General features: G+C 51.4%; 12 protein-coding genes, 1 long non-coding RNA gene and 1 pseudogene across 29 annotated transcripts in view; 9 read left to right on the forward strand and 5 right to left on the reverse strand.

Annotated features, from left to right (window-relative positions):
• Positions 1-47,971: 47,971 nt before the first annotated feature.
• LOC125133637 (cytochrome P450 2S1) lies at positions 47,972-62,097 on the forward strand. Its single transcript, XM_047792006.1, has 9 exons — positions 47,972-48,428; positions 50,131-50,296; positions 52,410-52,559; positions 53,010-53,170; positions 53,308-53,487; positions 56,264-56,405; positions 57,412-57,599; positions 60,471-60,612; positions 60,709-62,097. The coding sequence occupies exons 1-9, from the start codon at positions 48,252-48,254 to the stop codon at positions 60,888-60,890; spliced, it is 1,488 nt and encodes a 495-aa protein (XP_047647962.1). The 5' UTR covers positions 47,972-48,251; the 3' UTR covers positions 60,891-62,097.
• Positions 62,098-72,367: 10,270 nt separating this feature from the next.
• On the forward strand, positions 72,368-105,532 carry AXL (AXL receptor tyrosine kinase). Of its 2 annotated transcripts, XM_047794184.1 has the most exons (20): positions 72,368-72,602; positions 73,692-73,914; positions 74,245-74,345; positions 75,260-75,436; positions 80,070-80,150; positions 80,282-80,397; positions 85,867-86,077; positions 86,387-86,526; positions 87,183-87,333; positions 87,548-87,574; positions 89,434-89,566; positions 89,837-89,928; positions 92,777-92,872; positions 93,039-93,116; positions 95,287-95,379; positions 95,760-95,881; positions 96,621-96,730; positions 100,419-100,578; positions 101,105-101,241; positions 103,703-105,532. In XM_047794184.1, exons 1-20 carry the CDS (start codon positions 72,539-72,541, stop codon positions 104,052-104,054), a joined length of 2,664 nt encoding a protein of 887 aa, XP_047650140.1. In that variant the 5' UTR covers positions 72,368-72,538; the 3' UTR covers positions 104,055-105,532. The 2 variants fall into 2 exon arrangements, with proteins under 2 accessions (XP_047650140.1, XP_047650141.1); XM_047794185.1 differs by lacking the exon at positions 87,548-87,574.
• Positions 105,533-106,251: 719 nt separating this feature from the next.
• Positions 106,252-141,650, forward strand: HNRNPUL1 (heterogeneous nuclear ribonucleoprotein U like 1). 6 transcript variants are annotated; one of them, XM_047794189.1, is made up of 15 exons: positions 106,252-106,307; positions 111,854-111,979; positions 114,718-114,871; positions 117,212-117,285; positions 119,287-119,426; positions 121,526-121,625; positions 123,580-123,692; positions 128,204-128,470; positions 130,077-130,199; positions 130,295-130,423; positions 136,267-136,435; positions 137,032-137,316; positions 138,400-138,689; positions 140,027-140,218; positions 140,760-141,650. In XM_047794189.1, the coding sequence occupies exons 2-15, from the start codon at positions 111,859-111,861 to the stop codon at positions 140,874-140,876; spliced, it is 2,274 nt and encodes a 757-aa protein (XP_047650145.1). In that variant the 5' UTR covers positions 106,252-106,307; positions 111,854-111,858; the 3' UTR covers positions 140,877-141,650. The 6 variants fall into 6 exon arrangements, with proteins under 6 accessions (XP_047650145.1, XP_047650144.1, XP_047650142.1 ...); XM_047794188.1 differs by having other exon boundaries at positions 106,291-106,307; positions 114,715-114,871; XM_047794186.1 differs by lacking the exon at positions 106,252-106,307 and adding an exon at positions 107,750-108,214 and having other exon boundaries at positions 114,715-114,871.
• Positions 141,651-143,679: 2,029 nt separating this feature from the next.
• CCDC97 (coiled-coil domain containing 97) lies at positions 143,680-153,724 on the forward strand. 2 transcript variants are annotated; one of them, XM_047794199.1, is made up of 6 exons: positions 143,680-144,555; positions 146,599-147,054; positions 148,585-148,863; positions 149,487-149,616; positions 151,327-151,591; positions 151,709-151,772. In XM_047794199.1, exons 1-5 carry the CDS (start codon positions 144,510-144,512, stop codon positions 151,568-151,570), a joined length of 1,155 nt encoding a protein of 384 aa, XP_047650155.1. In that variant the 5' UTR covers positions 143,680-144,509; the 3' UTR covers positions 151,571-151,591; positions 151,709-151,772. The 2 variants fall into 2 exon arrangements, with proteins under 2 accessions (XP_047650155.1, XP_047650156.1); XM_047794200.1 differs by lacking the exon at positions 151,327-151,591 and having other exon boundaries at positions 144,334-144,555; positions 151,709-153,724.
• A 4,205-nt stretch (positions 153,725-157,929) lies between these two features.
• On the reverse strand, positions 157,930-173,048 carry TGFB1 (transforming growth factor beta 1). 2 transcript variants are annotated; one of them, XM_047794198.1, is made up of 7 exons: positions 172,694-173,048; positions 169,310-169,470; positions 167,702-167,819; positions 165,429-165,506; positions 165,099-165,246; positions 160,116-160,269; positions 157,930-159,229 (listed from the first exon to the last, which is right to left on the reverse strand). In XM_047794198.1, exons 1-7 carry the CDS (start codon positions 173,046-173,048, stop codon positions 159,071-159,073), a joined length of 1,173 nt encoding a protein of 390 aa, XP_047650154.1. In that variant the 3' UTR covers positions 157,930-159,070. The 2 variants fall into 2 exon arrangements, with proteins under 2 accessions (XP_047650154.1, XP_047650153.1); XM_047794197.1 differs by having other exon boundaries at positions 165,099-165,249.
• A 1,523-nt stretch (positions 173,049-174,571) lies between these two features.
• B9D2 (B9 domain containing 2) lies at positions 174,572-182,983 on the reverse strand. 2 transcript variants are annotated; one of them, XM_047794203.1, is made up of 4 exons: positions 182,822-182,983; positions 182,236-182,327; positions 177,822-177,947; positions 174,572-175,170 (listed from the first exon to the last, which is right to left on the reverse strand). In XM_047794203.1, exons 2-4 carry the CDS (start codon positions 182,321-182,323, stop codon positions 174,857-174,859), a joined length of 528 nt encoding a protein of 175 aa, XP_047650159.1. In that variant the 5' UTR covers positions 182,324-182,327; positions 182,822-182,983; the 3' UTR covers positions 174,572-174,856. The 2 variants fall into 2 exon arrangements, with proteins under 2 accessions (XP_047650159.1, XP_047650157.1); XM_047794201.1 differs by having other exon boundaries at positions 182,758-182,983.
• A 7,328-nt stretch (positions 182,984-190,311) lies between these two features.
• On the forward strand, positions 190,312-223,392 carry BCKDHA (branched chain keto acid dehydrogenase E1 subunit alpha). Of its 4 annotated transcripts, XM_047794223.1 has the most exons (12): positions 190,492-190,681; positions 192,136-192,373; positions 194,681-194,830; positions 196,509-196,601; positions 215,110-215,295; positions 215,400-215,486; positions 219,300-219,408; positions 219,583-219,744; positions 221,419-221,625; positions 221,744-221,885; positions 222,111-222,282; positions 222,877-223,392. In XM_047794223.1, exons 2-12 carry the CDS (start codon positions 192,164-192,166, stop codon positions 223,045-223,047), a joined length of 1,689 nt encoding a protein of 562 aa, XP_047650179.1. In that variant the 5' UTR covers positions 190,492-190,681; positions 192,136-192,163; the 3' UTR covers positions 223,048-223,392. The 4 variants fall into 4 exon arrangements, with proteins under 4 accessions (XP_047650182.1, XP_047650181.1, XP_047650179.1 ...); XM_047794224.1 differs by lacking the exons at positions 190,492-190,681; positions 192,136-192,373; positions 194,681-194,830; positions 196,509-196,601 and adding an exon at positions 206,496-206,632; XM_047794226.1 differs by lacking the exons at positions 196,509-196,601; positions 215,110-215,295; positions 215,400-215,486; ... (4 more) ...; positions 222,111-222,282; positions 222,877-223,392 and adding an exon at positions 196,228-196,349 and having other exon boundaries at positions 190,312-190,681.
• Positions 196,431-206,151, reverse strand: EXOSC5 (exosome component 5). Of its 2 annotated transcripts, XM_047794230.1 has the most exons (6): positions 205,863-206,151; positions 202,606-202,719; positions 201,941-202,062; positions 200,302-200,442; positions 198,933-199,022; positions 197,752-198,214 (listed from the first exon to the last, which is right to left on the reverse strand). In XM_047794230.1, the coding sequence occupies exons 1-6, from the start codon at positions 206,008-206,010 to the stop codon at positions 198,122-198,124; spliced, it is 708 nt and encodes a 235-aa protein (XP_047650186.1). In that variant the 5' UTR covers positions 206,011-206,151; the 3' UTR covers positions 197,752-198,121. The 2 variants fall into 2 exon arrangements, with proteins under 2 accessions (XP_047650187.1, XP_047650186.1); XM_047794231.1 differs by lacking the exons at positions 197,752-198,214; positions 198,933-199,022 and adding an exon at positions 196,431-196,703 and having other exon boundaries at positions 205,863-206,074.
• Positions 223,393-223,773: 381 nt separating the features above from the next.
• Positions 223,774-227,332, reverse strand: B3GNT8 (UDP-GlcNAc:betaGal beta-1,3-N-acetylglucosaminyltransferase 8). 2 transcript variants are annotated; one of them, XM_047794227.1, is made up of 3 exons: positions 227,056-227,332; positions 225,809-225,932; positions 223,774-225,155 (listed from the first exon to the last, which is right to left on the reverse strand). In XM_047794227.1, the coding sequence occupies exon 3, from the start codon at positions 225,121-225,123 to the stop codon at positions 223,930-223,932; it is 1,194 nt and encodes a 397-aa protein (XP_047650183.1). In that variant the 5' UTR covers positions 225,124-225,155; positions 225,809-225,932; positions 227,056-227,332; the 3' UTR covers positions 223,774-223,929. The 2 variants fall into 2 exon arrangements, with proteins under 2 accessions (XP_047650183.1, XP_047650184.1); XM_047794228.1 differs by lacking the exons at positions 225,809-225,932; positions 227,056-227,332 and adding an exon at positions 225,543-225,752.
• A 1,338-nt stretch (positions 227,333-228,670) lies between these two features.
• Positions 228,671-229,357, forward strand: LOC125134664 (uncharacterized). Its single transcript, XR_007136702.1, has 2 exons — positions 228,671-228,933; positions 229,035-229,357. It is a non-coding gene; the product is annotated as an uncharacterized LOC125134664 (long non-coding RNA).
• Positions 229,358-230,275: 918 nt separating this feature from the next.
• DMAC2 (distal membrane arm assembly component 2) lies at positions 230,276-235,071 on the reverse strand. Of its 2 annotated transcripts, XM_047794240.1 has the most exons (6): positions 234,998-235,071; positions 233,500-233,690; positions 232,086-232,166; positions 231,314-231,447; positions 231,063-231,225; positions 230,276-230,908 (listed from the first exon to the last, which is right to left on the reverse strand). In XM_047794240.1, exons 1-6 carry the CDS (start codon positions 235,013-235,015, stop codon positions 230,728-230,730), a joined length of 768 nt encoding a protein of 255 aa, XP_047650196.1. In that variant the 5' UTR covers positions 235,016-235,071; the 3' UTR covers positions 230,276-230,727. The 2 variants fall into 2 exon arrangements, with proteins under 2 accessions (XP_047650196.1, XP_047650197.1); XM_047794241.1 differs by lacking the exon at positions 232,086-232,166.
• Positions 235,072-239,166: 4,095 nt separating this feature from the next.
• On the forward strand, positions 239,167-242,072 carry ERICH4 (glutamate rich 4). Its single transcript, XM_047794242.1, has 2 exons — positions 239,167-239,797; positions 241,502-242,072. Exons 1-2 carry the CDS (start codon positions 239,624-239,626, stop codon positions 241,715-241,717), a joined length of 390 nt encoding a protein of 129 aa, XP_047650198.1. The 5' UTR covers positions 239,167-239,623; the 3' UTR covers positions 241,718-242,072.
• A 2,271-nt stretch (positions 242,073-244,343) lies between these two features.
• Positions 244,344-246,998, forward strand: LOC125133209 (60S ribosomal protein L18-like; annotated as a pseudogene).
• Positions 246,999-262,117: 15,119 nt separating this feature from the next.
• LOC125134660 (carcinoembryonic antigen-related cell adhesion molecule 7-like) overlaps positions 262,118-277,693 on the forward strand; it is a 22,890-nt gene continuing 7,314 nt past the window's right edge. For both annotated transcript variants that reach the window (XM_047794237.1, XM_047794239.1), the window contains exons 1-4: positions 262,118-262,310; positions 263,614-263,973; positions 267,840-268,118; positions 269,773-270,051. In XM_047794237.1, the coding sequence (XP_047650193.1) occupies positions 262,247-262,310; positions 263,614-263,973; positions 267,840-268,118; positions 269,773-270,051 (982 nt within the window). In that variant the 5' untranslated portion in view covers positions 262,118-262,246. The remainder of the gene's footprint in view (positions 262,311-263,613; positions 263,974-267,839; positions 268,119-269,772; positions 270,052-277,693) is intronic.

The raw sequence follows: 277,693 nt of genomic DNA on the forward strand, positions 1-277,693 counted from the left end.
CCTCTTCCTCAGCCTGCAGCCACCTGCACACGTTACCTCTTCTTCCTGTTTTTCCTGGCTTGGGACAAGTTCTCTGGACCTGGGCCCCATGGCCCTGCCAGTGGCTCTTTTGTCTCACCTCTTCCTCCTCCTCCTCCTCCTCCTCCTCCTCCTCCCCCTCCCCCCTCCTCTTCCTCAGGAGCCCTTTCCCACCCCCCTTGCTGCCCTGCCCCCAAGGCCTGCTGTCCCTCCTCCAGGGGCTGGGCCACCTCCTGAGGGGGAGAGGAGGGCCCTTCCTCCAGGTTCTGTTCAGGGCGAGCTTGAAGGAAGTTTTCTCATCAGCAACTCCCAGGGGCAGAAGCAGGGAGAACCCAAGAGATAGAGAGACGGCCAGAGATGGAGACGGACTAAGAGAGTAGGAAAGGGTAAGAGAGGACAGGGACAGAGGCTCAGAGAGACAGACACGGGGACTCACAGGGAGAGAGGCAGAGGCAGGACGGGGGTGAGACTCGGGAGGCGGGAGAGAGGCAGAGAGCCACGAGGCAGGAACAGAGCCCAGGGACCTGGAGCCCCGCACTGAGACCAAGAGCCCCAAAGGCACAGAAACACAGAGGTGGGGAGACCCCGAGGCAGAGACCCACGGAGAGGGTCCCTGAGAGATACAGCCGGAGGGGCAGAGGACCAGCTTTGGAGACGTGGGGAAATGACACAGAGACCCTCACGATCAGAGACAGCCAGAGAAACACAGAGACACGGGGAGACCCAGAAGAGAGGGAACCCCGATCCACGGAGACAGAGGGGCACCTGCAGCCATCACCACCTGCCCAGAGACCATCAATGGACAGACAGTCATGTGGCGGCCCCTCGAGGCTCATGGCCACCTGTCCTGTCACCACAGCCAAGGGACCGCTATGGGCTGGCATTCAAGCTGCACCGCAGTCATGCTGGGAGGCTACAAGGCAGTGTGGGGCATTGCCATTGCCCAGGGGACCAGAGGGGGCTGCAGGGAGGCTGGCCTGGGGCAGGGAGGAGGGTACAACCCACTCTATGAGAGCCCTGCTGGACGCATCTCTGCCTCATGGTTAAGTGCCCAGTGCTGGAGCCAGAGGACCTGGGTTCAAATCCCAGCCCCAGGACTATCCATATGAGGGCTAGCTGGGTATCTCACCTCTCTGTGCCTCTCTTTCCTCGCCTGTAAAATGGGAATCATGTGCACTCGCCTTTCCCAGGGATGCTGTGAGAAGTCAGCTCATGTGTCTAAAGCACTTAGATAGACCCTGGCACATCATACTCAGTACGCATTTGTCTTTCTGCTGAAGTCAACTGGCCCAATAAGAGGTTTGCCACAACAAAAAAGAAAAGAAAAGAAAAAAGAAAAAAGAGGTTTGCCACAAACCCTCCTTCGCCCATTTACACCTGACAACGCACTGTGGTCTCAGAATAACGTCTTTCACTGCATGAAATGAAGTTCATCCAAGAAGCAGACACACCAAGTCACCTGCTGCCTGTGCTTCCACTTGTGTGAAGTATCCACAGACACAGAAAGCAGACTGGGGTTGACCAGGGACTGGGGGAAGGGAGGATGGGGGCGTGACTGCCTCCTGTACACGGGGTTTGCCTTGGGGGTGATGAGAGAGCTCTGGACCTAGGCAGAGGTGTGGTTTGCAACATCGTGCATGTTCTTAAGGCACAGAATTTGACCCTTTAGAACAGGGTGAATCTTATGTTTTGTCTGTTTTACCACAATAAAAATTTAATTCATAGGATGGCCACAAAATCAATGTCATTAAAACAGTTAGCGGGAGTTGCCGTCGTGTCTCAGTGGTTAACAAATCCGACTAGGAACGATGAGGATGGGGTTCAATCCTTGGTCTCACTCAGTGGGTTAAGGATCTGGTGTTGCTGTGGGCCATGGTGTAGGTTGCAGACGCAGCTCAGATCTGTCATTGCTGTGGCTCTGGCATAGGCCGGTGGCTACAGCTCCGATTCGACCCCTAGTCTGGGAACCTCCACATGCTGCGGGAGCGGCCCCAGGAAAGATAAACGAACAAACAAACAAACAAAAACAATTATCAGATTGTTGAAAATAGATCAAATTTATGATGCAGTGTGGTCTTCTCAGAAACGTGTTCAATGACAAGATCCAGCAACGGGGCCATAAGCACTGTGACTTTAGAGCGGCTTTGTGTCTAAGTGATATTTCCAGGGCAGCAGCTGTGATGTGCCATGAAAATATCTGTGGTTTCTGTTAGTGACAAATCCACCCTCACTGCTGGCAGGACTTCCACTGTGACCTGTCTTCATAACTGGAGGAAATGCTTCATTTCAGACAGAGGTTAGTGAAAAAGATGCAATATTGTTTTCCATGCAAGTTCATGGGGATCCTGAATTTTAGGGGTGACTGGACCCCAGTTCAAGAATTCCTGGTCTAGGGAGTTCCCCAGGGGTCTCTTGGTTAGGAATTTAGTGCTTTCACCACTGCGGCCCAAGTTCATCCCCTGGTCTGGAACTGAGATCCCACATCAGCTGCTGCACAACAGAGCAAATAATATTAGTAATTATTATTATTTATATTATTATAATAATATTCCTGGTCTAGAACTGCATCAAACCCAAGCCCTGGAGACCTATAAGCCTGGATTTAAAAATCGTCTCCTCCACGTGTGAGTTTTGACAAGTGGCTGTCCTACCTGGGTCTCTGTTTTTTCACATGAAAATGGGGAGCTACGAAATTTTATCAGACTGTTGTAAGCATTTAAACAAGCATGCAGGAGTTCCCATCGTGGCTCAGCAGAAATGAACTTGACTAGTATCCATGAGGATGTGGGTTGGATCCCTGGCCCCACTCAATGTGTTAAGCATCCAGCGTTGCTATGGCTGCGGCCCAGGCAGGCGGCTGCAGCTCTGATTGGACCCCCAGCCTGGCAACTTCCATAAGCCCAGGTGCAGCCTTAAACAAAACAAAATAAAAAAACCAAGCATGTGGACGCTGAATGAATCACACAGGTCACACAGCACAGCACGAGTCAGGACCTGGGGTCAAGAAAGTCCATGATGGCTCCTCTCCAAGGTCAGGAAAGCACAGGTTCCGCCCCTTCAGGAAAATGCCCCACAAAGTGAACAGCCATCAATAAAGGTCAGGAGGCAGAAAATTTGAAGGTGTATAAACCCCTGTTCCTACAGGGCATGGACTGAATCTATTTGGTGTTGCATCACTCGGTTGGGTGTTTGGTTCATGATAGGGGCTCAGAAGAATATTGTGGCACAAATGGCTGTGGTATGGGGTTTACTTGTGTCATCAAAAATTGCTACGTTGGGGAGTTCCCTGGTGGTCTAGTTGTCAGGAGTCAGGGTTCGTTCGGCACTTCAACTGCTGCTGCCCATGTTCAGTCCCTGGTCTGGGGACTGAGATCCTACATCAAGCTGCTGCACACAGCAGACAAAAGAACAAAACTAACAAACAAAAAATTGATATATTGACGTCCTAACTCCAGTACCTCAGGATGTGACCTTATTTGGAGACGGGGTCTTGACAAAAGTGATCAAGTTAAAATAATGTCATTAGGGTGGGCCCCAACTAATGTCCTTAAAAAGGGGGATATCTGGGGTGTTCCCGTGGTGGTGCAGTGGAAACAAATCTGACTAGGAACCATGAGGTTGCGGGTTCTCTGGCCTCGCTCAGTGGGTTAAGGATCCCGAACTGCCATGAACTGCGGTGTAGGTCACAGATCCTGCATTGCTGTGGCTGTGGTGTAGGCCGGCAGCTGTAGCTCTGAATCATCCCCTTCCCTGAGAACCTCCATATGCGCATCTCCCGCCCTAAAAAGAAAAAAAAAAGTCTTTTATTCCTGAGGAGGCATCTGGACAGTTCATCACAGTGTCTGCGCCAGGACTTAGGAGAACTCTGGGGCCAATTCTTTAAAGATATTCCTTAAATATAAGTAGAATTGGCTAAAGTGTCCTTGAAATGCTTTCTCAAAAGGAGGTACTTTGGAAAAACATAGCCCTGACTCTCTAAAAGTCACACCCAATTATGTCCCTCCTTTTCCTTATTCCCCTCCAGGGCTCCCCACTGCCATCAGGCCACGGTCCTGGCTCCCCAAATCTTCAAGGTCTGACACCTGCTGACTGCTGTGGGCCCACGGCCCCTCCTCCAGCCCCCCTCCCCCCACCACTGCAAGCTCCAGGCCCAGTGAGCCTCCGGGCCCACAGACAGTCTTCCACGCCCCCACTCCCACCTCACTCCCCACCGACCATAGCTCTCAGTCACTTGTCAGCCCAAGTGGAACGTTCTACCTGCTCTCGGACCCCAGCCTTCTCTCTGCAGGCATTGCCTTCAGCCAGGGTGAGCACTGGAGAACGCTGAGGAGGTTCACCTGGCCACTCTTGGACTGGGTGGAGCCTGGCTGAGGGGATCCAGGAGGAGGTGGGCTGCCTAGAGGAGGTCAAGGGTGCGAGGGCGGGTGTGGGGGGGTAGGGGTGGGGAGGTGTTGTGTGTGTGTGGCTACTAGTTCAGGCCCAGCCCCTCCCACCGCACGTACTTGGTCAAGCCCCTCCTCCCTTTGAGACTTCAGATCCTCTTCAAAATCAAGGACAGTTGCACTCCGTCAGCATTTTCCAACTGGTGGTTCCAACCTTCCCAGGGGGTCTAGAAAGTATCCCCAGGGCTCCTCTCCTTAAAGCTAGTGTTGACATGTGCATCCATTCCTTTTCCTTAATCAATACAGTAATCGATTATACATATTCAATTTCAAGCTTTTGAGAGCCTTTGAGGGCAGGGTTACTGCTGGGCCACATGGTGCCCTCTGTGAAGGTGCCCTTTTCTCAAGACACCTGACTCCCATCCGCAGAGAATTGTCGTAATAGATATAGACATCCAGGTATCTACAATGTTATTGAGGCCCCTTAGATGCTACACCTTTGTGCAGCGTACAATCTGTGCAACCGTCCTAATATAAGTCCTCAGGGCCTTTACATGGGCTGAACTCTTAGCCTAGAATGCGCTTTCCCCTTTCTTAGTCTGGCTGACTATTCCTGCTGCTACTCAGGTCTCTGCTCAGACATACACTCCCCCAGGAAGCCTGCCCAGACTATTGCTCCCCCCACCCCACTCAAGACTGGCTCAGGATCCTCCCCTGGGTTCCCAAGAGCCTTATGCTTCTCCCATCACAGTGCTAACTCCTCTGACCAGTGATGGGAAAAGCCCAGAGGAGGTCGTTGACCAAGAAGAAAGGTTTAGAGAAGGCTTCCTGGAGATGTCTGAGCTGATACTTGAGGATGAGAAGAAGTTAGTTAGAGGAACCAGAGAAGAGCAGAAAAAAGAGAATGGGCAAAGATCCAGAAATGAGGAGTTCCCGTCGTAGCGCAGTGGTTCACGAATCCGACTAGGAACCATGAGGTTGTGGGTTCGATCCCTGGCCTTGCTCAGTGGGTTGAGGATCCGGCATTGCCATGAGCTGTGCTGTAGGTTACAGACACAGCTCGGATCCCACGTTGCTGTGGATCTGGCGTAGGCCAGAGGCTACAGCTCTGATTCGACCCCTCGCCTGGGAACCTCCATATGCTGCGGGAGCAGCCCTAGAAATGGCAAAAAGACCAAAAAAAAAAAAAAAAAGATCCAGAAATGAGACAGTTTGGTGTTCTGGAGAAACGGAGCAAAGTTCCATTTTTCTGGGACCTATAGGGTGGAAGGAGGTGGTGACGGGTGAGCCTGGAGTGACAAGATGGGGCCAGAGAGTGTGAGGTCCTCATATTCATGTTAAGAACTTGAACTCAGAGATGTTCCCACTGTGGTGCAGCAGAAACAAATCCAACTAGGAACCATGAGGTTGTAGGTTCGATCCCTGGCCTTGCTCAGTGGGTTAAGGATCCGGCATTGCTGTGAGCTGTGGGGTAGGTCACAGATGTGCTTCGGATCTGGCATTGCTGTGGCTCTGGCGTATGCTGGCAACTACAGCTCTGATTCGACCCCTAGCCTGGGACCCTCCATATGCTGCAGATGTGGCCCTAAAAAGACAAAAAAGAAAAAAAAAAAAGAAAAAAGAACTTGAATTCAGAGTTCCCACTGTGGCTCAGCAGTAATGAACCAGACTAATATCCATGAGAACACAAGTTCAATCCCTGGCCTCGCCCAGTGGGTTAAGGATCCGTCATTGCCATGAGCTGCGGTATAGTTCGCAGATGTGGCTCAGAGCCCACATTGTTGTGGCTGTGGTGTAGGCTGGCGGCTACATCTCCAATTTGACCCCTAGCCTGGGAACTTCGATAAGCCATGGGTGTAGCCCTAAAAAAAGGAAAGAAAGAAAAGAAAAGAAAATATCTTGAACTCTGTCTTGAGGGCACTAGGGAGCCATGGAATGATCTGGAGCAGGTGAGTGAGGTGGTCAGATGTGTGCTTGGAAGGGATGCTCTGCCTGCCATGCGGAGGGTGGACTCAGGCCCATCCTGGTGGCTGCGAGAGCAGTTGACCCCTCCTGACCTCAACACAAGCACACCCTATGACACCACCTTCCTGATTCACTGCTCCATCTCCAACACCATCTGCTCTGTGATCTTTGGCCATCGTTTTTGCCAACCAGGATGAAGATTTCAAGACCTTCCTAGGGCTGCTGGCTGAAAATCTGAAGGCATGCTTTGGGGTGCAAGTACCTTTGAGGCCACCCCACCCCCAGTCCCACAGCCCTCCCTCCAAGGTCCCATCATTCAATTCAAGGGTCTCCCAACATAGATGAACCCACATGTTGTGTCCAGCTCTTCGCTGAGTACTGGAGACATAGCAGGGGCCACGATATCCCCAGTCCTGTCATCACAGGCTCGCATCCTGACCCAGAGTGGGGTCAGGTCCACGACAGATTTAACAGTCATTCAATCAATATTCATGGAACTTGCTACTCTGCCAAACTGTGCTGGGTGATACAGGGGTGATGAAGATAACCTCGGGGTTACAGACTCAGGCCCTTGGACTTTTTAATCAATAGAGATTGACTGAAGGCGGAGTAAATTTTCAGGCAGGGTTTTACTGGGGTTTGGCTGTAGCACGAGTGAGTGAAAACAAGAAACAGGTACCCTTGCTCACTCTCTGGGGGGGGGGGGGGTGCAGCAAGCCGGTTCCTTAAATGAGGTGAGGGGAGGAGAGGATTGGTGGGTTGGGCACGAGGCATAGCTTAGGTGATGGCCCTGCCCCCTTGGTGGTGCCCTGTGCAGGGATCTTGAGCAATAGCCTGCTCTGGGACCATGGCGCCCCACAAAGCTGTCCCAAACTGGAGCTGGGGGCTGATTTCCTACTCCTGAATCGACCGTGGTTGGCTGTGGCTTTCCCTGGGGAGGAGTGCTGATGGGGGCCCGGTAGCTCCCTTGGACCAAAGGCAATTCTTGGAAAGGGATCAGGTCTGAGCCGTCAGCAGCAGACACTCCCAGGAGCTAGGAGTCAATGTCACAGTCATGAAGGAGGTCTGAGCGGCCACTGTAGTGTCCACTACCCAAGGCAGGACTCCAGCGGGCAGGATACCAGCGGAGGTCCAATGTTCTCTAAGAATTTGGCAACGATGAGCTAACAACCATCAAATAAAGCACACTTTCTCCTCCTTCCTAAATACAAGTACAAAATATGCCTCAGGACATTAAGTGAAAGATAGAATGAGGCCTACATTCAAGTTCAGCAAGAGAATCATCCTTAGGACCAAGGACAGGAATTTAAGGGAAAGATGACATTCCAAGCAGGAGACCCTCGGGATCAGAGGTTCCAGAGCAGTCGTAATCGAGGTGGTGGGAGAGAAAGCGTGGTCCCCTTGCACAAAGGAGGGTCTCAGAGATCGGTGACCTTTCAGGGCGTGGCCATGACTTTGACCTTGAGTTCCTGGCCAAGAAGATCTAGCCCAGAAGAACCCTATACCAGGAGGTGATGCTGCAGAGCTGGAAGACCTGCTTTGCTGGAGATGGGATTGAGATGGAGGAATAGAAGGACTGGAGCTCAACTTCTCTCCTAAAAACAACAAAATCTACCACCAAATGCTGAGCAATCTTCAACCAAATGGACCAGAAACTTTCAAAAAGATATCCGACTCCAGAAGACAAAGAGGAGACCACATCAAGAGGAAGGAGGGGCAGTTGCGTGATCTGAGCATCCTCATACCTCCCAGCTGGGAAGCCCTACAGACTGGAAGCCCTAACTGGTTCACAGACACTCACCTACAGGAAGGAGAATTCTGAGCCCCACATCAGAGTCCCACGTGTGGGGACCTGGCACTGGGAGAAAGAGCCCCAGGAGCATCTGGCATCAAAGGCCAGTGGGGCTTGTGCGCAGGAGCGCCACTCCACAGGACTGGGGGAAACGGAGACCCCATTCTTAAAAGGCACACACACACTTTCATGTGCCCTGGGTCCCAGGGCAAAGCAAAGTCTCCATAGAAATCTGGGTCAGACCTGACTGCAGTCCTTGGAGGACCTCCTGGGAAAGCAGGAGTGAATGTGGCTTGTTGTGGGGGAAGGACATTGGAAGCAAAGCTCTTGGGAATATTCAGCAGAGTGCCTTTCTCTGGAGGGGCCCATTTTGGGAAAATCTGGCCCTGCCCATCAGTGCTGAGAAGCCCAGGCCAAACAGTGATCCAGGTGGGATCACAGCCCCGCCCCTCAGTAAACAGGCTGCCTAAAGACCCCTCCCCCCAGGCACACAGCCACCTCTAATCTCCCCCAGAGACAAAGCCCCACCCACCAGAGGGATAGGAATCAGCTCCGCCTACCAGTGGGCAGGCATCAGTCCCTCCCATCAGGAAGCCTACAGCAAGCCCCAGCCCACCCTCCGTACCTACTTTAGCCACAAGGGGGACAGACACCAGAAGTAAGAGAGGCTACAACTCTATCATCTGTAAGAAGGTCACCACGCCAAAAACCTATAAAAATGAAAAGACGGAGAACTATAACTCAGATGAGGGAGAAAGGAAAAAACCCAGAAAAAACAGCTAAGTGATCAGGGGATTCTCAGCCTTCAGGAAAGACTTTTTAGACTGTTGAGGCTGAAGATGATGCAAGACATTGGAAATAAACTGGAGGCAGAGATGGATAATTTCCAGGAAACACTGAGGAAAGAGATAAGCAAGAAGAGATGCAAAATACAATAACTGACATAAAAAATTCACTAGAAGTAGCCAACAGCAGAATACAGGAGGCAGAAGAACGCATAAGCGAGGTGGAGGACAGATTAGTAGAAATTACAGATGCAGAACAGAAAAGAGAAAAAAAGATTGAAAACAAATGAAGAGAGTCTTAGAGAACTCTGGGACAACTTTAAATGCACAAACATCCGTATTATAGGGGTGCCAGAAGGAGAAGAGAGAGAGAAGGGGACAGAAAAAATATTTAAAGAGATGATAGCCAAAAACTTGCCTAACATGGGAAAGGAACCACTCACTCAAATCCAGGAACTGCAACGAGTACCATATAAAATGATTTAAAACTGAGGTCAACTTAAAAAAATGCACAACCTGAAAATTGAGTTAAGTTTTATTAGGGGTGATATTAGGACTTGAGCCCAGGAGACAGCATCTCAGGTAGCCCTGAGAAACTGCTCCAAGGTGAGGGGGAAGCAGGATATGAGTTTTTGCAACAAAGGTAAAGTCGTAGGAACAAGAAATTTACAGAAAACCGGGTATACAGAAAAAGATTTACAGAAAACCAGTTTCTATGCGAAGATATCAAGTTCGGGGCTTACTGGAATCCCTCCTTTGATGTGCAGGTCAGCCGTGGGCCAGTCTTCTTTCTTTCCTGAGTTCCCTCAGGACTCACCCGCTCACCCTTGGGAGTGACTAGACTCACAGATGACCGGTTTGTTTTGTTCACTTAACTACAGCCCAGGAGGCAGTATTTCAGACCTATCTTCTTTCAGACCAAAGAGAAAAGGGGACACGTCAAGATACAAGTTACAAAGCTGAAGGAGGAGGGGCGTGTAGCCAGGCACACATTTTCCAGAAGTTTCCTGCTGGTCTCCTGAAGGTGACTGCAAGTCATCGGGAGCAGACATCACCATGAAGAGTTTTAGCGTTTTCCTAAAACACTAAAAGATATGAGGAGATGCAAGAAGTGGGCTCATAAAATCTTCTAAAAATATCTAACTATCTGAAGACCTGATCTTGCAGTTTCCCCAGAGCAGAGGCGTGCCTCACTCCTTGTCTCCACCCCAAGCTCCCGCTCAGGGGGTGCTGCAGGTCAGCAGCTGCAGTGGCTCTTATTATTTCTTTCTTTTTTTTTTTTTTTGCCATTTCTTTTTCTTTTTCTTTTTTTTTCTTGTCTTTTTTTGCTATTTCTTTGGGCCGCTCCCACGGCATATGGAGGTTCCCAGGCTAGGGGTCGAATCAGAGCTGTACCTGCCGGCCTACACCAGAGCCGCAGCAACGTGGGATCCGAGCCACGTCTGCAACCTACATCACAGCTCACGGCAACGCCAGATCGTTAACCCACTGAGCAAGGGCAGGGACTGAACCCGCAACCTCATGGTTCCTAGTCGGATTCGTTAACCACTGCGCCACAACGGGAACTCCCTTTTTTGCCATTTCTAGGGCCACTTCCATGGCATATGGAGGTTCCCAGGCTAGGGGTGGAATCAGAGCTGTAGCCGCCGGCCTACACCACAGCCAAAGCAATGCGGGATCCTTAACCCACTGAGCAAGAGCAGGGATCAAACCCACAACCTCATGGTTCCTAGTCGGATTTGCTAACCACTGAGCCACGACGGGAACTCCCAACAGTGGCTCTCATTTCAATCCGTGTAGAGGAAGATGGCAAGCGCCAAACTCCAGTTCACACTGAGATGGTTCGACATATTTTAGCAGATGTTACCACCCTTCTGCTAATTTGAAAAAGCACCTTGACAGTCCTTGTTTGACCTCTTAGAGTCAAATACTCTCTTACTGGATATGAAGGAGGAGCTATTGCTGTAAACCTGATATCTACTCGAAGAAAGAGAAAGAAGGTGGTCTTTGCCCACTCCCCACTTTCCGTGGATTATAAAGACATAGCCCACCGAATCCTCGGGACAGAGCCCCCTCACCTGCCCACTAGTATCTCTCACAAGCACCCTATCTCATAAATCTATTTCTTGCCTATCACTTGTGTCTCTCGCTGAATTCCTTCTGCTCTAAGACACAAAGCACCTGATCATTGGTTCGTCCAGACACGAGGTGAGTGACTCTAATTTTAAAAACAGTGGGTTTACGTCCCAATCTGGCTTCTGGCTGGGTTCGAGTCCCAGCCAGTGGGTTCAAGTCCCAATCTGGGTTTTGGTTAAGTTCAAGTCTTTTAAGTGTTAATCGTCAAGGCCCCTTCAAGGAGATAGAACTCAAAGCCTCTGGCCAAGACCAGAATTATCATCACACCACCAGTCTCATCGCCCCACCTGTCTCATCGCAATGCTCCTTCCCTCACCCACCTTGAACCACCTGGCCCTCTCCCTCCTGCCCCCTACTAGGAAAGATATGTGGCCCATTCCTCACCCCACCTCTATAGGACCTTATATGCGCCCAGCCAACCATGGGCTCATTGTCAGCTCTCCCTGATGTCAGGAAATTGTCCCACTGTGCTTGCAACATCTTATTTCCATGAACCCTACTTTCTCTCCACCTTGCCATGCTCGATAAACTCTTCTTTCTTTTCACCCCCGATATGAGCCCAGAAAGTCTTCTTCCAACCCGTGTGCACAGACCATAACAATAAGTCAGTTTCATTGGTGATAAAAAGCTGTGGGAAAAATGGGAGTTCCCATTGTGGCACTGGGGTTCACGAACCTGACTGGCATCCATGAGGATGCGGGCTCAATCCCTGGCCTCGCTCGATGGGTTAAGAATCTGGCGTTGCCATGAGCTGTGGTGTAGGCTGCAGGCACGGGTCAGATCCCATGTTACTGTGGCTGTGGTGTAGACCAGCGGCTACAGCTCTGATTGGATCCCTAGCCTGGGACCCTGCATATGCCACAGGTATGGCCCTAACAACAACAACAAAAAACAAACAAACAAAAAAAACCCGTGGGAAAACAAAACTAGAGGGGCAGGAACATGAGGTGGGGCCGAAAGGGATGGAGTAGTTTAGTTACACAGGTAGTTGTAGACCTCCCAATAAGGGACCGTAGATAGAGAGGGAGAGCGAGGGAGCTTTGGGAGACCACAGCGGGCTGGCGATGCCATCAGAACCAGGCAGGCTTGCTTGACCAGTGTAGGTATGAGATACGCCTCAGGTCGTGGGGTGGAGGGATGGAGTGAGGCCTGCATTCAGGTTTAGACCAAGGGCAGACGTGTGAGGACCTCCCTTCTGCTGATTTGAATAAGCACCATGACAGTCCTAGTTTGATCTTATAGGGTCAGATACTCTCTTACCAGATACCGAGGAGAAGCTACTACTTGAGGAAAGAGGAAGAGGCGGTCTTGTCCCACCCCTGTTTCCCTTGGATTATAAAACCGTAGCCCATCTGATCCTCGGGGCAGAGGCTCCTTGCCTGCCTGCTACTGTCTCTCACAAGCGCTTTACCTTAATAAATCTATTTCTTGCCTATCACTTTGTCTCTTGCTGAATTCCTTCTGCCCTGAGGCACAAAGAACCTCAACCTCAGTAAGTCCAGACACTGGGTGAGTGATTCTAATTTAAAAACCATGGGTTCAAGTCCCAATCTGGGTTCAGGGTGGGTTCAAGCCACAAGTACTGTCAGTGTCAGGGCCATCCACAGGTTTCAGCATGGTGATTGAGAAGACCCTGCTGAGAAGGAGACTTTTGAACAGAAACTTGGAGGAAATGAGAGAGCACTGGCGTAAATGTTTAAATGAAGAGTTCCAGACAGAGGGAACAGCCAGTGCAAAGGCCCTGAGGCAGGAATGTGCCTGGAGTTTTGAGAAGCAACCGAGCAGCCGGTGTGGTTGGTACAGGATGAGTGACTGTCCAAGGGAGATGCTGCAGAGCGGGGTTGGGAGATGGCAGAGGACTCTGGCCTTTACCTTGAAAGAGATGGAACCCAGAGATGGAACCCATCCGTCTGTTAGGACAACAGAGTCGAGAAAAACAGAGGCTTGGAGCAGTGATATCCCAAGCAGGTTTATCCACCAACAGAGTGGCCAGGAGCACTGAGCAGAGAGAACTCGGGCTCCCCACCAGGAGGGCAAGGGCATCTTTTATAGGCAGGGGTCTGTGTGTTGGGTCACTTAGTCCTAAGGAAAAAAAGGGGAAGGGGCTTGGGAAACAGGGAAGGAGTATTTAGGTCATCCTGTAAATTTTTAACAGTCCCTTTGACTCTTCCTATCTTGCGGTTTGACAGTTCCTTAAGTTATCTTTGTCCTGGGGCCTCCATCCATGCAGGGGTCTGTTTCCTGTTGGTTGGTCAGCTAAAACTGCATCTGGAGCCTGGGTAGAATTTTAACGATATGGCTGATTTCATGTCTTCCATTCTGGACTTTCTCTCCGTATTATAGATACCACCTAATACTGATATTTTCTTTCTTTATAGAACTCACACCACTGAATCCATTATATATTTGTTTGTCTATCATCTGCCTCTTGCCAAATGATGATAAACTCCACGAGAACTGAGGCTTTGTTTTCTGCTTTTGCTTTCTGCAGCATTCCCCATGGGAGTAGGGACAGCTCAGGGCCTGCCAGGTAGTAGAGGCTCCATAAGTGGTTTTTTGTTTTTGTTTTTCTTTTTGCTTTTTAGGGCCACACATGGCCCATTGAACCTTCCAGGCTAGGGGCTGAATCGGAGCTGCAACTGCCAGCCACACACCCACAACAACATCGGATGCAAGCCTCATCTGTGACCTACACCACAGCTCATGCCAACACTGGATCCTTAACCCACTGAGCAAGGCCAGGGATTGAACCCACATCCTCGTGGTTACTAGTCAGGTTTGTTGCTGCTGAGCCACAATGGGAACTCCTGACTTTTTTTTTTTTCCTTTGCTTCTTAGGGCCTCACCTGTGGCATATGGATGTTCCCAAGCTAAGGGTCAAATCACAGCTATAGCCACTGGCCTGCGCCACAGCCACACAGGATCATCTGTGACCTACACCACAGCTCACGGCAACACCGGATCCCCGACCCACTGATCAAGGCCAGGGGTTAGGGTTAGGGTTAGGGAAATCCTAATCCAAATCCTCATGGATCCTAGTCAGTTCCTTAGCCGCTGAGCCACGAAGGGAACTCCTCTGATCTTTTTTTTTTTTTTTTTTTTTTTGAGAGGCCTCTAGCTGCACATATGAATGCCCTTTCCTCTGGGGCAAGGGCAGGTGGAGGTGGGCCCCTGGAGGTCATTTTCTCCAACCACTATGGGCCAGGTCCAGTCCTGCAGGGGCCTGGAGCCAGAACTGGGTTCCCATGGACACTCTGGCCTCTGAGCCAGGATGTGTACCCAGGAAGGTGAGAGGACTCACATTCACCTGTCTTTGGCATAACTCCCACTCCTTGAGTAAACCGATTATACAAAGGAAGCTTGCACAGTGGGCGAACCAGGGAGCCCTGTTTCATAACACAAACTGGTTCAAAAACTGGCTCTCTGCTGCCCCACCCCAGGTGGAGATGTGAGTTATTGCAAGAATGAGCCCACCAGAATGGGTGTGGCTTTTTTTATTTTATTTTCTTCTTTGCTGATGGCATGTGGGAGTTCCCTGGGCCAGGGATCAAACCCTGGATGCAGCAGTGACAACCCCTGATCCTTAACCCCGCTGAGCCAAACTGAAACTCCTGGCTTAATCATTAACAGTGCCTCTTTTACTCTCAAAGCAATTCCAGTGTGGACAATAACTTATGTGGTGTCTAGCTTAAATGAGTTTACAACCCAGTTATCTGGAGGGGAAAATGAAGTTAGGGGCTATAAAAAATAAATACTTCACATCATAAATAGGTTGAATGTTAGAATTGTGGACCCTTCAACGAACCAAAATATCTGGCCTTTATTAACTGCTTCTTCTGTGCCAGGCAATGTTGTCAATATTTTGCAGTCACTGAGTCATTTAATCTTCCACAACCTAAAGAGGAGATACTGTTATCTCCATGTTACATGTTACTGAGGGACAGAGGCTGCCAGCCCCAAAGTGGGGAAACCAGGACTTGCCATGTCCCAGGCTGGGACACTTGGCTGTCTCTCTAATCACAGAGTCTCAACAATTTAGAATTCTCCAGCAATGATAATCACAACCTGCGTTTATCAATTGCTCACATGGACCATCTTTTTTTTTTTTTTTTGATAGGCAAGAAACAGATTTATTAAGATAGGACGCTTGTGAGAGATGTAAGCGGGCAGGCACGGAAGCTCTGCCTCACATGGACCATCTTATCGAAGCTCTAGGACAAGCCTGCGGGGTAGGTGGCATGAGCCCCATTTCAGGTTTTTTCAAATTATTCAATCATTTATTTTTAATTGTGGTAAAATATACATAACAGAAAATTTACCACTTGAACTCTTTTTAAGGGTACAGCTCAGCACATTCACTTTGGGCAACCGTCACTACCATCCACCTCCAAAGGTTTTTTTTTGAGGGGTGGAGGGGCCCCGTCATGCCCACAGCAAGGAGAAGTTCCCAAGCCACTGCAGTGATTACACCATAACCTTAACTACTAGGCCACCAGGGAACTCCCATCGCCGAAGATTTTTTCATCTTGCAAAACTGTACCCATTAAACAACAACTCCCTGTCCCCCACCCCTGCACCTAGCAACCACCATTCTATTCTCTATGAACTTGGCTACCTCACATAAGATGAATCATGTGATTCTTGCTACTGGCTTATTTTATTTAGGGTAATATCTTCAAGGTTAATTCATGGTACAGTGTGTGTAGAATTACTCACCCGGTATCTGGACTTACTGCAGTTCAGCTTCTTTGTGTCTCAGTGCTGAAGGAATTCAGCGAGAGACAAAGTGATAGGCACGACATTCTTTTTTTTTTTTCCCCTTGTCTTTTGTCTTTTGTCTTTTCAGGGCCACACCCGCGGCCTATGAAGTTTCCCAGGCTGGGGTCTAATCGGAGCTACAACCACCAGCCTACACCAGAGCCACAGCAATGCCAGATCCGAGCTGCATCTGTGACGTACACCACAGGTCACGGCAACACCAGATCCTTAACCCACTGAACAAGGCCAGGGATCGAACCCGCAACCTCATGGTCCCTAGTCGGATTCATTACCCACTGAGCCACAATGGGAACTCCGCGATTTATTAAGATAGGACACTTATGAGAGATGCAAGGGGGCAGGCAAAGAAGCTGGGCCCTGAGGTTTAAGTGGGCTACATTTTTATAATCCAAGGAAAGTGAGAAGGGGGAAGAGACTGCCTCGTCCTCTTCCTTGGAGCAGACGTCAGGCTTGCATCATTAGCTCCTCCTTCATGTCCCGTAAGAGAGTATTTGACCCTACGAGGTCAAACTAGGACTGTCAAGGTGCTTATTCAAATCAGCTGAAGGCTGGTAACATCAGCTAAAATATGTTGAATCCTCTCAGATTTTCATATAATGAGGGTCTCCTGCTTGGGAATGTCATCTTTCCCTTAAATTCCTGTCCTTGGTCCTAAGGATGATTCTCTTGCTGAACTTGAATGCAGGCCTCATTCTATCTTTCACTTAATGACCCAAGGCATGTTTTGTGCTTTTACTTATGGTCTTACAGTTAAGCAAGGCTGCTTCGTGCCAAGATGTGCTGATGGCTTTCTTGAATGATTATTCACTTACAGTGGTCTCCACAATGCCCCAGGTTTCTCTCTCTATCCATGAGCCCCTGTTGGGACTTCTACAACTACCTGTACAACTATCCTACTCTGTCCCCGATGAAGACGGTGATAGGTGTATGGTCAAAAATGGAGCAGGAGGCCAAGACCGGAGGACAAGATGGCAGAGGAGTAGAGGGACACGATCGCCCTCTCCCACAAACACAACAAAAAAAAGCACATCTACAGAATAAATGACTCGCACAGAACAGCAACCAATCGCTGGCAGAAGAACCTAAACTCCAATAACAGCAAGAAGTTTGTGACATTACAGGGCAGAACGGGAGAAAAGAGGAGAGTGAGAGAAGGTGAATCCGAGCGGGACGGGCGCTCCCGAAAGGGAACTGCGGAGGAGAAAGGGATCCCACACCCTGGAAAGTCACCTCCACGGGGGAAAGATCAAACGAACTGGAGGAATCTCCAGATGCAGAGAAGAGTGTAGCAGTAAGTTGGAGTACGGAAAAGCCGATCAAGAACCGAACGGACCATCTGGACTAGGGGCACAGTCACCAAAAATTGAGACGCCTGGGTGGGGGCTGGGCACCGAGACCTAGGCTCCAGAGGATAGTCCCTGGGCTGGGGGGGCGGGGCGGAGCGGAAACTGCCTGGGAGGTCTAGAAACCATTTGACGGGGCAGAGACTGCCTGGGAGACTAGAAAACAAAGCCGTCACAGAGGAAGGGAGCAACACCCTAGGGGCAGGGAAGTGGAAAGCCCCATCAGAGGGAACCTGAGAGAAGAGCCTGGTCTGCACCCGTGCTGGGGAGGGGAGAGAAGAAGGGGTGGGTCCCCATAGAATACCCCCCATGCCACAGCAAGCTTACAGGCCCACTAGCTAGCTGAAAGCTGTGCTTCCCAGTGCATCCCCTCCCCCCACCCCCACCACCCCCTACGCTCTCGCGGAACCTGGGGCTGCCTGCCATCCAGGCGGGCTGGCCTCAACAATTGCCTGAAGCCTACCACCGCGGGGTCTGTCCCTGCACAGGCCTGCTTGCCCTTTGGAGGGGCTACACTTCCGCAGAGTAGCACCAAACACCACCAGACCCCGAGAAAAGGCCTGCAGCCCAGAAAAGCTAGAACAAGCCTAGCCAGGCAGTGAATAGATCTGCCTAATTCCCGGATGGTTTTTCTGAGTCGGGCTGCCCCGGGGAGGAGCCTCTTCGGTTTCCAACGGCCCTGCTACCCGCCCAAGCCCCCAGGGGGTGCCCTAGTGGATCAGCTGCATAGGACTGCCAGCTCCAGGCAGGACCCCCTACAGCCCAGAAAAGCTGCAACAAGCCTGGCCGAGTCGGGAAAAGATCTCAGACGGTCTTTCTGAGTCGAGCCGCCCCGGGGAGGAGCCTCTTCGGTTTCCAACGGCCCTGCTACCCGCCCAAGCCCCTAGGGGGTGCCCCACTCCCGCGGAATAGCTGCTCAGCACCACCAGCCCCCTAGAAGAGCCCCTGCAGCCCAGAAAAGCTGCAACAAGCTTGGCCAGACTGTGAAAACATCTGTCTACATTCTCAGGCCATCCTTCTGAGTTGGGCTGCCCTAGGGAAGAGCCTCTCAGGTTCTCAGTGACCCAGATAGCTGCTCCAGCCCCCAGGGGGTGCTGCACTCCTGAGGAACAGCTGCCCAACACCGCCAACCCCCTGCAAGAACCCCACAGCCTAAAAACACCAGAGCAAGATCTGCATGACCAAGTGAAATCTGCTACCATCGTGGTGTGGACCTCCCAGTCCTGTCTGCCCTCAGGAAGTCCTCCTTTGCTTCAAAGAAACACTGTTAGCCCCATCAACACTCCAGAAAAGCCACACTGCCTCAAAAAAGATTGACCAACAACGCTAGCCCTCAGGAAATATTCCACGGCAGTGACAAGGCAAACACTGCCCGATAACGGAGAGTACAACTCCCTCAGGAGAAAGAAAACAACAAGCAAGATGAAGAAGCAGAGAAACCACCCCCAGTCAAACCAACAGGAGAACTCACCTAAAACAGTCAACAATGAAACAGATCTCTGCAGTCTGACAGACCTGGAGTTCAAAAGAGAAATGGTGAAAATACTGAAGGAATTAAGAGAAGATATGAACAGTAATGCAGATACCCTCAGAAAGGAACTGGAAAATATAAGGAGGAGCCAAGAAAAACTAGAACATTCATTGGCAGAGATGCAAACTGAACTAAGGGCAGTAAAAACCAGAATGAATAATGCAGAAGAACGAATCAGTGATATGGAAGATAGAATAATGGAAATCACTCAATCCGGTCAACAGACAGAAAACCGAATCAAAAAACTGGAAAGCAATATAAGAGACCTATGGGATAATATAAAGCGGGCCAATCTACGCATAATAGGAATTCCAGAAGGAGTAGAAAAAGATAAGGGGATGGAAAATATATTTGAAGAAATTATTGCTGGAAACTTCCCAAATCTAAAGGATGCTGGGTTCAAGATACAAGAAGCACAGAGGGCCCCAAACAAACTGAACCCAAATAGACCCACAGCAAGACACATCATAATAAAAATGGCAAAAGTTAGTGATAAAGAGAGGATCCTAAAGGCAGCAAGAGAAAAACAGAATGTTACCTACAAGGGAACCCCCATAAGAATATCAGCTGACTTCTCTACAGAAACACTACAGGCCAGGAGGGAATGGCAAGAGATATTTAAAGTGCTAAAAGGAAAAAATATGCAGCCTAGAATACTCTATCCAGCAAGAATATCATTTAAAATAGAAGGGGAAATAAAAATTTTTTCCAACAAACAAAAACTTAAAGAATACTGCAACACAAAACCCAGGTTAAAGGAAATATTGAAAGGGCTTCTCTAAACCAAAAAGAAAGGAAGGAAAGGGAAGAAAAAGAAAAAAAAAAAGAAGAAGAGGAAGAACTAGGACTGAGGAAAACCGCAATCAGAGAGCAGTCACTCAAATAAGCCAGCATACAGATTTAATCATGAACAGGGCTCAAACAAAATAAAATTAAAAAGAAAAAATAAAAAGAGTCATCAAAACCATAAAATGTGGGCAAGGGATGTTAGGAAGTAAATAACCCTTTTTGTTAGTTTGTATGTTTCTCTTCTTAATTTTAATATAGTAATGAAGTGTTTGAACTTACAGGACCATCAGGCTAAAACACACAATTATGGGAAGGGGTTAGCATACTTAAAAAACAGGGCAACCACAAGCCAAAACCAAATATTGCATTTGCAAAAAATGGAAAAAAAAATACACTCAAGCAGATAATAACAGGAGACCATCCAACCAAAAAAAAAAAAAAGGAAGAATGGAGAACCATAGAATCAACTGGAACACGAGGTTCAAATGGCAATAAATAATCACCTATCAATTATCACCTTAAATGTCAATGGACTGAACGCCCCAATCAAAAGACACAGAGTGGCTGAGTGGATAAAAAGGCAAAAACCTTCAATATGCTGCCTACAAGAAACTCACCTTAGGACAAAAGATACATATAGATTGAAAGTGAAAGGGTGGGGAAAAATATTTCACGCCAATAGACATGACAGAAAAGCAGGAGTCGCAACACTCATATCAGACAAAATAGACTTTAAAACAAAAGACATACAGAAAGACAAAGAAGGACACTACTTAATGATTAAGGGATCCATCCAAGGAGAGGATGTTACTATCGTCAATATATATGCCCCAAATACAGGAGCACCCAGATACATACAACAAATATTAACAGACATAAAGGGAGATATTGATGAGAATACAATCATAGTAGGAGACCTTAATACCCCCCTCACATCAATGGACAGATCCTCTAGACAGAAAAACCAATAAAGCAACAGAGATCCTAAAGGAAACAATAGAAAAGTTAGACTTAATTGATATCTTCAGGACACTACATCCAAAAAAAGCAGAATACACATTCTTCTCAAATGCTCATGGAACATTCTCAAGAATCGACCACATATTGGGATACAAAGCTAATCTCAATAAATTTAGGAGCATAGAAATTATCTCAAGTATTTTCTCTGACCACAATGCCATGAAATTAGAAATCAACCATGGGAAAAGGAAAGAGAAAAAACCTACTGCATGGAGAGTAAACAACATGCTACTAAAAAACCAATGGGTCAATGAGGAAATCAAGAAGGAAATTAAAAACTACCTTGAAACAAATGATAATGAAGACACAACCGCTCAAAATCTATGGGATGCTGCGAAAGCAGTGCTCAGAGGGAAATTTATAGCAATACAGGCCTTTCTCAAAAAAGAAGAAGGATCCCAAATTGACAACTTAACCCTCCACCTAAATGAATTAGAAAAAGAAGAACAAAAAAGTCCTAAAGTCAGCAGAAGGAAGGAAATTATAAAGATCAAAGAAGAAATCAATAAAATAGAGACTCAAAAAACAATAAAAATTAATAAAACCAAGAGCTGGTTCTTTGAAAAGGTAAACAAAATTGACAAACCCCTGGCCAGACTCACTCAAAAGAGGAGAGAAAGAACCCAAATAACCAAAATTATAAATGAAAAAGGAGAAATCACAACGGATACAGCAGAAATACAAAAAACCATAAGAGAATACTATGAACAACTATATGGCAACAAGTTTGACAATCTGGAAGAAATGGACAATTTTCTAGAATCTTACAGCCTGCCAAAACTGAATCAAGTAGAAACAGACCAACTGAACAGACCGATCATTAGAAATGAAATTGAAGAGGTCATAAAATCACTCCCTACAAATAAAAGTCCAGGACCAGATGACTTCACAGGTGAATTCTATCAAACATATAAAGAGGAATTGGTGCCCATCCTCCTTAAACTCTTTCAAAAGGTTGAAGAAGAAGGAATACTCCCAAAGACATTCTATGATGCCACCATCACCCTCATTCCAAAACCAGACAGAGATACCACCAAAAAAGAAAACTATCGCCCAATATCATTGATGAATATAGATGCAAAATTCTCAACAAAATCTTAGCCACCGAATCCAACAACATACCAAAAAAATTATACACCATGACCAGGTAGGGTTCATCCCAGGTTCACAAGGATGGTTCAACATACGCAAATCAATCAGCATCATACACCACATTAACAAAAAAAAAAAGTCAAAAATCATATGATCATCTCAATAGACGCAGAAAAAGCATTTGACAAAGTCCAACATCCATTCATGATCAAGACCCTCGCCAAAGTGGGTATAGAGGGAACATTCCTGAATATAATCAAAGCCATTTATGAGAAACCCACAGCAAATATAATCCTCAATGGGGAAAAACTGAAAGCCTTCTCACTCAAATCTGGAACAAGGCAGGGATGCCCACTCTCACCACTGCTCTTCAACATAGTTTTGGAAGTCCTAGCCACAGCAATTAGACAAACAAAAGAAATAAAAGGCATCCATATAGGAAGAGAAGAGATAAAACTGTCACTGTATGCAGATGACATGATACTATACATAGAAAACCCTAAGGACTCAACCCCAAAACTACTTGAACTGATTCATACATTCAGCAAAGTAGCAGGATATAAGATTAACATTCAGAAGTCAGTTGCATTTCTGTATACCAGCAATGAAATATTAGAAAAGGAATACAAAAATATAATACCTTTTAAAATTACACCTCACAAAATCAAATACCTCGGAATACACCTGACCAAGGAGGTAAAGGACCTATATGCCGAGAACTATAAAACTTTAATCAAAGAAATCAAAGAAGATGTAAAGAAATGGAAAGATATTCCATGTTCCTGGATTGGGAAAATCAATATTGTAAAAATGGCCATACTACCCAAAGCAATCTACAGATTCAATGCAATCCCTATCAAATTACCCATGACATTTTTCACAGAACTAGAACAAACAATCCAAACATTTATATGGAACAACAAAAGACCCAGAATCGCCAAATCAATCCTGAGAAACAAAAAACAAGCAGGAGGCATAACTCTCCCAGACTTCAAGAAATACTACAAAGCCACAGTCATCAAAACAGTGTGGTACTGGTATCAAAACAGACAGACAGACCAATGGAACAGAATAGAGAACCCGGAAATAAACCCTGACACCTACGGTCAATTAATCTTTGACAAGGGAGGCAAGAACATAAAATGGGAAAAAGAAAGTCTCTTCAGCAAGCATTGCTGGGAAACCTGGACAGCTGCATGCAAAGCAATGAAACTAGAGCACACCCTCACACCATGCATAAAAATAAACTCAAAATGGCTGAAAGACTTAAATATACGACAGGACACCATCAAACTCCTAGAAGAAAACATGGGCAAAACACTCTCTGACATCAACATCATGAATATTTTCTCAGGTCAGTCTCCCAGAGCAATAGAAATTAGAGCAAAAATAAACCCATGGGACCTCATCAAACTGAAAAGCTTTTGCACAGCAAAGGAAACCAAAAAGAAAACAAAAAGACAACTTACAGAATGGGAGAAAATAGTTTCAAATGATGCAACTGACAAGGGTTTAATCTCTAGAATATATAAACAACTTATACAACCCAGCAGCAAAAAAGCCAATCAATCAATGGAAAAATGGGCAAAAGACCTGAATAGACATTTCTCCAAAGAAGATATACAGATGGCCAACAAACACATGAAAAAATGCTCAACATCGCTGGTTATAAGAGAAATGCAAATCAAAACCACCATGAGATATCACCTCACACCAGTCAGAATGGCCATCATTAATAAATCCACAAATAACAAGTGCTGGAGGGGCTGTGGAGAAAAGGGAACTCTCCTACACTGTTGGTGGGAATGTAAACTGGTACAGCCACTATGGAGAACAGTTTGGAGATACCTTAGAAATCTATACATAGAACTTCCATATGACCCCGCAATCCCACTCTTGGGCATCTATCCGGACAAAACTCTACTTAAAAGAGACACGTGCACCCACATGTTCATTGCAACACTATTCACAATAGCCAAGACATGGAAACAACCCAAATGTCCATCGACAGATGATTGGATTCGGAAGATGTGGTATATATATACAATGGAATACTACTCAGCCATAAAAAAGAATGACATAATGCCATTTGCAGCAACATGGATGGAGCTAGAGAATCTCATACTGAGTGAAATGAGCCAGAAAGACAAAGACAAATACCATATGATATCACTTATAACTGGAATCTAATATCCAGCACAAATGAACATCTCCTTAGAAAAGAAAATCATGGACTTGGAAAACAGACTTGTGGCTGCCTGATGGGAGGGGGAGGGAGTGGGAGGGATCGGGAGCTTGGGCTTATCAGACACAACTTAGAATAGATTTACAAGGAGATCCTGCTGAATAGCATTGAGAACTTTGTCTAGATACTCATGTTGCAACAGAAGAAAGGCTGGGGGGAAAATGTAATTGTAATGTATACATGTAAGGATAACCTGACCCCCTTGCTGTACAGTGGGAAAATAAAAAAATAATTTAAAAAAATGGAGCAGGAGATGGAGTTCCCATTGTGGCACAGGGGAAACAAATCTGACTAGGAACCAAGAGGTTGAGGGTTTGATCCCTGGCCTCGCTCAGTGGGTTAAGGATCCAGCGTTGCCGTGAGCTGTGGTGTAGGTTGCAGATGTGGCTCAGATCTGGCGTTGCTGTAAATGTGGTGTAGGCTCTGATTCCTAGCCTGAGAACTTCCATATGCCACAGGTGTGGCCCTAAAAAGAAAAAAAAAAAAAAAAAGATGAGGGAGGGCAAAGGAAATTCTGGGCAGAGAAGGATGGCAATTTTATTTATTTATTTTTTTATTTTTGTCTTTTTGTCTTTTTGCCATTTCTTGGGCCGCTCCTGCACCATATGGAGGTTCCCAGGCTAGGGGTCCAATCGGAGCTATAGCCGCCGGCCTATACGAGAGCCACAGCAATGCAGGATCCAAGCCACGTCTGCAACCTACACCACAGCTCACGGCAACGCCAGATCCTCAACCCACTAAGCAAGGCCAGGGATCGAACCCACAACCTCATGGTTCCTAGTCGGATTCGTCAACCACTGAGCCACGACGGGAACTCCATAAGGCAATTTTAAATAGGTCAGGGGAGGCTTGCTTGAGAAGAAGAGTATTTGAGCAAAGACCTAGGGGGGTGAGGGGGGGAGCCATGAGGATATGGGATGATGTGGGGAGCATTCCAAGCAAAAGAGCCAGCCAGTGCAAAGTCCCTGAGGTGGGTGGGCCTGCTCCCTTCAGAAACAGCGAGGAGCCAGTGAGGCTGGAGTTGAGTGAGCAAGGGGGAGATAGTGAAGTGAGGAAAGAGAGACTCCGAGAGGCAAAAGGCCTTTCTCAAGGTCACACAGCTAGCAGGTGATATACCTGTGATTAAACAATACCTGTCTGATTTCTCTTAATTGTAGCACCGTTTCGCTTCACAAACAGCCCTATGTTTTGTGTCAATTTCAGCCTCTCAATGAGCAGTGTTGTGGTTGGACTGGCCCTTGGTGTTCTTCTTATGTTTGCAAGATGCCCTTCAGCAATAACCATCAGGAAATGTCAAAAAAACAGAGATCTGTTATTTACAAGACCTGGAAATTACATAGCACAGCTGGAGCCACACAGAGGTCTCCAGTATAGACAGAAAGAGCAGGCCTGGGATTCTGCCTTTATTGGGGTCAAGGATGGGGGTCTAGAGTATTCCCCGGCTCTCTCTTTATTTAAACACAAGAGCAGGAATTTTTTTTTTTAATTTCTTTTATTGTTATTTCCCCAATACAATTTTTTTTCTACTGTACAGCATGGTGACCCAGTTACACATACATGTATACATTCTGTTTTCTCCCATTGTCATGAAGAGCAGGAATTTAAAGTGTGGGAAGAGAAAAAAGCAAGTAGCCCAAACGGTCATTTGCTGAAGTCCACCTCGATCTAAAACAAAGAGGCTCCGTGGGTCATGGTGGCTTGGCTCTTTGTTTAGTCCTGTGGCTGGCAAAGTGTTTATTAGAATTAGATACTTCTGAAGTGGATACCTCTGACAAACAAAGCTTAAGTCAGGCAAATTACATTATAGAAAAGAAAAACAAACCTGCAAAACCCAACTGTCGGGCCTTTCACTATACCCAGCAACAATCCCCATGAAGTGGTCTTTTTTTTTTTTTTTTCCTTTTTAGGGCCACACCTGCAGCATATGGAAGTTCCCAGGCTAGGGTTCGAATCAGAGCCGGCCTATGCCATGGCCACAGCAACACCAGATCCAAGCCACGTCTTCGACCTGTACTGCAGCTCACAGCAATGCCAGATCCTTAACCCACTGAGCAAGGCCAGGGCTCGAACCTGAAACCTCATGGATCCTAGTTGGACCCATTAACCCCTGAGCCACGACGGGAACTCCTGAAGTGATCTTTTCCTTGGTGCTCCACCTGTCCTCATTCGGCACAGGCATTATCTCATTTTACACTTAACAAAATAGGAACTCCAAGAGATGAAGGAGCTGGCAGGCGGGCTCCTTCCTAGGTTAGGAGAGGCTTTTCTGGCCAGGTCATTCACACGCCATGTCTGGATTAGACCCTGTTAATAACCTTAAAATTCTCTGACTCATCTGTCTTACTAGTCGTATGATCCAGGAAATGTTTCTTCCTTACTCCTTCTTCTCAGAAATAGAGTTGCACAGGACAATTACTTTTATACTGAGCTGTATATGCAATCCATTGCATATATAGATGTTTAGCTATCATTAAGCTTGTTGGTGATCTGGGTACACATCAGGTAACACAAGAAACAACAGTCTTATAAAATAGACAAGATGGAAGTAATACAGCTAGTAGTGCCTCACCCTGTTTATCATCCTGAATTCCCCTCTGGGCACACTGTCAGTGGCCAGCTACAGTGGGTTAAGACTTAACCCTTATAGGAGTTCCCATGGTGGCGCAGTGGTTAACGAATCCGACTAGGAACCATGAGGTTGCGGGTTCGATCCCTGGCCTTGCCCAGTGGGTTGGGGATCCGGTGTTGCCGTGAGCTGTGGTGTAGGTTGCAGACATGGCTTGGATCCCACGTTGCTGTGGCTGTTGGGTTAGGCTGGCTGCTGCAGCTCCATTCAACCCCTAGCCCGGGAACCTCCATATGCTGAAAGAGAGAAAGAAAAAGGAAAGGAAGAAAAGAAAGGAAAAGAAAAGACTTAGCTCTTATAGAGCCGGGCAACGACCAATGCTCTTTACTTTTCTTTGTCACAGGTCCATTCCTTCCAAGGAAAAGAAGGCTCTCAACTCTTGTCCTGCCCTCTCTGGCTGACTTTAATCAACACACTCCTCTCTGAAGTTCACCTTCTGTGTGGTTGAGATGGAGGAGGCTGTGAATAAACACCAATACCCAGCTTCTCTCCTCATTCCAGGCACACAGCTCGATAACATTTCCCAGCCTCCCTTGCAGTGTGGTGTGGTCACGTGACTGAGTTCTGGCCAATGGGATGTGAGCACTAGTGTTCTCTGCTGCTTCCAGGCCTGATCCCCAAAAACCTCTCGCGTGTAATGCTTGTTCTCTCTCCTTCCAATTGCTGGCTGAGTGGTGTCGACATAAAAAATGCACAACCTGAAAACTGACAGTTAAGTTTTCTTTGGGGCAGAATTAGGACCTAAGCTCAGGAGACAGCCTCTCAGGCAGCCCTGAGAAACCCCTCCGAGGAAGCAGGGAGGTAAGGGGGCAGCTAGGATATATGGGAACTTTTTGCAACAAAGGGCAGGGACCAGGAACAAAAGAGGTCTGGGCTCCCTGAAATCATTCCTTTGATAGGCACGTCAACCATCTGGGCCAGTATCCTGAGTTTTCACAGCCCTCAGGGCTCACAGCTCACCCTTGGAGGTGGCTACATTCACAGATGACTGTGACATCCTTTGTTTTGTCCACTTAACTACAGCCCAGACCTGGACTGCTCTGAAATACTACCCCAAAGAGGAAAGGGGCACTCTTGGGATATATGCAATAAAGGGGAAGGGGAAGGCACATGCAGCCTTGCACACCTTTCACAGAAGTTTGCTGCTGGTCTTGTGAAAGTGACGACTAGTCACAGACATCCGTCCTTATGAAGGATTTTAGTATTTTTCCAGATACGAAGAGATGCAAGAAGTGGGCTCAGAGACTCTTCTCCTGAAAGCATACAACTATCTGAAGACCTATTCTTCCAGCTTTCCCAAGAGCACAGAGTGCTTCATTCCTGATTTCTGCCCTGTGCTCTGCTCAGGGGATACTTGAGGTCAGCAGCTAGAGTGGCTTATGATTAAATCCATGTGGAGACAGATTGCAAGTAACAGCAAGTGCCGAACTCCAGGTCACGGCAGCAAGGATGCTGTGGACTTTGGGGAGGAGGGAAGCACAACACGGAAGGAGCCTGGGTCTCTGAATGATCGCATGAAAGTCTGTCCACAAACTAGATATGCCTAACTTTACATAAATGAAAAATAAACCTCTATGAAGTCAATGTGCTTTTGGAGTTGGTTTGCAAGTAGCGTTACTTACCCTAAATCATTCAGTAGTGTCAGCAACTTGGGAAAATTGTCTCACCTTTCTGTTTTCTCATGCGTGAAATGGCAGTGATGATACTTATAGGTTGCTGAGAAGATTAAGTGAGGCGGTGTATGGAACATTCTGGGACATAGCCTGTTGAGTTCAATATATGCTCACTGTGTCTCCAGTCCTTTCCCTTCCTTCCTCTTCTAATATGCTCACGAGAGAGGCTGTGGAAGGGAGGGAACCACCATGAAAGGACGTTTCCTGGGAGTCTGGAGAGGTAGTGCTTTGTGGATGGGCAGACGATCGTGGCGGCGAGGGCATGGCTGAAATGACCTCTAGGCAACGCCGTATCTGATGTCCAGAAATTCAAGTAACTTCCCTAGGCCTAATTGAGCAGAACCTGGAAAACCTCAAATAGCAGACCGACTCCCAAATAGTAGCTCTTCCAAGAGACTGAAGGATTAACAACCTGATGTTCTTCACCAGGCTCCAAAAGGAACCTCCATATTCCAGAAGAATCCGCAGGAGAAAAGACCAGCTGGCATGGGAGTTCCGGTTGTGGCACAGCGGAAACGAATCTGACTCCAAATCCATGAGGATGCGGGCTCGATCCCCGCCTTGCTCAGTGGGTCGAGGATCCGGCGTTGCCCAGGAGCTGTGGTGTAGGCTGACAGGTGTAGCTCTGATTCCACCACCTGGCCCGGGAACATCTATATGCAGCAGGTGCGGCCCTAAAAAGCAAAAATAAATAATTATAAATAAAAGCCATTAAAAAAAAAACAAACAAACAGGAGTTCCCGTCCGTGGCGCAGTGGTTAACGAATCCAACTAGGAACCATGAGGTTGCGGGTTCAGTCCCTGCCCTTGCTCAGTGGGTTAACGATCCGGCGTTGCCGTGAGCTGTGGTGTAGGTTGCAGACGCGGCTCGGATCCCACATTGCTGTGGCTCTGGCGTAGGCCAGTGGCTACAGCTCTGATTCGACCCCTAGCCTGGGAACCTCCATATGCCGCGGGAGCGGCCCAAGAAATAGCAAAAAGACAAAAAAAAAAAAAACACAGCAGGCATGAGAATGAGTAGTCCATTTGGGGTCTGGTGAGGACTAGGGGTTACCTAGCAAAGAAACATCATGTGGAAAAGATATGGGAGAAGGGGTTGGGGTCTGAAGATGAAAATCTTCAGTGAGAGACTGAAAAGTGGATGTTATTCTAAGGTCAGTAGGGAGCCATGAAGGGTTTTAAGCAAAGAGTGACATGGTCTAGCTGTGCTCTAGAAAATTCACTGTGGCGAGTTCCCATTGTGGCTCCGAAGTTTATGAACCCAACTAGCACCCATGAGGATGTAAGTTCGACCCCTGGCCTCGCTCAGTGGGCTAAGGATCCGGTGTTACCATGAGCTGTGGTGTAGGTTGCAGACTCAGCTCGGATCCTGCGTTGCTCTGGCTGTGGGGTAGGCCGGCAGTGGCAGTTCCAATTTGACCCCTAGCCTAGGAACCTCCATATGCCACAGGTATGGCCCTAAAACAACAACAACAACAAAAACTGGAAAAATCCTGCCTCCCTAGGCAATAAGCCCAGCATAGGGTGTGAGGGCTCCTGATCACTTGGTAACAAAGTGTTTCAGGCTCAAAGTCCATTCTTATGCAACGGGAGGCGGGGGTGGAGGGAAAACTTCACACCCTGCGCTGGGGAGACAGTCTTTCCCAACATTTCTGCTACTTGCTACTGAAAGCATCCAACCGCCAGCATCTTGACAATGGAGTGCCTCCCTTTAGCAGCATGGCTGCCTCTGATTCTCTCCTCCAAAGTCAATTCTCCTACTTGTCCTCCTTGTCCAGCCTGAAGGGAGCTTAGAGGAGGTGTTCCCTTCTGGGGTTGTGATGCTTTATGTCTTCTTGTTCCCGGGGTCTTACAATCGCCTGGATCAGCCACGGACTGAGGGTCTCTACTTGCACAATTCGCTACAACCTGCATCCGGAGATGCTTCAGTTCTTGGGAATGAAACCGAGTCCCCCTAAAACTGAGTTCGCTTTCCAAGTTTATGATTAATCTCTCTGTACAAAACTTAATTCTCTTGCTTGTCTCCTCGGGCCTCAATCCTTTTCTTGTCCCCTCTAAACTCAATTCTGGGCCAACAGAACACTAGTTAACCAGAGTGGACGACCATGACTGCTGTTGTCCCAACATGAATGGACTAAAACTGCTATTATAGAGATTATTATTAACTACAAACTCAGATTGTTTCTCCAGGGCAGGATGAGCCCACAGACCCCCAAGCCATGGGCCACCTGGCCAGAGAATCATAAACGGGAGATGTCCTAACTCCCACAACTAAGCTTAAGAAACATCACAGAGAGTTCCCAGTGGGGCTCAGCATGTTAAGAACTAGACATCCTGACATAGTGTCCATGAGGATGAAGGTTTGATCCCTGGTCTTGCTCGGTGGGTTAAAGACCCAGCATTGAGGCAAGCTGCAGCTTAGGTCACAGAGGTGGCTTGGATCTGGTGTTGCCATGGCAATAGAGCAGCTCCAATTCAACCCCTAGCCTGGGAACTTCCATATGCTGCAAGTGTGGCTGAAAAAAGAAAAAAAAAAAAAAGGTAATGTCACAGAGGAGTTTCCATGTGGCTCAGTTGGTTAGGGACATGGCATTGTCACTGCTGTGGCTCCAGTCGCTGCTCCTGGTGCAGGTTCCATCCCTGGCCTGGGAACTTCCGAATGCCACAGTTGTGGCCAAAAAATAAATCAGTAAAAGGAATGCCACAAGACAATGATTAGATTAATCCCAGTTCTGTTGTTCTTCCACTTTAAAACCTCCCTAACTCAAAGACTAAAATGGAGTGGATCTGAGGCTTACCTCCAACTCCCTTGCTTGGCACCTGGCAACTAAACCCTTACTTTGCTAGAAACACCCATTGCCAGAATTTCACTTTCTGCACTGCAGGCCCACGAGCCCTTGCTCAGTTACAGGACATCCACGGAGGTTGTCTGTGATACCCAAAATCTTGATAACTCCTGGTTCTTGAACTCAGGTCAATCGATACCCAAAATCTTGATAACTCCTGGTTCTTGAACTCAGGTCAATCGGGTGCCTTTGCCTTAATTAGAAAAAGGCTCTCTCTCTAGATGGACACAAGGGTCTCATCTAGGCAGAGCTATCCTTCAGAGTGCAAAGTTTAACAGGTGTCACTTTCTTGGAAAAAAAAATAAAAAGTGTCTTCCTGTGGTTGGATGCAGCTCTGCCCCAAGGTGCACAACTTGGCAGGTGAGGTATGAGCAGACTGCATTTGCTGCTCACTCCTTGTGCAGTCAACAGCCTGCACAACTGCACAGCCTCTCACTGTTTGGACACCACCCTACAGAGTTTGCCTCTCAGCTACGGTCACCAGAGTTCTAGACCCTTGAGGGGAGTCAACAGAGTGGGACTTATGTTCACACACAGATGTTAGCCACGTAACTGAAGGCAGGTGGAACCAAGGAAAGCCAGCAGAGTCCCTCCAAGAAGAAAGCCTAGAGAATGTCTGTATTAATTCATGTAAAGGCCAAGTTTTTGTAGCCAACCGATCCCCAAATATAGTAGCTTAAATAAAATAGAAGATTATTCCTCTCTTGTGTGACCCTCCTGAAACAGGCAGGTGGCCCAAGACAGCTGGTGGCACCCTCCACGTGGTCAATCAGGGACCCGAGTTCCTTCAATCTTGTTGGGGAGATCAGCAGCATCGCCATCACTTGAAACTTGTTAAAAATGTAAATTCCCGGGCCATCACTGGGACCTACTGAATCAGAAACTCTGGGGGTGGGCCCGGCAGTCTGTGGATCAAGAAGGCCTCCAGACGACTTCGATGGCCACTCAGGGTGGAGGACTTCTACCCTGTGGTGTTCTCCTCATCTTCATGGGAGGGCTTGGTACTTCTTGAATCATCCCTTCCAATCCAGGAGGTGGCCAGGAGGGATGTCCTCTGACTGTTCAAAGACCTCCGACTCTGAAGAAACTTGAACTCTGGGCATGCAATGCAGCTGAAGAGCGTGAGGATGTCTAGTCTAGTGTGATAGTTACCGGTTTAAATTCTGGTGACAGGCTGCCTAGGTTTAAATCCCAAAATTGCCGTGATGTTGCCAGGTACACGCTGTGTGACTTTCAACAAGTAACTTTCTCTCTCTGAGTCTCGCTTCCCTCTCCTATAATACGGAGATCATTGCTGATATCTATCTCATGGTGTGACTCTGACGATTCACAGTGTTATTATGTGCCCTACACTTAATAAGTCCTCAAAATATCAGCTTAATCATCTTCATATCTTTCTGGGGGTCATGCTCGCAGCATGCGGAAGTTCCCAAGCCAGGGATCGAACCTGTGCCACAGCAGCGACCAAAGCCACAGTAGTGAAAATGTCAGATACTCAACCCACTGTGCCACCAGGAACTCCATCTTAATATCTTAATTTTGATAAAAGCTGATATTTACTCCAAGCCTTGTATTAAAATTCTTTCCCTACAATATCATATTGAATCCACAAGATACTACTGTGAGAGGCATATTTTATGTAGAGATATTTTATTAAAAAGGCAACTGAAGGGCAAACTGAGAAGGTCACATAGGCTGTAGGTGATGGAAGGGGAATTCTAAATCAGGTCTGACTCACATAGACTCAAAACTAAATCACCTCTCACGAAAACTAGATTTCTAAAAGTTCCTTCCTTACAGGAAGACTGCACTGTTTGTGGCTAGAGGGCTAACCTGTGATAAAAATGCATGCGGCAGGGCTAAAGGAGAAAGCTCTCACCCTGTCTGTAACCTCATCCTGGGCAGCAGGGAGAACGTGCCCAGGGGCAGATGCAGCCCCAGAACATGCTGTCCAGAAAAGTACGTACCAGGGAGTAAGTACATCAGTGCCTCTGAATCAAGCTATCACATCATTGTCTCTGAATCCTGCTGTTATTATCTATTATGCTGTGATTGTCCCCACCTTAGAAATGAATAAAACGAGGCTCAGAGACAGTAAATGTCCAAGGTGCTCAGCTATGAAGCTGCAGAGCTAGATTGATGCTCACCGCTAATCGTCTCCTGCGCGTGACTCTCTATGGAGCTGGGCGACAGCGCCACCTGTTGGTATCTGGCCTGAGCTGCTTCTGGAGGAGAAGGGAGAACAAGATTAGAAACAAGTAGCTCACACAGAGCATTTACTGTATGATGGGCAGTGTTTTAAATGCTTTACTATATTTAACTTTTTTAAATTTTATTGAATTTTATCGGGAGTTCCTGTCGTAGCTCAGGGATAACGAACTAGACTAGTATCCATGAGGATGTGGCTTCAATCCCTAGCCTTGCGCTCAGTGGGTTAAGGATCCCACCTTGTGGCGAGCTCTCGTGTAGATCGACGGCTTCAATCTCGCATTGCTATGACTGTGGGGTAGGCTGGCAGCTGTAGCTTCGATTAGACCCCTGGTCTGGGAACTCCATATGCCACAGGTGCGGCCCTAAAAAGAAAAAAAAAAGGAGTATAGTCGCTTTACAATGTTGTGTTAGTTTCATGCGTACAAAAAAAAATGATTCAGTTATACATATATTTAGATTGGAAGTTAATAATTAATCATCTCTACGCCTCTCCGCTTTTATTTTATTTTTAACTTTTTTTTTTTTTTTTTTTTTTTTTTTTACAATTGCACCTGCAGCATATGGAAGCTCCTGGGCTAGGGGTCAAATCAGAGCTGCAGCTGCCAGCCTACACCACAGCCACAGCAATGCCAGTCCTGAGCCTCATCTATGACCTACACCACAGCTCACGGCAATGCTGGATCCCCGACCCACGGGGAGAAGCCAGAGATCGAACCCTCATCTTCATGGATCCCGGTCAGATTCATTTCCGCTGCGCTGCAACAGGAACTCCTAAGTTTGGAGACGTGGGTGGTATAAAGGGAAATACAAATTTCCCAAAGTAACACCAGGAGCCAGTGGCCTCTTGATCCTGGCTGGGTAGGGCCTCCTGTCAGCTCTTTAAGGGTGGCTCTCACCTAGTAGAACGATAGAAAATAATGGAACTAGTCCAGATCAGTTCCGGCAGCAGAACTGAGATCATTAGTAACTTTAGGTGTTCCCTGGCACGGTGGGTGGGTGTGGGGGCTGAAATGGGCAGGACCAGGGAGTGAAGGGTTGAAGGGATAAAAGGAAATCTTTTTCTGCAGTCTTTGGGATTTTTTTATGAATACCCACAAGAATCTACTACTTGTGTAAGGAAAAAGATAATGGAGATAGTGGCATTGACTTGGGGCTGTATCAAGATTTGAGCACACTGCCTGCCTGCCTGATGGGATTTGCCGCCAATCATTCAAGGCTATTGATTCTCCCAGGGAGGTACTATTATATCATCCCCATTTTAGGGATGAGCAACTGGAATAGAGGGAAGTTATTAGCTCACTTGATTAAGGTCGCACAGCTTCTCAAGTTCAGGGCGGGATTTGAACCCAGGTAGTTACTGGCCACACTCAGCTGTTGGCAGAGAAGGAGGAAGGGAAGGAGGGGGAGGGTTATTGTTGGTCCCTCTCAGGTTTCCCTGGCGCCTTCCAGTCTAGAGTTTTCTCTCCTCATTTGTCATCTTCCTCCTCTCCCCACCAATGCTAAAAGCCAATGACCTGAGGTGTGGAGGGCGCCCCCTGGTGGAAGCCATGTGTGAGGGTCGCAAGGAGCAAGACCATTGGAAGGTGGGAGCCCAGGGGCTGCGAGAGGGTTGGCCCTGTTAGGATATGGAAGGGTAGGCATCACGGTGGGCTCACTCCTTCATTTCCTTTCCTTTTTTCTTTTTTTCTTTTTCTTTTTTTTAGGGCCACACCTGTGGCAAATGAAGTTCCCAGGCAAGGGGTCAAATTGGAGGCACAGCCACAGCCACAGGCACACCAGGTCCAAGTCACATCTGTGACCTACACCACAGCTCACGGCAATGCCAGATCCTCAACCCACTGAACAAGGCCAGGGATCGAACCCACATCCTCATGGATACTAGTTGGGTTCCTTACCTCTGGGCCACAAAAGGAACTACTGGTTTGGTTTTGTTTTGTTTGTTTGTTTTTTAAGGTCTCCTTCACTTCTTCATCACACCCAGAGCAACTACTCGGTACTAGCTGGGTTGGTGGGGAGGAGAGGTAGGGATGGAACAAAATAGTCCTCCTGAACTGAGAGAGTGTAATAGGGAGGAACTCCTGACTCCGTATTAGATCTGTCCCTCCTCCTTTAAATTTTAACATTTGGCCTCTGTCACTTGTGCTTAGTCATCCTGGCTCTGCACCTTTTGCAAAAATGATGCTGCCTAGCACCTGGAATACACAAGACAGCCTATTCTTAAGGCTATGACTTTTGGGTTTTTTGTTTTTGTTTTGTCTTTTTGCCTATTCTAGGGGTCCAATCGGAGCTGTAGCCGCCGGTCTACACCAGAGCCACAGCGACACGGGATCCGAGCCGCATCTGCGACCTACACCACAGCTCACGGCAACGCCAGATCCTCAACCCACTGAGAAAGGCCAGGGATCGAACCCTCGACCTAATGGTTCCTAGTCAGATTCGTTAACCACTGAGCCACGAGAACGGGAACTCCTTAAGGCTATGACTTTTAAGACTGTTACATCCTTAGATAAAAAGTTTCAGGACAGAAAATAACAGTGGTTTTACTGGAGGTTTACAGGAACATCATGGCCTTGACCTGACCTATATGGGACTCAGCTACAAGAACAAAGGGTCTGGGCACCAAGAAGTTTGCAACAACTAACTGCTCCCCCTCCCCTTTCTGATATAAAAGAAGCTTGTGTTGTAACTGAGGGAAGATGGTTCTTTGGGACATTAGTCTGCCATCTTCTAGGTCTGCTGGCTTTCGGATTAAAAATCATTACATAGCAGATAGAGCTTGGGCTCAGTAACAATAACAGAGAGAAGAGACTCCAAACAACAGATAGTTATGTGACCTTGAGCAGGTAACCTTGACTTTCTTCTCAACTTCCTCATCCAATGTCGATGATATTTTAGCACTCCCCTGAAAGCATTAATGGGAGATAATATGACTCATGCCTTTTCTAGGAAGACCCAAAAGGAGATTCCTTAACCCAGCCTGGGGTTGGGGATGAGGAGTCTGGACTTACTACTTACTGAGCCTCTAAAGACTGAGGAGTCAGAGAATAAAAAACACCAGCGCCTGCTCTCAGGATTCACCAAAAGTTTCTATGCAGGCTGCGGTTCAGAGTAGCCCCATGATCGCACTTGATGGTGACTATATATCTGGGAGGTAAGTACAATTATGAGCCCCACTTACAGATGGGGGAAATGGGAGGTTGAAATAATTTGCCAAAGTCACACAGAGAGATCTGGCAGTGGTCCAGGCAGAGGCTTGAATTCCAGTAATTCCTGTTTCCAAAAGTTTCCAAACCAGAGGCCCTGATACTTCAAAGTTTACACTTGGGCTTCCAGCTCCTCAAACTTTTCCTGTTCTTCCTCTTTTTTTTTTTTTTTTGAAGTATAGTTGATTTAAAATATAATGTTAATTTCTCTTCTACAGCAACGTGATTCACTTATGCCTAGTCGAATTCTTTTTCATATGCTTTTCCATGCTGGTTTATCACAGGATATTGAATATAATTCCCTGTGCTACCCAGCAGAACTTTGTTGTTTATGCATGCGATGTATACTAGTTTGCATCTGCTAATCCCAAACTCCCCGTCCATCCCTCCCCGACACCATCTCCCCCTTGGCAACCACAAGTCTGTCTCGATGTCTGTGAGGCTGTTTCTGTTTTGTACGTATGTTCATTTGTGTTGTATTTTAGATCCCACATATAAGTGATATCATATGGTACTTACCTCTCCTGTTCCTTTTGAATACAAAAACCTTTAAGCATTCCATTCCATAGCTTCCAGCCCCTCAATCTGCCACCCCCCACCCAGTGCTACCCCACCCCATCCCCACCCACCTTTCCTCCCGCCTCCACCGACTGGCCAAACCACATATTTTCATCAAGCAAGGCAGGTCGTCCACTCAGAGAATTCCGAAGCCGGCTCTGAGACTGTATCCTTTCATCCCACTTAAAAGTGTGTCTTCCCAGCCACGTGCTGTGAGGTGGAGAAGACGGCACCTGCCTCTGCCCTGGACTCTGTTCACCTCTGGGTTTGAGACACAACCAGCATCGGACAAATGATCAAAGATGGGCAATTTGAAGACCTTCAGGCATTGAATGGAGGGGTGGATGGGAGAGGGGAGCCCAGAGGCCTGGATGCCAGGAGCTCTGGCAGGAGACTAGGTTGGACCCAAAAGGAGGATGGGAGAGGCAGATTGAAACCAAAGGCTGCAAGCAGAAGGAATCAGCCCCCCATGACTCAGGCATTTGAAATGAGGAAATCCTTAACCAAGTGAGAGATACAGTGCTTTCCTTAAGAAAAACGGAGACATTGTGTCAAAGCCATTCCAGGAAATGCCTTGGAGGAGTTAGTTCAAAGAACCAGAGCTGCCTGTCCTGGATGTGAATGATTCCAAAAGCTGAAGGAAAAACGCCAGTTGCAGAAAGATGCTTGTATGCTGGGTGCTGCCCTGTATGTAAAACAGAGACCACTTTCCCAAATACTGTACTGGAGGCATAAATATGTAGGGAAAGAATCGGGGGTTCCCATCTTGTCTCACTAGGATCCATAAGGATGTGGATTCAATCCCTGGCCTCCCTCAGTGGGTTAAGGATCTGGTGTCGCTGCCCTGAGCTGCGGCGTAGGTCGAAGACACGGCTCGGGTCCTGCATTGCTGTGGCTGTGGTGTAAGCCTGTAGCTGCACCTCCAATTTGACCCCTGGCCTGGGAACCTCCATATGCTATGGGTTCAGCCCTAAAAAGACAAAAGACAAAAAAAAAGAAATAAATAAAAAGGTACACAACTATAAGAGTGGTTTCCCTGGGGAAAGGAGGAAGGAGCAGAAGGTCTGTGCTATCTGGGAGGGAACACAGGAGACCCCAGTTCAGTCAGGAAGATTTTATTTCTCTAAATAAATAATGGTAAAAAAGGTTAAGATATAATGAAGATAGTTATGCAGACACAGCTAACCATGATAGTTCCTCAGAACTTGTCCTGTCTCTGTATTTGAAATAAGTTTTTGCGAGGCCATGCCCACGACATGCGGAAGTTCCTGGGCCAGGGATCAAACCCGTGCCACAGCAGCAACCAGAGCCACAGCAGTGACAATGCCAGATCCTTAACCTTTTGCACCACCAGGGAATTCCTGAAATAACTGGTTTTAAAACAGAAGAAAAAAGGGGGATGGAATCAGAAGATCACCAGATACAGTCCTAGATAGAGAGGAGGGGGCAACGGCTGTCACAGCGAGACAGAAGAAGGGGGCAGGGTACAACTGATACCAGAAAAACAGTACTGGAATCCGGGTTCTTGTTCACAGCAGTCGACGAATGAACTCTGAGAACACACAGGCAGCAAGCAAGCAAAGTTGGTTTTGTTTTTGGTTTTGTTTTTTGTCTTTTTGCCTTTTCTAGGGCTGCTCCAGTGGCATATGGAGGTTCCCAGGCTAGGGGTCGAATCGGAGCTGTAGCCGCCGGCCTACGCCAGAGCCACAGCCACGCGGGATCCGAGCCGCGTCTGCAACCTACGCCACAGCTCACAGCAACGCCGGATCCTTAACCCACTGAGCGAGACCAGGAATCAAACCCGCAACCTCATGGTTCCTAGTCGGATGTTAACCACTGAGCCACGACGGGAACTCCCATAAGCAAAGTTTTTATTAGGGGAAGCAAATATCTCCCAGGGCTGCTGGGAGGGAGGAGAAGAGGCCCCTTTCTCTATTGTCCTATAGGGATTTTTATCACTTAAAGGTGGGGAGGGGCACCAAAGTGGGGTCCAGAAAGATGTGGTTTTCTCCCATTGGCCTTGTTCAATTACCTACATCAGTCCTTATCCAATAAGGCTTTTGGTGTTGGAAATGTCCCGAAAGTTCTATGGGTTTTTTGGGTCCTTTTTTTTTTTTTTTTTTTTTACCATTCCTCTCATTCCTCTTTTACCAGTTGAGGAGTGGGCTAGAGATTTGCATTTTCTGTAGTAAACAAGGTCTGTGGGGAATGCGCGTTTCTTATAATAATAAAACAAGGCCTGTGGAGATGTTACTTCCTGGAGCCCTTAAGCCACAAAGGTTCATTGGTGTCCATCTCAAAGAATGCATCGAAGCCCATGTTCCTACACTGACTCCGTGAGTTAATATCCTGCCTCACAACCATTAAAAGGATGACACAGCCTTTGTGGATTCAACAAAAACTTGTTAGCGCGGACTAAGCCCAAGACAGCGGAGGTTTAACTGCCAATGGTGGAGATTTAACTTCCAAGTGACCTCAAGCCTCGTTATGAGCTCATCCAGTAGTACATTGGCTAAATGACATGCCCACAGGCACCATGACAGTTCCGAGGCTGATCATAAAAAGGCCCAAGTCCTGGAAATCCCTGCCCCTTCCCCAGAATCATCCTCCCACCTCTTCAGTCTATGAAATTACCCAGCCCATAAGAACCCACCACCCCAGCTCCTACTGTGGCACATGGAGTCTTAGGTGCCCCGAGATGCAGGTTTGCTTCCTGGCACAGTGGGTTGGGGATCCGTGTGGCCACAGCTGTGGCTTGGGTCTCCACTGCAACTCTGATCTGATCCCCGGCCCCAGGGCTCCAGGGGCTGTGGGGCAGGCAGCCAAAAATGAAAACAAACAACCAAACAAGGCCCACCCAGTATTTCAGGACTGCTCTCCCTTCTGAGATGGACGCTGTTCTGCCCATGGAATGTGTATCGCTCTGAATAAACTTGCTTTCACTTTACTACGGTTTGCTCTTCAATTATTTCCTGCACAAAGCCAAGGACTTGGCGGCCTATCCTAGGGACTCCCCTGAGACCTGGGACATGACCATGCTCTTATGCCCTCTTTTCCTGTAACAACAGGAAAGATCTGCAGTCTTGTTTTGCTCAGCCCATGGCTGCTTCCTGATAGGAATTTGTGGGGGCAGTGCCTTACTTGTTTTTGCCCCCCGTGCCCCCCTGTAGGATATGACACATAGCAGGTACCTAGAAGGGGAGGATGGGGGAGCATGTCACTGAACCCGAATTGGGTCCACTCACCCACCATGTAACTGGGTCATGGTGCAGAAAAGCACAGCACTTATTGCAGGGCGCCAAGCAAGAATGGGCAGCTCATGCTCAAAAGACCCAAACTCCCCAATGACTTCCAGGGAAGGTTTTTTTTTTTTTAAGGCAACATTTGGGGTGAGGGTAACAGTTTGTGGACCTCCTTGTGATTGGTTGGTGGTGAGGTGACTGTGGTGTTTTGGGAAACTTAATCATCAACCCTCTGGTTCCAACCAGTCTGGGATCTACATGCTTGTGATGCATGTAGTCACCATCCTCCACCTGGGTGGGAGGTGGTGGGACGGGGGCGGGGGGGGGGGGGTGTCAGCATCTGCAGGACAACTCAAAGATATGCATCCGATTGCTATGATTCTCACTTGAGGAGGAACTAGGGTTTTGTTTTATCAATGAACCGTTGTTTGAGCCATCATTAATTTTCTTGCTCAACTGCTCCTTTGTTTGTGCATTCCCTCACTTCTCTAATTACCAACTGCTTCAGTTTTTTCTTTAAAACTCAGAGAAGGGGAGTTCCCATCATGGCTCAGTGGTTAACAAATCCAACTAGGAACCAAGCGGTTGTGGGTTCAATCCCTGGCACCGCTCAGTGGGTTAAGGATCTGGCGTTGGAATGTTGCCGTGAGCTGTGGTGTAGTTTGCAGACTCGGCTTGGATCCCACGTTGCTGTGGCTCTGGCGAAGGCTGGCGGCTACAGCTCCGATTAGACCCCTAGCCTGGGAACCTCCATATGCCGCAGGTGCGGCCCTAAAAAGAAAAAAAGAAAAAAACTCAGGGAAGGGCTAGGAGACTAAAGCTTTTTACTACAAACAAGATACAGGGGGAGTTCCCTTGTGGCTCAGCAAGTTAAGGATTCCGCGTTGTCACTACTGTGGCTCCAGTCGCTGCTGTGGCATGGGTTTGATCCTTGGCCTGGGAACTTCTACATGCTGTGGGTGCAGCCAAAAAGAAGAAGAAGAAGGAGAAGCAAAAGCAGCAGGAGCAGCAGCAGCAAGGGACACAGAGGGGTTTAGTACCTAGGAGACCCCGAAAGTTCCGCTCATTTTCAATTCCCCTTTTTTTTGATAGTCCTCAGTCCTGAGGGGAACAGGGGTGGGAAAAGAAAGACAACATAGTTTGGAATAGAGAGGTTAATCATAACTCAGCAGGGAAACTGTTTTTAGGGGGACTCAGTTTCAAGAGCATGGGATGAAGTGGTGGATGAGGGAAGGGATGCGGAGATGGAATGTGGGAAATAGGACGGGCAAAAGCAGAAGACCAAAGAACATCACTGCCTGCGGTCTGATGTTACTCACAGCCAAGGTTGTTCTTAGAACCCAGGCCTAGGGGAGCAGGAAGGAAGCAAGACTCATCCTAAACTTCCCCTTTCCCCAGTTCTGGGTGCTGGGCAGGGCAGCTTTGCAGGAGGAAAGGCAAAGAAACTAAGATAAACGAGGCCGGGAAAAGAACATTCAGGGAAAGGCATAGGCCAGAGAGCAGGTGGTTCATCCCCAGTTAGCAAGAAGGGATCTGGAACCATAAGGCTTGGGGTTCTCTTGAGGCACTGCCACTCAGGTTGCTGCGGTGGCACGGGTTCGATCTAGGGACCAGGAATTCCCACAGGCCATGGGCGTGCCGGCCCCCCTCCCCACCCCCTCGCCCCCCACAAAAGAAAGAACTGGAAGACTTGGAGGACCCCAAGCAATATAAACTCCCAGCAATTTCCAGAACCTACCCACCACTCAGCCTGCTGGAACCCTGGGGTAGGTAGGCAGCCCCCAGAGTGATCTAAGAAAGAAAAGCCATGGTAGGAGGCTAATTTTAAAGAGTGTTACCCAGGGCCCCGTCCAGCCTAGATCAGAGGGTGTCTGATGGGCAGTATCGGTGGGGGTGGGGGGAGGGCGGGGTCCGGCGGAGAGGAGGAGAGGGCAGGATCCACCACACATGACACCTTGACTGCAAATCTGTGTTGGGAACCTCTCAATCTTTGCTCTTTAGATTGAGACTTTGGAAACCCTGATGACTCTTTATCGGAATTTGAGAGACTAGCACATTGTATTCAAATCACTCCTTCAACAAAATATTTGTTGAGTACCTATGGTGTGCCAGACCCTGGGGAACACATCAGTGAACCAGACAGAAGTCCTTGTCGTCGTGGAGAGAATATTTTGGTGGAGGAAGACAGAATAAAAATGTAAATCAACACATAAATGAGTTCCCATCGTGGCTCAGCAGTAACAAGCCCAACTAGTATCCATGAGGATGAGGGTTCCATCTCCGGCCTCGCTCAGGGGGTTAAGGATCCAGTGTGGCCGTGAGCTGTGGTGTAGGTCGCAGATGGGGCTTGGATCTGGTGTTGCTGTGGTTGTGGTGTAGGCCAGCAACTATAGCTCTGACTCAACCCCTAGCCTGGACACTTCCATATGCCATAGGTTTGGCCCTAAAAAGACAAAAAAAAAAAATCAAAATATGAGATGCTTCCAAGAGTTCCCTTGTGCCTTAGCATGTTAAGGATCCTGCATTGTCAGAGCAGTGGTTCAGGTTACTGCCGTGGCATGGGGGCATGGGTTTGATCTCTGGTCTGGGAACTTCCACATGCCACCAGCACAGCCAAAAAAGAAAAAAGATGCTACCAGGTAGTAACAAAAGGCTATGAAAATCTTGTACATATTTAACAAACTCATTCAAAGCTGATGATATGCCAAGTACTACTGTAAGTGCTTACAAAATGTTACCTCATTTAACTTTTATGAAATACCTTACTTAATAAATTAAAACAGGGTCTGGGACTAGGGAGGGAGCTAATTCAGCTTGTGTGATCTGGGAAAGTCTCTTCTGGAGGGAACTGCCCTTTAAGCTGGGAACAGAAAATGAGCCAATCTCAACCTCCAGGCCACGCATTTCAGGCAGAGAGCTAGTGCTAAGGCCCTGAGGCTGGCTTGGGGTTCAAGAAACTGAAAGAAGGCCACCATGAGTGACATCTCAGGAGCAGAGGACAGAGGGGGCCAAGATGATGTCAAACAGCCCAGGGGACCCATCCCCCAAAAGCGCCCTGTAGGCCACCATGAGGGGATTGAATTTTATGACCAGGGGAGTAGGAAGTCTTGTCTTGGAATCTTTAGAATCTTGGGAATTTTTATGTTTTCTTACCTGTAGGATTTTGCAATCAAGTCCATCTTACCACATTAGACTCTTAGACCTTTGCAATCTTGTAATTTCTATTCTAGGTCAAAGCCCTTTCTCTTAAACCTGGGCCAGATCATTCCCTGCCGCCTCCTAGGACCTTGCTTCTAGCCTGACACCCCAGGGTGTCCCCTGGAACTGGGGAGAGGGAGAGATGGGGGCAACACTTTGTTGCCAAGAAGTGGGCTCTCGGTTTCCCCTCTGCCTTGTTCTGAAAGGTCGAGGGAGGTCCCACGTCCAACCTCTAACCTGTCTGGCCGCTCAGCCCTTCTCCGGTGATAGCCAACTGGCATCTCAAACTTCATGGCCTAAAGACAATTCCCGATTCCCTCCCTCCTGCAAAAGCTGCCTCACCGGTTTCCCACCCCAAATGGTCCCCATCTCCTTAACTCACCTCTGTAAAAGGTGAGTCCACTTGCCAAGGACAAAAAAAAAAAAAATCTAAGGTTAGGGAAAACTTTAGTTCCACTTGCTGAGGATAAAAAAATTAAAAAAAAATAGAAATCCAGGGTTAGGGAAAATTTTGTTCCACTAGAGAACACACCCTCCTGGGTTATCAGTTTCAGGGGTTGTTCATCTTCTTGGCAATTGTCTCTGTTCTTCTATTGCAATAGTCTTTTGTTTTTTGGGGGTTTTTTTGTTTTTTTGTTTTTGTTTTTTTGTTTTTCTGCCTTTTCTAGGGCCGCTCCCGCAGTATATGGAGGTTCCCAGGCTAGGGGTCAAATCGGAGCTATTGCTGCCAGCTTATACCACAGCCACAGCAATGCCAGATCCTCAACCCACTGGGCAAGGCCAGGGATCGAATCCACAACCTCATAGTTCTGAGTCAGATTCGTTAACCACTGAGCCACGACAGAAACTCCTGCAACAGTCTTTTGGAATGAAGTCTCTCCTTACCTAATAGGAGAATTGTTTGTATTTGCCAGAAAGAATCTGGTTCCTTCTTTGGCCTTCAAACTCAGTTTGTCAGCAAATCCTGCTGACTCTACTTCCACATGCATCCCAGACAGACGTATCCATCGCTTTCTCTCCCCACTGCTACCCGCCCTGCTTCTAGCTCGTGCCCTCACTTGCCTGGACTCTGACTTGCACAAGATATCCAGCTTTTTCTTCCCCTGCTCCCAAACCCCCACTTCCTTCTTCCTGAGGGCTGTCAGAAGAGTCCTTTTTTTTTTTTTTTTTTTCGTATTTTTAGGGCTGCACCCACAACATGTGGAAGTTCCCAGGCTAGGGGTCCAGTCAGAGCTGCAGCTGTGGGCCTACTCCACAGCTCACAGCAACGCCGGATCCTTAACCCACTGAGAAAGGCCAGTGATGGAACCTGAGTCCTCATGGGTGATAGTCAGGTTCATTACCGCTGAGCCACAGTGGGACCTCCCAGAAGGGTGTTTTTTAGTTAATGCAAAAAGAAAAATCTTTTTGTGAGATGCAGGGAGCGGGGGTGATCCGTACAGTGGTGGGAGTAGGGGAATTGTTAGGAAGGATCAGGAGGGAGGTTTCCAGGATGATGGAAACTTTTCTTTCTTTCTTCTTTTTTTTTTTTTTTTTTTTGGAGTTCCTGGGCGGGGGATCTGATCTGAGCCGCTGTGGCCACCTAAGCTACAGATGCAGCGACTCTGGATCCTTAACCCACTGTTCAGGCCGGGGATAGAACCTGTGTCCCAGCACTCCTGATCCCGTTGCACCACAGCAGGAGCTCCAATGGTAACTTTCTGTATCCCTATAGGAGTTTGGGTCACGGGAAGGATGTATGCGTTTGTCAAAATTCATCTCATAGACGCTTAAAAATGTGTGTATTTTGAAGTTCCCATTATGGTTCATCAGGTTGACCTGGCACTGTCTCTGTGACGATTCGGGTTCTATCCTTGGCCTCACTCAGTGGGTTTGGTGTTGCTTCAAGCTGTGGCATGGTTCACAGATGCAGCTCGGATCCAATGTTACCGTGGCTGTGGTCTAGGCGGGCACGTGCAGCTCCAATTCGACCCCTATATATATTTATGCATTTCATTGTATGTAAATTTACCTGGGAGGCGGCAGATGTTAACCGTAGCAAATTGTACACATGCTGATGCGTTTAGGGGTACTGGTGTCTGCAACTGTCTTTGAAATGCATCCAAAAAAAAAAGTGAATTGAGGGACAAGATGAATGGATACATAACAAAGCAAGAATATTACAGAGTTATGGGTGGAAGCTAGGTGGTGAATATACATGTGTCTACTATATTTTTCAAAGTTTTTCTAATAAAATGTTAAATGAAAATGCAGGGCGAACATAGTAACTTGCTGCCGGAAACACTTCCACTGCTTCCCTTTGCACTAGAAATAAAATGCAAAATCTTTTCCACAACATCCTCGCTGACCTGCTCCCCTACATTCAATTGTTGATGCAACACATATTTATTGAATATCTACTGTGCGGCGAGGCACTGGGGGAAGACAGCGTGGATCTGACATTGTAACCATCTTCTGCCTCAACAAGCCATCGCATTGCCCTGGCCTTGATGCATCCTGAAATTATCTTAATTTATAATTTCATTTGCATGGAGATAAGCACTCTGAGAGGGCAGTGTCCCTCTGTTACTCATAGCTGCATGTCTAGGTCTAGAGCAAAGTCTTATTTACAATTAGACCTCAGTAACAATTAGTTGAAAGGCTATCAGGTGGCATTTATTTAACACTTGATATGTATGCACCTTGCCCTGTTTTAAGTTGGGTGCACACACACGTACCGATTTAATCCTGGAACAGAGCCCCATTTTACAGAAGAGTTAACAGAGGCGCAGAGAAGCTAGGCTGTGAACTCAAGCAGTTTGGCTTCTGGCATCATTTTTCTAACCACTATTGCTAAGTGAGTGAATGATCAATCACTCAGACTAGCCTGAGAGGTTTATTTATTTATTTTTTTTTTTTTTAATTTTTTTTTTTGGTCTTTTTGCTATTTCTTTGGGCCGCTCCCACGGCATATGGAGGTTCCCAGGCTAGGGGTTGAATCGGAGCTGTAGCCACTGGCCTACGCCAGAGCCACAGCAATGCGGGATCCGAGCTGAGTCTGCAACCTACACCACAGCTCACGGCAATGCCAGATCCCCAACCCACTGAGCAAGGCCAGGGACCAAACCTGCAACCTCACGGTTCCTAGTCGGATTTGTTAACCACTTCGCCACGACGGGAATTCCCTATTTTATTTTTTTAATATTACTCAATGAATTTATTACATTTGTAGTTGTACAATGATCATCACAACCCAATTTTATAGCATTTCCATCCCAAACCCTCAGTGCATCCCCCTACCCCCTCAACCTGTCTCCTTTGGAAAGCATAAGTTTTTCAAAGTCTGTGAGTCAGTATCTGTTCTGCAAAGTTCATTCCGTCCTTTTTTCAGATTCCACATGTCAGTGAAAGCATTTGATGTTGGTGTCTCATTGTCTGACTGACTTCACTTAGCATGATAATTTCTAAGTCCATCCATGTTGCTAAAAATGCCAGTATTTCGTTCCTTTTAATGGCTAATATTCCATAGTGTATATGTACCACATCTTCTTGATCCACTCCTCTGTCAGTGGACATTTAGGTTGTTTCCATGTCTTGGCTATTGCAAATAGTGCTGCAATGAACCTTGGAGTACATGTGTCTTTTCGAGTCATGGCTTTCTCTGGAGAGATGCCCAGGAGTGAGATTGCTGGGTCAAATGGTAGTTCTATTTTTAGTTTTCTGAGGAATCTCCATACTGTTTTCCACAGTGGTTGCGCCATTTACATTCCCACCAACAGTGTCATAGGGCTCCTTTTTCTCCACACCCTCTCCAGCACTTATTGTTTGTAGACTTTTTGATGATGGCCATTCTGGCTGGTATAAGGTGGTACCTCAGAGAGGTTTGATTTGCGTTTCTCTAATCATGACTGACACTGAACATCTTTTCATGTGTTTCTTGGCCATCTGTACGTCTTCTTTGGAGAATTGTCTGTTTAGATCTTCTGCCCTTTTTTTGGTGGGGGTTGTTTTTGTTCTTTTGGTATGGAGCAGTAGGAGGTGTTTATAAATTTTAGAGATGAATCCCTTGGTCAATTCATTTGCAAATATTTTTTCCCATTCTGTGGGTTGTCTTCTTGTTTTGTTTAGGGTTTCCTTTGCTGTGCAGAAACTTTTAAGTTTAATTAAGTCCGATCTGTTAATTTTTGTTTTCACCGTCGTGACTCTAAGAGGTGGATCTGAGAAGATGTTGCTGTCATTTACATCAGAGAGTGTTTGGCCTATGTTTTCCTCTAAGCGTTTTATAGTATCTGGTCTTATATCTAGGTCTTTAAGCCATTCTGAGTTTATTTTCGTGCATGATGTGAGGGTGTGTTCCAGTTGCATTGATTTACATGTATCTGTCCACACGCACGTACCCACCCGACAAGCACTCACACGCGAACGCACACCCTGGTAGCAGTGAGGAGGGAGGCAGGAGGTGCGGAGAGTGAGAGGGGTCACTGCCAGGCACTGGGTGTGGCCTCCTGGAGGCGGCCAAGGTCTCCGGCTTCAGGTTCCTCCCCTCTGCCCACGCCCTACCTGCGGCCCAAAAAGCTGTCTCCGCCCCCTCCAACCTGGGTGACCGGGGAGACGACCGCTGGAGCGTGTGTCCCCGACACCAGGCAGCGGCGGCAGTCTGGGAGAAAGAAATCCGGCGGCAGGGAAAGAACCTTGCCCTTAGGCCAGAGGAAAGGCTAGCTGCCCCGCCTCCGTCCGCCAGATTTCGCTTCGCCGTTGAGGGAGCCGCCCGGCACCCGCCCCCAACTGGCCCAGCCTCGTGGAGCGTCTGGGAACCGCAGAAGCAGCAACCTGCCGAGATGGAGGCGGCAGGCACCTGGGCGCTGCTGCTGGTGCTGCTGCTGCTGCTGCTGCTGGCGCTGGCGCTGCCTGGGATCCGGACCGGAGGCCACCTGCCCCCTGGGCCCGCGCCGCTGCCGCTGCTGGGGAACCTGCTACAGCTCCGGCCCGGGGCTCTCTACTTGGGACTCATGCGGGTGAGGGGCCGCGCCGCCGCCCTGGCCAGGAAGGAGTGGGGGCGGGTGCCAGGACCAAGAGACCCAGGGACCCCCAGGAGAGAAAGCAGGCAGAGAGGCCCTTGGGTATCCTGGAGGATGCAGGCAAAGGGTCCCAGGGCAGAGCAGCTGTGGATGCTCCGGGGTGGGGCAGGAGTAGGGGTCCAGGGCTGAGAGGAGGAGTGGGGGGAGTCTTGGGGAGAGAGGATCCTGGGGTGGGGGGCTAGGGGCTAGGAGGGGCAGAATTTTGCCTACAGAACCCTGGAGAGAGTTTGAGAGCTAGGAAGCAGGATCCAGAGTGGCAGGGGTCCCGGTTTACAGAGACCAGCAGACTCCTGGCAAGGTTGGGCGTGGAGGGGCCGGGCACCAAAGCTGAGAAAGACAGTCCTCAAGCAGAAGAGAAACTGACGCTGTGATGTGGTGGCTTGTCCCAGCGAGAGAGGGAGTACAGGGGGAGCCATCCTGAGGAGGGGGATAGAGAAGGAGAGTGTATCCCCCCAGGGTGGAGTTGGAGGCAGAGGCTGGAGTTCCAGGAATCTATCTGCAGAGACCTAGGGGGATGTGGGGGGTGGGGCGTGGAGCTGGGTGGAGCTCAGCTGGGAGGAAGCTGGAAGTTCCTGGGACAGAGAAAGGGAAGAACATGAAAGAAGGACCGAAGCCCAATCTTTTGGGATGGGCGGGTGGGAAGAGGCCAGAGATTCCCTGTTCAAAAAGAGTCTGGGGTCTTTCAGGATGTCTCAAGGAGGGTGGCAATCTTGGAAGAAATGGGACCGTGGCTAGGTGGTATCTGCTCCAGAATTTGAAGATTTAGCACGGATTGAAAGGGATGGCTTGGAGTTCCCATTGTGGCACAGTAGTTAACAAATCCGACTAGGAACCATGAGGTTGCGGGTTCGATCCCTGGCCTCGCTTAGCATGTCAAGGATCTGGCATTGCCGTGAGTGAGCTGTGGTGTAGGTCATAAACTTGGCTTGAATCTGGCGTTGCTGTGGCTCTGGCATAGGCCAGTGGCTACAGCTCTGATTTGACCCCTAGCCTGGGAACCTCCATATGCTGTGGGTGCGGCCCTAAAAAAACAAAAAGACCAAAAAAAAAAAGAAAGGAAAGGAAGGGGTGGCTTGGAGTTCCTGTTGTGGCTCAGCAGTAACGAACCTGACTAGTATCCATGAGGATGAGGGTTCAATCACTGGCCTCCCTCAGTGGGTTAAGGATCTGGCATTGCTGTGGTGTAGGCCAGCAGCTACAGATCTGATTCCACCCCTAGCCTGGGAACTTCATATGCTGCATGTGCAGCCCATAAAGGAAAAAAGTGGGGGTGGCTACTGGTTTTTTTGGGGGGGAGGGGCGCTGAGGGATTTGGGGAGACCACAGCTGCTGATGGCCATTTTTGCTGCCATGTGTCTGAGTTGTCTCAGAATCAGGAGTTAGGGCTCTGCCAGGAGTTAGGGAAACGGGGACCAGAGTGAGTGTTGGGTGACAGAGTTTGGGGAAAGAGGACTCTGAGAGTCTGATGCAAAAAGAGAACTAAGCCTCCCAGTGGAGACGATTTTGGTTTGAGGCAGGACGGGAGGGGTTCCTCCTGGGTGGCTCATCTAGTGACAGGAGCCACGATGAAGACACGGAGACGATAAGAGACCGCAGCCTGCCCCACAGCACTGGTCCCCTTCTCGCTTCCTGCCCCCAGCTGAGTAAGAAGTACGGGCCGGTGTTCACCGTGTACCTGGGACCCTGGCGGCGCGTGGTGGTCCTGGTTGGGCACGAGGCTGTGCAGGAGGCCCTGGGGGGTCAGGCGGAGGAGTTCAGCGGGCGGGGGATGGTGGCGACGCTGGACGGGACCTTTGACAGCCACGGTGAGTCATAAAGGGAGTTGGAGGCTGCTGGGTCCCGCACTCAGAGCCTGCCACCAGGTACGGTATGTGACCTTGTGTGCGTAGTTCAGTGTCTCTGGGCCTCTGTGTCTCCATCTATAAAATGGGGTGATAACGGCTCCTCTTACCTTGGATTGTACTGAGACCATACAAAGTTAGTTACCTGGTTATAGTCGTGTTATTACTGCTCCAGGTGAAGCCCCAAGGCTGAGAGGAGGAGGGAGAGAGTTGGAGGCACTGGGAATTAGTGGGCAAACACGCAATGTGTACAAACCATTCTCTATGTTAAGAGTGAGTGCAGGGAGTTCCTGTTGTGGCTGAGAGGAAACGAATCTGGCTAGTGTCCATGAGAATGCATGTTTGATCCCTAGCCTCGCTCACTGGGTTATGGACCCAGCTTTGTTGTGAGCTGTGGAGTAGGCCGCAGACATGGCCTGGATCCCGTGTTGCTATGGCTCGGGTGTAGGCCGCGGCTACAGCTCTGATTCGGCCCCTAGCCTGGGACCCTCCATATGCCACAGGTGCGGCCCTAAAAAGACAAAAAATAAAAGGAGTGAACGCAGGAGGCTGGTGCCCGGTGCTCTGGGGAAGACAGCAGTGACTAAACAGCCCCCGTCCTGCTCCCCCAGGAGCGCCCAGACCTGTCGGGAGACAGACCTGTCACCAGACAGCGACATTCCAGGGAGGTCAAGGCCGACCTTGGGGAAGCCCTGGGACTGGAAGAATTTGTAGAGGCACCTGGTGGAGGATGTCCAGGAAGTCTTCCTGAAGGCCCGGGTGTTTAAGCCAAGACTCATAGGATGAGTGGGTTGAATACTCCTAGGATGAAGGGGGTCCAGGCAGAGGGACCAGAATGTACAAAAGCCTGGAGGTGACAGAAGCATTTAGCCATCAACTCGCACATTTTCAATACGCCTGGCTTAGGACTGGGGACACGGTGATGACCGTGACAGAGGTGTGACCTGTCTTACTGTAGGAGAGGGGGGTTTTCCAACAAGACAGTGGAGGGAGAGACTAGAATTCTACAAGGAGAGGTACAGCCTTGAGAGCAGGACACAGGGGACCTTTACCAGCCAGCGGAACAGAGGGAGTGGAGGGGGGGAACGGGAGGAATCCGGGAAGGCTTCCCAGAGGAGGTGACATGTGAACTGAGATATGAAGACTGAGTGGAGTTAGTGCCATGAGGATGAAGAGGCGAGTAATCCAGGAGGCGGGAACAGCAACGGTAAAGGCCTGGGGTGGGGGTGGGGGGCTTCCTGACACCTTTGAGGAAGTGAGAAAAGGCCTTGGCAGTTGCAGTGGGATGAATAACAAAGCTGGAGAAGCCTGCAGAGCCTGCTCTTGCAGCGCCTGAGTCGAGCCAAAGAGTTTGGTCTTTGGGTTTTCCTGAGAAAGGATAGAGAAAGAGTTGAAACTATCCTCCGGTTGCTGTGTGGGTGCCCAGGGAGGGGACTGGGCTGGACCAGCCCTGAATGCAGGCTTCTGCCTGGGGCATGGAAGGGCTGGTGGCTGAGACCAGGAGGAGAGACATTGAGGCCAGCTGGGGATAGTGCAGTGGAGGGGCGGAGGGGACTCAGGAGGAGGCGTCCAGGAGGCCACTAAGGGCTGACATTCCCTAAGTGGAAACAGCTCAGGGCATCACTTGGATAAAGTAGGAAAACAACGCAATTCCATTTTCCTTCCTCCCTATGGAACCTCCGATGGACATAGGGCATGAACCACAATAATTCTCCATAAATGTTGGGATGGATGGATGGATGGGAGGGAGAAAGGGAAAAGAGGAAGAGGAAGGAATGATAAACAGATGGGCGGGGGGGACAGAGGAATACGAAGCTGGAGAGAGGGAAGAAATCTTCACTCACGCTGCTTAATCGCAGAACACAGGGAGCCTGAATAATCCCAGTTACCAGCTCCTCATGAGAAGGTCACCCTCTGACCCGAGGGTAGGCATTTATTGAACACCTCCTGAGTTCTCCTCCATGGGCTAGGCTGGTATGGACCCAGGACAGGGCACCTCACTGGGTGGAAGGGAGGAGTCCTGGGGGTGGGGGTGGGGAAAGGGCCGGTCCCTCCTTGAGTCTAGCCTTGTGTGCAGGTGTTTTCTTCTCCAGTGGGGAGCGCTGGAGGCAGCTGAGGAAAGTCACCATGCTCGCTCTGCGGGACCTGGGCATGGGGAAGCGAGAAGGCGAGGAGCTGATCCAGGCGGAGGCCCAGCGTCTAGTGGAGGAGATCCAGGGGACGAAAGGTCAGGTCGGCTGGGCCAGCAGCCTGTCCCAGTGTGGGAGAGCCTTCCCTCCGGGGCTGGGCTGGGGACCCTGGTCACTCCACCTCTGTCCTCCACCTGCTGTCTCTGTCCCGCTGTCTCCCTGAGGGTCTCTGTGTCCCTGATGTTGTCACATCACATTCCTTCGGGCTCTTCACTCCCTCTATTTCTCCTGTCTTTCTCTCCTCTAAGTCTGTCTCTGTCTTTGTCTCTCTCTCCTTGTCTGTCTCTCTCTTTCCCAGTCTGTGTCTCTCTCTGTGTCTCGTTCCCTGACTGGGTCTGTCTCCCAGTCTCTCTTTCCTTATCTGTCTGTCTCCCTGTCTGTCTGTCTCTGTCTCACTCTCCATGCCCATGCCTGGCCCCCACTCCTTCTTTGCGGATCTGCCCCGCCCGTCCCCATCACAAACGCCCTCCCTGCCTCCTTGTCCCCAGGACGGCCACTTGACCCGTCCCTGCTGCTGGCCCAGGCCACCTCCAACATCATCTGCTCCCTCATCTTTGGCCGCCGCTTCCCCTACGACAATGAGGAGTTCCAGGCTGTGGTCCGGGCGGCCGGCGGCACCGTAGTGGGGGTCAGCTCCCCGTGGGGCCAGGTAAGTGCACAGAATCCCTCTCCAGCCACCTCCCCCAAAGGCCCCTGCCCGCCTCTTCCGCGACCCCAGAGCCCCCTGTCCGCCTGCCCTCTGCCCAGGGCCGGGCCCGGTGGAAACAGCTGCCCCTCTCCCGGCAGACCTACGAGATGTTCTCCCGGCTCCTGCAGTACCTGCCCGGCCCCCACACACAGCTCCTCGGCCACTTGGGCACCCTGGCTGCCTTCGCCGTCCAGCAGGTGCAGGAGCACCGGGGGAACCTGGACGCCTCCGGGCCGGCACGCGATGTTGTAGAGGCTTTCCTGCTGAAGATGGCAAAGGTGGGGGAAGGGCAGGGTGGGTGGGGGGCTCCCGAACAGCACTGGTGGCCTGGCTGGCACCCTACCCCGGGGGAGCTGGGCCACGCGCTCAGCCTCCCTCTGTCTCTCTCTGCCATGAACGTGTCTCTGCAGGTGTGAGCCTGGCTCTTCTCTCCGGGGCAGGTTCTCGGCCTCTCCCCGTCCCCACCCCCACCCCGGGTGTGTCCGAGTCACTTCCATCTCTCCGCCTGCTCCTCGGCCCTGTGACCTGCCCCCAGCCAGCCTCGCCATCACTTCACCCCACCCCCACCTCCCTCCACCCACGCAGGCCATCGCCTGTAATGAACTATCACTGACTCTTGAAACCTTGCGATGTCCAATTACACTCGTGACATCCACTCTATTAATTATGTGAGAACAAGCACCACATGAGAAAATTAGAATGAGTTTTGAGTTGTACATGCTTTGCAATTATGGGAAATATTCAGGACTGCATTCTTTGAGTAAATGCATGCAGCCACCCTGTTCACGGAGAGAGAGGAATTTTTTTCTTAGCTCTGTGGCCCCATTTGTTTTCCCTTTTTTTGGCCTCACCTGAGGCGTGTGGAAGTTCCCGGGCCAGGGATTGAATCGGAGCCACGGCTGCGATGACACTGGACCTTAACCCGCTGCACCACAGCAGGAACTCCATATTTTAAATTAAAATTTTTGACTAGATTTGGTATTCACATACACACTACTGTGTATAAAATAAACAAGGACCTACTCTATAGCACAGGGAACTGTATTCAATATCTTGTAACAACCTATAACAGAAAAGAATCTGGAAAAGATGTACAATATATGTATATATAGCTGAATCACTTTGTTGTACACCTGAAACTAACACAACATTGTAAATCAACTATACTTCAATTAAAAATTAAAAATTTTTAAATTTAATTATAGTGAAACACACATAACATGAAACTCCCCATTTTAGCTTTTTTTTTTTTTTCTTTGCTTTTTAGGGCCGCACCTGTGCCATATGGAGGTTCCCAGGCTAGGGGTCAAATCAGAGCTACATCTGGTCTACGCCACAGCTCATGGCCATGCCAGATCCTTAACCCACTGAGTGAGGCCAGGGATCGAACCCACAACCTCATGGTTCCTAGTCAGGTTCATTTCCACTGCTCCACGACGGGAACTCCCCCGTCTTAGCCATTTTTAAGTGTACAGTTCAGTTGTGTTAATGTTTCTTGCCACCTTCCATGTCCAGAATGCTTCAACTTGCAAAACTGAAATTCTGGACCCATTAAACAAGTCCCTGTCCTCCCCACCTCCAGCCCCCCGCAACCGTCCTACTACTTTCTGTCTTATGAACGTGACTCCTGTAGGACCTCACATAAGTGGGATCACACAGTTATTTGTCCTTTTGTGACCTACCTCACCTAGCATGATGTCTTCGGGTTTCCTTCGTGCTGTTGCGTGTGACAGGACATCCTTCTTCGGGCTGACTCCTCCTCCACTGTCTGACATGCTACATTTTCTTTATTCATTCATCCATCAGTGCACACTTGGGTTGCTTCCACTTTTTGGTTCTTGTGAATAGTGCTGCTATGAACATGGGTGTGCACATGTCTCTTAGAGACCCTGCTTTCAGTTCTTTCGGATAAATCCCCAGGAGTGGAATTGCTGGATCATATGTTTAATTGTTTGAAGAACCGCTGTATCATTTGCCACAACAGCTACATCCTTTTATAGTCCCACCAGCGGCGATGGGTCCAATTTCTCATCCACGCTTGTCATTTTTTGTTTGTTGTTGTTGTTGTCGTTGTTTTTTCCTTTTTATGGCCTCACCTGCCGCATATGGATGTTCCCGGGGCCGGGGTCGTATTGGAGCTGCAGCTGCTGGCCTGCACATCAGCCACAGCAACGGAGGCTCTGAGCCACATCTGTGACCTTCTCTGATCCACCCTGCAGCTTGTAGCAACGCCAGATCCTTAACCCACTGAACAAGGCCAGGGATCAAACCCAAATCCTCACCGACACTATGTCAGGTTCTTAACCCACTGAACCATAATGGGAACTCCTGCTCGGTTTTGTTTTTTTTTTTTTCTTTTTGCTATTTCTTGGGCCACTCCCGCGGCATATGGAGGTTCCCAGGCTAGGGATCGAATCAGAGCTGTAGCCACCGGCCTACACCAGAGCCACAGCAACGCGGGATCCGAGCCGCGTCTGCAACCTACACCACAGCTCACAGCAATGCCGGATCGTTAACCCACCGAGCAAGGGCAGGGACCGAACCCGCAACCTCATGGTTCCTAGTCAGATTCGTTAGCCACTGCGCCACGACAGGAACTCCTGCTCAGTTTTTTATAGTGGCCATTCTCTTTCATTTTTAACACTTCTAAACTTGAGAGACCTAACACTAAGAGCCCACTTCCCAACTTCCCCACACATTTATTTAAACTCTCCAATAGGAGTTCCCATTGTGGCTCAGCGGAAACAAATCTGACTGGCATCCATGAGGATACAGGTTCGATCCCTGGCCTTGCTCAGTGGGTAAAAGATCTGGCGTTGCCGTGAGCTGTGGTGTAGGTCACAGATGCGGCTCCGATCCTGTGTTGCTGTTATAGCTCCGACTTTACCCCGGGCCTGGGAACCTCCATATGCCCTGGGTGTGGCCCTAAAAAGACAAATACATAAATAAACTCCCCAACACACCTTTAACTTGCTGTGCTGCACCCCAGACCAGGCTGGGAGGGGGCTCTCCTTGGCCTGTGTTCTCTGAGCCCCTCTGTCTGCTTTCTCCCAGGAGAAGCAGGACCCCCACAGAGAATTCACCGACAAGGACTTGCTCATGACGGTCATTTATCTTCTGTTCGCCGGGACCGTGACCATCAGCACCACGATCCGCTACACCCTCCTGCTCCTGCTCAAATACCCTCGGGTCCAAGGTAGGAGCCTCTTCCACCAGCCAGGCCTGGGAACAGGAGGGAGGGCTCGAGAGGAAGAATGCTGAGGAGAGCAGACCGCCTGAGCCAGAGCCTGGAGGTGAGAAGGAGCTCAGCGCCAGGGGTGTTTGAGGAGCGAGGCATTTGGGGACTGCTGGTTGCTGGTGAGGCAGAGCAATATGAAAAATGAAGCAGGAGACATCTCCAGCCTTGTCGTCTTGGTGGTGCATCATGTGCCTCATCCTGAGCAATGGGGAGCCGTGGAAGGTTGTTGAGCAGGGGAGGGCAGGGTCAAATGAGCATTTAGAAGAATCCGTGGAGTTCCCCTTGTGGCTCAGCAGTTCACGACCCCAGCTAGTATCCATGAGGATGCGGGTTCAATCCCTGGCCTTGCTCAGTGGATTAAGGATCCGGCGTTGCCTCGAGCTGTGGTGTAGGTCGCAGACACAGCTTGGATCCCCAGTTGCCGTGGCAGTGGTGTAGGCCGGCAGCTGCCGCTCTGATTCGACCTGGGAACTTAACATAGGCCACACATGCAGCCCTAAAAAAAAAATAGGGTTATCAGAACACAGGCGATGCTGAAGTTGGGATGGCTGGGGATGCTGGAAATGCACCTCAGGGAACCCCAGCATTTCAGGATCTGGCAACCGCTTTAAACTCTCTCAAACCAGTGGTGGGGGGGAGGCTGACCTGGAAGATGGGCTCTGGGATCCAGTGGCCTCGATGGAATGGAGTCAGCCGTGACAGGGGCCCTCAGCGGCCTCGTCTGGGGAAAGGGGCTGGTAACAGTACCCCCCCGCCACAGGCTTGCCGTGGGAGTTGAGAGAGGAGAGACGTGATGCCCAGCACACCGGATGAGTGGGCCCCAGGCCCCGGAGGGCTGGAGGACTCTTTCTTCCTGCCCTCCAGCCTCCCCCCTAACCACAGCTGCTCCAGAAGTTGGGGTGTCAAAGGGGAGAATCACGCCCCCCCAACCTCTGACCTCCAACCTTCTTCTTCTTGGGCGCAGAGCGAGTTCGGGAGGAGCTGACACGGGAGCTGGGGGCTGGCCAGGTGCCAGGCCTGGGGGACCGAGCCCGCCTCCCCTACACGGACGCTGTTCTGCACGAGGCACAGCGGCTGCTGGCACTGGTACCCATGGGAGTGCCCCGAGCTGTCACCAAGACCACCCGCTTCCGGGGGTACACCCTGCCCCAGGTGGGTGTGCGGGTCGGCCAGGCCCCCCCAGCTGTCTCTGCCTCGGGCCTGAGTCTCTGCATCTCTGACTTTGTGTCTCGGTCTCTCTGTCTCCGTTTCTCCGCACCTTCCTCCTTCTCTGTCTCCGTCTCCCCTCTGGCTGACACCTCCCTCTTTCTCTCTCTATCTCCCTCTCTTTTTGTAACTCCCTCAAGTCCCTGCCTCTGTTCTCTCTTTTTCTTTCTGTGTACACTTCCCTTACCTTTTGACTCTGTCTCCGAACCTTGGTTCCCCCAGGTATCCAGTGGATCCTAATTCTACCTCCTTCTAAGGTGGTTGAGACAATCAGAGGAGGTGACAGGCAGGGAATCAGCTTGAGAACTGAGGGCTACAGGGGCCCTCACCCTCAGCCAGGATACCAACACTCACAACTTGGCTCTCCCTTCTTCCCACCCGCCCCCAAATGGGACTCCTCTCCTCTCTCAGATCCTGCCCCTTCATTCGAAGCAATGCAGAGCTTTCACCACCAGGGGGCAACATCTCCCTGGAAACCCAATAGTGCCTTCTGGGCAAGTGCTTTCTTGAGCGTCATTATAAAATCCAACTCAGAGCAGTTAGAATCCAGTCCTGCTGCTTTCTAGCTGAGACTTTGGACAAACCACTTCACCCTCTGAACCTCTATCCACTCCTCTTCTAAAATAACAATAGCATCAGCTTGAGATTGTAAGGAATCTGTAAAAGGATGTTTGTAAAACACCAACTGAGGAGTTTCGTCGTGGCTCAGTGGTAAGCAAATCTGACTAGGAACCATGAGGTTGCGGGTTCGATCCCCGGCCTTGCTCAGTGGGTTAAGGATCCAGCATTGCGTGAGCCGTGGTGTGGGTCGCAGACATGGTTCGGATCCTGCATGGCTATGGCTCTGGCATAGGCCGGCGGCTATAGCTTCAATGAGACCCCTAGCCTGGGAACTTCCATATGCCACGGGAACGGCCCTAGAAATGGCAAAAAGACAAACAAAACAAAACAAAACAAAACAAAAAACACCAACTGAGCTCTTTCTGCAGAGGCTCCTGTGTGGGGTTCCTGTGTAGTCACCGGAGCAGCTGTTGCTAAAGCAATGACTAGTGCAACTACAGCAACTACTGCTAGTGATAGCAGCAACAACAGGCATCAGTGGTGGAGGACCTGCTCCATGCCAGCAATTATTCTAAACGCTTTACATGTATTACCTTATTTAATAATTTTCAGAACAATCATACAGCATTATCACACCCCTTTGACAGATGAGGAAACTGAGGCCTTGAAAGATCAGAAGACTTGCCAAATTTACCCAGCCTACAAGTGGTAGGGGCAGGATTCAAACCCAGAGCCTATGTTTTAAACACTGCTATCTGCCTTTCTCCTATTTTAACAGCAATAACATGACCTTTTCCTAAAGCCTCGCTCACCTTCCCAACTCACAGCCCCGTTAAACAGTCCCTAGCAAAGGCGAGCCCTCTCTTTTTCACCCTCCACCACGGTCCTGAGAACATGGTAACTCTAAGCTCAGCTGAAGGGGCTGCCATTCTCCTTGAACCTGGGCAGGGAAAGCCTCCTTGGACTCCCCTCTCCCACCCACCCTTCTCCTCCAGAAGATCACAGTGGCAGAAAGCGAGAATCTGAGCCAAGTGGGTTAGGACAGCTACGGCTGAGTCACAACATACCCCCAAAGTTTAAAAACAAAATTTAAAAATAACTAGCTCTGCCATGTCCAAATGTTGTCTTGAGCAGATTGCTTCAGTTCTCTGGGCCTCTGTTTTCCTTTTTTTTTCTTTCTTTTTTTGTTTTGTTTTTTTTTTTTTTTTTGGCTGCCCTGCAGCCTATGGAGCTTCCAGGCCAGAGATCAAATGCAAGCCTGAGCTGTGACCTATACCACGCCTATGGCAATGCCAGATCCCTAACCCACTAGGCCGGGCTGGGGATTGAACCATCATCCCTGCATCTACAGAGACACCATTGATCCCACTGGGCCACATCGGGAACCCCTGTTTTCCCATCTTTAAAATGGGGATCTTGAAGTTCCTGCTGTGGCACCGCAGGATCAGTGGCCGGGGCCCAGGTATTCCATATGCCATGGGGAGGCCAAAAAAGAAAAAAAAAAAAGAGGAAGAATCCGACTGCAGGTGCTTGGGTCGCTGTGGAGGCGCAGGTTCTATCCCTGGCCCTGTGCACTGGGTTAGGTATCCAGTGTAGCTGCATCTGCGGCATAGGTTGCAGCTAGAGCTTGGATTCAATCCCTGGCCAGGGAACTTCCACATGCTCCAGGTGCAGCCATAAAAAATAAAATTAATAAAAGGGGGGGGGGTCTTATTAGTAACAGTTCCCAAGCTTGTTAAAAAGATTTTGTGAGGAGTCCCTATCTTGGTTCGGTGGTTAACGAACCTGACTAGTATCTATGAGGATGCAGGTTCTATCCCTGGCCTCGCTCAGTGGGTTAAGGATCTGGCATGGCTGTGAGCTGTGGTGTAGGTCGCAGATGTGGCTCAGATCCCGCATTGCTGTGGCTGTGGTGTAGGCCGGCAGCTGTAGCTCCAATTCGACCCCTAGCTTGGGAATTTCCATATGCTGCCAGGGAGGCCCTAAAAAGCCAAAAAAAAAAAAAAAAGATTTAGTGAATTTGTGTGTATGATTGTGAGTGTGTGTAAGTATGATACATGTACCTATTCCATAAAGGATAATATATATCTAAGGCTTAATAAAGTGCCTGACCCGTAATAAGCACTCAATCAACACTGATGCCGCTGTGTTTCATGAGCCACTTTCCCCAACACCCCAGATTTTCGTGCTCGGCCCTTGGGAACTGAAGGCCTGGGGAATGAGGCATATTTGTAGTTTTATTATGATTCCCCTCAGGGCACAGAGGTCTTCCCCCTCCTTGGCTCCATCCTGCATGACCCCGAGATCTTCGAACAGCCCGAGGAGTTCAACCCAGGCCGATTCCTGGATGCAGACGGAAAGTTCCAGAAGCAGGCGGCCTTCCTGCCTTTCTCCTTAGGTATCGGCTAGGCCCACCCCTGCTCCCCCGCTGGTCCTTCCTCAAGCCTGGGTGTGAGGACAGCTTGGCCCAGCCTCAGCTCTCCCTTCCCTCCAGGTAAGCGCGTCTGCCTCGGCGAGGGCCTGGCGAGGGCCGAGCTCTTCCTCCTGTTCGCGGCCATCCTGCAGGCCTTCTCGTTGGAAGGCCCGAGCCCACCGGGGGCCCTGAGCCTCCAGCCAGCCATCAGTGGCCTTTTCAACATCCCCCAAGCCTTCCAGCTGCAGTTCCGGCCCTGCTGACCTCCACACCCTTCCCACCGTGTGCACTGGATGTGGGAGGGAGCCTCCACGGTGGGCCTGGACACGGCTGTGTCTCCAGAGCCACACGTCTACACCACAGGCAGCCACATCCACAAAGTCATCAGCCCACGCAGCTGTCACATGCAACCACACATCCAGGCACACCCACGAGGGCCACAAGGCAGCTTGGCCACACAGCTTGGTTCGGACCTAAATTGAGCCACATTCCTGGATAACCCACCATCTCACACAAAACACAGCTCCCCTGGATTCGCAACCCACACATGGGAGTTCAGCTGCCACTGTCACAAGCCACAGAAACAGCCAGTGTTCCCGGCCCACATGCCCTCTGCTCTTTTTTTGTTTTTCCTTCTGGCTGCCCCCCGGCATATGGAGTATCAGATCCGAGCCGCAGTCAAGACCGAAGCTGCAGCTGCGGTGATGCCAGATCTTTAACCCACTGCGCTGGGCCAGGGATTGAACCTGCATCCCAGCGCTCCCAAGATGCCACCAATCCTGTCGTGCCACGTCAGGAACTCCCCACATGCCCTCCACGCATCAGCCCTACCAGTGCCATCCTGTCTGAGAGCCTGGTACAGAAAACATGCCCCATGCTGGGTCATGTCACCACACAGAGGACCTCCTTGTCCAAAGCCCTGTGACCATACTGCTATCCAGGGACAATTCTGTCACCATCCACATGCCCCCAACCACTAAACCACACAGCCAGCCCACATGTGACAATGGCCTGCTTCCTGAACATCTCACCGAGACACGCCACTGGCACAGAGGCACAGCCCCAGCCTCCTCTGCCCCTTCAGCCCTCAAGGGCTCCCCTACCCAGGCATCCCATCCCCAAATGCTCCCCAATACAAACACACCCGCAGCGTGCAATTAGGCACCAGCCTGGGGATCAAGTAAACTTGGACTCATGGGGACCCTCAGGCCAGGGGAACCCACACGCACCGGCTTATATAACCATGTTGAACACGTTCCCTGTACCTCCCCCCGCAAAACACACGCACTCACCCCCTCCCCGCCCCTACTCTGCATCCACGTCCCAGTTAGACCCAGTGGAAGGGGCCAGATTGCAACTCCCCGTGTCGGGGCAGAGGCCAGGTCTGTCTGACGTCCCTGTGACTCAAAGGTCCCCTTTTTGCAATAAAAGTTCATTTCTGGCCCCTGGTCTGGCCCCGGGCAGAGCCTAGTTCGAGTGTGAGTACGGGTGAGTACGGGGTGGGGATGGGGACCCACCCCTCCCTCGAGGCGAGGCGGGAGCCGAAAAACACGGCCCCGCCCACCCGGGCTGCTGACCTCAGTGGCAGATGTGCAGGGGGGAGGGGAGCTGCCTTGGCCTCACTTCCGGTGGGGCGGGGCGGGGGGGCGCCGAGAGAAGGTCCCGGGCAGACGTGCAACCCCGCGGGTGGGGGTGCAAGGCCTCAGGGGAAGCGTGAAGGTGATCCCTTGGGCGGTCTCCCAAAGTGAAAGCGATGCTGAAACACTACCCCTCCTCTCAACTCCGGCTCTTCGGTCACCAGAAGCATCTTTTTATTCGTCGTTTTTATTCGTCGTTTACCTCCTAAGGAAGATTTCAAACACACAACAGGCGAGAGAACCTTACAACGAACCTGTGGGCGGGCGACCCCGGCCTCCTGTGATAACTTCAACTTTATGACAATTTTATTTCACCTGTCACTCTCTTACAAATATTTTATTTATTTATTTTTGTCTTTTTGCCTTTTCTAGGGCTGCTCCCGCGGCATATGGAAGTTCCCAGGCTAGACAGGTCCAATCGGAGCTGTGGCCGCCGGCCTACACTACAGCCACAGCAACGCAGGATCCCAGCCACGTCTTCGACAACGCCACAGCTCCCGGCAACACCAGATCCTTAACCAACTGAGCAAGGCCAGGGATCGAACCCACTACCTCATGGCACCTAGTCGGATTCGTCAACCACTGAGCCATGATGGGAACTCCTCTTACAAACATTTTAAAGCAAATCTCAGAAAATAGTTGAATACACATTCCTAAGAGTAAAGGGCATCTCCCCCCCCAACATTTTATTGTGACGGTTTTGAAACATCCAGCAAAGTTGAGAGATTATAGGGAACCCCCAGGGGGCCACCAACCCAGGTTCTCCTGCACACTTGGCCTGGCTGTGTGAGGACATGTGCTATCCACATGCCCATACAGCTCGTTTTTTTAAACATTCCATAATAAATTGCAGACATTGGCTTCTGAATGCCTCAGCAGTGGGTAGAGTTTTGACTAGTTTCCTTTGGCAGGGGGGCACACTCGCAGCGTATGGAAGTTCCCAGGCTGGTGGTTGAATTAGAGCTGCAGCTGACGGCCACAGCCACAGTCACAGCCACAGCAATGCCAGGTCTGAGCCACCTCTGCAACCTGCACCACAGCTCACAGCAATGTCAGATCCTTAACCCACTGAGTGAGGCCAGGGATCAAACTTGCATCCTTATAGCTACTCATCAGGCTCATTACCGCATCCTTATAGCTACTCATCAGGCTCATTACCGCTCATTTTTTTTTAATTTTCTGTGGTGTTATCCCTTTATTTTTTGGCTTAAGTTCTACAGAGGTAGCACAAAATCATAGAAAACAGAGAGATTGGGATGAGATCCTGACTTGGCCACTTTCTAGCTGATAACACCTTCACTGGTGGTTTTAGCATCGAAAAGACTTAACATATTTAAAAGAGATGTGAGAGTTCCTGTTGTGGCTCAGAGGAAACGAATCTGACTAGTAACCATAAGGACGCAGGTCCATCCCTGGCGTCACTCAGTGGGTTAAGGATCCAGTGTCATGGTGACCTGTGATGTAGGTCGCAGATGTGGCTCCAGTCTGGCCTTGCTGTAGTGTGGTGTAGGCCAGCAGCTACAGCTTCTGTTAGACCTCTAGCCTGGGAACCCCCATATGACGCAAGTCCAGCCCCAAAAAGACCGGAAAAAGAAAAAGAGATGTGAAAAATTCTGGGACTTAATAGGAATGGAATACATGCTAAATTCTTAGATTTACTGTTTTACTACTTTTCATACATCAGTATGATGTGAAAAGGAATGAATGAGGCTTGGGAACTCTTCCTATTATTATTTTCTTAAATGGCCACGCTCATGGCATATGGAAGTTCTCTGGCGTAGGATACTTTAACCCACTGTGGTGGGTGGCAGATCAAACCCCACCTCCACAGTGACCTGAGCTGCTACAGTGGGACTCTTAACCCACTGCGCCACAGTGGGAAGTCTGAGATTTCCTCCTTTTAAATTAGGGCAACAGGGAGTTCCCGTCGTGGCGCAGTGGTTAATGAATCCGACTAGGAACCATGAGGTTGCGGGTTCGGTCCCTGCCCTTGCTCAGTGGGTTAATGATCCGGCGTTGCTGTGAGCTGTGGTGTAGGTTGCAGACGCGGCTCGGATCCCGCGTTGCTGTGGCTCTGGCGTAGGCCGGTGGCTACAGCTCCGATTGGACCCCTAGCCTGGGAACCTCCATATGCCACAGGAGCGGCCCAAGAAATAGCAACAACAACAACAATAACAACAACAAAAGACAAAAAAAATAAAATAAAATAAATAAAAAAAAATAAATTAGGGCAACAGGAGTTCCTGTTGTAGTTCCTGTCCTTGCTCTGTAGCTTAAGGATCTGTCATTGCCGCAGGGTGTGGCATAGGTCACAGATGAGCCTCAGAATCAAACCCTAGCTGGGGAACTTCCGTATGCTGCAGGTGCAGCCCTAAAAAGGAAAAAAAAAAAAAAAATTAAGGCAATGACTTGCTTTCCTTTGCACTCAAAATTCACATTCAGGGAACACTGGGATCAGAAATACCAGCAAACTCATTTATTTAAGGAAGGATGCATCGATATGAAAATTGACATGAATTATGATGATTGCGGTAGCGAACAAAAGAAAACATAACCTCAAAAGGATTTAACGTACTATACAGCAGATATTGCTACAACCTTGTAAATCAACTATAATTTAATAAAAAAATAAATATTGTAAAAATCATAAGTAAAAAAAGGATTTAACAATAGAGAATTATTGAACCCCAAAGTAAAAGTATTTACAATTAGTGTGGTCTTTCGGGGGTTTTTTTTGGGGGGGGGAGCTAAAACGCATGTAACATATTTATCATTTTCACTACTCATATGTGCACAATCAGTCGCGTTAAGTATATTCACAGGGTACAGAGTTCCTGTTGTGGTTCAGCGGGTTAAGAACCCCATATAGTGTCCGTGAGCATGAGGGTTGGATCCCTGGCCTCGCTCAGTGGGTTAAGGCAGGGCTGCAAGCTTTGGCATAGGTCTCAGACGCAGCTCAGATCCGGCATGGCTATGGCTCTGGCATAGGCCAGCAGCTGCAGCTCCAATTGGACCCCTAGCCTGGGAACTTCCATAGGCTGTAGGTACAGCCATAAATAATTAAACAAATACATAAATATATTCACAATGTAGGATAAAAAAACAGGTCCTACTACATAGCCCAGGGAACTATGTTCAATTTCTTATGATAAACCATAATAAAAAAGAATATATATAGTATATATATAACTGAATCACTTTGCTGTATAGCAGAAATTAACAACAGTGTAAATCAACTATACTTCAATTAACATATATATTTATATTCACAATGCAAAACCATCACACTATCTATACTCAAAACTTTCATTATTCCCAACAAATACTCTTAACTTACTAAAACAATAACTCCCTCCTTAAAATTCGCTTTTGATGAGTTCCCATCGTGGCTCAGCCCAAATGAATCTGACAAGCATCCAAGAGAACACAGGTTGGATCCCTGACCTCACTCCGTGGGTGAAGGATCCAGCGTTGCTGTGAGCTGTGGTGTAGGTCGCAGACGCGGCTCGGATCTGGTGTGGCTATGGCTGCAGTGTAGGCCGGCGGCTGTAGCTCCGATTGGACCCCTAGCCTGGGAACCTCCATATGCCGTGGGTGTGGCCTAAAAAGACAAAAAAAAAATTCACTTTTGAAAAGCCACAGCCATGATACCCATTTCCACACTATCACAATTAGCAATTTCGTGATGTTAAATGTTCGCATTTCCCAGAGACGGATTTCATCCTCAGGGTTTGTTCAAATCAGAACCCAAAGGCTCACCAGGCCGTGCCTTTGTCTGAACACTTCCGTCAAACCCGCAACAATTCCCCAACCTTTTGTGTGCCACTTATTTCTTAAAGAAACTGGGCCATTTGCCCCAGGTGCTTTTTTCACATCCCGGATTTAGCTGTCGACATCTTTGGGGTGCCACTCAAGGAGTCTTTCCATTGCCAGGAATCCCCTGTAAGCTGGGAGTCTGATCAAATTCGGGCTCCTTTTGGCAAGAGCTCCTCACCAGGGGGCTGGGCCCCTTCTAGGGGCATCATATCTCAATAATAAACAGTCCCAGGTAGCACGTCCAGGCCCTGATCCCTCTGTTGGAAAGTTTCCTATCAACATTTCACTTAGCAAAGGGCTTTAGCAAAGGGCTCCTTTAAAACCAGATCAAATCGGGTCCCCTCCCACCCCAGAGCCCTCCAGTGGGGAACACTTGTTCCCCGTTGGTGGAAATGTAAGTTGGTGCTGTGGCCACTGTGGAAAACAAAACTGTATGGAGGTTCCTCAAAAACAGGAGAGTTCCCGTTGGGGCTCAACAGAAACGAATCTGACTGGCATCCATGAAGATGCAGCAGGTTCGATCCCAGGCCTTGTTCAGTGGGTTAAGAATCCGGTGTTGCCATGGCTGTGGCATAGGCTGTCAGCTGCAGCTCCAATTCGACCCCTAGCCTGAGAACCTCCCTATGCCGCAGGTGTGGCCCTAAAAAAGACAAAAACAAAAAAAGTTTTAAATAAATTTGTCATGGAGTTCCCTGGTGGCTCAACTGGTTAAGGATCCAGCATTGTCATTGCTGTGGCTCGGGTCACTGCTGTGGCTCACATTCAATCCCTGACTCGGGAACTTCTGTATACCACAGGGGCGGCCAAAAAAAAAAAAAAAAAGAATTGTCATATGATGCAATCATCCCACTTCTTGGTATATATACCCAAAGGAAACAAAGTCACTGTCTCAAAGAGGTACCCCCATGTCCACGGCAGCATTATCCGCAAGCCAAGATAGAGAAACAATCGAAGTGTCGGTCAGCAGATAAATGGAAAAAGAAAATGGTCTCTATATATGTAGGTATATATACAAAATATTATTCAGCCATAAAAAAAGAAGGAAATCCTGCCATTTGGGACAAACATGGACGAAACTTGAAGGCGTTATGCTAAGTGAAATAAGTCAGACAGAAAAAGACAAATACTGTATGACCTCATTTACATGTGAAATCTAAAAAAGCTGAAAAATCTAAAAAAGACACAGAGAAGGATGGTGCCTATATTAATAATACTCTACTGTACATTTGAAAGCGGCTGAGAGAGTAGATCATGACAGTTCTCATAACAAGAAAAAACATTTTTTTAATTAAAAAGATGAAAAGAAAAAATTTGTAACTGTGTAGTGATGGATGTTACCGTGTTGACCATTTCACAATACATACAAACACCGAACCGCTGTGTACACCTGAAACTAATATAATGTTTGTGTCAATTATATCTCAATAAAAATTTACTACTAATTAATTAACTAAATGACAAAGTTTAAAAAAAAATGGTGGTTGCCAGGGCCTAAGGATGGGAGACATTGGGAGATATTGGTTTTCAGTTATAAGACAAAGAAGTTCTGAAGCTTTAATGGACAGCATAGCAACTATAATTTTTTTTTTTTTTTGCTCTTTAGGGCCACATCCTTGGCATATGGAGGTTCCCAGGCCAGGGGTCCAGTCAGAACCACACTTGACAGCCTACAGGACAGCCACAGCAACGCCAGATCCCCAACCCCCTGAGCAAGGCCAGGAATCGAACCCAAAACCCCATGGTTCCCAGTTGGATTTGTTTCTGATGTGCTGCGACAGGAACTCCCAGTGACTATAGTTAATACTGTATTGTTTACTTGAAATTTACGAGAAGAGAGTAAATCTTTTTTTTTTTTTTCCATCTCTTTTAGGCTACAGCCGCAGCATATGGAGGTTCCCAGGCTAGGGGTCCAGTTGGAGCTGTAGCTGCCAGCTGTGCCACCACAGCCACAGCAACGCCAGATCTGAGCCACTTCTGTGACCTACACCACAGCTCACGGCAACACCAGATCCTTAACCCATGGAGCAAGGCCAGGGATCAAATCTGCATCCTCATGGATACTAGTCGGATTCGTTACCACTGAGCCATGATGGGAACTCCAAGAGAATAAATCTTAAGGGTTCGCATGATATAGACCAAAAAATGGTAACTCTGTGAGGTGACAGATGGGTTAACTAACTTTACTCTGGTCACCCCTTTACAAACGATACATGTTTTAAAACATGCCGTACACCTTAAATTCACATACTTTTGTTAATTATCCCTTAACAAAGCCTTCTTTGGGGGCCCATAGCCTTCTATTGCATTCTGTCATATTGAGAATAAAAGCCAAAGTCGTCCTCGTCGCCGGGCCAACACCCACCCCCGACCTCACCTCACCTCCTCCCTGACCCCCATCCGTTCCGGCCACAGGGGTCTCCTTCTTCAAGTTCTTCACAAGTCTGCCTCCAGGCCTTCCACCTGGCTGTTCCCTCTGCCTGGAACAGCCCTTCCCTACATGACTCGCTAATTTCCTTCAGATCTTGATCATAACCTCGGAGAGGTCTTCCCTGACCCCTTCCCCAGCTTTATTTTTTTTTTTTATTTTTTTGTCTTTTTGTCTTTTCTAGGGCTGCACCTGAGACATATGGAGGTTCCCAGGCTAGGGGTCTAATCGGAGCTGTAGCTGCCGGCCTACACCACAGCCACAGCCACAGCAATGCCAGATCCTTAACCCACTGAGTGAGGCCAGGGATCAAACCCGCAACCTCATGGATACTAGTCAGATTCGTTAACCACTGAGTCACGACAGGAACTCCCCCAGCTTTATTTTTCTTCACTGCCCATGTTGCCTTCTGTTGAATATTTCTCTGGTGGTTGTACCTCTTGGCCCTGGCACACGTGCTCCATGAGGGCAGAGATGTGTCTTGCCTGCCGTGAAATCCAAAGTCCTTGGCCCAGGGAACATCTCTGTCCACCTGTCCATCTCAGTCTTTAAATGCATTTGAAGGTAAATTGCACGTGCCCACTGGGTGCTTGGCAAGTAGTTCCTGGGAAAATGGACACAGATTCCATTTGGCCGTGCACACAGCCGGGTCCACTGAGCCCTACATGCGTGGGGCCCCAAGCATATTCAAGGCCTTTGCATGTATGGGCATCCCCCACAAATGCCACAATCTTTAATCAGCCCCGTTCTTTTTTTCTTTTTCTTTTTTTTTTTTTTGCCTTTTCTAGGGCTGCACCTGCAGCATATGGAGGTTCCCAGGCTAGCGGTCTAATCGGAGCTGTAGCTGCTGGCCTGCACCAGAGCCACAGCAACTCGGGATCCAAGCCTCATCTGTGACCTACGCTTCAGCTCACGGCAACGCCGAATCCTTAACCCACTGAGCAAAGCCGGGGATCAAACCTGCAACCTCATGGTTCCTAGTCAGATTCATTAACCACTGAGCCATAACGGGAACTCCCTAATTGGCCCTGTTCTGAAAGGTCTTTTACTAGGTGGCGGGGACACAGTCATGACCAACCCAGGACCTGCCCTCCCAGAGCCCGCAGACCAGCGGGGGAGGCAGACATGAGACACAGAGTCACACCAACAAATATATTGTGACAATCCATGCAGCAGTGCCCAAGAAAAGGACAACGTGCTGGGAGGGAACAACACGGGGACCTCAGTTAGACTAGGAAGGGCCAGGCAGTGATGTCATGGAGAGGGGACCATTGAGACAGGGCTCAGGGGTGGGTGTGTGGGAGTTGGAGACAAAGGGCTGCAGGGGGCCCTGAGGCTGTGAGCAAAGAAAGGGAGCCGAGAGGCATGAGGGGGCATGAAGCCAGCGGTTTGGGGGTTTACTTCGGAAGCTTTGAGGCAAAGGAGGAAAATGGTTTGATTTGGGATTAAGAGACATTCCTCCTGCTGTTTGACACGTTAGCAGGAGGGAGGGTGGAGGCCAGAGCAGGGTCCAGGCCGGAGGGGACGGGTCTGGATCGGGGGAGGTCGTGGGAGGAGAGCAGGGCCAGGCTCTGCTCCGGAGACGGAGCCGAGAGGTTTGTGAATAGAATTCCAGAGTAAGGACCATCCAAGAGGACCCTGAGGGTTGGCTTGGCTGCAGGAGAGATGCTGAGGCCGTCACTGAAATGGGACACAAACGACACAGCTCAGGGAAGCTGGTGGGAAAGAGCCCTGGGGCCCAGGTTGAGGAGATGGGAGCTCACCCTGAGGCCAGTGGAGAGCCGGCAGTGGGTAACAGGGTCAGATTTGAGTTTCAGAAACACCCCTCTGATTAAGAATGGGAGATGGGGGAGTTCCCATCATGGCTCAGGGGTAACGAAACCTACCAGTATCCATGAGGATACGGGTTCCATCCCTGGCCTCTATCAGTGGGTTAAGGATCCGGCATTGCTATGAGCTATGTGTAGGCCACAGATGCAGTTCAGATCCCATGTTGTGGCTGCAATGTAGGCCCTAGCCTGGGAACTTCCATATGCCATGGGTTTGGCCCTAAAAAGAAAAAAAAAAAAAAAAAGAAGGAATCAGAGATGGGAGTTCCCGCTGTGACTCAGCAGGTTGAGAACCCAACTAGTACCCAAGAGGATTCGGGTTCCATCCCCGGCCTCGATCAGTGGGTTAAGGATCCAGCATTGCCACAAGCTAGGGTGTAGGTCACAGATGTGGCTCAGATCTGGTGCTGCTGTGGCTGTGCCGTGGGCTGGCAGCTGTAGCTCCAATTCAATCCCTATCCTGAGAACTTCCGTATGCCAGGGGTGCGGCCCTAAAAAAAAGAGAAAAGAAATAAAAGAATGGAAGGGGTAAAAGGGGTAAAAGTGGAGGCGAGGAGGCCAGGGAGGAGGCTAGGGCAGGGTCCTGGTGGGTAAGGATGGGACTGGGCTCTATGGGCTGGGGAGAGGGGTTGTGTGGGAGAGACATTCATCGGGAGGCTGAGAGGAGTTTGTAAGGAGCTGTGGGGATACCAGTGTACAAAGAGAACAGCCAGGAGCAGAGAGGTGGGTGCCCAGCCTTGCAGAGACCACCCCCCACATGCAAAACACATAGGGGTGAGGAAGTGGACAAGCAGGAGAACCAACACACAGGCACCAGAACGGCAAAGATCAGGATACACAATCCACCAGAGGGAGACAGCCCTGAAAGTGCACAGAGAGACAGACAGAAGAGATGCAAAAATCAAGGGCACCTTGTCAGCTGTGCTCACCACGTGCAAAGACCTGCACGTGCACTGTCCTAGCACAGTCTGCTAAGAGGCTTCTATCCTTTTCTCTCTCTCTGTTTTTTTGCTTTTAGGACTGCACCTGTGGCACATGGAGGTTCCCAGGCTAGGGGTCGAATCAGATTGCAGCTGTCAGCCTACGCCACAGCCACAGCAATGCTGGATCCAAGCCACACCTGCGACCTACACCATTGCTCACAGCAACACCAGATCCTTATCCCACTGATCGAGGCCAGGGATCGAACCTGCATCTTCATGGATACTAGTCAGGTTTGTTACTACTGAGCCACGATGGGAACTCCAGTGGATTCTATTCCTATGCCCACCTTACAGATGGACAAACTGAGGCTCAGGGAGGCCCATTACTTGCAAGACCACACAGTTAATGGCAGAGCCAGGATTCCCATCAGGGTCGTCGGGCACCCCCGTGAGTGCCCACCCACTGGTGTCCTGCCTCTGTGCCCACGTGGGTCGTTTTTTATGAGTGTCCTGAGTGTACCCCAGGGTTGCCCATGCTGCAGGGTCCTCTGGTTTTTGAGGTTTCTCCAGGAATGGAGTTCCTGACCCAGCTTGCCGGAGTGTGGGCCAGTGGCGTGCCCCTGCGTGTCTCCTCCTGTCCCGTCTCTGTGTGTAGATGACATCTGAGCGTGTGTGTGTGCGCGTGTGTGTCCCTGTCTGAGGCCCTGTGAGTGTGAGGGGGAGTGCCTAGCTGGGCTGGGCTGGGGGGTGGAGGCTGGGAGGGGGGCGTCGCAGAGGGGAGTGGAGTTCTGGAGGAATGTTTACCAGACACGGAGGGAGCCCAGAGGGACAGCGCCCAGGGCCGGGGAGAGACACACTGCTTCCCTGCCTCGCTGGCCCAGGATTAGGGGCGCAGCCACAGGGGCCCCTTCCCCCTCCCCGGCCTCCCTCTAGGGCCCCTTTAAGACAGAGCTGGTCCTCTTCTCTCCCGTTAACCCCTCCAAGTCCAGGTGGCCCCTTGGGCTCCGGCCTGGTGGGCGGAGGCGCTGGGGGGGGCGGGCAGGGGCGGGGAAAGGGTTGCCCGAAGTCTGGGAGAGAAGGAGGCAGGAGAGGGGGGAAGGCGGCTGCTGAGCAGAGCCCCCACCCACCCACCCACTGTGCCAGGCCGGCAGTGCCAAATCCGGGGAGCCCGGAGCTGGGGGGGAGGGCCGGGGACAGGGCCGGCCCTGCCCCCTCCCCCCGCGGGGTGCCCAGCAACTTCGGAGGAAAGTTTGGCATTGATTGTGCGGTGGCCCGAGGAGGATGGACAGGGTCCTGCTGGCCTGGTGCTGGGCGCTGTGCTGCTGGGGGTGCGTGGCTCCCGAGGGTGAGTGATGGGGGGCCTGTGGGGCGGGACCACCCATGGAGGGGCTGGGGCAGGAGGGAGAGGAGGGGGATGGATGGCAGGTGTTTTGGGGGGGGGATGAATCGTGGGCTGGCTTGGAGAGTTGCCTTGGAACAACAGAGAGGGAGACAGGGGACACAGGGACAAACCGAGAGAGGCCCGGGAAGAAAAAGGGACTCTTGAGAGAGGAGGAACAGAAGGACAAGAAACAGAAACTAGGAGGGTCGGAGACAGGAAGAGATGGACACAGAGACGGACAGACAGGAGAAGCTGAGGGCAGGGGTAGGGGTAGAGGCTAGACTTGAGATGGGGGCCTTGGGGAGCAGGGGCGGGTGAGCTGGGGGCTGCCTGGCAAGGAATATTGGAGAAAGGAGCCTCAAGTCAGGCAGCGGGATGGGGAGGGCTCCGGAGCCCTAGGGGAAAACCCTGTCACTGTCACCCCCCTTCTCCTTACCCCACCCCTGTTTGTCTGTGTGTTTGTCTCCAGGGCCGGGGGCTCTGCCTCCCGCCCTGCCACCTCTGTGGGTCTCCCATTTCTCTCTCGACCCCCACCTTCTCTGTCTTTGTCACTCTGAGGGCCTCTCTCAATGTCTCTGTCTCCCTCTGGATCTCCTCCCCCACTTTTTCCCCTCTGGGGGCTGAATCTCCACCTCTGTCTGTCTCTGGGTCTCTGTTCCTCTCGTCTTTCCCTGTTTCTCTCCCTCTTCCCCCCCCCCGCCCCCCCCAACCACCGTCCACCAGCCTGATCTGTCAAGTCTCTGGAGACCCTAAGGGAGGGGAGGCGGGGGTGGCGGGCCAGCCGGGCCGTCAGAGCGTGGGAGGCTGCCAGATCCTGGGCCTCCTTCCCAACGGACAAGGGATGGAGGCCGGACCCCAGTCCCCTGGGAAGGCTCCCCTCCTCCCCTTAAAGCCTCCACCCTCCACCCCCCCGCTGAGGTCACTCTACAACTATGTGGGCCTAAGGGCCTGGTGGGGTCCTGGCTGCCCGGGGCAGGCGGGAAGGTGGGGGGACGAGGACTGGGGAGTTGGAGGGAAAGCCGGTTCCGAGCTAACTCTTCCCTCTCCCTGCAGTTGCCCCCGCCGAGGTGCACCCCTTTGTGGGGAGTCCAGGGAACATCACTGGCGCCCGAGGACTCATGGGGGCCCTTCGGTGTGAGCTCCAGGTTCAGGGGGAGCCTCCTGAGGTGACCTGGCTTCGGGATGGACAGGTCCTAGAGCTGGCAGACAGCACCCAGACCCAGGTGCCCCTGGGCGAAGATGGGCAGGATGACTGGAAAGTGGTCAGCCAACTCAGGTGCCCGGGCTGCCCCCGACCAGCGCCGCCCGTGTCCCTCCTGACCCCTGTCCCCACCCCCACCTCCACGACATGGGGGGTGAAAAAGTCACTCGCAGGAGCCCCACCTGGGTTGGACCCCCGAGGGGCCACACACTAGCCGGGTGGCGTGGCATCTGTGATGTAACCAAGCCTGGCTTTCGCTTTCCTCTTCTGTAAGAGGAGTTAATAATACCCACTTCTTAGCTCTTAGGAGTTTCCAGGCCAGAGCCCCTCTTTCCGTCCCGAGAACCCCCTCCCCAGGCCCCGCTTTGACCCGGATCCTCTCTGCCCCTCCTCTCACCCTGCCAGAATCTCCTCCCTGCAGCTCTCAGATGCGGGGTGGTACCAGTGTGCCGTGGTCCTGGAAGGAAAGACCTTCGTGTCCCAGCCTGGCTACGTCGGGCTGGAAGGTGAGCCCGGGGCTCAGAGGTGGTGGGAAGGCAAGAACCCCGAGGGCCCAGAAAGGACTGCAGGATCAGGGTGTCCACCAGGAACCTGTAGCCTAGGGATGACAGAGATCCTGGGGAAGGGGCTCAGGCAGTGCAGGGGTCTCTACGTGATTAGGGGCAGGCCCGGGGGGGATTATGCATTCTGGGGGAAGATAACTTGGGGGCTGTCAGATGTCCTGGAATCGGACATGGCTGGGATAGGACATCTGGGGACCAGATAAGGGATCAAAGTCACCACTTAACCCTCTCCTGGAGTTCCCTGGTAGCCTAGCCCTTAAGGAGCCAGTGTTGGAGTTCCCACTGTGGCTCGGCGGGTTAAGAACCCAACTAGTATCCATGAGGATGCGGGTTCGATCCCTGGCCCTGCTCCGTGGGTTAAGGATCAGGCATTGCTACCAGCTGCGGTGTAGCTCGATGGATCCGATGTTGCCATGGCTGTGGCGTAGGCCAGCAGTTGCAGCTCTGATTTGACCTCTAGCCTGGGAATTTCCATGTGCCACAGGCACCCGCCCCCCCCCCCCCAAAAGAATCTGGTGTTGTCACTGCCATAGCATGGCAAAAAAAAAAAAAAAAAAAGACCCATCCCCAGGGGCCTCAATCTTCTCAGTGGTAAAATGAGATGGGGAGTCAGACATTCTGGAAAAAAGACACGAGGGGCTCAGACATCCTGGGGGTCAGACATCGGTGGGAAAGTCAGATACTGGGATCACGTGTCCTGGGGACAAGATGTCTGTGTGGACAGACATCTGAAGAAAGTTCAGGTGTCCTCAGGGATTAGAAATAGGGGCAAAGACCCTTCAGCCTACAACATCTTAGAGGTGAGTCAGACATCTAGGGGACTCAGAGGGACCCCAGCCTCTATCACTGCCCCCCAGGCCTGCCTTACTTCCTGGAGGAGCCTGAGGATAGGACTGTGGCTGCCAACACCCCCTTCAACCTGAGCTGCCGGGCGCAGGGACCCCCCGAGCCTGTGGACCTGCTCTGGCTCCAGGACGCCATCTCCCTAGTGCCAGCCGTGGACCACAGCTCCCAGCACACGCTCCGTGTTCCCGGTGAGTCTGGGGAGGTGGCCAGCTCGGTGCAGAGCGCCAGGTGGGAAGCAAGTGGGGAGCCCCTCGTGCCCCTGTGTCAGGGTCTGCCTGTCCCTCTGTCCTTCTCTGTCCGTCTCCCTCTGTCTCTGCGTCTCTCAGCTGTTTTTCTGTCTCCGAGTGGCACGGTCTCTGCATTTCTGCATCCCTCTCGTTTCTCTCCACGTGCATTGTCTCCTTCTGCCTCTCTGTTCCCCAGCGCTGTTCCTCTGTGTGTGTGTGTGTCTGTCTCCCCGTCTCTCTGCCTCTCTGCTCTTTCTTCCTCCATTCACCCCAGCCTCTCTGAATAGAATCCTTTGTCCTGGGTTTCCTCTGAGCTGTGCCATGGCCGACTGTGTGCGGGCCTGATGCCCTTTTGTCAGCCCTTGACCCCAGGCAGGGCACCGGAACCAGCTGTCCCTCCTCTCCTCCACCTCCTTGCAGAGGTGACCCAAGGTGGAGAGAGACAGGACAGGGAGGCCTGAGTGACAGGAGAAACCCTCCCAGTCTCGGGGCAGCCGTCGCATCCCGCACCTCACAGATGGGGAGGGCCTAGCTTGGGGTCGCACAGCAGTCAGAGGCAGAGATGGGGGACCCTGCGCACAGGGGAGTCCCCTCACTGAGGAGGGGCAGAGGAACACAGATGGGGGAGGCTGAGTGAGTCAGAGGGAGGCAGCTGCGTCTCGGAGGGCATTGGCTTCCAGCATCCCCAACCTGCTGCCTCCGTCTGCTGGCCTGGGGAGGGGACTCTCCACTGAGGGTCTCGGGGTAGAAGGAGGTGCCCACATTCCCAGCATTCCGGGGGCCCTGAGTGTGCAAGGAAGCAGTGGTGAGCATGCTGGCCTCCAGAGGGGTGACTCAGGCCCACAGCTCTGGGGCCTGAGTCAGCCTGGCAGGACCCTGGGGAGGGAGGGAGAGGGAGGTGGTTCCCCCACCCCATCCCAGGAAGAGGGAGAAATGGGGGGCACAGATGAAAGAGGGTCTCTACGGGTATCAGGATACACGGGGGTGGCCAGGTAGGGGTGTGTGTGTCTCTTAGTGGGAGAATGGGGCGGGAGGCTCTGGGTGTGTCCCTGTCCCTCCGGACCTGCGTCTCAGTGCTTCTGTCAGCATCAACCTCTCTGTATGAGGGTATGCCTTAGTGAGGGCCAGGTTCTGCGATGTGTGTGTGTGTGTGTGTGTGTGCGTGTGTGTGAGAGAGACCAGGTATGGTTTTGTCGGCTTGAGTGTCCCACTGTGTTTGGGCCTTCAGGGCACATTTCTGCAAATGTCTCAGGGGCTGTTGGAGTGTGTGTGTGTGACTAAGTGTCCCACTGTAGGCCTGGTATCTGTCCTTCTTTGTGTTTGTGTGTTCATAGCTATGACTCACTGTGTGAGCAGTGCGTTTGTACGTGTGTGGGGACAGAGATGGCAGCGTGAGGGACAACAGTGTGTCTTGTGGCTCTTTTGCACACCTCCCTGTAGAGAGGTGACAATGTCAGCTCCTAAGTGTGCACCTCTGGGCGTGAGTGCGTCCTGGGGGACCTTCTTGTTTCTCTGTAGAATTGGGATGTGTCATGGACACTTGGGGTGTTTCCACTGTCTGTGGCTGTCTATGTGCATCTGTGTGTATGTGTGATTTGCAGCAGGTTGGAACAACAACTTTCTGCTTGTCTGGTCTCCTGGTGTGTCAGTCCCAGCCCCAACGGCCTCAGAGCGGATGAACTTGGGGTTCTTACTGGTCCGTGTGTGTGTATACACATGTCTATGCCACCTACAGGCACAAGGCAGCATCTCCATGCTTGTGTGCCTGCAGCAGCCCTGTGTGTCTATGCATGTTTAGCATCACCCTGCATCCTGATGAATGTGTCTCAAGCAACCTGAGTGTGTCGAGCTGTGTCTTGAAGGCCTGGCTGTGTCTGTGTGGGAGCAAATCAACATCAACCGTATTTGCGTCCTGGTGTGTATCTGTTTGTCCACATCGACCTCGATGTAGGTTCATCGCTTGGTGGGTGCACATCAATCTGCAGAGAGGTTTGTGTGTTTGTCAGCGTCAGGCTAGGTGGATATTGTGTTGCTGGGTGTTTACAGTCGATGTGTGCTTGATTGCATGTTTGTTTGCATATGTGTGCGTGTCTCTGTGTATGTGCATCAGTGTTGGCCCAGGGTATATATGTGTAGTCAGTGAGTGTGAGCTGGTGTCGCTGCGCATTTGGGACACCATCTAGCCAGTGTGTGGCTTCGCCAATGCTGTTTCAGGGCCAGTAATGGCCCCTGTGCATTAAGTGTGATTCATGGTGTGTGTGTATAGGAATTCATTGTGGGTGCTGTGTCAAGGAATTCGGTCCGTTTGTGTGTCTGTCCCAGGATCTGACTCAGGGCGTGCCCCTCTCTCCTTCCATCCCTTCTGTTTCCTTGGAAAAAAGCAAAATGGGCTCAGGGAGGGGGGAGGGCGGAGCGGGGCGCAAAGAGGGAGAGGGCCCGTCCATCTGGAAAGCACATCTGGAGTCCCGTGCGGGCAGAGCCCGGTGAGGTAGGGGGTCCCCAGGTCCCTCTGCCCCTCTCTCCCCTTCCCTCAAGGTGTGGGCCTGCGAAGGGGGCGGGATTCCGACCCACCGGAAGTGCCGGAGGGGGAGGAGGCGCCCCGGTGACTCACGCAGGGGCAGGAATGCTGCGGTCAGAACGGACAAGGCTCCAGATCCCCCTCCCGCCCCAGGGCTCCTCCGTGGGCAGCGCCAGCTCCCGCGCGGTGACCCTGGAGGGCCCCCACGTGCCAGGTGGCTGGACGGGACCCAGGCTCCCGCCCGGGCTGTGCTGTTTGTCAGCCCCCCTCCCCCGGAGACGCGCGGGAGCTGCGGGCCGGGCACCTGACCTTGGCTGGGAACTGCGGTCTGGGCAGCGGAGCCGCGGAGCTTCCCTGCCCACCCCCTTCCGGCCTGGGCGCCCTTCCCTCCTTCCACTCCCTCTGCTGACCGAGAAAAGGAAACTTTGTGTCTGCGGGGAGCTGGTGGTGGGAACACAGCCCAGGCTCAGAACAAACGCAGGAGCCACACACAAGTGTCCAGCATCCACACAGCACAGGGGACCACAAACACACTGGCCCAGACAGACAGACACAGATCTGCAGGCATGTATCCGGATTTTTTAAGACTTGGTCCTCAGTTGCTACTGTGGCGCAATGGGTTAGGGATCCCATGTAGGTCGCAGCTGCAGCTTGGATTCAGTCCCTGGCCTGGGACTTTACATATGCTGGGCTGTGGCCATCACATGTTTTAAATTTTTAAAAATAAAAAGACTTGGTCCCCCTTACACCCTGGCACCCTGGCACCCTGGCACCTGACATTGCATGTGTGCGTGTCTCTGTTTCTGTGTGTGTGAATCGGTGGGTGTTGTGTAGCTCTGTGTTTGTGCACCTGCGTCTCTTGTGTTTGTCTCTGTGCTTGTGTCTTTGTGTGCGTGTGCATGTGTTTGCCTGTGTCCCACCTCCACCACACTGGGGATGAGAGGCAGGCCACCCCAGACACTCAAAAGTAGTTATTCAAGCCTCACTCACAAACTCGCCCACGGAATTACACATGCTCACCTTTCTCTGTACACACCCAGAAACGCTCATAAGTACACAAATATATTTTTATTTACACAAATAAAAAAATACATGAATTCATTAGCTCACTTAACAAACTTATGGCGCATACACTGTGTGTCAGGCCATCTTGGGCCCTTGGGGATACAGCAGGGGCCAAATACAATAGAAACCCCATGGAAAGGAGATTCCTCTTTTAAACAAGGTGGTTGGGGACAGAGTGACGGGAAGGTGGGATCTGAGTGGCAGATGGGAAGGAGGCCTGGAGGGAGTCACGCGGGTGTCTGGGGAAGGCTCTTCCAGGCAAAGGGAACTGGAGTGCAAAGTTCCCGGGGTGGTAACGTGCTTGGTGCCTTCCAGAAACACCAGGACGCCAGTGGAGCTAGAATGACCGAGGCGGTAAAGAAGAGTGGGGTTGGTAGCAGCCGATCTTATACACGAACAAGCACCTCCACATTTACACACCCCCTCAAGGACCTGTTTCTTACGTGTGTGTCTGTTAGGTGTGTCTGCCTCTGTGTGTGTCTGGCTCAGTGTGATTGTGTCTGTGTTTCTGTATGTGAGTGTATTTTGTAAGTGTGTATGTGTGTGTCTAGGTATGAGTGTGTTTCTGTATGTGAGTGTGTGTGTGTGTCTGTGTGTATAACTGTGTGTGTTGGTGCGTGTATCTGGTGTGTCTGTGTTTGAGTATGTGTTTCTGTCTGTGTGCATCTGAGTTTGTATGTGTGTCTCTGTGCATAAGTGTGTGTGTGGATGTGTCTATCTATTATGTGGTTCTGAGTGTGTGTCTATGTACGTCTGTCTCTGTGTGAGTGTGTGTGTGTGTGTGTGTGTGTGTGTGTGTGTGTGGTGGGGTGTTCGCTGGCCTTGTGTTTGGGGATGGAGGCCTGTGTTCCCAATGCATTGCCTCCCCTCCCCCAGTTTCCCTTCAGGCAGCTGCCCGTGGGGGCTGCACTGACCCTGTCGGTGGGGGGAGGGTAGGGGGCCGCCTGGCCTGGCCTGGAACCCCTCCTTCCCCTCTCTGACACTGGGCCCCTCCCTCGTATGACTCCCCAGGCCTGAACAAGACTACATCTTTCTCCTGTGAAGCCCATAATGCCAAGGGGGTCACCACATCCCGCACAGCCGTCATCACAGGTGACAGGAAAGGGAGTTGGGGAGCTGGGTGTCAGAGGGTGTGGGGTTTGGGTCAAAGGTCAGAGCTGGGGTAGAGGGCAGGATGGGGAGCTTTGGGCAAAGGGTCAGTTGGTCCCCTCCTCTGTCCACAGTGCTCCCCCAGCGGCCCCGGGACCTCCACCTGGTTTCCAGCCAAGCAACGGAGCTGGAGGTGGCATGGACCCCAGGCCTGAGCGGCATCTACCCCCTCACCCACTGCACCTTGCAGGTGAGACCCTCAGACTTTGCTGGCCTCAAGCTCACCGTCCTTCCACCCACAGCCACAAATCCTCATCCTCTCCCAGAGAAACCAGCCCTTCCCAGCCGTTCATGTGTTGAGAGGGAGTAGAGCCTTGGGTTAAGCCAGGTGTCCTAGGTTCAAATCCTGGCTCCACCAGCTGCTGGCTGTGTGAGCTTGGGCAGGTGACTTAACCGCCCTGGTCTCAGTTCTCTCATCTGTAAAGTGGGTATAATGCTCATATCTACCTGATGGACTGGCTATGGGAATTTAGTGAGTAGGTGCAATTACCAAGCGAAATTACTTTCTGGAAATGTGTAATAAACTTAGCTGCTTTTGGAGTTCCCATTGTGGCTCAGTGGTAACAAACCCGACTAGGATCCATGAGGATGTGAGTTCGATCCCTGGCCTCACTCAGGGGGTTAAGGATCCGCTGTTGCCATGAGCTGTGGTGTAGGTCACAGATGTGGCTCAGATCCCACGTTGCTATGACTGTGGTGTAGGCCAGCAGCTACAGCTCCTATTCGACCCCTAGCCTGGGAACCTGCATATGTTACATGTGCGGCCCTAAAAAGACAAAAAAAAAAAAAAAACTTAGCTGCTTTCCTTTTTTCGTGTCAGTGCTATCAAGTCTGGCAGGAATGGGAGCCCTGAGTCAGTGGGGCCCAGAGCCATCTCTGTCATCACTGGGTTCCCGCAGCCTTGTGCTCCCCCGTCCCAGCCCTGATCCCCCTGGGTTGTCAATGTCTGGGGGTGTGTCTGTCCCTCCACTGGACTGTGAGCTCTGGGGGTGAGCAGGCCCAGGCTGTCTCAGCCACCACTGGGTCCCCATGATTGCCCAGCGCAGGGCCAGGCATTGAGTGGGAATGTTTGCTGGAAAAATATCCGACAATTGAAATGAGCTGGACCCCGCCTTCTGCACTATAGTTTTCTGCTCTAGAGTAAGTAAAACAAGCCACACACATCTCTGAATATGAGATCCAGTTCTTACCTGAAGTTCTCTGAGATCTGGGAGTTTAAATGGGGATGGGACAGCACCTTGATGGGAGATGACAATAATGAATAATGACCAACTTCTGCTGTTCCCGAAATGGGAATGGCAGCGTCTCTGCAGCCCCAGGACTCAGGTTCGATCCCCGGCCTGGCACAATGGGTTAAGGATCAGGCATTGCCGCAGCTGCAGCTACGTTGCAGCTGTGACTCAGATTCAGTCCCTGGCCTGGAAACTTCCATAAGCCGCCGGGCAGCCAAAAAAGAAGAAAAATAAATAAATAATGACCAACTTTCACTGAGTGCCAGCTATGTGCTGGACTTTGTTTTTTGTTTTTTCTTCTTCTTTGTCATATGGAAGTTCCTGGGCCAGAGGTCAAAGCAGAGCCATAGCTGCTGGCCTATGCCACAGCCACAGCAACACTGGATCTGAGCCATACCTATGACCTATGCCACAGCTCACAGCAGTGCCAGATCCTTAGCCCAGTGAGTGAGGCCAGGGATGGTCGAAACTGCATCCTCACAGAAACTATGTTGGGTTGGTTTTTTTTTTTGCTTTTTGCTTTTTGCTTTTTAGGGCCGCCCCCGCAGCATATGGAGGTTCCCAGGCTAGGGGTCTAATCAGAGCTGTGTGACAGCCACAGCAGCACAGGATCTGAGTCGCGTCTTCGACCTACACCACAGCTCATGGCAACGCTGGATCCTTAACCCACTGAGCAAGGCCAGGGATCGAACCTGCATCCTCATGCATGTTAATCAGGTTCTTAACCCACCGAGCCACGATAGGAACTCTGTGCTGGGCTTTTGTTACAGCTTTACGCAAAGCTTTATCCCCTCGAGTGTTTGTAAAGCAGCATCTATGGATACACCCATTTTCCAGATGAAGAAACTAAGGCTCAGAGTAATTAAACAACTTACCCAAGGTCATAGCCAGGAAGTGGCAGAGGTGGGCTTTGAATCCTTATCTCTCCAAAACCAAAGGATGCTCCTTGCCTCCTCAAAGACCACTTAGAGCCAGTTCTTGATTAAACACGAGTTGTCTTTCTTATAATTACCTGCCCTGGTGGACACAACCTCACTCACTTGTCATGGTAACCCTAGAGAGTAGTGGCTATTCATCTTCCCCTTTTTTTTTGTCTTTTGTCTTTTTTGTTTTTTTGTCTGTTGTTGTTGTTGTTGTTGCTATTTCTTGGGCCGCTCCTGCGGCATATGGAGATTCCCGGGCCAGGGGTTGAATCGGAGCTGTAGCCACCGGCCTACGCCAGAGCCACAGCAACGCAGGATCCGAGCCACACCTGAGACCTACACCACAGCTCATAGCAACGCCGGATCGTTAACCCACTGAGCAAGGGCAGGGATCGAACCCGCAACCTCATGGTTCCTAGTCGGATTCGTTAACCACTGAGCCACGACGGGAACTCCATCTTCCCCTTTTTAAGACAAACTGAGGCCCAGAGAGGGGAAGTGACCTGCCTTCCCCAGTGGTTAAAAAGGATAAAACCAATTCAATCCCAGAAGCTGGGCTGATTTGGGCAGACTTCAGATGCCAGGTCAGACACCAGCTGTACCCCCAACCCACATCCATCCAGTGTTCTGGAGAAAGCAGAAGTGAGCCCCCTTCCCTCTCCAGTCTCACTTCCTGCTGTCCGGGGGGCTAAGAGTTCAAGGGGGAGGGTCATGGCCAGCCCGGGGAAAAGAGAAGTAGAAGTGGACAGGGGGAGGCTGACTGTCTGCACCCGTGTCCCCTTAGTCCCAGCAGAGGTTCCCCTTCTCATCCGTCACTGTGGGTCAGAGAGCAGGCATGGAGGCCACCTCCCCCCGTCCTGCCACCCGCCATCTGCTCGCCACCTCCCCAGGCCTGGTGGGAGTGTCATCTCCCCCACGCGGTGGCTGTGTGGCTTTGGACAAGCTCCTGAACCTCTCTGGGCGTCGGTTTCCTCATCTGTTAAATGGGAATGCAAAAAGAAATTGACCCCTCAGGGTAGTAGTGAGAAGGCAGTGAACTCACCAAGGGATACGCTCAGCAGGTGCTTGGGACATAGCTGGAACTTGAGAAATGTTAGCTGTTGACAAGCGGTGCCAACCACTTTACATGCATCGTGTCACTAAACCCCGCACTTTGACAGGTAGGGATTTTTGGAAGCCCATTTTCCAGAGACAGGAATCGAGACCCAGAGAGGTTAAGAGACACTCACTCTAAGTCACACAGCAAATAATATCCAAGCCGAGAGTTGGACCCAAAAGAATCTGGATTTATTTTATTTTATTTCTGCTTTTTAGGGCCACATGGGTGGCATATGGAAGTTCCAGCCTAGGGATTGAATCAGAGCGGCAGCTGCCGGCCTACACCCTAGGTGTAGCAACTTGGGATCCAAACCGTTTCTTCTGCGACCTACACCACAGCTCATAGCAACACCGGATCCTTAACCCACTGAGTGAGGCCAGGGATTGAACCTGCATCCTTACAGATACTAGTCGGGTTCATAACCCACTGAGCCACAACAGGAACTCCCAGGAATCTGGCTTTAAAGTCTTAAGCAATAAACTCCTTCCCAACGCTGTGCGGCACAGTTGGGTCTCCTGATTGCTCTCCAGGGTGGAGGCAGCACTCCTGAGCTGTGTGGCTCTGGGTTGTATGTCTGGGGCAGATTCGTGGCTCTGTGGGGAAGGGCTAGACAGATGTTTTCCAAGCTGAGGCCCCTGCCATTCTCATGGTGCCAGTCCGAGGGGACCAGGTGGGTGTAGCAACCTGTACTGCTGTGCGGGGTGTGCAGAGTTTGTGGCTTTTGCAAGTGATGCCAAAGCCATGTCGTGCAGCTAGGTGGTCTCCTGACTTTGCAAATGCAAGTGCCCATGTTGCCCTAACATGAGCTGTGAGACACACACACACACACACACACACACACACACACACCTTTGCAAAGTTGTCATCACACCAGACAACCTCACACACACACAATAATAATGACAAACACTCAACATGCACAGACACCATTCTGTCTGCTTAAGAGCATCAATTCAGCTAACCCTGCAAAGTAGGGAAACACTGTTTTTACCCCATATTACAGATAAGGAGACTGAGGCGCTGAGGTGGGGAGTGGTAGAAGCTGGATTTGAACCCAGATCCAGTATCCGTGCTCTTCAGCACTAAGCTGCTTTCTGGTCAAAAGTGAAGTCACCATCACTGATGTTCTTCAGCAGGCAGTCTTATTGTCCGTAGGGTAAATGTTTTGCAAAGCAGGATGGGGTTCAGGTCCCAGCTTCATCAGTGACAAGCCCGTGACCTTGGGCAAGTGACTCCTTCTCCTCACGTCTCAGTGTACTCATCTCTCTAATGGGGATCAACACGTACATAGAATGTGCGGCTGAGGTAAGGGTCAAGTGAGTTCAGATTTGTAAAAGGATTTTCTTTTTTAAAAGTTAAGATATACGCAATGTGCATAATTTTTTGGTGTATGCCTAGATTGTTTAACCAATGTGACCATCCTCCAAATCAAGATGCAGACACTTCCCAGTGTTCTAGAAGGCTCCCCAGCCCCCAGAGAGGCCCACTTTTCTGACGTCTATTGTGGGACATTGCTATTGCTGTGGCTGAATGCTGCTGTCATTATTGTTGATGCTGACCTCCTGCCACTCACTTTGCGACTGCCCCACATCTTTTTTGGCTGCACCCACTAAAAAAATGGAAGTTCCTAGAGTTCGTGTCGTGGTTCAGTGATTAAGATAACTGACTAGCATCCATAAGGATGCAGGCTCGATTCCTGGCCTCGCTCAGTGGGTGAAGGATCCGGCATTGCCGTGAGCTGTGGTGTAGGTCGCAGATGCGGCCCGGATCTGGTGTTGCTGTGGCTGTGGCGTAGGCCGGCAGCTACAGCTCCAATTCAACCCGTAGCTTGGAAACCTCCATATGCCGTGGGTGCGGCCCTAAAAAGACAAAAAAAAAAAAGGAAGTTCCTGGGCCAGGGACCAAATCTGAGCCACAGCTGTGACCTATGCCACAGCTGTAGCAATGCTGGATCCTTAACTTACTGTGCCAGGCTGGGGAATTGAACACCCGTTGCCACAGAGACAATGCTGGATCCTTAACCTGCTGTGCCACTGTGGGAACTCCTGCAACTGCCCTGCATTTAATCTTTAAGCAGTCCTGGCAGGCATTTGCTCCTCTAAGCCCCCGTTTTCCAGATGAGGAAACCAGGCTCAGAGAAGGAAAGTCTTGTCAGAGGTGGCTTTTGCCAGTATGACAAAGCCACATCATGCAGCTGGGTGGTCTCCTGCTTCGTAAATGCAGGTGCCCATGTTGCGCTAACATGCGCTGTCTCTCTCTCTCTCTCTCACACACACACACACACACACACACACACACACCCTTGCAAAGTTGTGTCATCCTACCAGGACCACCGCTGAGAGTTGTGTGACTGCCTCGGGCAACTGCTTGTCCATCGTGTCCTCACGCCCCTTCCTTCTCCCCAGGCTGTGCTGTCAGACGATGGGGTGGGCACCTGGCTGGGAGAGCCAGACCCCCCAGAAGAACCCCTAACCTTACAAGCATCCGTCCCGCCTCACCGACTCCGGCTGGGCAGCCTCCGTCCTCACACCCCTTATCACATCCGAGTGGCGTGTGTCAGTAGCCAGGGCCCCTCCCCCTGGACCCACTGGCTTCCCGTGGAGACACCCGAGGGAGGTAAGAAGGGGCTGGTGGCAGGGAGATGTGCCTCGCTGCCCCACTGAAGGGGGCACATCAGTGGCCCTCCCCCAGCATCTCTTCTCACCCATTTACCCCATGCAGCTTCAAGCTCCTTCCCGCCCGGTCCCTGACTCCTCAGCCTGGCCTCCTGGCATCTCTCCCAGACCTCTTTCCTGTGCTTCTGCTCTTGGGAAGCCTGCACGGGTTGCCCCCATGCCCTTTGTCCTTGTCTCTACTTCCTGGAAGCAGGGGACAGGGTCAGGAGGAGGTGGGGGGTGCCAGCTTCCCCTCTCCCCTGTCCTCCAGTGCCCCTGGGCCCTCCCGAGAATGTTCGTGCCATGCGGAATGGGAGCCAAGCCCTCGTGCGTTGGCAGGAGCCAAGGGCGCCCCTGCAGGGCACCCTGTTAGGCTACCGACTGGCCTATCGGGGTCAGGACACCCCTGAGGTGGGTGCTGCTGGCTGGGTTGGGGCAGAATGGCCGTTGGGGAAGGAGGCGGGAGGAAAACATAGCAGAGCAGACGCAGACAGTGGATCAGGTTGGGTAGGAGGCAGTCACACTGTGCTTAAGAGGGCACATTCTCGGGTGGTGGAAGGGGTTGGGGAGAGGGTTAGGGAGTGGCTATTTATGAATTGCGCACAAAGCATTTCACCAGACGTATTCTCCCTGTGCTGCTTTTACAGCAGATAGTTGCATAGCATCTTGAGGAAGGCGTCCCTCTTCCTAATTTGCACAAAGGTGCTGTCTGAGTGAGCGGGGCCCCTGGGGTGGAGAGAAGGGGTGGGAGAGAGGATGAGGAGTTAGAGGGGGTTGGAGCAATGAGGGTGGAAAGATGAGAATTCAGTTCTTCAACAAAACTCCTGGAGTTCCATGCATGGTGCTAGGACTTGAGGACAGGGCAGGGAACACGACCAAATCCCAGTCCTGGCGGAGCTGATGTTTTAGTGGATGTAGGGATGGAGAATGGAAAAGAGAGGACAGGATGAGGGGTGAGGGGCTGGAGATGAGGGGTCTTTGAGAAAGATGGGCAGTTGAGGCTGAGGGTGAAGTCTTAAGAGGGAGGACCTGGGGCTCTGTTCTGATGCCACATCTGGATGTCCTAGGTGCTGATGGACGTAGGGCTAAAGCGAGAGGTGACCCTGGAGCTGAGGGGGGATGGGTCTGTGCCCAACCTGACAGTGTGCGTGGCAGCCTACACCGCCGCTGGGGATGGGCCCTGGAGCCTCCCTGTGCCCCTGGAGCCCTGGCGCCCAGGTAACTCCAAAGCTGTGCTCAGCCCCCTTCAACCTGCCCCCAGGGACCTTGTCTCTCCCAGATGCCTGTGACCTGCTCCCTGTACCTTTTAGTGTTACCCCTGTCTAGGCTCTGTTCCTACCTGGAACCTCACTGAGAGCCTCACTCCCTCACCTGTGTCTCACCAGTCTCACCCTCTCTGAGCGTGTCCTCCCTCTGTCCTTTCTCCTCACAGGACAAGGACAGCCAATCCACCAGCTGGGTAAGGGCTTTCACACCCCCTCTTCTCTCCGCCTTTCTTAATGCCCACTGAGGACTCCATCACCGCGTATACCCTTTGCACATCTGTTTCATGTTTCTCAAACTCATCTCTCTCATCCTCTACTTCTTGGATTTGTGTGGTCCTTGCTGGAGGTGCCTGGAATGGCCCTGCATATTGTAGGTACTCAGTGAGTTGTAGATGGATGGATGGGACGGGATGGGATAGGATGAATGGATAGGTAGATGGATAATGAATGAATGAATGAGTGGTGATGGATGGATGGATGGATGGATGGATGGATGGATGGATGGATGGATGGATAGAAGGATGAATGAATGAATGAGTGAGTGAGTGGGTGGGTGGGTGGATGGATGGATGAATGGATGGATAAATAGACAGACAGATGAGTTATCCCCCTCACCTCCGTCCCTCTGGAATATTTCTCCAACAATTCTCAAGATTCCTCCTGCACCCATTCTACCCTCCTAGCACTACTACAGCCCACCTCTTATAATGCAACCCACAATCCTTAAATATTCCTTAACATGCCTTCCTGCATCTCTTTGCATATCCTTTCCATACTAATTCCACCCTCCTTTCACATTCACCCCATGATGAGCCTTCATTCCTCACATGTGCCTCCCAAACGCAATGTACACCCACAATTCTCATTCACAAACTGCACGCTTCACACACAGACCTCCCACATTGCCAGCAGTGAAAAACTTGGAGTCCACACCACCCCACCCGCTGCAACTCTCCTTGCACACTCCCTCGACACTCCTTACACATTGTTCCCAGGCAATCCTGGCCCACGCCCCCTTTGTGTAGCTAACTGCACCAAACTCTTGGCACACTCAGCACACACCCGTCCTCCATTCCTCACCCGCTCACACCTACCTTTTTGCACACCCTTTCCATTCATCCATGCTCCTCCTCTTCCCTTCCTGTGTCTTTTGCACGATCCTCTCAAACCAAAGTTACGTCCTTACCAATCACTGCTCCCCCTTGGGTCTAAAACTCCTGGACTACTCCTCGAATACCCACATACCCCACATTCCTCCCACACCCATCTGGCACTCTGCACACACTCCTTTGCCCAGCACGCCCCTTTGCACATTTATTTCACTCTCATCCCTCGCTTTATGAAAACCCTTCCATCGTCATGACACATCCCTCAAAAATATCCCTTGGCCATTTTCCCTCAAGCCTCACTCCTTGCACATTCATTGCACACACCTCATGCACCCATCCCACACTGCCTGCCTTCTCTGCCTGCTCATCTGTTTTCCACGCCCCAGTCCACCCTCCTTGCACAGTCATCGCACAGCTCTAGACTGCTTGAGATTTACTCACAACCATCCCAGGCTCATCCAGCCCTCCTCACACACTCACAGCCTGTCCTGCACGAGGCTGTCACTCCTGTCCCACACTCCTTCCACGCTATCACACATTCCCCAAGTACCCATCCCACTCTCTCTCTCTTTTTATTTTTTGGCGGCACCCGTGGCATATGGAAATTCCTGAGCCAGGGATTGAATCGGAGCCACAGTTGCGACCTATGCCACAGCTGCAGCAATGCTGTGTCCTTAACCCATTGCACCACAGTGGGAACTCCATCCATCCCACTCTTAACTCACCTACTCGTGCTAAAGTGTCACACTCATACTGTAACACTCATACCACATCCACCGCACACCCCTTCCAGCCCGGCCCAGCCTCCCCAGATGTGGGAAGGCACCTATCACCTGCCTCATCAAATATATGCACATCTGCCTCCCTCCAACCCCACCCCCTCGGGGCCCAGGGAGCTGGAACCAAGACCTCAACCATGACCTGTCCCACGTACCCCCTGACAGTGAGTGAACCCCCAGCCCCTGCCTTCTCGTGGCCCTGGTGGTATGTACTTCTGGGAGCAGTTGTGGCCGCTGCCTGTGTCCTCATCCTGACCCTGTTCCTCGTCCATCGGCGGAAGAAGGAGACCCGCTATGGGTGAGTCAGAACTGCCGGGTAGGGACTGGGATGGGGAGGCTGGAGGTGGCGAGATCATGAGGAGGTGGTGCAGAAGGAGAGGTTACCAGGAATCAGGCTGAGGACAAGGGGCCGGGGCGCAAGTGGAAGGCAGAAGTCCAAGACAAGCTCAGCAAACGGAGGAGGAGAGGGCGGCGGGGCGGGGGCTGGGGTGGCGAGCCGTCTCCCTGCTGCCAGAAGGAGGCAGTTTCCGCATTGGTCTGCCCTGCCCTCACCTCCTCTCTCCCCCAGAGAGGTGTTCGAACCCGCAGTGGAGAGGGGCGAGCTGGTGGTCAGGTATCGTGTTCGCAAGTCCTACAGTCGTCGGACCACTGAAGCCACCTGTAAGTGAACCCCACGCCTCCTAGCCTTGGTTTGGGCTAAGAAGTATAGAGATTTGGGCCTGCTGGGCTTCTGCGGAGGCACGAACCATAAGATTCTGAAGGCCTTGGAATCCTAGGATGTTAGAACCACAGAGCCCAAGACCCACAGAATAGCGGAACCCCACGCAACCTTAGAGTGATAGCGTCTTAGACCCAGTAGATCTCCGAAAGGCCAAGCCGCAGAGCCGTAGGCTCTTAGAGCAATGTCATGATGATGACAGTGGAGAATTTGATGACGATGGCCCACCCTCACCCTTCCTACGTGACAGGTGCTCTTCTAAGTGCTCTGTGCAGGTCATTTCATTTAGTCTTCACAACAGCCCAAGAAGGCATGCTGCTTCGCAGATGAGGAAGCTGTGGCATTGAGCAGTTCAGTAACTTGCTCAAGACCACACAACTTGTAAATTGGAGAGTTGGGACTCATACCCAGGCAGTTTCTCTCTCTCTCTCTCTCTCTCTCTCTCTCTCTTTTTTTTTTTGTCATTTTTAGGGCCGCACCCATGGCATATGGATGTTCCCAGGCTAAGGGTCAAGTCAGAGCTGTAGCCTCCTGTCTATGCCAGAGCCACAGCAACACCAGATCCGAGACGCATCTGCGACATACACCACAGCTCCTGGCGACACTGGATCCTTAACCCACGGGGTGAGGCTGGGGATCGAAACTGTGTCCTCATGGATACTAGTCACTTTCGTTTCTGCTGAGCCACGATGGGAACTCCCAGGCAGTTTCTCTCCTAACTGCCTCGTGGAATTACAGAATGTGAGAGAGGTAGAATAGATCTTGGCCCAAAACATTACAGGCTGGGAGTTCCCTGGTGGCCTAGCAGTTGAGGACTTGGCATTGTCACTGGCCTGGGAATTTCCAAATGCCACAGGTGCGGCCAAAAAAGAAAAAGAAAATAGGCTCCGTGCAATAGACCCTTAGGATCTGGGAAACCAGAGAGCATCTGCAAACCATATAGCCTCTCTGTTAGAGGATTAGAGCGTTACGGAGGGTCCCAGCTAAGGAGGGACCTCAGAGGCCACTCGGTCCAATCACTTTCTCTCTCTAGCTGGGGAAATAAACCCAGAAAGAAAAGGGACAGAGTTAGGTCCCTTCCTAGCACACAGTGGGAAGACTCCCAGGGCCCCAGGGAGATGTTGGAAGGGGCTGGGAAAGACATTTATTGAAGAGAAGTGAGGAGGTCACAGCAATCGGATGGAATAACAGGCAGCAGCAGCAGCTTTCAAAGTGTGATCTGAGTCCCCGGGGGTCCCCAAGACCTTTGCTGGGATGTGGCAGGGGCGTCCATGAGGTCAAAACTATTTTCATAATAATCCAAAGACATCATTTGCCCTTTGGCACTCTCCTCTCGAAAGTGCTCTGTGCAGTTTTCCAGAGGCTTCCTAACATACGATGATGTCGTCACTAACTGGTGATTGATGAAACATGGGCTGTGGACTCTTGTGTTTTGAAAATCTATGCGTTTTCATTTTGAATGCAGTAAATACTGGTGTATCGATAACCCACACAAAAGAAAGCTCTTGTCAATCCTCGGTGACTTCCAGGATGTAAAGAGGTCCTGAGGCCAGTAGTGGGAGAATGATTGCTGCCCAGCAGTGAAAATGAATAAAGCCCACTACACACAACCACCACATCACAGCGCCCTCATAGACTTGGTGTTAAGTGAAAGAAGCCAGACACAAAGGGGAGCATATTATGTGATTCGATGTTTACAACATCCCCAAAGAAGACTAATCTGTGGTTAAAAAAAAAAAAGTCAGGAAAGTTGCCACCCCGATATGGCACATCATGGTCTATTTCCCCCCTCCCCGGTTTTTAGGGCCACACCCATGGCATACGGAGGTTCCTAGCCCAGGGGTCGAATTGGAGCCGCAGCTGCTGGCCACAACCACAGCAATGCCAGATCCGAGCCGCATCTGCAACCTACACCGCAGCTCACGGCCATGCCGGATCCTTAACCCACTGAGCAAGGCCAGGGATCAAACCCACAACCTCATGATTCCTAGTCACATTCATCTGATTCCAGACTGCTATGATAAAGTGGAAAATGCAATAAACTGCATCACATGCATTTTGGGTTTTCCCAGTGCATGTAAGAGTTACCTTTACACTATACTGTAGCCTACTAAGTATGCAATAGCCTATATACTTTAAAACAATGTACATATCTTAAATTAATTTAATTTTTATTTTATGGTGCACCTGCACCATATGTAAGTTCCCAGGCTAGGAGTTGAGGCAGGGCCTCAGCTGCAGGCCTACACCACAGCCGTAGCAACTCCGGATCCCAGCTGCATCTGCAACCTATGCCACAGCTGCAGCAATGCCAGACCCTTAACCCACGGACGGAGGCCAGGGATGGAAGACAGATCCTCAAGGACACTATGTCAGGTTCTTAACCCACTGAGCCACCACGGGAACTCCTATATATCTTAATTTTAAAATGCTTTATTGCCAAAAATGCTAAGCACCATCTGAGCCTTCCGTGAACTGCAGCAGAAACATCAAAATCACAATCACAGATCACCATAACAAACATAACAATAATGCAAAGGTTTGTGACACTGTGAAAATTACCAAAATGTGACATGGAGACACAAAGTGAGCAAATGCCATTGTAAATGGCACCCATGGATTTGGTCAACACACGGTTGCCACAAATGTTCAATGTGCACAAACCACGGTATTGGCAAAGTGCAATAGAGCAGAGAGCAGTGAAATGAGGCCTGCCTGCGTCTCTGTTGGCGAGTGTCGCCTAAACGTCAGCCCTGCTCAGTGGCTCTGTTTAACCCTTCCCTTGTGCAGTGAACAGCCTGGGCATCAGCGAAGAGCTAAAGGAGAAGCTGCGGGATGTGATGGTGGACCGGCATAAGGTGGCCCTGGGGAAAACCCTGGGAGAAGGTGAGTCCCCCCAGCACATGCACGCACGTACACACACACACACACACATTTCCTTGAACCAAGAAGCCCCTCACCTCCCCACCCCCGCCCAACCACAGGAAATACAGCCTCCCGGGGGCCCCCTGAGGTCATCATCTCTCTCCTGTCCCCCCCTCCCGCCCCCCAGGAGAGTTTGGAGCTGTGATGGAGGGCCAGCTCAATCAGGATGACTCCATCCTCAAGGTGGCCGTGAAGACAATGAAGAGTGAGTCTGTACATGCATGAGTACACGTGTGGGATCCCCCGCCCCCTAACCTTGGGCTCCTTCCCAATACCCCCAAGGAGGCAGAAGAGCAGGAAAGTGAACAGCAATTTAGCCCAAGCACAGAACCTCAGTGTTTCTGGCCAGGAAGTGGAGTCCGTGCCCGGTCCTGCAATAGAAGGAGTTAATATGGGGAGATCAGTACACAGGTGTAGGGAGGCTGAAGGAACAGCCGGGAGCAGTGAGACGACCTGGAGATTCGCAGCGGCAGTATGTCACTTCCACTCCCAGGCCTGAAGGGCAGAGGGAGGAAGTCTTGTTACCAGAGCCCATAGCCAAATTCCTTGGTAGGATTTAGGAACCACAGAGTTAGGGGCTAACCTGTGGGGGCTTGAAACACCAAGCAGACACAGCCGCCACTGAGGCCGTACTGGAAGCAGAAAGCTAGAGGGTGAAAAGCCCTGGCTTCTCTCCTCCTCTCACCCACTTGCCTGCCAATCTCCCATGAGTGCTTCCCATTGGCAGACTCCGACAGGAAACCAGTAGGAACGGGAGTAAGGAGAAAGAAGGGGAGCCTGGGAAATGTAGTTTTCAGGGGCCAGCCCCCTGGGATACACAGCCGAGCAGGGAAAGGTCCAGAATGAGGCACGACTGGCTTCATCAATGACTGGCTGTGTGATCTCAGGCAAGTGACTCTCCCTCTCTCAGCCTCTGATTCCTCATCTGGAAAAAAAAGGGATCATAAAGTCCCTACTTTCCAGGATGCTGTGTGGCAAAGCACTTTATGCCGGGGGTAGCACGTGGTATGTACGAGTAATGTGGACTACGACTGTGTTATTTGCACCATCGGGAAGGATGGGGGCCAGGCCAGGCTCCCACGGCACAGGAAGGCGCCAAGGGCATCCCTTCACAGGGTTGAAGCACAGGGGTCAGGCTGTGGCTGGAGGTGAGGGAGGCGTGATCCCTGAGGAATCACAGGGGCTAAAACTTGAGTTGGAGAGTCATCAGCCGCGTACTCATTTATTATCGGATGCCTCCTTATATACTGGGTTGTGTTCTCCAGCTGGGGGTGGGATGTTGGGCAAGTCACTTTGCCCCTAAGAGCCAGTGTCCCAAGTTGTAAAACGGGGACCGTCATATGGATCCCCAGGGCTCCTGGGAGTGGGCCAGGAAGCAGCCTAGTGTGGACCCAGGAGCCAGACCGCCGGGGGTTTGAACTCTGCCTAGTCCTCTTGCAAGCTGTGAAGTGTGCCTTTAGGAAGGTTCCTTTACCACTCTGTGCCCTCATTTCCCCATCTTTAAATCTTAAAAGAAAGATTTTTTTTGGAGTTCCCATCATGGCTCAGTGGTTAATAAACCTGACTAGTATCCATGAGGATGTGGGTTCGATCCCTGGCTCCGTTAAGGATCTGGCATTGCTGTGAGCTGTGGTGTAGGTCACAGACGGGGCTCAGATCTGTCGTTGCTGTGGCTGTGGTTGCTATAGCTGTGGTGTAAGCTGGCAGCTACAGCTATTTGACCCCTAACCTAGGAACCTCCATAGGCCACAGGTACGGCCCTAAAAAGACAAATGACAAAAAAATTTTTTTGCCACACCTATAGCATGCAGAAGCTCCCCAGCCAGGGATCAAACCTTTTGCCACAGCAGTGACCTGAAACAGACAATGGCTCCACTGGATCCTTAACCACTATGCCACCAGGGAACTCCTTTTTCCCCATCTTTAAGGTGTGGAAAATAGGAGTTCCCACTGTGGCACAACAGGATCAGTGGCATCTCTGCAGCACCAGGACACAGTAGGTTGAAAGATCTGGCATTGCTGTGGCAGAGGTTGCAACTGTGGCTCAGATCCCTGGCCCGGGAACTCCATATGCCACGAGGTGGCTAAAAATAAAAAATAAAAATAATAAAGTGGGGACAATAATAGAAGCCCCTTAGAGGATTAAATGAGTTGATATATGTACAGTGCTGAGCACAGCACCTGGTACTTACTAATCGAGTTTGATGAAGACGATGATGAGAGCTCCCTGGTGGTGGATTTGGCATTGTCACTGCTGTGCTTGGGTTTGACCCCTGGCCGGGGGACTGCTGCTGCTGATGAAGAGGAAGGGGAGGAGGGAAAGAGTCCTCCTTCCCCTCTCCCCACTCCTCATCCATCTTCCTCTCTCCTCCAAGTTGCCATCTGCACAAGGTCGGAGCTGGAAGATTTCCTGAGTGAAGCCGTCTGCATGAAGGAATTCGACCACCCCAACGTCATGAGGCTCATCGGTGAGGGGGGGGGCAGAGTTCCTGGGTCTGCTGGGCCCGTGGAGACCACACCAGAGGGAAGACCCCTCCCTCAGGCCCTGAGAAGATCACACCTCCAGGCTTCCTTCTGCCCCCCCCCCAAATCCCTGCAGCCGGCCAGCTCCCCCCTTCCTCTCTCCCTTGGCTTGGAATGTGACCTCTGACCTTTCCCAGAAATAGCTGAGGTCCCCAGGAGGGCTAAGGAAGCATCCCTGGGAACAGTGCTGGAAATGGCTTCTCTGAAGCTTGGCTCTTGCTGCCACTACCCCCGCCCCTCAACACTTTGGAGGCCAGATTTGAGGGGGAGGGAGAGACAGAGGTGGCAGAGGGAGAGAGTGACAGGGCTGCCTGGGGGGACGCAGGCGTCTGTTTCCAGGGTTCCGTACGAGAGGGCTTCCCGGCCCCTGTGGTCATCTTACCCTTCATGAAACACGGAGACCTACACAGTTTCCTTCTTTATTCCCGGCTCGGGGACCAGCCAGTGGTGAGTGCTTTTGAGGGTCTGGACCATAGGTATTAATTGAGCACCTACTAGATACCCAGTGCTGCTCAGACACAGGGAAGGCCGTGGTGACAAAGAGCTTGTTTTCATGGGGCTATCTGCCCATGGGGAGACCAGGCAATACACAAATTAACAAATAGATAAGCAAGATAATTTAAGTGCTAGGAAGGAACGAGAGTAGGATGAGTGACAGGGAGGCAGGGCGATGAATTTGGGCGAACGGGGAAGATCTCACGGAGGAGGCACCTTGAAGGAGGAGCCAGGTCCTGGGAGGTGAGGAATCTGAGAGGACATGGTCCCAGCAGAGGGCACAGCATGTGCAAAGGTGCAGAGGTGGGAACAAGCCTGGCTTGTTTAAAGACCAGAGAGGGGGAGTTTCCTGGCGGCCCAGCAGGTTAAGGATCAGGTGTCACTGCTGTGGCTCGGGTCACTGCTATGGCACAGGTTTGATCCCTAGCCCAGACATTTCTGCATTTAAAACAAAACAAAACAAAACAAAAAGCCAGAAAGGTGTATAACGAGGACAAGAACAGTAGGAGATCAAGATGGAGAGGAAGGGGGAGGGATGATAAAGGGCCGTGTTGGAAAGGCGTTGGACTTAATTCGCAGAGCCACAGGAAACCACTGCAGGCCAGAGCCAGGCCCACTCAGGAAGGGAGGGAGGGAGGATGGCTGTGGGGGCCTCTGCTGACCGCTGCTCCCTCCTGCCCTGGCCCCCCAGTTCCTGCCCACTCAGATGCTGGTGAAGTTCATGGCAGACATCGCCAGTGGCATGGAGTATCTGAGTACCAAGAGGTTCATACACCGGGACCTGGCTGCCAGGAACTGCATGTGAGTGTCCAGCCCTCCAGGAGTCCCCCTCCTTCAGGGAACGCCTGCCGCAAGATGCACACACCCTTTGGGCAGGGCTGAACTCAGGAGTGGAAGAGCGAGGTCAGCAAGGAGCTCAGGGGAGGCTTTTTTGGAGGAGGTGGGCCCTGAACTTAGATCCCAAAGGAGTATGGGGCTGTGAAGAGAAGAGGAGATGGGGTGGACCTGGTGGGTAGCATGAGGTGAGCAAAAGGGCACAGGCGACCCATGAGGGTGATGACACAGAAGCGTCATCTTTGTCCCGCTCCACGCTAAGTGTCTTGCCTGGGGCTACCCTTGCAAGGGGCCCTGTCTGCCATCGGACGAGCAGAAAATAGGCCAGAACCAGGGCTAAGGGGAGGGGTGTGTGTGTGTGTGTGTGTGTGTGTGTGTGTGTGTGTGTGTGTGTGTGTGTGTGCTGGCTTAGAATATTAGTTTTATTACAATGTTGGACTCAGAAATTGGAGCTAGAGAATCAGAGAATCTTCTAGAAGACATGTTAATGTTCACAGCTCTCAGGAGTATGGAAAGGGCTTTATTTCCCACCCGCTTCCCCCCCCAACCCGGCAACTCTTTATTTTGAAAAATTCCAAATCCACAGGAAAGTTGAACAAGTTGTACGACGAACACCCACATCCCCTCCTTGTTGAGATTTTGCCGCACTGCTCCTCTCCTCCTTTTCTCCCTTCCCTCAATCATTTGAAAGTAGGTGGCTGAGATGGTGACATTCCACCCCTAAATCCTCAATGGGCGTCTCCTAAAATAAGGACTTAGACCTAAATAATCCCAATTCTGCTATCACACCTAAGATGATGAACAGTCATTCTGTAACATAACCCACTATCCAATCCGTATTCAAATTCCTCCAGGGAGTTCCTATTGTGGCACAGCAGAACTGAATCCATCTAGGAACCATGAGGTTGCAGATTCGATCCCTGGCCTCGCTCAGTGGGTTAAGGATCCGGCGTTGCCGGGAGCTGTGATGTAGGTCGCAGACGCAGCTCGGATCTGGTGTTGCTATGACCATGGCATAGGCCAGCAGCTATAGCTCTGATTAGACCCCTAGCCTGGGAACCGTCATGTGCCGTGGGTGCAGCCCCCCCCCCAAAAAGACAAAAAGACAAAAAAAAAATTCTTCCAATTCTCCTCCAAAATGTCCTTTAGGGCTTCCCCCACCCCCCAAACCAGGACGTACCCAAAGTTCCCACATTGCTTTTGATTGTTACACTCATTTGGTCTCTTTTAGTCTAGAATAGCCCCCTCCCACCACTACCTTTGTACATTTTTGTGGCATATTCTTTTGGAAGACATCAGGCCAGTTGTCTTGGAAAATGTCCCATATATCGGATGTATCTGGGAGTTCTCTGGTACAATGGGTTAAGGATCCAGCATTGTCTCCGGGGCATCAAGGGTTCAATCCCCGGCCCCAAGGATTGGGTTAAGGATCCAGTGTTGCTGAAGCTGTGACGGAGGTTGCAGGTGCAGCCAGGAACTTCCGCAAAAGTGGGCGTGGCCAAAAAAAAAAAAAGATGTGTCTGTTTCCTTGTGGTGGCATTAGCCTTTTTCCTCTGTCCCCTGTGTTTCCTGTTAACTGAAAGGTAGATCTAAAGTCATGAATAGACTCAGTCAAAATGGACATTCTTCTATTTCCATAACTTGGGCTGATCCTAGTCAAGCCCCCAAGGTACCAGTAACACCGAGAGAATCAGAGTGGGCAGTCAGCTGTTACGCACCTGTCACGCCTTTTGATAAGTTTTAAAATGTTAAAATACTTTCTTACTGGGTGGCAAGTGGCCACTTCCCCCAGCTTCCTGTGTGCTCCACAGCCACCAGCTTAGATGTCTGAACATGACCCATCTCCCCCCAACGCCCAAGTCCAGCACCCTCGGTAGAAATTCTCAATCCTTAAAAAAATAGGATCCCAAGAGTTCCTATTGTAGCTCAGCAGTAACGAATTCGGCTAGTATCCATGAGGATGTGGGTTCAATCCCTGGCCTCGTTCAGTGGGTCCAGGATCCTATGTGGCTGTGGCGTAGGCCCGAAGCTGCAGTTCTGATTGGACCCCTCGCCTGAAGCTGCAGTTCTGATTGGACCCCTCGCCTGGGAATTTCCATTTGCCATGGATGCAGCCCTGAAAAGCAAAAACAATAATAATAATAGAATCTCAGATGCAAGAATCAGGAGTCTTCTGTTTACGTAAAGCACAAAAACAAGCACAACCCACAAGTAACCCACACTGTTAAAAATAAGGATTGTAGTTACACTTGGAGGGGTAATACAGGAAGGAAGGACTGGTGATATTTCTTTCTCTTTCATATTTAAAAATATCTTTGTCTAGGGAGTTCCCTGGAGGTGCAGTAGATTAAGGGGAACTGGCATTATCACTGCAGTGGCTTGGGTTGCTGCTGTGGTGCGGGTTCGATCCCTGACCTGGGAACTTCCACATACTTCCATTGTGGCCAAAAAATAAAATAAAATAAAATTTTAAAAAGAAAGAACATTCCTAGGCCCTAGCAGTCTCTTTCCTGCCTTTCCCAGCCACTGCCCCCAAGGGGTAACTACTATTCTGGATTGCTGTCACTATCAACTTCTGTCACCTAAATGTCATTCACATGGAATCATGCGATTTTGACTCCTTTGTATCTGGCTTCTTTCACTCAGTGTGATGTTTTCGAGATTAGTGCATGTTGTATATATTAGTAGTTCTTATTCTTTGCGGTGTGACATTCCGTTGTATAGATGTCTTATGATGTTCTGTTTCTTCTTTTTTTTTTTTTTTTTGGTTTGTTTGTTTTTAGGGCCACACCTGCAGCATATGGAAGTTCCCAGACTAGGAGTCCAATCAGAGCTACAGCTGCCGGCCGACACCACAGCCAGAGCAAAGCAGGATCCGAGCCAAGTCTGCAACCTACACCACAGCTCACATCAACGCCGGATCCTTAACCTGCTGAGCAAGGCCAGGAATCGAACCCACGTCCTCCTGGATGCTAGTCAGATTCCTTAACGACTGAGCCATGGCGGGAACTCTGTGTTTCTTAATCTGCGTTCTGGTTGTATGGGTATGTTTGTGAACATTCAGTGAACTCTTCCTTTAAGATTTGGGCATGTTTCTGTATATTTAGCACACTTCACAAAAGCAGTTTAAGGAGTTCCCGCTGTGGCCAGCAGTAGCAAACCTACTAGTATCCATGAGGTTGCAGGTTTGATCCCTGGTCCTGCTGAGTGGGTTAAGGATCCAGTGTTGCCATGAGCTGTGGTGTAGGTCACAGACTCGGCTCAGATCCCGCGTTGGTATAGCTGAGGTGTAGGCCAGCAGCTGCAGCTCTGATTCAACTCCTAGCTTGGGAACTTAGATATGCCCAGGGTGTGGCCCTAAAAAAAAAAAAAAAAAAAACCACCACCAGAGTTCTCATCCTGGCTCAGAGGAAAGGAATCTGACCAGTATTCAGAGCTGGGAGAGCCCGAGGCAGACCCTTTTCTGACCTCATTTTATAGAGGGTGCGAGAAGTAACACGGTCTGGAGCAAGAAGAGAGACAGGTTCCCCCACCTCCCGCCCCCAAAGCAGGACTGTGAGGGGGCAGAAGACAGGGACGTGTCTGAGCGTGAGGGCAGGCTTCCTGGCGGAGGCGGCCAATGCCATGACAGCATTCCTCTCCCCAATCTGGGCAGGCTGAACGAGAACATGTCGGTGTGTGTGGCCGACTTTGGGCTTTCGAAGAAGATCTATAACGGGGACTACTACCGCCAGGGACGCATTGCCAAGATGCCAGTCAAGTGGATCGCCATCGAGAGCCTGGCTGACCGCGTCTACACCAGCAAGAGCGATGTGGTACGTGCACCTCTGGCAGGGGTGGGGAGCAGGGGTGGGGGGAGTGGCCTGATCATCTCACATGACATCCAGGCTCATGGGGACGCAAGGGATTCCCTGTACAGGGCCCACCCACGGGGACTGTGGGTATCTGTGAACAGTGGGTATCTGTGAACATGCCGAGGTGTGCTCGGGCCCGTGTGAGCATGGTGGCAGCTTGATACCTGGGCTGAGTGGGCAGTTTCGGCTGGGAGAGCCAGTGGTAGGTATGTGTACACCTATATAGCCAGGGTATGCAAGGCAACACGAGACGACGTGTCCACGGAGTGTGTAAATGTGTGCATGAGTGAACAGGTCTATGTATGCACGCTCATTGCCCCCATGAGGGTGTGCTTGTATCAAAGTGTTTCTGTTAACAGCTGTGATGCACCCACAGAGATAGCTGTGTCCACCCATTGAGTGTGGGTGTACCCATGGACCTGTGTGTTGGGTGGGGCTGTCTTTGTGCAGGAGAGACCCTCTAATCCTCTCCCCTTTGCCCCAACAGTGGTCCTTTGGGGTGACAATGTGGGAGATTGCCACACGAGGTCAAACCCCATATCCAGGAGTGGAGAACAGCGAGATTTATGACTACCTGCGCCAGGGAAACCGCCTGAAGCAGCCTGTGGACTGTCTGGATGGACTGTGAGGACCCTTGGGACCCCCTCCCTGCCAATCTCAGATTTCATTCCAAAACCCTGAGCAGCCCACAAGACCTTGACATAGCCAGGGCCCTCCAAAACCTGCACAGGGTCCCTCAGACCCGAGGAACCCCCTCTGCCCCCTCACCACTGCTCCAGAAGATCACTGCTAGCCCATGAGGTACAAATTAGCAAAAGGTACCCTTCCCTCCTTTGCTTTGTGTGTGCCCCACCCCAACCCAGGTGCCAGGTATCCGAGGCTGTGAATAACTACAGAATCTTTGGGAGTTCCCGTTGTGGCTCAGTGGTACCAAACCCGACTAGGATCTATGAGGACCTAGGTTCGATCTCTGGCCTTGCCCAGTGGGTTAAAGGGTCCACCAAGGCCGTGAGCTGTAGTGTAGGTTGCAGACACGGCTCGGATCCTGCATTGCTATGGCTGTGGTGTAGGCCAGCAGCTACAGCTCCGTTTTGACCCCTAGCCTGGGAACTTCCATATGCCGCAAGCACGGCCCTAAAAAGGAAAAAACAAACAATCAAAAAAAACTACAGGAGTTCTCGTCCTGGTTCAGTGGAAACGAATCTGACTAGTATCCATGAGGACAAGGGTTCGATCCCTGTCCTCGCTCAGTGGATTAAGGATCCGGTGTTGCCATGAGCTGTGGTGTAGGTTGCAGATGAGGCTTGGATATGGTGTTGCTGTGGCTGTGGGCTTTGATTCGACCCCTAGCCTGGGAACTTCCATATGCCACAAGTGTGACCCTGAAAAGGAAAAAACAAAACAAAACTACAGCACCTTAGCTGGGGGTCCCACCTCTGAGATCTCCACTCCCCCCAAGTTCTAATTCCTCCCAGATTCCTTTGCACACATACTCCCCACGTGCTCTTCTACACCCAGGTTCCTCTGCAAAACCCTTATAATGAGCTTCTCCAAACCCTCAGGTCTCCTCTGAGATGTTCCCAGAATCCTTTAGGATGGTGCTTAGCAAACTTCGCCATCTCATGAAACACACAGAGACGAGCACTTTGGGAGTAAAGAGAAGATGTTACTTGGGTCGGGAGGGGACAGCCTGGGGCTTCAGACTCGGCAGGTCCTCCTTGGGTCTCCAAAAATTTTATTTTTTGGTCACAGTTGCGGCATGGGAAAGTTCCTGGGCCAGGGATCCAACCCGTGCCACAGCAGTGACCCGAGCCACTGCAGTAACACCACCAGATTCTTAACCCGCTGTGCCACTCCTAGGAGGCACTGTTTTAGATGCTTTGCATGAGTTAACTCATTTGACCCTTACTACAACTGTATGAGGTAGCTTGGCATCATTGGCATTCCCGTATGCAGATGATGTCACTGAGGCCCACATAAAGGGTAAATCCTTTGCCAAAGGCTGCATAGCTGGTGTATGTTATCTACACCCCTAAATCCAGCAGCTTAAAACCACAAGCGTTAATTACCTCACATGGTTTCTGAAAGTCAGGAGTCTGAGAACAGCTTAGCAGGGTGACTCTGGATCAGGGTTTCTAATGCGGGTACAGTCAAGAGCTGGGGCTGCAGCCATCTGAAGGTTGGGACTGGAAGATGGTTTTCAAGGTGCCTTCCTCACATGGCTGTGCCAGGAGGTCTGTTTTGTGCCACGTGGACCCCTCCATAGTTCTGTTCAGGTTTTCCCATGACATGGCAGCTGCCCTCCCCCAGATGGACACCCCAAGAGAAAGAACAAGGAGGAATCCATAACACCTTTTCAACCTAGTCTCAGAAGTCACACACACCATCACTGCTGGCGTGACTAAATCCTGCCCATGCTCCAGGGGAGGGAAGTTAGGCTTCATCTTTTGCACAGAGGCATGTCAAAGAATGTGAAGACATAGTTTATTTTTATCTATTCATTTTTAGGGCCACACCTGTGGCATATAGAAGTTCCCAGGCTAGGGGCTGAATCAGAGCTGCAGCTCCTGGCCTACGTCACGGCCACAGTGACGCGGGATCCGTGCCACATCTATGACCTACACCATGGCTCTCGGCAGCGCCAGATCCCTAACCTACTGAGGGAGGCCAGGGATTGAACCTGCATCCTCATGGTTACTAGTCAGATTCTTAACCCACCAAGCCACAGTGGGAACTCTGAGGACATGTTTTAAACCAACACAGCCTGCAAAGCTTTGCAGCCAGAGTCTGTTGTGGGAGCCTGACTGGGAAGCTCTGCTCTAGCGGAGCCACACTACAACATTCCCCCACATCCAGAGAGGTTTCCCAAGGTTTTTCCCACCTCCTGAGTGTCAGTCCCAGGACCACCGTCAAGAAACTCTTGAGAATTCTCAAATCCCCACAGATGCTCCCAAACTGCTGCCGTTCCCTCCACTCCCATGAAATGCCTGCAGTCGCCCGAGTGTCCTGAAATGCTCCCAAGTCCCCAAGATGCTCCCCTTCTGAGCCCCTGCTCCATCTCCCACCCTTCGTTTCGCTGCCTTAGGTATGCCCTGATGTCGCGATGCTGGGAGCTAAACCCCCGGGACCGGCCAAGCTTTGCAGAGCTGCGGGAAGATCTGGAGAACACGCTGAAGGCCCTGCCTCCCGCCCAGGAGCCCGACGAAATCCTCTATGTCAACATGGATGAGGGTGGGGGTCATCTGGAACCACTTGGAGCTGCTGGAGGAGCTGACCCCCCAACCCAGCCTGACCCCAAGGATTCCTGCAGCTGCCTCACTGCTGCTGAGGTCCATCCTGCTGGACGCTATGTCCTCTGCCCGTCTACAGCCCCCGGCCCCACCCTGCCTGCTGACAGGAGCTCCCCAGCATCCCCAGGGCAGGAGGATGGCGCCTGAGACAACCTTCCACCTGGAACTCCTTCTCAGGACCCAAGCTAGGCACTGCCACAGGGGAACCCCCTGACTCTCCCACTCCAGGCCTTACCTCCAACCATAGCCCCCTCTTCCTACTCCATCCCAGACAGGCCCTCCCCCTTTTCCACACCTTAGTGTCCCTGTGTGTCAAAGGAAGGGATTGGACTGCAAACCTTAAGGGTCCTCCCAGTTCGAACATTCCAAGGTTCTAGATTATAAGCTGTAAAGAATCTAGATTGAGAGGTTCTAAGTTTCAAAGATGAGTCTTTGGTTCTAAGGGCCTGAAATTCCAAAGTCTCTAATTCTAAAATGCTAAGGTTCTAGACATGGACGTTCTAAGGCCTATCTTCTAAGGCTCTGAGCTTCTATGGCTCTAGATTTTTCTGGTTCTAAGATTCTGGATAAAGCCTGCAAGATTTTAGGTTCCAAAGCTCTAAGATTCTAATTCCAGGATATAAGGCTCTATAATTCTAGATTTTATTTTTCTAGGGTTCTGAGTCCTTAGGGTATAAGATTCTAGATTCTATAATTCTAAAAATTCTACAGTTCCAGACACAGAGGTTCTAAGGCCTAAAGTTCTATCATTTGATGTTCTGAGCCTCTCAGAGTACAAATTCTCTGGCTATAAGACTCTAGATCATAAGCCTTCAAGATCTGATCTTCTCAAGTTTTAAGATTCTAATGGTGGTCAATTAAAGGCTCCACGGCTTTACGATCCTCAAAACTTTTGTTATGATATTCTGGATCCTAAAGATCTAAGATTCTAGAATCTGCAGTGCAAAAGTTTTAAGAGTCTAAAGATGGAGGTTCTAAGGTCTAATGTTCTAGATGTGATATTCTAAGACTTAGTCTAAGAACCTAGATTCTCTATGTCAAAGATTCCAGACCATATGCTTCAAGATTCTAGATTATTAAACTCTAAGATTCTAATGTTGTTCTGTTCTGTGTTCCAAGGCACTCTAGATTCTGTTGGTCCAAGATTCTGGATCCCTTAGCATCTGTGGTATAAGGCTCTACAGTTGGTGGTGACTATCCAGAGGCCTAAGTTTTAATCATTTCTAACTTTGGACACCTTCAAGTTCTGTGCTGCATCCTGTCTTTCTAGGACTTTAGTTAAGGGTCCAAGAAGTCACAGTTCTAAATCTTAAGGTTCTAGGCACTAGAGTTCTAAGATTCACATGTGGTAAGTTTCTTAAGGTCTACAGGTCTAGAATTCCAAGGTAACCTTACAGAATTATCCTGTGTGACCCTTCCCTTCTTAGCCACCTCTGTTTCTTCTTGTGGGGGCGTGCCCCCTCAAACCTGTGCAATGCATTAGGGTTGCCTCTTTTCCTCAGAGGACAATCTCCCTCCTTTTGGGCCATGCTGCCCCCCCGAGCCAGTCCCTCATGCCCCCTGAACAGAGTATGGACTCTGGCACCTCCGGCGGGGCTCAGATCACATAAAATTTTGTAACCATGCTTCTGTCTCCTCTTGTCTCCACTCAGTCCCTCTCCCTGGCATCTCAGTTTCCCTATCAGTAAAAAGGAAGGTTGGTGGGGTCTTGGAGTTCTCCCTTCATTAAAGAGAAAAGAACATTTATACATAGACAGAAGGACAAGCAAGCAAAACAGACTCTCTGAAACCCCTAGTGAGTAAGAGGCATATAGATAAGCACAGGAGCACAGGGACCCTCCCCCACCCCAAAGTAACAGCCACATGAATTAATGGATATACACAAGTACACCTGGTCACAAATACTGAGACACAAATTCAGACACAGAGTTACACAAAATTACACAAATACAGACATACTTACAAACATGCACAGGCAGGTAATCACCAGGAATAGGAAGAAACTAGAATAACACAGATAAAAACACTATAAAGTGACACAAATATTCAGACATATAGTGTATATACAGGGAACTCACAGATCCAAGCGTTCAGATTCACTTACAAACACAGGCACAGAGCGCCTCCGAAAATCTCGGGCCCCCAAAGGGACTCCTGCCAAGACAAGCCCACTATGTTTTGCTCGCATCGCGGGTACACACGATCCTGGGTGTGTCCGGCAGCAGATGGAGGAACCCTTGGCAGCGCCCGGACGCCCCCGGGTGGTGACTCCTGAAAATCGAGAACAGTTCAATCCGGGCCATAAACTTTTCGAACAAATCATTGTGGGAAGCTGGGAGGAGAGAGGAAGTCGGACGTGGGCGAGGGGCGGGGTGTCTGGACTGGAACCAACGGGCCCACGTGAGTGTCTGTCCCGCTTCTGAGTGGGTGCTGTGTGTCTAGGTTGCTGTGGTGTAAGCCTGTAGTGTAACTGTCCCTTGTCTTTATGTTTTGATGCCTCCAGCTTGTGCCGACCTTAATAGGTACATCTACACTGCAGTTTGGTATATTATCCCCAGAATTGATGCATCTGATGCTACACACACCATTTGTTTATCTGTATTGTGTGTGCGCCTTTGTCTACGTAGAGGTTGTGTGTGACTTTTGTGGGCTTTAGGTATAGCCCAGTGAGCAGCGGGCATTTGCATTGTGCATACTGATAATGTACCTTACAGAAGGCTTGTTTTTTTGAGTTAGAGGCGACAGGTGGTGCAAGGTTAAACATAATGAAACTCTACAGCGTTTAGTAGCGTGAGGCTTAATCTGTGTATTGAGCTTGTCAATACAGACGCCAAACTAGCAAGTCAGCATAGATGATTTGGGGTAGAGACCCCTGAGCTTTTGGAAGCCCTTCCGGAGGGAAAGGGAATGACCGCGTACAGAGCGCCCATTCCACGTAAGATAGCAACTGGAGAGAAAGACGTCAGCGCAGCTACGATAATGGAAAGAGGGGCCCCGTGAGATGGTCTATCAAAGGGGAGAGAGTGAGATTTCTTTCACAACTTTTCCCCCGTTGTTTGTCTCTGCTTTCAAACCTTCAGGACTCTCTGAAGCCAAAGAGCTGCTTTTCCTAAAAGCAACTGAGTTTCTTCCAGACTTAAGAACAATTTGTGTACTTAAATCTCTGTTTCGTATACTTCCCTCTACGGCGAAGTTTGAAAGGCGGTCCGTAACCAGAATAGCCAATCTGGCTAGGTTTTCCTAAAACGGTGCAACTGTACCAGCTTTACCGAGATAAGACAGGAACTGCGATTGGTGGATAGATTGTTTTGAAACCGCCCTAACGGCAAGGGGAAGGTCCTTCGTGAATTCATCTCTTTCCGGTTTCCTAAAGGCAATCTTGAAAGGGGGCGGGGGGGAGTGGTTTGCGGACCTTCCATTTGATTGGTCCTAGTGGTTTTACCCGCTTGGACGCCTCCAGGGGCGGGAGATTTAGACCAATCAAGATATGTGTTACAGAGACATTAGTTTGATGAAAGGACCGCGCAGGAAAGGCCGTGGGGACCTCATTCTGAGATCTCACTGCTGATGGGTCCAAGTCTTTACTCCCTTTCCCTCATTTGACCCTACAGGAGCGGGCGCGCGAACGCTACCCAATCACCGCGCGCTCCGCCTCTCACCTTTTCCCGCCCTCCCGCTCCGGCTTCGGCATCGACGTAGGCCAACGCTTCCTCCCCGGTAGCTCCCAAGCCCTTTCAGTGCCGTTCTTTTGAAAGACACGCTCTGATTGGTCGAGTCTCTGGGCCCGCGCCCGTTGCTCCCATGCGGTGGCCAATTGGCACCCGTGTTGCATCGCACAGGGCCACGGAGGAGGGGGAGGTGGCGGCGGCGGCCATTTTGAGCCGCCGCCGCCATTGGAGTGGGGGCCCCCCCCTTTCCCCCTTCGCCTCCTGACAGGAAAGGTTTAAGGGGGACAGAGCCCTGGGAGGCCGGGCCGGGCTCGGGGGCCGCCCCGGGGGCCCGGGCCATGGATGTGCGCCGTCTGAAGGTGAACGAACTTCGCGAGGAACTGCAGCGCCGCGGCCTGGACACTCGCGGCCTCAAGGCCGAGCTTGCTGAGCGGCTGCAGGCGGCGCTGGAGGCCGAGGAGCCCGACGACGAGCGGGAGCTCGAGGCCGACGACGAACCGGGGCGACCTGGGCACAACAGCGAGGAGGTCGAGACCGAGGGGGGCTCCGAGCTGGAGGGGACCGCGCAGCCACCGCCGCCCGGGCTGCAGCTGCAGCCGCACCCGGAGCCCGGCGGCTACTCGGGGCCGGACGGACATTGTGAGAGTGCGCGGGGCGGGGGCCGGGGAGCCCGGAGTCCGGGCCGAGGAAGGGCTGTGGGACGCGGGAGTCCGGCGCCTGAGGTCGGGGAGACGATCTAAGGATCGGGGGATGCCTCTGCCCGTCGCTGAAAAGGATTTGGGGACAAGGCCCGCGGGACGACCGGAGGGCGGATCCTGGCATTCGGTGCAGGGGAGATCCTGGAATGGGGGGCGGGGGTCCTCGGTTTCGGAGATGAGGAAGGTGGGGGGGGTGTTGTAAAGGGTTCCGCAGCCTAGGGCTCGGAAACCGGAAGCTGTGGTTTCTGGACCCGAAGACAATCGGAAGAACAAGAGGTTTTCTATTTGGGGGCTGAGGAGAGTCTTGGAAATGATGATCTTAGAGCTTGGGAGCTGTGCGAGCCCAGGCGTTGAGAGCTTTGTTTTCTGGGCTGGAGAGTTTTGAGGATGGAGGATCCTGGAGTTTGCTCCTGGATGGGGGGCACAGGGACTTCTTATATTTGATATTAGTGTGGGTTGTATGTAAGATGGAGTGCTGGCGTCTGGCCGGGGAAGGTCCAATAGACTGTATGTTCTGGTGTTTGGCCTGGGAGCATTTAGGGGATGTGGGAGACCACCATGCGATTGTACTGTGAGGGACTCAGATGCAGGGCTAGAAGGCCAACCTATAGGCAGGGACAACCTGGGCATTTGGTTCTGGCAATTTGGGGACTTTCTGATTGACTTCCAGAGGCGGTATATGGAACCTTGGTGTACAGAGGCTGGGGGCAGAGAGAAGGATGCCTCCCTGGGTGAGGGACCAGGAGGTCTGGAGCTGGAAAGGCTCTGAGGACAGATAATGCAGTGGCTACTGCTGAATGGTTTTAGATTAACAGTATCTGTCGTTTGGAAAACAAGGGTAGCTTGGGGTGGGGTGCAGAAGATAATAAATTGGTGAAGTTTTGAAGTGGATGGAGTATCTGGGGGATAGAGAACCTTGTGTCCAGCAAGGAGTATGTAGCTGGTCCAGTAAATACTACAGGGGAGGGGAGAGTGTGTAGGATATGGAGGGTGAAAGGAAACCTGTTGACTTGGCTGCTAGTCAAGTGTTGGGGGGGGGGGTGGCTGATCATCTCCACGAGAGGGCATGTTGGTCCCCAGAAGCAGTTATTTGTGTACCCAGGGATTGGAGGAGCCTCAAGGGGTAGCAGGGAACCTCTACATCAGCCACAAGATATGACCCTGCAGAGAGAGGATGGAGTAGATGTGTGATTTTCTGGAGAGGAGACCCTGGTGTGGGAGGGACTGAATCTGGAGTTAGAAAAGGGTGGTTTTCTAGCAGGACTGGCAGTGGGGATCAGAGTGGTAAAAATTAAGTAGAAAGGATTCTGGCATCCAGAGTTTGTGTTATTTCTCTGAAAAGAAAGTACTTTGAGCCATGGGGTTAAGGAAATGAGAGCTGAGGAGTCAGGGAAGACACTAGTATTTACCTGTTGAAGAGAGATGTGATCTCTCCTGGAGCAGGGCAATGTGTAGATTTGGGGTTGGGGGCAGTTGTCTGGGACCCAGCTACTGGGGAGGGTACTTCCCCATGCAGAGACCTGTGACAAAAGGAGGAGTAGGCCAGCGTGCCTGCCTAGGGCAAGTGAGCCCCTGCCAGGAATGCCTAGGAAGAAGGGCCAGTGGCTGGAGATGTCTCCAGAGGAAAGTGAAGTGCTTTAGAGGACAGGCTCTAGACTCAGATTTTCTTTCAAATCTGGCTCCATGGCTTGGGCAGGTCACCTCTGTGAGCCCTGGTTTCCTTGTGTGTAAAATTGGGATAATAATAGTGCCTCCAGGGTTGTTATGAATGAGATCACATGTGTAAGAGGCTTAGCACTGGGCCTGCCTATTATTAGGAAGTGGATGTTTTAGAGAGCAGAGAAGGGCCCCAGAATCATAGCTTCTTGGGCGAGGCTTCCTCTGTGAGCACAGAAGAGAGTCTCTCAGATGTGAGGCTTTTATGGCGAGAAGAATACTGTGCTTAGCGCCTAGAAGAAACAAAATAGTTTGAAAGGGCCCCCTGTGTTTGTTCTAATTAAGGAGTTATTCTATGTCTTCTTTCTCCTCTACCCCTTAAAACAAAATCCTTTGAGCCCCTTTTATGCCCCCTTCCAACCCTTTCTTCAGCCCTGGTAAACAGACCTATGGCAAACCACGTGATCTGTGACTTTCCTCCCTTTGGGCTGCACCTGGTTTGTACCCAGATATATTTGTCCTCTGAGAAAGGATCCAATCAGTTAGCAAGCAGAATAGTCTCCTTCCCTGTGGTTCTGCCTCACTGGTCCTGGCACAGCCACTAGTAGGGCCCTAGAGGTACCTAGCAGAGCTTACCCCTGGGGTGGAGAACCCACTTGCTGCTTATCCTAGGTTTCCAGAGTTCTCTCTGGGTTTGACTACAAGGTTCTCCTTGAGGGAGTTTCAGGTTTTAGTCCCACCTCTGAGCTTTCACATGTGTTATTCCAGCCCCAGGAATGTTTTTTCCACTCTGATCACTGAGTTATCATCACCTGTGTGTCCTTTGAGTGAAGAGTTATCTGTTGCTTTTCTGGATGCCTGATCTCAGTCCCTGGTACATCATCATAACCTTTAACACAAAATTTTTGTGCATAGGTATTTGTTTAATATGTCTTTCACTAAATTGAAGGCTTCATTGGGGCAAGTTTATTCTCGGCTGTACCTCAGCATCTGGTGTACAGTATGTACTCCGTGCATAGTTGATTTTGTTCTTGCCATCTTTCAGTTGGCTCTTCCTAGACCCTCACGACACTTTCCTGAAACCTTTCCCACCTGACTCCAAATATTTTAGGAGTTATCCATAGTGAGTCTGAAGGCCACTGTTAAACAGTTCCTTTCCTTCCTCCCCCATTTTCCCTTCACCTGAAATGGTTTCCCCTTTTCAGTAAGCTATTGCAGAGTGGAAGAGCTATGCAGCTGGGAATAGTGAATTGAGTTGGACAGAGGACTAGTTTGTGCTCTGAACAATTTTTTTTTTAAGGTTGTACCCTCAAGGCAACTCCCTAAGCATTATACCATGTCAGAGAACAACTAGGCTGGTGGGTTTTATTTTTATTTTATTTTTAATTTTTAATATTTGGCTGCACCCGCAGCATGCAAAAGTTCCAGACCAGGAATTGAACCCATGCCACAGACAACGCTGGATCCTTATCCTCTTAGGCTGGTGGTTTTTAAACTGCTCCATGGAATCCCGGGGGTCTGTGGAGCTGCTCCCCACCCTAGTGGGGACTTAGAGACGAGGTCAAGCTGGACCCCTTCTCTCACTCTCCTATCTCCTTGCTTCAACCAGAGCAGTTTCGCTTCATTTGGTTTTGTATGTTGGGATTCTTTAGAACCCAGTCACAGATACATCTCCCACCTTTTGAGGGACCAGAAGGGATGTCCTCAGGCAGCTAGGGCCCCTGACTGCCCAGGCAAGTTTCCTTCTGAAGGTATTATCATACCTTTTAGCCTCTGGAAAGCTGTTCCTAGTAGGGATGGTGACATTTTTGCATTAAAAAACCACCTCTTGCGGCCCTAAGAAAAAAAAAGTCACCTCTAGTCCCAAGAAACACCTTTCTAACTGGCTTTTTTTTTTTTTTTTTTCTTTTTTTCCTTTTTTAAGATGTCATGGACAATATTACCAGGCAGAACCAATTCTATGAGACACCGGTCATCAAACAAGAAAACGAGTCAGGCTACGAGAGGAGACCATTGGAAATGGAGCAGCAGCAGCAGGCCTATCGCCCAGGTGGGAAAGTGCACATAATGTATCTCTTTTGAAGAAAGTAGAGTCTATACGTGGGTGGCCCTTACCCTTCTGCATGGAGCCTATCTTTCCAGAGATTTTTGCATCTTCCCCTTGGGCAGTCCATTTGGGCTTTGTCACTCTGGCAAGGTTTTTTTGCAGGAAAGAATTCAGTCTCACTCCCAAGTATTAGAGTCCTCAAGGTATCTGTTTTCACTGCTGTATAGCACCAGGAACTCTACCCAATGGATATTGTATATGTATGACTGAATCACTTTATTCTACAGCAGAAATTATCATAAGATTGTTAATCAACTATACTTCAATAAAACTTTAAAAAATAGAAAGAAAAAAAAGGGATCTGTTTTTAGATGTTAGTACCAACATCCTGGAGAGTTTAGACCTAAAGTCTTAGAATCTTAGAATGTGGAATCTAAGAATCTTAGAACATGGAAGCCACAAAGGATCTTCTTCTTAATCTAGTCCAGTGTTCCCCATGTTCTGAAGAGCATTATTTCAAGAGATACAATTAGGTACTTCTCAGAAAAGGGTTCCTTGACTAAATGCATCTGAAAAATGCAGCATATGCTATACCACCTCTGGGAGAGTCACTGCTCATTAGAGCATTAAAAATACTGAGAGGTCCTGGATTGGAAAAAACTCCGTGTCACATGTTTAAATCCGGGATTTCCAAAACATGTAAATGTGTCTGTAGAACAGAGTTCCTCATAGGACCAGTTTGGGAAATGCAGTTGTAATCTAGCTCTCTCCTCCCCATTTTACAGAGTGGGGGCAGGGCCAGGATTAGAAACGGGAAGCTGGCCCCTGCCCTTGGTTAATAAGCAGCACTCCTCACTGGTAGTGTACTACTATCTGGAAAGCAGGGTCCTACTGTTGAGTAATAACAGAGCCAGGGCAGACTCCCAGTCTTGTGCTCCTTAAAAGGCCGTGTGTGGCCCCTGTACCTTTTCTTAGTGAATCTAATTGGTTCTATCTAATTCCATTCTGGTTCATCCACAGTGTGAAATCCCCAGACATTTCTTGTGGGTGGCTCAGGATTTTAATGAATGTAGGTTAAACTGTAGATTTGTGTCAGGCTCTGTGAGACTTATGGACTCTTTGGCCCAAGGAGAGTATTTTCTGTGCCGTTATCAACACTTATCAGGGTCTCCTGTGAGCCAGCTCTGTGCTGGGAGCCATGAAAGCTTTTTTCAGATGAGTGAGCACCATCCCTGACCATCCCTGGCGGGTGAGGAGCCTTCTCTGAGAGATTTGCTCTGCGTGCTCAATCCAGGGAGTGATCCAGGCTGGTCTTGACTTGAATGCTGAAACGTGTCAATGTGGGTGATCCCAGCATCAGGCATAGATGCTGTGGGAGAATCGAGGCTAGGCTGAATCCACAGTTTGCACTGATTCTCGGAGTCTGCCTGAGACGGACATTCCCTGGTCCACTGCCTGTTACCCCATCCTGACTTCCTATGTGTAGTATGACTTGATGAGGCCATCACAACCTGAGGGCTGGCCCACGTGCAGACCCTCCCTTCCACAGTGATTCTGCTCCGGTCTGTAGTGGAGTGAGTGAAGCCAGTAGAGTTAGCTGTGTGTTCACAACACTTGAGTTGATCTTCGCCGCCTCTGTTGCTAGACTGAAGAAGCTTTGAAAAACTGAAGTGAAGAGATTCTTTGGGGGAGTTCCCGTCGTGGCGCAGTGGTTAACGAATCTGACTAGGAACCATGAGGTGGCGGGTTCGGTCCCTGCCCTTGCTCAGTGGGTTAACGATCCGGCGTTGCCGTGAGCTGTGGTGTAGGTTGCAGACGCGGCTTGGATCCCGCGTTGCTGTGGCTCTGGCGTAGGCCAGTGGCTACAGCTCTGATTCGACCCCTAGCCTGGAAACCTACATATGCCGCGGCAGCGGCCCAAGAAATAGCAAAAAAGACAAAAAAAAAAAAAGAGAGATTCTTTGGGAGGAGAAATTAGAGAATGTAAAATCATAGATTCTTGGAGTTTAAAGGGATCTTAGGAGTTCCTGTTGTGGCTCAGTGGTTAACGAATCTGACTAGGAACCATGAGGTTGCGGGTTCGATCCCTGGCCTGGCTCAGTGGGTTACGGATCCAGCATTGCCGTGAGCTGTTGTGTAGGTCACAGACGCAGCTCAGATCCCTCGTTGGTATGGCCATGGTGTAGGCCGGCGGCTACAGCTCCAATTAGACCCCTAGCCTGGGAACCTCCATGTGCCGCAGGAAGCAGCCCTAGAAAAGGCAAAAAGACAAAAAAAGTAAGTGGGGGGGGATCATAGAAGTGTTTTAGGGCTTCCTCCCACTTGGTGCAGGCCAGGGTAGCTGCCAGCTTTCAGGGGGCCTTTGGCAAAGTAGCCAAGACAGCCATTCACCTTTGGGTAGGCCCTCAGAGCGCTTGTCCTTGTTTTTAGTGCTAAAGTCCCTGCTCCCTCCCCAGGAAGCCTAAGAGTTACCTGATTAACATCTGACACCTCATCCACTGCCAGTATGGCTGTGCCTGGGTGGCCATCCCCAGCCTCCCTTCATTGTAGCTAGTTCTGTTCTCCAGTGCAGCCTTCTTGGCTCCCTCAGCAGGCTTCCACTGAACCCAGCAAGTTCCCTCTGCTTAGAGCATCACCCTAGTCTGGATCCTGCCAATATCTCCTGAAGTAAAGGGGACCAGGAACGTGATAGCTGAGGAGTTTCCAAGTGTCTTGACTGTCTGGATTTGTCCTGACAGTAGAAGTGAAGACAGAGATGAAGCAAGAAGCACCCACCAGTTTCCTCCCACCTGAAGCATCTCAACTCAAACCAGACAGACAGCAGTTCCAGAGTCGCAAGAGGCCTTATGAAGAAAACCGGGGAAGGGGGTACTTCGAGCACCGAGAGGATAGGAGGTGGGTGTGTGAGGCAGTAATTACCCTTTTACCGGTAGGTCTCCATGTCTGTAGCCCAGTATCCACTGGGACACTTGTACTAGCCAAGAGGGGCAGAACAGTGTTCTCCCGGCCCTCATGCTCTCCTCTAGTCCTTGGACTCACCAGCAGATTCAACTTTGCTAGACTTTTGGTCCTTCCTTCAGTCCCTCCTTTCCCATCACCTGCAGGGTAAAGTTCAAACACCTTGCCTTTCACATGTGCCATCCTGCCTTTGCAGTCCTTTGCCCTACCACCCTTCGGTCTTGCACAGTGTCCTGTCCTTAACGGTTGCTTGATATCCCTCAGCTGAAAGAGAGATTTATGTCCTGACCTACTCCCAGACACACCCCTTCCATCCACCTGCTCATTCATTCATTATTATCAGTGCTCATAGTGCTTTCACATATGTACTATTCGTGACCCTGCGCTGGACCCTGGAGACACAGATGGTTTGGACAGTGTGTTCTGCCTTATAGTGTTCCTGGTACAGGGGCTGAGGCAGCCATATAGGCAAGTAAGCCACAGTTTGGTGGGGAAAGTAGCCAGGATGCGTGGGGGGGGGGGGTCAGGAGCTCATGGGAGGGAGTGGCCTCTGCCCTGGTCATTTCCTTTTTCCCTTTCCTGACAAGCCATCCCCCTCCCTTTACCCCAGGCCCAGACCTACCCCTTCCGCCCTCCCTCCTTTAGCTCAGTGTGAAGCCTTTTCCAATCATGGAAACTAGTAATGATCACTCCTTCTCTACTCATCTAGGCTGGTGATCTGACACATTTTATTTCCTAACTTCTAATTTCTCTAATAATTCAGCTTGTGACTTTTTAAGACAGGGCCTGGGTCTTACAGCTGTGACTAAAGTTAGGAGATGGAGCCCACCTCAAAAAAGAGTTTCTCCCACTGCCTTGCACAGGACAGCCTAGAGCTGCTTGCTGATGGAGGGCAGAAGAGGAGTGCTTTCATCTGGGGGTGGCAGGAAAAGCCTCCCAGGATGGACTTACCATGTGATCATCTCCTTCATACCTGGCTCTGCTAGCCCTGGACTGGCAGGAAGGGCACTCCACCAGAGGGAAGCCTTTTGCTGGGGGAGTGCCAGCAGCTAGATGGGCATGGGGTCCCTGATCTGGGCATGTGGTGGATCAAGGCCATCCAAACTGTCCCAAGAAGGACCCTGGGTGTTAGACTCCACACTTCTACCCTTTTCCCTTATTCCCAAGTGTTGAAAACCAGGAGTATTTTCACGTAGTCCCTTTTAGTATTTTGGAAGGATAAATCTCGTTCATAATTTAGGACACTTTTAAAAGAGAAAGAGACTGGAAAAAATGGGTCATTTTAAATCTTTTAAGATGTGGAGTTCCCGTCATGGTGCAGAGGAAATGAATCCGACTAAGAACCATGAGGTTAAGGCTTCAATCCCTGGCCTCGCTCAGCGGGTTAAGGAGCTGGTGTGGCTGTGGCTCTGGTGTAGGCCAGCAGCTGTAGCTCCCATTGGACCCCTAGCCTGGGAACCTCCATATGCCGCGGATGCGGCCCTTAAAAATAAAATTAAAAAAAAAAAATCCTTTAAGATGTGGAGTTGTAGGAAGCCTGGAATATGGACAGATTGCAGTAACTGGCATTGATCTAAGCTCTTAGACATTCCCCTTCCTGGCCCAGTACCCTCTCGGCTTCAGAGCCTCGCATTGGTTACAGGGTTCAGTATGGAGGCAGTTCTCAGCATTGTAGAGGGTGTGGATCAGAATCTGGGTGTGAGAGGAAGAGTCTTCTTTAAAAAGCCTCTCTGATCTGATGGCCCTTTTCAGCAGTGCACACCCTTTCCAGTCTCTGTCTTCACCCTAGGAATTGACAGTCGTTGCTCTCATTGCAAGAATGTAGTGTTCTAGGAGTTCTGTTGTGACTCAGAATCCAACTAGTATCAGAGTTCCCGTTGTTGCTCAGTGGTAACAAAGCCAACTAGGATTCATGAGGACACGGGTTTGATCCCTGGCACCACTCAGTGGGTTAAGGATCCGCCTTTGCCGTAAGCTGTGGTGTAGGTCGCAGACGCAGCTTGCCATCCCGAGTTGCTGTGGCTCTGACATAGGCCAGCAGCTGCAGCTCTGATTCGACCCCTAACCTGGGAACTTTCATATGCCAATAGTGTAGCCCTAAAAAGACAAAAAAAAAGATTTGGGATTCCAGAGTTCTTTTACTAACCTCTATGGGAAGAACTTTAAATCCAGGAAGCAGCTTGGAGGCCACTTGTAAATTCCAGCAGAACCTTCAGTTCCCTACTTCTGTGTTTGTCCAGCCCTTCTCGTGTGACTTAATTCCTCTTTATGACACAGGGGCCGCTCTCCTCAGCCTCCCGCTGAAGAGGATGAAGATGACTTTGACGACACTCTTGTTGCCATCGACACATGTGAGTTTGGAGTGCTTATCTGATTCTGCCTTCCAGTCATTGTTGGAAAGCTGTACCTTAAGCTTCACAGAATCCCTGCCCAGCACTATCCAGAGCCAGTGTTAGTCCCAGTGTGAGAAATAGCAGAGTCTAGAGTGAGGTTGCTGCTCTGGGGACAGAAGATCTGCTCCCAGCTCTAACTGGGAGATCCTGGGCAAGTCATTCTACATCTCAGCTTCTCTTCAGGGAAGATTGAGTCTGCCCTCATACTTTAGAGGATTTGCAGTGACACTCAGCAGAGAGTGGATACGAACAAGTTGGAAAACCCCAAACACCTTGTAAGCACAGGGGTTTGTCGTCTAATCAGGAAGGAAACCTGAGTGCTGCTGGGGAAACTTAACTCTGATAGCCATTTCCCCAGTTTCTATCAGCTGCTCACATTCCTTGTGAAGCCAGTGCCGCTTTGTCTTAGGCATTGACTTGGCCTGCCCTGCTCTCCATCTTCCAATTCCATTTTCTTTTCTCTGGATAAGTGGCTTTCCCCTGACTGCACATCTAAACACTTGAAGGAATGAATATAGAGGTCCTGTCTCTCCTCAGACCTAATATAAATTTTAAGTGAATCAGAATTTTATTTATTTATTTTTTTTGGGGGGGGGTTCTTTTTAGGGCCTCACCTACGGCATATGGAAGTTCCCAGGCTAGGAGTCGAATCGGAGCTACAGCTGACGGCCTATACCACAGCTCACGGATCCTTAACCCACTGAGCGAGGCCAGGGGTTGAACCTCTGTCATCATGGATGCTAGCCAGATTTGTTAACCTCTGAGTCAAGATGGGAACTCCCTGAATCAGAATTTTTAAATGTACACAGAAGCCAAATCAGTTCTGAGAATGGCACTTTTCAACAGAGTGAAAGGTTCCCAGCAGTTCGTTCATATATTTACTCGTGTAGCTCGTATTTATAGAGTAGCGGCTACATGCTTTGAAAGAGATAAGACATCTGGTACACAGTCCCTTCTACCACAAGATCGCAAAGATAGTGTACCCAGAGTAAAGCAAGACTTTTTTCTTTGCTTTTTATGGCTGCACATACAGCATCTGGAAGTTCCCGGGCTAGCAGTTGAATTGGAGCTGCAGCTGCCAGCCTACACCACAGCCACAGCAACACGGGATCCAAGCTGCATCTGTGACCTACACCCCAGCTGTGGCAACGCCGGATCCCACTGAGTGAGGTCAGGGATTGAACCCACATCCTCACGGACACGATGTTGGGTTCTTAACCCGATGAGCCACAAACAGGAACTCCTAAGCATTTTTTAAAAGTCCTGGTTGGTAGTGATACATCTGATCAAATGCCAAATGTACAGGCCATGGCACTCAGCCTTTAGAGACAGGGGAGAGCCTACTGGACAGGATGGTCAGGAACGACTTTACTGGAGACATGAGTGGCTCCTTGAAGGGCAGGAAGAGTCCGAGCTAGAGCAGCAGAGCCCTAGGCCCACACGAGGAAGTAGGAGCCTTTGATGACCTGACAGTGGTGCTGGGTATGTATTAGGGTCAGGTGTTTGTGCAGCTGTTGGCAGCAGGAGTCTTGCTTCTACACTGGTAGAGATAAGTGGGGGAGATGTTAAAGTGGGGGGGAGGGCAGTAGTCTTTTTTAAATTCTAAAGTCCCTTGAAACTGGTAAGGATATGGATCCTCTCCCTAGCATCTGTGTACAATTTCCAGAGGTCCCCCGATAGCCATCCTTGGACTCCAGCCAGGTGAAGCCATCCTTGAACCCACTTCTTATGTGGAGTGGTTGCTTTCATCCTATGCTGGCCAGTCTGCCATAGTCCAAGGCCTTTCTCCTAAAAAGGAGAATGTTTAGGTGATGGAGCTGGTTTCTCATGAACTTGCCCCCACAATGTGTCATCAGCTTGTGTATTACTGGCTACATTCTTGAGGACCTTACCTCTGTGCCTGTCCCTCGTGGGACCATTAAAACATCAGCCAACTACAGGCAAATTTTTCTTCTACAGATAACTGCGACCTTCACTTCAAGGTGGCCCGAGACAGGAGTAGTGGCTACCCTCTCACAATTGAAGGTTTTGCATACCTATGGTCAGGAGCCCGTGCCAGCTACGGGGTCAGAAGGGGCCGTGTGTGCTTTGAGATGAAGGTGAGTGGGAGCAACAGAGGGGACAGGGCCAGAAAGTAGGTCCATCATTTTGGATTAGCCTGTCGTCAACCGCACTGGTCAGAGCCGTAACTGCAAATGAGATTTGATTGAGCATAGACTTTGTGTCTAAGGGGAAAAAAGTGTAATGAACTCAAGAGAACTGTCATTACAGAACACTATGTGGGAAAAGCAGACCAACCATACATTTGCATCATCAAGCAGATTTTTCCTTAATAGGATTTTTTTTTTTTTTGGCCTTTTCTAGGGCCGCTCCCGTGGCATATGGAGGATCCCATGCTAGGGGTCCAACTGGAGCTGTAGCTACGGACCTATGCCAGAGCCACAGCAACGTGGGATCCCAGCCCCATCTGCGACCTACACCACAGCTCACAGCAATGCCGGATCCTTAACCCACTGAGTGAGGCCAGGGATCGAACCCACAGCCTCATGGTTCCTAGTCGGATTCGTTAACCACTGAGCCATGATGGGAACTCCCTCCTTTATAGGATTTGACCCAGGTATTAATATAGCCATCTATTCTGGGGCTGACATGTTTGTAGAACTAGGAAAAGGAGTTGTTTGGAAGAAGAGTGAACTAGAAAGAGTGGGCTTGGACTTCACGGATTAAAGGGACACCAGAGAGAGAGTGGGGCAAAGAACAGCTCTGCCATCAGGACATCCTCTGCCATCATTTCTCCACATTCCATGTCAGGTTCCGTTTATGAAAATAACACATGCTCATGTTTAACAAAAGTTTGATGGCACAGGAGAGTAGAGGGTAAAAACCAAAGTTAAATTCACATCATCCCAGTCCCTGTCCTACCCTCCAGAGATAACCTATGTGTATAAACAATTTCTCTTATCCTTTGCATATTCAAACTTATTTACTTATCTATTTATTTGTCTTTTTAGGGCTGCACCCACAGCATATGGAGGTTCCCAGGCTAGGGGTCTAATCGGAGCTATAGACACTGGCCTACGCCAGAGCCACAGCAATGCAGGATCAGAGCCGCGTCTGCGACCTACACCACAGCTCAAGCAACGCTGGATCCTTAACCCACTGAGCGAGGCCAGGGATCGAATCCGCAACCTCATGGTTCCTAGTCGGATTCTTTTCTGCTGCGCCACAGTGGGAACTCCATGATTGACTAAAAATTGTTGATTTTGACAGTGTGCATTGTTTTGTGTGCTGTTCATAGAGAAATGCTGCCAATTATACTGACAAAGTTCTTTCTTAATCCTGATTTTGGAGAGGTTAAAACGTGAAAAATGTTCATGCAAAAGTCATTGAAATAGAAAAACTTTCCAAAAGCCACAGACAACGCAGATAATATTGGTTATTAGGCAGTCTAACCTCTAATCTAATTAGAGGTTAGGTCAGAAGGTACTTTTTATTCTTTTTGCTTCTTTTACTTAATACTGTATCTTGGATATTTTTCCATACCACTATATCACCCTTGCTTCATTCTTTTTTTTGGCATGTTGAACCTATGCTGCAATTGCAGCAATGCTGGATCCTAAATCCACTGAGCCACACAGATACATCTTTGCCTCATTCTTTTTAACTTCTGCATTATATTCTGTAGCATGGATATGTCATCATGTGACCAGTACCTTATAAGTGATTTTTTTTCTTTCTTGCTTCCTCCCTCCATTTCTTCCTTTCTTTTAAACATAAACACTGCCGTTCTGAGTATTTTTGTGTGTATGTGTTCATAGGATAAACTGGAAGTGAGTTGCTTGGCTGTAGAGTCTATGCATTTACAGCTTTGACAAAGAATGCTAAGTTGCCCTCCAAAGACATCGCACCAATGTATGTTTCTTCACCAAATGAGAAAGTCCCTGTCTCACCCGCAGCAAGTGTTAAAACTAAAGAATAACTACTTTTGAAATTTCCTTCTCTGTACCCCTGTGCCCTCCTGAGCCCTTTGGAGGCTCCAGTTTCAGTACAAAAGGTCCTTCAGAGCAGCTTAGACATCTTTTCCCCAGTAGCAAAAGCCTTCCTGTTTGTTAACATCTTTGTGCTTCCCTCCTGTATTGCCTCGTAACCCATCAGCCTCCAGAGAATCACTTCTGAGCCTCCTGTTCTCTGTCCCCAGATCAATGAGGAAATCTCTGTCAAGCACCTTCCGTCTACAGAGCCTGACCCCCATGTTGTCCGTATTGGTTGGTCCCTGGACTCCTGCAGCACTCAGCTAGGTAAGAGGAAGTCAGCAACCCAGAGAGTAGGGCAGGTGCCTTTATCCCTGGATTCTCAAGCTTCCTAAGCTTCTCTTCCGTGCATTGGACTCAAACAGAACCAGCCTGTGGTGGAGCAGACACACAAATTAGGTCTGTGCTGCTGCCCATCTTCAGGTATATAGGATTCTACTGGAAGGACCATAATGATAATTTGCTACAAAAATTTATCCTTCATCTTTTTTTTTTTTTTTTTGTCTTTTTAGGGCCACAGGTGTGGCATTTGGAGGTCACAGGGTACGGGTCACATTAGAGCTATAGCTGCCAGCCACAGCAACACAGGATCTTAGCCACATCTGTGACCTATACCACAGAGCACAGGATCCTTAACCCACTGAGCAAGGTCAGGGAATGAACCCACGTCCTCATGGATACTAGTCAGGTTCATTACTGCTGAGCGATGACGAGAACTCCTATCCTTCATCTTTAAGAAGAGGGTCCAGAGTTCTGTTTAGAAAATTGTTCCCTTTCTTTAAAAAAAGATCGGTTGTCTCCTGTTCTCAAACCATGCTGAAGTAGTAAGTTCCTCAAGTCCCACTAAGTCCTGTCTGGGATTTTCTAAAGCCTAACCGAGAGTAAAAGAGAAACCAGACACCAGTGGGGCCAGGACTGGCTAGCAGAGAGAAGCAGCCTTGAGGTTTTGAATTTTTACAGGAACCCACCCTCAGTGACCAATGCTGAGACTTTCCTCCTTGGTCATATAAACATTCTGTTGATGAAAATAACATAACATGTGCTCCGTGTGAAAATTCAGGCCATTATGGGGGTGGGGGATGAAAATCCTAAACCTGTGATATAACAACCACTGTTAGCATTTTCATCTGCTATCCTCCAGCCAGTTCCTTTGTACTTTGTGTATCTCAAGTGGGGCATATTATACAGACTATTTTATAGCTAGATTGCTTTTTCCTCACTTCCTGTTGATTGGGTGTATTTTGTAAGTATAACTTTTTTGACCACTGCATAATTTTTCTTTTTTCTCCCCATAATTTTTCATTTTATAGTTGTATCACTTATTTATAAATGTTTCATAGGTCATTTAAGTTGATTGCAAATTTTTGCTATTAAACACTTGAGCTGTCCTTATGTGTAATTAATCTGATTGATCCTTAAAAGTAGAAATGCTAGGTCAAAAACAATGTACAGCTTTTTCATTTTAGATATATATTAGCACTTTTTATTTAAGATTTATATGTCATTTCCTTTTATCTTGGTTTCAATTTTGAGATACAAGTTGCTACAGATAGAGGTACAAAGCCCAGAACAGTCAAAGCAGATGTCCAGTCACACAGGCGGTTCATATTAGAACTGGGCCTAGAATTCATGCATGTTGGCTCTTGCCTTTCTGGCAGGATGCTCCTTGGGTTCCTGGCCTGGGATCTCTTTGTAACCCAGATGTCATCTAGGGCCCTGTGGATCTCAATCCAGTTGCCTCGGTCCCTAGTTCTGTGCCTAGGAAATCCAGTACCTTTCCTGGGGGTTAGATCTCATAGTCTGCAGAAGCAAAACCCAGCTCCTTTAGCTGATTTCTGACCAAAACTCAGTGGTACTAAAATTGACACCATTAGCAGACTTAAGTGAATATTGCCAGAGGGGAGGGTGGCATCTCTGCACACAGCCTTCCTCCCTCTCGGCTCCTCTCTTCCTCCTCTCTTGTTTGTCACATTCTCCCTTCCTGTGCAGAGGAGCTCAGTTTGGCTTCTACTGGAGATTTAACACCTAAACCCATCAAGCTCTCAGAAGTTCTGCATAATGAAAGGCTTTCTTTGAATGGAACCTTCCTTACCTCCCCTCAAGCGCCTGATTAGTAAAACTAGTAAAGAAAATGATTTTTTTCTTCAAAATTATGCAACAGCCATAAAGGCTGTGGTGACCATGGCAGGTTTAACCTGCCTTTGCCTGTTTCTTCCATCAGGCGAAGAGCCTTTCTCCTATGGCTATGGAGGCACTGGGAAGAAGTCCACCAACAGCCGGTTTGAAAACTATGGAGACAAGTTCGCAGAGAATGATGTGATTGGCTGCTTTGTGGTGAGTGCTGGCAGCCTGTGGGAGCTGGCAGAACCAAATGTTGGTCCTGTCAGGTCAACCTGCAGACTTCTTTTTCAGAATACCTTGTCCATTGTCTGCCCTGTGTCCAGCCAGTCTCGCCATCCCTCTTTGTCTCTCTGGCAGATTGGAATGTTAGCTGTCATTTTGTGCAAAGCTGTCAGATGGCACCCTGAAGAAGTTTGGGAGTATCAAGTGTGCACAACCTTCCTCCTTTCCTAGATACCAGAGTGGCGTTTTCTAACAAATGCTGCAATTTCTCATCTTTCTTTGCGATGGAATGGCCTGTTTTCAAAGGCACTGATGTTGGCTCTTGCCTCACTTTAGCATCATCTCATCCCAGAACTTCTGCCTTCCTTCACCTGAGCAGGTTAAGCCAGGCTTCCTATACTACATTGCCTTTTATGAGGGCGGGGGTGAATGCAAAACAGAACAAGATAGAGGGTGCTGAGTCCCCAAGAGCAGTGCTGTGGAGTACGGCTCCAGGGCCAGAGTCCCTAGACCTAAACCCAGTCCCTGCTCTTCCACTCACAGCCTTGGGCAACTTAGCCTCCCAGTATTTCAGATTCCTCTCGATGAGAATCTGTGTACTTAACTCAGAAGTTCTTGCAGGGTCATTAAGTTAACCCAGTGGAAGCCCTTAAAACAATGCCTGGCACATAATGAAGTATGTAGTAAATCTGCTTAACACTATGCTAGATGTTTGTAAAATGTGCCGTGGAACCCTAGAGAGGAGCTTTAGAGCGGTTTCGTTTCTGGTTCAGGATCCAGTGTAGGATCACAAATTGCATTGTCCTGTCATGTCTTTTTAGTCTGAACCTTATCTTTCATGATCATTATTTTTCTTTAAAATAAAAAGCATGTTTTCTTGAACAAAAATGAGCCATGTTTATATTCTGCACACTTGCATTTTTTTCCATTTAACAGTAAATCTCAGCTAATTCTCATGTCTACACAAATAATACGGATCAAGTTCAATTTAAAACATCATTAAAAAATAAATAAAACTGTTGAATAGTTAATAAATCCCCATGGTTCCCGAAAATACCCAGAAATAGAGAAAGGTAAGCAGTGTAAAAATCTTCTTCAGACCTTCGCCCTCCACCCCCGGTTCACACATACCCTCTCCCACATGTGAACCCACTGGTAGTCAGTATTTCTTTATCAAAATACAAGAGAAAGATGATTGTTATTTTTCTTCTTTTACACAGAAGGTAGGGTATTATACATACTGTTCTGCATCTTTTTTTGCTTAAATGTACATCTTAGAATTTTTTTTAATATCACTGCTTAGACTTCTTTGTTCTTTTACATAGTCTATAGTCATTATGTTGATGAGCCACATTTATGTAATCAGTTTCCTTATAAATAGACATTCGGTTAATTTCTCATGTTTTTACTTAATGGCTGCCTAGTATTCTGATGCAGGTATCAATTTCCCCTGCTTTGATTTGTCAGTCTTCTCTTGGTGGACCTGAAAGTTGTTTACTGAAATAGTCAGTGCTGTAGTGGCAGCTTATCTTTTTCCCATTTATCAGAGTATCTAGAAGAGTTTTTTGTATCCCCACACATAGATTTCCTGTGTAATTTAGTCTCTCACACTTCCCAAACCATAGGAGCCCATTAAGCAGTGCTGAAGTGAGCAGTTTGCACATAAATTTTTGCATTCTTGTGGGAATATAGTTGTAGTATTTACTCCTGAAAGCATAATTTCTGAGTCAAAGGTATATTTTTGGAGTTCCCTGGGGGCTCAGTGGGTTAAGCATCCAGTGTTGTCACTGCTATGGCACAGGTTTGATCCCTGGCCCAGAAATTTCAACATGTCATGAGTACAGCCCCCCTGCCCCCCCGCCAAAAAAGTGTATTTTTAATTCTGATAGCTCCTATCAAGACAGCACTCCAGGGAGGTTGTAGCAGTTTAATACGTCATCAGCACATGACAGTGTTCTCCAAACTCTGTCCTATCCGAGCCTGTGGTTCTCTGAGTATGTGGCAGTTCAGAACTTTAGGCCTTGGCTCTTACTTCAGCCAGTTCACCTTTACTTCTCTTTTTAATTGTCTGTGTGCAGTTTTCTTTGTTTAAAGGATGCTGTAACTTTAAAAGGCTCAGAGCGAGGGTTTGGAAGGGGTGTGAAAAATGAGTGATCTAAAGGAACTGGTGGAGAGGACATGTGTATCAGAACTTGAGTTCTCAACATGCACAAAACCTAAAGGACAAAATGGCCTTCTGGGTAGAGAGAACAGTGTGACTCATTTCAGCAAATCTAAGGAGTCAAATACTTGGAGCCTCGGGGACAACACAAAGAGACGTGAGAGGTGAGGCTCCAAAAATGCACACTCTGAATAATACCAGGCTTAAGGACTTTGGGTCCTTAGGCCCTGGTGTGGCATCCGGGAGTGTTTTAGCAGAAGTGACACAATTGCACTTGCCTCTTTGACAGATAGCCCTGCTGGTGCTGGATTTGTCAGTTGTGAGTCCTAGTTTATGTACAATATTGCAAGTTCCTGTAGCGAAGCTGACAGCCGTAAGGAAGGTTAACCCCCACGACATTCATTTCCACGTTAGAGCAAAGGTGACCTGGACCACTAATGCTCGGGTGAGAAGACGTGGCAGGATTCAGGCCAGCAGGTGTTAGCCTGTCTCCAGCGTGGACTGGACCTGTGTGGGCACTTGAGATGAACAGATATAAAGGGCGATGTAGAACTGCATCCTGTGAGGCTGAGGGTGGCGGGGAGAAAGCTCCTTAGGGGCAAGGGCTTCACTGTTTCTTACAGGGCAAGTCCCCAGGTGGTGTCCCTACGCAAGAAGGAAGGAGCACTGCGTCTGGTGCTCTTCTCTCAGGAACCCAGCCTTTGCTTCCGTCTGCCATCTGATCCCAAGCTTTGGGTCTCTTTTAATTGTACACCTTTACCCTGCAGCTGAAGTGATCTTACTGAAACACAGTTTTTTGTTTGCTCTTTGGCTGCCCCATGGCATACGCAAGTTCCCAGGCCAGGAATCAGATCCAAGCAGGAGCTGCAACCTACACCACAGCTACAGCAACACAGGATCCTAACCCACTACACTGGGCCGGGGATGAACCAGCGCCTCCACCGAGACAAGCCAGCTCATTAACCCACTGTGCCATAGCAAGAACTCCCTGAAACACAGTTCTAACCAGACCATTCCCCTATAAGTTAGGGGCTCTGCTCTTCTGCCATCAGCATGAATCCAAACTTGAGGTGACAGTGCCCCTCATTCACTGAGGACAGGGACCATGTCTGCTCCCCACCATTTCAGCCTAGCACAGTGCGTGGCATCTTGGAGTGAGAGCACCATTGTGCACTCCCTGTGATCAGTTACCTGGTTAATCCTCAGAATAACTCTATATAAACAGTATAGAATCTTATCATGGCCCCTCTTTTTTTTTGTTTTTTGCCTTTTTTCAGGGCTGCACCCACAGCACTTGGAGGTTCCCAGGCTAGGGGTTGAATGGAGCTATAGCTGCTGGCCTACACCACAGCCACAGCAACACGGGATCAGAGCCATGTCTGCAACCTACACCACAGCTCACGGCAATACCAGATCCTTAACCCACTGAGCGAGGCCAGGGATCAAACCCGTGTCCTCATGGATACTGGCTGGGTTCGTTAACCGCTGAGCCACGATGGGAACTCCAGCCCCACTTTTTTGATAAGGAAACTGAAGATTTAGTAACTGAGAGCTGAAGCAGTCCCCCTTCCAAAACAGGATCTTCACCAGTAAACTGGAGCTGCTCAGTAAGGACTCAGTAAATTGTTGAATTAATGAATATCGTCTCTGCCAGGCTCTCCAACCATGCCTGAAATTACTCCCCTGGCCCCAGCCCTTGGTCCCATATGCCTCGGCCAGTCTGACCCTGTGTTCCCTCACTGCTAGGTTTGTATACAGAGGATAATTCTCTTTAGGACCGACTCTTTCCTCCTATCCCAGACTTGGTTTATGGGTTCCTCTTCAAAGAATCTTGCTCTTGTGTAGGTGCTCTTACCGAATTAGGATAGTGTCCTTATTTGATTCCCCACTGGGCCCTGAGCTCTGTCAGGCCCAGATCACTGTAGACGTATGCGTCAGGAAGAGTAGGAACTCATGGAACACATGTTGAGCAAATAAATGAATGCATTTGTAGAGCTGGGCTGACTTGAAAGGCCCTGCTGTGGCTTGCTTTCCATCTGTTATCTTGCTAGGATTGAAGACGGGAAGGACCGCTTTTTGCTTCCTCTCCATCTCAGGCACAAGACTCAAATACTTGGAGCTTCATAAGAGTACTTCGTGTCCACCAGCTTTGGGGCTTTGGGCTGCATGTTTTCTGAGCTGTTCCTGGTGCTGCCTGACCAGGTGTATCTGTATGTTGAGGGATGCATTTAAATATGGGGCGCCAGCTCTGTTTCCACTCCCTGCATCTGCTCTCTGACCTGTGGCTCCCAGTGCCTTAAACTGAGCATTCGCATTCTCTTCCTTTGGCTTTTTTCCCTAGGACTTTGAATGTGGAAATGACGTGGAACTTTCCTTCACCAAAAATGGAAAGTGGATGGGCATTGCCTTCCGAATCCAGAAGGAAGCTTTAGGGGGCCAGGCCCTCTACCCTCATGTCCTGGTCAAGAATTGCGCAGTAGAGTTCAACTTCGGGCAGAGGGCGGAACCCTACTGTTCTGTTCTCCCAGGCTTCACTTTCATCCAGCACCTTCCCCTGAGCGAGCGAATCAGGGGCACCGTTGGACCAAAGAGCAAGGCAGAGTGTGAGGTGAGTGGGCCTGGGAGCCTGAACTGGTGGCCGCCTTTCCAGAGCCATGTTGCTGCCAAGACAGAGGGGGAGACACTCAGCAGCCACATGTGATGAAAGTGGCACAGCCCGGCTGTGTGGGTAACCCTGGGTTCAGGGGGCCTCTTCTTCCCAGCTCCTTGTTGCTGCCTCAGAGTCGAGAGCTTCTGTGAGAGTGAAGTGAGGGTCGTGGGTATGTAGCTTAGGCCAAAGAGGGGTTGCTTAAGGTAAGAGACCTAATTCTCAAAAAGATTCCAGAAGGAAGTTGCCACACTGCCCCTTGGGTAAGGTCCAAGTCTTGGAAAGAGGGGCTTTCCTTTCAGTGGCAACGGTGGAAAGGCACTTCTGGTGAGCGAGTTCCTGGAGGAGGTATACAGCTCCACACTCCCCCCCCCCCCAAAGCCGTCTGCAAACCAAAATGGCTGCAGAAGCTTGTGCTGGTGGTCTTTGTTCTCAAATGTTTCTTCTGGTGTATAAATAATTTTGTGTTTACTCTACAAATCTTAGAAATATAAAGAAAATAACAGTTTCTCCCGTAATTCTACCAACACAGATAAATTTCCTTTAAAGTTTTAGAGTTTATCCTTTTTTCTTTTTATTTCTGTGCTAGGTGCCTGTTAACACACATTTATGATTGAGATCTTAATGGTATAAGCATTTTGATACCCTGGAGTTCCCGTGGTGGCGCAGTGGTTAACGAAGCTGACTGGGAACCATGAGGTTGCAGGATCGATCCCTGCCCTTGCTCAGTGGGTTAACAATCCGGCGGTGCCATGAGCTGTGGTGTAGGTCACAGACGCGGCTCGGATCCTGCACTGCTGTGGCTCTGGCGTAGGCCAGCGGCTATAGCTGCGATTCGACCCCTAGCCTGGGAACCTCCATATGCCACAGGAGCGGCCCAAGAAATGGCAAAAAGACAAAAAAGAAGAAGAAGAAGCATTTTGATACCCTGCCCTTTCACTTAATGTTATTTTGTGAGCTTTATCCCACCACATGAACATCTCTTTTTTAAATTTTTCTTTTTGGGCTGCCCTTTGGCACATGGAGTTCCTGGCCAGGAATCAGATCCAAGCCACAGCTGTGACCTAAGCCACAGCTGCGGCAACACCCAATCCTAAACCCACTGTGCTGGGCTGGGGATCGAACTTGACTATTTTCCTCTTGCTGGGCAGTTGGGTTGCAACTAGTGTTTGCCAGATTCTGAACATACTAATTAGATACAGTGCTTGTTCTGGTGCACATGGTCTGTCTGCATCTGAGACTCCAGGAAGGCTGTACCACTCTGTGTGTCTGTTCTGTGGGCGTTCAAAGGCCGCCGAATCCTCCCTGAGCAATACCGTGAATACTCAGGATAACAGCACTTGATTTTGTGCTCGCCTCATGCCAGGCCCTCTGCTGAGAGTCTGATAACCTTCATCTCTTTGAATTCCCTTAGCAGCCCTGTGAGGTACATGCTATTACTGCCTCCATTTACCAGAGGAAACTGAGGTTTAGCGCCTCCCTCATGGTCACCAGCAAGTCAGGGTGCTCCCAGGCTGCAGTGCCAAAGTCTCTCTGCTTCACAGCATCCCTCTTGGTCTTCTGACAGATTCTGATGATGGTGGGCCTCCCTGCTGCTGGTAAGACCACATGGGCCATCAAACATGCAGCCTCCAACCCCTCCAAGAAGTACAACATCCTGGGTACCAACGCCATCATGGATAAGATGCGGGTAAGGATGGCCCCTGGTCTCTCTATCCACCTCCCACTCCCTGAATCCTGCTCAGCAAACAGGACCACCCACCCCTCACCACCCCCTGCCCACAGGTGATGGGCCTACGCCGGCAGCGGAACTACGCTGGCCGCTGGGACGTCCTGATCCAGCAGGCCACCCAGTGCCTCAACCGCCTCATCCAGATAGCCGCCCGCAAGAAACGCAACTACATCCTAGATCAGGTACTTACTGGTGACCGTCATGCCCCGGGGAGGGGAGGGACCTGTTGGTTGCCGGGAATTCCCCTCTGGCCCTTGTATTCTTTTCCCCTTTAATGCTCTTGCACGGGAGTACTGGTCAGAGGTCAGCCACACATGGTGGCACAGCCCAAACTCTTAACACAGCTCTCTGAGTCCAGTCTGCGAGAGGGTCCTGGGGCAGTGATCCAGGCCTAGCTCAGTCCCCGAGCAGCCCAGAAGGACATCATCACTGAGAGCAATTTCTTGACATGGAAAGGTATGGACTTCTGAGCCAGACAGAACTGGGCTTGAGTTGCAGCTCTGACACTTCTAGGTGCGTGTCTGTGAGCAAATGACTTCATCCTTCCACTCTGAGTCTTCTGGTCTATAAGATAGAGATTAAGAGGGTGCCCTCATACCTAACATAGAGATTGCTGTGCATAGTAGCGGGAGATTGTTGTTAATTATTCTATAGAATAGGTGTGTCCCAGCTTCTCTTAGCATGTTTTTATGACTGTCAGGTACGATATATAAATCATGTTTTTCCACTTGGCATTTCAATTAACAGCAGGACTATTTTTTGTACAGCTGCACCTGCGGCATATGGAGGTCCCCTGGCTCGGGGTGGAATTGGAGCTACAGCTGCCAGCCTACACCACAGCCACAGCAGCACCAGATCCTTAACCACTGAGCGAGACCAGGGATCAAACCTGTATTCCCACAAAGACAGCGTTGGGTTCTTAACCTGCTGAGCCACAACAGGAACTTCAAGAGCAGGATTCTTTGGATTTCCTCTTGTGGCTCAGCAATAACAAGCCTGACTAGTATCCATGAGGCCGAGGGTTCGATCCCTGGCCTTGTTCAGTGGGTTAAAAGATCCAGCATTGTGGTGAGCTGTGGTATAGGTCACAGATGCGGCTCGCATCCCATGTTGCTGTGGCTGTGGTGTAGCCCAGCAGCTGCAACTCCAATTTGACCCCTAGCCAGGGAACTTCCATATGCCGAGGGTGTGGCCCTAAAAAGGAAAAAAAAAAAAGGCAGGATTCTTACAACAGGCAGACAGGCAATTTGGAAACCTTTGAAATTTACCATGGATTTTAAGAAAAGACAAAAAAAAAAAGATGAACTAGGAGTTCCCATCATGGTTCAGTGGTTAACGAATCCAACTAGGAACCATGAGGTTGCGGGTTCGATCCCTGGCCTTGCTCAGTGGGTTAAGGATCCGGTGTTGCCGTGAGCTGTGGTTTGGGTTGCAGACGCAGCTTGGCTCGGATCCCGCGTGGCTGTGGCTCTGGCATAGGCCGGCAGCTACCGCTCCGATTGGACCCCTAGCCTGGGAACCTCCATATGCCGTGGGAGCGGCCCTAGAAATGGCAAGAAGACAAAAAAAAAAAAAATTAACAACTAATTGGGCTAATGTTAAGAATATATGGGGGCATGGGGGCGGTGAGTACAAGGTAGTCCAAGAGCCACCCAGGGTTACTGCTCCAGCTCAGCCCCATCAATGATACATATAGTCTGGGAGTTTCCGTCATGGCGCAGTGTTGTCACTGCTGTGGTGCAGGCTTGATCCCTGTCCTCGGAACCTCTGTGTGCCACAGGCACAGCCAGGAAACAATACAAAAATTAATGTACGCAGCCAGCCTTTGTCCCCTTTGAGGATTTTGTTGTTTAAACCCTGGCCTCACTTTGCCCCCATTTTTCTTTTCTTTCTGTTTTTTTTTTTTTTTTGGTTTTGGTCTTTGTGTCTTTTTAGGGCCACACCCACAGCATATGGAGGTTCCTAGGCAAGGGGTGGAATCAGAGCTCTAACTGCTGGCCTACATCACAGCCAAAGCAAGGCCAGATCCTTAACCCACTGAACAAGGCCAGGTATCGAACCCACATCCTCATGGATGCTAGTCGGATTCGATAACCACCGAGCCACAACGGGAACTCCTGCCCCATTTGCCTTGTCAGGACTTTTTTTTTTTTTTTGTCTTTTTGCTATTTCTTGGGCCACTCCCGTGGCATATGGAGGTTCCCAGGCTAGGGATCGAATCAGAGCTGTAGCTGCCAGCCTATGCCAGAGCCACAGCAACGCGGGATCCCAGCCGCGTCTGCAACCTACACAACAGCTCACGGCAACGCCGGACCCTTAACCCACTGAGCAAGGCCAGGGATCAAACCCACAACCTCATGGTTCCTAGTCGGATTTGTTAACCACTGCGCCACGACGGGAACTCCTTGTCAGGACATTTTGGAATTGCAGTCCAGCTTGGCTCCAGTAGGACTCAGTATCCTGAAGGGTAGAACAGTGGTCACCCTTTTTTGGATGTCCCGGCAAAGATTCCCTGCCTGTCTTTTCTCAGTTTGCTGGTTAAATCAATTGTGAAACCCATTTCAAATATGTGGCCTAGTAGAGGTTTATAGTCCTGTAGGTAGATCGTCTTAATATCTCTGTTCAACATGGTAAAGTTGGCTTTCTCTGGAGGCCCCCAGCACCTCAGCCAGACGTGGAACAGCTGAGCCCTGTAAAGAGTCACCGCCAGCCTCCTCAGCTTGGGCTGACTTGTTCAGAGATAGGGTCCAGGATGTAGCAGGCACACCTATAGTCTTCACTTCAGGGCTGCTGGCCTCCTGGTGGAGGAACATGTGGTCAGGCCAGTGCTCCAGGCTAATAGGCAAAAGAATCTCAGCTCTGAAGGTGGTGGGGGAGGAGGTCCTCTGGTTAACCACAGATTGGAGGGTTGACTTGGGGAAACCTAGAGACTGCTTGAGCCTAGGAAGAGATCTCAAGCCAGTGGTTTGATCTGTTTTGACTTAAACCGCAAAAGTCTGTTCCAGAAAACCCTAGGTAGTTGTGAGGGAGAGAGGGAGTGTGTGTGTGTGTGTGTGTGTGTGTGTGTGTGTGTGTGTGTGTGTGTGTGTGTGTGTGTTGAAGATCCAGAGCAGGCCCCAGGCTGGATCCTAGCATTTCCCATTAGCCTCAGTGCCAAGGCTGAGGGGGAAATTGATGCATAGCTGTCTCAAATTAGATGGGACTTCCAAGGCAGAGACTGGTGCTACAGGCAAAGTCGCTGCAGTCCCTGGATCTCAGCCTAGTACTGGCTTTTCCCTTCTCTGGCTTTTCCCAAGTAGTCAGACCTCCCCACATTTGGTCTTCTGTTACATAGTGTGACCTCAGAAAGGCCCATCCTTGAGAGGGAAGGAGAACGTGCTGCAGAATCCAGGCTAGGCTGAGAGCTGTGTGTGTTGGAGCTTTTACCTACATTCCATGATGACCTGAGTATCCTCCCTCTTCAAATCATGTGGGTATTGAGCTGTGGAACAGCCGAGAAGAAGCAGGAGGCCACATTGCTACAAGCGGTCTCTTGCCAGTGGAGAGCCTCTGGAATGAGGTGCTGCCTGGCCTGTCCCCTAGCCTATCAAGATGCTTCAGGACTGGGTACAGAACAGCAGCTAACACTGGTGAGGCAGCAGAGAGGCAGCGGAGTTGCCCTCCTGGAGGCTTCTGAGAAGACCTCTGCAGGGCTGTGTGTGAGGGCCCAAACCACCTCCAGAGTTGAGGCTGCAGTCCTAGGAGTTCTCTTCGGAGTGATGAGGGGCAGGGCTGGGCGTGACAGCCTCACTAACCTCGCCTCAGAATGAATGGCATAAGTAGTCCTGCTTTGCATCCCTGTTGGCAGGTGCCACGCCTTTGCCTAAAACAGAAAGCCAGGACTACAGTGGAATCCCACAGTAAACTGCCTTGTGTTGGCAGACGTTGGAGAAAAGGTTTCTATCCTCAGTCCTCCACATCCCCAGAGCGTCAGCCCATTCCATGGCTGACACTCCGACCAGTTCTTTTCTACACATGGAGTTTGTTCCACTGGTTTACCTCACTCTGAGCCCAGAGTGAACTCTTTCATTACCAGCTTTAAGTTCGCTCCTCTGGGATCCAGCCATGCTTCTCATGCGGCCAACCTGATTCTTTGGAGTTGTGGATGGAGTACGAATGAAAGTGGATGAGGGATAGTGGGGCTCTTACTGAACTCAGGCTTCTACACTCCCCCAGACTGTCACACACCAAAACTACAGAGGCAGCTGCTCTGAGAAACCCAGCTACTGCCCTTTGGCCCACATCACAGGGACATGGGAGTAGCCAGGAAGCCAGGGAACACAGACAGCCCCAGACCTCCATAGAGTCAGCATCTTCAAGCAGGGTGGGACTGGGAGAAGCAGGAGCTAGGCAGAGGGAGCCTCCACAGCTGGAAAAGCTGACCTAGCTGTTGTATTGGTCTCCTAGCAACAGCCAGCAGCAGCCCCCAGTGACCACAGCAATGCTGGGCCAGTCCAGGGGCTCTGACCTCACTATGTTTGCTGTGGCAACAGCCACCAACAGCTAAGTCCCCTTTCCTCCAGGAAAGCCAAGTATTTGCATTTCTGCTGGCGTGGCTTATACCCTTTTCTTCCCCAAGCCAAGGAATGAGGGGAGGCAGGTGCAGTCTTGAAAACTGTCACCATAAGGGTCCTTAGCAACTCGGTTCCAAAGTGTCAGAGGAACCATCCCTCAGAGTCTAGCCACTTCCCAGGACAGAGGCCAGCTGTTCATATGAGTCCTGCTTTTCTGTCCCCATTTCTTCCATCATGAAGCTGCAGGGACCAGCCTCTTGGCAGCAATGCTTCTCTTCTCTGTCCCCTCTTCAGGACAGAGCAGGTCTGTTTATCCATGTCCTTGAAGTTCAAAGGGATTGAAATAGTATCACTTTTTATGGGCAAGCAAACAATGGAATGAATTGTCCACAGTATGGCTGAGGCCATATTCACCCCTGGCACCTGTCTACTCTGGTTTTCGTGCCAGGAGAAAACCTCATTATGTAGCTGGAGGAAGCCAGATTCTGCATTCCTGTGAGCAGATGCCACCTGCTTTGCTTTTAGGAATGAGGTCTGGGGAGGAAGACCTGACCTTGTAACTTGGGTGCTTTTTAACCATTTGTGGCTCAAGGCCTCCTTGGGCCAAGTGCCAAGGCACAGATTACAACATATGTACACCCAACATACATACCCTCTTTACCTGCTGCTCCCCCTTAATAAAGGTTGGGACATTCCCTCGGGAGCAGGGAACCATCACCTAGAGGAAAGGAAGAACATGAGTAGCGAAACTGCACTTGCAAGAAACACAGGCTATTGTCTTGTCAAGCTCCCTGGTTAGAGGCTTGTGGGTAAGGATGGTGTTTCAGAGAAGGGCTGAAGGAGTAAAAGAACCAAGGTGTTGATGAAAATAATCTACATAGTTATCAAAGGGGCTAGTTAATTATGGCACCTGTTTTATAAATAGTAAAAAGGAGCACTGAAGAAAAAGGATAGAGAAACATTAAGTGGGGGGGGGGGAAGGCTTCAAAATAGTATGTGTTGTTTGACTCCATTAGGGTTAAAAGTCACACAAGATATTTCTAGAAATACCCAAGAAGTACAACACAAGTTGTCTCTGGGAAGTAGGAACAGCAGGAGGTGGGTGAAGGGGTTCTTACTCTAAACTTTATACCTTGTACTCTGGATTTTTTTACCATGAGCTTGTGTTACTTTTAGAATGGAGGGCAGGGGAGCTGTGATGCACAATACCAAGAACAAATAGGATTAAAAAGCGAGGCCCAACTGTTAGGAATCCCTTGTCCTGTGACTGTCAGCAGCCACTTTCCCAAGTCAGTTCATTTTCTGAGGGTGGACTCAAGAATCTTTAAAAGTGAAGAAGAGCAGTTTCCTCTGTTTCCCTAGTCGGGAGAACTAGTGTCCTTTTCTCAGTCCCTCGCCTTCGTAACACCCCTGAGAGGGAAAAACCAACTTGCAGTGTACCATCTATTGCCTCTTCTGTCATCTACCCCTAGACAAATGTTTATGGGTCAGCCCAGAGACGAAAAATGAGACCATTTGAAGGCTTCCAGCGCAAAGCTATTGTAATTTGTCCCACTGATGAGGACCTCAAAGACCGAACAATAAAGCGGACCGATGAAGAAGGGAAGGACGTCCCAGATCATGCGGTCCTGGAAATGAAAGGTAGGAGATGAGCAGACGCCTCAGACATCTCAGTAGGGTCCTCAGGAGAAAAATCGCCTGACACTGTTTTCCCTCCCCAACTCCTTGGTTTTTCTTTTCTTTTTTCTTTGTTTTTTTAATCTTGTTCTTTCTCTTTGCCTCTGCCCTATCCCTTCCCTGTCTAGTATAGCTATGAATGGAAAAGCCTCCTGTGTCTCCTGTGGCAAGGTTTTCAGGCTAGGTGGGCTGGGGCAGGATGCTGAGGGACCTGCGTGCTCATCTGCCTCTGGCACCCGCTGGGTGGGCTGGCTGAGCAAGCCTCAGTTTGTTTCTCTGTAAAAGTAAGAATGGTGATTCCACCTGCCTGGCCCACTCCCTGGGTTGTAAAACATTGGTGGGGGCTTAGCCACCTCTTCAGGGAAGGGATTTTTGGGTCTTCATTGGCTCCCCTGACCGTTGTCAGAGAGGCTGAGCTTAGGGCCCTGTTTCTCTGTGGTTCCTACTGCAGTCCCTCCTCCCCCCTCTGGCAGGCCAGTGTCCTGGGCTGAGGGAGAGCAGCCTTCCGAAGGTGCTGACTGTCTCTCCTGGCTCCTTCTGGGGCCCTCCTTCCCTCCTAGCCAACTTCACGTTGCCAGATGTTGGGGACTTCCTGGATGAGGTTCTGTTCATTGAGCTGCAGCGGGAGGAAGCAGACAAGCTGGTGAGGCAATACAACGAGGAAGGCCGCAAGGCTGGCCCCCCCCCTGAAAAGCGCTTCGACAACCGAGGCGGCGGAGGCTTCCGGGGCCGTGGGGGCGGCGGTGGTTTCCAGCGCTATGACAACAGAGGTCCTCCTGGGGGCAGCCGAGGAGGCTTCCAGAATCGAGGAGGAGGCAGCGGTGGAGGAGGCAACTACCGAGGAGGTGAGACATCTCACACCAAGTTCTCCCTATGTTTGGTTCCTGGGTCAGGGTTGGGCCTTGGGACGGCTTCCCCAGTCAGCAGGTGAAGTTTCCCTGGTACCAGCTCTGGGCTGAACTCTCAGAAATGAGACAAATCAGAATGTGGGACCTCAGGGAAACTTTCCCACTGTCATGCTTCTCTTGGACATTGCTCCTGGAGCCCTTGCCCATCCGTGTGTCACATTGCTGTCGTTGTTGTTCGTCTCCCCCGCCCCCAGCTTTTCTGACCATGAGCTCCTTAGGGAGAGGTAACAGACTGCGTTTACTGCCAGGCCTGGCTTCCACCACAGGACCTGGGACAAGGCAGATACTCGAACTGGCTTTGGTTTTAAAACAGATGAACGAATTAACAAAGAAGTTGATTTGCCTGAGATTCACCCAGCTGAATCCAGAACTGAGATCAAGTGATCCAGAACCCAACTTCTTAGTCACTGTTATGCTACCTCTCAAGTAAAGTATATGATCATGATACAATAAGCATGCCCTACTTTGTTTCAGGCTTGTGCTGGATAGTCTGGGGGATAGAACCAAGATTCAGACACTGTGTCACGCTTTAGTGACAGTCCAGAAGGATTCTGGGCTAAATGGAAAGCCCAAGGGTACTGTGAGCTCAGGAGATGCCAGATCCAGCCTGTGGGGCAGCAGGGCTCAGGACATACGCTAAGGCCCAGAGGTCAATAGGAGTTGGCTGGGGGAAGGGTTCTGGGCTTAAAAAAGCTGAACAAAGCCTCAGAAGAGGCAGGCCCACTGGGCCCCACCTGAAGAGGACTGTCTCCAGTGCTTAGATGTCGGGGTCAGTAGAAATCAAGACAACCCTGATCCATAGTCTCATGGGCAAGAGAAACCTGTCGGCAGCAGTGATGACTGGGTGTTATCAGGGCTCTGGGGAAGCGCAGAAGAGGTGCTTTGCTCTTCATTGGAACTGAGCCACTCAGTGCCTGGTCACACTGGAGCCACAGCAGTCACCAAGACAGCCCAGTTCCTGGGAGTCCCAAGTTGAGAACTTGAGAGCAACAGGGCCTCTCATCTGGTTCTCCATTGCAGGTTTCAACCGCAGTGGGGGTGGTGGCTACAACCAGAACCGCTGGGGTAACAACAGTCGGGATAACAACAACTCCAACAACCGAGGCAGCTACAACCGAGCTCCCCAGCAACAGCCACCACCACAGCAGCCACCGCCCCCACAGCCACCACCACAGCAGCCTCCACCGCCACCCAGCTACAGCCCTGCTCGGAATCCCCCAGGGGCCAGCAGCTACAACAAGAACAGCAACATCCCTGGTTCAAGCGCCAATACCAGCACCCCTACAGTCAGCAGCTACAGCCCTCCACAGGTGAGAGAATAAGTGTGTGTATGGGGGGGGGGCGGTGTGCACAGGTGAGAAGAGGTCGGACCAGGGAAATCACCAACACTTGCTCTAGCCACAGGTCTCCACATGGACCTCCAGTCCTGCCCTTTCGCCTACCAGTGCCTTTGGCTGGGACATACCCTAGATATTCCAGATCCCTTCTAAACCCAGAGTAAATCGGGAACCTGCCCGTTCTATCATCCCCCTCTGGCGGGCTGTAAGCATCTGTCTCTCCAGCAAGTACATTCTCTTGGCTGTATCCCTGGCCTCCCGGGGTCCCCATAGCACTCAGAGTTACCTTGCCCAGGATGGAAGGGGCTAACCCCCTTGGCTTCAGGATGTGTAGATAGGCCCTAAGATTGGTGAAGACTTAGCCTCTGCCCTGAGAGCATCACTGCAGAGCAGCTCCAGGCACAGTTCGAATTCTCAGGCCCCTTAACCAGAGCAGCCTCCGTTTACTGTGCACCTTCCACGTGCCAGGCAGCTGGAGGCAGCAGGAGACACAGACGAATGGTCTAACCAGAATAATTTTTTTAGAACAGGAGCTGGACAGATACAAATTCAGACCCAAGCCCCACAACATTCTGGTTTTGCGCCCTTGGCCAAATGGCTTCACCTCTTTGGACCTCGTTTTTCTTATAAGGGATTAGAATTGTTAGTAGAACTCATTTTCAGGGTTTATTGTGAGGGAAAGGTGGCATAATGGCTTTGTGGGAAGGCTCTGGAACTAGGTGGACGTGGGAGCAGGGTCCAGCTCTGCCGCTTTTTATCTCTGTGACAAGGGCCCAATGATTTCATCTCTCTGAGCATCCCCTTCCATCTCTGTGAAACGAAGCCGATGGAACCTACCTCACAGAGTTGATGGGGGAATTAGATGAGCTAAGGATACAGCCTGGACCTGAGAAGCACTTAGGAAATTGCCACCACTGGTTTTCTCAGCAGATCTTCCTGTAACAAATACTACCATTTATTGTGCCCAATGGATTGTACATATAAGCTTACTGACTATGCAGAGCAATCCAAAGGAGTGGTTCTGCTGTAATCTTCATTTCATAGAAAAAAAAAACAAAAAAACTGGGATTTCAAGAGATGCTGTGTGCCTTGCTCTGCCAGGGTCTCAGAGCTGGGATTTGAGTCCAGAGTGCAGCTCTGCATCTTACTCTGTCCATCCGTGTCACAGAGCAGACCCACCTCCTGCTCAGCCTTCAAACACCCTACACCAGGGAAGTGCCTTTGTGAGCCCACTGCTTACAAAGGCCCTTCCTCCATCCAAGCTAAGCTGGCTGTTTCACAGAGCCCTGTTTTCTTCCCCCACTTTCCAGCCGAGTTACAGCCAGCCACCCTACAACCAAGGAGGTTACAGCCAGGGCTACACAGCCCCTCCGCCTCCACCTCCACCACCACCTGCCTACAACTATGGGAGCTACGGCGGCTACAACCCAGCCCCATACACCCCACCACCGCCCCCCACCGCACAGACCTACCCTCAGCCCAGCTATAACCAGTATCAACAGGTAGGTGCCAGAAATGGGGGAAGGGGGTGATGGAGAGACTTCTAGGGGCCCTGCATGTATGTGTATTCCCAGACCCCTGTTTATCCCTTAGAGGATGGGCAGCCTTCTGGCCTCAGGCTGGCATTCATCCGGTATAGCCCTTCCATGTGGTGGACACTGCACTGGCTGCTAAATAACTAGCATCCTAGTCTCTCTCCCCAGTGCAGCAAGAGGAGGGCAAAGCAGGGGACCTTGAACTCTGCTTCAGTGCCATGGCCAATATCCATTCTGATTGGTTGAGGCTAGGCCACCATATCTATTTCTGAGTGTTTTGAACACGGTTACCTGGCTGTACCTGAAAGGGCATTAGTTTAGCAGGCCAGGAGACCTGGGCTTCAGTCTCTTAACTTCCCACCCACGTGGCATCTGTCCTCCTAGGGTTCCTTGCCTATTCTGTCAGGAGACCTGTGTCTCTACTATGAGCAAGAGTGGGGTCAATGGAGGAGCCAAATGTGGATCTGGGTGCATGACAACCTGGTACCCTTGATTTCTCTCTCTCCAGTATGCCCAGCAGTGGAACCAGTACTATCAGAACCAGGGCCAGTGGACGCCATACTACGGGAACTACGACTATGGGAGCTACTCTGGGAACACACAGGGGGGCACAAGCACACAGTAGCAGTGTGTCCTGGGGGCCCCTCCCGGCTTCCTCCACCAGCGCCCACCTTGGCCCCCCTCGTCCACCCCCACTGGGTCCCGTGGTGCTGGGGGACGGGTCCTCCCAGGGCTGCCTCCCCTCTGAGGGGCTCTTCCCCCAGACAGGGTGGGCGTTTTCCTCTGGATTCAAATAGGCAACAATGACCTTTTATTTTCTGTTTGTCCCCCAGCCCTTTCCTCTTCCCCTGCCTCCTTTTTGACTAAAGATCCCCCACCATTCATCATACAGTGAGGCTACAGGGCTGAGGGGAGAGCCCCTTCCTGTCCTCTCGCCCCAGCCCTGCTCCAGCCCCTCAGCTTCCCAGACTCTCTTGCAGTTGGTTGTAAATTCTTCCAGGAGCTGTTTTACTGTCTACTTTTAAGGATTTAAAAAAAAAAAAAATCAAAAACTTAAAAAAAAAAGTTTAAAAGCAAAATGCAGAGGGAGGAAGCAGTGACAGAATTTTTTGGTAATTATGCTTTTTTTTAATTTTTAGAATTGTCCATTTTTACTGTGGGTCGGCTGTTGATATTTCATCAGGATAACCATTTCTTTTCTGAGTTCAGGTGACGGAGGAAGAGCCACACCCTTAAAACAAAACACACCCAAAACAAAACCACAGAATCATCTTTAACCCGACTTTTTATACAATGTCTCAGTTTCCCGTAACTTTGCACACAAGCTTCTGTGTTGAGTTGAATTGTACCTGCTTTTTGTATTTGGAGAGAGTGTGACTATTGAACTTGAAACCTTTTATTCCAGGCGTCTTGGTAGTTTCTGGTGGGATGAAGTGGGGAGAGGGAAGAAGGGAGTTGGGGGGAGGGGGTTCCTTCCCTTCACATGAAGTTTCTCCCACCGCTTCCTCTCCCGAGGTCTCCCAGGTACCAGATCTAAAAGTTTTCCCTACAGTGATCCTCTGATTATTTTTACTTCCCCCTGACCCCTATGTTTTAACAGGATTTTAACAAACTGCACTTATTAAGAAATGTGTTTGCCCTGTTTTGTTTTTGTTTTGTTTCAATAAATGACATGGCACCTCCTAGCAGGAAGGAAGCAGGGTTTCAACCCTGAAGTGTTACTGCAGTTGGCCTTTAATTGGGGTGGGGACCTTTTCAAGGGGACATTATTTACTCATTCATTAAACACTTACTGTAGGATTTGTGTGCCTGGCCCCATTTTTGGTGCTGGGGGTGTCCCCTTAAACCTGGGGCCCTCAGTTTAAAATCCACTAATTCATTTAAAAATGGTTCTCTGGTCTCTGGCCTTTCCAGTCCACCTACAGTCCCAAATCCTTCCTGGAATTTGTGAGACAAAAGGATGGAACAGGTCCCTAGGCAGAGAGCGAGGTAGGGCCAATACTTAGAAAGTGGGGCTGGACTAAGGGTCATCCCTCTGGTGTGAAGGGCGTGACTGCCCATCCACATTAGGCCTGGTCTAGGTGCTGGGCTTAGGACGCTTTCTGCCTGTGCTCCTGGATTCAGGCTGGTGCGGATTCCAAGAACTTCTTTAGCCATTAAATGTTAGGTACTTGCTCTGTTCCTCACTTAACTGTGGACAGTGCTGAGGACACAGCATGACCAAGGCCATCCTGGACCCTGCCCTGATGGGGCTCCCAATCCAAAGGCAGTATGAAAGTAGGGGTGTGGTATGGTGAGAGTGAGGGCTTCCTAAAGAAGGAAACATGTTACTACAATAGAAGTGAGCTGGGATAAAAGACTGATTGCATCCCCACAGCCTATCCTTCCTCAGCAACTTGAGTCATTTCTTCATCTCCTATGGACATGCTGTGCTCCTGGCCCCTTGTGAGGGACAGTGCTGGAGCATAGGAGTGTCCAGTTTAGCCCCATCTGTTCCCTGATAGGAACTGTCTCAGAGCTTTGTGAAGGGGACACAGCTTAAAAAATAAGGGGAAGAAAGTTGACTAGTTTTGAGATCAGATGTGAGGCATCTGAACCTGAGATGGAGCCAAGACTGGTGGCTAGTTGGGCTAAGTGGCTGGAGTGGCCTCCCTGCTCAGGGAGGGCCTCAAGTCTTCTATTCTGGGAAGTCCCTGGCTCTACAGATCCATGGGTTGGGCAACAGTGCCCTCTGCTGGCCTCCTGGCAACATGTCTAAATGTAGTCAGTCCTGGTGTATTCCAGATGGCTCCAGATCCCTCATCCCGGGGAATATAAGTGCAAAGTTACTCTGCTTTTGGCCAGTGTCTGGATTACTGTATCAGCTTCCTCACAGATCTCTCTCAACCTCCGGTGCCTTTGCCCTGATAACCCTCTACCTTCTCCGCACAGGATAAAGGAGCTCAAACTAAATACAGCTTCAAGGCCCCACATGCCTGGCCCCTGTTGACCTCACTGCCTTTATCTCTTGCCAATCCCTTTTAGAATAAATGCCTTGGAAATTGAGGTTATAGGGGAGTGGCCAATCCTTTTTAGAATCATAAATGCTTTGGAAATACATAAAGTCTTACATAAAGATTTACAAGCTTCTGGAGTTCCCATTGTGGCTCAGGAATTAATGAACCCGACTAGTAGCCATGAGGATACAGGTTTGATCCCTGGCCTCACTCAGTGGGTTAAGGATCCAGCGTTGCCGTGAGCTGTGATTGTAGGTTGCAGACGCAGCTCGGATCTAGCATTGCTGTGGCTGTGGCATAGACCCGCAGATACAGCTCAGGTTGGACCCCTAGCTTGGGAACCTCCGTATGTCGCAGGTGTGGCCTTAAAAAAAAAAAATTTACAAGGTTCTCAAGTCCTTGCAGCCTTATTATGGCCTCAAGTTAGAACAACCTTCCAATTCCCTGACTTTACTGAAGTCTTTGCAGCAATCAGGATTATCCAATCCTACCTGAGACCCCTGTCTACCTCCCTCTTAGCTGATTCCTGCTCATCCTTCAGGTCCTAGCTTGGGTGTCCTTTCATCCCAGAAAGGAACCTTCCCTGGCTCACCAGGCTAGGGTGGGCAGCTCCCTTAGCCCTGTGGGTCCACCGGAGCCCTGGCCACTCAGGGTCACTGGTAACACCGGACCCATTAACCTAGGGCAAATCCGGACTGAAATCTCCTCTCCACATCTGAAGATTCTCCAGGTCCTAGAATATAAAAGTGGTAAATCCAATCTATGATCTCATTACCTATCTCATGCTAACCAGAGATTAGGTTTGATGACAGAATCAAGAGCCAAGGCTTAGTAAATATTCTTGGAAGTGGTGAAGAAATAAGACGATAGACTTGGGGTCTAAACATGAGCCCAGGCCCTGGAGAATGGTCATTCAAACCATCACCAAATTAGGCATGCTGGTGTCGAGTCACAGCAATGCAGTTTCAACAATGTTTCCCTCCTGATATTCCAATTTCCTAGCAGTTCAGGCTGGGGGCAGAGGTTGCCCGGAAGGGCCTATCTGACCCTGGCGCCCTTTCCCTTCCCGACGGGAGGGCGGGGCCGACTGGGAGCACGCATGCGCATAGGAAGGTCCGCCTTCATCCCGGAACTTCGGTTCCTGGTGCTGCGGGGCCCCGGGCCCCGGGAGTGTGCTCAGCCGGAAGTGGCTTCCGGGAGTGTGCAACTGGGATTGGCGTGCAGAGCTTATCACGGCGGTTAACGAGTCGTAGGAAATCAGGATGGAGGCCGTGGCAACCGCGGCAGCGGCGATGGAACCCGGTGAAGGTGAGATCCTGGCCACGCGTTGGCGGCGGGAGCATGGGACTGCGGTGTCACTAGGAAATGAGTCCCCATGAAGGCGAAGGGGGACACTTTATAAGGGGACACCTGTCTTTGGCCTTACCTGTTCCCCTCACCACTTTGTCCAGATTAACCCCTCTTGTCGCGGGCTGGCCTCCTTTAGCCTATCGCCTCCTCCTAAATTAACCTCTGCCAAATTACAGGCCAGCTCTTACCATGTCCCAGGCTAATCCAGTTCCTTACCGGGCTAACTCTCAGGCTAGTTTAAACCTCCCCTAGTCCTGGGCTAACTCTCCCCATTGTACCTGCCCACCCTGCTTCTCAAGGCACTTCTTCCCTTGCTTCATCCTGTTTTTTCTATGCAGAATGCTTATCCAGACTAACGGCTCCCCCATTTCATTCTAATTCCCCTTCCGCGAAAGTCCACAGTCCCACCTGCCTCTTCAGGGTCCTTAATCCATTTCCCCCGTTTCTCTTTTTTGCATTTTCAGTCTTTTTCTCTTCATGCCTCCCCACCAGTACCTAAAATGCTTTTTGGTTTTTGTTTGTTTGTTTGTTTCGGTGCCCATGGCATGCAGAAGTTCTCAGACCAGGGATCAAGCCCTTGCCACAGCAGTGACAACCCCCAACCCTTAACCCGCTGCGCCAAAGGGAACTCCTTAAATGCTTTTGTTTTGCTCATCTTAAAACTATCCTAGTGCTTCAGAGTATTCCTGTGTAGGGTGAGGAGCAGTTAGGAGGTTTGTTGAAACATCACTGACCAGGAATTGGTAATTGTTGAAGCTGGATGATGAGTGTATGGGGATGATCATTGTACTCTACTTTTATGCATGTTAAAAATTTTCCATAATTAAAAAAAGGTTTAACCTAGAAAGAAAATCTATCCCTTGATCCCTTGCTGCCTGCCAGATAGCATTTATCTTCTCCAAAGAGCCATCCACACTTGCCTCCATTTCCTCATCTCCCACCCACTGCAGTCTGGCTTTTACCTTCAGAAACTGCACCCATTAGGATTCCCCAGTTACTTTCTCATGTAGTTAAACTGAGTTGCCCTGTTCAGCTTTTTTTCTTACTAGACTACTTGGAGAATTCAGTGCCATTGACCCCACCACCCTTCTTGAAAATTTTCCCTTGGTATCTGTGACACCACGCTTTCTGATTTCTTTCCTGTCTCTCAGAATCCTCCTACTCAGCCATTATTAGTTTCCTGGGGCTGCTGTAGCAAATTGTCACAAACTGAGTGGTCTAAAACAACAGAAATTTATTCTCTCACAGTTCTGGAGACCAGAAGTCTGAAATCAGTATCAGTGAGTTGAAATCAAGGTGTCAGCAGGGCCATGGAGGGCTCGCTCTGAGGGAGAATCCTTTCCTTGCCTCTTCCAGCTTCTTGGCATTCCTTGGTTTGTGGCCATACCACTCAATCTCTGTCTTTTTTTTTTTTTTTTTTTTTTTGGCAAGGAGTGTTCAGATGTCCATTTAAAACTGCAGCCTCTGGAGTTCCCATTGTAGTTCAGTGGTAACGAACCCGACTAGTATCCCTGAGAACGCAGGTTCAGTCCCTGGCCTCACTCAATATGTTAAGGATACGGTGTTGTCTTGAGCTGTGGTGCAGGTCTCAAACACCGCTCAGATCTGGCATTGCTGTGGCTGTGGCGTAGGCTGGCCGCTGCAGCTCTGATTTGGCCCCTAGCCTGGGAACCTCCACATGCCACAGGTACAGCCCTAAAAAAATGAAATAAATAAATAAATAAAATAAAACTGCAGCCTCACCCCCATTCCCTCCTCCTTCCATCCTCCACAGCTCTTGGAACCACCTAACACGTTATGTTTTCACTAAGTATGTTTTCATTTGTCTGTGTTCTCAACTAAACTGTGGACTTCTTGTTTACTGTGGTAGCTCTAGGGCCTAGAGCAGTGCCCAGAATATAGTAGGTGCTCAATAAATGTGCAATGAGTGAATGATTAAGTACCCAGTCCCTTCCACCCACTCCCTCTCCCATCCTGAACTGATCTTTCCTCTCCCCACAGGCTGCAGGGAGCCCAGTCCTGGGCACTGGGGGGAGCTGAGCTGGACGCCAATCCCATCCAGACCCCAGGACAAGGCAGAAGCAGCAGAGGGAGTGCCAAGGGCCCTGGACACTGACTCCCCGGATGTCGAGAATGCAGCAGTGAGTGCCATGCTGCACGCCGTGGCTGCCAGCCGCCTGCCCGTGTGCAGCCAGCAGCAGGGCGAGCCCGACCTGACCGAGCAGGAGAAGGTGGCCATCCTGGGCCAGCTGTACCATGAGAAGCCGCTGGTGTTCCTGGAACGCTTCCGCACGGGCCTCCGGGAGGAGCACCTAGCCTGCTTCGGCCACTTGCGTGGTGACCACCGTGCAGACTTCTACTGTGCCGAGGTGGCCCGGCAAGGCGCTGCCCGGCCCCGCACCCTGCGCACCCGCCTGCGTAACCGCCGCTACGCTGCCCTGCGTGAGCTCATCCAAGGTGTGGGGCTGGGCCGGCTGGGTGGGAGGGGAGACGTGGGCAGGGGAAGGAAGAGACAAAGATGCAAGAGCAGAAGCACAGGCCGAAGAGATGGGAAGGTGAGATGACGGGGAAGATCGGAAGAGACAGGCAGGGACCCCCAGGAAGACAATGGGCCAGGCAGTGAGAAGAGGCAGAATCCAGTAGCTGACAGAAGTGCCATTTCAGGCCAGCAGGCTGAGGGCACGGTATCCAGCATATCCAGCACTATGGCAACGGATCATCCCTCAGCAAAACGAGATCCTTACCCAGAGGTCTTGAGAGCAACCTGTCGGGGAATGTGTTCGTGGCCCGGGGCAGGCAAAGGCCGCTGGAACAGGACATGCGTGTGAAAAATGTCAAGGGAAACATCGGTACTATTGTGACTGTGATGTAATCTCAGGCAGCTTTGTGACCAGAGACACTGGAACTAAAGTTAAGAGCAGAGAGCAAGTGAAGCGGAGCGGGACTGAAGAGTCTAGTTAGGGAGGAGACAGAGGCCGCAGAGAGAGATCCAGGAAAAGTGGGACACAGTGACAGGTGAGGAGCAAAGAGGAGGATCGGAGGTGGGGTTAGCAAGCAGGAGAGACAGAGACGGGTGGAGACAGAGGGGCGGAGGCGGGGAGGGAGAAACCCACCTTCCCAGAGGTGGAGCAGCATGTGGTGGGTAACAGTGGAAACAGAGCCATAGGGGTAAGAGAGATGACCAGACGGAGGCCGGGACCGGGAGGGTCTCAGGACTCCTGGCCTCTGAGGGTGAGGGGTGGAGACACCCCTGCAGGAAGAGGCAGCCAGGGGTGGGGGTGTGGGGGAGCCAGGCCAGCCTGAGGGGTGGCTGCGGAAAGGAACGCTCTGGGGAGAGGTGAGGTCTGGGGTCTGGAAGGGGCACTCACACCTGGGCACATGCCCTGTGGGACCTGGTCCCATTCACATACATGCCTTGCTCCGTGCAGATGTGCAGGCGTGTCCAGGCGTGCGCACCAGCAGCTAGAATGAGGCTCAGCAGACAGACACACACAGTCCACGTACTAGCTCCCATGCGCAGCACACCTGCCCATGATGCCCTGCCCACCAGCTCCCCGACGCAGGGCCCCCTGACAGTGTGCTGGCCCCTGCAAGGGGGTGTGTGGCCATGTGGCCGTGCACACTGATGGGCTGTGGCTGGTGAATCCTGCCTAAGCACATGGTACATGGGCCTTAGGCTGCCAGCGCCCCAGAGGCCAGGACGTCCAATGACTGACTGTGCCCAACGTGCTTGGACACATGAGTCCACATGTAAATACTGGCCTAGTCACACGCGTGTGCTCAGACCCGTGCATGCGTCCTTGCAGTCATGATCTCAGGCAGCTGCCCAGTTCCCTGCATTCCTGAATGTGGACAGTCACCCTCACACCCGAGTGTCTAGGGCTTCCTTTTAGCGTGGTCACGCACGGGTGGACATAGGTCTGCCCAGGCATACTTCCTTCCAGCCAGCCCCTCGCCTCACCCCCGGCCCCTGTCCCCTCTGTGCAGGAGGCGAGTATTTCAGTGACGAGCAGATGCGGTTTCGGGCCCCGCTGCTCTACGAGCAGTACATCGGGCAGTACCTGACCCAAGAGGAGCTCAGCGCCCGCGGCCCAGCCCGCCAGCCGCCCAAGCCTGGCCCCGCCGGCACACCTGCCTGCCCACTCTCCGACCTGCTGCTCCAGTCCTACCAGGAGCGGGAGCTGCAGCAGCGGCTGCTCCAGCAGCAGGAGGAGGAGGAGGCCTGCTTGGAAGAGGAGGAAGAGGAGGAGGACAGTGACGAGGAAGGTGAGGCCCAGCAGCAGAGTCCAGACACCCCAGCCCCCCCACCGCGTGTCTCCACAGCACCCGGCCAGGCCCACCTGCAATAGCCGACATGGCACCCCACCCCCGCCCGCCTGCCTGCCTGCCCTGAGTTCCCTGGCCCTCTGTCCTCTCCAGCATCCCCGTCCCCACTCCTCAGAGGCACCGCACAATCCCCAATCTCCAGACCTCTGCTCATGCTGTTCCCTCTGCCAGGGGTGCCTTCCCTTTGCTGCCCATCAGGTGTTGGGTCCCCCCTCATTCCACATCCTCCAGGGCCTGTGTTGTCATGTGGGGGGTTTTGTTTTAGTTTGGTTTTTGATTTCTTTTTTTGGCTGTGTTCATGGCATGCAGAAATTCCCTGGCCAGGGATCAAATCTATGCCAGAGCAGCAACCCCAGCCACTGCAGTGGTAGTGACAACACCAGATACTCAACCTGCCGTGCCACAAGGGAACTCCCATGTATTGTCATGTGTTTGAGGTGTGCCCCAGGAAGGTAGGGACGGGGCCGTCTTGGTCACCACTGTGTTCCCTGTGCCACCCAGCATGAAGGATGTAATTCTGTATGCACCCCTCACACACCCCCACCCCGGGTGTCCCCCTACAGACCAGAGGCCCGGCAAAGACTCAGAGGCCTGGGTCCCCGACTCAGAAGAGAGGCTGATCCTGCGGGAAGAGTTCACCAGCCGGATGCACCAGCGCTTCCTGGACGGCAAGGATGGGGACTTCGACTACAGGTGCGCCCCTGCCCTCACCACCCCCATCCCCCACCCAGCACCCCAAGGATGTGGGCCTCGGGGTCACACAGCCTAAGGGTTTCAGATCAGAGACCAGTGGGTGACCTTGGAGTAGCTTTGTCCACCTCCAAGCCTCAGTCCCCTCACTGAAGGAGGGGCCTGAGCAGGGCTGACCTTCAGTCCCATGCTGAGAAAAACACTGGAATGTTCCCATTCGGGCAGGTGGGTGGATGGTGGTGGCCTGGTAGGGATGCCGCTGCCCTGAGCTCCCTAAGTGTCCCCCAGGACCGCGGGCCTCTTCATGCTGCAGGAAGTAGTCCCTGTCAGGTTAACGCCTGCGGCGGGCGCGCCCGCAGGGCTGGTCATTAGCGTCTCCACTAGAACCCCAGGGCTGAGACGGGGCCACCCGCTCTGGAAAGGATTTTACCACCAGGGTAAAGGACACAGGGGAGTGAAGTATCAGAGTCTGAGAGAAATGGTTCCGTCAACTGAGGCAGCCTCGCCTGGTGCTCTGGAACAGCAGGTGTGGCAGCAGAGGGCCCTGGTTTCAAACCCAGCCCCCGTGACATGTGACCAGGCAGACCCTTGGGGCCTCCTTAGTAGAATGGGGGTCACAGTTGCCACGGCCAGAGCATCTCTGGTCCAGTCTGGGATCCCCAGCTCCAGAGGCAAGTCTGGCTGAGCCGCTTTTACGTTTATTGCTCTCAGTGTCCCCCACCAAGCAGTGAGTCGAGAGCCTGGGCCGTGAGGAGCCCTTAGTAAGGGCACTACTGATGTCATAAAGCCAGATGCCCTCGAGGACGTCGGGCCTAACCTGAGGAACGGGGAGTGGTGGGGACTAAAGCCTGTCCCCCCGGAGCATGGCTGCTGGGCCACATGCAGCCACCAGGGGCTTAGCACCGCTCTAGGGATGGAGCAGGGAGCAAAACTGATGGAAGGGCTCCCGCTCTGGTGAGAAAGGTGAGGAAGCATCTGGCATCTACTGGTGATGGGACAGGAAGGAAAATAAAGCAGGGTCGGGGGAGAGTGATGAGGTGGCCAGGGAAGCTCTCTGAGCAGGGGACATCTGAGCAAAGGCCTGCAGGAAGCGAGGGGTAAAAGTGATAGAAGCAACCTCGTGGAGGAGGTCCCTTTGTGGTGCAGCGGAAACAAATCCAACTAGTGACCACAAGGTTGCAGGTTTGATCCCTGGCCTTGCTCAGTGGGTCGAGGATTCGGCGCTGCTATGATCTGTGGTGTGGGTCGCAGACGCAGCTCGGATCCCCAGTTGCCGTGGCTGTGGTATAGGCCGGCAGCTGTAGCTCTGATTGGACACCTAGCCTGGGAACCTCCATGTGCTGTGGGTGCATTCGTAAAAAGCAAAAAAAAAAAAAAGAAAAGAAAAGGAAAAGGGAAAAAAAAGAAATACCTGGGGGAGGAGCTTTCCTGGCAGAGGGAACACCAGGTGCAAGACACTGGAGGTGGCACGGAGAGATTGCAAGGTGGCCGGAGTGGTGGGCGAGGGGTAGGCAACCTCAGAGGCCATAGGGCCGGATTGGACAGAGCTTCCTGCCCGTGAGGGGGTGTGAGGGAGCCTGGGAGGGTTTGGAGCAGAGTGGGGGTGGGGGTGAGGTCCTCTCACAACTGAGGGTGACGTGTCACATGAGGGCAAGGTTTCTCAACTCTGGCCCCAGGCACTGTCAACCTCGGGCTGACTGGTCCTTTGTGCAGATGCTGCGCAGTGTGCAGGGGGCGTGAGCAGCACCCCGGCCTCCACTCACTGGGAGTAACAACCGAAAGGTCTCCAGTCATCACAAATGTCGCCTGGGGGGCAAAAATCTTCCGGTTGAGAACCACTGCCCCAGGGAGACATGGGCCCATGTGTTGCCACATCTTCCAACTTTTCAAGAGAAATCAGAAGTTTTCATGTAAAATCTCTGCTTTGGAAAATGTTGCCTTTTGTTTGAAGCCCTGAGAGACCCCACCGAAACCAGCTGTAAGTTAGCTCCAACTTACAGCTGCCAGCGCATGGCCCCAGCTCCCCCAGAGGGTGAGAAGGGAGGAGGCCGGGGTGCGGGCAGAGCCAGCGCCTCACAGCCCCCTCCCGCCGCAGCACCGTGGATGACAACCCTGACTTCGACAACCTGGACATCGTGGCCCGGGATGAGGAGGAGAGGTACTTCGATGAGGAGGAGCCCGAGGACGCGCCCAGCCCAGAGCTGGACGGGGACTGACAGACCCTGCCCCCCGCCGACAAGGCCACTGATTTCAGGCCTGCCCTGCGACTTTCTCTAGGCCAGAGAAGGGTGGCCGCCCCACACCACGAGCCTCGCTGGGTCTGGTCCCATCTCGGGTCTTGGCAGCCCCCTCCCCACGATGCCTGGCCTTCCCTTCTCTCCCCCCACCTCAGTTTCCTTCTCCGCTGAACCTGCCCCTCTCTATCCTCCTCCCTCCCTCTCTTTCTCGCTCTCTCTCCCCCCACCCTTCCTCTCTGCCTTTCTCCCCATCTCTGTGCCTTGGCCTCTGTCCCCACAGCAGGCCCCCATCAGTATCCTCCTCTTGCCCAAGGCCAGTGGGGCCCTTTGTGGCTGGAGCCGGCCAGGTCGGCCCAGAGCGGCCCTCTGCCTCTGCCTCCCAGTCCTGACTCTGCTCTTCCTCCACCTCTGAGCCTTGCCTGTGAAGTTCCTTCAGCCTCACTCTCTGGGCCTGTGGCACCGCCTGCCCGTATCTTTCCATCTCTGCCAGCCTCCAGGCTGGCTCTGTCCCTCTCTGTCTCTCAGCCTTTATCTCTGGGTTTCGCTGTCTTTCCCCCACCTCCCCTCCGCAGGCCTGAGCATCCCCCATCCTGGCTGCTGTGGCCAACAGAACTGTGACAGCTGAGTGATCCAGCCTGGCCGTGGGCAGCGGGAAGACCCTGGGGGTGGCCACCAGCTCTCACCTCTCCCTGGAGACCCAGGTTTGGGAGAGGTGGGCGGGGCTGACACGGGTCATGGGCGGGCCAGGCTGGGCATGGAGGGAGGGAGACTCCCTCCCAGCCTCACTAGCCCCCCTCTGCCCAGCCACAATTTTCCCTTCCTTCACTTCCTCCACCTCCCTCTCCTCTCCTGTTTACACTCCCCAAATACGCACAGGCTGTTATCATGGGTCCTGAGTCATCCACACAGCCTGCCCCGGCCTCCCTGCCCCCAGCACCGCAGAGCCGCCCCAGAGCCCCCTGCTGCCCCAGGCTAATAGGAGCCAGATGGCCGCCTGGTGACTCAGCCACTGGCCTGTGGGAACCCAGGCGTCCTGCCTTCCCATGCCCCCCACCCCCAGCTCCTGCTCCCCCAGTGGACACACACCGAAGGGCAGCTGCTAGCAGGGGAGGACACGGGCCATGGTCGGAGAGGTGGGGCCTGGGGACCCCTTACTCCTTTGAGCCAGAGTAGTGGCATCCTGCCATGGCCAAGCCCAAGGGACCCTCAGAACCGCCTCCACCAGCTTGCAGCCCAGAGAGGGGAATACCCCAAGGACTCCTGGGGCCACAGCCCTTGACCCCTGGGGCCTTGGCTCTGCCCTGTGGGTCAAATGGAATTAGAGCCAAACGTAAAAAGTCAGCTGGATGGAGGCTGAAGGGTCTTCAGACAGAGAGACTGTTAAGTAAGGTTGCTGAGGGGTTGTGTCCGATGCCAGGCCCCAGTGAGGTGCCACTCCATAGGTGGGTCATGGGAGGCCCAGAAAGGGGATGTCACGTACTAAAGGTCATCAGAGATGGAAACCCAGGTGTAGAATCCCAAGCCCCAGAGACCACCCTACTGCCCTGCCTGTCTGCTACCAGGGCCACACGAGCCGACAGACACACAGACGTCCTCAGGTGGGAGAACCGAAGGAGAATTAGCCACTGAGGAGGCTAACAACAGCCAACACCTTTGGGGGCCTCAGTGTTGAGGCCCTTGCCGGTGTGCTATCCGCATAGATAGTGCGTCTCCCACAGGAGGCTCGAGGCAGCCCCGCCAGCTAGGCTCCAGGTTGACAGAGATGTCTGTCCCTCAGGTGCTCCTGTTTATGCCCTCAGGTGAGAGCCAGCCCTGGGTGAGGTGCACGTTTTTCACCAGTCTGTCATTTGATCATTAAATCTGTTTGTGATATACTTTGCTGTACAGAAGTTGGTTACATAATTTTTTTTAAGTGATGAGAGACAGCAATTGAGTCAGAATTAGGGTTAGTCAGATGGCGGAGAGGGAGCCTCTGTAGCTGAGACAGAGGTGGAGCCCTGAGACACACCCCCATCACAGCCTCGGAGCCGCCTCCCTCCGCTCCCGGGGATGGGGTTGGGGTGGGCGGAGAGGCTGAGTCAGGGAGGGGAGAGCCCCTCCGTGGGCATCCGGCCCCCACCCCCGTGTCTCCGTCCGTCCTCCCTCCAGGCTCCTCGGGCTGCCGCACCCCCCCCCCCATGTCTGACACCTCTGTGCGTCCTGCCAAAGCTGAAACTGCCTCCCTGTCCCTTCTCCCCGCTGCTGCTGCTTCCTCCACCTCCCCCCCACCCCCTGTCCCTTTTATTCAGCCACTGCAGCTGTTGCGTCTCCCCATGGCTTTTCATCTCCCCTCTCAGCCCCTTCTCGCCTCTGCCTCCTCTCCCTCAACCCCTTCTCTTCTGGGCCTCAGCTTCCCTCACTGTCTCCGCTTCCCATCCTTTCTCTCGGAGTCCCCCCCTCCTCTCTTCACCCTCATTTTTTCCTACCCCTCTCCGCTGTCCTGGCCCACCCGCCGCCGCCTCCTGTCGGCTGGTCTCTCTCCCAGGCCCAGCAGGGAGGTCCAGGTCAGGGGTTCACTGGTGGTCCCTGGGAGCCCAGAATGAGGGGTCACCACCTCGCCCCCACCCAGAAAGGGGGTGGGAAGGGGCAGTGAGGCTGTGGCCTGTCTGGCCAGAAGGAAGTGACTGTGCTGTGGCCTGGTCACCCCCGCCCCCAGGACCTGCCGGTCTGCTGCCGCCCCCAGGCTGGGGCCGAGTAAACACAGCCTCCGGCAGCCTGAGATATTTATACCGAGGTCCGGGCACAGGTCCAGTGCCCACCACAGCCCGTGCCCTGCCCTGTCCGCCACGGCCAGCCCCGAGCCAACGTGGCACCAGCCGGCAAGGGGACGCCGCAGACACAGCCTCCACTCAGCACGGAGGCTGCCCAGCGTGTCGCTCAGGATGCCAGCGGCTTCACTGGAGAGACAGGATGCCCCCCTTCCCTGGAAACACCAGCGCAGATGCAGCCCCGCACGTGCAGCTGCTCGTGAACGTGAACACACTCACCCCATCGAAAATTCAAAGTGAGAGAGCAAAATAGAGACCCATACAACTGCTCACACACTCAAGGCACCAGCCCACGGGAGGGGACAAAATGCAGACACCACCTGCTCACAGACACCCACAGAGGCTGGGAACACCAGAACTGGAGGTGGACACACACAAACACAGTGGGAGGACTGCAAGCATGTGGGAGACACACCCCATAGACACACAAACATACTCAGAATGCCAGCCACACACACACTGATCACGAACCCTAACCCAGAAGCTACTCACCCACAGACACAAACACTGGGAACTGTCTCTCTCTCTCTCTCTCTCTCTCTCACACACACACACACACACACACACACGCACTGCAAACACCGCCCAAGTAGGAAACCCAAAACACACACTACCTTCTGGAAACACACTTTTCTCACAGACCCATATACATACACAGAAAACACCCACACTTCTAGTCAAACTTACACTAAGAACACACAAATTTACGCCCATAGAGGAAGTGCAAGGTTGTTGAGAAAAAAATCCAGACACGTAACACGCTGCAGGGGTACAACCCACTCATACACACAAACTAGCCAAGTCACTGTGTCAGGACCACTGCGTGCATACCAGCTTGTGCAGCAAGAACACAAAACGCAGGTGCACGCACCAGAAATGCAGCCCTCTCACAAGTGCGTGCCTGCACTCGCGCGCGCGCGCACACACACACACACACACACACACACACACGGGGTTGAACGTGTGCGGATGGCATAGGCATTGAAAATCGCCCTTGGTCCATAGGCAACCCAGCCAGCAGGCACCCAACTGTGTGTCAGAGACCCCCATGCAGGTCACAAAACTCACACTACGAAGCTTGCTGAGACACACATTCCAATTCACCTTAGACACAAAGGCACCAACGAGTTGGAGGTCCAGGGATCTAAGGGAAAGAAGACGTTCTCTCCCTCCTCCCCCCCCCCCTCCTCCCTCTCACGCTGACCCCGTCCCAGGCCCGTCGGGGGAGGGGGGCAGGAAGGCCTGAGCTGGCCTCCCCAGGCCCTGCTTCCTGCCCCGTGGGGGCCGGACGGGAAGCTGGGGCTCCAGCCGGAACCCAGGCTCCCGCCCCGCTCCTCGCCCAGACTGCTGCCCGCAGAGGCGGGGAGGGGAGCGGGGCGCCCCGCACCCTCGGGCCCGCCCCTGCGGGTGGTTGGGGGCCCGGCCTCCTCGCGGGGCCCGGGGGCCCGGGCGGCGGGGAAGGTGCTGAGCCCGCGGCTCGCCCTGCCCTCGGCACCCGGGCAGGTGGCCGGGGCGGGGCCGGGGCCGGGGCCGGGCGGCCGGGAGAGCGCACCCGGGTGCGCGGCCGGGACTTGTCCTCCGCGGAGGCGCGGGCTGGGCGTGTGAGGGCCGCGGCCCCGGGGCTGTGTTTGGGCGTGGGGGACTCTCCGTCTGGGACCCGGGGTGTGACAGCGTGTCTGGGTATGACGGCTCGGCTGCCGTCCTTAGAGCTCCCCGGGCCCCGAGCGTGTGCGGCTGTCCGATGTCAGAGCGAGTGGGCACCACCGCCCGGCGTCTGTGCGATCCTGACGTGTCAGGTCTCCGTGTGTGGTGGGTGTCTGGGTGGGGCTGTGACGTGTCAGGCCGTGTGCGTGCACACGGTAATGCCTGTTTGTGACCGTGACCCCACGGAGGATGTTTGTGCAACTGTTGGTGGGTCCCAGCCTGAGACTCTGTTTCACTTCCTGACGGGGCTCTGATGCCGAGAGGAGTGCGCGCCGCCTCTGAACCTGTCTGCTGGGTGGTGGTTGCCACCGTGACCCTGCAGAAGGTATCTATGTGACAGCGTTTTGCTGTGTCCCTATTGAAGTCTCCGCTTATGTTGTGTCCCAGCGGAGCTCCAGGGCTGGGCTGTAGGCATGTACAATGGGGTGGCATGTGTCACACGCTGCCAGGTGACACAGTCCATGTGTCATAGGTCCTACAGGAATTTGTATCCCCTGTGGCTGAGAGGTGACTGTATTTGCGTGGGACACTGGGACACTGTCCATATTTGAACCTCTCTCTGTATGGGGGCATGTGTGTATATCTGTCCCGCATTCTCACAGGGCTGCGGTGACTGCAGCTCATGTCACTGTTTCCTTGCAAGTATCTCCACACAAGAGGCTGGTGACAGTGGCAGCAGGTCCTTAGATAATGAACTCCTCTGGCCCCCACCTTACCCCCAGCGCTCTGTGGCTCCCAGACCTGGGCAGAAGGAATAACCACATTTCCACCGCTGGGCTGGGCTGGGCTGGGCTGGGCAGGGCCCACTCATCCAGCCCTAGTGCCGCCCACGGCAAAGGAACCTCAACACTCACACCATCCTCCCCCGGGGCAATCGCTGGGCAAAGCAGGTCAGGGCCTGGACCTGGGAAGGGCAGGGGAGAGAGAGGGGCAACTGAAACCAGGGAGGAAGAGGGAAAACTGAGAGGCCAGGGAAAGAGGAAGTGGGAGAGACTTCGGCAGCAAGACCCCAGCAAATGGGAAGAAAGGACATTCAGCAGAGGCAAACCCACCCTGGCTCGGGGTGCTGTCCCTTATCTCCTAGACAACTGGTCTCCCTGTGGTCACCCTCAGCCCTGTTCAATCTACTCTCAACCATCAGCCCGAGGGACCCTCTGAGTGACTAAATCAAATCACGTCCCCCTTCTGTTCAGAACCTTATCATGGCTCCTGCCTCCCTCAGAGTTCAAGTTCTCACAGGTTCCCACAGGCCTGTTGTGGTTTGGAAAGCAAGACCAGTGCAGAAATTATGTGCATAGACCCTCAACTCCCAATCGCCTGGGTTCTAATCCCAGCTCTGCCACTTGCTAGCTGTGTGACCTTGACAAGGAACTTAACCTCTCTGCGTCTCAGTATTCCTGTCTGTGGAGAGGGCAGCAAATGACCTCTATAGCAGGAGTTGGCAGATTTTTTCTGTCAAGGACCAGATAGTAAATATTTTTGATTTTGCATCCAGTTTCTACTCCTCTCTGCCCTTGTAGCACTGCAACAGCCACAGAGAGTACAGCAGGTAAAGGAATGAGCACAGCTGTTCTCCAATAAAACTTTATTTACAGAAACAGGCAGCGGGTCAGAATGTGCCTGCAGGCAATAGTTTAACAACCTCTGCTCTGCTGGGCTGTGGGAAGAATGCCTTGAGCTAGTAGCTCCATACCTAGCCTGCAGAACTGTTATTACTCTCTGGCCTGTGAGTGTTACTTTCTGACTCAGATCCCAACACTTTTCCCCTTGCCCCTCCCTTCCAACTGCACTGGCCTCTTTCCTGCCTGTGTAGCTCACCCCAAATTCATCTTCACTTCCAGGACTTTGCTTTTGTCCTCCTACCATGAACACCCTCCCCCATGCTCCCCCAGGCTGCTTTCTTGGCTTCCTTCAAGGCCCAGGTGCCACCTCCTCCAAGAAGCCCTCCCACCTCCCAAAGCCCTCTCTGACTCACGCTGCCTTCCTGTTTTCACACAACTTTGCTATGTCTGTCTCCCCACCAGAAAGCCGAAAGCAGGTTCTTGGTGGGCAGGAATTATTCCCTTAACCACTATGGGCTTCCTTTTCCTTTCTTTTTGTCTTTTTAGGGCCGCACCTGAGACATATGGAAGTTCCCAGGCTAGGGGTTAAACTGGAGCTGCAGCTGCCGGCCTATACCACAGCTCCCGGCACAGCCGGATCTTTAACTTACAGAACAGGGCCAGGGATTGAACCTGTGTCTTCAAGGATACCGGTCGGGTAGGTTACCACTGAGCCACAATGGAAACTCCAGCTTCCGTTTCCTTTTTAAAGTGGGTGTTATCAGAGTCCCTTTTAGCTTTGTTATGGTGGTTAAATGAGTTAATTAATATAAGGCATTCAGAATAAGGTCCAAGATGCTCAGTAAGTAAATCTAAGTAGAGTTCACCAGGAGTACCTGCTCAGGATGCGTTTGCATGAGGAGGAACAAATGAATGGTGGACAGACACAGGCGGAGGCAGGTGGAGGCTGGGATTGGGGGTCCGGTAACGTCCGAAGGAAGACCCCAGTCAGGTGCCCAACACACGGAGACCCAGTCCTCTCTCCACCTTTAATCGATCCCAAGTGGGCTTGGGGCACGATGTCCTTAAATACAGCCCCGGTGAGGCGGGCGGGGGTGGGGCCGGGCCTGCCGGGTGGGCGGGGCTGTGGGCGGGGCGGGGCGGGGCCTCAGCTGCACTTGCAGGAACGCACGATCATGTTGGACAGCTGCTCCACCTTGGGCTTGCGGCCCACGTAGTACACGATGGGCAGTGGCTCCAGCGCCTGCGGCACGCAGCACGGCGCCGCCGACGCGCCCGGGTTGTGCTGGTTGTACAGAGCCAGGACCTGCCGGGCGGGTGGACGGGGTCAGGGTCGGGGGTCGTGGGGAGGGTATCCCCACCGCGCCAGCCTCTCCCCATCTCTGCCTCTCTCATCTCATATTCTGTTTCCTTCTCTTTGCCTCTCCCCGTTGTCCACTCTTGGCTTGTATCTCACTGTCTCTCCTTCATCTTCTATTTATTTATTTTGCTTTTCAGGGCCGCACCCGCGGCATATGGAGGTTAGGTTCCCAGGCTAGGGGGTCCAATCAGAGCCACAGCAACGCCAGGTCCGAGCCGCGTCTGCGACCTACACCACAGCTCAAGGCAACGCCAGATCCTTAACCCACTGAGCAAGGCCAGGGATCGAACCGAAACCTCATGGTTCCTAGTCGGATTCATTTACGCTGTGCCACGATGGGCACTCTTCTCCTTCCATTTTATTTCTCTCTCCCTCTGTCTCTCCTGCCTTTTTCTCTCTCATTCCGTCTCTGTTTCTCTTTCTCCTTGCATCCTCCCCACCTCCTCCTCCCTCACCCAAGTTATTCATCTGGGGGGCGGAGTGTCTCCCGGTATCTGTCTCCCCTTGCTCAGATCCTGCCTCTGACCTCTCTCATTGCTTAAACATCCCCCTTCCAATCTCCCGGTCTCTGTTTTGTTTTATTTGTTTGGGTTTTGGCCGCACCTGCCGCATGCAGAAGTTCTGGGCCAGAGATCAGACCCTCGCCACAGCAAGACCCCAGCCACAGTAATGACAAGGCCAGATCTTTAGCTGCTATGCCACCAGGGAACTCTCATCCCTGTCTGTATTTCTGACTACCATCTCGCCACTTCATCTCTGATTTTACCCCTCTCCTCCTTCAGGTCCTGCTTCCCCCATCCCCGCCCCACCCCAGCCTGGGCTCCAGACGCACCTTGCTGTACTGAGTGTCTAGGCTCCAGATGTAGGGACAGGGCCCCAAGCAGAAATTGGCATGGTAGCCCTTGGGTTCATGAATCCACTTCCAACCCAGGTCCTTCCGGAAGTCAATGTAGAGCTGCCGCACGCAGCAGTTCTTCTCCGTGGAGCTGTGAGGGGTAGAGAGGAATCCAGGTCAGAAGAGGGGGAGGAGCTGCCCCACCGCCCCCAGTGTGCGTGTGTGTTCACCCTAGTGGCCCCCCAGCACAGCTTCCATCTAGGTCTGCCTCTCGGTCTCCCTTGCACCCCCGGGATAATAACCGCAAGAGCAGTAACAGTAATGGTCGTCACTAACACTGATGGAGCGCCTCCTCCAGTCCCACACTGCGCTGCGGGCATCATCATAAACTATCTCACACACAAGGCTCAAAACAAGCCTGCACGAAGCCAAAGGACCGTCCACAGCAGACGGGTACGTAAATCACGGCACATCCACACACTGGAACATAAAAAAACTCAGTGCAGCTCCCTGGGTACTGGTATGTTCTTTGTGTGCAACAAATGTTTATTAAACTACTACCATGTGCTGGGCTGGGGTCTACCGGGGACCCAGTGCAAATGAAACAGAAATCCCTGGCTTCTGGAGCCACGTACTAGAGACTGTTAAGTCAATCCTCTGCCCTGAACATCGCAAACGCCCAAGTCCTCCCCAAGGACCACAGGGCTCTTCCTGATCTGGCTAATCTCAACTCCCTCTCCACGCCCACTTTCACTCCCCTCCAGCCGCACTAGCATCCTTGCTGCTCCTCAGAGTCCCAGCCTAGGGCCTCTGCCCTTGCTGTTCCCTCTGCCTGGCTTGCTGTTCCCACAGATACCCACTGGGGTTCTGTTTCTTCACTAATTTATACGTATACTCAAAGATCCTTCACTCAGGGAGCCTTAATTCCTAGACCACTGTCTGGCATGCAGTAGGTGCTCAATAAATACCTGTTAAACAAATGAATGCCATCTCCTCAGAGTTTTTCCTGGACCATCCTTTCCAAAATACCAGTCCAAACGATTGTTTGGGGGGATTATTTATTTATTTTGCTCTTTTAGGCCGCAATTGCATCATATGGAAGTTCTCAGGCTAGGGATCAAATCGGAGCTGTAGCTACCAACCTACACCAGAGCTCACGGCAACCCCAGATCCTTAACCCACTAAGCAAAGCCAGGGATTAAACCCGCGTCCTCACGGATACTAGTTGAATTCAGAACCAGCTGAGCCACAATGGGAACTCCCAAATGATTTTTGTTGTTTGGTTTTTTACTGTGGCTGAGCTGCATGGCTTGCAGGATCTCAGTTCCCTGACCAGGGACTGAACTTGGGTCATGGCAGTGAAAGTGCCAAATTCTAACCACTAGGCCTCCAGGGAACTCCCACCAATCCAAATGATTGTTAATTCCATTCAGTGTAATGACGGCATTTCAGTTACGCAAAAAAATCTGAAAATGTCTGCATTTGAAATAGGGCAAATCTTTTTTTTTTTTCTTTTTTGGCTGCACCTGAGGCATATGGAAGTTCCCAGGCCAGGGACTGAACCCGTGCCACAACAGTGACCCGAGCCACTGCATGACAATGCCAGATCCTCAACCCACTGAGCCACCAGGGAACTCCTACAAAGTGTTTTAGTTTTATTCCTTTTTTTTCTTTTTTTGTCTTTTTAAGGCCGCACCTGTGGCATATAGAAGTTCCCAGGCTAGGGGTTCAATCAGAGCTGCAGCTGCCACCTAAACCACAGTCACAGCAATGCCAGATCAGAGCTGTATCTGCAACCCACGACACAGCTTGTAGCAATGCCAGATCTTTAATCCACTGAGCAAGGCCTGGGATCGAACCCGCATCCTCACAGAGACAGCATTGGGTTCTTAACCCCCTGAACCACAACGAGAACTACCAAAGTGATTCTTAAAAACCTAACATTGGAGTTCCCTGGTGCTACACTGGGTTGTTAAGGATCCAGCATTGTCGCTGAAGTAGCTGGGGTTGCTGCTGTGGCATGGGTTCAGTCTCTGGCCCAGGAATTTCCACATGCCATGCTGCAGACACAGGAAAGAAAAAAAAAAAGCCTCTTCAGAGAGCTAAGGGTCTCTGAAGTATCCTTTCTAGGTTTGGTCCACGTGCAAGTATTTTCCAACTCAAAAATCAACACGGAGAGTTGCCACTGTGGTACAGTGGAAACGAATCTGACTAGTTAGCATGAGGTTGCAGATTCGATCCCTGGCCCACTCAGTGGGTTAAGGATCCGGTGTTGCCATGAGCTCTGGTGTAGGTCACAGACTCGGCTCGGATCTGGTGTTGCTGTGGCTGTGGCATAGGCCGGCAGCTGTAGCTCTGATTTGATCCCTAGCCTGGGAACCTCCATATGCTGCAGGTGTGGCCCTAAAAAGAAAAAAAAAAAAATCAGTAGAGAAGTTCCCACAGTGGTGCAATGCGATCAGCAGCATCTCTGGAGCACTGGGAAGCAGGTCCAAGCCCTGGTCCAGCACAGCGGGTTAAGGATCTGGAGTAGGCTCAGATCTGATCTCTGGCCTGGGAACTCCACCATGGGGCAGCCAAAAAAGAAAATTTAAAAATCAACTGAGACAATAAATTTCAAAACTGTACAAGGCAGGTGCTATTATTATTCTCATTTGAAAGATGAAGAAACTGAGCCTCTGAGAAGGGGGAATGTTGTCTGCTCCCGTGTAGCCTGTACGTGATGGAGCTTGGGGCCAGTTCACAGCTAACTCTGCCACCCCAGAGTCTGTGGCCTCACCTGACCAGTGTGACCAGGCCAGCTCAAGCAGAAGGGGAGGAAGTGATACACAGGACCTCCCAGGGCAGGAGCCACAGGGCCCTGAGAAGAAAGTCAGGAAACTGAGATTCCTGTGAGCTCAGCCTGGTCCCTCCCGAGTCTGGTTAGGCCTCAGTTTCCCAGTTGCACAAGGATTTGGGGGATAATAGATCAAATAAGATGTTGTCAAAGGCCCAGGAGGCATCAGGAAGTCCATGTGTGGGCTCAGGGGGCCTGAGACCCCCAAACCATATGCACATATGTATGTAGAGGCATATTTTGGGGGAAAAGGTTCCTGGCTTTCAGCTTCTCAAGCGGGTCCTGGACTCACAAGAGGGGAAGAACCACTGTCCAGAATAATCTTTCCTTTCTGGTCCAGCTCTAGGTGGGGCTCTGAGGTCCTGCTATTTCAAGAGAGTGTGATGCTATTATCCAATCCAGCTTTTCTCCATGTGGAGTCCTGGAGCAGCAGCAGCAGAGAACTTTGGGGAAATGCAAAAATTCTCAGGCCCCATCCCAGACCCACTGAATCTGTAACTGGGGGTGAGGATGGGGGGAAGCAGGTCACGTGTAAAAAGCCCTCCAGGTGACCTTGAGGCACCGCTAACCCACTGGTTCAGTGTATGCTTGTAGACAGCTGCCTTCTAGGCCCTGTGATACACAAGGTCAGGGCCCTTGACACTCAGCCATCCAGGCCACCAGGACCCAACAGCAAAAGAAAACTGCTTGGGGAGTTCCTATTATGGCTCAGTGGTAATAAACTCAACTAGTATCCATGAGGGTGTGGGTTTGATCCCTGGCCTTGCTCAGTGGGTTGGGGATCCAGCATTGCTGTGGCTGTGGTGCAGGCTGGCAACTGAAGCTCGGATTTGGCCCTTGGCCTGGGAACTTCCATATGCCACGGGTGTGGTCCTAAGGAAAAAAAAAAAAAAATACCTCAATCCATTCATTCATTCACAGAGTCGTTGGGCTGAGGGTGGGCTCTTGTGGTAAAGGAGACTGGGAGCAGAGCTGACTTTCAAGCAAAATTGTATGTAACAAATCACAAAGGCTTCATCAAAATATTAAGCAGGGGAAGGCCAAGGTCAGGTTATCATTCTGAATTGGCAACATTCTAATTCTGAATTTCGACATTCTAGGACTACAACTTTTCAACTTTCTTAGATTGCAGTACACCAGCATTTCAAGATTCTGACGCACCAACAGCTTTCCAACTTTCTAGGATTCTCACATTCTAGCTCTTGAGGATCTTGGCATTCTTGAATTCCAATATTTCAAAATTGCATTCCAACATTCCACAATTCTGAGCCCATCCACTCAAGAGGTCCAAGCTGCCACTTTCTAAGATCCCTGCCTTCCAAGATTCTAACAAGATTCCAGCGCTGAGTTCCAACATTCTAGATTACCAATATTCAGGCCTTCTCCAACTCCAACATTTGTGGATGCTAGTATTTTAACACAGAGTTCCTCTCTTCTGGGCCCAATATTCAAAGACTTCAGTCTGCCAACATTGGAAGACTCCAGTCTGTCAATGATATAGGAATTCAACATGGCAATCTCCCAATTATGAATTCCCAAGTTCTAGGATCCCAACATTGCTGAAGTCCAACATTCTCAGATTTTAATAATTAAAACCAAATTTTTTTTTTTTTTTGGTCTTTTTAGGGCCATACCTACAGCATATGGAGGTTCCCAGGCTAGGGGTTGAATCGGAGCTGCAGCCACAGGCCTACACCACAGCCACAGCAACATGGGATCCGAGCCTCCTCTGCAACCTACACCACAGCTCATGGCAATGCTGGATCCTTAACTCGCTGAGTGAGGCCAGGAATCGAACCTGCATCATCATGGATGCTAGTCAGGTTTGTTTCCACTGAGCCACGACGGGAACTCCTAACACCAAATTCTAACATCCTAGAATCCCAACTTTCTAGAACCCCAAGCTCCCAACAGCAGGTGGAATTCAATATGGTGACCTTCCAATACGGAATTCCCACAGTCTCAGTGTTCAACATCCTCTGATGCCACAACCTGGTCTCAACAGTCAAGGACCCCTAGTTTGCACGCGCCAGCATCCTAGGCCTCGGACATCGTCCCCCAAGCCAGGCACCCAACCTGCACTGCCTGCTCAGCGGATGCTAAGGAGGGCCCGGAAGGCCTCAGCGGAAGGCTGCAAGGTTCACCTGAAGCAGTAGTTGGTATCCAGGGCTCGGCGGTGCCGGGAGCTGTGCAGGTGCTGGGCCCTCTCCAGCGGGGTGGCCATGAGGAGCAGGAACGGCCGGTTCATGCCGTGAATGGTGGCCAGGTCACCCCGGCGGCCAGAATTGAACCCTGCTTTGGTTTAGGAGTCAGGGAGCGGGTAGGGTTGGGGGAGACATACACACACACACTCAGATGGATGAGTAGGGGGTGGCAGGGGAAGAACGAGCCCGCGCGCGCGCACGTGCACACACACACACACACGAACAGAGTCACTGCTGGGCACAGGGCTGGGCCAGGGAGGCAGGCCTCACCGTTAATTTCCACGTGGAGTGTGTTATCTTTGCTGTCACAGGAACAGTGGGCGCTGAGGCGAAAACCCTCTACAGCCTCTGCGGGAGTGGGAAGAGGGAAGCCAGTGTGAGGGCGCGGCTCCTTCCTCCTGGGGGAGGTGGAAGGAAGTAGCAACTCTCCAGGGTGGGCGGCCAGGGAGCTCCTTCCTGCCCCTTCCCCTGCCTGCCCTCCCGCTGCATCCTCTTGCTCCAGTTCTTAGCCTGCAGCCTCCTCCACCTTCAGGTCTCAGCTCAACTGCCTCCTCCTCCAGGAGGCCCTCTAGGCCGAGCCCCTCCCCGGCGGTAACAGCATCGATTTTCTCCACAGCACTCACCCTCTCTGACATTTGTATTTGGCTATTTATTTCCCTCATTGTTCTCTGTGGCAAGCAGGATACATAGGGGCGGGATCCTTGTTTTCTTGTTCCCCGCTCGGCTGGCCCACAGTCGCAACAACAAACATCTACTGAGTGTGCTGGGTGCCAGATCCCGTTCCAAATGCTCTGTGTGCATTCTTTCCTTTGATCTTCACCGGAGCTCCCCACCGGACAGATGAGGAGGCCAAGGCCCACAAAGTGGGGGTAACTCACCCCAGGTGGGAAAAGGCGGAACTGGGACACAAGCGCCCAGGCTCTTGTTCCAGGGCTGACCAGGGCTCGAACCCGCGCCAAAGCAGTAACCAGAGCTACCACAACAGCAGTGACAACACTGGTCCTTAACCGCTGAGCCACAAGAGAACTCCGAGAAAGTTTTCTTGAATGAATGAGTGAATGTGTTCCTAAGCTCCTACTATGTGCCAGACAGTGTTGGGGGCTGTGGACTCAGCAATGACCAAGACCTTTGTTCAGCAGCCCAGGATATTCGTCCCAGTGCCCACCTGCTCTCTCACCTCCATCTTTTCATCTGGTCAAACCATCCCTTTTCCCATGAGTCTCAACACAATCCTCCTCACCCAGGAAGCCCTCCCGGACCCCCCTCCGGATGGGTCTGGGTGTCCACTCTGGGCTCCCACAGCACTTACGGCCTCCCTCCCCCTGGCCCTGATCACTGGGACCATCGCAGCCAGCCAGGGCTCTGCTAAGACTTCCTAGGTGTCTAGAAGTGGCTGTGGGTCCCATGAGGGCAAGCCTAGAGGTGGTGACGGAGTGACCCCCACACCACCAGCACAGGGTCAGGCACAGAGCAGGGACCTGCTGGCACTGACTGAATGAAGGGATGAGTGAAAGGGAGATTAGGAAGGGAGGCCTGAGCACTGTGGACTCAGGCGGCACGAGACAGACACAGTTCTCTTCCAGACAGATCAGGCGTGTCAGGCTCTCCCTGGACTCAAGGCCTCCGCACACCCTCTCCCTCTGCCTCGAACACTCTTGTTTGTTTTTGTTTTATTCTTTTCAGGGCCACACCCGTGGAATATGGAGGTTCTCAGGCTAGGAATCGAATTGGAGCCGCAGCTGCTAGCCTACATCAGAGCCATAGCAATGCAGGATCTGAGCCATGTCTGTCCCACAGCTGCTAGCCTACATCAGAGCCATAGCAATGCAGGATCTGAGCCATGTCTGTGATCTACACCACAGCTCACAGAAACACCAGATCCTTAACCCACTGAGCGAGGCCAGGGATCAAACCCACATCCTCACGGATGCTAGATGGGTTTGTCACCACTGAGCCACAATGGGAACTCCTGCCTTGATCACTCTTGTCCCTCCTTCCTCCCCAGGCTGGGTCACTCAAACCCCAGAGACCCACTTCAATGTCCCCTCCTCCAGGAAGCCCTCCCTGACCTCCCGGGCTGGCTCAGAGGCCCTCCTCTGAGCTCCCCATCCCAACCCTGTCCAACTCTGGGACATTACTACCTGGTTTTTATTTTTCACTTTTTGGGACCGTACCCACAGCATGCAGAAGTTCCCAGGCCAGGGACTGAACGTGCACCACAGCAGCAACAACACTGAATCCTTAACAGCTAGGCCACCAGGGAGCTTTTTAGGTTTTTTCCCCAAATCGCCTCACCCTACCATGAGGGCAAGGATGGGGCGGTTTGGGTCACTGCAGTGTCCGCAGCATCACTCAGCACAGGGCAGGTGCTCAGGAAACGGATTAACCATTCATCACTCAGGTTTGAGTGTCTGGGGAAGAGGGCCAGGCCCGGGCTCTTTGGCACCAACATGGGGTGGGGGGTACTAGGCAAGGCAATCCCAGGACAAGCAATGGGCTCAAGCCTATTACAAAATAGGGTGGGGCAGACAAGCGGTCCTCACCTCTGCGGGTCAGCCACTGCCGCACAACTCCAGTGACATCAAAGGACAGCCACTCCGGTGAGTCGCTGGGCGCCAGCAGCCGGTTGCTGAGGTAGCGCCAGGAATCATTGCTGTATTTCTGGAGGATGATGAATTTGGGGGGGAAACAGTGGGTAGATGCCGCCACCCACCCCCATGTCCACTGCAGCCCTCCCTCCACCCGCTCCCCAAACCGGCCCTCCAACAGCCCCCTCGAAGACACCCACACGGAGGCCCCCCAGTAACTGCCCAGGCCCAGAGCAGCCCACAGGGGAGGGAGAGCCCCAGGCTGGGGTCAAGGCACATGGGCAGCTCAGCCTCCGCCCTGGACCTCAGGCACGGCCCTGGAAAACCCCTCTCCTGCTTTGGCCTTGGTTTCCCCACTGGTGAAATGCAAGGCCCCTTTCAGCCTGGACAGCCCATGAGGCTATGATTCTCCTTCCAGACGTCGTGAGGGTTATTAACTATACAGTTCTGGAAATTTGGCCACCCGAACTCCGAAAGTCTATAGGGGTTTCTGGGGCCTTATGTTAGAAGTCATTCCATAACTCCAGCCCTCGGGGAGCACCCCCGAATTACCTGTTCAATCAGCCTGAGAAATTCTATGAGACTAAAGTTCTACAAACCCAGGAGTCTGACGTGTCACCAACCTAGATGTTGCAGATGCCTGCCCTCCCTGTGGAATGACCCCTGGAAGTCGGCAGCACGAAGCCAGGTTCTCTAGACTCCAAGAAGTTAACACTAAAAGTTCCTTGTGAAAAGAGTCTACCACCTGCTATGGAATAGAACATTCTACCTGATAGGGATTCTGGCTCACACGACCTTCAAGAGAATCCAGTCCTTCTGGAGGACCCAATCTTCCTGGAGACTCTAAATCTTCTAGAACAGAGCTGTCCAAAGAACTTTCTGTGTTGATGGAAATGTTCTTTATCTGTGACGTCCAAAATAGCAGCCACTAACCCCATGTGACTATGGGCCACTTGAAATATGGTCGGTGAGACTGAGGAACTGAATTTTTTCTCTCGTTTAATATATATATATTTTTTTTGGCTGCACCCGCAGCATATGCAAGTTCCCAGGCTAGGGGTCTAATCAGAGCTGCAGCTGCTGGCCTACCCCACAGCCACAGCATCGCCAGATCTGAGCCACGTCTGCGACCTACACCACAGCTCACGGCAATGCTAGATCCTTAACCCACTGAGCGAGGCCAGGGATCAAACCTGCAACCTCATGGATGCTAGTCAGGTTTGTTACGGCTGAGCCACAACAGGAACTCCCTCTTTCATTTCATTTGAACAACTTAAATGGCCATACGTGGCTAGTGGCTGCTGTGTGGGACAGAGCATTTTGAGTCTCCAACCTTTCCAGAGATTGCAACTTTCAGGAGTCCTGAGTTCTTCGAGTCCAACTCCTAAGATTCAGGCCTTCTAAATGTTTATCGTCCGAAGGCTCTAGGTGTCGGAAAGCACTGTGTCTGTGCCCTCCACCCCATCCTTCGGGGTCCATCTGTGTGGATCTCGGTAGCCACCAGCCTTCCAGCCACCACAGCACTGCCCCAGCCCAGGCCACCTTTGGGGCCCAGACCCCCACCTGGTATAGCTCCACGTGCTGCTCCACTTTTAACTTGAGCCTCAGCAGGCGCAGCTCTGCCCGAGAGAGCAACACAGGTTCCGGCACCGCTTCCCGGAGCTCCGACGTGTTGAACAGCATATATAAGCTGTGGGGGGTGCCCTTGAATTTATCATAGATTTCTAGGCAGGAGCGGAGAGGGGGGATGTTAGGGCTTAACAGGCACAGGAGGGTTGGCACACCCCAAGTCTAAGTGCTGACAGAACTGGGTTGGGGCCCCCCCACCAGACGCTTTTTAGCTGTGCGACCTTGGGCACCGGGCTTCTCTCTGGGTTTGTTTCTTCCTCTTTAATCGAGGTCTCATCCACCCTCTCCTCCCACCGTGCAGGAAGTGTGCCCTCAGTACGAGGCTGGCACTGGGGTGGGGGCTGCTGTGCTTACTCAGTCCTCCCCAGCACTTACAGCCGCAAATGCAAGTTATGGGGTTTTTTTCTCTCTTTTTCTTAGGGTCAGAAGTTCCTGGGCTAGGGGTTGAATCAGAGCTGCAGCTGCCGGTCTACGCCACAGCCACAGCAATGCCAGAGGGAGCCGCAGATCGTGGCAATGCCAGATCCTTAATCCACTGAGCAAGGCCAGGGGTCAAACCCGCATCTTCATGGGTACTAGTCAGTTTCTTAAACTGCCAAGCCACTGAACTCCCCAAATGCAAGTTACGTTGCACAGGGATTGAGGGCATTTGGATCAGAATGTGTGCCTCTACTGCCTTCTGTGACTTTGAGCAAGTCACATTCCCTCTTGGAGCCTCAGTTTCCTATTCTTTAGGAAAGATCAACTTGACATCAAGTTCTCTGCCTCTCAACCCAGGCTCTCCTAACTGAAGCACTGTGTACCTTTGGTCTCCTCTCTCTGTGCCAGATTCTTCCCTGTAAGGCAAGGACTGACTGCAGGATGACAGTGTGAAATAAGTGAGATGATGGCCGATAAAGCATGTCGCAAAGAGACTGCATACTGTGGTCACACCAATGTGTGTGTTCAACAACCCCATGACGAAGATACTGTTATTATACCCATTTTATAGGTGAGGAAACTGAGGCACAAAGAGATGAAGCAACTTGCCCCAAGACCACACAGCTAGGAAACTGCAGAATGGAGATTCCAACTCAGGCAGTCTGATTCCAGAGACTCTGTTAACCCCTAGACTATGCTGCCTCCCTGCTAATATGACCTTATTCTTGTTATTACTAATAATTGCTTCCGCCCTCAGCTGGTTAGAGACGGCAAAGTTCATTCTAGGTAGGAATGGCTTCAAGGGCAGAGGAAAGGGAACAGAGAAAATTAGGAAGAGTGTCTTCTAATCTAGAAAAAGTTGGGGGCTGGGAATGAGGAGGCCAGCCATGAGGCCTGGATCAACTGGGGAAGTTGCTTTCCGCCTGTGCATGGGGGGTGGGGGACATGCTGGAGACATCTGATGAGAAAGGACAGAGGAAGCCCCTTCTGGGGGCCTCCTTCCCCTACTAGTCCTTGTCTAGCCAGGCCAGTCACCCCCCCCCCCCCCCCCCCCCGCCAAATAAGCCCTATCTTGGCCCAGGGGTTACTCAGCAGACCCCAAAGGGAGGGTAGAGCACAAGCGGGGAGACAGACAGGGAGGAAGAGAGATAGAAGGGCCAAGAACGGTCAGAGGGGAGAGCTGGAGATTGGGGTATGGAGAAGAAAAAGAGAAAGAAGAGGTGGCGAGGCAGAAACTACAAGATTCAGACAGTGACAGAGCGCGACGGGAGAGATGGAAAGGCAAAGATGGGCGATAGAGACACAGGAAAAGAGACGTAGAGTTCAGACACCAGATGGAGGCATAAAGGGATTGAAGGTGTCAGTGCTGAAAAAATCTCTACAACGTAGGTGAGGCGACCAGGACGGAAAAGGTGACACAGAGATGCGAGTAGGTAGAGGCGTCATTTGGCTGAAGTCGCAACTGGGCGCACAAATGGGCCAGAGACCCACAACTACACGGCCCAAGGAAGAAAGCGAAGCCTCCGGGCCACGCGGGACGCCTGGGTCCCCCAGCGGGGGCTCGAGGGGCCGGCCCAGCGGTAGCCCCGCCCAGAGCTAGGGGTGAAGAGGGCGGGAGGCGCCGCCGGCGCGAGGGCGGGGACCGGACCTGTCTCGTCTCGCCTCGGGCTCCGCGCGCGATCCCCGCGCCCCCCCCCCCCCCCCCGCCCGCCCGCCACCAGGCACGGGAAGGAAAGGGAGGGGAGGGAGGGCGAGGCGGCCGGACGCTGGGGTTTCCCCAGCCTCCCAGAGAGGAACTAGAGTTTGGGGTCCTGGCTCTCCGCGTCTAGCTCTACGTAGTCCTCCTGCCCCCTTCCGGAAGCGCAGGCTCCTCCCCCCGCGCGTGGCACCCACGTGGGGCTTCCTCACCCATACCAGTTCGGTTTTCTTACCCCGATCTTGTAGAGTCGCACCCACCCACCTCTCCCCCTATGGCTCGACTGCTCACTCAGCCTTCCCCCTTCCATCCCGGGGACATGGGAGTCGCTCGCTGCTCCCAGCATGGCACGGTCCTTCTCTCCTCTGCCTCCTCCCAGGTCCACCTTTCCCACGCTTGTCTCGCCGCTCTATAAACCCCTTCCCACGACCCAGTATTCTAGGTTTCCTGGGGCCCCGCTTCCTCCGCTGAGCTTCCTTCTCTCAAGTCCGTGTGCGAAATACTCAGGGCGCCTCCCCGCGCCTCCCCGGCACCCCACTGGGGTCTACTTTCCCGCTAGCTTCCTCCACCCTACTACATCGCGCCCCCCTTTTTTCCCCGCATGTACCACCCCTCCCCGCCTCTCTCTCTGAGCCCTCCCCAGATCCTTCGTACTCTCCTCTAGCCCTGTGCAAGTGGGTCCACTCTCCACTTCTTTGGCACCTCCGGGGTTCGTTTCACCTAGTTTTTCTGTCTTTCTTGGATCTTCCTGCCACACGACCCCTAAGCTCTGGGTCCGCTTACCCACTCTCTCTCCTTTCCCAAATTCTGGGGTCCTCGATTTTTCCGAATCAGGCTCCCTCTCTGCAGCCCCTACCCCACGACCCCTCATTTTATTGCACCCTGCAAGGGGAAGTGCTTTTCTACTCCCCCTGCAACTGCTTCGCTTCTCTCCCTCTAATGGACTCCCCCCACGATCCCACATGTTCCTGTCGCTCTCTAAAAGCGGTCCACTTCGCTATCTCCTCTTCAAGACTAGGTATCTGGGACATAGGGAGCTCAGCCCTACCTTCTTTGGGACCCCCCCCCCAAAGCGTTCCCGGCACCCCCGGGGTCCTCTTCCTCCAGCCAGTTTCCTCTAGGGTAATTTCCTCCCCGTGACCCCTGCACTCCGGCGCCCCCTGGGGGCTCCCCTCCAGGGTCCCCGGCCCCTCTGAGCTCACGGTTGCCGCTTTCCACCATTAGCACGCGGGTGACCTCCTTGGCGTAGTAGTCCGCCTCTGGCTCGGGCTCCGGTTCGACACTTTCCCCGGCCACCCGGTCGCGGGTGCTGTTGTAAAGAGCCAGTACGGCCTCAGGCAGCGGGCCGGGCGGCACGTCCCCCTGGCTCGGGGGGCTGGCGAGCCGAAGCTTGGACAGAATCTGGCCGCGAATGGCCTCGATGCGCTTCCGCTTCACCAGCTCCATGTCGATGGTCTTGCAGGTGGACAGTCCGGCGGCCGGCCGGCCAGGCGTCAGCACTAGCAGCCACAGCAGCGGCAGCAGCAGCGGCAAGAGCCGCAGCCCCGAAGGCGGCATGGGGGAGGCGGCGCCCCCCGGCACAGCCGAGAGTGCGAGCCGGCTGGGGTAGGAAGAGGGAGGCCCCGCCCCTACAGGGGCTGAGGGGTCTCCCCAGAAAAGGTAGGAGGATCTGGGGTGGGAGGGAAGTTGAGGCTCTCAGGGAGAACGGAGGAGCAGAGGTGGAAGGGAGGCTCTGATGGGTGGGTTCTCGGTATCCTACGGAAAAAACCGAGATGGGCGAGATCTAGTACCAGAGGTGGGTGGTCTTGAATAGGAAAGCTGAGGCAGGTCTGAGACAGATTCCGTCTCCCGGATCCCAGAGAAGGGTCCTTGGATGCGCAGGGGCTCAGCAGAGAGGCTGAGAGTGGGGAGGCGTGCAGGCGGGTGCGCCCGAGCTTTGGGGTCAAGTCTTCGCGGGAGTCGGGTTTGCGGCTCCAGACGGCAGGTCCGGAATGGGGGCACCTAGGGAACGCCGCGTAGGGGGCCGGGAGGGAGCAAGCGTCCGAGGCGGTGGTAGGGTGCGGTCTGGGGTCCCCAAGTCCTGCCTCGCGGGGCAGCGCTGCGCGAAGCGGTCCCCGCGCCTCGGGCTCCCAGCGGCAGCGGAAAAGTCTCAAAACTTTTTTTCCTCTTCTCCCAACCAGCTCGTCCCTCCTCCCGCTCCTCCTCCCCCTCCTCCCCGCAGTGGCGGCGGCGGCGGCGGCGGCGGCGGCGGCGGCGGGGGCGGCGGCGGCTCGTCTCAGACTCTGGGCCCTCGGGCTGCTCCTCGGCGGCTCCTTCCTCCTCTCCCGGCTGAGGCTGGCCCCGCAGGAGGCTCCGAGCCGGGGGGTGCCCCGGAGGGGGCGTCCCCCCTGCCCCCGGCCGGGGGCCTAGCTGTCTGGTGGATCCGCGGCGGGAGGAGGGGGGTGGGACGAAGCCGGGCGCGAAGGGCGGCGGCGGCGGCTGCAGGGACCGGCTGGGGCGGCGGGGGGTTTTGAAGCCGCCCCGGCCCCACCCAGGAAGCGCGCGGGGCGGGGGCGGCCCTCAGGGGGAAGGCTTGGGGGGGGCCGGGCCGCCGTCCTCATCTCGCGTGGGCGGGCTCCAAGGGGGGTCCCTTAAGCCCTAGCGGGAGGGGGCGGTCACCCGGCTCCGCCCCAACAGGGTGCTGCCTCCTGGCGGCCGATCGCTACCAAGGCGGGCGGCTGTGATGCGTGCGGCTTTGAGGGTGGCTTGGGGAGCCACTGAGAGAAAGGCGACCTGGTGGGGAGGACTCCATCAGAGGATGGGGACACAGCGTACAGGGAGTCCCAGGAGGACCACCCAGAGTGGAGACTGGGAAGCTGGGGCAGAGAGGGAGTGGGTCTGCCAGAGATGGGGAGCCAGTGGGGAGAAGGGCACAGAGGAGGGGGACCCCCAAGGAGTAGGAGACATAGGAGCAGTCACCTAGAATGGGGGGGGTCACCGCTGGGCAGAGGATAAGGAAAGGGGGCCTGAGGAAGGAGGGTGACCATGGAAGGGTGGGCACAGGACATCTGACAGATGACAGTCAGAAAAGCACCCGCACATGAAAGAACTGCTCTCTTTTATTGAGCCCTTCCATGTGCGAACAGCTTCTTTGCACCCAACCCCTGTGAGCCCATGCGCTTCTGCCCCAACTGTAAGATGGAAAACCAACCTGGGAGGGGCAGCCACTGGGCTTGAGGTGCTACTCAAGACAGAAGCTGCACCATGCCTTGGGTAGTATCTGGTCTGACAGTCTCCAGAGCCCAGGATTCTGACCACTGGGCCATCCTGCCCCTTGCTGGGTGTCCAGAGATATGGCTGGGGGCCAGCCATAGATGCAGGGTCCTTCAGCATTCCACTCCATAGCGGTCGAAGTGGCGCAGCAGCAGGCCCAGCTCAAGGTGCACGGTGCCACCAGCGGCTGTGTGCAGGCGATAGCGATCAGCCCCACTGTAGATGGCGTCCCCATGCAACAGCTGAGGCCCACCACCCACGAAGGCCCTTGCCAGCTGCTCCTGCCAGCTGCCCAGGGGCCGCCATGTAGGGCAGTCCAGCTGGTGGGTGCCTGGACTGCTGGGCACATGGCAAAAGCCATAGCCTGCAAGCTGGCAGCGGCCAAAGCTATCCTGGGACCACACCTGGAGATGGAGCCGGGGCCAGCCTGCAGGATAGGAGAAAAGGAGGAAAGGAGGGATGGGTATGGCCCAGCCTCCTGCTCCTGGAGACCCCAGAACCAGTCTTTCCCCACCAGGTTTCTGCCCCAGCCTCCTCTCTGGACTCCCACCCCTACAGAGCAGCCAGAGGGATCTTTCTGAGTCCATGTTCCCTCCCCACTCAAAACCCTGCCATGATTCCCCAGTGCACTCTGTATAAAGTCCAGCGTCAACGTTCAAGGCCCTTGAGGTCTGGCCTCTGTTGACCTCCCTCTCTGTGGCCTCCTCCTGCAAGTCCCTATCTCAGGGGAACCCAGTTCCCAGGTGAGTGTCTTGGGCCTTGTCCTGAATGCCTCCCTCCTTCCCTCCCCAAGGCCACACCCTGTCCGCTTCTCTGGCCTCAGAGCCTTCTTTCTTGCCCTGGCCAATCCACCTTTCTGCTGGCAGCTAGAAACCTCTCTCTCCCCAGTTCCATAGGTGTCCTCACTCCAAAGACAGTTCAGCTCCTCAGGCTGGTAGGAAAAGCCCTTGGAGATCCAGCCCCATTTCACCCTCCTCTCTGAGTCCCTCTGGGCAAGGCCCTGTTCTAGAAGCTGGGGACACAGCAGTGAACAGAGCAGACAAAAATTCCTGCCCTTGAGCAGCTGACATCTTACACAACGAACACAGTAAATAAGCAAATTATAGGGTATGTCAGATGGTGATAACTGCTCTGGAGCAAAATAAGCTGAGTAGGGTGGGGGTAGGGCTGCAGTTTTAGAAAGGGGGTGATCAAGAAAAAGTTCACTGAGAAGGTGACATCTGAGTGAATGCTTAAAGGAGGGAAGGGAGAGGGGGCCATATGGACTTCCAGGGAAGAGCGCTCCCAGCAGAGGGGAAAGTTAGTGCAAAGGCAGGGAGGTGGGAGCTGCCTGGTGGGGCCGATGTGGCTGGAGCAGAGTGAGAGGGGAGGGGGAAGGAGGTGACAGAACCATACGGAGCAAGGCCTTGTGATCCATGGTAAGGCTTTTTTATTTTTCTTGCTTTTTTTTTTTTTTTCTTTTTAGGACTGCACCCACAGCATATGGAAGTTTGCAGGCTAGAGGTTGAGTTGGAGCTGCAGCTGCCAGCCTATGCCACAGCCACAGCAATGCAGGATCGGAGCAGAGTCTATGACCTACCCCACAGCTCACGGCAATGCCGGATCCTTAACCCACTGAGTGAGGCCAGGGATCGAACCTGCATCCTCATGGATACTAGTTGGGTTCTTAACCCTCTGAGAACTTCCCATGGTAAGGCTTTCCCTTTTAACCTGAGGGAGACGGGGACCACGGCGGGTCCTGAGCAGAGGAGGATGGTGACCTGACTTAGGTGTTCACAGGGGGACAGACTATGGGGCTGAGGTGGGAACACAGGTAAAAAGGCTACTGAATAGCCCAGTGACAGGTGAGGATGGACAGATCAGGATGCTGGAAAGAGGGGGCAGTGTGGAAGTGGTGGGATTCAGGATGCGTTTCAAAGGTGGAGCTAATGGGCTTTCCTGATGGACAGAATGGGGCAGGGTAAGAAAAGGTTCTGTGGCAACGCTGGATCCTTGACCCCACTGTGCCGGGTCAGGGATTGAACCTGCATCCTGGCTCTGCAGAGGCCAACCATCCCATTGTGCCATAGTGGGAACTCCCAGGAGGATCTTTTAAAAGTAAAATCTGACTTGTCAACTGCCTGCACTGCCTCCCCACTGCCTTCAGAGGATGGCCTCAGCTCTGCAGCCTGGCATTCAAAGGGCCTGCATGGCCTGTCAACCATCCCCTGCAGTCCTCCTGCTCTCCCTCAGTCCTCCAAATGCACTTTCCCCCTCGAGCCTTCCACACATGGCTCTCTGCCCAGGACCCTCTTCCATCCTTCTGTTTTAAGAGCTCCTACTGGCCCTTCAGAGCAAAGCTCAAACATCCTCCCTCCTCCAGGAAGCCCTCCCTGAACTCCCCGGCAGAGGCAGGCACCTCCTCTGGGCTCCCATAGCTCTTCAGGATCCCCCATCCCAGTCCTCCCCACTCTGGGCAGCCCCTGTCTGAGGGCAGCTCTGTCTCCCTCAGGGGCTGATGGGCTGTGTGGGGCCGGGGCTGGGTCGGGGGAGCTGTCTCAATCACTGACATCAGCTGCATCACCTGACACAGGGCAGGCACTAGTAAACGCTATTTATATTGTAGAAATGTGTGGCCTATTTACCTAGGCTATTTCCTGGAACCCGTCCCCCTCTAATGATCCACAGAAATTTTCCCCCAGAAAAGGTTTTCTGATACCCCTCCTCCCCCACTGAGCAGAAAGGGAACCATGCCTGTAGAACAGCCACCAGCCCTCACCTCTCCCCCTCACAACCTCCTCCCAGCTTCCTGCAGATGAAAGACTCTTTTGGTTTGTCTCCATGAAAGCCACCTCCCTCTCCCCCGCTCTCCCCCTAACCTTGCCCCCTCCGCCCCCTGCCTCTGCCCAAGTCCTAACACACTCTAGAACCTGCCTGAGGAGGCCTCGGCTCAGTTTCTCCAGGGCCAAGACTGGCCAGGAAAGGGACCCAAAGGGCACAGAGAGCAGGAACAGCACGTGGAGTCCAGTCCTGCTGGCAGCATCGGTGCCACTAACCCACCCCTCTCAGGTTAGCCCGGGGCCCAGGCCAGGAACCCACCTTGAAGGCCTTTGGTGGCGAAGTGCAGGTCGATGGGGTGGGACCAGTAAGCCATGTCCCCTATCTGGGGGGTGTCCACTTGCGTTTGGCCCTCCCGCACACCTGACAGAAGCTTCCATGCTGCCCCTGTAGAAAGAGCCAGGACATGCATGAGCAGGGTAGGGTGGGAGGCAGCCATCCGGAAAGGGATCCCACTGTGGCTGTGGGACCCCATCTCTCCCTGGCACTCTGGGGCAGGGGCTGCAAAGCGAGGACTTTGGAGCCAAACGTCTGGGTTCAAATCCTGGCACTGGAGTTCCCCTTGTGGCTCAGCAGGTTAAGAACCCAACTAATATCCATGAGGATATGGGTTTGATCCCTGGCCTCGATCAGTGGGTTAAGGATCCAGTGTGGCCACAGCTGGGATCCTGCATTGCTGTGGCTGTGCAGCTGTGGTGTAGACCGGCAGCTGCAGCTCCCATTCAACCCCTAGCCCGAGAACTTCCATATGCCGCAGATGCGGCTGTTTAAAAAAAAAAAAAAAAATTCTGGCGCTACTTCTTCCTGCCTGTGCAGCCTTGAGCAAGTTGCTTTTCTCTGCCTCAGTCTTCCCATCTGTAAGGTGGGTGTATTATGATGCATTCCTCGTAGTTTTATGAGACAATTAAATGAGTTAATACACATGAAGCACTCAGAATAGTGTCTGGGGCATAGTGAGTACTGGATAAGTGATGGATATCTTTTTTTTTTTTTTTTGTCTTTTTAGGGCCGCAGGTGTGGTTTATGGAAGTTCCTAGGTTAGGGGTTGAATCGGAGCTGCAGCTGCCAGTCTACACCACAGCTCATGGCAACGCCAGATCCTTAACCCACTGAAGGGGTCCAGGGGTTGAACCCGTGACCTGCTTAGTCAAAAGGGAACTCCTGAGTATCATTTTATTACTATCCTCGCCCCGTGTTTAGAGGCCTAGTCCACGGGGTAAGATGGGGCCAAGGGTGTCCTTCACAAGCAGGCGCACAGAGCACATTGTGAAAGGTGCATCATAACAGCAATCCTACCGGGGATGCCAGTAATAGCAAAAACGCATTGGACGCTTACCAAATGCCAGACGCTGTGCTAAGCGCTTTAGTAATGAATTCATTTAATCCACCCTCTGGGACTCTTAATCCCTAACCCCCACCCCAGTCCAGCTTACAGAGCCCGCGGGGCCCTGCCTGGCCTGGCCCGTGCCCCCCTTCCTGAATTCACCTCCCGTCATTCTCCCCATTCCTCACTCTCTAGCCTCACTGGTCCTGTTTTTGTTCCCCTCCTCAGGGCCTTTGCACTTGCTGTTCCTTCTGCCTAGACAACTGCTCCTGGATGGCCCCATGCCTGGCTTTCTTTAATCCTTCAGGGATCAGCTCAAGTGCTCCTTTCACTGAGAGGTTCTCCCTCACCCTCCTATCCAGAAACTAGCCAGTCCCTCTCACATCATCTCATCTCTTCCTCCTGTCCACCACTATCTGTAATCACTGCACTCAGGTCTTTTTTTTTTTTTTTAAAGGGCCACACCCATGGCCTATGGAGGTTCCCAGGCTAGGGGTCAAAACGGAGCCGTAGCCGCCGGCCACAGCCACAGCCACAGCAATGCCAGATCTGAGCCGGGTCTCGACCTACACCACAGTTCACGGCAACGCCTGACCCTTAACCCAGTGAGTGAGACCAGGGATCAAACCTGCATCCTCACAGATACTAGTCAGATTTGTTTCCATCGAGTGCACGATAGGAACTCCCTGTGTTCAGGTCTCTATCTGCTTATTTGTTTTCTGTCTCCCCTGCTGTGAGCCCTAGGAGAACAGAGATCTTGTAAACTACTGGATCCCTAGGACCTAAAACCCAGATCTTGGTACACAGAAGGAGCTCAATAAATGTTTGTTGGCCAAATAAATGGTCCTAGGAGGTAGGGGCTAATATAATTCTCATTTTACAGGTAAAGAAACACTCTGAGAAGGAAAGGCACTTGGTCACTCATTCCACAAACATTTGCTGAACAGCCACTCTGTTCTCCATGCAGGGGCTACAGGAGGACTGCAGAAAACCAAGGTCCCATCAAGGAACTTGAATTAAGGAGCTGATTCAAATGGAGCTCTGACCGATGGCGGAGACCAAGCCCTGTATCCAACTGCCCCTTGGCTCTCTACTGGATTAACTGCCCCTGCCCTACCTCCCCAGCCAGGAGCCTCCTGAAAGTAATAAAACCCATGTTAGTTACTGCTCCATTCTGGGCCAGGTGAAGAAAGCACCAGGCCTTGAATCAGGATCCTTACCTACAAGGTTTCCCTATGAAAGACAAAGAGTGCCCCTTTACGGTTGAGGAAACTGAGGCTCTGAGAGGCGATGACACTTGCCTGGAGTCACAGATGACACAAGTGAGTGGTAGGGGCCTGGAAACCAAGTCCGATTCCAGAGGCTGTTTTTTGTTGTTATTGTTTTTCTTTTTTTATTTTATTTATTTATTTTTTGTCTTTTTGCCTTTTCTAGGGCTGCTCCCACAGCACATGGAGGTTCCCAGGCTAGGGGTCTAATAGGAGTGGTAGCCACTGGCTTACGCCAGAGCCACAGCAACGTGGGATCCGAGCCGCATCTGCAACCTACACCACAACTCACGGCAACGCCGGATCCTTAACCCACAGAGCAAGGCCAGGGATTGAAGCCACAACCTCATGGTTCCTAGTCGGATTCGTTAACCACCGAGCCATGATGGGAACTCCTGTTGTTCTATTTTTAATGGCCATACCTGCAGCACATGGAAGTTCCCAGGCCAGGGACTGAATCCGAGCCGCAGCTGTGACCTACACCACGCCGGTGCCTTGGATTCTTGCATACACTGTGCTAAGATGGGGATGGAAGCAGTGCCTTCGCAGCAACCCTAGCTGCTGCAGTCTGTTCTTTTCTTTGTTGTTTTTACTTTTTAGGGCCACACCCACGGCGTATGGAGGTTCCCAGGCTAGGGGTCCAATCGGAGCTACAGCTGCCAGCCTACACCACAGCCACACCAACCCGGGATCCAGCCGTGTCTGTGACCTACACCACAACTCACGGCAGCGCTGGATCCTTAACCCACTGGGTGAGGCCGGGGATTGAACCCGCAACCTCATGGTTACTAGTCAGATTCGTTTCTGCTGTGCCACAGAGGGAACTCCTGCAGCCTGATTCTCAACCCGCTACACCACAGCAGGAACTCTCAGAGCCCACTTCTTATCTGCTCAGCTGGAAGGACCCAAATTTCCCAGGGAATCTGAACCACCACCCTGCCCACCAGTGAAATCACAAAGGACCCCAAGCCTGAAAAGATGATGATGGCAGTGGCCACACTCATTTCGTGGGCATTTATCTGTGCTAGGCAACATACCTAGGACTTTACAAACAAGCCCCCATCCAGTTTTCACAAAGGCCAGGCAAACACTTACTGAGCACTTGCAAGAAAGGCCCTCTTCTAAGTGCTGTGGATGTTTATTTAGTTCTCACAACAAGCCCATGAGGTAAACAGTGTTATTATTTCCATTGTACTGAAGGGAAGCCGAGGTCTAGACAAGCGCCCAAGGTCACGTAATTAATAAGCAAGCCCCGGTTTTGAACCCAGGCATTCTGTGCTTTTACTTTTTTATTTTTTGTCTTTTTTTTTTTTTAGGGCCGCACCCGCAGCATGTGGAGGTTCCCAGGCTAGGAGTTGAATCAGAGCTGATCCCGGCATTCTGTGCTTTTAACCTCAGCACTCTGCTACCTCTTAGATGTTATTAGCTTCATTTTCAGACAAGGAAACTGAAGGTCAGAAAGGTCAAGTCCAAAGGTTCCCAATTAATAGGTAAGGGAGTTTCTATTTGAGCCCAGACTCGGTGGCCTATGGCCCTAACCACCACACCATCCCATCACACTATCTCCGACGAAGGGCATGAAAACTGGGGCCTCCATGGTCCCTCTTGGGCCTGCGCGGATGAACCTGGGTGACAGCCACAACGAGGTTCCTACATTCTCAGAGAAAAATGAATACAGTAGGGTGGCCTCTCCTCGCAATTCCGAGATGGAAACTTCTATTTTACATCAAGAATATATAGAGACTGTTAAGGAAAGAATTAAGATGGAGGAGCCACGGAGGATACCACTAAGACAATGAATAAAGTCCAAATAGTGTCCTTAGGGCTATCAAGTGTTTTGAGGGTTGGGGGTGGGTATGTGTCTAGCCCAGTGTCCCCTCTCCTTGGGGGCTGTGAGAGAGTGGGAGCCAGCGTCCTCAGAGATGGGATGGGAAGGGATAAGAAAGAAGTCTGAGATTCGCATGAACAGAGGTGGTCAGGGTTTTGAGTTCTGAAAGCCGATGCAAGCTGAGGATCAGGGACTGAGGGTGAAGGGTCTAGGCTGAGGGGTCCTGGTGGGGAAATGAGCCATGTCGGGGAATACCTGTGTGGACGCCCCACTTGCAGAAGAGGCTACTTTCCGAGAAACCGGTGGCCCCCATGATCTGCCCAATCACGTGCACCTCAGCCATGGCCCTGAGAGGGGAAAAATATAATCGCAGCCTGGTGAGAAAAGTGTACTATTATCTCCACCTAATAGATGGGAAAACTGAGGCCCACTAAGTAAGGAGCAGTACTTGGTATCCCAAGTGAGTTTTGTCAAACTACTGAGGCCGCTTAACCATAATACCAAATGCCTCTCCAGGAGAGTCCTCGAAAAAAGAGAGGTGAAAAATGGACGAGCTGAGGAGCTGGCATCTAACTCTGCCTTCAAAATAACCTCTTCCTCTAGCTCAGTGTAGCGGAAAGTCCGGCCCAAGGGGCCCATGGCTCCGCCCACAAGCACAAAAACCCCGCCTCCGCCCCTCGGATTCCCCCACTCCTCCCCAGGTTCATCAGGCGCATGCGTTTCAAGTGCAAGGCTACCTTAGCCCCGCCTCTGAGCCAGCGCATGCGTTTTTCCTACCTCAGAGCCCCTAACGGTTAAGAGGCGTGAAAGCGCAGGCGAGGATTGGAGTTCGTGGCCTGACCTGTCTCTCTTTCCGCGGGTGCTGACTCCCCAGGCCTGGCTCGCGCCTCCCCCTTCCGTACAGCGAGAGATCTGAGGCACTGATCCCTCCTAGGACTCGCCCGCCTCCGGGTTCCCTGGTTGTTGCTGGGGCAACAGCAGCCTCCTCCCCTGGCCTTGCACCCGCCCTGCAGGTCGCTAATTGGCCTTAGCAGTCTGTGGGGTGGGACTAATACGTGATGGACATTTTCTCCCCTCCCTCTCCATTTTGGGAAAACCGTCTCTTCCAACTTCTAGCCAAGGTTCCGCCATTTGCGGCGTGGCAGTGCTGTTGCCATCTTGGGTGTGGCTGAGGACGTTTGAGCGCTGTTTTCACCCACATATTCTCTTTTTTTGGCCATGCCGGTAGCAAGCGGGAGTTCCCGGGCCAGGGGTCGCTCTACAGTAGCGACCCAGGCCTCTGCAGTAACAACGCCGGATCCTTAACCCGTGTCTCACCGAAACTCCATACCCAGATACTCTCAACAGAATATGCAAATCCAGTGAGAGTTCCCTGGTGGTGCAGCGGGTTAAGGATCCATCCTTTGTTGTCACCGATGTGGCAAGCGTTTGGTCCCTGGCTGGGAACTTCTGCTTGCTACGGGAGCGCAAAAAAGAAAAAAAAAAAAAAGAAGAAGAAGCAAATCCTTAAGTTCTCCTTGTCCTCTAAATCTCTCTCCCAACTGGAACCACAAGTCAGAGACTTGAGCCAGAGCCAAGGGGGAATTTCCCTCAGATCATTGTGTATAACCTCCTGCCTCATAATTGGAGAAAAAAAAAAAATTCAGAGAAGTTGGGGAGGGGGTTTCCCTTCCTTTTGAAAGTTCTCCTAAGTTCTTCAAGGACTTATAAATCCAACTCCCTTCTCAGAAATACTGCCCAGTTCTTCACTGACTGGTGAAGTTAGTGATTCTGAGCAAGGAGGTGGGTGTGGGGCCCCAAGGACGGGTATGAGAAATGAGGAACTGAGGCCCGTTTATCTGCAGAAAATCCGGTTCTTGAAGGCTGGCCTCGGTCAGTAGCTTGTGACCTTGCATGGCCCCATTTCTCGGTCATCCCGTCCATGTAATGGGCACCAGGGGAGTGACTGAGAGGGATTCACACCTACTGATTTCCTGAGTAGTGCCTTCCCCACCCTCTAAGTCCAGTTGAACCTTAGTCCTGTGCCTTAATCCTTCAGTCCAGGCTGGAAGTCCAAAAGGAATTTATTCCCCTACTTTTTAGCAAAACAGCTACTGCAAAAGGTAGAGTCACCAGGAGTTCCCATCATGGCTCAGCGGAAACAAATCTGATTAGTATCCATGAGAACGTGGGTTCAATCCCTGGCCTTGCTCAGTGGGTTGAGGATCTGGTGCTGCCGTGAGCTGTGGTGTGAGTCACAGATGCTGCTTGGATCCCAAGTTGGTGTGGCTGTGGCATAGGCCGGGGGCTACAGATCCAATTTGAACCCTAGCCTGGGAACTTCCATATGCTGTGGGTGTGGCCCTAAAAAGACACACACAAAAAAGTCAGAGTCACTAGCTCAAAGTTATAAGGAAGGGGCAACATTCAATAGGATAATATTTGAATGCTACCAATTATTGGTTTGTCTGTCCCAGCCCCTGTAAACTGCATGCATGATCTTCTTTAATCCTCACAAATTTCCCACAGGGTAGGTAATTATCAGCTTTATTTAAGATGAAGAAATTAGGACAAAATTATTTGCCTGGGAAGTTCCCATTGTGGTGCAGCAGAAATGAATCCAACTAGTAGCCATGAAGATGTGGGTTCGATCCCTGGCCTCCCTCAGTGGGTCAGGGATCGGTGCACTGCAGAGTAGATCACAGACAAGGCGTGTGGTGTGTCTGTGGTGTAGGCCGACAGACAGCTGTAGCTCCAATGTGATCCCTAGCCTGGGAACTTCCATATGCTGTGGGTACGGCCCTAAAAAGACAAAAAAAGTCATTTGCCTGAAACCAAACTGATTATGCTTCTGTCTCACTCTGTCCCCAAACCTTAGGTCCTCAATCTCGCTATCCTGCCTCTCTTGGATACACATCTCCTAGTATCAAAGGAATTTGGTGGTTATGGGGGTCATTATCTTTTTTTTTTTTTGTCTTTTTGCCTTTTCTAGGGTTGATCCCGTGGCACATGGAGGTTTCCAGGCTAGGGGTCTAATCAGAGCTGTAGCTGCTGACTTACACCACAGCCACAGCAACACCAGATCTGAGCCACGTCTTCGACCTACACCACAGCTCAAGGCAACGCCGGATCCTTAACCCACCAAGCAAGGCCAGGGATCAAACCTGCAACCTCATGGTTCCTAGTCGGATTCGTTAACCACTGAGCGACGACGGGAACTCCCTGTCCACAGATTCTTTGACATTCCTAGATTCCTTTTTTCACAAAGAAGAGCCTAATTTCTGTCTTTCTTTCTTTTTTTTTTTTTTTTTGGCATTGCCCATGGCATGCGGAAATTTCTGGGCCCAAGCCACAGTAGCGTAACAGTGATAAAGCCAAATCCTTAACCACTGGGCCACCAGGGAACTCCTCTCTCCTCTTGAGTATAGGCTGTGCCTTGTAACTTGCTTCTAACCAGTAGAATATGGTAGAAGTGTTGCTGTATGACTTCTGAGATGAGGCCATAAAAGCACTGAGGCTTCCTCCTCTATCTCTTGAGAGACTCAGTCTCAGAGCAACCAGCCACCATGTTGTGACAGCAGGGAAGCAGCCAGTGGAGAGACCCGAATGGGGACGGAGCAATCACCACCACGTGAAAGACTCATCTTGGAAGGAGGTCTTTCAGCCGCATCACATCTTCAGGGAACTCTTGCGTTTGGCTGACTTGCTGGCTGTAACTTCATGCCACCCTGAGCCAGAACCCAACAGCTAAGTTGTCAACAGATTCCTGACCAAGAGAAACTAATGCTGGATGCTAAATGTTTGGGGGCTTTTTGTTTGTTTTTTGTTTTTTTTCTATTTTCGGCCACACCTGAGGCATATGGAAGATCCCAGGCCAGGGATTGAGCTGCAGCTGTGACCTACGTCCAGATTCTTAACCCACTGCACCGGGCCGGGGTTCAAACCAGAGCCGCCGCAGAGACAACACTGGATCCTCAAACCACTGCACCACAGCAGGAGCTCCAAATGTTTGTTGTTTTAAGCCACTAAGTTTGGGGGGATAATTTGTTGCACAGCAATAATAACTAATACAGATGGCTAATGAATGTAGGGCAGAGCCTGGCATAGGGGAACCACTATAAATATTTGCTATTATTGATGGTTTTTATTGTTGACGTTGTTGTTCCTGAAGTGGCAGTTTTGCATATTTTTAACAAGAAGCACTGAATATTTATGTATTTCTAATTTTTTTTTAAAGTTTTTGGAGTTCCCATCATGGCGCAGCAGAAACAATTCTGACTAGGAACCATGAGGGTGCAGGTTCAATTCCTGGCCTTGCTCAGTGGGTTGAGGATCCGGCGTTGCCTTGAGCTGTGGTGTAGGTCGCAGACATGGCCCGGATCCCTCATGGCTGTGGCTGTGGTCACAGACACCACCCGGATCTGGGGTTGCTGTGGCTGTGCTGTAGGCTGGTAGCTACAGCTCTGATTAGACCCCTAGCCTGGGAACCTCCATATGCTGTGGGTGCGGCCCTAGGAAAAAAAAGCAAAAAATATAAAAAACAAAGTTTTTTAAGTTGTGAGAAAATACACATAAAATCTAGCATTTTAGCTGTCTTTCAGTGTACAGTTCAGTGGCATTAAGTACATTCACATAATTGTGCAACCAGTTTCTAGAACTCTTCTCATCTTGCAAAATTGAAACTCTGTACTCATTAAACAAAAACTCCCCTTCCCTTCCCTCCTCCAGCCCTTGGTAACCACCTATCTGCTTTCTGTTTCTGTGAGTTTGACTACTGTAGGTACCTCATATGAGTAGGATCATTAATTATTTATCTTTTTATGGCTGGCTTATTCCACGTAGCACAATTTACCATAAGGTAGGATCATCCACGCTGTAGTGCATGTCAGGTTTCATTTTTTTTGTTTTTGCTGTTTAGGGCCGCCCCCACGGCACACGGAGGTTCCCAGGCTAGGGGTCGAATCAGAGCTGCAGCTGCCAGCCTATACACCACAACCAAAACAACTCGGGATCCGAGCCACGTCTGCGACCTACACCACGGCTCATGGCTACACCAGATCCTTAACCCACTGAGCAAAGCCTGGGATCAAACCTGCATCCTCATGAATCCTAGTCGGGTTCATTAACCACTGAGCCACGAAGAAAACTCCAGACTTTCCTTCCTTTAAAAGAATCCAGCGTTGACACAGCTGTGGTCTAGGTCACAACTGCAGCTTGGATCTGATCCCTGGCCTGGGAAATCCATATGCTGCAGGACAGCCAAAAAAGAAAAAAAAGTATAATTGACCTATAACACCATGTTGGTTCCAGGTGCACAACATAATGATTCAATATTTCTATACATTACAAAATAATCATCAAAGAATTTCCTTACTTTTCCTTTTTTTTTTCCTCTTTTTTTGGCCATGCATGACATGTGGAAGTTCCCAGGCCAGTGATTGAACCCACACCACAACAGTGACAATGCTGGATCCTTAAAGTGCTGAGCCACCAGGGAACTCTTTCTTTTTAAGGCTGAATAATATTCCATTGTATGCATATACCTCCTTTTCTTTATCCATTCATCTGCTGATGTACAGTTGGGTTGCTTCCACCTTTTGGCTGTTGTGAATAACACTGCTGTGAACATGGGTGTACACATATTTCTTCAAGACCCTGCTTTCAATCCTTTGCAGTGTATACCCAGAAATGGAATTGATGGGCCATATGGTAATTTTTTTTTTTAATGTCTTTTTAGGGCCTTATCCATGGCGTATGGAGGTTCCCAGGCTAGGGGTCTAATCGGAGCTGTAGCCGCTGGCCTACACCACAGCCACAGCAACGCAGGATCCGAGCCAGGTCTACAACATACACCACAGTTCATGGCAATGCTGGATCCTTAACCCACTGAGCAAGGCCAGGGACCGAACCTGCATCCTTATGGATCCTAGTCAGATTTGTTTCTGCTGTGCCATGAGGGAAACTCCATAATTCTCTTCTTAATTTTTGAAGTGTCCTACTGATTAACATACTGTCCAGGAGTTCCCACCGTGGCGCAGCAGTTTAAGGATCTAGCATTGTCTCTGCAGTGGCTCAGGTCACTGCCATGGCATACGTTGGTTTGATCCCTGGCCCGGGAACTGCCACATGCCAAAGGCACAGCTCCACCCCCCCAAAAAAAGTTTAGAAGCAAAGTATATGTACAGGAATTCCTGCTGTGGCACAGTGGGTTAAGGATCTGGTGTTGCCACAGTTGCAGCATAGGTTGCAGCTGTGGCTCAGATTCAATCCCTGGACCAGGAACTTCCATATGCCACAGATGCAACATATGGTGGAAATGAAGGTTCGATCCCCAGCCTGGCACCGTGGGTTAAGGCTCTGGTGTTGCCACAGCAGCAGCTCAGGGAAAAAAATTATTTTTTCCCTTTGTAAATAAATAAGTAATCTGTGGGAAGATACTTTGAGACTAAATAAATATCCTGCTCCTCATCAAACTTTCACTCAATGGTTTAGGCTTCTGGATCACATGCTTAATATTCTAGGACTATTAAACCCCAAGAGGCCTGGGGCTCCTGTGATGTCTTGGAAGCGGTGGGGAGACTGAACACGGCTGATGGCCAGACAGATCCACAGGAAGTGAAAAAATTCTCTAAGGTGGCCTAGGGGGTTCCAGGGACCCATATTGCTCAGGGATTTAGTAAAAAAAACTGAAGCTGGTGGGAATTTATGCCTCCACCTGACAAGTATACACAGAATGCCTGCTTTGTGCCAGGCACTGTTCTAGGCCTTGAGGCACAGCAATGAACAAGAGATCAAATCCCCGCCTGGCTGAAACTGACATTGATGTGGGAAGATTCAAACTACAGGAGTTCCTTTGTGGTACAGCAGGTTAAGGATCTAGTGTTGTCCCTGCAGCAGCTCGGGTCACTGCTGTAGTGTGGGTTCAATCCCTGGCCCGAGGAACTTCCACATGCCTCAGGCATAGCCGAAAAACAAAAACAAAACAAACAAAATAACGAACTAAAGACTAGAGGAATATATGTTATGTCTCACAGTGATATGCATAAGAGCAAGGTTCGGGAGAGAGAGTGTGACTTGTTTATATGAGTATCTCTTCTGATAAAACACTTCTGCCCCCTCTCTCTCTCATCTGCGCCCCCCCCCCCCCCCATAGGTCTTCCCACCTCTTGTCTGCCAGAAATTCTGACTGAGCCAAGTGCACTTCCAGACACCATCTGCTTTCCCCGGGGGGTGGGGCCCGTGCCAGCTCCAGCATCTGGACTCTTGGCTCAGCGCCCTGGAGCCCTGGAGCGAGGGAACCCTGGCCAGCCTCACAGCGGGAAGGGAGTCCTCCACTTCAGCTTCCTGGGACTGGTGAAATGGAGGGCTTCCGAGAAAGGGAAGCCAGTGCAAGCCGGGTGGGCTCCCTGAGGAGGTGGAGGCCTGCAGGGTGAGAAGAATCCCCTAATCAGATTAATGAAGATGGATATAAATAATTATACTCCTAAACACCCTCAGAGTGCCTAGGTTGGGGCACATGTTGGACAGTTGTTATGGCACCTAACTTAGGCACATTATGTTATCACAGCTAAGAACCAGGGAGTATTTACCCCATTTTATAGATGAAGAAATTGCAGTTCAGAGAGGTGATGCCCTTATCCAGAGATCATGCAGAAAACACCTTTGAAGAGCCTGGAAAGGAATTCAGGTCTGCGTGGGTTCAAACACTGACTCATAACCACCAACTATACCACCTGATAACCAGCACACCACCTCCACCCCCTTCCCCGGAAGCCCCCACCTCACCTTCTGCCTCTGCTTTCTCTCCTCCCCTTGGGCCAGCAGGAAATATAGCCCTGGGTTACAATCTGCCAGTGGGTCCCAGTATCAGTTGTTTACCGGCCAAGTGTGCACACATGGCTGAGCCTCAGTTTCCTTACCAGCAGAACAGGGGTAGAAAGAGAACTACTTTAAAAAAAAAAGAAAAAGAAAAAGAGATATACATGCATGTGTAACTGGGTCCCCATGCTGTACAGTGGAAAAAAAGAAAAAGAAAAAAAAAAAGAAATGGAGCTACTGAGGGGAATGTGAGCGATGATTAACGTAGGGCATCGAAGCCAGGGGTAGTGAGCCGGCGGACGGCGGGCTCCTTGGCAACTTCTAACTCCTCTGCGCTGGTTTCCTTTTGGGCACGACAGGACAATCAATCAGCGTGCCTCAGAGGTCGTTCTTAGGGGTAAACGTGTACGCGTGTACGTAAAGCACTAAGCGCCGTGCCCGGAGTTAGCCGGGTTGCCGTTAATTGTCGGGCAGGTGGGAGGGCAGAGGGGTGGAGGTGGGGCCAAGCCAGGAAGCCTGTAGAATTGGGACGCCCCCTCCTCTGTTCTGGGGCTTTTGGGTTGGGGTTCCGGGGTCGGGGCCTGCCGTCCTCGGAGACTGCCGCCCGCTGCTCCACATCCGGGGTGACAGGGGCCCGCGCCACGGTGCGGACGTCGGCCCCAGGCCCCCTCCCAGCTTCCGCGGAGGGCGGAGCCCGGGAGCCTCGCCCCGCCCCATCCCCGCCCCCGCGCGCTGCGGGCCCGGGGCGCTGGGAGGGGAGCCCAGCCGAACGCGCAGACCCCCAAGCCTCCAGGCCCGGGCCTCGGGGAGCGCTAGGCTCAAGAGTTTCCCCACCCCGGGCCGCAGGGTCGGGGCGGGTGTCAGTTCAGGGGGCCCAGGAGGTCCCGGCCTGTGGCCGCGGGCGGTGAGTGAGGGGCGCGGGTGGGGGGCACCGCTCTTCTCAGGGTTCTTGGCGTCGGGGAAGGAGCAGTGGGTGGGGTTGAGGAGCAAAACCTTGAGAGAAAACCGGCTCAACCCAGGTTTGGCCTGAGGGCGGGAGAATTGAGGACCCTCCCCTCCCCCCAGGGATGTGCTCTGTGGTGGAGTTGGCGGGGGTTGGGGGTGTTATGGGGGAGGTGTACAAGGGCGGACTCTGGTAAAACATGAGGTGTCTGGGGAGCTGGCGGGTGTGGGTCATGGATGTGGGTGGAGGAGGAGAGGCTGTATGGCCCCCGAGGAGAGGTGATGGGCTGCCCCAAAGCGGAAGTGATGGGAACTGGGCAGTGTCCAGGCTGCATGTGTGGGAAGCCTGGGCATATCTGTGCACCTGGGGGGATCTGATGCTGGGGGGATTAAGATGAACATGGAGTTATTTGGGGTGAATTTGTAAGACGGTTGGGGGCACCAGAGGAGTGTTTTCAGAGAGCTCATGTTTGGGGCAAGCATGCAGACAGTCCCTTGGGACATGAATTTGGGGCAAGTGGAGGTGGTGTTGGGCTTGCCTGGATGGGTATGTGTGGCAGGGACTTGGGCATTGAGAGTATGCAGGCTTGGGGTGGGGGGAACAGGAGGTGTGGGAACTAAGCATCCCTGGGGATGGGGATGGGGGGGAGGGATGGGAGTGCGAACCAAGGATGGGTGTGTAGTTCACAGGCCAGGTATACGTGTGTACAGTATGGTTTGGAATAAATGTGCAACAGGTATGTGGTTTTGCCCTGAGGAGAGAGAAGTCCAGATTCCTGAGCTCCCTTCACAACTTGGACCAACCTCTTTTTTTTTTTGGCCGCCCCACAGCATATGGAGTTAGCGGGCCAGGGATCAGATCCCAGCCATAGTTGCCACCTAAGCCACAGCTGTGGCAACACGGGATCCTTAAACCACTGTGCCGGGCTGGGGATCGAACCTGCATCCCAGCGCTCCCAAGATGTTGCTGATCCCGTTGTGCCATAGCAGGAACTTCTGGACCAACCTCTTTTACTCTCTGGGGCTCAGTTTTATTATCTATAAAATGGGGGCGTTCCTGTCATGGCTCAGCGGAAACGAATCTGAATAATCCATGAGGACACAGGTTTGATCCCTGGCCTTGCTTGGTGGGTTAAGGATCTGGTGCTGCCGTGAGCTGTGGTGTAGACTGCAGACGTGGCTCGGATCTGGTGTTGCTGTGGCTGTGGTGTAGGCCAGTGGCTACAGCTCCAATCTGGACCCTAACCTGGGAACATCCATATGCCACAGGTGTGGCCTAAAAAGACAAAAAACAAAAAAACAAACAAAACATGGGTGTGAGTATCTTTCAGCGACCTACTCTCTGCTTGGAGACTCTCTAAAGCCAGGAGTCAGGGGAGTGACACTCTTACAGCTTGTCCTTTTCTTTACCACCAGGAAGCCCCTCTGGGAGCTTTCCCCAGCCATGGACAGCCCCAGTCTTCGAGAGCTCCAACAGCCTCTGCTGGTGCATGTAGAGGGAGAGCCCCCTGTGCAGAAGCCTGGGGAGCCTGAGCCGGAGCCTCCCTTTGGAGAGACGGTCTTGGCTGAATCGCTGAAGGGTTGGCAGTTCCTCTCACCATCTCTTCCCTCCGTGAGCGCCGGCCTGGGGGAGCCAGGGCCCCCTGACCTTGAGGTAGGAACAGCACCACTAAGGTAGGCTCCTTAGTGAGAGCTGGGGGAGGGGGCCAGGGGCGCACCCAGCTGTGGCCAGCATCTGCCAGGCTGGCAGCTGGAGTTCCAGCCTTTGGCCTGGACTCTCACTTCCCAGTTGCGTGTAGCCTTCCTGGGTTTCCAGTTGAAGTTTTTCCTGTTTTCCGCTCATCTTTGTTTCCTTTAGCTCTGTTTGTCTTCCCTCCCTCTAATTTTTGACCTCCCTGTTCTCTATCTGTCCATCTCTCTCCAAAGCCAACTCATCTCTATGCCTCTACTGGCCCTGGTCTTTCTTTGCCCAATTAATGTCACTTTTTATTATTTCTTTTTTCTTTTCTTTCTTTCTTTTTTTGGATGAGCCTGCAGCATGCAGAAGTTCCCTGGTCAGGGACTAAACCTGTGCCACAGCAGTGACAAAGCCAGGTCCTTAACTGCTAGGCCACCAGGGAACTCCACTTTCTTTGTACATATTGTCAAGCTTGTCTTATTTCCTAAACATATTTTTATGGTTGCTATTGCTGTATAACAAATCACCCCCAAGAAGTTCCTGGGAACCTCTGCATGCCGTGGGCATGGCCAAATAAATAAATACATAAAAATTAAAAAAAAATCACCCCAAAATGTAGTAGCTTAAAACAGCAGCAGTCATTATCATGGCTTATGGTTTCTATGAGTAGGGAATTTGGGAAGGACTTGGGTGGTTCTGCTTCAGCATCTTTCATGTGGCTGCAGTCAGCCAGTGGCTAGCACTGGAACAGTCAGTGGGTCTGGTTGGGCACCTCACTCTTAATGATGCAGTCTCAGGGCTTCTGCATGGGTCTCCCCATGTGGGTGGGCTCGGGCTCATGGCTTCAGGGCAGTCAGACTTCTTACGGGCCTCTAGCTTCCAGCATGAGTGTTTCAGCAAAGCAAAAGCTGTCTCACCTTTTCTGACTTATGCTTGCAAGTCGTGTGGCATTACTTTCACCACATTATATCAGCTCCAAGTGAGTCACAACCCGCCCAGACTCAAGGAAAGTGGACACAGACCTCACCCCTTGATGGGAAGATTATCAGTCATCCTGTAAGGAAAGCATGTGGGATGGGAGAGATGGCTGTGGCAATTTTTGGAAACACAGTCTGCCTCATTGTGACCGTAAGCTTTGCTTTGACGTGGTATATGTCTGATAATTCCATTATTTGAAGACTTCAAGGGGCTTATTAAATTTCTGCTAGTTCTCCTCCATGGTTGCTTGTCTGCCTTGTTATCTTTGATTGCATGCTGGTCATTGTATTTGAAAAATTTTTTTTAGGAAAAATTACTTTGAGGCCTAGAATGAAAGTACCTTCCTCCAGAGAGGATTTGGTTTGCTTCTGTCGGCTGCCCGGGGGCACTACCAGTTAGAGATTATTATTATCATTTTATCTTTTCAGGGCCACACCTTGGGCATATGGAAGTTCCCAGGCTAGGAGTTGAATAGAGCTGCAGCTGCCAGCCTACTCCACAGCCACAGCAGCACCAGATCCCAGCTGCTTCTGCCACTTACACTGCAGTTCATGGCAGCACTGGATCCTTAACCTACTGAGTGGGGCCAGGGGTTGAACCCACGTTCTCATGGATACTAGTCAGGTTCTTAACCTGCTGAGCCACTGCAGGAACTCTCGATGTAAGATTTTTTTTTTCTTTATTTCTGTTTAGGGCTGCACCTGTGGCATATGGATGTTTCCAGGCTAGGGGTCGAATCGGAGCTATAGCTGCCAGCCTACACCACAGCCACAACTCCAGATCCGAGCCATGCCTGTGACCTACACCACAGCTCACAGCAACGCCAGATCGTTAACCCACTGAGCAAGGCCAGGGACCAAACCCGCATCCTCATGGATACTAGTCGGGTTTGTTTCCACTGAGCCACAGCGGGAACTCCCAGGTGTAAGATTTTTAAAAAATACTTTTCATCTAGAACTTGTAGTTTTAGCAGGCAGGTTAGCTCCCTGAATCTCCATCATTTTGCAAGTTCTTGTCCCCACTGGTTTCTCTCTCCCCTCACGGGGTTTTTAACCCTGAGCTTATAAGCAGTTGTAGTACCCATGATTGGCCCTGTGAACTCCTTGAAATTGAACTCAAAGCTTTTGAGTGTGGGGGAGGCTTTTCTCTGGAGATGGGGTCCCAGAGGACCCAGGATGTAGATGAGTCAAGAGCCCATCTCCTGGAGCATTTTCCTCTCCTGGTGTCTTTGGGGGCAAAGGGGAGCAGAGTGGTGGGCGGGGAAGGTGGATGGAGATGCTCACTTAGGCCGTCTCCTGCACATAGGATGTGTCATCCAGTGACAGTGACTCGGACTGGGATGGGGGCGGCCTGCTCTCCCCTCTCCTACCCCACGACCACCTCGGCCTGGCTGTCTTCTCGATGCTGTGCTGTTTCTGGCCCGTGGGCATTGCCGCCTTCTGCCTGGCCCAGAAGGTCAGTGTGTGGGTGGAGCTGGGAGGGGACTGGATATAAAAGAGGAAAATGCGTTCAAAAGAAAAAAAAGAGGAGCCATGCTGGTTGGGGGAGGTGGTGGTGAGAGGTGGAGAGGATTCACGCAGAAACATTCAGGGGGGAAAAGAGGCGGTTTCACAGACCACAGCCCAGAGTGGTGGCGGAGGAGAACCTGAACTCAGATCCTGGGTCTGAGTAAGGTTGGGGGCACGCCTCTTAACCTCGGGTGCCTCACTTTCCTCCTCTGTAAAATGGGAAGGAATGGTTCCTGCCTCAGTGTCATCCTGAGGCTCAGTGCGTTCGAGCAGTGGCAATTAGGACTAGAGTAGATCTTTATTAGTCACCCAGCAGCCCCGGGGCCCAAGTGTGCCTAACCCGCGGTGGCCGCTTCCTTTTGTTTTGGGAACGGATGAATACCTGGGCGTGTTGGCTGGGGGCGGGGCCGGGCTGCGGGAAGCAGGGTGGGGCCTGGGGATGCCTGAGTCATCGCTGCCCAACGCCTCCACAGACCAGCAAGGCTTGGGCCAAGGGGGACGTCCAGGGGGCAGGGGCCGCCTCCCGCCGCGCCTTCCTGCTGGGGGTCCTGGCCATCGGGCTGGGCGTGTGCACCTACGCGGCCGCCCTGGTGACTCTGGCCGCCTACCTCGCCTCCCGGGACCCGCCTTAAGTCGCCCCCAGGCCCCCTTCTGGCCGCCCAGCGCGTCCGGGGTCGGAGTGGACAATCCGTGTGGATGAGGCGGAGGCGGTGGCTGCGGCGGCGTGAGCTGGAGCACCCCTGCCCCCTTCCTGGAGGCCGCAAAGAGCGATTAAACACCAGACACTCTTGCCGCCAACCTGTGTCTGCCTGTGTGTGGGGGGGAAGGTGGATGGGGCGGGCCAGAGCGACAGGCTGTCCCCAGGGTGCCCCGGGACACCTCAGAGCCAGAGAAGGGGCAGTCCGAGGAGGCGTCCATATTGCAGAATATTCTTTTTGCAACGTGGGTGGTCGGGAGAGAATTAGAGAAAGCCAGGTTCCAAGTTATTATTCCGTGTTCACCGGCCCACGTGCCTTCTCTCTGAACCTTTTTCTCATTGGCAAAATGGGACCAATCCCCCCCACACACCTGGAGCAGTTGTTGAGACTAAATGGGTCTTCCATGTAAACAGCGGTCACCTGCTAAGCCCCTGTGAAGGCGGATGGCAGAAACCCAACTCAGACAGCCTTATAGGACAAAGGGGAAGAAAGCAGAGTAGAACTGGATTCAGGGGCTCCAGTGAAATGGCCTGGTCTCCCCATCTCTTGGCCCTCCTCTCCTGCTGGCTTCAGGGCACGGGCTCCCCCTCCTGGTGGAGAAAAGTGGCCCAGGCTGCTCAGGTAGTTCCAAGGTCCTCTTCCCCAGGCACCCTCTAGAAAGCCCATCTTGGGTAGGAGGAAGCACCATCAAATGGCCTGAGACTGGGAGAGTGCTGGCGCCTTGGCAGGCAAAACAGCCATCTGCCACGAGCGTGAAGCAGAGGCACGGTAAGTAGGGCCTGCTGTTACCAAATAATAAAGTGACAGCAGTTTAGCTTTTCCATGCTGTTTAATCTTGCTAGAAGAAAACACCATTCTTCATTTGTGCTCTGAGTGCCTTCACAGAGCATTCCTGCAAGCTAACGATATGTACGCATTTCCTTCTAGGTCACTGGGGATGAAAATGATACCCGCCCAAATGCAGAGCTGTGGGCGTGTGAAGTGTGTGGCAGAGGGGCCCCCAGACAGGTCATTTTCTCTGTAAGTCCCCAGATGTCGGCAGACAGGGTCTGGCAGCCATGTGGCCCCGTTGGGGGAACGTTATTCCTTGCAGGTTGCTAGTATGTTCCTGGCTCCTGCTCCCTAAATATGAGGGTGAGGGTCAGTTAAATCAAAACTGAAGGTGTTTCATGAATTCCCTTCATGGCTCAGCCGTTAATGAACCCGAATAGCATCAGTGAGAATGTGAGTTCAATCCCTGGCCTCACTCAGCGGGTTAAGGATCTTTTGCATTGCCGTGAGATGTGGTATAGGTCGGATCCTGTGTGGCTGTGGCTCTGGCGTAGGCTGGTGGCTACAGCTCCAACTGGACCCCTAGCCTGGGAACCTCCATATGCTGTGGGTGCAGCCCTAAAAAGACACACACAAACAAAAAACTGAAGGAGTACCCATTGTGGCTCCGTGGGTTAAGAACCCAACACTGTCTCTGTGAGGAAGTGGGTTTAATCCCTGGCCTTACTCGGCGGGTTAAGGATCTGCATTGCTGTAAGCTAAGGCATAAACCACAGCTGCAGCCGATTCACCCCCTGGCCTGGGGACTTCCATATGCCACAAGTATGACTGGCACAGAAGGTCAAGGTTCGGGGGTTGTCACTGCAATGGCTTGGGTTGCTGCTGTGGCACAGAATATGCCCATTTTCAAAAGCCCCTTGTGAGATGCTGCCACCCCTGACTGAGAACCAACAGACCTCAGCCACCCCCGTTCACAGGCAGGGAAGCACAGTGCAGAGTGTACCAGACCCGCATCTCCCGGGTTTGCCCGAACAGTGGAGGTTCTGGGTATAGGTTCTGAGTGGGACCCATGCTCCACCACTAACCAGCTGGTGACCTTTGGCAGTTAACTGGCTTCTGAGCTTGTTTTCTTACAAAGGGACTGTAACAGCCCAACCACACCCTTTTGAGTGAGTAAAAGCAGCACGCAGAGGCCAGACTCCCCTCTGAGGCCCTCAAAACCCGCTGCCAGGGGGTTCTCTCCCCAGGTATCGACTGAGCGCACCCCGGCTTCCTCCTGGGCTTCCCTCAGACTCCTCCCATGAAGGTGCCCCAGACTGTATTCCATCTGCCTTCCCCAAATGAACTCGCTGAAACCCTCTTCCCTGCTTTTCTTTTTTCAAAATAGCATTTACCACTCTCCAACAAACACCAATTTTATTTGTCTATCACAGCACTGCTTCTCAAAACCCAGGACCTGGGTCCCATACATTGCCATGGCCTCAGCACCTGGTAGGGCCCACACACTGTAACAGGCCTTGCAGGGCTATTGGGATGAGTAGGTTCATTCAATAAATGCATGATCCATTTTCTTGGGGTGGGGCAGACCCTGGGGCTATTAGCCACACATTCCTGGCAGGTTAGGGGCTCCTGCAGTGACAGAGCCACAAGCTCACCCCCACGCACAAGGACAGACAGGCAGGGCCAGGCTGCTGGTTTAGTTGGTGCTGGAGGGAGTGGGCGGTGGCGGGAGGGGCACCTGCCCTGGCCTGCCTCGACTCTTGGCTGCCTCAGCTCTTGGAGTAACGCCTCTGCAGCGATTCCCGGTAGAAGCGGAAGACGTGTTGGGAGGCAGTCTGGGCTGCAGCCAGGCACTGCTGGAGCTGGAAGGAGAGCTGGGTGGGTGCTGGGGCCCAGGAGGTTCCCCTGGCCCCACCTGACCCCCAGAACCCACAAACCTACTACCACCCTTCACTGGGTGTCCCCCTCACCCCCAGGGAGGCAGGGGGGTGAGGGAAATTACAAGTGTATTTCCTTCTTCCCCACTTCCCGGGCTCCTTGGGGGCAGGGGAACGGTGAAGGCTTCAGGGGTCAGATTCCATCAGTTCCAGGCCAATGGCGCTCAGATTAACGGGATCAGCCATCCTGACCCCTGGAAGCGATTCCAACCTGCCGGGCTCTGGAATCAGAGATTGGAATTTCAGAGCCACAGAATCCAAGCCCACATCTTTACTGCTATGTGTGCCTGGACTCACAGGAAGGCCAGGTGGGCAATGCTCCTGGAGACCACCTGGCCCAACAGTGGCCACTCTGTTTTCCAGACACCCTGAATTCCAGAGCATGTAGCTCTGAGCTGGAAGCTGGAAGGTCTTCAGGTGCTCCCAGCTCCTGATTTCAACCTGAGCCCCTCCTCTCTTCTCATAAACTGGGCTCCCTTTAAAAATTCCCACAAAGGTCTCTATGGCTAAAAGTTTGAAAACTCCTCCTATTTACAGAAAGCAGGCATGGAAGGGGCTCTCCTTAAGCCTCTCAGGGTTGGAATAGGGCCTCTTATCAGGTGGACAGGAAGGACCTGGCTTTCACCCCGTTGCAGGCTGGTACCTCAGCATCTGAGTAGAGTCCCTTGGTGGTGGACATCAGCAGCTTCCGTTCCACATTGTCAAGAGCAAAGGTCAGGACCGCCCGGGCCTCCTAGGGACAAGGGGTACAAGGTGGGGGACCTGGGACTCTCCCCTCAGCCACAATCTCAGTTGTCTCAAAGAGGGGGGCTGGCTTTTACAATTTTTCTTTTCAGGGCCACACCTACGGCATATGGAAGTTCCCAGTCTAGGGTCTGAATTGGAGCTGCAGCTGCTGGGCCTATACCACAGTCATGTGGGATCCAAGCTGCCTCCATGACTTACTGCAGCTTATGGCAACACCAGATCCTGAACCCACTGGGCGAGGCCAGGGATCAAACCCACATCCTCATGGACACTAGTGATTTTTTTTGTGTGTACATACTACCCCTTCCCTGCTCCCCCGGGAAATGGTTGCCCACACCAGACTCTACCACATGGTTCTGACAGGGGCTTCTGAGCACTGTATCCTGGGCCACAGGGCAGCCCTGTGTCTCCCAGCCTCCCCTTGTTGCTCTGTGCCCCTGGGGCTGGAAGCCAGCAAACTGTATTTTCAGATTCTCCTGCTAGTTAGGTTTCCCCAGGAATCTGGTGGGAGACTGGAAGGAAGCAGAGCAGCATCCTGGTCCTTGTAGTAGCAGGAGTTTGGGGTATATCGCCTGCCATGGAAACCGTACCAGTGTCTCCAATAGCACAGAGCAGGAGTTGGCTTCAGGGCACCTAATCTCTGGGCGTCCTCCCTTTTTTTGCTTTCAGTTCTTCCAATATGATTGTAATCAGTTCTCTGCATTAAATTCCCTCTGTCTGAAATCCCCCAAGGGGTTTTGGCTTTCCCACCCGGATGTGACTGTTTCAGTCTTGGGCAGATAACTAGGAATAACCAGAGCCCCAGCACACTATGAACTTGAGCCAGTGAAGAAAAAGCTCTCTCCTTCTTTGCTTCTGCACCTCTTAAAATGACTTCTCTTTTTGTTGAAGTGGGCTAGAGTTGGGTTTCCAGAACTTGCCCAGATGAATGGAGCAGAGCTTGCCAGCTGGGACTGAGGTGGTACAAGCCAACCATTTTGTTTTTTTTGTTTGTTTTTTTGGTCTTTTTAGGGCCACACACACAGCATATGGAGGTTCCCAAGACAGGGTGAATTGGATTGCAGCTGTGGCCTACACCACAGCTCACGCCAATGCCAGATCCTTAATCCACTGAGCGAGGCCAGGGATCGAACCTGCATCCTCATGGATGCTAGTCAGATTCGTTTCTGCTGAACCCCATCAGGAACACCACAAGCCAAGTGTTTTGAAGCGAGACCTGGAGGAGGAAGGGAGAAACCTTCCACTACCTGGCCCTTCATACCTACCTTTTCTTGCTTGGCTGTGGGGTCCAGCATGAGGGTCCCATCGGAGTCCAGAGCACAGGTGACCCCACAGAAGAGGGCCCGCATGGGCACACCCGCATCCACCAGTGCCATGCAGGCAGCATTCAGGCAGCAGGCCAGGAGCTGCATGTCACAGGCAGTAGTTAAGAGTTTCCACTGTAGGGCTAGTGAGCAGACTTTTCCACGCCTCCATTCACCCTGCCAGTGTCTGTGGCAGACCTCACTAATCAATCACAGAAAGGGAGACGGGCAGAATAGTTCTGGGATCAAGCATCCTTGGGTTCCAGACCCGAATTTGCCACCTCTGAGCTGTGTGACCTTGATCAAGTTACTTTCTCTGAGCCTCCATCAGGGATCCTAACGATATTCCCACAGATAGGCACTTGCAGAAGCCTTCCGAGGAGGCAGTAGCAGAGCCAGGCCTGGAGCTGGGGAATCGAGCAGGCAGTGCTCCCAGGTGACAGGCAGGCAGGTAATGGTGGGAGGAGTCAGCATCCTCAGGGAGCCCACGGTCCGGGGAGAGGTGTGGCCATGGTGCCGTGCAAGGCGCACATAGGCCAGAGTCAGACAGCTGGCCCCAGCTGTTTCTCTAAGTCTTTCCTCCCCAGGTCTAGCACAGCAGCTAAGGGCCCAGGTCTACAGTTAGTCAGTCCCACCTCTGCCATTGACCATCCGTAACCTCCCCTCTGTGAAATGGGTTCACAGTAGTCCTCCTCGTCCCTCCTTAGGGGAGCGTCTGCCCAACTCAGGGCGGTGCACCAGCAAGGCCAACTCGAAAGGCCGGTTTCTGGTCCTCGGCCTCCACCTCTCTCACCCGAACCACAGTGATCTTTTAAGGCTGAGCTGCTGAACTAACTGTGCTGTCTGCTCAGGGCTCCCCTAGTGCCGAGCCTCAAATCCAAGCTCAGGGACAGAGCTGAGGTCAATGGCACAGGCTTTGGAGTCAGAGAAGTCTGGGTGTGAATTCAGCCGCTGCTGCCTTCCAGCTGTGTGACCTTGGGCAAGCAACCTCTCCTCTCTGGGCCTCAGTTTCCTCACCTGAAACATGGGAACAGGACACCCATGTGCTAGGGGCCTTGACCTCTAGAACCAGACGGCGTGGGCCCAGGTCCTGGCCCTGCCAATTATTAGAAGTGTGAGTTGGGAGTTCCCCCTGTGGCTCAGTAGTAACAAACCCAACTAGTATCCATGAGGACGTGGGTTCGATCCCTGGCTGTGCTCAGTGGGTTCAGGATCTGGTACTCCGTGAGCTATGGTGTAGGCTGCAGATGCGGCTTGGATCTGATGCTGCTGTGGCATAGGCCAGCAGCTGTAGCTCCAATTCAGCCCCTAGCCGGGGAACTTCCATATGCCGCAGGTGTGGCTCTAAAAAAAAAACAACACAAAAAACAACAAAGAAGTGTGAGTTGACCTTGCTGTGCAAATTAAATGAGTTAATATGTGTAAGGTGTTCAGAACAGTGCCTAGAACATAGTAAGAAGTCAAGCCATGCTTGCTCTTCTCCTACAAGTGGGTGCCTGTCAGGTAGACTAGTAGCGGGTGTGTACATGGCCCACAAAGGGTACAATCAGGGAGATACTGGAGGACTTCCTGGAGGTGGTGGCCAGGTGGGAAAGGATACAGAGCCTGCATCACTGACGACCTGCAACACCACAGTTATGGAGGTGCGGGGGTGCAGCGCTCCCAGCACTACTGCTTCGCACGTGTTTCTGATCAGTCGCTCCCGGCTCTTCTCCGCTACACCTGGGGGAAACCAGGGGTGGGGTGGGGTGGGGCTGTCAGGCTCATCTTCCTCCACATACCCCACCCGAGCCCCCCGGAAAGGGCCTGCAGTCTCAGCCTGGATTAGTGCAAGGCCCTGCATGGAAGACAGAGGATTCCCAGCAGGGAGGAGGCAGTCAGTCCCCACTCCTGCCACCGCCAGCACCCACCAAGGGAGCCTCCGGGGGCAGGAGAACCTCAGAGCCCCCATGTCCAGCGCTGCTGCTGTCCACTCCCATCCCAGAGGGCCCAGCCCTGGGGAGTGAGGGGGATGGAGAGTAAAAGGGCAGAAAAACAGGTTGATGGAAAGACGATGGAAAGAAGGAGAGACGAGCCACGGAAGATGAGGGGAAAGTGGAGGTGATGAGGGGGTGGGAGGGGGGCGGAGAAGGGACAGAAACAGACTTGGAAGCGTGTTGTTGGGGAAAAGAGACAGAAATAGCTGGAGAGAGACAGAGGAGCAGGTGGGGGGAGGGGAGAGCGGGGAGCGCAGTGAGGGAGACCCCAGGCGAGAGGCCCAGTTACCCGGCAGCCCGATCTTGGGCCTCAGGATCACCTCCAGTGTGGCCTTGTTGAAGATCTCTTTGCGGACCTTCACCTCGGCTGGGCCGTACACACCTGCCAGGACGGAGGTATCCCCTGGGGAGACAGCACAGGAGGCATTGCCCACGTCTCCCCCGCCTCCGGGGCCCAACGCGCGGCACTTAACAGTGTGGGCACAGAGCCGGTGGCCGGGCTTCCCCACGTCACCCCGGCTCTGGCCCATCATTCCTTGACAGTGACTCTTGGGGCACTTGCTTCGTTTCTCTGCCTCCACTTCCCCATCCATCAAACGATACCTCCTCCCTCACAGCTGCTGAGGGTTAAATGAGATGATCCACTTAAAGGAAAAAGGCTCAGGAGCTGTCTGGTACCCCTGCTGAGTGCTCAACAGACTTAAGCTGTTATTAACTTCACCAGGAAGTCCCTCCTGCACTAACCTCCCTCCCTCTTACTGCTGCTGGTCCCAACTTCTCTTCCCACAGCTTCCCCTAGCCCAGCTCTCAACTCTGCAGCAGTGAGGATACCTGAGAACCCGATAAATACCTGGGGGGTGGGGGTGGGTTCTAACTCCTGCTCATTTCCTCCTGGCTCTGTAACCTCAGCTGATTTTGCTCATTTCTCTGGGCCTCAGTTTTACCATCTGCAAAAATGAAGAGGCTGAACTAAAACAGTAGCTTCCAAATTTTTCTGACCATAACCCCCAATAAGAAATATATTTCAGGAGTTCCCGTCGTGGCGCAGTGGTTAACGAATCCGACTAGGAACCATGAGGTTGCGGGTTCAGTCCCTGCCCTTGCTCAGTGGGTTAACGATCCGGCGTTGCTGTGAGCTGTGGTGTAGGTTGCAGACGCGGCTTGGATCCCGCGTTGCTGTGGCTCTGGCGTAGGCTAGTGTCTACAGCTCTGATTGGACCCCTAGCCTGGGAACCTCCATATGCCACAGGAGCGGCCCAAGAAATAGCAAAAAAGACAAAAAAAAAAAAAATTCAGGGAGTTCCCTCTGTGGCTCAGAGGTTAAAGAACTCAACTAATATTCATGAGGATGTGGGTTTGATCCCTAGCCTTGCTCAGTGGGTTAAGGATCCAATGTGGCTGTGGCTGTGGCGTAGGCCAACAGTTGTAGCTCCGATTCAGCCCCTAGCCTGGAACTTCCATATGCTGCAGGCCCGGCCATAAAAAGCAAAAAAAAAAAAGAATCACTAATGAATGCACATTGGACTCACTGCAGAGCTTTAAAAGACACTGATGCCCAGGTCCCTCCCCTCAGAGAGCCTAATACCATTGCTGAGGGCTGGTGCTCAGGCACCGGCAGCCTGTGAGCTCCAGAGGCCATTCTAATGTGCAGCAGGGATTGCAACCTGCAGTGGGAGGACACAGAGCTGGTGCACAGGTTCAAAACGCTGGCCTGCAATCAGAATTGCCGCTGTAGTGGATTAAAAAGTGTAAAGGGCCAGACTTAGCTGGTGTGGGTGGGTTCTGAGGCTTCAGCATTTTTTTTTTTTTGGCTGTGCCCATGGCACATGGAATTCCTGGGCCAGGGATCAAACCCTTGCCACAGCTTCGACCTGAGCTACAGCAGTAACAGTGCTGGAACCTTAACCTGCTGAGCCACCAGGGAACTCCTGGGGCTCGGAATTCTTAACCTCAGTAGAGATTCTGAGGCCAGGAGCATGTGAGACACACTTCTGAGGGCCTTTGAGGGACTCTGCTCCAGGGTCCTGGGCTTTGGGGTTTTAGAACATTGAAGAGGCTCAGTATTTAAGTGCTAAGAAACTTGTATGAAGGGCAGTCCTCCGTACCTCTCTTTGACCTCCTGTCTCTGCTGCAGCCACTTTGCTCTCCTGACTGCTTCTCAAACACACCAGGCAAGTTTTTGTCTCAGGGCCTTTACCCTTGTTCCCAATGCTTTCCTCTTACTGTCTTGAGGGTTTGCTCCCTTATCTTTAGATCTTTGTTCAAATGGTACCATCTTAGCGAAGCCTTCCCTGACCATCCCATTTGAGACTGCACCCCTCTCTGGCACGCCCTATTCTTCCTTCCTGAGGTAGTTTCCTCCACAGCCTTTTACTAAGTATTACTTAGTTATCACTTGTTTCTCTGATTGAAATGGAAACTCTTCTAGGGCAGGAATTTAAAAATTTATATAAAAACAGAAAAAAACATAAAAAAAGAAATTAAAAAAACACAAAAAACCTTAAAAACACATGTGTTCAGGAATTCCCGCTGTGGCACAAAGGAATCGGCAGGAACCCTGGCCCAGCGTTGCCACTGTAAGGGCATAGGAGGGAGACAGTTGGGGCTTGGATCTGATCCCCAGCCTGGGAACTCCATATATATAAAACAACAAAATTCCCATTTTGGCTCAGCGGGTAAGAACCCACTAGTATCCACAAGGCTATGGGTTCAATCCCTGGCCCCGCTCAGTGGGTTAAGGATCTGGGGTTGCCGTGAGCTGTGTTGTAGGCCGCAGATGCAGCTCAGATCTCGCATTGCTGTGGCTGCAATGTAGGCCAGCAGCTACAGTTTCGTTTGAACCCCTAGCCTGGGAACCTCCATATGTTGCAAGTGTGGTCCTAAAAAGCAAAAAAAAGCAAAAAAAAAAAAATCAGTAGTGGTGATTTGCCAGTCTACGAGGTATTTACGCAAACGAACAGGTTTGCCTCAACCACGGATAGATGAACCCAGGGTGCATGTGTGGGAGAAACCTAGTCAAGGAGGACTTTTTTTTACACGGTGAGATTTCCCCTATTCTGGAGTATTCGTTCTTTTTTCTTTTTTTTTTTGCTCTCTCAGGCCGCACATGGAAGTTCCCAGGCTAGGGATCTAATCAGAGCTACAACTGCCAGCCTACACCACAACCACAGAAACCCCAGATCCGAGCTGTGTCTGCGACCTACACCACAGCTCACAGCAACGCCGGATCCTTAACCCGCTAAGGGAGGCCAGGGATCGAACCCTCATCCTCATGGATCCTAGTCGGGTTCCTTAACTGCTGAGCCACGAAGGGAAGTCCCTGGAGTATTCGTTCTTAAGAGAAGGTCTGCCCCTCTCTCATCCTGAGGCATATTTACCAAAGTGGAGGTATCTTCACCCTTCTAGTTGAGAGAGATATTTGTCTACTGGCATATGCAGTACCATTCACTCTGGCAAGAACTGCATCAGTCCAAGAAGATATTTACCAGCTAACACAATACACTGTACCCGCCCACGAGAACAAATACGACGTAGGTAAATTCTTACCTTGCAGGAAAGAAGCAGAGCCATCGGGCCGGGACAACAAGTTTTGTTCGCAGGCAAAGTGCCGGAGAGTACAGCTTGGGCTCCGAGGGCCAGACTCTGCTCCAGACTCGGGGCGTACCTTGGTTTCAGTCTGCATCGACTCCTCCATCGCCGGGGAGCCCACGTGCAGCAGGGACTGCCGCTTCCGCCCAGAAGCGCGCGCTTGCGTACAGACTGCGTACCCAATGCGCAAGCGCCAACTTGGGGGCGGGGCCCTCCGGGATCCGCGCCCGCACGTGTCTCTGCATTTACTAACAATCTGGTCCCTCCTACTCCCGCCTAGAGAATCCAGGAAAGCCATTGGACAGAAGGGAAGAGAGGGCGGGCCTTGGCATGAGCTCGTCCTACCCGAGGCCCCGGGGCCCTAGGGCTCTGAAACCCTACAGCTGAGCTCAGTTGCCCTCTGCTTTGCCTGTTAAGAGGAACAACTCCGGTGGAGCGGTCGGAGTGATTTGGGGAAATCTGGATTATTTTACCCACCTATATATGTGTCCTAAAGACCGCAGGATTAGTAGCAGGTGGTTTCTTGGCAGAGCGACCCTGGTATTTGAGTCAGGCTCCTGAAGGGGCAGCCCCAGTCTCGCCAAGGAGGGGGACGCTTCTCTGAGGTATTAATGGTCAAGATGGCGTTGGCGGCGGCTGTGGCGAGGGTCTGGGAGCGCAGTCAAGGCTTGGGCCAGGCTGGCCTCCTGCTTCTGCGGCGGCCTGGGGCTCGGGGTCTGGCTAGATCTGTGAGTACTGGGGAGGTACCCGAGAAGGTATAGAAATGTTAACTCCTTCTTCAGAGTGTGGCGTCCCTGTAGGGAGTACATGGAGGGCTGTTGAAGGGAGAAGGGCTGCAGAAACATCCTGTAGCGGACCCTCAAGGGAAGAAGTTTCACTTCCTTAGGAGAGGCAAAGCGGGACAGCTCCTTTGTGGACCCTCAGGGAGGAAGACAACGTGGAGAAAGTGAGGGAGGGCGTTTCTTATTAGTTGCCACCAATGCCCCGGGGAGGCCTCTTGGAGGACATGGGGGGAAAGTGTGACCTTTCTCCTCAGGGGTTGGAGAGTGAAATTGCGTTTATAAAGGAAAGATTTTCTTCTTGGGAAAGACTCCCCCTTCCAAGAAGAGAAGAGAGAGCAGATACCCCAGCACAGGCTTTTATAGTGCCTTTTTGCTTCAACTCTGGTTTTTTTTAGTTTTTTTTTTTTACTTTTTATTGGGGCATCTGCAGCATATGGAAGTTCCTAGGCTAGGGGTGGAATGAGAACCGCAGCTGGGGGCTCGCGCCACAGCCACAGTAACACCGGATCCAAGCCGCACCTGTGACCTATGCTGCAACTTCTGGAAACGCCAGATTCTTAACCCAGTGATCGGGGCCAGGAGTGGAACCTGCATCCTCATGGACACTATGACCGGTTCCTAACCCACTGAACCACAACAGGAACTCCTGCTCTGATTTTAAAATGAATCGTGTAAAAAAGTCGTTTGATCCTGGGTCCCCTGATGCAGTACCTGGCTGCTGACCTTGTCTGTCTTGATCATTACAAAGGAGATGATTAGTAAGTATTTGTTCAGCTAATGAGGGTGGACGAGGAGGGAGAGAGGTCCAGACAGAGCACTTGTCCACATTGCTTAGGAACACGTAAGAAATGCCTTATTTCTTGTCGCAGGGTCAGTCTTCCTTTAGGTTGACGTGAGCTTTCACAGCAGAAATCTAATTGAGAGCCCCTCTTAAGGGGAAGAGAGGCAGTGGGCTGCAGAAGAGCTGTGGATTGTTTTCACATGTAAGTAGTTAAGAAGGTGTGCTCTGAAGCTAGACCATGTGGGACCAATATCCCTGATCTGCTGTTTTCTAGTTTTTTAGCTTTGGGCAAGGGACTGCTTCTCTCGGGACCTAATCCCCCCCCACCCCCACCCCCACCCCCGCCAGCCAGTAAAATGCTAACAACAGATTGTTGTGAAGAACACGGAAGAGTGCCAAGGACTGGATGTGCACATGATGAGGGCAGAGTGGATTTTGGCTGCTGTTGAAAGGGGACAGAAACTGACTTTGGAGATGAGGGAAAAGGGCCTGGGTTGGTGAGGAAATCTATCAGAACTTTGTGGGGGAGTACCCGTCCTGGTGCAGAGGAAATGAATACTGCTAGTAACCATGAGGTTGCAGGTTCCATCCCTGGCCTCGCTCGGTGGGTTAAGGATCCTGCGTTGCTGTGAGCTGTGGTGTAGGTCGCAGACATGGCTTGGAAACAGCGTGGCTGTGGTGTAGGCTGGCAGCTGTAGCTCCAATTTGACCCCTAGCCTGGAACCCTCCATGTGCCATGGTGCAACCCTAAAAGCCAAAAAAGAAAAATGAAAGAAAAATAAGACTTTTTGTGGGGTTGGGCCAGACCGGCTAATCCCCAATTATTAGGAAGGGAAGATGGAATCTGTAGGAAGAAGCTCTAGCCAGGGAAGGAGAATGGGCTGGGAATGAGGTGTGGGTGGGCCTGGGAAGGGAGTCACTTGAGGCAGTTAATTTCAGAAGGGTTGCTGGAGCAAGATGGAAGTGGGACAGTCCCTACCCTTGGGCTGTTCTCTGTGCATTTTGGTTTTTTTTTTTTTTTTTTAAGCTATCGGATCCTCTGCAGCTGATCTCCCTGGAGGCTGTTGGCTGGTCCTGTGGGCGGGGGTTGCTGGACTGGGGCAGGGGTAGAAGTAAGGAAAGGCCTTTTAGGGCAGAGTAAATCTGCTTCTTGCCTGGCTCAGTCCCCTTGCTGCCCTTCCTTCCTGCCTCCCCTCTTTTTTTTTTTTTGCTTTTTAGGGCCGCACCCAGGGCATATGGAGGTTCCCAGGCTAGGATTCAAATCTGAGCTACAGCTGCCAGCCTACACTACAGCCACAGCAATGCCAAATCCGAGCCGTGTCTGCAACCTACACCACAGCTCACAGCATCACTGGATCCTTAACCCACTGAGCAAAGTCTGGGATCGAACTCACGACCTCATGGTTCCTAGTGGGATTCATTTCCACTGCGCCACAACGGGAGCTCCCCCTCCTTTTTTTTTTTTTTTTTGTGGGGTGGAGGAGCAGGAGGTCTTTCAGAGCCCCTACTTTTTGTTTATTTGTATTTAGAGTCCCTTTTTTTCCCTCCATTTTTATTTGTTTTTTTAAGATTAAAAAAGAGATTTTTTTCAAGAAGAGGGAAGCAGTAATAGCATTTAGTCAAGGTTTTAGTCCAGGATTGGCCAGTGGAACTTTTCGTGGTGACGGGAGTTTTCTCTTGGTGTGTTGTTCAGTACAGTAGCCACTGGCCAGCCACATGTGGCTGCTGAGCACTTGAAAGGTGGCTGGTATGACTGAGAAACTGGTTTTCATTTTATTTAATTTTAGTGAGTTTAAATTTAAAATGCCTCAAGCCGTTAGTGACTGCCCTGTCGGATGGTGCCTTGGGAAGTTGGGAAGTTGCTTTGTAGTGGACAGATTGGATTGTTGGAGCAGGCTGCAGTGGGAGGAAGGCTCCTTATCTCCTGTCCCCCTTTATACTGTGTTGCCCTGCAGGCACTTGCCTGAGTCTGACTTTCCTCCCCCTCCAGTTGCTGGCAGATATGTTAGTGCTCAGGGAAAAGAGGAGGAAGGAAACTTCATTGTCCAGGAGTCCTGAATTGGTTTCCCAGCCACCACCTCAAGAAGCAAGCGGGACCTCGGCTCAGTCACTTCTCCGCGCTTCGCAAGCGGGGTGACTGGAGTGCCTGCTGCCCTGTTGGAAGTCGGGGAGCACCTAGAGCTGGGTCCGTGGTAGTTATCACTAATGTTATTTCTCTGACCCAGCTGCTCAGGCAGTCCGTCCGAGGCTCCAGTGTTGCGCCTCCGCGTGGTCGGTGCCCCGTGTGTATCGTGGAGTGAAACCAAAGGGGTTAGTCTCCCTCTTGGCTGGTGTCTTCACGAAGCACTTTGTATAATAAAAAATAATGGCAGCTCACACCATTATTCTATTTAATGCTGCCACACTGCAAGGTATGCACAAGTCTTGCACCGTCTTCCTTAGTCCCATCCCAGTGTGTGTCATCAGCCTTTTGTCCCCACGTGCCCTTTCTTCCCTGCCCTTCAGCCCTACCGGCCACCTTCGCCTTCCTTGGATGAGCCCCTTCTGCCCGGAGCTCTTTGTAGGGAGTGTGGTCCTCCAGGTGTTGGCTGACAGGCCACTTCCTCAGCGAAGCGTTCCTGACCCAACACTGGTGTCTGTCTGTGAAACAGGACAATGGCAGTACCTCCCTCAGAGATGTGAGGACTAAAGCAGTTATGAAGCATTTACCACGTAGACTGTGTGCTCAGTGAGGGCTCAAGCAATGACGGCTGCTTTTCTCTGGGGCCCGTGAATCTGGTGTGGCCTGGACTGATGTAGGGAGGGGAGGGGGGCTTGATGCTGCTAAAGCCCGTGGGTCCCTGAGGCCAGAGACAGCCCTGATCCGTCTCCACATTCCCCTGGCCTCCCCAATCAGATCCCCCGGGAAAGAGAGACTGCTGCCGAGGTCACGACGTTCCTGAGCTGGAAGTAAAGCTGGGCTCAGCTTTGTGCCCTTCAAGGGCGGAGTGTCTCAGACTCGAGAGAGGGCGGGATTATGTGGCCTTAGCTTTCCTAGCTTCAGAGGACTCAGTTAACAGAGCCTTCCGTGGCCAGATCCTACCCTTCTATTTTTTAATTTTTTAATTTTATTTTTTTGTCTTTTTATGGGGCTGCACGTGCAGCATATGGAGGTTCCCGGCCTAGGGGTCGAATCGGAGCCGTAGCTGCCAGCCTACGCCAGAGCCCCAGCAATGCAGATCTGAGCCGCATCTGCAACCTACACCACAGCTCACGACAACTCTGGATTCTTAACCCACTGAGCAAGGCCAGGGATTGAACCCGCAACCTCATGGATCCTAGTCAGGTTGGTTACCACTGAGCCACGAAGGGAACTCCTGGACCCGACCCTTGTTTCCAGCTTTTCTGTAGTAGGCAGGCTGCCTGGCTTCATATGCTGATGTCACCTCTTCTGAGCTCCGAGGCCTTGGACAGGTCCCCTAATCCCTCGGAGCCACCTCTGGTTCCTGAAGGTGTGGTCATGGTGCTGCCTCACCTGGGTGCTCGGTGGGTTCACTGAGCTCACAGGCATCATGCAGTGGGTGCCCACCTGGTGGGGGGCGCCCTGCTGGGAGCTGGGGCTCTCCGGGGTGCCAGGGTGTCTCCTCTTGCCTTAGAGCTTGTCCTTCAGGACCGAAGTGTTCTCCCCAGCCCCTGGCTCACCCCTGCTCGTCCTGCAGCCCTCGGCTTCACTCTGCGTCTCTAGGAAGCCTTTCCTCCTGCTCCATCTGATGCTGGCAGCTTCCTCCCAGAGCTGTGACTGGTGCTTTTATATCTACCTCACCCTGAGCCTGTGAAGTAGAAATTCTTCTTGTTTCCACAAGGGGACGTAGGTTCAGGGAGACTGTCTCCTGCCCAGGGTGATGTGGCTGGAAAGGGACAGAGCCAGGATTCAAACACAGGCCCTTTAGCTCTCCAGCCCTTGGTCCTCTCCTGCCTTGTGTTAACCCCTCGGCCATTCTGCCTCCTCTGAGAGCGCCCCTCTTGATTGTGACTTGAGTGTTCATTGTGTCACTTGTCTCTCCCTGTTGTCTCCAGACCTCAGTTCCAGGCCTGACTTGTAGCAAATATTCAGTGTCTGCTTGTTTGACCACAACAGCCATCAGATACATTTGCTAGTGATCCGTATTCACTTCTCGAGAGTTTGTTTTGTGCCAGGCACTAGGCTGAGCACTCGTGCACATCTGAACTCGTTTGATCCTCAGGACCATCCGTGAGATAGGCGCTCATCACCTCGCTCTGTTTGCATGTGAGGAAACGGAGGCTCCAGGTGCTCTAGTTCTATGGCCTGGAATGACTTTGAGGAGGGGCCACCCCAGGACCCGTGGGGCAGACTTGGCCTTCCAGAGCAGACCTCTGTGCCCTTTGTGGTGGGAGAGTATGTGGCTTCAGGCTTTGTGTAAATCTGTGCAGCCTTTGCCGAGGTAAGTCACTGGCCCTCAGGACAAACCCCCCGCCCCCAGCCTGAAAGAGGGAAAAAATGGGTTGAGACACCTACTTCCCCTGTGGGCATTTTACCGCCCACTCCCGTAATGGAGCACTTTCTCGGCGCCACACGCAGTGCTGAGCCCTTTGGTCACTCATGGAATCAGCACAGTAACCCTGGGGTGGGTTACTGCCATCGTCTCTACAGGCCCAGGGTGAAGGGACGCAGCCAAGGCCAGGGTCAGGGGGCGCATCAAGGGGCCCTGGCGGTAGCTTTCCAGTCTTTGGAGGCAGATAGTCCTGCCCTGACAACCAGGGTTTGTCCTGAGCCCGTGACCCGGCCTCCTGGCCCTGGCAGCCCTTGGCCTCCCGTCCTGGTGCCCTTCCCCAGACAGCAGCTCTTGTCCTGTTCCTCAGGCATCTCCCCTGTGCCTCAGTCTCTGGAGTGTCTGCTGGGGCCTCCGGCTGGAGTTAACTCCTCTCTGAGGCGCAGTCAGTCTTTCTCCCCACTTTCTCTTTTCCCCATCTTCCTGAGGTGCCAGGCAATTCCCTTTTCATTTCTTGGCCTTCCTAGATTTTGTTTTTTCCCTTTTACCAGATTTAGAGCAGGCAACTCGTCCCGTGCCTGTCCTGAACCCTTTGTGTGCCTTAGGAAGTTTTTGTGGCAGACTTCTGCAGCCTTTTTGCAGATGAGGAGATTCAAAGAATCAGGATGTTTTGCAGAGGGCTGTGTTGTGAGCTAAGAAATTGGGATTCTCTGGTGGCCTAGCAGGTTAGGGGTCTGGCATTGTCACTGCTGTGACGTGGGTCACTGTTGTGCGGTGGGTTTGATCCCTGGCCTGGGAGCTTGGGCATGCCTTGGAGATGGCCGAAAAAGAAAAAAAAAAAAAGAAATTGAAACCCAGGTCAGTCTGATCCTGAGCTGGTGAACTTAACTGCTCCTTCAGCTGTTTGGTCAGTAATTGCCTGTTGAGGTCTGCTCTGTAAACACACAAGGACATGTTCCTGGCCTTCCTGCAATGTGAGTGGGAGACAGACACAAGATAAATAGTCCTCTAGGTGAACAGAAGGGTCTGGCCCTGTGAGCGCTCGGAAGGGGGAAGCACGGTCTTCGAGGCCTGGGCTGCTTCTGTGACATTGTCACGCCTGGACCTGCCTTGCCGTTGGGAGTGTGATTTCCTTTATTTCCTCACAGCCGCAAATGCAGGTAAACATACGCATGCTCGCCTTCCCCTGCTGGACCTTTGGGTGGCCTCTTGGCTGCACCTAAAGCAGGGAGGGTGGGGGACGCGTTTGAGCGCCTCGTGTGAGATCCAGCTCATGGCCAACCCAGTCCTTTTCTGTAGTTCCTGTTGGAAGCGAAGCCACAGTTACTGAGCTGAGAGGAACCTGGTGACTGGTGGGCAGTGAAGATGCAGAGTAGTGGAAGACAGGCCAGCAGTGGCAGCTGGCGTTGGGAGCCTGGGTTTGGGGGTCTGGATGTTGGCCCGGCCCAGGTTTGAGGCTCCGTCCTGACTGACTTGACGCCTGGGGTAGGACGGTTGTGTTGCTTCCTGGAACCTCGGTTTGGTCCTCTTCTGAAGAGCAAGAGTAAGTGCTCTGAGGTCTCGGTGAGGGTTGTGCGTGTGGACCTCAGCCTGGTACCCAGCCAGTGCTTAGTGGGGGGCCCTTCTGCACTTCTGAGCCCAGTTCAGGGCGCTCTAGCTCAAGAAAGGGGTGGGTTCCCCGTGCACGTGCAGGCCTCTAGGCTTTGCCCGCAGGGCATCCTCTGAGTCAGTGGTGCGATGTGTGCCTGTGGGGCTCCTGCCCAGTTAGTTCCACAAGGGCCGCACCTTCCTCACTGTCTGCCTTTTGCGTTTGTGTTGCCCTGGCCTCAGATGCCCCCTCCCCAACTCCTAGATGTCCTTGGGTCCCAGCTCTCACATCACTCCCTGGGGGTTGGGATGGGGACTCACCCTCTTGCCACTCCGCTCTTGCCCATGGGCTCCCCCGGGAGAATGCATATCACCCTCAGTGTCACTTGTTGAGCACCTGTGTCTCTTGCTGGGCGGCAGGGACAGGTGTCTTTCCTCTTAAGTCCCCAGAACCCAGCACGGGCTGTGGAACAGGCAGGTGCTCAAATATTTGCTGAATGAGTCAGTGTGGACACCAGAGGGAGTTAGGCCTGGGGTACAGAGGGTGGCGAAGTGTGTGGAGCCGTTTGCCAGGTGGCAGGGGAAGAGGCCCAGTAGACGAGTGCAGAGGTGTGGTGGCACAGACCATGCCCAGGGTCCTTCTGAGCATTTACGTGCGGGTACTCTGCTCACCATTTTATATGTGTGACTTTGTCTAAGTCTCATGACCTTTCCATGAGGTGTTCTCTGTGTCACAGACGAGCAAGGGGAAACGTAGCGGGGGGGGGAGGGGGTTACTTTCCCATGGTCAGGCCGAAAGGGATGTGAACCCAGGCAGGCTGACTCTTAAGGGCTCACAGACGTGCTCTAGGCAGGGTGGCCTCCCCGCGGGGAGAGGGGTCAGTAAAGAGCCCATCTGGTGACTCGAGGTCGCCGCAGGGGTGCGTGTGTGTGTATCTGGGGTGGCCGTGGGGAGCTGCCAGGAGAGGGTAGCTGTGGTCAGACTGGGGAGGCTTTGAATGCCAAGATGAAGAGTTTGGGCCTCTGACGATAATAGCTACTGGTTCTCGAGCTGTCTGCCACTTTATTAGATCATGTAATCTTTTTTCTTTCTTTTTTTTTTTTTTGGTCTTTTTGTTTTTTTTAGGGCCGCACCTGTGGCATGTGGAGGTTCCCAGGCTAGGGGTCTAATCAGAGCAGTAGCCGCCAGCCTATACCATAGCCAGGGCAATGCGGGATCCGAGCCGCGTCTGCAGCCTACACCACAGCTCACGGCAACGCTGGATCCTTAACCCACTGAGCAAGGCCAGGGATTGAACCCGCAACCTCATGGTTCCTAGTTGGATTCGTTAACCACTGAGCCACAACGGGAACTCCAGATCATGTAATCTTTACAACAACCCTGTGTGGTAGATATTATTATTTTCACCCCAGTTTTACAGCTGAGGAGCTGAAACACAAAGCAGTTATAGGAACTTGCCCGAGGTCTCACATTGGGAAGGTGGTGGAGCCCAGAGCATCAGGCTCCAGAGTCCACGCTGGCTATGCTGCCTGCTGCTTCTGATACTGTGTTCCCCCACCGCCAGCACCCCCAGAGACAGCAGCAGCAGCAGCACTTCTCCTCCCTGGATGACAAGCCCCAGTTCCCAGGGGCTTCAGCGGAGTTTATAGACAAGCTAGAATTCATCCAGCCGAATGTCATCTCTGGGATTCCCATCTATCGTGTCATGGACCGGCAGGGCCAGATCATCAACTCCAGCGAGGATCCCCACGTGAGAGGCTGCCTCCCCCCAACCCCAAGCCTCCCGTGCCCAGGCCCCTTGCCCGTCTCCTCTCTGGTGCCAGCCAGCCCACATCTCTCTGCCTCTACCTGCAGTTGCCCCAGGAGAAGGTGCTCAAGTTCTACAAGAGCATGACACTGCTCAACACCATGGACCGCATCCTCTACGAGTCCCAGAGGCAGGTGAGTGGGGACTGGCTGGGGATCCTCTGAGGTGCTCCTATCTGTGTTTGGGTCAAAAGACCGCTCCCAAGGAGGAAGGGGTGGAATGGAGATCCCTGCCTTGAGGCCCTTAGAGTTCCTAGGATTCTCCTAGGGCTCTGGAGGAGGGTGGGAAGGTCCTCCCGAGGGCAGAAGCACTCCGCTGGGCTGGGGTCTTAGCTGTGCTGGTAGAAGGCGGGCAGGAAGAGACTCGACCACCCTGCCCCTCGGGTGCTCACAGTCCTGAGAAACGGTGACCCTCAGTACTTCCTGGAGTGCCCGTGTCTAGTGTGCTGTGTTGGTACACTTGGCAGTGTCAGAATAGTGGCCAGAGACCCAGTCAAAGCAGTGTCAGCAAAGAGGGAGTTTGTTGACTCAAATAATTGCAGGGGTGCAGAGGGACCTGTTTCAGGTACGGCTGGATTCAGGGGCCTCCATAGACCTGTTTCCCTATCTGAATGTCTTTTTTACTCTCCTTTGCCTTGTCTTCCTTCATTCTTTTTTTTTTTTTTTTGGTCTTTTTGCTATTTCTTGGGCCGCTCCCGCGGCATATGGAGAGTCCCAGGCTAGGGGTCCAACTGGAGCTGTAGCCACCGGCCTACGCCAGAGCCACAGCAACGTGGGATCCGAGCCGCATCTGCAACCTACACCACAGCTCACGGCAACGCCGGATCGCTAACCCACTGAGCAAGGGCAGGGATCGAACCCGAAACCTCATGGTTCCTAGTCGGATTCGTTAACCACTGCGCCACGACGGGAACTCCGTCTTCCTTCATTCTTAAGCCAAGGTGGTCATGGGAAGCTCCAGGCTCAAGGAAAGGTAGTGCAGGATATGACCTCTGGAGCAAGCTGTGCAACTGGAGTCTTCATTCTGTTATTCTAGCTTTGTGGCCCTGGGAACATTGCTTAATCTCTCGGTGTTTCAGTTTTCTCAGCTATAGTCACTTCATGGGGTTGCTGTGAGGATTGCTGGTGGTATATGTGTAATGGCCTTAGGAACAGTGAAACTGGCATTTAGCCCTCACATAGGAAATATTAACTATTAATCATGGGGACCAGCCTTGCAGTTATCCTCCTTTCTGCTTAGCAGTGGAAAGAGAATGTCTGTTGCCTAATGTTCCAACAACAGGCCCAGGACTGATGCTCATTGGCCGGGCTTTGATCACAGACCCCTCCACGAACCAACTCAGGTGACTGACCGGCCGGGCTGGGGCGGTGTGCCCATCCTCAGGAACCAAGGGAATAGAGGCACGGAGCCCACCCCGCAAGGCCTTGGAGACGGAGAGCAGGGGCATGGGGCCTCCTGTTAGAAAAGTGGGAAGAGTGCTGGGTAGGCTGGCCCTTAGCTTCCACCACACCCAGGAGTGGGGCTGGGCTTGGGAATCTGCTTTTGTATCAAGCCCCTGATGTGGACTGAAGCACGAGGCCTGCGGAGGACGGTGCTGAGCAGATCTGGCAGGCAGCCTGCTCCCTGGTTCTTTGGCTCACAGGAGCGTCACCTTGTCTCCCATTCCCCGTGGCCTCAGCCATCTGCCCCCCTCTGCACAGCCTCAGCGCCAGGCAACTCCTCCCACCCTCTGCCACAGGCCTGGGCTCCTTCCTCCCCCTGGCTGGGCTGCACAGTCAGGGGTGGTAGAACCCGATGGACATGGGCCCAGTCACAACTGTGACTTTTAGGCAGGTGATTTTTCTTGTCTGCCTCAGTTTCTTCAGTGTTGTAAAAAACAAATAGCAAGATTACCCGCCTACCCCCACCCCCCAGGGTGAGAGTGGGAATTCTGTGAGACCCAGCCTGTAAAGCCCCTTGTCCCTGGCTGACTCAGAAGCCCTCAGCAAGATCATTACAGCCATCAGGTTTCAGCCTTTATTAGCTAGGACTAGGTTTATCTGTAAAGTAACAGCCTTTCCCTAGCCACAAAAACAAAAGCAGTAGTTTAAACAGATTAATAGTTTTTTTTTCTCTTGCATAAAAGAAATGTGAAAACAGGCGGTCTGTGGCTGGTAGGGTGGCACCAAATGTCATTGGATCCCCAGCACTGGCTTCCAGCCTCCAGGGCCCCTCATGAACCAAGTGGCTGCTGGAGCTCTTTCCATCACATCTTATTTCAGGCAGGAAGTAGAAGGAAGGTGAGGGTCAGACATGGCACCACCCAGCTGTCTCCCTACACCCACCTTTATAGAACTTTCCAGGTAGTCCCACCAAATAGCATCATGTATTTCACTGGACACTCCCAGCTGCAAGGGAGGCTGGGAAAGTAGTCTTTCAGTCTGGGCAGTTGCTGCCTGTGGTGGACTGAGCCCCCTTAGCAGAGAGGAATAGCGGTGGGATGCTGGGTAGGCAACAGGGTCTGTTTCTTCCGGGGGCCCCTCTCGGGCTCCTCATGCCAGCCTTGACAGCCTGCCAGGCCCTCAGCACCCAGCATCCACCCACTCACTTGGCACTGCGAGGTCAATTAAGTTTTAATTGGCTCCCCACTTAGAAGAAAGCGTCAGTTCCTCTGGCTTGCCGCTGTGACAGAAGTCAGGGCCCGGGGAACATTCGAGGCCTGGGCACAGGCGGCCTGCGGGCGTTGGTCCAGCCCTCTCCTTTTCACGTTCCGCACAGTCCTGCTGACCTCCGTCCCTGGGCCGGGGCTCCCGGATCTCCAGCCAGATTTTGCCTCTTAGCCCCAGATCTGCTTGGCTTCTTGCCCTGCCTGTCCCACCCCAAATTCAGCCTGCCCAGCCTTGACCTCAGCACCTTCCTCCCAGACCTGCTCCTCTTCTTCCCTTGGGTCATAGCTTAGTAAAGGGCGCTCCTATCCTCCATCTGCCCAAGCTGGGGACCTAGTGTGTACCCTTGTCCCCTCCCACCCCCTTGTCATCACTTTCCCTCCTCGTTCACTCTGTCCCTAGGTATTTGGTTAGAGATCCATTCTGCCGCTCAGTATTACCATCAGGAACCCAGACTCGTTATCGTTCTGCTTCATCGTGGGCGACTTGGCGCTCGTCCTGTGCTTGTTGCCTCATGTTCACCAGATGGCTGCTGCAGGTCCAGGCTTCACGGCTGTGTGCAAAGCGGGCACAAGGGCTGGGAGCGGGAGGTAGCGGCATGCGGTGATTGCTTTTATCAAGAAACTAAGAGTAGACTTCCCAGAATTCTCTGGCCAGAACTGTGTCCCATGGCCACCTCTGGCTGTCAAGGAGGGTGGCAGCCTGCTTTTCCAGGCTCTCGGATTGGGGGGCTCAGGAGAAGGGAGTTGCCCTGGGCACTGGTGTAGCCAGCGGCAGGGGCTGTTGCTTACTGCACCGCCGACTCTCTTTCTCAGGACTGGGTCATTCTCTCCCTGCCGCCTCCACCTGTTCCCCAGAAGGCAGCCTGAGAGACATTTCTAAAACCTTGCTCCCCTGAGAACTGTCCCCTGTGGGTGACCACCATCCCCAGGGTAAAGTCTGGTTATATCACCGCCCCCTTTATGTCCCAGCCCTTCTGGCCTCACGACCTTTCTTATTCTCTCTTCCTGGAAACCTCCACCCTCCCCACCTTTGCTTGGCCTGGCCTTGTTCTCGGATGCCCATCCATGGTGGGGCAGGTACCCCTTCAGCCTCCCGTCACAGAGCCCCATCACCTTGGCTCTGGCCAACCTGGCAATTCCTCCGTGAAAGCAGGAGTGCCAGTGTGGCCTGGCCCAGAGCCAGCCTTTGGGAAGCATCTGCTGATTCCCAGAGTCATCGGGAGTTGGTCGGCGTCTGGATATTTCTCTGTTGCTGCCCAGCCTAACTGAACTCTGGCCTCCGGGCCCTTTCCACCCCCAGGGCCGGATATCCTTCTACATGACCAACTATGGCGAGGAAGGCACGCACGTGGGCAGTGCAGCAGCCCTGGACAACACCGACCTGGTGTTTGGCCAGTACCGGGAGGCAGGTACGTCTGTCTGTGGCCTGGCCCTGGGGTCCCTATCGAGGCAGGTCAGGCCTGGACCCTTTTTGCCCTGCAGGCGGGAGCCCCGGCAAAAAGGGTCTGGCCTGGAGACTGTCCCAGGCTGGGTCTGTCCCCCAGCACCGCCCGCCACGTCCCCACTGCTTCCTCCCGCCGCAGGTGTGCTCATGTACCGGGACTACCCCCTGGAGCTGTTCATGGCCCAGTGCTACAGCAACGTGAGCGACCTGGGCAAGGGCCGCCAGATGCCCGTCCACTACGGCTGCAGGGAGCGCCACTTCGTCACTATCTCCTCTCCACTGGCCACGCAGATCCCTCAGGGTGAGAACCCGTGCCCGCCTGGCAGACACAGACCAACAGCATTGCCCTGCAGGGGCCCTGGCCCTCCTCCACTCCTTCCAGAGGCTTCCTGGTGGGCACCATGGTCTGAGCGCTGGTCTGGACTCCACTTAAGAGGCCCCCCTCGTCTGGGACCCTGGTAGGAGGACTCTGCAGGTGTCCTCACCCTGTTGGGCTGGCTCAAGTGGGCACGATCACGCTCTCAGACTCCTACGTTTGTGCCCGCCCTGTCTGTCTGTACACAGGCACAGACAGCTGCGTGGGACAGAGCACGTGCCTAGGCCCTTGCTAAAGGTCGCCTGGCAGGTACAAGAAGAGTAGGGACTCAGATTGTGGACTGTGGGCTCCAGAGTCTGGGTTCTCGATCCAGGGCCTGCTGTGCTTCTTCCTCAGAGTCTGACTCCCCTAAAGCTCACTCCAGAAGCCTGCGATGCTTAGTGCAGCCCATGTGGCTTCTGTGAAAGGCGACTGCTTGGGAAGCAGGCCCATAGAGCAGGTCTGGGTCCGGCTCCCGGGCCGGCAGCCACCCAGTGCAGAAACTGTAGACCTGGAGCTGCCTCCCTGCCCTCCGGAGCCTGTGCTTGGTCAGGGTTACTCTCTGCCTCAGGGCAGACGTGTGAACCCATGTGCACGGGGCCTAGCAGAGGGCCTGGCGTGCACGTCCCCCCCTGCCTGTGCTGTTTGGGAACAAGGCATTTGTCCCTGAGGTGGGGGGTGGGCAGGGCAGCTTCCTGGGAGGAGGTGGCATTTTCGCTGATTTCCCTTTTGTAGGGTTTTCATAAGCTGGGGCCTGGCCCTCACCTTCCATTTCAGTGACCACTCAGCAAATGTACGGAGTCCATGCTGTGTGCTGGGCGCCATTGTAGGTGCAGTGAACAGAGGTGAACAGAGACCTCAGCTCTCCAAGTGCCGACCTGGCGGGGAGATGGCCCCGAAACAGGATGGAGTCGTATGTGGAGGATGTCCAGGGTAGTGAGGCCTCTAGGGGAGAAGAAAGCTGAGAGGGAGTGGTGTGTAATAGGGGAAGGTGGGGACAGGTGTCACAGGTGACAGCATAGATCAGAAGGCTGCGGGATCTTGAGGCAGGTGCCTGCCTGACGGGGTTGAGATGCAGGGAGGAGCCCCCGGGCAGGCGGGGGGTGGGGGCGCTGAGAGAGGAGAGAAGTCAGCAGGTGGGGAAGGGGTGTGGCTCGGTGGGGTCGTGTGACTCTTGGAGACGCTTTGACCCAGAGTGGACAGAGCTGGAGGTCAGGGAGGAGACCTGTGCAATGACTTTAACAGGTGTCTGGCTGCTGCCCTGAGGGTGACAGGTTGGGTGGGAGGATCAGGGGCTGGTGAGGAGGCCGCCAGAGTGGCCACGGGGAGAGCTGAGGGAGGTGGGGAGAGGTGCCCGATTCTGGCTCCATTTTGAAGGTGGAGCAGGTGTGGGGAGTGAGGAGACAAAGATGCTGATGTTTTTGGAACAGTTTTTGGAACAGTTGTAAGGATGGAGCTGCCATCAGCTGAGGAGGGAAGGCTGAGGGTGGGGCAGCTTCTGGGAGTGTGGTCAGGTGTCTCCTTTCCCCTCAGAGCCTGGTGACAGCCAGCCTGAGCCCCTGGGTTGGGGGCTGGGTTGCTGGGTGTGAGCTCTGATGAGATGTGTCTCTGCTCCCGCAGCGGTGGGGGCGGCCTACGCAGCCAAGCGGGCCAATGCCAACAGGGTTGTCATCTGTTACTTCGGAGAGGGGGCGGCCAGTGAGGGGGACGCCCATGCCGGCTTCAACTTCGCCGCCACCCTGGAGTGCCCCATCATCTTCTTTTGCCGGAACAACGGCTATGCCATCTCCACGCCCACTTCCGAGCAGTACCGCGGGGATGGCATCGGTATGGGCCCTGGCGGCCTCTCCCCACCCCTCACTCCCTTCTCCTCCCCGTTCTCCCCACGCCCTGCTCTTTGTCTCAGCTAGGCCCTGGGGCCTGACCTGCCTCTTTGTCCCCACAGCTGCTCGAGGCCCCGGGTACGGCATCCTGTCCATCCGCGTGGACGGCAACGATGTGTTCGCCGTGTACAATGCCACCAAGGAGGCCCGTCGGCGGGCTGTGGCGGAGAACCAGCCCTTCCTCATTGAGGCCATGACCTACAGGTGCCTGCTGCCCCTGTCATCCCCCAACCTTGACAGCTGCTGTCTTCAGCGTCTCTCCAATGTCGATGGCTGTTTCCACAGCAGGACCCCATCACCCTGTGCTCTGTAGCCTCTTCCTGGCCTTGGTTCCACTTCCACCCTTTCTCTAGTCCGGCCCTTCCCTCCTGACCACCCGAGGGCCCCCGTCTCACCCTGGGCCCCCTCCACTCCCCCCCGGCCCCATAGGATCGGGCACCACAGCACCAGTGACGACAGCTCAGCGTACCGCTCGGTGGACGAGGTCAGTTACTGGGACAAGCAGGACCACCCCATCTCCCGGCTGAGGCACTACCTGCAGAGTCGGGGCTGGTGGGACGACGAGCAGGAAAAGGCCTGGAGGAAGCAGTCCCGTAAGAAGGTGAGGGAGGCCGCGCTCCAGTGGCTCCCACCCCAGAGGCTGTGTTCGGGGAGGGTGGAGCAGCTGGGGCAGGGGTCCGTCCTTGCTGGTTGTCTGGGGAAGGCCCCCGGCCACGTCTCTAATGTCATGATGCCTGGGCGTGTGCACCTCAACCGTGTCCCAGGCGATGTCTGCCCTCAGCGCCTCGTCTCTGAAGAGGGGTACTGGGGTACCCGCTCCAGAAGCCTGTCTATAGATTAGGTGACTTAAAAGTGTCCACCCAGAGTCCGCGCACCTGGGCCCTGATCATCAGATGTCAGAGGCAGGTGGCCCAGTGGGCACATTCCTTCTCTTTGCGCCTCAGTGTCCACACCTCTGAGCTGCCTGCCTCTTAGGGCTGCAGAGAGGCTGGAACTGTTGCCCACTCTTAGGACAGCCCCTGGCCCCACTAAGGCTGGATGTGCCAGGATTTGGGACGTTACTTGTCACTGCTGCTGTGATGATCACCTCCATCATCCAGATGGGAACACGAGGCTCGGGGGCGACTCCCTCGCTGAGGTCCCACAGGGAGGAGGTAGGAGGCCTGCTGCCCGTCCACTGCCCTTTGTCCCCCAGGTGATGGAGGCCTTTCAGCAGGCTGAGCGGAAGCTGAAGCCCAATCCCAACCTGCTCTTCTCGGACGTGTATCAGGAGATGCCTGCGCAGCTCCGCAAGCAGCAGGAGTCTCTGGCCCGTCACCTGCAGACGTATGGTGAACACTACCCCCTGGACCACTTCGAGAAGTGAGGCCACTGGCCCCACCCCTGCCCACCTCAGTGGCCCCGAGAGAGAGCCCCACCTCAAAGGGTGGAGCAGCTGGCAGGATGCTGCCCTCTGCCCCAGGCAGCTCCCTCCAAAGTACTCAGGGGCCAGGGCAGTTCTGGGGGCTCCTGCTCACTATCCCCGCTCCTTCAGACTGTTACAGTGGTGGGGCTTCTGTCGGCCCCTCTTTGCCTTTTGTTGCAAGGCCTTGGCGAGGGCTCCTGGACTGGAAGCCCTCTGGGCTGCGGGTGGACATGGCAGTTCAGCCTGTGGAACTTGGGGTGAGAGGTGGTCAGTGCATGAATAAACTCTGCATTTGGCCCCTTGCCACCCCTGGTCTCTGTTTGCTGGAGTTTGGGATGTGGGAGGAGAGTCCTGCATGACTGGTCTGGGATCACCTCTCTCTCCATTTGAGATAAATAAGGCCTAGGCTGTTGAGCTGTTAACGTCCCCTGGAAACTTTCGCAAGTTGCAGGGTCAGCTTCAGCAGCCAGCATGGAGAAGCGGGGGGAGTTCCTCCAGAGATGGTCTCTGTCTCCTAGAGAATGAGGAGGGCTGGTGTCCTGCATGGTGACCAGGAGGCCATGGGAGCTGGCCTTGCCCTGTAAGGGTGGGGAGAGTGTCTGGTGTGGAGGTCAGGGTGCAGTTGAGCTTTGCTCTGTAAACCACCCCAGGGCCCCACAGACACAGAGATGACTCCAGGCCTCAGAGTGAAGAGTATGGACTTTTCATAAACAGTCTTACCTCTTGGGCGGCCCAGGAGGGGCTCAAGCAGCCTCCTTTCTAGGACCTCCTTCCTCCCATCGAGGCCTAGCAGGAGAGGCTGACCGAGGGGCCAACAGGTCTGGCCCCACCCCCCACCAAGGTTCAGCACTGGAGCTGAGGGTCCTGAAGCTGCTTCCAGAGGCGGATGCTGTCCTGGGGGCTCAGGGGCCGCACCAGCAGCAGGTCTCGGAAAGCACAGGGGTCAGCCGTGCGGTCTGCTGGCCAGGCCGTGAGGAAGCCTTTGTGGGTCCTGGGCGCCAGGCCCAAGGCTTGGAAGCACAGGCCAGTGTAAACGTCGTCGAAGGGGAAGGGGGCCACACGGGCCGCTGCCTGCAGCAGCCAGGGTGCCAGGCGCCCTGCGATGATGTAGCCGCCGCCACTCGCATAGGACGGATAGCCGCCTTCAAAGAAGGACCCTGGCACATAGAAGGGGCCTCCAGGCCTCCGGAGGGGCTTGGCCTGGGTGAAGACCTCTCCCAGGTAGAGGCCTCGCGCCTTGCCCGGTGGTAGGGCCCGCAGGTGGTCCAGCAGGGCGGGGGTGTGCACAAAGGCGTCATCCTGGGCTTGCAGGATGAAGCTCACTCCGGGACAGTGGCGGCCCAGCCAGGCCAGCAGCAGCAGGTCCTTGAGCGTCTGGTTGAAGGGGACATCGAGGAAATCCCAGAGCAGCAGGTCACTGTAGCGGCGGCTCTCCCAGGCCACCAGGGAGCCTAGGTCGGGCCCTGCCTTGCCCTCTGGGGACCCCAGCAGGAAGAGCAGCCGGACGCCGAGAGCCGGCCCGCCCCACGTCTCCCTCACGGCTTGTCGTTCTGCAAAGCGTCCTGGCTCTGACTTGATGGCCAAGAGCAGGTAGGGGACGTCGGGATCCTCACAGCTGGCCACTTGGCCACCGCCGCCTCTGGGCAGCCACCGCGGAAAGCTCCGGCAGGCTGCCGACAGCAGGAAGCGGCGGAGATCCTCGGGGTAGGAGGTGAAGTCGGGGATCTCTGCCGCGGCAGCAGCCCCCCAAGCACGGCAGTCCCCCGCCTCAGTGCTGTCCCCGCTGGGGAGGGTCCCCAGGCGCCACTGCTGCTGGTTCCAGTAGGCGGAGGCCAGTGGGCCCAACTGGCCCAGGCGGGCTGAGAGGTTAGCCGGCAGGGTGGGCTCGGAGCTGGCGGACGTGGGGCCTGGTGGGGTGCCGCGGGGTCCGGGGTGGGCCTTGCCCAGCTGAGGCTCGGACGTCCACTCGATGTACACCTTGAGGCCCAAGAGTGTGAGTAGAGCTGACAGGCAGAGAAGGCACTTGGGGCAGCGCATGACCCGGCCCAGGGAAGGGGCGGCTGTAGAAGCTGCAAGACAGCCACAGAGGCCTTTGGGGCGCAGGTAGGGGCCTTCTGGTCCCTGCCGGCCCCAGCAAGGCTTCTCTCTGTCCCAGACCCTAAACCAGCCCTCCTCCTAGACCTCGTCCCGCTCCACTCCCATTCCAACACCCTCACTGCCCACTCTCAGCCCAGCTCCTTGCACCTGCCTCACAGCCTGCAGGCCACCTACTCCCCAGCCCCACCCAGAGACCAGGGCTTCTGCCGCCTGGCCATCCCCCCCCCCCCCCCCCCCCGCCTTCTTCCCAGTTCATCCCCCTCACCAGGAGCCAGGATCCCTGGGCTCACCTCCTTCCACCTTCATGGAAGCTGCCTCCCTAGCCCGACAGCCCCCACCCCAGGCCCCTTCCTCTTTACCTCCCGTCGGGTCCAGCTCCCGCCAGCTCCAGTGCCCTGGGCCTTGGCTCAGCCCTCCCTGCCGCTTCCCTCAGCCCTGGTCCCGCGTGCTGTGTCCCGCGGTGCCGGTGCTGGTGTCGTTGTTCTCGTTCTCCAGCCCAGCCCATCCAAGGTCCGTGGGCAGGGCAGGCGGGGAGGGGAGCTGGAGGCTGGGAGGGCCCCAGGGGCCGGGAGGGGCTGGGGCGGGGCTGCGGGGCGGGGGAGGGGGAAGCAGGACAGAGGCAGACCTGAACGATGGGCCTCTGGCGTGTCAGGGCTGGTTTTCTGATGAGACCGCGGGAAAGGCGCAGGGGTGGCTGCAGAGACCGGTGGGGAGCAGGCAGGCCGGCCGAGGAGGGGAGAACCAGGGGCCTGGGAGACAGTCGGAGGGAGGGTGAGGCCAAGCGCCACTGGAGCCTGGGCTGGGAAGTGTCAGGGACTGGCAGAGTCCTCAAGTCGCAAAGCCAAGGCCAGGGGCTGGCGCCTGGCCGGGGTCAGAGACGGCAGGCGGTGAATGTGCTGAGGAGGGCTGGGGTGGCCTTGCCAGAGGTGGGGGGGGGAGGGGGGTGTCATCGCCCAGAGTCAGGGTTGGGGTGGAGACGGGGGCTGGTGAGGAGGAGGAGAAACAGGCAGAGACAGACATGAAAGAGAAGAGAGCGGAGAGACGGGAGACAGGCTAGGGAGGCCTAAGAGTGGAGAGCTGCACCAAGAGGATAGGGGTCGGGCAGGTGGAGAGCGAGGTTGGGGAAACCCCTTGGGGGAGGGCGGCGGGATGTAGAGGGGCGGGTGGGGCTGTGGGGTTGGGGCAGAGAGCAGGGAGTCTGCGGACGGAGCCGGAGCCAGGGAGGAACAGAGGGAAGAGGGGGTGGAAGGGGAGCCAAGCCAGAGGGCTGTGAGGGTGTGGGTGGGTTACCGGGACCCCTGCACCTCCTCTATCCCTTCGGGTGCCTGGGCTGCCTGCCTGGCACAGCTGCCCAGCACAGCAGGGGTGGGAGTCTGTCCCAGCTCCTTCGGGGAGGGGGGGAGGGGGGAGGGGGGAGGGGCTGGCCCCGCCCACAGCACCGTGGCTCCCAGAACACGCACAGCCAGGCCCCCAGGACCCAGAGAGTGTTTGTCCTTGTTTACATGCCTGCCCTCCAGGGGCCCCTGCTGTTGGGGCCTCTTGGGCTGCCTGGGGAGGCGGGGAGGCAGGCAGGCAGGCGGGGCCGCCTCATCCCAGACCTCTAGGAGCCTGGGGCTGGACAGAGGGCCCCCCAGGGAGCCTGGCCTGACCCCCCCCCCTTGACCCCAGCCGGGTTGGGAGCTGTCCAGATCACCTCAGGAAGCCTGCCTGTCAGCAGCAGCAGTCCCACCCGGCAAGTGCAGATACTGGGACAGCTGGAGGGAGAGGGCGCAGAGGAGGGCGGCATACTGGTGGAATAAAAGCCAGAGTGGGAAGGGCCCTGAGCACCCCCGAAGGTGGGCGGGGGTCCAGGTCCCCCGACTCTCGGCTCACCTAGCTTCTCCCAGGGCGTGGAGGTTCTTCAGCCAAGGGGTGGCGGCGGGCCGGTGGAAAGTCTCAGAGCCGTTTTGGTTGCTGTGGGCATCGGTCTGCAGACACTCCAGTCGGAGAGAAACACCACCCAGCCGCTGGAACAGGTAAAGTCGGATGTCGAGAGTGACTGAAGAGGTGCCGCCTTGTGGAGCACGGTTGGGGTGGATGTGCGGGTCGAACATGGTGGCCCATCCAGCACTGCTGCTTCTCCAGGCCTTTGGATCCTGTCTCCAGATTATGCCAAGGCAGTTCTGGCTTCTCGCCTTAGTAACCATAGGTCACTGTTGAGTCCAAGTTCCAGTCAGCCAACCGAGAAAGCGGCCGGGACCACCCCCAGCCGCACCACCTCACTCATTATGTCCAGAACCTCTGGTAAGTGCCCTCCCGTCCGTCAGTGTGGCCTGATCCAGTGTGATCCACCCTCCCTGGCCTAACACCTAAGAACCCACTCCATGGTTCTGACTATTCATCTGTCTGCAAGTCTTGCCCTTCTTTTGGTGTAAAAGCTGTTCCCTCTTGGTCATCGTGAACTGCTGTCCCTTGGACGTGCTTGACTCTGCACTTGTGGGTCCGTGACAGCAGGGGTGCTTGTGCTGTCTTGAGGAAGGCAGACAGCCTTTCAAGGCATCTGCCTTAGAGGAGGTCATCACAGAGTTTTCAAGCCCAGGACTGCTGGTGGTCTCCTCTCACTGGAAAGGGAGGTTCCCAGTGAATATGGGGGTTCAAGACTGTTTCCTCTGGGTCCAACCAGATGATCTAATTCCATGTTTCTAGGTCCCACTGTTTCCCAGTGCTCTTTCACGAGAAACTTGTGGAGACGGAGAATTCAACCCTCATGACTCAGGAACCAGCATTTTTTTTTTTTTTCTTCTTGCCTTTTCTAGGGCTGCTCCCGCTGCATATGGAGGCTCCCAGGCTAGGGGTCTAATTGAAGCTGTAGCTGCTGGCTGCAGCCACAGCTGCAGCCTACACCACAGCTCATGGCAATGCCGGATCCTTAACCCACTCAGCAAGGCCAGGGATCGAACCTGCAACCTCATGGTTCCTAGTCAGATTTTGTTAACCACTGAGCCACAATGGGAACTCCAGCAAATTAATTTTTACATTTGTCTTTTTTTAGGCCAGGCTAAGGATTGAGTTGGAGCCACAGCTGAGGCCTGTGCCACAGCCACATGGGCTCTGAGCCTTGTCTGCAACCTACACAAGAGTGCACAGCATCACTGGATCCTTAACCCAGGATTGAACCTGCGTCCTTATGGGTGCTAGTCAGATTTGTTACTGCTGAGCCATATTGGGAACTCCAGGAACCAGCAAATTTATTTATTTATTTATTTATTTAGTCTTTTGTTGTTGTTGTTATTTCTTGGGCTGCTCCCGCGGCATATGGAGGTTCCCAGGCTAGGGGTCTAATCGGAGCTGTAGCCACCAGCCTACGCCAGAGCCACAGCAACGCGGGATCCGAGCCGTGTCTGTAACCTACACCACAGCTCACGGCAACGCCGGATCCTTAACCCACTGAGCAAGGGCAGGGACCGAACCCGCAACCTCATAGTTCCTAGTCGGATTCGTTAACCACTGCGCCACGACGGGAACTCCCCTTATTTTTATTTATTTATTTTTTTTGTTGGAACCAGCAAATTTAAATGGTTTGTTCTATTTTTCAGCAGTATCAGCTGGCGCTGTAAGAATTTTGTAGGGACTGTCCTGGGAGCTTGCCAGTTTTGAGATGGTGACTTGAGCTGGGCACTCACGGGTGCTCCAGGGAATCGGCCCAGCCCTATCTTTGGAACTGTCATCACTACCACAGTGAAAAGCACAGCAGCCTTAGGGGCTCCTGGGGTATGTGCTTCAGTTGGCACCTCATCGCAACCCCAGGCGATAGCCTTTTTGTGATGCCGCTGTGTGCCAGGGATTTCTAAAGTCTAGTTTCTTGTTGCCAGGAAGCCCCACAATGCACTCAAGCCAGAGGCAGGACCAGACCAACCCCCAATCCCAGCTTTGTGAGTTTATCTCTAGGAATACGCCACAGGCCAGTGCTGTATCAGTTTGGGTCCAGTCGGGAAAGAAAAAAACCACACGGTGATTTGAACAGGGAAAGTTTAATGTAAAGAATTATTGGAATTCCCTGGTGGCCTAGTGGTTAAAGGGTCTGGCGTTGTCACGGCTGTGGCACAGGTTTGATCCTTGGCCTGGGAACTTCTGCATGCTGTGAATGCGGCCAAAATGACTAACAGTAAATTTGAAATAAAGGAGTCTTTGGTAAGGTGCCTCAGAATTTATTGGAAATCCATCTTCGGGGGTGTGATGGAGAAGCATTCACAGGGGGGTGCCTCAGTGGAGGCATTCCTCTAAAAACTGCAGGGGGGGGGTGTCTCCAGGGGGACGCCGCTGATCACCAGGTGCTGGGAATTTTGGACACACCTGAGCAGAACCGGGAAGCAAAAGCCTTTCCTCTTGAGGACGTCTCTTGCTCGCCCTCTACTGGCAAACCTTATCCTGCCAGTCAGCAAAGGAAAAATATTTCAAAGGCCCCGATAATTTTTATGGAGCAATCAAGAAAGCTGAATTTGAGGCTGAGTCAGTAAGTCAGTGAAGGGGCAGTGGGGGGACACCGTGGGACTTGAGGTGCTCCCAGCATTTGGTGGGTGTGGGCCAGGGATACTGTAGCCTACCTGGGGCTGAGTCGTTCCGCATAGTGAAGAACCTATCTCTGTGAAATGCAGCTAGCTCCTGGAGTTCCCCTCATGGCTTAGCGGGAACGAATCCGACTGGGAACCAGGAGGTTGGAGGCTCGATCCCGAGGTTCGATCCCTGGCCCCGCTCAGCGGGTTTAAAGACCCAGCATTGCTGGGAACCTGTGGTCAGCAGCTGTAGCTCTGATATGACCCCCTAGCCTGGGAACTTCCATATGCTGCAGGGGTGGCCCTATAAGAGCAAAAACCCCCTAAACAATGCAGGTAGCACCCCCGGAATCAGGTGGGGGTGGGCCAGGGGCTTCTATGTGGAACTGAGTCCTTCCACAGAGTGAACAACCAACCCCTGTGAAATGCAGCTAGCTCCCGGAGTTCCCCTCATGGCTTAGCGGTAACGAATCCTCCTGGGAACCAGGAGGTTGCAGGTTCGATCCCTGCCCGGCCCCCCTCCCCCGCTCAGCGGGTTAAGGATCCAGCGTTGCTGGGACCCGTGGTGTAGGTCAGCAGCTGTAGCTCTGGTATGACCCCTAGCCTGGGAACTTCCAAATGCTGCAGGTGTGGCCCTAAAAAGCAAAAAAAAAACAAAAACAACAAAACCCAAACAATCCAAGTAGCACCCCCTAGCTGGAAAAGGCAGCACAATCAGGTGGGCTAATCTCACAAGTTAAGTTGCCTGACACACAGGTGGGCGTGGTGTGGGGAAACCACAAGGGAGAGCTACTTGTAGCCAGAAGCCCTAGACCTGAGGCGGTAGGAGGAGGTCCCTGGAACTGGGAAAGAAAGGAGTGTGTGGACAGCCTGTGAACGTCAGCCCAGGGTATAGCCCGCTCTCCTTCGACCTGCCAGTGCCCCTCATCCCACTGAGGTGGAGGCCACTGCCCCTCATCCCACTCCGGTGGAGGCCACAAGTAGCTGTCAGCCTGCTGAGAGGGGGCTGAGGCTAGGCAGGGACCGGGCTGCTGGCTGGGTCCCGGGACTGTTCCTCCAGCCCCAACTTGAGGCCCTGGGCCCAGTCAGACCCCCGAACGTCACAGTTGGGCAGCATCTCCTCCACCAAAATCTGAGTGAGGTCCGGACTGGACACAGCAGGAAGGTCAGAGATATCCAGCCTGCGGAGGTTCCTGAGAGGAGACGAGATGGGGGAGCGGGGTATAAGGATGGCGTGTGTGGACAGAGGAGTGCTTGCCCCGCTTCCTAAAACACGCTCAAGATCTGCCACGGAGGCAGGGATATGGGAACTGCCTAACCCTCCCCCAGCCTGAGTCGGGGTCTCACTGGAGGTGGTGGAGGCAGGCTAGGCCTCGTTCAGAGACTCGGGGGCAACCGGCCAGTGAGAGCTCTTGCAAGGAGTCGGCCAGCTGGTGGAGGCGGCCGAGGCACCAGTCGTCCACGTGAGGACAGCGCTGCAGCGATAGGGACTGGAGCTCCTTCAGGGCCACTGCAGGAAGGACAGGTGGATGGCACCGAGGGCCCTCCGTTGGCCCATGCAGAAGGGAGAGTGCCCATCTCCACCCCGCTGCACTCACAGAGGTTGTCTAGGCCTTGGTAGTTGATGGCACAGCCACTGGCATCGACAGCTTGTACTGGCACCTCCCGGAACTTCCGGAACTCAAGAGAGGAGAGGCCGCGCCCTGACCGTATCCACTCATTGTCCTGAAACCTGGACCAGAAAAGAGAAAGTGTCAACTGGGGACCCTACCCAGGCCACCACCTCATGAGAGCACTCCCAGCCCCACACAATACACCCTGACTGGACTAAGGGCTTTACGTGCCTGGTCTCACTGGATCCCCCGAAGCCTCAGCAATTTTACATGACCAGAAACTGAGGGTCCAAGAGAGGACTGATTACATAAAAGAACTATTACTGTGCCATTTCTAAGGAAGGGGCTGGAGGAACGGCTCAACCAAATGAAAAATTTAATTGGAACCAAGATGAGGGTAGATGAAGACTACATGTGTTTTTCAAAAAACGGAAAATAAGGGCGGAGTGGGGGGAGGAAGGAAAGAGAAAGAGGGTGAAGGAGGAAAGAAAAGACTCATTAACGCTGACTGGGCAGGCCTGAGACGGGCGTCCAGACAGCAACATGTCTCTGAGTCTCTACAGCACACCCCTTGCCGACATTTGGGACCACCATCCCATGTTACGGACGACCAAAAAAGCTCAGGAACAAGCCCCCAGCCATTCAGCCGGGAGGGGGCAGAACCTTGGACACAAAGCCTGTCTGACTGAAGAGCCTGGGGCTTAGAGAGCTGCTCCCTGCCTCCCTCCCCCCCATTCGGACCCCTCTGTCCTCATACTTGACTGCACCTCCCTGCTTCAGGACGAAATAGGCTCCTGCGACGTACGGGCCGTATCGCTCCTTGATGTAGGTGAAGGACCTGCCGGAAGAGCAGCAGCTGAGGCTGAGGCTCGGAAGCAGCACACCCCTCGCCAAGCCCCAGTGCTGCTGAGAGGGTCAGAGTCCACAGCACAGGCCTGAGACAGGCAGACAGGCTGAGTCAGACTGCAAATATCTACTGAGGGCACCAGGGGACAGTGGTGATGCAGGCAGATAATCGTCCTTGCCCTTGTGAAGCTATTCCACTGGGGGAAGCAGATGACTGAGAAATAAGAACAAACTGCAGAGTATCACTTCTGTAAAGAAATTAACACCGAGGGACAGCCTAGGAGTGGCTTGGATCAGGGGTAGGGATAGAGGAGGCCAATTTAGTTTAGGTGTTAAGAAATGCTTCCTGGAGGAGGTGACACTTGAGCAGAGATTTGAGTGTGAGAAGGAATGCGGAGATCAAGGTAAGAGTCTGCCAGGGCAAGGGAACAGCTAGGGCAATGGCTCAGAGGCTCAGAGGAGGACGGCTGAACAGAGAGCAGTGAGGAAGCCACGCTGGTGGAGGTGAGGGGAGTCCCTGGTAGAGACATGAAAGCTCAGCAGGGGTCAGGTTTTCAGCCTTGAAGTTAGGCTTTTATTCTAGTTGTAGTCGAAACCATTTGAGGGTTTTAAGCAAAGTGGTAATGTTATTTACTTTCCTTCCTTAAGAGTCCTCTGGCTGCTTCACACTATAACAAACCGCAGCAGGTAAAAGATGACTAGTTAGGAGATGATTGTAGTACTCCAACCATAAAATGAAGGGGGTCGGACCAAGCTAACTGGTCTGGTCGAATTTGGGATATTCTGGTATTTCACTGATGGACTGCAAGTGGAGGGAAGGGAAACAAAGAGAGGAATCAGGGATGTCTCTTTAGAGTGAGGCCTGAGGAACTCCCCGGTGGCTCAATGGGTTAAGGATCCAGCATTGTCACTGCAGCAGCTTGGGTGGCTGCGGTGGCATGGGTTTGGTCCCTGGCTGGGGAACTTCCACATGCTGCAGACACGGCCAAAAAAAAGGAATGTGACCTGAACAACTGGGTGGGCAGTGGTCCCACTGACTAGGATGGAGAAGGCTTGGAGGTGTGAAGACTTTTTTAGGGAGAAACCAAGGGTTTGCTATTAGCCATGTTAAGTCTGAAGTGCCAGCTAGGTCCGCAAGAAGAGATGGTGGCCAACAGGTTGCCCTATGTAAGCTGGAGTGCTTGGGAAGTATGTGGGCTGGAGATGAAGATGCAAGTGGGCAGGGCCTGCACTGGAAGCACCAGAGCGGCCCAGAGTGGCAAGGAAGGGCGGGCACCAACTGGGGAGGCCTGAACAGCAGGGTCTTGCAGGCCAGGGGTTCTCACCGGTTTTTTTGGTGCACCTTCAACGCTTGCTTCCGTAGCAGATACTCCCTGACAGCCTCCACGTCACAGAAGTGGTCAGCCAGGAACTGGAGCAGTGTCCTCCCCTTCCTCTGACTGCCCTCTGGGTCCACTGCCCTGCTCAGGGCACGGATGCTGCTGGTAGCACTGTTGCGGGCCACTTGGTGCAGGGACTGGGGAGGAAGAGGGAGAAAGGGGGGCTGAGCCTGAAGCCTCCAGTGAGACGCATAGCCAGACCCTGTTTTTGCACCACAAATCTACCCGCCTCAGTGCTTCCCTGCTTACTTAATTCTCCTCTCGGAACTTCCAAATTCGTTGGGAGCCACAATATTTCCCAATTCTTCCCTTAATCAATCTCAAATTCTCTTTGATTTGGCCAAATAGTCTTGGTTTTCCTAAAATCTTCCCCAAACTCTTACTTTCTCTCAAAACCTCTATTATCTAACCTCTTTTTTTTTTTTTTTTGGTCTTTTTAGGGCCACACCTGCAGCATATGATTTCCCAGGCTAGGGGTTGAATTGGAGCTGCAGCAGCTGACCTACACCACAGTGGCAGCAACACCAGATCTGAGCCACGTCTGTGAACTACACCACAGCTCACGACAACTCTGGATCCTTAATCCACTGAGTGAGGCCAGGGATCAAACCCACATCCTTGGATGCTAGTCGGATTGGTTTCTGCTGAGCCACGACAGGAACTTCTTATCTAACCTCTTAATTTCTCACAAATTCTCCCCAGAATCTTCCAGAATAACTCATTCCTTTCCCCCAAATATAGTCTTAATTTCTCTCCAAACCCCTCTTAATTTATCTCTTAAAGCTCCCAAGCTCTTCCTTCAATTTCCCCTCCAAATTTCTCTCTTAGCCTGCCTCAATGTCTCTGCTTTAACCAAAATATCCTGATAATTTTGCCCAAATCCTTATTTTCCCTCAAAATTCCTCTTAAGCTCCCAACTTTTAACTTTAATTTTTCCTAAATTCATTCCTTGTCTTTGCCCAATTTTCCCCTAAATTCTTTCCACCAAAATGGCAAATTCTCCCCTTAATTTCTCCTAGGTCCTTCCCTTGGAATTCCCAAATTCACTTCTTGGTTCCTGCCCCCACCTCTCCATCACCTTTTGATTTTTCATCAAAATTCCCTATGAGTTACCCTCACTAGTATCTTTTGGCCCCCCACCCTTGGACCCCACATCCCAGTTTCTCGGCCAATCCCTTCCAAGCCCTCAGCCCTACCAGGTCCCACCCTTGCTAATCCTAAATCTCCCAGCACTTCCAGTCGGATCCCTCCTCTGGGGGCTGGGCGGGCCAGACCGGTCTGTGAGACCAGCACTTATCTTTCCCGCTCCTGACGGCAGCCACGAGTCTCTGCTCCAAGCGCAACCCCGCCCCGGTTCCCTCCTGCTCCTTGCTCCCTGGGCGCCCACCAGAGGAACAGAGCGGATGTCAATTTTCCGGGGCCCTAACAGCCCCTGGTCACCTACCGCCCTGGACGCCGCCATCTTGCTAGAATTAAGCAACCGGAAGGGGCTGGTTTTCACCTACACAACCATTTCCGGCGCGCGCCGAGGGGATGTGTGTGTGTCTTCTGGCCACGCCCCCTATGTTTTCCAATCCTTTTCTTAAAGAAGTAGACAGGTTTTGGCTCTGATCCATATATTTTATTTATGTACGTATTTATTTATTTTTGCTTTTTAGGGTCGCAGCCGAGTCATATGGAGTTTCCCAGGCTGAGGGTCCAATCCGAGCTACAGCTGCCAGCCTACACCACAGCCACAGCAATACCAGATTCGAGCCGAGTCTGCAACCTAGACCACTGCCCGGATCCTTACCCCACCCCGGGATCCTTAACCCACTGAGCGAGGCCAGGGATCGAACCTGCATCCTCATGGATACTAGTCGGGTTCATTAACCGCTGAGCCACTAACGGAACTCCTCTGACCCATATATTTTAAAAGGCTTTATGTAAATCTTGTGTCAGAAGATGCCCATTGGCTTTTTTTTTTTTTTTTTGTCATTTTAGGCCCTCACCCCTAGCATATGGAAGTTTCCAGGCTAGGGGTTGAATCAGAGCTGTAGCTACCGGCCTACACCACAGCCATAGCAACACCGGGATCCTTAACCCACTGAGCAGGGCCAGGGAGTGAACCTGCGTCCTAATGGATACTAATCGGGTTTACTACTGGGTTCATTACCGCAGAGCCATAATGGGAACTCTTCATTAGTGCAAAGAGATTATATATAAAAAGCATTTTGAGGGACTATCTTGTGCTTCATTAAGAAATGTTCAAGAGTTTGCATCATGGCGCAGTAGTTAACGGATCTGACTAGGAACCATGAGGTTGCGGGTTCGATCCCTGACCTTGCTCAGTGGGTTAAGGATCCAGTGTCACCATGAGCTGTGGTGTAGGTCGCAGATGCGGCTCGGATCTGGTGTTGCTGTGGCTCTGGTGTAGGCCGGTGGCTACAGCTCCAATTAGACCCCTAGCCTGGGAATCTTCATATGCCGCAGGAGCGGCCCTAGAAAAGGCAAAAAAAAAAAAAGAAAAAGAAAAGAAAAAGAAAGAAAAGAAAGAAAAGAAAAGAAAAGAAAAGAAATGTTCAGGTTGGAATTCCTATCGTGGTTCAGTGGTTAACAAACCCAACTATCATCCATGAGGATGAGGGTTCAATCCCTGGCCTGGCTCAGTGGGTTAAGGATCCAGCGTTGCCCTGAGCTGTGGTATATAGGTCACAGACGCAGATTGGATCCCGAGTTGCTGTGGCTGTGGTGTAGGCTGACAGCTACTTCTCTGATTCGACCCCTTGGCTGGGAACCTCCATATGCCAAGGGTGTGGCCCTAAAAAGACAAAAGACAAAAGACAAAAAAATAAAAGTTCAGGTAAAGAGTTCCCATCATGGCTCAGTGGAAATGAATCTGACTGAATCCATGAGGACGCAGGTTTGATCCCTGACCTTGCTCAGTAGCTAAGGATCCCGGCGTTGCTGGGAGCTGTGGTGTAGGTTGCAGGCATGGCTTGGATCTGACGTTTCTGTGGCTCTGGTGTAGGCTGGCAGCTACAGCTCTGATTAGACCCCTAGCCTGGGAACCTCCATATGCTGCGGGTACAGCCCTAAAAAAAAATGTTTAGGTTAAACTGTTTGAAACAATTAGGGATGAATCTACAGAAAAAGAAAAGCAACCAGAATATTTTCATTCAGAGTTCCCATCGAGGTGCAGCAGAAACGGATCTGACTAGGAACCATGAGGTTTTGGATTCAATCCCTGGCCTCGCGCAGTGGGTTAAAGATCTGGTGTTGCTGTGGCTGTGCGGTAGGCCGGCAGCTGTAGCTCTGACTGGATCCCTAGCCTGGGAACCTCCCTATGCCCAGGTGCGGCCCTAAAAAAAAGCAGAAAAAAAAATTTTTTTTCACTCTTCTTGGGTTAGCTGGAGCTTCCTCTCATACAGGCCTTAAAATGGGACTTGGAGAGTTCCCATTGTGGTGCAGTGGGTTAAGATTCTGACTGCGGCAGTTCAGATTGCTGCAGAGGTGCAGTTCAATCCCCTGCCTGGTGCAGTGGGTTAAGGATCCAGAGTTCCCAGTGTGGCACAATGGGATCCGTGGCATCTCTGGAGTGCTGGGATACAGGTTCAATCCTGGGCAGGCACAGTGGGTTTAGGATCTGGCATTGCTGCAGCTGCATTGTAGGTCACAGCTGTGGATTAGATTCAATCCCTGATGGGGGAACTTCCAAATGCTGCTGTGCAGCCATTTTAAAAAAAAGAAAAAAGAAAAGAATGGAGTTCCCTTGGTGGCACAGTGATTAACGAATCCGACTAGGAACCAGGAGATTGCGGGTTCGATCCCTGGCCTTGCTCAGTGGGTTAAGGATCCGGTGTTGCCGAGAGCTGTGGTGTAGGTTGCAGACGCGGCTTGGATCCCATGTTGCTGTGGCTTGGTGGCTACAGCTCTGATTCGACCCCTAGCCTGGGAACCTCCATATGCTGCCTGAGCGGCCCTAGAAAAGACAAAAAGACCAAAACAAAACAAAACAAAACAAAACAAAAAAACAGGACTCAGCTTTTCCCTGGGAGAGGGGTGGTCAGTTCTTCCAATTGGAGTATTTTCCTTCCCTCCAACAGACTCACAGTTCCCCTGAGCTTCCCGGTTTCTCTGGCTCTAACTTGCTAACCCTTAGGACAGAGAATGATGCACTGAGAAACTGTCTACATCTTTCTTTCCTTCCTTCCTTCTTTCTTTCTTTCTTTCCCTTTCTCTTTTTCTCTCTCTCCCTCCCTCCCTCCCTCCCTCCCTTCCTTTCTTTTGTCTTTTTAGGGCCACAAACAGCATATGGAAGTTCCCCTCAGCAACTCGGGATCTGAGCCATGTCTGCAACGTACACCACAACTCATGGCAACGCTGGATCCTTAACCCACTGAACAAGGCCAGGGATCGAACTTGTGTCCTCATGAATGCTAATTGGGTTTGTTACCGATGAGCCACAACGGAAACTCCCGCATCTTTCTTTTTTTTTTTTTTGTCTTTTTGCAATTTCTTGGGCCGCTCCCGCGGCATATGGAGGTTCCCAGGCTAGGGGTCTAATTGGAGCTGTAGCCACTGGCCTACGCCAGAGCCACAGCAACACAGGATCCGAGCCGCGTCTGCAACCTACACCACAGCTCACGGAAATGCCGGATCGTTAACCCACTGAGCAAGCACAGGGACCGAACCCGCAACCTCATGGTTCCTAGTTGGATTCGTTAACCACTGCGCCACAACGGGAACTCCCCGCATCTTTCTTTAAACCAAGGTCAGGGAGGGAAAGGCGGAGTAGGTGGTGAGTTTAGACCTCAGGATAAAGGGCAGAGGTGCGATCTCAAGACTAGTATTGTGATGTGTTGGCAATTTCAGTTTAAAGGCTAGACTTCAGTGTGAAAATTCAATATGAATCTTGTGAACAGAATTACTCATTCTACAAATATTTACCACGTGGCAGGCACTGTTTTGGATACTGAGGTTACCATGGCGAACAGGACAGAATAAACCTCCTTCTCAGGTAGTCAACATTCCTGGTAGGGAGAGAATGGATAAGAAACAAATCAATAAGCAAGACAATTTCAGACAATGTTTGATTAGAATGAAACAGGCAGTATAACAGGGAGTGATTGGGGCACAAGGCCATCAACAAAGACCTCTTGTGAAAAGGTAACATTTAAGTGGAGCTGAAGGATAGGAAGGAAACAGTCACTCAAAGATCTGGGGGGGAAAGTGTTTCAGGCAGAGGTAACAGCCAGTGCAAAGGCCCAGAGAGAGGTGAGAGACTGAGTCAGAGAGGTGGGCAAGAAACTGCTTTATTGCATTTGCAGGGGTATGCTGTGATGTGATCTGATTTACATTTTCTTAAGATCATTTCTGCCAAGTGGAGAGCAGACCTAAGGAAGGCAAGAGGGGAGCAGGCGAGTGGCGGGTGGGGAGTGGGCAGCGAAGAGGCTACTGCAATAGTCCAGGCCAGAGATGAACAAGGTCAGGAGCAGGGATGGGGCAATGGAGATGGTGTGAAGTGCTCAGATACTCCACAGCCACAGTAATGCCCGATCCGAGCTGAGTCCGTGACCTACACCACAGCTCACAGCAACGCCGGATCCTTAACCCACTTCGTCCTGATGGATGTCAGGTTCATTAACCAGTGAGCCACGACAGGAACTCCAAGAGAGTGTTCTTTTGACTGCCACTCCTGGCTCCTCTGGCCTGTGGCTTGAGAAGCCCGGGGAGGCCCTGGGTGGAGAAGACAAGCCAGGTCCAAACTGAGAAGAAGGCTATAAGGGAGGCTGGGGAGGAGCCATGGGAGGGCTGAGAAGAGGAATAGAAGGGTGGAGTTTGACCTCGCCAGAGAGGTGGTGGTTGGATCCTTGTGAACAGAATTGAGGTTAGACTTCAGTAGGGAAAAAACAAAAACAAAAAACACCAAAGTACACGAGGCTGCTGATTCTCAGTGGAGAATGAACTTTGGGATGCCTAGGCTCCCCGGCTCCTCACCTGCCCTTTACTCCTCCCCGCCAGCTCCCCAGGGGACTGGGTCACTCTGGACCTTGCCACTTCCTGCTCTTGGCGCCACTGCTCAGAGACTATGGAGCTGTGGAAGCAGCTGAGGCAGGCTGGATTGGTGCCCCCGGAGCTGGGCCTACCCCCTCGTGCCCTGAGGGGGGTCCCCCCAGTGGAGAGGGTGGGCCTACCCCTCTCGTCCCCAGGGGCGGACACTGGAAGTGCCAGGGAGCGTCTGCTGTGGATCTGGGAGGAGCTGGTGAGTGAGGGGTTTGGAGGGGCAAGAGATGGGGGAGGGAATGGTTGAATGAATGAGAATGAATGAAAATAAAAAGGGCCAAAGAGGAGTTCCCTTCGTGGCTCAGTGGTTAACAAACCTGACTAGGATCCATGAGTTCGATCCCTGGCCTCGCTCAGTGGGTTAAGGATCCTGCATTGCCGTGAGCTGTGGTACACCATCAGCTCGCAGATGATGCTCGGATATGGCATTGTTGTGGCTGTGGCATAGGCCACTGGCTACAGCTCTGATTTGACCCCCAGCTTGGGAACTCCATATGCTGCAGGTGCAGCCCTAAAGTCCAGAAGGGGGGGGGCAGAGACATTGATGAAAAGAGTGAGAGACAAGAAAAAGAGACAGAGAAAGAAAAGAAAAAAAAAGAGAGAGAGAGAGAGACCCAGAAAGAGAGAGACGAGAGATGGAAAGAAGAGATTGAGAGCCGAAACAGATTCAGATTAAATCTGAGAGAGAGAGAGAGAGATGGGGACAAAGGCAGGGGGGAAGAAATAGACAGAAAGTTGGGGATATGGGGAGACAGAGCCAGCCAGCCAGCCAAGTAGAGACAGAGAGGTGGAGACAGATAACAAGAGAGGGAGACATGATAAGAGACACAGAGAGGCTAAGACTCAAAGACAGAGAGAGATGGAGACAACGAGAGACAAAGAAATGGAGAGACCAAGGCAGGGGGAGACAGAGGTAGAGATCAGAGACAGAAGCAGGATGGTAGTTAGAGGCCAGGGACACAGTGAGGGTCCCGCCCGCTTGCTGTGGGCCAGGACTGCTAAAGAAATGTTACATTATGACACGTGTTAAAGCGAGCAAGGCTAGGAGTGCCTGCTGTGGTGCAACGGGATGGACGGTGTCTCCATCCCTGGCCTGCTTCAGTGGGTTAAATGATCTGGTGTTGTTTGGCTGCAGTACCATTGGTTGCAACTGCGGCTTGGATCTCATTTCCTGGCCCAGGAACTCCATATGCTGCAGGGCGGCCAAAAAAGGGGGAAAACAAACAAACAAACAAAAAAAACCAGCAAGGCTATCAAGTATGGAGACTGCTGTGATGGGATTTTGCAGTATAGGAGAAAGATCAGACTCTGCTCTGAATGCAGTCTGAGCAAGTGGGAATGTATACCCAAGGAGCAAAGGAAGGGTCGGGGATAGGAGATTCCTAGGAGGAAACATCAGGGGTTAAGGGGGGATTCTAGCTAAGCCAACCTAGCAGGATTCTTGCTGAAGGCTGGCCTGGGGATCAGCTGTCCCTTGGGGAAGGGTAGGGGGCAAGGACCCTAAAGGTTCTTGCCAAAACTGGATTTTAAAAGGAAGTGCTCTCGGGTCTAGGAAAAGGTTCAGGATCCTGATCAAAGTTGGGTCAGACAGGGGTTCCCATCATGGCTCAGCGGAAATGAATCTGACTAGTATCCATGAGGACTTGGGTTTGATCCCTGGCCTTGCTCAGTGGGTTAAGGATCCAGCGTTGCTGTGGCTGTGGTGTAGGCCGGCAGCTACAGGTCTGATTCGACCCCCAGCCTGGGAACCTCCATATGCCGTGAGTGCGACCCTTGGGTCAGACAAAGAATCCTTGTGGGGACTTGAGTTGAGACCTGCTCCCATCCAGGTTTTGAGGTGGGGACACACTAACCCCTTGCTCTCTGGGTTGGGATGCCCATGACTCCCCTTTCCCACCCACAGGGGAACCTCCGCCGAGTGGATGCACAGCTGCTGGGCCAACTGTGCAGCCTGGGACTGGAGATGGGAGTGCTTCGGGAGGAACTGGGTGCCCTCCTGGAAGAGGAGGCAGAGGAGAGCAGCGAGGAAGAGGAGGACAGAGAGCTGGAAAGGAACCAAGAAGGGGCCTCCAGTCCAGTCCCAGGCCACCGCCTTCCTGACTTTGAGATGACTATCTGAAGCCCTGCCCTGTGCTTCAGATGGACACAGGAATGATATGCAAATTAATGCAAAGAAGATAGGGGATCTGCAGGTCAAATCAACCTGCAAATGTCGATTCGGAATCAGCATGTGTTCCTTGAGCCAGTGATTTCTCTGAGGTTGTCTGAGATGAAATTGAGGGGTTGGCCCCAGAGCTGTGGGGCCTTTTGCAGATGAAACTCTGGATGTATTTGTAGATGTGTTGTAGATGCGTTGCAGGGGAGACATGGATCTTTGCAAATATGATGGAGATACGTGCACTTGAAAAGTGGCTAGCCCAAATTGAGATAGGCTGTGTGGCATACACACTGAACTTCAAAACTGGGTATAATGAAAAGAGTATACAACATTTCGATAACTGTAACAATTAATTACATTTTGAAATGATAATATTTTGAGTATGTTTTTTGTTTGGTTGGTTTTTTGTTTTGTTTTGTTTTGTTTTGTTTTGCTTTTTAGAGCCACACCTGTGGCATATGGAAGTTCCCAGGCTAGGGGTTGAATTGGAGCTGCAGCTGCCAGTCTACGCCACAGCCACAGCAACGCCAGATCTGAGCCGCAAGTGTGACCTACACCACAGCTCACGGCAACCCTGGATCCTTAACCCACTGAGTGGGGCCAGGGATCGAACATGCATCCTCATGGATACTAGTTGGGTTTGTTACCACTGAGCCATGATAGGAACTCCTTTCCTTCCTTTTTGATGCTGAATAATATTCCATTGTATGTACAGCCACATTTTGTTTATTTGTTGATAGGCACTTGGGCTGTTTTTACCTTTTGGCTCTTATGAATAACATTGCTCTGAACAAGGGTGTACAAATATCTGTCCAAGTCCCTGCTCTCAGTGCCTTTGGGTATATCCCAGAAGTGGAATCGCTGGACCCTTTGGTAAGTCTCTGCTTCATTATTTGAGGAAGTGCCACTCTGTTTTCCAGTGGCTGTATCATTTGCCATCCCCATCAATACGGATGTCCAACTTTCCACCTCCTTGCCAATGCTCGTTATTTTGTTTTTTTTTTAATGATAGCTATCCTAATGGGTGTGAGGTAGTACCTCATTGTGGTTTTGATTTGGATTTCCTTAATGATTAATGATGTCCAGCAATTTTCCTGTGCTTATTTATCTATTTCTTTTTACATTTTAATCTTTTTTTCTTTTTTTAGCCATGCCTGCGGCTTGTGGAAGTTCCTGGGCCAGGGATCGGACCTGTGCCACAGTGGTTACCCAGGCCTCTGCAGTGACAATGCCAGATTCTTATCCCACTGCACCACAAGAGAACTCCCTCTTTTGTATTTTGAAATAAGACCACTATGAAACTGAAAGTTACCTAAGTAGCTCCTATTGTACCACTCTTGCATAGCACTATTTCAGACACTTGAAAACAGAATGTGGGTGTGAGCAGATGAGCAGTGAGGATTCACTGACGTTTTCAGATGTGCTGCAAATGTGTCAGACCTCCACCTGCAGGAGACAGGCAGACATCTGTCCAGGTCCACATTTGTAGAATAGATGCCAAGCTAACAGGTGGAGGGCTCCAGCCTGAGGAGAGACAGCTCTGCAGGGAAGATAGTGGACATTCATTAAACCATTATTCCCAGTGAGGAAAAACACATACTCACATTTTTGTAATTCCTCCTCTTCTCCTTCTACTTTTTTTCCTTTTAGGGCCACACATGCAGCATATGGGGTCCCAAGCTAGGGGTCCAATCAGAGCTGTAGCTGCCAGCCTACACCATACCCACAGCAACTCAGGATCTGAGCCATGACTGCAACCTACACCACACTCACGGGAAAGCCAGATCCCCTACCCCCTAAGCAAGGCCAGGGATCGAACCTGCATCCTCATGGATACTAGTTGGATTTGTTTCTGCTGCGTCATATTGGGAACACCTGTAATTCTTCTTCAAAACACTTTATAGTCCGGAGTAAGGATATTCCCAGAGAAATGAGATGTTGGCAGAAGAGGTGCTGCATTCCCATCAATGGGGATTTCCTCCAGAAAACAACCTGCTGCTTTCTGTCCAGTAGGTGGAGTCCCCCAGGACTGGAGGTGGTACAGGAGGGTTTGGGAATTTGCATTCATCCCTACACTGGTCCTCCGTTGCCCGCCTGAGGCTTAGCCAGGTCTGCAGCTGCTGAGAGCCCTCCTGGGGTGGGGGTGCTGGGGAGAATGTTGGAGGTCAGCTCCCAGCACTCAGGGCATGACAAAGACAACTCAAGAGCATGCGAATGAGCAGAGCCCCTCTCCTTCATTTGGGTCTCTAGGAAGAGGCTGGGGTAGTCTGGGGCCTCTTGGCAGCTACATTGAGGGCTGTGGGAGTCATAATGGCTGAGGAGGTGGGGCTCCGTGGCCACAGGGTCTAGGTCATGCTTCACAGATGCCAAAGTAGTCTGCCTCCTGGGGGGAAAGAGACTGGGAGGGAGGGAGGCACTGAGGGGAGACTGGAGGGGGCAACTTGGGAGGGAATGATTCCTATGCAAGAACAGCATGGCGGGTAGCCCCTGATGTCTGCATGGGAGCTGCTCTGAACCATGTCCTGGGCCATAGAGGTGACATTTATGGAGGAGTCACTTTAGTCAAACACTCTGGGAGTTCGGGTGGATGTGGCCGGCCCACTGGTACTGTCCTCAATGCCACACTTACTGAGCTACGTCCAGTAATGACCAAGTCAGCACCAAGTTTGCCCTCCCTGGAGCTCTCAGCTCAAGATGATCAGGGCCAGGATTGGGGAGGCAGAGGCAGAGGGGTCAGGGCCAGGATGAGGGAGCACGAGTGGCTGAGGGGACTCAGATAAGGCAACAGGCCCAACCTGAAACATCAGGAGTGTTCTTAGGAAAGAACTGAAGGAATAAGTAAATGTGAGCCAAGGGAAGAAAGAGAATGGGAAGTGTATAAAAACGTGCTGATTCTCAGGTCCCTTCCCAGACCTATGGAATCAGAGTCTACGTTTGTAAGATGCTCAGGTACTTCCTTTGCATGGCTGATTCAAGAAGTCCTGTTCTACATCACAAATTTGGCACTGTTTGTTTGTCTTTTTAGGGCCGAACCCGCAGCCTATGGAGGTTCCCAGGCGAGGGGTCAAATTGGAGCTGTAGCTGCTGGCCTACACCACAGCCATAGCAATGCCAGGTCCTTAACCCACTGAGTGAGGCCAGGGATCGAACCTGCGTCCTCATGGATGCTAGTCAGATTCATTTCCGCTGAGCCACAATGGGAACTCCGACTTTGTTCCTTTTTTTTTTTTTTTTTGGTCTTTTTCTAGGGCCGCACTTGCGGCATATGGAGGTTCCCAGGCTAGGAGTCTAATCAGAGATACAGCTGCCAGCCTATACCACAGCCACAGCAACGCCAGATCCGAGCTATGTCTGCAACCTATACCACAGCTTACAGCAACCCCAGAGCTTTAACCCACTGAGCAAGGCCAGGGATTGAACCCAAAACCTCATGGTTCTTAGTTGGATTCGTTAACTACCGAGCCATGACGGGAACTCCCTGGGGACAAGGATTGAATCCAAGCTGGAGTCTCAACCTATGCCACAGCTATAGCAGTGCCAGATCCTTAACCCACTGCGCTGGGTGGGGGATCAAACCCATGTCCCTGCCACTGCAGACACTGTTGATCCCATTGTGCCATAGCAGGAATGCCAATAAGGGACTGTTTTGAGCAGCGGGCGGGTGCGGGGGGAGCCATAAAGATCAAAAGCTCCCTCTGGCTGCTGCGTGAAGGGAGAGTTAGGAGTCTCAAGTGGTGGTTAGATACAGGCAACCAAAGAGAAAAACAGATAAATTGGAATCAAAACTAGACACTTTTGCACTGGGAACAATATCTAGTCACTTATTATGGAGCATGATAATGTGACAAAAAAGAATGTATATATGTATGTGTGACTGGGTCACCTTGCTGTATAGTAGAAAATTGACAGAACACTGTAAACCAGCTATAATGGAAAAAAATAAAATCACTAAAAAAAAATTTTTTTTTTTAAACTTTTCTAGGGCCGCTCCTGCGGCATATGGAGGTTCCCAGGCTAGGGGTTTAATTGGAGCTGTAGCCACCGGGCTACGCCAGAGCCACAGCAACGCAGGATCCGAGCCGCGTCTGCAACCTACACCCCAGTTCACGGCAATGCCAGATCGTTAACCCACTGAGCAAGGCCAGGGATCGAACCTGCAACCTCATGGTTCCTAGTCAGATTCGTTAACCACTGCGCCACAACGGGAACTCCAAAAAAAAAAATTTTTTTTTTAATGAAAAAAAAAAACTAAACTAAACACTTTGGGAGTTCTCTTGTGGCTCAGTGGGTTAAAGATCTGGTGTTGTCACTGCAGCAGCTTGGATTGCTGCTGTAGCAAGGATTAGATCCTGGCCTGGGAACTTCCACATGCAACGGATACTGACAAAACAAAAAAAACAAACAAAAACTTCAACACTTTTATGCATCATGATATATGATCAAAAATGAAAAGACTGGAGTTCCCCTCGTGGCTCAAGGCAACCAACAGATTCAGTGCAATCCCCATCAAAACACCAATGGCATTTTTCACAGAACTAGAACAAATAATTTTAAAATTTGTGCGGAAACACAAAAGACCCCAAACAGCCAAAACAGTCTTGAGAATGAAAGAGAGGGCTGGAGGCATCCTGCTCCCTGACTTTAGGCTATGATATAAAGCTTCAGTAATCAAAACAGCCACAGGTACTGCTCTCTCTTTTAGGACTTGGCTAAGGAGGAGGCGCCATCATTGGAACTGATATCTACCTCAAGGACTGAAAGTTTTGGCACAGGGAGCCCAAGTGCCAGGACACACACTTAAGGCTGTTGGTCAAGCTATACAGGTTTCTGGCCAGATGAACCCACTCTGCCTTCAACTGAGTTGTGCTGAAAGGGTTGTTCATGAGTCATACTAACTGGGGCTGCCTCCATCCTTTTCCCAGATGATCCAGGAAGGCAAAAAAGCCATGGTTGTAGGGACTATAACGGATGATGTGAGTGTCCAGGAGGTACTTGAACTGAAGGTACGTGCTTCTGCCAGTGAGCCTCATCCTCAAGGCCGGGGCAAGAGCCTCACCTTCTCCCAGTTGGCCCCGGATTCCTGCACTGTCCTCTCTGGTCCTCACAAGGGCCAAGAGATGTACAGGCATTTCACCAAGGCCCCAGGAACCCCACATAGCCACACCAAACGCATGCACACTCCAAGGGCCAGAAGATCGAGCAGGTCAGAGGTCAGCAGGCCAGCCGTGGCTACAAAAACTAACCCCAAATTCTGCTTTGTTATTACAAAGATTTTTTTTTTTTTTTGGCAGGAAAAAGAAAATCTTTTTGGCTTTTCTTTTTAAGAAGATTTTTAGTTTTTCTATTATAGTTGAGTCACAATGTTCTTTTTTATTTTTAATTTTTTTATTTTATTATTTTTATTTTTTCCATTACAGTTGATTTACAGTGTTCTGTCAATTTCTGCTATATAGCAAAGTGACCTAGTCATACATATATATACATATACATATTCTTCTTCTCACATTATCCTCCATCATGCTCCATCACAAGTGATTAGATATAGTTCCCTGTGCTATACAGCAGGATCTCATTGTTTATCCACTTCAAAGGCAATAGTCTGCATCTATGAACTCCCGACTCCCAGTCCATCCCACTCCCTCCCCCTCCTCCTTGGCAACCAGGAGTTTGTTCTCCAATCCATGAGTTTCTTTTTATATAGCACAAGGAATATAGGTACTATTTTTTTTTCTTTTTGTTTTTTGGCTGCTCCATGACATATGGAGTTCCTGGGCTAGAGAGAGTTCCTAGGCCTGGGCTCAGATCGAGCTGCGACTGTGGCATTGCCGGATCATTTAACCCATTGTGCCAGGCTGAGATCAAACCTGTGTGCTCCAGAGATGTCACCAATCCAAATGCACTTCAGAAGGAACTCCTAGTTATTATTTTATAATAACTTTATTATTTTATTTTATTTTTTGGTCACGGTGTGCAGTGGCTTGATGTGGGATCTCAGTTCCCACTGCAGGAACTGAACTTGGGCTGCAGTGGTGAAAGTGCCAAATCCTAACCACTAGACCACCAGGGAACTCCTTATAATAACTTCATTATTATTATTTTCCCTCTTGGGGCCACACCTGAGGCATATGGAAAATTCCCAGGCTAGGGGTCAAATTGCAGCCGTAGCTGCCAGCCTCTATCACAGCTCACAGCAATGCTGGATCCTTAATCCACTGAGTGAGGCCAGCGATTGAACCCGTATCCTCATGGATACTAGCTGGGTTCTTAACTTGCTGAGCCACAGTGGGAACTCCTATAATAACTTTAAATGAATATAATCTATATGAGTTTGAATCACTATGTTGGACACTAGAAATTAATGTAACATTGTAAAGAAACTATACCTCAATTAAAAAAAAAGTCAAGGGAGTTCCCGTTGTGGTTAACGAATCCAACTAGGAACCATGAGGTTGTGGGTTCAATCCCTGACCTTGCTCAGTGGGTTAAGGATCTGGTGTTGCCGTGAGCTGTGGTGTAGGTTGTAGACGTGGCTTGGATCCCACATTGCTGTGGCTCTGGCGTAGGCCAGCAGCTACAGATCTGATTAGACCCCTAGCCTGGGAACCTCCATATGCTGTGGGAGTGGCCCTAGAAAAGGGAGAAAGACAAAAAATAAAAATAAAAAAAAGTCAAAATGAGTTCCCATTGTGGCGCAGCAGAAACAAATCCAACTAGGAACCATGAGGTTTCAGGTTTGATCCCTGGCCTTACTCAGTGAGTTAAGGAACCGGCGTTGCCGTGAGCTGTGGTGTAGGCCAGAGGCTACAGCTCGGATTAGACCCCTAGCCTGGGGACCTCCATATGCCGTGGGTGCGGCCCTAAAAAGCAAAAAAAAAAGACGAAAAAAAAGTCAAATGACTGGGACAGAAAATTTTCCAAGGAAGATATACAAATAGCCAATAAGCACATGTGAATTTGTTCAGTATCACTGGTCATTGGGAAATGCAAATTAAAAACAAGATACCACTTCACAACCACTAGGAAGTAGTTATAATCCACTTCCAAATATAGTCCAAAAAATGGAAAATAGCAAGTGTGGACAAGGTTGTGAGACACTGGAGTCCTGACACGTTGCTGATGGAGCTGTGAAACGGTGCAGCCACTGTGAGAAACAGTCTGGCAGTTTCTCAGAAAGTTAAACATGGAGTTATCACATGACCCAGCCATTCCACTCCTAGGTATGCACCCAAGAGAAATGAAAACATGGGTCCACACAAAGACATAACAGCATTGTTCAAGATGGCCAAAGGATGGAAATAATACAAATGTCCAACATCCAATGAATGAATATGCAACATAGCATGTATCCGTACAATTGTACATTATTCAGCCATAAACAGGAATGAAGCACTGATATATGCTACATCATGGATGAACCTTGAAAATATTAGGCTACATGAAAGAAGCCAGAGACAAGGCCCAGCCTCCACTTTTCATTCATTCCACAAACCTTTACTGGCTGCTTCCTGTGTGCTTGGGACCATTCAACTACTGAGGATTCTTGGCAGTTCTGGTTGAGGCTCAGCGGAAGTGAACCCGATTAGTACCCATGAGGATTCGGGTTCCATCCTTGGCCTTGCTCAGTGGGGTAAGGATCCAGCATTGCCGTCTGTAGGTTGCAGATGCGGCTTCGATCCTGTGTGGCTGTGGCCGGGGCGTAGGCTGGCAGCTGTAGCTCTGATTTGACCCTGAGCCTGGGAACTTCCATATGTCGCACCTGTGGCCCTGAAAAAAAGCAAAAACAAAAATCAAGCACTGGGGATTCAGGGAAAACAAAAACAAGACAAGCAAAAGACAGTAATCATAGTAGCTAACTCTCACCACACAGGAACTGCACAGGGACGAGGCAGTGTATTTGACCCTCAGGAGGTTATCAGCATCTAGATCAGTATAATGAGCTTCACCAAAGGCTGCAGCCAAAGTCAGTCAGTAGGGGTGGGACTCTAATCAGGCCTCTGACCTGCACCAATTTCTGCCTCTCCTCGCCCTTCCCAAGGAATATGGCATTGATCCCAGAGCCAGGCCAGTGTAGACGGGGAGGTTCCATCCTTACCACAGGGCCAGCCCTTCCCCCGGGCTCAATCCCATCTCAGTTCCCTCCCCCTACCGTCTCTCTATTCCCCCCCCCTCCTCCCCTCAATCTTCCTCTGGCACTCTGCTGTCCAATAAGGTAGCCACATGCCTTCTGTGACTTCTAGGCACTTGAAATGTGGCTGGTCTGAACTGAGAGGTGTTGCACAGTGTATAAAATGTACACCAGACTTCAAAGGTTTACCGTGAAACAAAGAATGTGAAAAACTCATTATTTTTGTGGTTGATTACATGTTGAAATGATAGTGTTTTAGATACACTGCGTTAAATAAAATACACTATTCAAATTATTTTCACCTTTCCCCCCAATATGGCTATTATAAAAATGAAAAATTACATGCCCGGCTTGTATTACTGGCCACACACCTGTGGTGGCGGCCTGCTTCCACTGGATGATGCCAGCATAGGCTGCTGCACCTCCACCAGCTGTGGGAGAGACTGGGCAGAGCTGGTGGGGGATCCATCTGTGAAGCCTTCTGAGGTAGGGCATCACTGAGGACACTGAGAAATGCTGTTCCCACAGGAGGCCACTGTGGGGGGATAAACTCCAGGATCTGGTGAACAGGCGACGGGCAGTATGGTAGGCTGAACAATTACCCCCAAAGACATCCATGTTGTAGTCCCTGGGACCTGCGAATGTTATCTTGTATGAAAAAAGGGACTTTGCAGATATGATTCAGCTAAAGATGTTGAGATGGGGAGTTCCCGTCATGGCTTAGCAGTGAACGAACCGACTAGGATCCATGAGGATGTGGGTTCGATCCCTGGTCTCGCTCAGTGGGTTAAGAACCTGGCATGGCCGTGAGCTGTGGTCACAGATGCAGCTTGGATCCCACGTTTCTGGGGCTGTGGTGTAGGCCAGCAGCTACAGCTCTGATTCGACCCCTAGCCTGGGAACTTTCATATGCCACAGGTGTGGCCCTAAAAAAAAAAAAAAAAAAGATGTTGAGATGGAAATATTATGGTGGATTATCCAAGTGAGTCTTAAATGCAATCACAGTGTCCTTATAAGAGAGAGACAGAAAGATGTGTGACCACAGAAGAGGAGAAGATGCTGTGAAGACAGAATTAACAGGCTGTGTGAGGAAAGGGCCACAAGCCAAGAGCTGCGGGGCCTCTGGATGATGGAAAAGGTGAGGAAACAGTTTCTCTCTTGAAGCCTTCAGAAGGAATGCAGCTCTGCCAGCACCTTGATTTTAGACTTTTGACTTCCAAAATGGTAAGAGTAAATTAGTGCCACTTTAAGACACTAAATTGCGGCTGATTTGGAGATGCGACACTTGGGAGGTAATTAGAGTTAGATGAGGTCATGACGTGGGACTCTTATGATGGGATTAGTGTCTTTATAAGATTTCTCTCTCTTCTTCTTTCTCCTTGCATGCAAAAGGAAGGGCCACATGAGCACATAGTCAGAAGGCAGCTTTCTACAAGCCAGGAAGAGATCTCTCACCAGGAACCAAACTGGCCAGAACCTTGATCTTGGACTTCCCAGCCTCTAAAACGTGAGGAAATAAATTTCTGCTGTTTTACAGCAATGCTGGATCCTTAACTCACTGAGTGAGGCCAGGGATCAAATCTGAATCCTTGCTCATGGATACTAGTCTGGTTCTTTTTTTCTTTTTTCTTTTTTGGCCGCACCCACAGCATATGGAAGTTCCCAAGCTAGGGGTTAAATCAGCACTGTAGCTGCTGGCCTACACCAGAACCATGGCAATGCCAGATCTGAGCTGTGTCTGCAACCTACACCACAGCTCATGGCAACGCCGGTTCCTTAACCCACTGAGCCAGGCCAGGGATCGAACCTGTGTCCTCATGGATGCTAGTCAGATTTGTTTCTGCTGCGCCACGACTGGAACTCCACTACTTGGGTTCTTAACCTGCTGGGCCATGACAGGAACTCCTTGATTTCATAATGAGATTGTCTGGCTGCTCCTAATGTTGCTGAACGAAGTTGCCAAAGGAAAGCATAATTCCAAGGATGAAATCCCAGTGCAAATATAACCTGAAAATTTCCCTCTGTGCCCTGAAGGAGACCCTGTCTCCTGTAGCTGCAGAGCTGAGGTCGCTGAAAAGCACATGCAGGAACTCATCCTGTGATGGGTGGACCACCCCTTCCCAGTGTTTACTATTAAAGGAAGGGCATTGATTGAGGGAACAGTGAAGACATGTGGGAAGACGCTGACGAGGTCGGGACATGACAATTGCGTTGAGTCTCTTTGGACATCCGAACAGATCTTCTCACCCCCATGCAAGGGGCTTAAGCCTGCATCAGCTGAGGAAACTGTAATGTCCGCCTGGGTCAATGTCACACATGAGGATGATGATTCTCCGCAGGACCACCCTCCCCTCTCCTCTTAGCTTCTACCTATAATCAGACTCAGGTCCCAGCAGATGCCTGAAGATAAGGCGCATTGTGTGAGCCATGAGGAGAAGCCCCGTGCACCAAAGAAACCACTTGAGAATTCCGGGAAACATGTGGGAATGCATACTAGGTATGTGGGATATTGGTGGTGAAACCAAGCAGGGCTCTGCGGAGCTTCTGAGCACAAAAGCCTTTCTGTGTCCCGCATTTCCTGTCTGTAGGAAACAGACCTCAGTCAGCCTCCGTGACCTTCCAAAGGGCAGGTTCAAAGAGCTGCTAATCAGGGAAGGGAGGGGATGCAGAGACAAAGGAGGAGCAGTGAGAAACGATAGTGCTTGAGGCAGAGTCCAGGTTCCCTTTCACGGGATACACATAGCAATACCTCTCAGCTCTTCTACAGAAACCCTCCCACTTCCCAACAAATGGAAGATGTTAACTATTTGAGGAAGCATTCCTCATTCCAGAAAGAAGGCTGTGGTGCGATAAGTCTCAAGGACCCCCAGAACCTGTCCCAGCCCTGTTGCGGAATGCCAGCTCTGAAGAAGAATGCAAGCTTGACGTTCCCACTGCGGCTCGGCAGATTGGGAACCTGACTAGCATCCATGAGGATTCAAGTTCAATCCCTGGTTTCACCCAGTGGGGTTAAGGATTCAGTGATGCTGCAAGCTTTGGTGTAGGTCAAAGATGCAGCTTGGATCTGGTGTGGCTGTGCCTGTGGTGTAGGCTGGTAGCTGCAGCTCTAATTTGACCCCTAGCCTGGGAACTTCCATATGCTGCAAGTTCTGGCATAAAAAAAAGAAAATGAAAAAAAAGGATGCAAGCTTGCGTCTACCCAGATCCTTATCTGTGGCCCTCCTTATTTTCCACATGCAAACTATAAGACCCCTTCCTGTTTTCTCCCAAAGGAGGGCACAGTCTTTAGGGCTGCAAACTGGAGTTTGGCACTTGCCATCTGCCTCTCCAGGGATTAAATCATGAGCCACTGCAGCTGCCGACCTGCAGCACCCCCTGAGGGGAGCTCAGGGTGGAGACAAGGAGTGAGGCACTCTGTGCTCTGGGAACACTGGAAGATCAGGTCTTCAGATAGTTAGATTTTTTTTTTAATTATTTATTATTATTTTTTTCCCACTGTACAGCAAGGGGGTCAGGTTATCCTTACATGTATACATTACAATTACATTTTTCCCCCAGCCTTTCTTCTGTTGCAACATGAGTATCTAGACAAAGTTCTCAGTGCTATTCAGCAGGATCTCCTTGTAAATCTATTCTAAGTTGTGTCTGATAAGCCCAAGATAGTTAGATATTTTTAGGAGAAGATTTGGCCCATTTCTTTCAGCCTAATTATAGCCCAATTCTTGCATCTCCTCATATCTAGAAAAACATTAAATTCCTTCTGATGACTGATGTCTGTGACTAGTCACCACATCTGTGACCTTTGTGAGACCAGCAGCAAACTTCTGTAAAATGTGTGCCCGGCTGCATGCACCCCCGCTTCACCTTTGTCATTTATATCTTTTTTTTTTTTCTTTTCCTTTTTAGGGCCGCACCCATGAGCATGGAGAGGTTCCCAGACTAAGGGTCAAATAAGAGCTGCAGCTGCCGGTCTACACCACAGCCACAGCAACGCAGGATCCTTAACCCACTGAGTGAGGCCGCGGATCGAACCCACAACCGCATGGTTCCTAGTTGGATTCATTTCTGCTGCGCCACAATGGGAATTCCTATTGCTTATGTCTTGACATTCCTCCTTTCCTCTTTGGGGCAGCATTTCCGAGTAGTCTGAAATTCTGCCTCCTGGGCTGTAGTTGAGCAGACAAAAGATGACACCAGTCATCTGTGAGTCCAGTCACTTCCATGGGTGAGCCACTGAGTCCTGAGGGAACTCAGGAAAGAATCCAAGAATACCGGCCCATAGCTGAGGTGTGTCTCAAAGGAGGGAGTCCAGTAAGCCCAGACTTTTACACTGTCCCATAGAAACTGGTTTTCTGTAAATTTTTTGTTCCTACCACCTTCCCTTTGTTGCAAAAGCTCATATCCTAGCCACCCCCGCACCCAGCACCTCCTTGGAGCAGTTTCTCAGGGCTACGTAAGATGCTGTCTGTCTTTCGGGCTTAAGTCCTAATTTTGCCCCAAATAAAACTTAACTCTCAACCTTCTGGTTGTGCTTTTTTTTTCTTCTTTTTAGGGCCGCACCATGTTATGTGGGGCTAGGGGTCGAATCAGAGTTGTAGCTGCCTGCCTACACCTCAGCCACAGCAGCACGGGATTCCGAGCCACGTCTGTGACCTACACCATAGCCCATGGTGACACCGGATCCCTGACTAACTGAGTGAGACCAGGGATCAAATCAGTATCCTCATGGATACTAGTCGGATTCGTTTCTGCTGTGCCACAATAGGAACTCCCAAGGTTGTGCATTTTTTTAAAGTCATCAGGACATTAGCCTACAGTGGCCTCCTTCGCCTGGCAAAGTAATAAAAGTTTTCCTTTCTCCTTTCCCCAATTTCTCCACATTTCTATTCAGCAACAGTGGACAGGGGCTGAGTTTTGGCAATAGTAGAAGGAACCTAAAATTGAATCAGGTCAAATTTAACAATATGGGCTCTCTACTCAGAGATTCTGCTTTTTTTTTTGGTCATGCCCACAGCATGCTAAAGTTCCCTGGCCAGGGAATGAACCAGCGCCACAGCTGTAACCAGAGCCACAGCAATGACAATGCTGGATCCTTAACCCACTGAGCCATGAGGTAACTCCCAGAGACTCTACTTTTAATATTGAGGTAGGAGTAGATGGGCCCCTGGGCTGAGAACGGCTGGGATTTATTAGGCTGAGTAAGTTGGGCCTTGCCTCTCTTTGACGCCTCAGGGAGAAAGTTAATGGCAGGAGCTGAGCTCTGCTGGAGTGAAAAGCTAAGAGGACTGTATTTAATCACTCTTGGGGTCAAGGAGACCTTCCCAACTACATATGCACAGAAAGACTCCTAGGGGTCAAAAAGGGAGGAGATGCCAGGCCGTAATAAGTCCTGCTAGCCATCCCATACCCCTTTGCTCTGGAATTCATCTTGGCCAAACAAGCCATACACACATATCAGGGAGGGCCCTTGGTCCAATCTGGTGTGAGAAATAAAGTGAGATAATTGGCCAAAGGAAAACAAAGACTCAGAAGAACTGTCCTATATAAGTGATTTAAATCACTTCTCTGACGCCTTCCTCAATCAGGAGGACACCTGCACCCGCATTCCTTTTGGGTGTGTGCCTTGCTTTGGTCTTCAATAAATAAACTATTTCTCCCTGTGCTCTCCCACATGTTATATTGTATCTCTAATAATAAACTTTGTACTTGTTTTTACAATCTTTTCTTCCTTGAAACATTCTTGCATTCAGTGGAGGCAAGAATCAGGGCAATTCTGCTTTTGGCCCCTAGTCTCTAGCAGGTCCAGTGGCTAGGACTCCTGGTTTTTTCACCCAGGCTGCCCAGGTTCAATTCCCGAGCAGGCAGTTAAGATCTTGCTTCAAGCCATCACTCATTGCTGCCTCTCTGAGATCAATACTGCAGTTCATGGGGGATAGAAAGGGCTCTAACAGTTTGGTTGGTTGGTTGGTTGGCTGGCTGAAAAATGGACTAAAGTTGGACCACAGTGAGCAAATTAAAAGTGACAGATCTGCCTTGGCTTAATTTTTTTTTTTTTTGTCTTTTGTCTTTTTAGGGCCGCACCCGCAGCATATGGAGGTTCCCAGGCTAGAGGTCTAATCAGAGCTACAGCTGCCGGCCTCCACCACAGCCACAGCAATGCCAGATCCGAGTCGCGTCTGCGACCTACACCACAGCTCACAACAATGCCGGATCCTTAACCCACTGAGCGAGGTCAGGGATCAAACCACAAGTTCAAGGTTACTAGTAGGATTTATTTCCCCTGTGCCACAACGGGAACTCTTGCCTTGGCTTGATATAGAGGAAGGGATTCTATGAGAAAAAAAAAAAAAGAATTTGCAAGGGCAGTCCCAGTATCCTTGGAGAGTTCTGTGACTGCTCTTCTCTGTAGGCCAGACCTTACAGTGGGACTTACAGCCAGAGTTGGGAAACCTAAGCATAATGGGAACAATCAGTTCTTGAGGAGGCAGCACTCAGCCGCCAAAGGCAAGGTGGATGTGGTCACCATAATGGACAGCAGAGCCGAGGCACCAATCATAGACCTGTGGCCTGGGCTAGTTGATTGTGGCGTTGCTAAATGTGAAATAGATAGGAAGCCTACTTAATTCTTACTTGATCTGTATAAGCAGAAAAGTTTTTGGTCAAGGGAACAAAACTTTAACTGAGTTGTAAGAAGGAGAGAGTCAAGTTTCCTCAATCAATTCTTGGACTTGAGTCAGTTTACAGACCTATAATCCCTTCAATGAAGGGAAGATCGGGTCCCCTTGAAGGACTCTAGTATAAAAATTTACACTGTTAATCTTCTCTCAGTCTTCCTCAAAGAGACCTATGGCCTTATACCACCGTAACTGTGTATTTGGGGGGAAAAAGAAATAACCAGACCCTGGGAAATTTCTGGATATTGGCTCTGAACTGACATTCATTCCACGAGACTCAAAATGGCACTGTCATCCACCAGTCAGAGTAGGAACTTACAGAGATGGAGTTTTACCTCAGATCTGTCTCAGTGGGCACGGCGGGTCTCTGAACTCATCCTGTGGGTGTTTCCACTTTTGGAATGCATAACTGGAGTAGGTGTACTCAGCAGGAATACCCACAGTGGTTCCCTGAGCTGTGAAGTTAGGACTCTTAGGCCAAGTGGAAGTCACAGAGCTGCCTTCATCCAGGAAGGATGGTAAACCAAAAGCAATATTGCAGCCCCAGCAGGATTGCCAAGATAAGTGCCACTATGAAGGGCTTGAAGGTTGCAGGAGTGGTTCAACTTGCCTATTTGGCCTGTGTGGAAGACAGATAAGCCTTGGAAAATGACAGGGGATTATCATAAGCTTAGGCAGATGGTGATTCCAATTGCACCTGCTGGACCAGACGTGACTCATTGCTGGAGCAAATCAACACATCCCCTGGTGCTTGATACATAGCTATTGATCTGCAAAAGCCTTTTTCTCCATCCCTGTCAATGAAAATCCACCAGAGGAGTTCCCGTCATGCAGGTTCGATCCCTGGCCTTGCTAAGTGGGTTAAGGAGCTGGCGTTGCCATGACCTGTGGTGTAGGTTGCAGACGTGGCTTGGAGTTGCTGTGGCTCTGGTGTAGCCCGGTGGCTACAGCTCCGATTAGACCTTTAGCCTGGGAACCTCCATGTGCCGTAGGAGTGGCCCTGGAAAAGGCAAAAAGACAATAAATAAATAAATAAAATCCACCAGAGCAGTTTGCTTTCAGCGGGCAAGGCTGGCAGCACCCCTTCCCTGTCCTCTCCCAGGTGTTTATCCTCTTTCCAGCCCTGTGTCATGATTTAACGCACAGGGATCTTGACAGCCTTTCCCTTTCATAAGACTCACACTGGTTCATTACGTGGTGATATTATGCTGACTAGACCTAGGGAGCAGGAAGTAGCTAGTACTCTAGACTTATTGGTGAGACGTTTGTGTGTCAGAAGGTGAGAAACAAAGCCAATAAAAATTCTGGGCCTTCTGCCTCAGCAAAATTTCTGAGGTGTCCAGGGAGGTTATTGCGATACCTCTTCTGAGCTGAAAGATAAGCTGTTGCGTCTGGCCCTTCCTATAATCAAAAAAGAAGGACAATGCCTAGTGGGCTTCTTTGAATATTTGAGGTAACTTATTTCTCATTTAGGGCTGCTACTGCAGCCCATTTACCAAGTGACCCAAAGAAGATACTGGGTTTTTTTTTTTCTTTTTAGGGCCACACCTATGGCAGATGGAGGTTTCCAAGCTACAAGTCAAATCAGAACTGCAGTTGCCGGTCTCCACCACAGCCACAGCAACACGGGATCCCAGCCGTGTCTGTGACCTACACCACAGCTCACGGCAATGCTGGGTCCTTGTCCTTAACCCACTGAGGGAGGCCAGGGATCGAATCCACGTCCTCATGGATACTAGCTGGGTTTGTTATCGCTGAGCCACAATGGGAACGCCAAAAAAAGCTATTAGTTTTGAGTGGTACACAGAAAAAGAGAAGGCACTGCAATAAGTCCATGCTCTGTTAAAGCTGCTGTGCCACATGGGCCAGATGATGCAGCAGATCCAGTGACACTTGAAGTGGCAGCGGCAGAGAGGGATGCTGTTTGGAGCCGTCAGCAGCCCACTGAAGTGAATCATACTTAGGCCTTTAGGATTTTGGAGCAAAGTCTCACTCCCCTCTCAGGACAAATATTCTCCTTCTGAGAAACAGCTTCTGGCTTACCTTGGTAGAGACTGAACATTTGACCATGGGCCATTAAATCACCATGTGACCTGAGCTTCCGGTGCACTGGGGAAAAGGAAACAATCAGACCTTTTGGTGATTACTAGCTCTGAACTGACACTAATTCCATCAGGAGCTGAGTGCTGCCGGATACAACAAAAGCCATAAAGCTGGGTGGGCACAGCCATACTCCATCATCAAAAGGAAGTGCTACATGTGGGAGCTGGCTTGAGCTGGTCCTGAGGCACAAGTGAGTTACATGAAGAAGTGGCCCAAATGCCATTGGTCCCACTCCTGCTACCTTGCCTTCTCTCTCAGAGCCACACCTATGGCCCCTGGGGAGTTCCCTCCAAGCTAGTAAATGGAGAAAGAAATCTTGGGTTTAGTTTACAGATGTTTCTGCTTGATATGCAGGCACCAGGTGAAAGGGGACAATTGCAGCATTATAACCCCTTTCTGAAACTTTCCTGAAGATCAAAGTGAAGGGAAATCCTCTCAGAGGGCAGAACTTCAGGCAGTGCACTGGACTGTTCATTTTGCTTGAAGGAGAAATGACCAGATGTGTGATTACATACTAATTCATGGACTACGGTCAGGGACTTGGTAAGAATATTGGAAAATTGGGTATAAGGAAGAGGGGAAGAAGCACGTGGATAAACCTCTGAATGCTCATCATTCACCTCAGCAGAAGAGGATTGAAATAATCAAGTGTCTAGAATGACCTTTTCTGTGGACACCAGTCAGCCCCTCTCCCCTGCCACCCCTGCCTTTGCCTGGTGGACTCACAAAGTGGCCATGGCCATGGGGATGGAGCTTATTTTGTTCTCATTGGAATAGGCAGTTACTCTGGATACAGATTTGTCTTCCCTGCAAACAAATGCTTTTGCCAAAACTACCATCCGTGGACTCACAGAATGCCTTATCCCCTCCATCATGGTACTCCACATGGCATTGCTCTGATCTAAGAACTCATTTCATCACAAATGAAATGCAGCGATGGGCCATGCTCATGGAATTCACTAATCTTACATCCTGAAACAGCTGACTTGACAGAGGAGTAGAGAGGTCTTTTGGAAACTCAATTTCAGCACCAGCAAAACCTTGCAGGGCCGAAGGAAGGTATTCCAGGAGGCTGGATATACTCGGAATCAGGGTCCACTAAAAGGTGCTGTTACTCCCGTAGCTGGGATTCTCAGGTCCAGGAATCAAGGAGTGGAAAGAGAAGTGATGCCACTCACTTACCCCTAATGATCCCTTAGCAAAATGTACACTTCCTGTTCCCATGACGTTGTGCTCTGCTGGCCTGGAAGGTCTTAGTTCCAAAGGAAGGAATGCTTCCACCGGCAGACACAAAAACGATTCCACTGACACATCAGGGTTCCTAACTCTCAAGCTGTCCAAAATGTTAAGAGCCTGGAGAGCACCAGCCTAAGCTTCAACGTCCTTCCCTCACAGGGATCAGGGGTCAGAAAAAATGACAGAGATTTTGAGGGGGCTGCGATCACAGGGATGGCAGGGACAGGGGCAGGTGGAGGCCATGGTTGAGGCTGTCCAGAGAAGCCCAAGGAGAAACCCCAGGAGTGGGGAGGGGAGAAGTAGAGGATCGGAGGCACTGTGGGAGCTCCACTGAGGCCCTGGGTGGGACTGTTTGTGGGAAACCTTCTCAGGAACAGGGGCCTCTCCATTCACAGCTGATGTGGACAGAGAGTGCCAACAATCCTGGATAAAAGTGGACTTGGAGGAGTGTCCAGTTTTATGGACACTGTGAAGCAGTTAAGGATCAGACTGCAGGCAGGGGCTCGGGTTGCTGAGGAGGCATGGGTTTGATTCCTGGCCAACAAACTTCCGTATATCGTGGCTGTGCCCCCACCCCCCCAAAAAGTGGACTTAACACAAGAGTTCAGCCATGAAGACCCGGGCACATATGAGGCCCGGGGTCTTTTTTTTTTTCCCCTTTTTTGGCCACCCCGTGACGTACGGACTTAGTAGGCCAGGGATCAGATCTGAGCCATAGTTGTGACCTAAGCCACAGCTGAGGCAATGCTGGATCCTTAACCCACTGTGCCGGGCTGGGGATTGAATCTGCATCCCAGCGCTCCCAAGATGCTGCCGATCCTATTATAACACAGCAGGAGCTCCGAGATCCAGGTCTTGATGAACAAGAAGGAACCAGCTCCCATCTCACCTGACCCAGGGACCCTGAGAGGGTAGCACTGAGTGTCCCAGATTCAGACTTTCTGTTCTGGACACCAGGCCCTGGGAGCGAGAGGGGAACCTGACTGTCCATCCTTCCCCTATGCTCCCCTGACACAGAGACCTTGCCCTTCTGACATGCCTGGTTCCCTGGTCCTCCCTCTTCTCCCCACAGATCCACCACCCAGTGCTCCAGCCACAGACACCACTGCCACACAGGGATATACGCAGTGTAACTTATTGGAGACAAACGCAGACTAGTATATACATTCCCGGAAACCTGAGCTTGGTGACATCTCTTTAAGGAAGGGCGTTGGAGTTCTTGCAGCAACAGAGACTGTGACTCACAGAGCTGGAGCGTGACGGAGCATTAACATAATATATGACCCATGTAAAAAGTCTACAGATTGATGTTGAAAAACACAGAGCAGCAGGAGATGGTGAGTGCTGTACTTCCCTCCTTGTCCACCAGAGGGCGGCAGAGCTACTCCACAGCCTGGCGCCTCCCCAAGGACTGCGAATCTCAAGCTGAATCTCACCCTCACCAGTGTCACCTTATTCCATGGTCTTTCTTGCTCTCCGAGCTCTCCAGCTGGACTCTGTCAGCCTCTCCATCTAGCCAGGCCCAATGCACACCTTTGAGAACTACTATTCCTTCAGGTCCTGAGCGTGGGCTCCTGGAAGCTGTGCCTTGCTGGACTCCAACAGAGATAGAAGGAGGGTCCCTCTCGCCAGGCATCAGTGACCTTGACCCCTTTCCAGCCTCTCAATCCTTTTCCGGATCTTCTGGCAGGAATAGAATGCAAACTTGTCAGAGCATTTGAGAATGCTGGGAAGACCCTGGGTGCCCAGCAGGGTTTCTTTGTCACAAAGGGAAATCATAATCTGGTTTAAGGACCTCTCTACTCTCTGTGTGGTGCTGACAGACCTCAGGGCAGAACACAGCAGATGCCAATGCTGGGGTATTTGGATCAGCCTCTCAGGAGCCCCCATCAGCCTTGCCATAGAAAGTGTGCTCAGGAGGGGAGGAGGAAACTGCGGGAGAGGCTGACTGTGCACTCCAACTGGGGACTAGGGGCAATGCCCAGGACCCTGAGCCCCAGGGCTGTGCTCCCCGCAACCAATGGCAAATTGTGTGTGTGTGTGTTTCCACGGTGAGAAGTCAAGCTGAAAAAAGGCAGAAACAGCAGTGGTTCACAGGAAAATGAAATGCAAATAGAAAGGTAAGAGAGAGGAAGGAAGGCAGGCAGGAACAAGAGAGGAGGGAGAGGGATGGTCCTGGAGAGACCCCGCCCCCACCCACGTGACCCAGTGAAGTGCTCCTGCCCCAGGAGGACGTCCAGCACAGAGGGAGGAAGGACAGCAGAGCTCACACATCAGACAGCAGTGCTTGTGGGCCTTTCTGGAGCAGAAACTCTTCTCTGACAGGTAGGGACACAGCAGGCAGCAGGCACCATGGAGCCCCCCTCAGCCCCTGCCCACAGAGGGCATGAACCTTGGCACAGGCTCCTGCTGGCAGGTAAGAGCGTACAATTTTCAGGGAGTAATTAGAGATGGGAGAACAGAGACTGGCTGGGGTCTCCTGGGGAGACAGGGCTCTGAGAGGGGACTGGGGGCTTCTGTTTGGACCTGAGGGGAGAGGACAGGGGACCACAATAGGAGGGGAGGGGCTCAGCAATAGGAAAATCTCAGTGAACTGCAATTGGTGAGGGGCAGGACACCGTGATTTTGTAGGTCTTACGAGTTATTCTTCACTGAGCAATAACTGTTGAAAACTGATAACGATATTAATCAGTTATTGTCATAGAGAAACAACTCAACCAGGGACACTAAACATTACATTACCCACCAACTTCAGAAAATGGCAAATAAACACCAAGGTGTGGAGGGCGCTGGGGACACTGATTGCTTCATCACCAGGTGTTTGCAGCCTGTTCCAGGCACTCAGGGGACAAAAGAATCAGACAAGTTCCTGCCCTCACAGAGCTCACGTTCTATGGGGAGGAAAGACAGACACAGAGAGATTCAGAATGTGCTGTCAGTGCTGACAAGTGTCTTGAGGAAACAGAGCAGGGAAAGGTAGGCAGTGAAGATGGGGAAGTTCCCATCGTGGCTCAGTGGAAATGAATCTCACCAGTATCCGTGAGGATGCAGGTTCTATCCCTGGCCTCACTCAGTGGTTAAGGATCCGGCGTTGCCATGAGCTTTGGTATAGGTCACAGGCACGATTTGGGTCTGGCATTGCTGTGGCTGTGGTGTAGGCCAGTGGCTGTAGCTCTGATTTGACTCCTAGCCCAGGAATAGCCATATGCCGTGGGTATGGCCCTTGAAAAAAAATTAAAAAAGACAGCAAAGACGGGGTCCTTAGAGCAGGAGGTTGGGCAGGGTAGGTCCCAAGAGACCCGTGAGTGTGAGTAGGCGTGTGGGGGCTGTGAGGGAGTGAGCCAGGCACACACCTGGGAAGGCAGAGGAAATAACAAGTTCAGAGAAGATGAAGTAATGGGGGTCATGCTGCTGACCTTCAACCAGTAGGACACACACACACACACACACACATACACACACAGTGCAAAAAAGGCTAAGGGATGAAGAGACCTGCTCAGGACCCAGGGCCACATTTTTCCATCCTAATACATAGGCCAGAATGAGGAGTTCCCTAGTGGCTCAGTGGTTTAAGGATCCAGTGTTGTCACTCCTGTGGCTTGGGTTTGATTTCTGGCCTGGGGAGCTTCCACATGCCCATGGCATGTTCAAAATTAAAAAACCAAAATGACCTGCTTAAAAAACAGAATATTAACTGATTTCTCTCTCTTTCCCCCTAGTCTCACTCCTAAGCTTCTGGAACCTGCCCGCCACTGCCCAGATCACTATTGAATCAGTGCCCTTCAATGTCGCAGAAGGAAGCGATGTTCTTCTACTTGCCCACAATGCGACAGAGGATCCTCTAGGCTACAGCTGGTACAGAGGAGATACAGCAGAGAAAAACCAACTAATTATATTATATAGAGTAGACACTCAAGCAAATACCACAGGGCCTGCATACAGTGGTCGAGAGATAATCTACCCCAATGGATCCCTGCTGTTCCAGAATGCCACCCAGAATGACACAGGATACTACACTCTGACGGTTACAAAGAATGATTTACAGAGAGAAATTGTAACTGGACTACTCCGTGTATACCGTAAGTGATTCCTTTCTGACCTCTGGGTGTTGGGTGGGGTGAATTCTATTCACAGACTCAGGATTGACAGGCTTGGACTGTGCCCCCATCCCCTCTGCATTATGTCCCATGTCGGGGTTTGAAAATTTAGTTCAGGACACACACATAGGAGACAAAATCCAAAGGATCAAACTTTCTTTCCTGGAATCCAGACCCTGCAGACATTCTGTGCAGAAAGAAGGACCAGTCTGATGGCAGTAACTCAACAGAAGGAGATCAGACTCAGTCCAACTCCTGGGCCCCTCCCTGTGACCATGACCCTGAGGAAGACTCTGTAGGACTCAGTAGGGGCCTGGCCTGAGGACCCCCTGGGAGCCTCACAGAGAAGCTCAGTCCCAGGAAGCCCCTCCCCAGACCCTGTCCCAGGGCCCCTGCCTCCAGTGACCCTGGAGGGTCTGTGCCACTGTTGGGTTCTGGGCTCCTGGGCAGGGCTGATGGGGAGCAGCGAGTTCCCAGCTGCCTGAGTCCCAAGGCTTTGAGCTGCTCACCAGTCAGGGCTCAGCTCCAAGAGCCACATCTGGGCAGGGGTGGAGCCTGGTCCTTCACCTGAGACTCAGCATGAAAAGCAAGGTGAGCCAGGTCCCCAGGCCATTAGCCAATTGCTGTGGGGACTAAGGAGACCCCAGAGGAAGATCAGTGTCCCCAGGGATGAAGAGAGGAGTGACGATGCTCCTGGCAGCTCCTCATCCCTCAGGGCGAAGCCCAGGGAACCCTCCCAAGTGGATGCAAATAAGAGTAGACAATTTATCTGGCAACTCCTCTATGCGAAAGAAGAGTTTTTAGACTGCTAATCTGAATGATATAAGGTTGAATTATATATAATTTGAATGATATAATGATATATGATACAGACAATAGGACAAGGCTGAGAGCATTTACCATTTATCCCACTTTACTGAGGAAAAGCCGAGTTACAGGGGGGATATAGTCACTGAGTCAGTGTCACACAGACCACAACTAGGCGATCAGAGTCATTCCAAGATCACAGCCTCAGCCTCTCCTCCACCCCAGGGGCCTTACTGTGCAAATGTGGACCCAGAAACCAGCTGTTGGTTTGGAGCCTTTCTTCTTGGGCATCCTCAGCTCAGAGGGAGAGAGGCTGACCTGGGAAGTGAAAACAATTGGAGAAGTAATTCTGTTTATTCTAGAACTGAATTATCTGCATTGACCCTCAGTCAGTGATAGGAATGTCCAGGCCTCCCCCTCTCAGGTAGACGAAGCACAAGCTCCTTGCTCTGGATGAGAAATCATTTATTTGTTTGTTTCCTAATGTGTTGGATGTGACTCCTGGTGGAGTGAAATGGAAAGGACTTGGCTCCTTCACTCCCCAGTCTATACCGCAACCAGCACTGGGCCCAACAGTTAACAAACTCAATCTTTCTTTGATGAAGGAAGGATGGAAGGAGTGAGAATGGATGAAAGGGAGTTCCCATTGTGGCTCAGCAGAAACAAATCTGACTAGCATCCGTGAGGACACAGGTTTGATCCCTGACCTCACTCAGTGGGTTAAGGATCTGGCGTTGCCATGAGCTGTGGTGTAGGTCACAGACATGGCTCGGATCCCAAGTTGCTGTGGCTGTGGTGTAGGCCAATGGCTACAGCTCCAATTCCACCCCTAGCCTGAGAACTTCCATGTGCTACAGGTGTGGCCCTAAAAATACAAATAAATAAATAAATAAATAAAAGAATGAAGGAATAATCTACAGTCTCTTCAGACACTGAAATCAGGAATGCAGAGCCCTAGCAGGTTCTGGCCACACCTGGTGCCTGTCTCTCCAGGGATGGGAGCCATGTTGCATCCTCTGACCACCTGCCCCTAAAGCGCGCAGGGAGCCAAGTCTCACGATGACCGTGGGGCTGCACAGCCATGGAGGGTCCAGGGATCTTGGACCTCTGGATCTTCGAAGTCACCTGTAGCACCCACTATGTTTTTTTCTGTTTGTTGATTTGTTTTTAGGGCTGTACCCTCAGCGTATGGAGGTTCTCAGGCTAGGGGTCGAATCAGAGCTACAGCTGCCAGCCTATGCCACAGCCACAGCAACACCAGATCCAAGCCACATCTGCGACCTACACCACATCTGCGACCTACACCACAGCTCACGACAATGCCAGATCCTTAACCCACTGAGTGATGTCAGGGATCAAACCTGCGTCCTCATGGATACTAGTTGGGTTCGTTAACTGCTGTGCCACCGTGGGAACTCCAGTAAACCCCATTTTGAAGTCACTTGTAAATGGACATTTCTCCCTCTCTCTGCTCCTTCCATGTCTCTCATCTTCCTCCTCCTTCATCCAGCCGGGACTGGCCCTGCTCTGCACAGCTGCCCCCACGCTTAAGCCTTCCACAAATATTCCCCCAAATGGCTGACTACCTTGTTCCTGTCCTGCAAACACTTGTGGCCAGGCCCCCCTCCTCGGAAATAGTAGAAGACACAGAAATCAGGGCTGAGATTTTTTTTTTGTCTTTTGTCTTTTTAGGGCCACACTCTAACCTGGTTTCCAGGCTAGGGGTTGAATTGGAGCCGCAGCTGCTGGCCCATACCATAGCCACAGCAACTCGGGATACAAGCCAAGTCTGTGACTTGTACCACAGCTCACAGCAATGCCAGATCCTTAACCCACTGGATGTAGTCGGGTTCGTTAACCACTGAGCCACAATGGGAACTCCTAGAACTTTTTTTTCCCTTGCTTTTTAGGGCCACACTCACAGCATATGGAAGTTCCCAGGCTAGGGGTTGAATCGGAGCTGCAGCTGCTGGCCTACGCTACAGCCACAGCAACGCCAGATCCAAGCCATGTCTTCAACCTACACCAACAGCTCATGGCAATGCCGGATCCTTAACCCACTGAGCGAAGCCAGGGATCAAACCTGAAGCCTCATGGATACTAGTCACGTTCGTACCCACTGCACCACAAAGGGAACTCCCACCTTCACTCTTTTCTAATTATTCCTTGGACCCATCTAGCCTTTATGGGGTCTCTGTCTCATCAGTCACCATTAACACCTGGGCAGAACTGCCCCTCCTCGTGACCCTGCAGCCTGAATACTGAATACTGAACTGACCACCAGGCTTGCTCCTGGTCCTCTGCATGTTATGTCTGCTCAAAACTCAGTTCCAGGCCGTGCTGCCCCGTCTTCTCGGGGGTTAAGGGTAGAGGGATGGCCCATCATTACCCATTTCTGAGGAACCTTGGAAATCGAGGCCTCTGTGAAAATACATCTCATCAGGCGAAGTAGGTCTGTACAGCTCGAGGGGACTCAGGACCCATACGTTCCATGTGAGCGCACCTCTAGGTGGGTCAGGAAGTCACCTGGTCAGTGAAAAACCGAGAGAGGAACCAGGTGGTCTCTGACTCCCAGGCCTATGTTTCTGCTATCAAACCCTGATCTTTTTTTTTTTTTTTTTTTGCTTTTTAGGGGTGCACCTGTGGTATATGGAAGTTCCCAGGTGAGGGGTCAAATCAGAGCTTCCGCTGCCAGCCCACACCACAGTCACAGCTGCATGTGATCCTTAACCCACTTAGCAGGGCCAGGGATTGAACCCGCATCCTCATGGATATTAGCTGGGTTTGTTACCGCTGAGCCACAATGGGAACTCCCAAACACTGATTCTTGATTGACACTTGAGGAAGTCTGTGCTTTCTCGCAGATAGAGCAGGTGGCCTCCCACTCTCTGAGCTCAGCTACTCATGCATTTTTCTTGTGATACGTCGCCCTGTTTTATTCTTTAAAGACTCAGTTTGGTTGACAGGTAACTAACTCTGAAGACACTCTTGGAGGGATCAAAGGTATAAGAAAGGCAATGTTCTCTCTGTTACCTGCACAGCGGTGTTACCCAGGCCCATCATCACCAGCAACAACCCCAACCCCGTGGAGCACGAGGACACTGTGATGTTAACATGTGAACCTGAGACTCAGCACACAACCTACAGGTGGTGGATCAACAACCAGAGCCTCTCCAACAGCACCAGGCTGCAACTGTCCGAGGACAACAGGACACTCACTTTATTCAACGTCACCAGAAATGACACAGGACCCTATGAGTGTGAAACCCAGAACCCAGTGAGTGCCACCCGCAGTGACCCATTCACCCTGAATGTTATCCGTGAGTAACTTTGGTTCCTATGTGGCCTCAGCTGCCCACCTAAATCCACACTGCCAGAGGCCAGTCCACATCCATCAGGTCCAAGTACACAGACCCTCACTTCTGGACCCCCAGGATAGCTGTGACTTCCCGTTCTAGCCAAATCTGGGCAGGCCCAGGCGTGAGCCAAGATTGGGAGAAGATGGATGCTTTGTCTTGGGGCTCAGGGTCACCACAGTGTGATGGGAAACAGGTTAAAGTCTCAGACTCAGGATGAGTGGAAATGAGGGGTGATTATTATTGGGGATTTTTTTTTCTTAAAAAACTTATTGAAATGTAGTTGATTTACAATATTGTTGGAGTTGTTTTTTGTTGTTGTTGTTGTTTTGGGTTTTTTTTTGCTTTTTAGGGCTGTACCTGTGGCACATGGAAGTTCTCCAGGCTCCAGGCTAGGGGTCAAGTCGGAGCTGCAGTTCCTGGCTTACGCCACAGGCACAGTAATGCCAGATCCGAACTGCATCTTTGACTTGCATTGCAACACATGGCAACACCAGATCCTTAACCCAGTGAGCAAGGCCATGGATTGAACCTGCAACCTTACTTAAAATTTTTATTATTTTGGTCTTTTTGTCTTTTTGCCTTTTCTTGAGCCGCTCCCGCAGCATATGGAGGTTCCCAGGCTAGGGGTCAAATCGGAGCTGTAGCCACCGGCCTTCGCCAGGGCCACAGCAACACGGGATCCGAGCCACATCTGTGACTCACACCATAGTTCACGGCAACGCCGGATCCTTAACCCACTGAGCAAGGCCAGGGATTGAACCCGCAACCTCATGGTCCTAGTGGGATTCGTTAACCACTGCGCCACGACAGGAACTCCAATTTTGGTATTTTTAGGGCTGCACTGGTGGCATATGGAAGTTCCCAGGCTACGGGTCAAATCAGAGCTGCTTACGCCACAGCCACAGCAATGCAGAGTCCGAGCCGTGTCTGTGACCTACACCATAGCTCATGGCAATGCCAGATCCTTCAGCCACTGAGCGAGGTCAGGAATCAAACCTGTGTCCTCATGGATGCTAGTTGGGTTCGTTACTGCTGAGCCACCATGGGAACTCCCCTTGTTGTGGAGTTTTAAAACAAGATTGTTTCTGGCTCAGAGGGATACTGTAACCCTTCAATAGACCAGGAGATTGGATTGGGTCATCTTTATTCCCTAAGAAGTATTTAACTAAAAATAAATGCCTCCCCTACTTTATGGAAAGTTTCCTTGGCGAGTTCCTGTTGTTTTTTTAAAGTTCCTGAATTTTTTTTTAAAGTCAAAGAAAATTCTGGAAAAAAGATCAATGAAAGTTAATGAAAAAAATCTACTTGATGGTGAGAACACTAGACATACAGGGTGAGAAGAGATTCCTGGTGGTAATAACACAGAGAAGTCCAGGGAGACTGGTCAGGGCTCATCCCGGGGGATCTGGGTTTCAGAAAGGAGGTGCTGCCCTCTCCTTACAGGTGGTCATCTGAAGAGAGACCCAAGACCTTGTTCACGGGGTCAGGGCCATCCTCTGAGTCGCCTTTACAGAGGTCACTGGGCCCCAGGAATGGCTGAGGTCTCTGAGGAGGGAGCGTGGCCCCCGGCCCCAGACACACTCGCCGCCAAGTCACCTCCTCTGTTTCTCCGCAGACCCAGTGGCAAAGCCCATCATCGAAGCCAACAGCACCAGCGTCACAGAACACGAGGACACCGTGGTCCTGAAATGCCTCACAAATGACACCGGGGTCTCTTTACGCTGGCTCTTCAATGGCCAGAGTCTACTGCTCACAGAGAGGATAAAACTGTCCCAGGACAACGGCACCCTCACCATAGAACCCGTCAGGAGGGAGGATGCTGGGAATTATCAGTGCGAGGCCTCCAACCTGGGCAATTCCAACAAAAGTGACCCCCTCAGGCTGGATGTGAAATGTGAGTGACCACTTGCCCTGCTACATCTTCCTGGGAAGACTGCCCTACCAATGTGTGCAAACAGGAGAGGAGTTACAGGGGGCAGAATATCAAACAAGAGACCATTACGGTAAAGAGAATGGGAAAATGGATAAGGGCTTAGGATCTAGACTCAATATATTTTATTTCTTACCCTGGGTTTGGCAAAGTTCTTCTTTTTTGTCTGTTAACCATTTTTTTCAAGGTGATAAAGTATACATAAGATGTATAATTTTAACCATAATTTAAGAGTGCATCTTGGGAGTTCCCGTTGTGCCACAGCAGAAATGAATCTGACTAGTATCCCTGAGGTTGCAGGTTCGATCCCTGGCCTCGCTTGGTGGGTTAAGAATCCAGCGTTGCTGTGAGCTGTGGCGTAGGTGGCAGACATGGCTTGAATTCTGTGTTGCTGTGGCTGTGGTGTAGGCCAGTGGCTGTAGCTCCCATTAGACCCCTAGCCTGGGAAATTTCATATGCTGCAGGTGTGGCCCTAAAAAGCAGAAAAAAAAAAAAAAAGGGAGTCCCATCGTGGCAAAGTGGAAACCAATCCGATTAGGAACCACGAGGTTTCGGGTTTGATCCCTGGCCTCGCTCAGTGGGTTAAGGATCCGGTGTTGCCATGAGCTGTGATGTAGGTCACAGATGCAGCTTGGATCTGGCATTGTGTTGGCTCTGGCATAGGCTGGCAGCAACAGCTCTGATTAGACTCCTAGCCTGGGAACCTCCATATGCTGCAGGTGCAGCCCTAAAAAGAAAAAAAAAAGAAAAAAAAGGAGTGCAGCTCACTAAGTACATTCATACTGCTTTGCAATCATGACCACTGTCCATCTAGAACCTTTCCATCTTACTACACTAAAGCTCTGTACCATTAAACGATAACTTCCCAGTCCCCCACCCCAAACCCTGGCAACTACTTTTCTACCTTCTTTGTCTCCTTGAATTTGACTACTCTAGTATTTAAGTGTAATCAAGCAATAATTGACCTTTCGGGTCTGATTTGTTTCATTTAGCATAAGATCTTCAAGGTCCCACCCATGTTATAGCATATATCAGAATTTCGTTCCTTTTATAGGCTAAATATGTTCCCTTGTATGTATACACCATATTTTGTTTATCATTCATAAGTTGATTGTTTTTTGGCTTGTTTCCACCTTTTGCCTATTGGAATATGCTGCTGTGCACATGTATGTACAAATATCTGTTCAATCCTTGCTTTCAATCTTTTGAGCATATACCCAGAAGTGGAATTGCAGGATCAAATGGCACTTCTTTGTTCAGTTGTTTGATGAACTGTCATACCATTTTCCACAGTAGATGCAGTCCTGCTGGCAATGTACAAAAGGTCAAATTTTCTCACATCCTTGCAAACATTTGTTTTCTGTGTGTGTGTGTCTCTGTTTCTTTTTAAGGTTGCACCTGTGGCATACGGAAGTTCCCAGGCTAAGGGGTGAACTGGAGCTGCGGCTGTCGGCCTACACCATAGCCACAGCAATGTGGGATCCAAGCCATATCTACAGCCTACACCACAGCTCATGATAACTCCAAATCCTTAACCCATTGAGCGAGGCCAGGGCTCGAACCCACATCCTCATGGGTACTAGTCAGGTTCGTAACCCGTTGAGCCATGATGGGAACTTTGTGTGCGTGTGTTTAAAATAGTCATTCTAAAGGGTTCCAGGTGATCTCATTGTGGTTTTGATTTGCATTCCCCTGGTGATTAGTAATGAGCATCTTTTCATGTGCTTATTGATCACTTGAATATCTTCTTTGGAGAAATATCTCTTCAGTTCCACTTTTCAAGTTGGATTGTGTTGTTGATTTGTAACAATTCTTTACATATTCTGGATACTAATCCCTTATCAGATATATGTCTTGCAAATATGTCCTCCCATTCTGTGGGTTGCCTTTTCGCTTTATGCATAAAAGTTTCTAATTTTGGAGTTCCTGTTGTGGTTCAGTGGTTAATGAACCGGAGTAGGAACCATGAGGTTGTGGGTTCAATCCCTGGCCTCTCTCAGTGGGTTAAGGATCCCGCATTGCTGTGGCTGTGGTTGTGGCATAGGCTGGTGGCTACAGCACCGATTGGACCCCTGGCCTGGGAACCTCCATATGTCACAGGTGAGGCCCTAAAAAAGACAAAAAGACAAAAAAAGGTTTTTAATTTTGAAGAAATCCAATTTACCAATTTTTTTTCTTTGTTGCCTGTGCTTTTGGTTTCCTATCTAAGAAATCATTGCCTAATCCAATGTCACCCTATGTTTTCCTTCTAGTTTTAGCTCTTACATTTAGGTCTTTGATCCATTGTAAGTTAGTATTTTTTTTTTTGTCTTTTTTGTCTTTTTGTCTTTTGTTGTTGTTGTTGTTGTTGCTATTTCTTGGGCCGCTCCCGCGGCATATGGAGGTTCCCAGGCTAGGGGTTGAATCAGAGCTGTAGCCACTGGCCTACGCCAGAGCCACAGCAACGCGGGATCCGAGCCGCATCTACAACCTACACCACAGCTCACAGCAACGCCGGATCGTTAACCCACTGAGCAAGGGCAGGGACCGAACCCGCAACCTCATGGTTCCTAGTCGGATTCATTAACCACTGCGCCACGATGGGAACTCCCATTGTAAGTTAGTATTTTTGATACATGGTGTTAGGTAAGGGCTCAAGCTCATTTTTGGGGTGGGGGCGCACCTGTGGCATGTAGAAGTTCCTAGGCCAGGGATCCAACTCACTCCACAGCTGCAACCTAGCCATAGCAGTGACCATGCTGTATCCTTAACCCACTGCACCACTGGGGACCTCCCTTAATTTCATTCTTTTGTATACACATCCAGTTTTCCCAGTTCAATTTGTTTAAAAGACTCTCCGTTCTCAGATAATGGTCTTGACACCTTTGTCAATGTCATCTGACAATATATGCGAGTTATTTTTGGACTTACTATTCCATTACTGTATATGTCTGTCTTTTTGCTAGTACTACATTTTGATTACTGTAGCTCTGTAGCAGATTTTGAAATCAGGAAGTGTGAGGCCTCCAATTCTATTATTTTTTCCAGTTTTTTTTTAGTGATTAGGGGTTTTTGAAATTCCAAATGAATTTTAGGGCTTTTTCTATTTCAGCAAAAAAATGTCATTGGGGAATTTTGATAGGGATTGCAATGAATTTTAGATTACTTTGAGTAGTACTGTCATCTTAACAATATTAAGTCTTCTAATCCATGGACATGGAATGTCTTTCCATTTATGTTGTCTTTAATTTCTTTCAACAATATTTATTGATTTATAAAGTATTGTTGATGTACAATGTTGTACCAATTTCTGCTGTACAGCAAAGTGACTTAGTCATACACGTATATACATTTCTTTTTTTTTTTTTTGGTCTTTTGTTGTTGTTGTTGTTGTTGTTGTTGTTGCTATTTCTTGGGCCGCTCCCGCGGCATATGGAGGTTCCCAGGCTAGGGGTTGAATCGGAGCTGTAGCCACCGGCCTACGCCAGAGCCACAGCAACGCGGGATCCGAGCCGCGTCTACAACCTACACCACAGCTCACGGCAACGCCGGATCGTTAACCCACTGAGCAAGGGCAGGGACCGAACCCGCAACCTCATGGTTCCTAGTCGGATTCGTTAACCACTGCGCCACGATGGGAACTCCAATACATTCCTTTTTAAAAGAAATATATTATTTTCCATCATGACCCATCCCTGGAGACTGGATACATTTCCCTGTGTAGGACCTTGTTGTTTATCCATTCTAAATGTAATCGTTTGCATCTATTAGCCCCAAACTCCCAGTCCATCCCACTTCCTCTCCCCCTCTCTCTAGGCAACCACAACATCTGCTCCGCATGTCTGTGAGTCTATCTCTGTTTTATAGATAGGTTCATTTGTGCCATATTTTATTTTATTTATTTATTTTTGTCTTTTTGCTATTTCTTTGGGCCGCTGCCGCGGCATATGGAGGTTCCCTGGCTAGGGGTCGAATCGGAGCTGTAGCCACTGGCCTACGCCAGAGCCACAGCAACGCGGGATCCAAGCCGCGTCTGCAACCTACACCACAGCTCAACGCCGGATCGTGAACCCACTGAGCAAGGGCAGGGACCGAACCCGCAACCTCATGGTTCCTAGTCGGATTCGTTAACCACTGCGCCACGACGGGAACTCCGTGCCATATTTTAGATTACACATATAAGTAAAATCATATGGTATTTGTCCTCTTCTGATTTAATTCACTTAGTATGCTTATCTCTAGTTGCATCTGTGTTGCTGCCAATAACATTATTTCATTCTTTTTTATGGCTGAGTAGTATTACATTGTATATATGTACCACATTTTCTTAATCCATTCATCTGCTGATGGGCATTTAGGTTGTTTCCATGTCTTGGCTATTGTGAATAGTGCTGCAGTGAACATAGGGGTGTATGTATCTTTTTGAATGAAAGTTTCATCTGGATATATGCCCAGGAATGGGATTGCTGGATCATATGGTAGTTCTAAATTTAGTTTTCTGAGGTACCTCCGTAATGTTTTCCATAGTGGTTGTATCAGTTTACATTTCCGCCAACAGAGTAGGAAGGTGGCTTTTTCTCCACACCCTCTCCAGCATTTATTTGTAGACTTTTAAATGATGGCCAATATGACTGGTGTGAGGTGGTACTTCATTGTAGTTTTGATTGCATTTCTCTAATAATTAGCGATGTTGAGCATCTTTTCATGTGCCTACTGGCCATCTGCATATCTTTAGAGAACTGTCTATTTAGGTCTTCTGCCCATTTTTCGATTTGTTGTTGTTGTTATCGTTGTTGTCGAGTTATATGAGTTTGTATATTTTGAAGATTAAGCCCTTGTCAGTTGCATCATTTGCAACTATTTTCCCCCATTCTGTAGGTTGTCTTTTCAGTTTTTTTTTTTTTTTTTTTTTTGTGGTTTCCTTTGCTGTGTTAAAACTTGAAAGTTTGATTTGGTCCCATTTGTTTATTTTTGCTTTTATTTCTATTGCCTTGGGAGACTGACCTAAGAAAACATTTGTACAGTTGATGTCAGAGAATGTTTTGCTTATGTTCTCTTTCAGGAGCTTTATGGTGTCTTGTCTTATGTTTAACCTTTAAGCCATTTTGAGTTTATTTTTTGTACATGGTGTGAGGGTGTGTTCTAGTTTCATTGATCTACATGCAGCTGTCCAGGTTTCCCAGGAATACCTGCTGAAGTGACTGTATTTTTCCCATTTTATGTTCTTGTCTCCTTTGCCAAAGATTAATTGACCATAGATGTTTCGGTTTATTTCTGGGCTTTCTATTCTGTTGCATTGGTCCATATATGGTTTTGTACCAATGCTACATTATTTTGATTGTTGTAGCTCTGTAATATTGTCTGAAGTATGGGACAGTTATGCCTCTGCTTTCTTTTTTTTTCCTCAGGTTGCTGGCAATTCTGGGTCTTTTATAGTTCCATATAAATTTTTGGATTATTTGTTCTAGTTCTGTGAAAAATGTCATGGGTAATTTAATAGTGATCACATTAAATCTGTAAATTTTGGGGTAGTATGGCTTTTTTTTTTGTCTTTGCTATTTCTTGGGCCGCTCCAGCGGCATATGGAGGTTCCCAGGCTAGGGGTCTAATTGCAGCTGTAGCCACTGGCCTACGCCAGAGCCACAGCAACACAGGATCCGAGCCGCGTCTGCAACCTACACCACAGCTCACGGCAACGCCGGATCGTTAACCCACTGAGCAAGGGCAGGGACCGAACCCGCAACCTCATGGTTCCTAGTCGGATTCGTTAACCACTGCGCCACGACAGGAACTCCAGAGTATGCCCATTTTAACAATATTAATTCTTCCAGTCAAGGAGCATGGGATAGGTTTCTATTTCTTTGAATCCTCTTTAATTTCCTTTATTTATGTTTTAGAGTTCTCAGCATATAAGTATTTCACCTCCTTTGTCAGGTTTATTCCTAGGTATTTATTTTTTGTGTGTGCAATTTTAAAAGGTATTTTTTTTAATGTTCCTTTTCTTTTCTTTTTTTTTTTTTTTTCATAGACTGCTTCCCTTTTATTTATTTATTTTGTCTTTTTAAGGCTGCACCTGAGGCATACAGAGGTTCCCAGGCTAGGGGTCTCATCAGAGTTGTTGCTGCTGGCCTATGCCAGAGCCATAGCAACACCAGATCTGAGCCACATCTGCAACCTACACCACAGCTCACGGCAATGCTGGATCCTTAACCCACTGAGTGAGGCTGGGGATAGAACCCGTAACCTCATAGATCCTAGTCAGATTCTGCTGCACCACAATGGGAACTCCTATGTTCCTTTTCTAATATTTCACTGTTAGTATACAGAATGAAATTATTTTCTGAATGCTAATCTTGTATTCTCCTACTTTGCTGAATTCATTTATCAGATTGAGTAATTTTTGTGTGGAGTCCTTAGGGTTTTCTATATATATTATCAAGTCATCTGCATATAGTGACAATAGCAGTGTTTATTTTTTTTTGTATAAACCTTTCACCTCCTTGGTTAATTCCTAAGTATTTCATTCTTTTTGATACTATTGTAAATAATATTTTCTCAATCTCCTTTTTGAATGTTTTCAATGTTTGTGTTTAGAAACCACTTATTTTTACATGTTGATCTAGTATCCTGCATATTTGCTGAATTTTTAAAATTAAATCTAACAGTTTTCTGGGGAATCTTTATGGTTTTCTACATATAAGTTCATGTCATCTGCAAACAGAAATATTTTTATTCTCTTTTCCAATTTGAATGTTTCTATTTTTTTCCTGCCTAATTGCTCTGGCTTGTGTGTACAAAACTTTTGGATAAAAGTGGAAAAAGCAGGGATTGTCGTCTTGTGCCTAGTCTTGAAACGAAAATCTTTCAATATTTCACCATTGAGGATGTTGCGAGCTATTTATATATATATATATATATATATATATATATGGCCTTTATTATGTTGAGATGGTTTTCTTCCTCTCCTAGTTTGAGTGTTTTTATCATGAAAGGATGTTGAATTTTGTCAAATGTTTTTGTTGATTTAACCTCCTTACTTTACATGTCTAGGCATATCTTCTATTTCTTTGTGATTGCATCTTGGTAGCCTTTATGCTTTTAGGCATTTGTCCATTTCATAGAAGTTATCCAGTTTGTTAGCATATGATTATTCATAGCACTCTTATACTTTGCATTATTTTTGTAAGACTGGTAGTAATATTCCCACTTACATTTCTGATGTTAGTAATTTGAATCTTCTCTTTCTTCTTAGCCATTCTAGTTAAAGATTGTCAATTTTGTTAATCTTTTTGAAGAACCAAATATTGGCTTTATTGATTTTTCTCTACTCTTTTTCCATTCTCTGATTTATTTATCTCTATCCTAATTGTTATTATTTTCTTCCTTCTGCTAGATTTGGGATTTTTTTGTTGTTGTTGTTCCTTAAATTGTAAATTTAGGTTGTTGGTTTGAGGTTTTTTTTTGTTTTTTGTTTTTGTCTTTAGGGATGCACCCGTGGCATACAGAAGGTCCCAGGCTAGGGGTGAATCAGAGCTGTAGCTGCCAGCCTATGCCACTGCCAAGCATGTAGGATCTGAGCTGCATCTGCAACCTACACTACAGCTCACAGCAATGCCAGATCCTTAAC

Source organism: Phacochoerus africanus, chromosome 8, assembly GCF_016906955.1.
Source record: "Phacochoerus africanus isolate WHEZ1 chromosome 8, ROS_Pafr_v1, whole genome shotgun sequence".
Classification (NCBI taxonomy): Eukaryota; Metazoa; Chordata; class Mammalia; order Artiodactyla; family Suidae; genus Phacochoerus; species Phacochoerus africanus.

Coding starts and splice junctions, on each gene's coding strand:
- AXL (XM_047794184.1), top strand. CDS start 72,539: ATGGACAGGGTCCTGCTGGCCTGGTGCTGGGCGCTGTGCTGCTGGGGG. Junction 92,873..93,038: donor GGGGAAAACCCTGGGAGAAG/GTGAGTCCCCCC, acceptor CCCGCCCCCCAG/GAGAGTTTGGAGCTGTGATG. Junction 100,579..101,104: donor ACACCAGCAAGAGCGATGTG/GTACGTGCACCT, acceptor TTGCCCCAACAG/TGGTCCTTTGGGGTGACAAT.
- B3GNT8 (XM_047794227.1), bottom strand. CDS start 225,123: ATGCGCTGCCCCAAGTGCCTTCTCTGCCTGTCAGCTCTACTCACACTC.
- ERICH4 (XM_047794242.1), top strand. CDS start 239,624: ATGGAGCTGTGGAAGCAGCTGAGGCAGGCTGGATTGGTGCCCCCGGAG. Junction 239,798..241,501: donor TGTGGATCTGGGAGGAGCTG/GTGAGTGAGGGG, acceptor TCCCACCCACAG/GGGAACCTCCGCCGAGTGGA.
- LOC125133637 (XM_047792006.1), top strand. CDS start 48,252: ATGGAGGCGGCAGGCACCTGGGCGCTGCTGCTGGTGCTGCTGCTGCTG. Junction 48,429..50,130: donor TCTACTTGGGACTCATGCGG/GTGAGGGGCCGC, acceptor TCCTGCCCCCAG/CTGAGTAAGAAGTACGGGCC. Junction 57,600..60,470: donor GGGGGTACACCCTGCCCCAG/GTGGGTGTGCGG, acceptor GATTCCCCTCAG/GGCACAGAGGTCTTCCCCCT.
- EXOSC5 (XM_047794230.1), bottom strand. CDS start 206,010: ATGGAGGAGTCGATGCAGACTGAAACCAAGGTACGCCCCGAGTCTGGA. Junction 202,063..202,605: donor GCCCAAGATCGGGCTGCCGG/GTAACTGGGCCT, acceptor GGTTTCCCCCAG/GTGTAGCGGAGAAGAGCCGG. Junction 198,215..198,932: donor GACTCTACTCAGATGCTGAG/GTACCAGCCTGC, acceptor CTCTCCTTCCAG/CTCCAGCAGTGCCTGGCTGC.
- DMAC2 (XM_047794240.1), bottom strand. Junction 232,167..233,499: donor AAGGTGCACCAAAAAAACCG/GTGAGAACCCCT, acceptor CTCTTCCGGCAG/GTCCTTCACCTACATCAAGG. Junction 230,909..231,062: donor GCCTGCCTCCACCACCTCCA/GTGAGACCCCGA, acceptor GTCTCCTCTCAG/GAACCTCCGCAGGCTGGATA.
- HNRNPUL1 (XM_047794186.1), top strand. CDS start 107,914: ATGGATGTGCGCCGTCTGAAGGTGAACGAACTTCGCGAGGAACTGCAG. Junction 114,872..117,211: donor GAGCACCGAGAGGATAGGAG/GTGGGTGTGTGA, acceptor TTTATGACACAG/GGGCCGCTCTCCTCAGCCTC. Junction 136,436..137,031: donor TGCGGTCCTGGAAATGAAAG/GTAGGAGATGAG, acceptor CTTCCCTCCTAG/CCAACTTCACGTTGCCAGAT.
- BCKDHA (XM_047794223.1), top strand. CDS start 192,164: ATGGACAGCCCCAGTCTTCGAGAGCTCCAACAGCCTCTGCTGGTGCAT. Junction 192,374..194,680: donor CAGGGCCCCCTGACCTTGAG/GTAGGAACAGCA, acceptor TCCTGCACATAG/GATGTGTCATCCAGTGACAG. Junction 196,602..215,109: donor CCAGACAGGTCATTTTCTCT/GTAAGTCCCCAG, acceptor CCCCACCGCCAG/CACCCCCAGAGACAGCAGCA.
- TGFB1 (XM_047794197.1), bottom strand. CDS start 173,048: ATGCCGCCTTCGGGGCTGCGGCTCTTGCCGCTGCTGCTGCCGCTGCTG. Junction 169,471..172,693: donor AATGGTGGAAAGCGGCAACC/GTGAGCTCAGAG, acceptor GCTCCTGCCTAG/AAATCTATGATAAATTCAAG. Junction 167,820..169,309: donor AGCACGTGGAGCTATACCAG/GTGGGGGTCTGG, acceptor ATCATCCTCCAG/AAATACAGCAATGATTCCTG.
- B9D2 (XM_047794203.1), bottom strand. CDS start 182,323: ATGGCTGAGGTGCACGTGATTGGGCAGATCATGGGGGCCACCGGTTTC. Junction 177,948..182,235: donor CAAGTGGGGCGTCCACACAG/GTATTCCCCGAC, acceptor CTCTTTCTACAG/GGGCAGCATGGAAGCTTCTG. Junction 175,171..177,821: donor CGCCACCAAAGGCCTTCAAG/GTGGGTTCCTGG, acceptor CCTATCCTGCAG/GCTGGCCCCGGCTCCATCTC.
- CCDC97 (XM_047794199.1), top strand. CDS start 144,510: ATGGAGGCCGTGGCAACCGCGGCAGCGGCGATGGAACCCGGTGAAG. Junction 147,055..148,584: donor CCTGCGTGAGCTCATCCAAG/GTGTGGGGCTGG, acceptor CCCTCTGTGCAG/GAGGCGAGTATTTCAGTGAC. Junction 148,864..149,486: donor GGAGGACAGTGACGAGGAAG/GTGAGGCCCAGC, acceptor GTCCCCCTACAG/ACCAGAGGCCCGGCAAAGAC.